General features: G+C 43.3%; 1 protein-coding gene and 1 pseudogene across 2 annotated transcripts; one reads left to right on the forward strand and one right to left on the reverse strand.

The window, feature by feature from the left end:
• Positions 1-41,449: 41,449 nt before the first annotated feature.
• Positions 41,450-187,751, reverse strand: LOC124788112 (chondramide synthase cmdD). 2 transcript variants are annotated; one of them, XM_047255236.1, is made up of 16 exons: positions 187,601-187,751; positions 103,713-103,848; positions 89,163-89,484; positions 83,401-83,580; positions 75,790-76,013; positions 71,035-71,302; positions 70,356-70,523; positions 56,205-56,401; positions 55,533-55,634; positions 55,288-55,378; positions 53,854-54,066; positions 53,270-53,432; positions 52,360-52,485; positions 48,782-48,919; positions 48,430-48,613; positions 41,450-42,170 (listed from the first exon to the last, which is right to left on the reverse strand). In XM_047255236.1, exons 2-16 carry the CDS (start codon positions 103,830-103,832, stop codon positions 42,033-42,035), a joined length of 2,634 nt encoding a protein of 877 aa, XP_047111192.1. In that variant the 5' UTR covers positions 103,833-103,848; positions 187,601-187,751; the 3' UTR covers positions 41,450-42,032. The 2 variants fall into 2 exon arrangements, with proteins under 2 accessions (XP_047111192.1, XP_047111191.1); XM_047255235.1 differs by lacking the exon at positions 187,601-187,751 and adding an exon at positions 170,740-170,851.
• On the forward strand, positions 102,846-102,963 carry LOC124790702 (annotated as a pseudogene).
• Positions 187,752-288,358: the final 100,607 nt, after the last annotated feature.

Genomic DNA, 288,358 nt, shown 5'->3' on the forward strand with positions numbered 1-288,358 from the left:
TAGTTAGGTTTAAGTAGTTCTAAGTTCAAGGGGACTGATGAACTCAGACGTTAAGTCCCATAGTGCCCAGAGCCATTTGAACCATTTTGGTGAGTCAACTGTAACTGATATATCGATCTTAACATGCTTGAACATTATCTAATTGGTCTATACATTCTAGTAGAATCTGTACACATCAGGGTGCCAGCTTATCTGCTTGTCTACAGCATGCTGAACCGCATAACTGGTACACATTAGATTTTTAAACATATACTCTTGTACGTAGTGCTATCTCTCTTGTTAAACAGATTAACTATTTGCAGAAAGTTGTCTATGGAGACTATATGATCACCTCGCATCACTGATGGGTACTGAGCATTTCTGTGGAACAGGACAGCAATTAGCATTGAAGTCTCACATATGCGAATCCACTCATTCAGGGATAATATCATTTTTTACCACTATGTCAACCTACTACAAAAAGAATTCTCTAAAACCCAATCCCTCCAAAACTCAAGTGAGTGCATTCCATCTGAACTCGAGGCAGGCAAAGTACAGACTCAATGTTACCTGGGATGGGACATTACTAGAACACACTGATCCTCCCACCTACCTTGGCGTCGTGCTGGACAGAACATTGACATACAAATATCATTTGAAAAAACACGCAAAAAAAGTAGAAGCACGAAATTCCCTAATAATAAAGCTGTCCAATAGCAAATGGGGTGCCAAACCTACCGTGGTCAGGACTTCAGGCCAAGCTTTGTGCTTCTCAACTGCCGAATATGCCTGCCCGGTATGGTGCAGATCCGCCCACGAAAAAAAGGTAGATATTAGCTTGAATGAAACATGCAGGATAGTGACAGGCTGCATGAAACCAACCCCCATAGAAAATCTTTACAGGGCCGCAGGTTTCACAAACTCTGACTCACGTAGGAAAGCCCATGAACACACCGAGAAGCTAAAACAAACCTTTGATGCCCGTCACTCAATATTTGACCTAGAGTGTGGCCCCAGCAGACTCAAATCCAGACGCCGTTTCCTAAGTTGCGTCTTAGATGAGCCCCCCATCCACTATCCACTAAGAGAGGACCCACCAAGCTGCGTTTGTGGTGATTGGAAAACCTGGAGAATGCTTAACCACATCAGAACTGGGGTGGCTCCTGTGAAATCTAATCTCATCAAATGGGGTTTGTTGAACGAAAATGACGACAAATGCGACTGCGGCACTCGACAGGACATGGAACATCTCCTACAATGCCCTGCCTGCCCCCACAGATGCACCCTCGACGATCTATGGCTGGCTAAAGAAGAAGCATTGGACTTTGCTCAATGCTGGGCAAACAAATTGTAGTTTCTGGACACGGAAAAGTAAATTAAGTTTACCACTACATCGAGTATTTTTGAAAACAATCAGTTTGCAGAGCTCATAATCCGAAACAATATTCCTACAATGAGGCCTTTACTGATGCTACTGTTTAAACTACACTGTCCAGTCCGAGTACTGTGACAACCTGTCAAAAGCCTGAATAACCACCTTTCGCAGTACTGCTCACAGTAAGGCATGCAAGAAGAGAGTCAATGAGGTTCTGTAAGGTACCGACAGAGATGTAGAGTGATACTAACTCCTGTACCATGGCCAACTCCACTATATTTCTCAGATGAGACTCCATATGCGAGCAGCCCAATCGAGATGGTTTAAATCCATGGAATTTGCTGGCCAGAGGGGTATGGTTAACTCAATCTGGTGCTCTTTGAACAATGCTTGTACACTGCAGACGGTGTGATACTTTGCATTGTCCTGCTGGTAGATGCCATTGTGCTCAAGAAAAACACACTGCATTCAGGAGTGGACATGGTTCCCAAGGTACATATACGCTTGTGCTGATCTATTGTGCCTGTCACAATGACCGGATCACCCAGGGATTGTCATGAAAACGTTCTCCAGATCATAATGCTACCTTCTTAAGGAGGGGCGAATGTTGCAGGGTATTTGCTTTCAGTCCAATGGACCATAAAGCGTGATTTGTGGGAAACGGCCACCTATTGCCACTCAGTGAGCGCCGGTTCCGACACTGGGGTGCAAACTCCAGCGTTCGTCGCCGATGAACAGTTGTCAGCATAGGTGCATGGACCAGGCATCCCCTGGAGAGGCCCATATGCAGCTACATAAACTGAAAATTCTTTGAGCAGATACTGTTGGTAGGGTATTGGTTCATCTGGATGGTCAGTTGCTTAACAGTCGCATGTTTATTCACCTGCACTCATCTCTGCAACCATCATTCATCGGTCATAGTAGACCCGTGGTGCACCTCATCAGTCTCAGTGCCACTTAGGATAGTGCCATTTTGCCATGCACAGTATACTTCAGTCACAGTGGCATGCAAACAGTTTACATACTTAGCCATTTTGTAAATGCTTGTTTCCTCATCAAGAAAACCAACGATCATGCCCTTTTGGACGCCAGTAAATCGATCCATTTCCGCATCACAACAACGACTGCACTGTTTTTCACGACCCCCATCACACTTTATGCACTCTCTACCGCTGGTGCTGCCACCTGACGTCTGTGGGTGGCTACTACATGTTGACGTCAAACATATGCAGTGGTCATATTAACGTGATTGGACCATGTATGTGTAGAATGAAACAGCATAATTTGCATATCAGGCAAAAAAAGTTTATGGTTTACAGATTTTTAAAAAAATTATATTCTTATTTATCATCATCACTAATACTTACATGACAGTTGTCTTGAGGCGGGGAATGATTCTACATGTTTTGATTTGTTGACCCTTTGAGAGTTCTTACATAACTGGGTTTTAAATTTGTCAGGCAATGTAAATGTATTATATTAGCAGAGACTTTAAAACACATTTGTATCATATATCTTCTTTTCTTTCTGTATAAAAGATAAGTACACTAAAACATGTGCAGTCACTGTGGCTTAGTAAGTTGGTGGGAGGATGGTAATGACTCGATTTTTGTATAAACCTCTGTTTTAGAAACAAACACCTTACTGATTGAACTACAGGGATTGCACATGTTTACAAAGTCTTAGCTTACACTGAATGAAAGGTGGGGTTGGGAAAAATAAAAGCAATTTTGTAGAGAATATTATTATTTATTATGTATTATATATTTTTTGGGTGCAGTAAATCATCATCTTTAAAATAATTCACTGATTCTGTTGTTTCACTACATCAACAGTGGTGCAGTATTTTGTGAATAACTGTTTTGTATTCCTTAAATTTGGCTTGTATCCTATCCAAAGTGATAGGGACAGTAAGGTACATTAGTAATCGTACATTGGGTGTAGTAAATCACCCTCTTTAAAACAATTCACTGATGACACTGTTTCACTACATCAACAGCGGTGCAATATTTTGCGAATAATTGTTTCTTGTTTGCCTTAAACTTGGCTTGTATCATATCCAAAGCTGTTGGGGCAGTGATATGTCTAGATATTCCATCCATAAATTCTGCTTTTATGGATTTAATGAGGTGGGTTGTAGAAGACTTGGGCACTGCATGGATGCTTGAATTCTAAATCGTTCTCATCCACACAGATCATGCAGACGACTTACACTGAATAGCTAAAGACATACAAGTGCCACCAAGACAGTCCGGCTGCGACAAAACATAATGCACTTTACACTCGAATGATGTAATTAAGCAGACGAGTCTCTAGATGTTACATCAGGCGCCACATCCCCATACATGTCAATGAAGATAGCTTCTTGCCAAAGAAGCATATGTTGACAGGAATATGGGATGGGTTATATCTACTCGTCATATCAACATCAGTGTATTCCTTCATACTGCATTGATATCCCACTCAAATCATGTATACTGTACTTTAACACAGTGGTTAGCATTCTCGGTTTCTCTGACGACACAACAATTTCTGTCTGGTTCTACACCTATTTTTATATGTTTAGATCCATTGGTAGTCAAATTATATGTAATGGCGAACAGCAGCACACTGGGACTCCTTAGCTGTGGAACAGTGGGTTGAGGAAGCTTGAATGGCTGCATTTCCTGATCTCATATTTCAGGAAGGCCTGCTGTGGGACGTTGTGCAGAGGCTGCAAACTCGAACAGTAGATCCAAATAATCAGGTAGCCCCTCTGTGTTCTACTGTGGCTTGACAAGTGGCGCTGCATTTTCCTGCTCAAACATATCTCGTCAGAGGATCATTGTGCTGTTGAGAAAGGAAATCGTAAACATTCATGAAATTAGACACACATACACAGTAAGAAAGAGAGAGAGAGAGAGAGAGAGAAGTGGGTTAGTACTTACAGACAGTCTCCTTATTCTGCCTGAGTGTGGTGGTGTCGGATTTCTGACGACACTTTATGATGTTGAACCTTCCACTGTGGCAGAGACAACACAAGTGACCTCATGAAACTGGTGCAGCGCGAAAGAGAAGGGGAGGCAGAAGATAAATCTAGCTGCCATCACTCCACCAGCCAAAAGGAGGAAATTACCATTATTTTTTGGCAACACAGTTCGTCTAGAAATGTGGGGGACGATAAAGCTTGGTGGCCTCAGGCCTCCCAAATCAAGAAGACAATTCAGCACCTACTTGTTTTGTTTTTCCCACCTTTTTTTTTAAGCTTCACAACTGGTCTTAACTGGTTCAGCTGGCAACCAAGCAAACTGTCTTCGTATCCCCAGGCAATAGAAAGCCAATTTTTCAATTTCCCACAATTTTTAAAGATTTCCCACCACTTTTAAGTAATACATTGGCCTAGAGGCCTCAACACATGCAAGTTTAAGATGACCATGATTTTCCCCTCATTCTGAAGTCGTACAATTACCCTAGAAGCAATGGCCTTGATACATGTCTTATTGGTGACCTTGAGCTGTCACTTTCAAGGTCAAAGATATCACACATCAATGTGCCCATATGGCGTCTGATCCATTACTAACGATTGTATGCAAATGTTGTGTTTAATATTTGTGCAGGTTTCGAATATGTAAAATGACACAAAAGGTACAATATATCTTGTTGTCAGGTCTTAGATACACAAGGTGTGACTATTGTGGCATACAGATGAAACAAGGCAAAAGTACAATACAACAGTGGAACATTTGAAATATATAGCGATTTCTGAGATCATGGTTAGGTTATGGTAGAGGTAAGTGTACCAACATTGCACAATATATCATATCCCACAGAATTATGTTTTGTTATTTCGCCGTCTATCTAATAATCGTTTCTAGTACAACTCAGCTTTATTTTAGTGTTATCAAACAGGTGAATTCGTGATACCGTTCGTCAAACCCAATCCTCTCTTATAATTATTTTTGTTATTGTCATCTTCTTGTAAATATGGTCTGTCTACACAAGCAAATAAAACGCTGTTTGTACAAGTATGCCATATGCGTTTCGCTTCCTCTCATTTCAGAAGCACACTCAGTGGTCTGTAACACAACTTTATTGTATGCATATAACAAATGCGTTTTCAGATATATTACTACCTCACAGTTTTTTCTTCATTCTCTTATTGTTAGACAAGCAATAACTTTTTGAAACGAAAATTTGTTGGGTTAAATTTCATTTTCGTTCGACTTACAATTTTTTGGATTTTATTACATGTATGTTTCCCTGGAACAGTACCTTCTTGGCCTACATACACAAGGATGCCCAATTTCTGGCACTTGAGATCGCATTTCACCTTGACACTTCACATTCACTATGTGCAGTTTTTTTAAAAAAAAATGTGTTAGTAATGCGTGTTTACTGTTTATAGTGTTATCAATTGTGGCTGTGTGTTTTTAGATCATCTTTTGTTTGTGTAGTGGTGTCCGCGTATGGTCTGATATTGGTTTGCTTCTTACGTAGCTGCATATGATACAGTGAGTGTTAGGAGAATGTGTTTATAACTATAACCCCCATACTTCTCAATGTATGCTGCGTCATTTCCCTTTATTCTAAACCCATTCGTTTGGGGATGTCTTGGATAAAGAGGGGAAATGTGAGCGGATAAAATCGCATCGCTTTTTAATGTCAGTGGTGGAAAGATTGAGCAAGTTATTATTTCCTCTCGTTACGTTCTACATCTGTTTTTGTATTAGTGGCTAACATAATCAGTGAATTCTTGCTTATGTTGATTTGGTCGTTTATTACTTTCTTGTTTATTGCAAGAGACATTTGTATGTGGAAATCATCTTATAAAGTGAAGAATTTTCAGCTGCGACTATGCATTCTGATAATTTTCGTATCTTGTTCCATGTTAAATGGATCTTACCCACGCTTAATCAGATGCTGTACAAAGGTAAAATGGCTCATTTCATACTTCCAGCTTCTTGTGTGATTTTTGTATCTTGTTATGAAACTTCTACTTGCCAACCCCAGGAACACTGGTTTGCAATCTTGACATTCTATCTGATAAATACTGGCTCCTTAGTATTTGGGTTTATTTTTAGTGTGTTTATTGTTCTGTATACTATGTGTTGTCCTTGTTTCTTCAGTACATTTGCTATGCTGTGTGTTGATTTGTATATGTACGTTAATGTGTAACATTTATTTTTGTTTGTCGTTGCATTACTGCTTTTGTTCTGTGTGCACTGTGGTGTCTGTATTGGTTGTGAAGCTTTTTGGTGCACGCGTCTTCTGCTAGTTTTCATTTTTCCTTGATTGTGTTTTTTTTTTTTACTGAGTCTGTGTATTGTATAGTTCTTCTGTCCATTGTTTATGGCTATGAGCTGTGTAACAACAACAACAATAATGATAATAATAATAATAAAGAATGACCTAAGGAACGACCAGATAAAATTGACGAATTCTCTCATTAGTTCCGTCATCTTATGTAATCAGTCAGTATCATCCGTCGTGACCTACTATCCCGTATTTATTTATTAATTTTCTCAAAAAACCAATTCCGTTGTAAGTTTACGGTAAGTTTTGTAGGTTCAAAGCGATGTACTTCTTGACTACATATTTTGGTTTCAGAAATGCTCGTAAATCGTTTACCGTATGAAATAAGTAAACAGTATTCCAAAGTCTAGAATGTAATACACTGAAAAATTTGGTACAGCAAAAATGCTTTTCTGTAGGCACAGTAACGATATATTTATTGCTGTTAGGAAGTTATCTTTTACTTTTTCCCTGCATTGTGTTCCTTTGCCATAGTAACTGGCCTATAAACTCCGGCACTTTTATTGTCTCAATGGTCAAAATTTGATCGAAAGCGCAAACTAAGCTCTTGATATTAGGTCCCCCGAAATTCGTAAGACACGCTAAAGTTCTCACATTGACAATAACATACCACATAGTTCAAAGGAGGTGCTACGTTTGCACCGCTATCTGAGGACGGATAATATTACTACAAGACATTTTGAACACAAAGTAATGACAATACTTACGGATATATGTTAGGAAGCGAAAGATCGCTGATCGCTGGCAATTGGTCGCTCGAAGCAGCCCACTTCTGCAAATATTCTGGCAGTATTTGGAAGGATGCGAGGTTCTCATCTGTAGCCGTTGAAACTGACGTCGCTGGTCGCAGTATCCCCTCTGTTAAGAACGACCTGTAGTCGTCCCCTTTCTCCTTAGCTTGTTGTTCTTTACCTTTGGATTTCGATTTGACACTCATACTGCCGTTACTGCTCACTGGTTTTTCATTTGTGCTTGTTCTGTTTCAGTTTTTTTTTTTCCTTAAGAAAAGGGCACACTACAGCATTATACAAAGACTTTTTCTGACAAATTTGCACATTAGCGAACTATTACTTGTTCTCACTTAATACTTGGATGAGCAGATTCACTGATTGCTTCACATGGCCCCGTACAGTAAAAACATCTCTGGACTGAACATTCAAATGAGCAGAATTACATTGCGTAGAACAGTCACGTGACTGTGAAACTTATCTATGGACATAGACTGTTCTTCTCTTCAATAATTTCAATTTGCATCCATATCAGCTACAGTTATTTACCACTGCTAGTACTAATAATTAAATGCTTAAGAACATGTCGTATAAGTATCATGTTACAGTTTCCATCTTAGAGCGTAATGTGTCATTTACCGTTTGGTGTTGGCAACATGCGCAGTACGCTATTCTCATTCCATAGATTTTTCTACTCTGCCTATGTTCTGCAATTTTCCTGAATGAAAGTACGTGTTTTTTGTTTAAAAAATCGGAACAGTAGTTGGTCAAGTACAGTACTGTTATCTAGTGCTATGCCTGAGCACGATTCGATCGGCCCGCTCATTTTATGTCACAGTTTAAGACATCTCGGGTTGTATTCGACCTTCCAACCGCATAGCGCTCGTAACGACTTCTATTGTCGCTGATGTCTCCACGACGCATCTTAGCATTATTAATGTACTTTGGATTTTAGCAATAAAAATAATTGGAAACACGCACTACAATATCTTCTACGGTTAATTACAGCAACTAAGAAACAAATAAAATACCGTAATCGCGTTTCAGTCCTACTCTCTACATTTCTCTCGTCCCCTTATCTAGTGACAACTGTTGCTGCTACCGTACGACGTGTATTGCCACCGTGATCTATTTTCGCCATCGCATTTACAATTAAATTAATATTATTTAGTTTTCCCTAAGTCATTTCATTCTTGGTTGACTTTCTTCCTTGTGTCATCTGAATAAAGGTTACTATTTTGTTTTCAAGCTGATTAAAATGTAGTAACTTTTTTAAGCGTAATTCTAATATGTGAACAAGGATCGAAATGTTCATTAGAAACCCACTCGACAAATGATTAAGTTCCATAGCATCCAAATAAATATTGTATTGACTTCAGAGTCAAGCAATATTTTTTTAAAGAATAACATTTTCGCCATTGACTGTTATCTTAACAATCAGCAAAAACGGTTACACGTCCTTACGTACTCCATGGCAACTATTATTGTGCATCTGTTCAAATACGGTAGTAGTTAATGCCATGGTGTGATTTAATGCTATTTCTTCCTGTTATTTACGAACTGGCCAAATTTTAAGCTGAGCTATGGTTTGTTTGTATGGCCAGCTCGTAGTTTCTTGCCTATCACTTAAAACTCGCGCAGCTGAAATCAAATGACACATGATTGTTCGAGCAGGATCGATACTGTATCGCCGGCCGGTGTGGCCGTGCGGTTCTAGGCGCTACAGTCTGCAACCGCGTGACCGCTACGGTCGCAGGTTCGAGTCCTGCCTCGGGCATGGATGTGTGCGATGTCCTTAGGTTAGTTAGGTTTAAGTAGTTCTAAGTTCTAGGGGACTTATGACTTCAGCAGTTGAGTCCCATAGTGCTCAGAGCCATTTGAACCATTTTTGATGCTGTATCGACCGCTGAGGCGTATAGAGAAATCTCGAGTATTTTCGAACTCGAGTATCGTCTGTCCAGTGCTATTGTTGATTTCTAACAAATGAGGGTAAGCGATAAAACGCTGTCTCTTGAGTCTGAGCTTTGAATATGAACCAAGTAAGACTGAGGTTTGGTGTAATCTATTCGATTATCACAAAGTTATTTCTTATATATATATATATATATTAAACGGGAAAAAAATACGAAAATAAAAAGCGAAATTTGGTAAAATCGATCAGTCAGTCGAAGTCTCATTTCCCTACGTTAAAATCATCAAATTTGATTTCAGAAACCCTTCAGAGATAAAAAATATGCAGATAATTTACCCTCTTCATCTAGGTTGAAGATCAGTCTGAATAATTAGAACTCGAATATCGGTTAATTACACAACGAAAGGGACGAGACAAAGGCAAATATTGCGGTCAAGGCTATGACGCTATAGATTTAAAGATGTATTTACGAAATAAAGATTGAAAACATCTACACACTTAGCGTGAATGAAAAATGCAGAGTGTTTCAAAATGAACGTACTAGTTTTAAAGCTTCCTAGCATTTATTACATTCAGTTTAGTCAGTTTACTATTATAAATAATACATCAAAGGAAAGAGTAGCTCAAACGGTTTATTGTTACAAGTGTTCCATGTGAACACCATTCGTTGCATGGCACACATCGAGTCGATAGCCGAGTTCTTCCCAAGGCTTGATGAGTGTCATATAAACTATTCGATCCCCCAATTCTGAGGTGTAAATTAAACTTTTAAATAATCAGTTTTTTGAATAAAACAAGGAAGTACTCAAAAAAATGGTTCAAATGGCTCTGAGCACTATGGGACTTAACGTCTATGGTCATCAGTCCCCTAGAACTTAGAACTACTTAAACCTAACTAACCTAAGGACATCACACAACACCCAGCCATCACAAGTACTCACATACGCTATTTATAACGTTGAACATTGCCCTGTAGCGACTCCCCACCATTCACGTCCAATATACCGTCATCTGGTGAAAGCGATAGTTAAAATTTAAAAATCTTTTTTAAAAATTTCCTCGCTCCTCACTTAATGTGCAGACCGATCTGAGGCACAAGGGTCTTTTATAAAATTTTGATTAAACAGGTAGCCTTACCCCTATAGCTTACTTGTTAGTAGGTTCTGTCCAATATATTTTTAGGCGTACTCCGGGCCTTACGCATTCAGAACCACATTTATTATTCTTATAGTGTTAACTAACAGCCCATTTTTTATATTGGCCACCTAGTATGGTATTAGACTTTTTTTAAAAATAGACATAAGGAATTGTTTATCAAATGTTCAGCACCCCCATTCTTCACACCTTGTACACGTCATCCGGCCTCTGGCGATTCTCGCGCCACTGCGTGAGCGCTTTCCGCGTCTCGGCCAGTCAGTCAGGCCGTGTCTGCTGCATCCCGACTCCTCTCTACTTGCACGGTATGTTCTGATATGTTTACATGGCCCTAATTCCGCTGTTTGTTCATGCTATGTTCCGCTCATCATCGTTTGTGTTTAGGGGAGTTTTATCAGCATCGTATTTTATTTTTATTTTCTAGGTCATTGCCGCTTCCATCATTAAAAAAAATTTTAAAAACGATTTTTAAATTTTAACTACCGCTTTCACCGGATGACGGTATATTGGACGTGAATGGTGGGGAGTGGCTACAGGGCAATGTTCAACGTTACTATGTTATAAATAGCGTATGTGAGTACTTCCTTGTTTCATTCAAAAAACTGGATATTTAAAAGTTTAATTTACACCTCAGAATTAGGGGATCGAATAGTTTATATGAGCTCTTATTATATTATTTTTTGTACAGATTGCCTGAGGATGCACCGATAAGTGGTGCGGAACCGGTCGCAGATTTAATAAAAATTATTCGTACAGCCAGTGCGGAATTTTCTTTGAAAAAGGTGTCGAGGTTTGGCTGTGGTTGCCCGCCCTGCAAAACAACTTGATGAGTGTGTCTGGAGCAATTGGAGGATATGCTTGAATCCCGTTTCTTAAGTCGTGTAGATCAGCCGGCAGAGGAGCCAGGTAGACATGATCCTTTATGAACCACCAGAGGTAAAACTCGCATGGCGACCGATAGGGTGAAGATGGATGCAAGCTATGTTATCCGGCCCCCTGCGGCCAGTCCAGCGGCCGGGTACAACGTCGTTTAACCTATAGCTTACTGAGTTATGGCAGTGAGGTGGCGCGACCATCTTGCGGCCAAATGAAGTTCCGTGGTTCAGCTTCTTTCACTTGAGGAAAGGACCAGGAAAAGTTGCTTCACTGAAAAAGAAAGAGTCATCTACTTTCCTCCGGGATATGCCTCAAAAAACATTCAATTAAGAGGGATCTCGTTGCAACTGTTCCATCTCGTGGAGATTTGCTGACCTCCAGATGCGCGCACTCCAGCTTATGCCAAATGTCGAGTCATCACTGAAGACGACAGGATTCAGAAAATCCTCATCGTCATGCTGCAACATTTCGTTTTCAAAGCTGGTACATAAACGTGGTCTGTAGACTTTAGAGCTTGTAACAACTGCAAACGATAAGGGCGTTGTTGTAAGCATCTTCTCGAAAGACTCCACACTGACGTCACTGGAATTGCTAATTCACGTCTTCCGAATTGATTGCTTGGGGCTACGCTTGAAGTGCTCTCTCACTCGTTCAACCCGTTCTTCAATCACTCTTCGTCGTTCCTTTCCGCACTGGTATACAGACTAAACTGTTCGAGTTGCTCTTTCATTTGAGGTGTAATTTACAATTGCAAGCCGTATGTAATAAATACTAGAAAGCCTTAAAAACCGTATATACTTTTTTAAACACCCTGTATAGTGTATCCTATAACAAAGACATTGCAAAGAGTTTTCTTGAAGAATTAACCCGAGTAAGCAGATTAAATGCTCCCAAACTCCGATTTACAAGTAGAATCACATCATCTCCCAGAATAAACATGATAATAACACGGTTAAATCACATTTTCGCAGGGTCGGCATGGTTATGGTCGGATTTGGCATGGATAATTTGAGGAGTTACCGGATGCCCTTCCTGTCGCCACCCCGGTGGATGAGATGAGATGATGATGATGATGATGAAGACAACACAAACACCCAGTCCCGGAGAGGAGAAAATCTCCGACCCAGCGCGGAATCGAATCCGGGCCCCTTTGCACGGCATTCCGTCGCGCTGAGCACTCATATATGGCATGTGTGAAATTCTGTTCTCTTTGTGTTGTTGTAGTAAAGTGGGCGATTAGCGCGCTGCTTTCGTAATTTGTAAGCCACACGGTGAACCTTAATAACCCGACTTTGACTGATGTGCAGTGTCGATGGGCTTACTACAGAGAAGCAGACTACAATATTTTTATTTCTTTTAATCATTTTGCCGATTGTAAAATCAGGTTGTTGTTCCTTTGACTTTTTAACTGACGAAATTTTTTAACCACGTTAAATGTCCTTGAAGACTACTTTCGTAACAGTATTAAGTTTAACTGAAGATTGTTTTTCTTAATTGTATAAAGTATCCGCGAAGAACGCGTTTCTCATTTGCGCTAACCTTGGTTGAAAATTATTTCTCTTAATCTGCGTTAAATTTGCTTGAAAATTGTCTTTAAATTGTGCCAAATTTTCTTCGTCTATAACTTTGGTAACAAAAGAAATTTTGATAGAATTTTATATTTTGTGGCCTGGTGCATCCGCTGCCTGCTCGATGCATTGTTAACAGCTTGCCACTTTCAATAAGTTTTCTATTTAAGTGGTAGACAATTTGATTCTGAACACATCCTTACTGGACATATTTAAGTTCCCAAGAAAAACATTCCAAAACTAGCTTCATGAAACTTTGACACATTGAGTAGGAAATATTGGTTGAAGTCGCTTAGTAAATTCCTCATGTATGGCAGGAACGAAGAGAATGACCGAAGGCAGTCGATATCACGAACACGACTGCTAGCAATACATGCGTGGTGATCTTAATTAACTCTTCGTTGGCAGAAGTATTTAATGTGTCCGATCAAGAGGAACACAGTAGAATAGAGGTCACATACAAATGATATTCACTGCTATAAATTACTTAGCACCTAAATGGAAGACAGCATTAAGCAGTGATGACTACAGTGTCTCACCAATTGTTCTCAGAATCGTTTCATCGCCGAAGTTGGCAGCGGGAGGAATCAAAATACGAGGGCTATCCACAAAGTACATTACGTTTTGGAATTAAAAATAAATAAAGTATTGGAAAAAAAATTTATTACATACAGATGAAAGCTACACTAAAATACTACTTTTCTACATAGTTGCCATTTAAATTAAGGCACTTATCGTAGCGATGGACGAGTTTGGAAATTTCTTCGTCGTAAAATTCGGCCGCCTGCGCCTTCAACCACGTGGTTACCTCTTCTTGAAGCTGTGCGTCGTCATCAAAACGCTGCATAGCCAACCACTTCTTCATTGCCGGGAATAAGTGGAAGTCGCTCGGTGCCAGGTAAGGACTGTACGGCGGATGAGGAAACAACTCCCACTTCAAAGATTCGAGAACTTCACGAGTGGCATTTGCCGTGTGGGCCCTAGCGTTGTCGTGAATCAGCAAGATCTTTGAGCCCAACTTTCCCCTGCGCTTGTTTTGTATTGCTCTTCTGAGGTTGTGCAGAGTTTGGCAATACCTTTGAGAGTTTATTGTAGTGCCTCTTTCCAGGAAATCCACAAAAATCACACCTTTTCTGTCCCAAAAGAGGTAACCACGTGGTTGAAGGCGCAGGCGGCCGAATTTTACGACGAAGGAATTTCCAAGCTCGTCCATCGCTACGATAAGTGCCTCAATTTAAATAGCAACTATGTAGAAAAGTAGTATTTAAGTGTGGCTTTCATCTGTATATAATAAAAAAAATTTCCAATACTTTATTTATTTTTAATTCCAAAACGTTATTTACTTTGTGGATAGCCGTCGTATTACAGCGCCCACTTCCGATTCAGTTCTGGGGAGATGACATGCCAATGAAATGTGGGAGCGCCGTAACGGGACAGAATACGATCTGCATTAACACAAATCCGATAAAACTGACCGATCTTACTTGATCGTACGTAAGCACAATGATTTCAAATAAAGTGTCATGCAGTTAGTAGGATGCCTATACTATAAACGGGAATTTAATTTTCTGGCCAAAATACGACATAATTCATGAAAGCCGTTTATAAATAAAATACATAATTTCTTAAAATACGTGCATGGAAAATGTGTGTTCCAAGGCACCGGCTTGTTGGATATTATCTACACGACCGAATACGATCTGCATTAACACAAATCCGATAAAACTGACCGATCTTACTTGATCGTACGTAAGCACAATGATTTCAAATAAAGTGTCATGCAGTTGCAACATTCAAGCTTTTCCAGCACAGATTGCCTCAGGCAGATCGTGATAAACAATGTGGATAACTGTTTTGGAAATTCAAATTACCCTGAAGATCTACATCTACACCGCCGTACAGCCATCGCACGGTGCATGGCGGAGGGAACCGCGTACCACTACTAGTCATTTCCTTTCCTGTTCCACACGCTAATCCCCATATTAATTAAACGCAGATGCCTGTCCACAGAAAAATGCAGCCGATTTGACTCCTGGTTTTTCTGCGCCATAGATTGGCAGAACTCAGATGTTTGTTGATGACTTACCTTCTGACTCAAGATTCTACAAAATGGTGACGGAAACGTTTATGATGCTCCCATTGACTCGTCCCGAACTGATGCTAAGCAACGGCGCAGACCAGCACAGGGCCTCTTGCATTGTTGAGAACTGCGTCACATCGTGATTTATTTGTTTACTCTAAGAGGATACATGTAAATTAATCAGGGCACAATAAAGGAAACTACGCAGCGGCAATAGCACAGGTGTCACTTTTCTGAAGCAGACAGGGATTTTAGCCCGAGGATAAAATTCGCCTATCACCCGAAGGAAAGAAGGAAAAATTAAAACGAGCAGAGAAACGTGGAAAAAAGTAAAGTAAATTTTATCAGTCAAGAGGAGTTGTTCGTTATTTTAAAATTATCAGTGCTGGCTTTAGAAATCATACTTAGATAAAGATATGCGAATCATCTGCCTTCTTTAGCCAGAAGCTTTGGCGTAACTAGGCAAGGGCAACGCGGTCAATGTCCCAGTGCCCTGAGTATAAAGAGCCCTCATACGCCCAAAAGAAAGAAAGAAAAGGAAACGTAAAGAAAAATAAGCGGAAAGGAAAAGTGAAAAAATAAAAAATTGAGTCACCGATGCATGCTCACGAATGTACATTTTGATGTTCAATAGCTGTATTCCGGAACTAGTCTTCTGAATGCCAGAGAAGTTGATTTCGATCTGTTCGGATTGTGCCAATAGTTTATAAACAGCTGACACGCGTGACGTACCCCAGTATACAACCCCAGGCAAGAAACGAGCACACCGCTTAGCTTTAGGAAAATGGCCTCGAAATGAACAGAAGCTGACTGTCTTATACAGATAAACATGGCTACTTTAAATGTCAGCTTTATTCGTTGCTTCCTGAAAAGAGTGCTGCAAGATCTAAGAGCGCACCTAGCTATGAGGCAATAATAGACCAGAAAAATTTACCCTAAATAATTCTTATGCACCATCATTAACAGTGTCATGGGAATTCCCGAATTCCTGCATTACGTGTGAGAAAGCAAAATACACTATAGCGCCAAAGAAACTGGTACAGACATGCGTATTCAAATACAGAGATAGGTAAACAGGCAGAAGACGATACTGTGATCGGCAACGTATGTATAAGACAACAAGTGTCTCACGCAGTTATTAGATCAGTTACTGCTGCTACAATGGCAGGTTATCAAGATTTAAGTGAGTATGAACGTGGTGTTATACCCGATGCGAGCGATGGGACACAGCATCTCCGACGTAGCGATGAAGTAAGGGTTTTCCCGTACGACCATTTCAAGGGTGTGCCGTGATTGTTAGGAATCCAATAAAACATCAAATCTCCGACATCGATACGGCCGGAAAAAGATCCTGCAAGAACGGGCCCATCGACGACTGAAGAGAATCGATCAACGTGACAGAAGTGCAGCCCTCCCGCAAATTGCTGCAGACTTCAATGCTGGGGATCAACAAGCGTCAGCGTGCGAACCATTCAACGAAACGTCATCGATATAGGCTACCGATATTGGACTGTTGATGACTGGAAACATGTTGCCTGGTCGGACGAGTCTCGTTTCTAATTGTATAGAACGGATCGACGTGTACGGGTATGGAGACAACCTCATGAATCCATGGACCCTGCATGTCAGCAGGGGACTGTTGAAGCTGGTGGAGTCTCTGCTTGGGCTTGTGCAGTTGGAGTGATGTGGGACCACTGATACGTCTAGATACGACTGACAGGCGACACGCACGTAACCATCCTGCCTGATCACCTGCAGCCATTCATGGCCGTTGTGCATTCCGACGGACTTGGACAATTCCAGCAGAACAATGCAACATCCCACACATCCAGAATTGCTACAGCGTGGTCCCAGGAACACTGTTCTGAGTTTAAACCCCTCCGCTGGCCACCAGATTCCCCAGGCATTAACATTATTGAGCATATCCGGGATACCTTTGCAACGTGCTGTTCAGATGAGCTCTAGATCTGTAAATCCCCCCCCCCCCCCCCCAAGCACTACTTCAGACATTAGTCGAGTCCATGACACGTCGTGTTGCGGCAATTCTGCGTGCTGGCGAGGATCCTGCACGATATTAGGCACATGTACCAGTTCCTTTGCCTCTTCAGTGTATATGTAGCAGCTGTGAGTAATAGTTCAAAAAGAATGATTAAAGCCTCATTGAGGTTAGCAGCATGCAGTTGCTCCTTCCCTGTAAGAAGCAGCAGTATTACGGACTAAGCAGGATAATTTTCTTTCCGTAATTGAAGTCTCTGGTAATTGTGATTTAGTACTGAAAGAACTACCGTAGTAGCTATATGCTCTGTAAAGTAGTTAAGTCCCCCTACTCAGAAAGAAATTATTTGTTTGACAGCAAGAGAAATCGCACAGAGGAATACTAGGAATTCTAATTGTATAATATTTTTTCTTCTCCCTGTGATACGACAGGTCGTTAGTAAAACTGATCAGTCAAGTGAAGTCTTGGATTTGGCTAAAAGAATCAAAGATGATGTGGAAAATTCTTCGGATGTGAAAACAAGGAAGCCATTTACTAAATTTACCTAGGTCGAAGAGAAATGTAGTAGGACTCGAACGTCATATAACTGAATCTATAGAATGAGAGGGACAAGATCTGAGCAAACGCCGCCGCCAAGGTTTATGACGCAGCATCCGCCATCGGTGTTGTGTACAGTGACACTCAAAACAGAATCAGCAAATTAGCACAGCATGCCTATTTCGCCACAAATTAAATTTAGTCCTTAAAGGCGCTGTAGAGGCAACTCAGGCAACAGCCCTGTTTTTCGAAGCAATCGATAACATTAAAAAAAAATTGCCATGGGCGGTTCCAAGGTTGTCTTAAGCATGTCACTAAATCGTACAGCTTTATTAGCCTTTTCGTCTTTTAATCCAAAGTCGTAAAAAAAACAGCACAGCATAAAACTCTTGCAATTAGAGACTAATTTTGTTGCAGCTGCATATGGCTTCTTACAACTGACATTGTTAGAAGTAGCATGAATGTATCATTCCACAAACTGATTAACGAAACCTGAGCATCTTTGAAAATTGGGCATAGAGTATAAAGCCTTCATAATATAAAAAAAGTAAATAACTACTTCGCCGAGCTTTGTGAGGTCGAGAAGCTGATAGAGATAGTAACCAGGATTGGTGTAACCCTTTTTTTCCGAGTGATTGACACCTTTTTATTCGATTTAAATTGAAGGAAGAGGCGAGAGAAAAGAACGGAAAGGGAGGGGATTATTGACGGCAGCTGCATCAGCTTTTTATTCGCAACTAAATATGCAATTTCAAGGAATGAGAGCAGTTATAGACTCATACAGAGCAATACATCCTTAGTTCATGTCCTCCGCAGCTGATGAAGAATTTATAATTGTGATGACATTTCTGGATGATGTTTCTCCTCTGTTTCCAGCACAGCTGATGTTGACAAGAATTTCATTTCAGAGACAAAATGGCGAAACAGTCTACTGTAAAAGACACAGCAGAACTGTTATTAGTCAAACATATCTCACTGGTATCAAGTTATACTGGCGAATACACAGCCGTCCTGATGTATCTAACAGTACCTATGAATGCAGCAAAACCGAGCGTTCTTTCCCCTACAATTAATTAAAATTAATACTTTGTTTCACAATGAGTCAAGAACAGTTGTTTGGATTGGTAATATGATCAACAGAAAATGAAGGAGCAAATAATATTAATTTTTCTAAAATTAGAGACTATTTTGCAGAAATAAAAAGGAGGAAAATTTCATTTAAATATGTCAAAGATTTAGGTTACTAATCACAAATAATTCATAAACAATTTATGTTTTAAGTATTCTTTCAACTTAGTTCTTTTGGTCTTGACATTTTTACTATACATTATTCGGCTTTTTTGTGGTGTACAGATTTTTTATAGATGAACGGTTTTTGTATTTAATTAAACTTTACCTCGGATGGAGTACAGTGTTTGTTATGTGTCGACGAATAGCTGTTTCAAATATTGATATATCCGGGGAAATGCTATTAAGATTATATTTCATTTTACTACGATACAGAAAATAACCTCTTTGTAGAATAAGTTTTTATTACGTAGTGTAAAGCAAGCAAAGTTGACGTAGGTGGGAGCAAAGACGCATTTTCCACTTTTACACTTGTTTCTATGTGGCACCAAGTCTTAGTAGCAAGTTAGTAGTTGTAGGGGGAAGGTGTGCTGCAAATTCTGTAGAAATTGTAAGCATCTTCTCAAGTTTTAGAAGGAAATTTTCTCACCGACTGGGCGAGCAAAGGATCTGATATTTCATTAACATAGTGTAATATTGTTATACAACGGGCATCAAAGGAATTATAGGAAAACCGAATGATACTAGCGATAGATGGGTTAATGATAACGAGGTGTGGAATGTTTAATGCTAGTCAGACATTTTTACACCGGAGAGGAAAGGTGCATCTTCTTCACTACTGCTTTAGGACAGTTGACTAATGAAAGTGGTAGGACAGAAAAGGCAAACCTGAAACGGTTATCAATGTACTGTGCGACAGTTTCGCGCTTACAGTGTGGTATGGTTTGTCTATATCAGTTGTGTTGTGCTTGCAGGTCAAATACATCATGCCGAATACCTGTAATCGGGTAACGAATCGAGCTTCTGGGAATGAAGATGATTTGTGAAATGCGGCCAACGCTGTAATGGCTCAGAGGAATTCAATTAAGTGTAGAATGTCTGGAACTTTACACCGAAATTCGATCTAAATCTGACTGGTTGCAATGGGTAATGTCGAAACGGTGGTTGCATGAAGATTGTTCAGTTTATAACAGTATGTTTGACCTTTGTGGAAGAAATGAAAAGAAAAAGCAGCAAAAATTATCGTTATGCAGAAGTAGAGTAATAGGGTAAGGTGGGGTAAATCCGACCTAGTAATTTCTTGTGACTATAAAACGCTTATCCGAGGTCGGATCTTAACGTTATATACGTTAAATTATATGTAATATAATGGAGCAACTGTTTGCAAAATATTTTTGGTATACCATCAATAGTTTTTGAGATATCCGTGTTTTAACAAACGTCCATTTTTGCCATTTCCAAAAATGGTGGGGTAAATCCGATCCCCTATTTGGTTGGCTGATTTTGCACAGAAATAGTTCTAAATGAACGGTTTTTTTGGGAAATAATTATAAGCAATTATGTTTTTTACATAAATGAACAAAATGTATTAAAAAAATAACAATGTTTAGAGTCCTAAATGTACTGAAAGTTAAATGAATGTATATTTTAATTGAAAAAGATGATTTCATTGCACGGCGGTGCAACAGCAATGTCGATCTCGGAATGTTAAAATCACGAACGACAGCTCGTAACGACATTCTCATTGGTATTGCAGCAACTGATCGACGAATATCGTTTTGATTGCGTTTTGTCGTTTTTCGTTTGTAATTTCGTACCATTTTCCTAAAAATAAACAAAAGTTCACTTTGTTTCCATAAATAAATAATTCCTTACACAAAAACGATAAAAAATATGCGGTCGGACTTATCCCACCATGCCATTTTTCATTTAACACACATAGAAACAATTCACACGAAATTTCCAACAAAAACGATACATACGCTGAATAGGTCACTAAATGCATTACAAACTCACTTAACGCTTGTTTTGCGATCGTTTCATTTAATAAGGTAAATCTAATAATGCAATTTACACAAAAATTAAATTGAAACAATCGAAAACACAGTAGTTGTCTTTTGAGTGTCTGAATATCAAATGGGCAAAGCTGTCAAGGTGACATTTTCGTTATTTCGAATGCTCTATATAGTAACACTACTGCGAAATCGCTCCGCTTTGCCGTTTCTGACAAATAGAGGGCGGTCGGGTTTACCCACCCGGTCGGATTTACCCCACCTTACCATACTTCCAATCTTGTAATTTCTTTGTTTAGTTGCCTTTTTATGAATAATTTAGTCAATTTTTTTCGTTTTTATCAACTACGACATGCGTTTACAATAGTTCAGTGTTATTCTGTCTCCTTCGTTGTTCCCGTTGGCTTGGAATTGTAATAAAACCTTCTTAAGCTAGCTGGAAACCAGAAGTCTTGTCTTTATAATTAAACGAACTAGTTCCAAAGTATCATCATAAGGCATCTCTCCTACCATGGTGCGCTATCTTACCTAGGGTAGGTTGGCAGAATACAGTCTTTTTATATAATGTTTAAAATTTGAATTTCGTTGACATATTTATAGAGGTGATTTTTTTTTTCTCAAAGATACGAAATGTTTGCCCAACATTTGGCAAACATTTGTACTTTTACATATGCGCCTTCACGATATCTAGACAATGTTTGCGAAATATGTCATCTCTCCTCGCTATACCCCATTTTACTCTTTGACTGTAGGTGAGAGGGGGAGGTCGGCCAAGGTGATGGGTGTGAATGTGTTAAACAAGGTGTGGGAAAAGTTTTAATGAGTTGAGGAAGGAGGAGAGACAGATGTAGAGAAGAAGGAGGGGAGGAGGGGTACTTTAGATTCTAGCCCCAGAACCCCCATGCCTGTAGTTGCAACCCTGGTACTCAACGATGTGTGGGGCAGCTGTCACACACACAAACTAAAACAGGCATATGAGCGTGCGCGCACGTGGCCAAGCGCGGCATTCACAAACCGAACCCGCAGCATGCTCCGCCACATAGATCTACATCTACATCTGCATTTTCATCTATATGATTCCTCTACAAGACACATTTAAGTGCCTGGCACAGGGTTCATCGAACCACCTTCAGACTATTTCTCAACCTTTTCACTCTCGAATAGGGTACGGGAAAATGGAACGCTTAAATCTTTTCATAAAAGCCCTGATTTCTCTTATTCTATGGTGGTGACCTTTCTTTCCTACGTAGGTTGGCGTCCATAAGATATTTTCGCATTCAGAGACGAAAGTTGGTGATATAACTGTCCTAAAAAGATCTCGCCGCAACGCCAAACGCTTTTGTGTTAATGATTGCCATCCTAATTCGCTTATCCTATCCGTGACAGTCTGTCCCCTGTTCCGTGATACTACAAAACGAGCTGTATTTCTTAGGACTTTTTCGATACCTCCGTCATCCCTTTCTGGTAAGGATCCCGCACCGCACAGCAGTACTCTAGAAGAGGACGGGCAAGTGTAGTGTAAGTAGCCCCTTTAGCTGGCCTGTTACAGGTTCTAAGCGTTATGTCAATCAAACATATTCTTTGGTTTGCTTTCTCCTAGAACATTATCTGTTGAATCGTTTCATTTTAAAGTGTACATAATTGTAATTTGTAGATATTTAATTGAATTGACAGTCTTTAGAGTTGTGTGGTTTACGGTGTAACAGAAATTTAACGGATGCCGTTTAGTTCTAATGTGGATGACCTCACACTTTTCCTTATTGAGGGGCAATTGCCACTTTTCACATAATACATACATCGTTTCTAAGTCATTTTGCATTTGGTTTCGATCTTGTAACGGCTTTACCAGACGATAAATGATAGTATCATCCGCAAACAATGTAAAAGGGCTGTTCAGATCGTCTGCTAAATCGTTTATATAGATTAGGAACACCAGAGGACCACTTCCTTGGGGTACGTCAGATCGTTACTTCTGTTTTACGTAGTATCGGAATTAAGAAAGCGAGAATATGTATAGGATTGTGGCTAGAAGCAAATGTACCCAGAGCAGTGTGTCGTGAAAAATGAAAACATTTTCGCCTTCTCCTCTCTTCTCTTTGTGACAAAAAACGCCAAATGGCTTTGGGTTCTAAAAGTTTTCTGCAGCCCCTGTACCTTCATCTCACAAAGTCTTTCTCGTGTTAGCAAAAACTACCACAAATGTTATTACGGAGAGTATTTGTATATTTCTTAACATTATCTTCCTGAAATCAAAATAATGTGTACAAATGCATTACGTACCTGCCAGTAAACCCGCGATTCTTATCTACAAAAATTGTTCAAATGTCCGATTACTTTACAAATGCGGACTCTACCATGACCAAAATGCGTCCTGTGCATGTGGTGCTGAACAGAAGAGCGATTTCCTACATTGTTCCGTTTACACCATCTCCTCAGACATCGTGACGCAAGAACATCTGGTATCAGCAAACTCAACAGCGGTAGGCGCTACACTGCATTTAACGGTCGTCATCGACATGCTAAGAAGAAGAAAATGAGTTAAATATTTCACGTTAAGCATGTAAGTGAGAAAATGTTTAGAAAAGATTTGAAATTGTGTTTAACGTCTGTTGGAAGTCGCTAAGTGCTCTCAATATCAAATAATATCTTCAATTTGCGTTCTCTTTTAAGCAAAAGCTAGTTTTTCACGCATCTCAGTGTTTATGATGTCATATCTCTTGAACTATGTGTCGTACAATTATATAATTTTGCAGGTACATTCAGTGGTGCAGGTGGATCCTGTCTACAAAATGTGTTGCAAGCGGGGTTAGCACCAGATACGTAATACATTAAAACATCATGCAGAAGTTTTACCGCATGAACAGCGAGAAGGTAGTAAGAGATGAACCATTTTGATTTCATCATTTTGTGGAGGGTATCAGCGAGAAAAAGTTGCGATAAGGTTTGAAATTATATGTATTGTTTGTAGGAAGACACAAAGTGCCCTTTCTCAACTAATGTATAATTATACCGGATGTTCAAAATGAATATCGGGATTTAAGGTTTTGTAGTATTTATTACGTTCAACTTTATTATTAATGATACATGAAGAAGCAACTCAAACTGTTTTGTTTGAATACGTGTGAATGTGCATGCCTTCTTTTCGGCGTTTGCCGTTAGAAATCGCTAGTAGCAAAGATGGCGGCTACTGATCAGAAAGCTTTTTACGTATGCTGCGTATATGTGCGGCGTCTGTTCTCAGTCCCGGATCTAGAGGGGATCGGGGAAGGAGGGAGGGGGAGGGGCAAACTGGGGTATCTGCCCCAGGCGGCAATTTCAGAGGGAGCCAAATTCATATTTAATTTAAGGAAATTGTTAGTTATTTTATGCCTTGTAAAATCACAAAATTATGTTGGAATTTTTATTTTCCTTGTTTGACGATAGTTACCTTTTAAAATACATTCAGTAATGAGTTAAAACAAATAATTATTACGGTAGAAAGCAGGTTAGATTAGATTAGATTAGTACTTGTTCCATAGATCATGAATACGACACTTCGTAATGATGTGGAACCTGTCAGGTTAATAAAAGGTGTCTATACAAGATACTACATTACACAAAATATTACATGACAATTTCTTTTTTTGGGGGGGGGGGGGGGGGGGAAGGGGAAATTACCCACTTACTATATCCAAAAATTCATCTAATGAGTAGAAGGAGTTGCTATTAAGAAATTCTTTTAATTTCATTTTAAATGCTATATGGCTGTCAGACTTTTGATGCTGTTAGGTAAGTGACCAAAGACTTTTGTGGCAGCATAATTTACCCCCTTCGGAGCCAAAGTTAGGTTTAACCTTGAGTAATGAAGATCATCCTTTCTCTTAGGGTTATAGCCGTGTACACTGCTATTACTTTTGAATTCGTTCGGACTGTTAATAAATTTCATACGTGAATATATAAATTGCGAGGCTACAGTTAAGATCTCTAGCTCTTTAAATAAGTGTCTGCAGGATGATGTTGGATGAGCTCCAGCAATTATTCTGATTACACGCTTTTGTGCAATGAACACTCTTTTACTCAATGATGAGTTACCCCAGAATATGATGCCATACGAAAGCAGAGAATGAAAATAGGAGTGGTAAGCTAGTTTACTCAGATGTATATCGCCAAAATTTGCAATGACCCTAATAGCATAAGAAGCTGAACTCAAACGTTTCAGCAGGACCTCAGTGTGTTTTTTCCAGTTCAACCCCTCATCAATGCATACATCTAGAAATTTTGAACATTCTACCTTAGCTACCGATTTCTGATCGAAATCTATATTTATTAATGGTGTCATTCCATTTACTGTGTGGAACTGTATACACGGTGCAGGTTAACTGAAAACGAGTGGTGTGAATCACGATAGTGTTACGGTGGTGTGGGCACACTTTACAATTTGTCCCAGTGCGCGAACCTTCAGGTAAAGTCTGGTGCCGGCGGGCCAGAGCTGCGGAGACATCAAAAGGACTGGAGCAGAAGCGCCTGGAACCCTCCGCCTCGCGTCGCCTTGACGCTTCGAGACGTTACGCCACGGCAATACGAGGTGCATTCAAGTTCTAAGGCCTCCGATTTTTTTTTCTAATTAACTACTCACCCGAAATCGATGAAACTGGCGTTACTTCTCGACGCAATCGCCCTGCAGACGTACACATTTTTCACAACGCTGACGCCATGATTCCACGGCAGCGGCGAAGGCTTCTTTAGGAATCTGTTTTGACCACTGGAAAATCGCTGAGGCAATAGCAGCACGGCTGGTGAATGTGCGGCCACGGAGAGTGTCTTTCATTGTTGGAAAAAGCCAAAAGTCACTAGGAGCCAGGTCAGGTGAGTAGGGAGCATGAGGAATCATTTCAAAGCTGTTATCACAAAGAAACTGTTGCGTAAAGTTAGCTCGATGTGTGGGTGCATTGTCTTGGTGAAACAACACACGCGCAGCCCTTCCCGGACGTTTTTGTTGCAGTGCAGGAAGGAATTTGTTCTTCAAAACATTTTCGTAGGATGCACCTGTTACCGTAGTGCCCTTTGGAACGCAATGGGTAAGGATTACGCCATCGCTGTCCCAGAACATGGACACCATCATTTTTTCAGCACTGGCGGTTACCCGAAATTTTTTTGGTGGCGGTGAATCTGTGTGCTTCCATTGAGCTGACTGGCGCTTTGTTTCTGGATTGAAAAATGGCATCCACGTCTCATCCATTGTCACAACCGACGAAGAGAAAGTCCCATTCATGCTGTCGTTGTGCGTCAATGTTGCTTGGCAACATGCCACACGGGCAGCCATGTGGTCGTCTGTCAGCATTCGTGGCACCCACCTGGATGACACTTTTCGCATTTTCAGGTCGTCATGCAGGATTGTGTGCGCAGAACCCACAGAAATGCCAACTCTGGAGGCGATCTGTTCAACAGTTATTCAGCGATCCCCCAAAACAATTCTCTCCACTTTCTCGATCATGTCATCAGACCGGCTTGTGCGAGCCCGAGGTTGTTTCGGTTTGTTGTCACATGATGTTCTGCCGTCTTTAAACTGTCGCACCCACAAACGCACTTTCGACACATCCATAACTCCATCACCATATGTCTCCTTCAACTGTCGATGAATTTCAATTGGTTTCCCACCACGCAAATTCAGAAAACGAATGATTGTACGCTGTTCAAGTAAGGAAAACGTCGCCATTTTAAGTATTTAAAACAGTTCTCATTCTCGCCGCTGGCGGTAAAATTCCATCTGCCGTATGGTGCTGCCATCTCTGGGACGTATTGACAATGAACGCGACCTCATTTTAAAACAATGCGCATGTTTCTATCTCTTTCCAGTCCGGAGAAAAAAAATTGGAGGCCTAAGAACTTGAATGCACCTCGTAAAGCCAGCCCTGCTGTCGCAATCATTCAGTGTGGATAGTTTCGTTCAGTGCATGCTGCAGACGTGTTTAGTGTCCTGACTGTAGTGTCTAGTGGACTGTTTTATATGACTATATTTTATTCGTTTACTTTAGTCTCTTCGTGTATTGTGAATTAAGTTTTCAGTGGATAAATTTGGAACCAAAAAGGCACGTCGGAAAGTTGATGATACTGCAAGTCAACCTCCAACAATTATTCTACTGTCAATTGCTTCGTCGTCTTCAGGCGAGAACCGTTTACCGCCGAAACCTGGACAACCGATAAGGGAAGATCATTTCAGAAGTCTTGGTTGATCAAATATACATGGCTAGAATATGAAGCATCTACCGAAAAAGTTTTTTGCAAAACCTACAAACAATGTGGCAGATGCTAAAAATCTATTAGTTTTCTTTAAAAAAAATGCATTTACTTCCGTATGGTTTTCTAACTGGAAAAAGGCTTTGGAAAAATTCCGTCTTCATGAAAATACGTTTACGCATAAAGAAAGTGTTCTGAAACTAAATTCTGTCACTAACCGAATGAATGAACAGTTAGACAATGATATGAATGGCTCTGAGCACTATGAGACTCAACTGCTGTGGTCATAAGCCCCCTAGAACTTAGAACTACTTAAACCTAACTAACCTAAGGACATCACACACATCCATGCCCGAGGCAGGATTCGAACCTGCGACCGTAGCGGTCGCGCGGTTCCAGACTGTCGCGCCTTTAACCGCGCGGCCACTCCGACCGGCCAATGATATGAAGAAAGGCCGTTTAGCTCTTGAGACAATTTTTACTGCCGTACAATTTCTATGCCGACAAGGACTAGCAATTAGAGGGCACGAAGATGTAAACTCATTTTTTTTATTGTTGGCACTGTGAAGGAATGACATACTGACATACCTGAGTTTAGAGACTGATTAGGGCGCTCAGGGTACAAGTGGACGTCCCACGATATTAAAAACGAGACCACTGACCTACTAGGAAAGTCTGTGTTCGGAAAGATATTGGCTTCAATCAAGGTGACTGAACATTTTTCTATTATGGTTGACGAAACAAGTGATTCTTCGAGTCACGAACAAGTGTCATTTTGTATTCGTACTGTTGATCCCTTAATCATCGGCAAAGACTTTATTCGCTTATACGAGACCCCCAACACTGAATCACAAACTCTGTTTAGTATTTTAAAATACACTTTTGCTCGTCTTGATTGGTCAATGGATAACTTAAAGAGGACAGTACTATGATGGTGCCTCGAATATGAGAGGTAATTTCAAAGGACTAAAAAAGTTAGTTTCGGATAAACAACCAAAAGTACGTTATGTGCACTGTACTGCTCACAGTTTAGACTTGGCAGTTGTAGACAGTCTCCGCCATCTTACGTCTATGAGGGATATTATGGCTTTAGCCAAGGACTTAATAAACACCGTAAGGGAATCCAACAAAATGATGGGACTTTTCAGAAGCATACGCTGTGAGAGCGCTTACGACCCCTTTGGCTGACTCGGTGGACTATGCAAGCTTCTAATATCTTGAGAATATTGAAAAACTTTGAAGAACTTCCAGAGTTTTTTTGAACCATTTTCTGCAGAGGACAAAATAGAGGCAGGTCACAAATGTGCATGCTACCTTGAGTCAACGTTACAATTCAAGACTTACTTCTTTTTACAACTTTATTACCATGCAATGAACTGAGAAGAGGATGTCAATGAAAAAATTCAATGCCCTCATCTAAGTGTTGCTGGTATGGAAAAAATATATGAGGGATTGATTTGTATATTGAATGGAAGGCGTGACAGTTTTGAACACTTTTGGGAATTTTGTTTAAAAGAAAAACCTTCACAAGTTGATGATCCTTCGCTTCCTCGGAATCGAAGTGTACCAAAGAAGTATGAAAACAACGAAGCCAGCTCACCACACTTTCAAAACCCCAAAGGAATACTACAAAGCTATTTACATTGCAGTTTGTGAAACGGTGCAATCTTGCATTACTGAGCAATTTGCTTCAACTGAACTCACACAGTTCATCGCAATTGAACAAGAGTGCTTGTTTTTAGTAAACAGAGGTGAAACACATTTGGAAAAATCAACTGAGTTTTTCAAAATTGACCCAGACATTGAGAGACTGCGCTTACACTTGAATATGTTAGCCGATATCGCTAATAAACAAAACAAATGGTCTTAAAAAACATGCGTGATGTAAGAAAGTACATTACACAAGAGCCTGCAATTGGAGAAATGTGATGTGAAGTAGTGAAGTGCATTAAGCTTGTCCAAGTACTTCCAATCACGACAGCAACAACAGAACGTTCATTTAGCGCCCTTAAACGTATGGTCATATCTCTGATTAACAGTGGAACAGAAGCGATTGAACGACTTGGCTGTTCCTCATGCCCACCGAGAAGTTTTGGATGAATTGGATATCCGACCAGTCATCAACGACTTCATATTCAGTAATCCAGTCAGACGGTCGACATTTGCACCTTTCTAAAGACACTCTAGCCCTAATAATGGGATTTAGAGCAATATTAAAAATCTTTATAAAATAGAGACTTAAATACATACATAAAGTTAAATTTTCAGTTTCGAAATATTAGTACTATAGTTTAGACTGTATTACTATATTACTGTAGTACTACATTAGTTATTTTTAAATACTTACATCTTTTTAGGGTGTAAGACCCAATTAAAGCCCGCTATTTACATACTTTTTGACTGAAAGTATTAGGCATACTGTATTAACATTATCAACTGTATTAAAGCATTAACTTTGAGATATTGTTTTATTTAATGAACTCTGAGCCTTGTTCAAAGTAAGCTTAAATTAGCTGTTTCACTTATTAATCAAAGTGCTGTTTCTGTGCGATATCAATATCTTATGTTTTATTCTTTTAATAATAGTTTAGGCTTTATTTAGTTTCAATCTTCTCAGAGATATATATTCACTGCTCTGTAATAGTCTATAAGCATGATAATTACTGTAAATTAAATTAGCTTTTTACGAAAATACCGAGCGTATATATGTTTTGTTTCTTTTTTCAAAGCCAAAACAATGTCAGGTTTGTCGAGTTTCCCGGAGTGTTGAGTTACCTGGAGTCCTTTTTTCGGGGTTCTAATGTTGATCATATGACTAAAATGCTTAAAGAACTTTAAAATTCACTATTTTTCATTTATAATTTAGACTAAGAAAGATGGCTTGCAAACGAAGAAAGAGCTACTAACAATAATCCGCAAGATGAAGGAGGGAAAAATAGACGAGGCAACAACAGCTCTGGACAACATAATCATGCATAACACACGACATAATCATGCACGACACCACAAAAGTAACCGGATTCAAACCCACTGTGAAGTCATCGTTCGACAAATAATGTTATCTCTTGATACAGAAGACACTACGGCCTCTCCACATTGCCAGGGAATACGGAAATGATGCGATAACAGTGCATGCCGAAGAACGTCGGAAATACAAATGCCACTGAAAAAAATGAAGATAACATACGATATCCTCGTAGAAGAGAAATTAATTTCCGAGACAGAAGCGAAACCATACAAAATTCCAAAGTCCTGAAACAAGCTGGAATCAAACTCCCTCAGTATAAATGGAGAAATGGGGACTACACTTCAATAGCCCCTTGGAGAGGGGAACGCAATATCAGACTGCTTCACACCGTACATGCAAAAACGCAAGTCGTGTAGCTAATTACAACTGATGAAGCCACCCATCTTATAATGAGTGCAAACAATAACAAGGCAGCCGGCCGAAGTGGCCGTGCGGTTAAAGGCGCTGCAGTCTGGAACCGCAAGACCGCTACGGTCGCAGGTTCGAATCCTGCCTCGGGCATGGATGTTTGTGATGTCCTTAGGTTAGTTAGGTTTAACTAGTTCTAAGTTCTAGGGGACTAATGACCTCAGCAGTTGAGTCCCACAGTGCTCAGAGCCATTTGAACCATTGAATAACAAGGCAGCCAGGCTGGTTGGAATATATGTGGAACACCTCAAGGATACAATCCAAGACCTGGCAGAACCTAGCATACCTTTTCAACGAATACCTCAACAACGACTCCATCCCACAACGGTGGATGGAGACACTTATAATCGCGTGTGGATATCAGCGCAAGCGATATTGCTGACCAGATAGTTTCCACGATAGTGTGGAGTATCTGACACCAGCATTAATAAGACAGTTCGGTCTGGAACCTGGTGTAATGTGGTTGTGTTGTATTGTCCTCTGTGTTAATAAACGGGAGTTACGCTATATTGTGTTGTCTACATTTATGGTATGCATCTGCAAACTGGTTTGGGAAATCTGCACATTGGTGACCCATGACTATCACGACAACCTCGCCAGCAGCACTTTTCCTTCCATTCCAAGTCCATACGCACTAACAACGCAGCCATTTTAAACTATGCCTGTTATACCAACTGCTTCATGTGACCACGTATCATAGATGTGCATTGCCAGTATTAACAGTGCTTTAATCGACAAACAGTGATGAAATCTGAACCATGGATTATTATGCATGCTTCCATGCACAAAATCTTATCTCCAGACATGCCACAACATTGGCTGCCATAAAGCGACCTACTATTTGGCTAGGTGCAAGATTCAGATCCACATATTTCAATTTCGGATTCCAGTGCTCTGCTTGCATACATTATGGCCATTTCTTTGACAACCGCAATACCCATACCAGGCACATCACCACTGCCATTCGACATGACGACCGTGCATGATGCAATACACCAGTCTATGCACTACCTGGACATCATTATGGAATATACGCCGTGCCGTGAGTGCTTCACGAGACTTTCTGCAACATACTACTTTGCATTTCTTCGGTGGTATAACCTCATTCAAACTGTACATTGCTTCAAGGGACTGCTCCTTAAACCAAGCTGTCAGAACAAACTACCTGTGGTTTGCGACAGTTGAATATGTATTTTCATCACAGGAATTCTTGATGACAACTCCAGTTTCATGACCTTGATCTACCACCTGGCTGAACGTGCTGACGTCAGTGGGATCATACTCACACCCCTGTGCACCACAAATATACAATTGCCAAATTAGCCTCCCTTCAGTGCTATCTCGCCCCACAGAACAACAACTTTGACTATCTATCTGCCGGCCGGAGTGGCCGAGCAGTTCTAGGCACTTTAGTCTGGAACCGCACGACCACTACAGTTGCAGGTTCGAATCCTACCTCGGGCATGGATGTGTGTGATGTCCTTAGATTAATTAGGTTTAAGTAGTTCTAAGTTCTGGGGACTGATGACCTCAAAGTCCCATAGTGCTCAGAGCCATTTGAACCATTATTATTATTTTTTTTTTACTAACTATCTACTACAATGACCAACTCGCCAATAGGACTCCACCTCAGTTGCGGTGCCAGCTAAGAACGTCACTCGAGATGAATCTAATTACAGATACCACATAATGAATGTTTTGGATTGTCCAAGTTCTGCCTCAGCTACAGCTTGCTATGGTTACACATGAAGCAGAACTGCTCACAGATAGGAAGTTTACTGTGCTGCAGTGTAGGCAGTGCATTAATTACCAGGACACTTCCCCCATGCAGAGTGTTAGATCTTGGCCGACAGCCTCAAACACCACATTAGCCTGACCAGAACCAACGACAACCGACAATGACTTCATCTCCAGCATGGGCACCAACCTGCAGTCTGCCCACAACACCACTCTGGCAACTGGCAGCAATAAACTGACCACCACTGTTGCCTTGTCATCACACCTTTGATGGTACCAAGTCCTGTCTAGTGACACCGCATGCAACAGCTCGTCTCTCCGTAGTAAATTTCAAATACAGGCCACCATAGGCCTATCAGCGCATGTTGTCACATCAATTCACCTTAACCTGGGCCTTGTGGGACGCATGTTCTCCATGCTGGCCAACCTGATGGATGGAAGACTGTTTTCGACCACTATTCATGCATGTACTTCCTTATAGACTCTAGATGTTAGCACAGTACCGAAGGACATGTTTACACTGCTCACTGAGGCAACTGGGTTACTGCTCCATGCTACCAGCAATTATCCAATGTCTGTGTATGAAAGTGTACATCATGTTTTAAAACTCACAGTCAGCATGGATCCCCAGCGCCCATGAACCTTCACTGATGTCAGTGAACTGGTGTTGGGAATTGACTTTCTCTAATCTATTCACCTCTTCCTGGACCTGAATCATACAGCACTTTTACACAACACAACCTGTCTTATTCTGGGGATTTTTGCTCCGACTCCACCTCCCTGACATACACTACTTCATGTTCCACTGGGGCACATAGTCACAATGATGATGATGATGCACACTCTGCCATGAAAGAATGTGTTATGGTCATGGATGCTATCCATGGCACTCATACACGCATGCTAGTTGTACGAGTGGCTCTTGACTACCCCTATGATTTGTCACCCCCACATATGACCAACACGCCATGTCTCCACCTCAGACAACTATGCCACCGACATTCTTGACCATACCACATTACATCACTCATAGGTTAAAACAGCATCTACTGCACTGGTTCGCACGGCGTTGCCCATGTGTACCACCTACCACACATGAGCAAACATTCAGCAGTGTGCCATCCAAAACAGTACAATGCACTGTATTCTCGTGACTCCCAGATATCCATTTCACCACAAATCACGCCGCCTGGCTCTGACTCATCTACAGGCAGGAAAAGCGGCAGTCTAACTGCTACAGTTAGGTATAGTGCACCCTTTGGACAACTTCCAGGTCTCACCTGTCAAACTAGTTCCAGAAGAGGAAAGTTCTGTTAGTCTGTGCGGATTAGAGATGCGCAACAGTTACCCTGTCCCTAACACTCAAGACTTTACATGTTCTCTCACAGATGCGACAGTATGTAACGTCATTAATTTCAGAAAGGCCTACCGTCAAATACCTATGCATCCTGACGACATTTCTAAGATGGCTATCATACACCTTTTTTGGCCTCCGATTTTCTTTTCATGCCCTATGGATTGAAGTGTGATGTCTGTGTCTGTGAAAGAGATCTACCACCCAAGCTTTCATTGATGCACTGGTTGTAGAGAATCCTCTCAGTTCAATCCACTGTGCCACTGCTGCAGCATTATCTGCCATCATGCAATTGCATATGACCCATAGAATAATGGGCTCATAGAGACTTGTGGAGAACTGAGGTGATTTCTCAGGAACATCCTTAACATCAATGCATTGAGTCCATGTCCAAACAAACAGACCATATCTGACAGTTATCACTTCCACAGACTTATCATGGTGTATTAAATTTTCTAGGCATCGTTGACTTTTGCTGACGTCACCTGCTGCAGTGGCTGTTCATGCTCTCCACTGAAGGATGTCAACCCACAACACTTTTGCTACCTTGATATAATCATGTAACATGACAATGGACGTCTATCATTTACACGGAGCCAACAAGACCATCACCGAATACCTTTCGCACATCAGTGTACTTTCACTTCATCTTGACCACACCGAGCTGATGGATGAACAAGACCATGATCATCCATCATAGACTTACTCAACCATGACACCCCTAATTTATACATCAAACAATGAGAGATTCTCATCACGGATCCCTGCATTCTCTGCAACATCTCCAAGAACAGAATATGACATCTCATCCCACCCATCCATGCACCACCTGATCATTGACCAGCTTCACAACCTGGCTCACCCAGATGTTCAACCAAACGTATGGCTCATAGCTGAATGCTGCTTTCGGCCGAATGTCCAATGCAAGTGCTGCACCTGGTCGCAAGCTTTCTTGGCTTGCCAGTGTAGCATGGTTGGCTGCCATGCACAGCCTCCCCTTTTCTGTTTCTATATAACATGAACTCAATTCCACCACATTCACCTTGACCTCATTGGCTCCTTTCTGGCATCTAAAGGCTACAAATATTTACTGTTGACAACTGATCAATTCACACTAGGTTGAATTTGTGTCTGTGAAAGACATCACAGTGGTAATCTACAAAAGCTTTCATTGATGCGCGGAAATGTTGCTTCAGCTGTACAGAAACTGTTACCACAGACCAAGAGAGGTAATTTAAATCCTCCCTGATCTGCTCTGCCAGCTCTGTGTCATTATCTGTAATTGTACAATTGCGTACAATCCACAGAATAATGGGCACACAAAGCATTGGCATTGCACTTTCCTGCTCAATGGGAAAATGACAGTGTCCTTGCATAGGCTCAAACTGTCATGGATTCTTTGTGACCCTGGTGCTACATGCAGCATAAATCCAGATGCCCCACAAGATGACCACTCTTCTGTCAAAACCCTGCCACTCTATCACAATCTGATGACCAAGCAGTCATCACACTCATATGTCCATGACTTCAAGCCTAAAGATGTCAGCATTAAACTAAAAAACAAACTCTTAGTAGATGCATCCTGCAACATCGCCGCCTCCCCCCCTCCCCCAACACATGCACTGGATAAGCCACCAGCCACCTCACCCATGTCTACAGACTACTGGCACATGTTGACTGTGCAGCTATTGACCCATGTGTCAGTGACGGTGTGCTTACCATCACTGCACTGGTATTGGTTTTCCGCCAACTGTTACCTTGTACAACACTATTGGCTCTGCCTTAAACACTGCCCAAGGCACTATCTCAGCTGTCACACCCACAGTGACCACTTAGGTTGAGCATGTCCCACTTCAGTACCCCAGCAACCAACCACTCACCTTGGTGCTGTATCATCTACACACCACCACTTCCAGGCACCAGATGCTGAGAAACAGCCCAGCAAACAAGAACCTTGTCAAAAATAGAGGGAGGTGTGAAAGGAATTCATGTGAACAGAAGTGATGAATCTGGATACCTGTAAAAGACCAAAAGACCAAACTTCAAACTCCATCATCTGTTTCACACGATTTACTGCCCACATTTTACACAGGAAGATATTCCAGAAGGGATCACATCACGACCATAATGATGACTGCACCTTTGAGGTATGCAATAAGCCATGTCCCCCAAATACTATTTAGTGAAATGTGAAAGCAGAACTCAACCACTAACTACAACAAAAAGAGACAATTGAAAGCGTAGCTGAATTTAACCGCATGCAAACATTGTGTTTGATAAAGTTACCAGATAAAATAATTTTTGTGGATTTGTTTACATACAATAATGGCATTTTTATCACTTTTACGACTACCTCACTTGTACCTTAAAGAAAAAGCAGGATATTTTTCCTAAACACATATAAAAGAAAGTAGTGTCTTTTTAAGTAGGCTGTAATTTATTTTATACATAAATTTCATTAATCTTTTTGTGTACCAGATGGACATATAGCCACACTATTCTTATAAATTTAACACTTTGTTGTGTTCATTAATGTGAGAATAGTGAATACTTCTTGTTTTTGTTTTTGCAATATGTAAATCATGACCATGGACGTTTTCCTACCCACTATCCACAATGTCAAGTAATGGTTGCTATTCGTCTTTGTAGCACTCATTTTTGCATTTTCATCAACAAGGCTGTTCTTCCTACAGTTCATTAAGCTGTAAAATTACTAACAACCACTTTTTAAACATGTTCAACTGTGAAATATAAATAGTAAATTTATTAGCACAAAAATTGAAACATTTCAATTGTGCTTTAAAATTCAGCCTTAAATGGCAGTTGAAGGACATTAACTGATGCTGGGAGAAGCGAAGTGACATTACAAAGTTAAAGTGGCTAATTTCTGTGGCATGGCTAAAAGTGGTGTCACTCAGATGGCACTAAAGGAAATTGGGTGTTTCCACACACAACTTTGGTGATGCCACTTGAGTGGCTGCCAAGTGGTGTCAGTTTGTTGCATGTGGAAACTCTACTTAAAGCAGATCCTACCCTGCAAGGAAAACTAAGAAACATGGATAACTCTAAGTACACAAGCTCTTGCCAGAAACTGACATTTACTGCTTTTACAAAATATTGTGTGTGTCACATTTGAAAGATCGCTGAATTACTTGCACATTACTCACGAGAAAATAACTTATTTACAAAATTACACTGAAAATGGCGTCTTTGATGTTTGCTTTTCAGTTCACTTTCAGGAAATAAGCTTCATTTTTTTTCTGTTTCTGTTTTTGACTCACCTTTTTCCTGATGTAGGCTGTTTTTTCCGGAAATTCAAAATACTGATATAGTCCATGCATTTTGTTTCCTCGTTGTGCATGGTAACGGGGTCTTTGATCACCTCATCTTCACTTTCCTTTGTTGAATACACTGTTCGCCAAATACCTACTCAAATCCTGATTCATAGGCATCGTTATTTAACCACTCACAGAGGTTCTCGTCATCAGCATCTTCACAACCAGAAATTTGTTTTGCAAATGAAAATATTCATTCTAACAACACTATTCAGGTTTCATGTTTTTACTTTTTCAAATATCACTGAATTATACATGGATAATCCACATCTGAATAACAGAGCTTGCTGTGTATACAAAGAACTCGCCTCTTGCATGATTTGTTAAGCCATGCATTGAGCACCATTTCATACAGTGGCAGAGTTGGTTGTTAAGCCCAGATTGGTAGAAAATTTGTATAGTGAACAATTGTCAGACACTGAAGAGAGACAAATTAAGGCTTCCGTCATGGAGGGCAGACATTGCTTTTCAGGAGGAACCATTGGAAAGGTGGGCGACTATAACAATGATGTGGATATATTAAGTGCACTGCAAATGCTAACTGGCAAACAGCCTTGCTGCAGTGGTGACACCAGTTGCTGTCAGATTACTGAAGTTGAATGATGTTAGGCTTGGCTAGCACTTGGACATGTGGCCGTATGGGTCTGCAAGTGCTATTGGCAAGCAGGATACACTCAGCACTTGTGAGGCCAATTGTGGAGCTCCTTGAGTGAGTAGTAGGGGCTCCAGTTATGAAAACTAACAATGCCCAGGAGAGTGATGTGCTGACCCTCCATATCCACAGCCAGTTATGCCCACCAGCTGACAATGACATGGCAGTTGGTTGGGAGCATTGGGCCTTCTGAGGCCTGTTCAGATGGAGTCAAATGCTAGCTGATGGATGGACAAAAATTGAGTCAGAAAGTTGTGGAAAGGAGAAAATGATCAGCTTATGACAACCAATCCATATGAAGTGATAAGTACAGTTATTGTTGCAATTTTAGCTCAGTCGCACAAGTAAATCAAATCTCATAAAAAATAATTACATAATTTATTTACTTATTTGGTCTTTAATAATTTTGTTCTTTGCTCATTTCTTCAGAGCCTGTGAGTGGTATAAGGCTAATGTACAATGAATACTTTGGAGGAAACAAGTGAGGAAGATACTCATGTATGGTGTATTTTGGGTTTATTTAGAAGACTCTACAGGGGTGGCAGGTGATCTGTATGATAGTGTGTTGTGGAAACAGGTCCTGGAGAATAATTCAAAATCTCTCAGCAACCTTATATTAATGCATCTCAAGTTTATTGCAATAGGCTTAAAACAAATTAACAGTACTCAAATGGCAAATGTTTTGGTACAGTCAAAGTTATAACGATATGGATGTTTATATCGGAACTGTAAACAAAGGTAAGTCCAGGTTGGAATATCAACAACTGACAACCATTTGTGGGAAATGGTGTAAGTGCCAGTATAACCCAAATTCAGATTTCGTATCAAAATTATTCTATGTATTGCTGCTAATGCTCTAGGAAACAATACGAGTGCCAGACCATTTTCATTTTAGTTCAAATGCTTGATGAAAGGTGGTAGAGTAGCTTCATTACACTTTCCATGAAGACCTATTAAGTGCCATCTACACAGACTGTTAGTGTAGAGGTCTTCTGTACATTCTGTTCTTTGTACTTTATGCATGAACAATTGCATGGTTCAGTTCAACAAACAGCTTCTAGGAAGAACTTCAGAGTTCATGGAAATGCTTACACTACATCAGCAGGGATAAATGAATCAGCAAAAAGTCCATTATGGTAAGTACATACCATCTTTATAACCTCAATACATTTTTGAACTGTATTACTTCATACTGCTGTTATAAATTAAACCTGCAAATGTCATAATAGTGAGAAATGTACGACTTATTTTATGTAATATTTTTATACAGGGTGTAAATGAACTTCAGGAAGACTTATTGCACATGAACCAAACTATATGTGTGGATGGATATGTTTGTGTGTGTGTGCGCGCGCGTGTATACCCGTCCTTTTTTTCCCCCTAAGGTAAGTCTTTCCACTCCTGGGATTGGAATGACTCCTTACCCTCCCCCTTAAAACCCACATCCTTTCGCCTGTCCCTCTCCTTCCCTCTTTCCTGATGAAGCAACCGTTGGTTGCGAAAGCTAGAATTTTGTGTGTATATTTGTGTGTGTATCGTCATGCCAGCGCTTTCGTTTGGTAAGTCACATCATCTTTGTTTTTAGATATAAACATTGTACAGATATACATATGTCATTTTGAATAGAAACCATGAAAGTTTTTTTTCATCCATACTGCCACAGCATAGATTAGTAATTTGCCGATAGTCAGCACTAGTCGCAAACGTGGCGAGTTCAGGTGTGGAGCAAGCTTTGTGTGTGTTGGAGTCGACAAACACAAGTGTGTTCCAGCTTTTCAATGGATGGTTAGAACCAAATATGGTAGGAAGCGACCAACGAGGAAGGCCATTTACCAGTGGCACAACAAATTCGTTGTGACAGGTTGCTTGTGCCCGGCAAAGAGAAGTGGACGCCCCGGAGCATGTATGAGAGACATTCGAAACGAGATGACTATGGGCAAATTGCCCAGCTACGCTGTGGCGGTATACACGGAAAAAAAAATCAAATCTTTCAGGGTCTCTCTTCAAAATGACATATGTATAATCTGTAAAATGTTTAGTTCTTGTGCAATAAGTAATTTAAAGTGTTCTCGGACTTTACATACACCCCGTATTTTTTACTGCAGGTAACATACAAAAATAAGTACAAACATTAGGAGAATGAATAAAAAGAGGTTATTTCTAGACTTTTTGATGTGGGTGATCTAGCAGATCTGTACACCAGTACATGCAAATTCAAGTTGACCCCATTCTTGAATTACAGTGAGCATTCCAACGAAATTCTGGTCAATAAAACCTTCAGTGAAATTGAGGAATGGAATGCTTACTGAATCTTCAAGAAATGGTATACAATGCAAAATGTGACCTGTGTGGAGGATTTTCCTCAGTTAAATCCATCACCTAAACCAACTGCCAAAAAAGACAGATCTTTTATCTATGCTTCTTTATATGGATACGAAATACCATATTTTAACAGAAACATATGTTGGTGAGCCACTTTAAAAAGACAGTTGTAATTAAATTTTAATACATTTAACTTTTTCTGTATTTAATTTGAAAGTTTTCTTTTCCAGTACTAGTTACATTTGTATTTATGGTCAAATAAAACTGTTATTAGTGGGAAACAAACATTACATAATATTTGAGATTTTTTTCATTTCCTGAAAAAGTATCTGCTTGGTATTTTGATGTTGCTAGTAATGTAATCAATCCGAATACTGCAACAAAATATTCCGCACATGATAAACTGGGGAAAAGTACCATTACCATGTTGTCCAGGGGAGCTGACAAACATCTCGGTGTGTTTTGGGTTATGTGAGCAGTATGCAAGTGCAATGTTTTGCTGGAAGTGGTGTCATCCTCATTTCTGTCTTGACAAATCAGAAATATTTACTTAGTCAGTATGGTGCTGAAAACCTGACTATTCCTGTAGCAAGTCAAAACAGTTAATTCCCATTACTGTGATGGTGCTCGTTTGGCTCTCTTCCATTCATGTAACACAACTTCTTGTCATACATTTGTCACAGTCTTCCTATTCTTATTTACAGCTAATTTCCCATTTTGCATTCATTCTATTTCCACTTCTTTCTTCTTCTCTACCACCCACAGTTATGGCCTATTACAAAACTGAACGGCACAATGCAACTACCCTCCAAACCCCTGAATTTGAAACACTATTTCACCCCAGGATGTTTAGCTGTAGTGACCACAAGGCCAAGTGTTCACATATTTGTGTGTTTGCATGTGAGAGGGAGTGTACTTACACTAGAAAGAGTGTAAGAACTTGAAGGATAAAGCTACACTCTAATATTACTTGTGTCTATGCACTGCAGCTGCAAATGATGTGTTACATTTCCCCATTTTGGTACCTGTTTTCACCCAAGATGATACATTATTCTTATGTAAAAGTGGTGGGGGAAATTCTGGCATAATGTAAATAATTTTGGAGTAAAGGAGATTACTCATTGACTACCACTAGTGCTGAGTCATTGACATACACACAAAACAGGAATGAAAACCACCAGTCACTCACAGTGATATAAAGGGCACATGAGAGGGAGAGGAAGCAGTGGGAGATTGGGGGGGGGAGAGAGAGAGAGAGAGAGAGAGAGAGAGAGAGAGAGAGAGAGAGAGAGAGAGAGAGAGAGAGAGAGAGAGAGAGAGAGAGAGAGAGAGAGAGAGAGAGAGAGAGCGAGCGCGAGAGAGAGAGAGAGAGAGAGAGAGCGAGCGCGAGAGAGAGAGAGAGAGAGAGAGAGAGAGAGCGAGCGCGAGAGAGAGAGAGAGAGAGAGAGAGAGAGAGAGAGAGAGAGAGAGAGAGCGAGCGCGAGAGAGAGCGAGCGCGAGAGAGAGAGAGAGAGAGAGAGAGAGAGAGAGAGAGAGAGAGAGAGAGAGAGAGAGAGAGAGAGAGAGAGCGCACTTATACAGAATGCTGACATTTTTATACTTAACTGAGTTAAAGTAGAATTGAGTATTTTCACCCAACCAATACATTTCTTAACTCTGGATTCGCACAATGTGTATACTTACTTTGTTAGAAAGGTTCAGACTGTCAGCGGTCAGTTAAGAAGCTATTTCTTAATTATGAGAGAAGTTTTGTATTATATCTTGGCTTGAAATAAACACTTTTTCACAGGGGAAAGCATTGCTAATAAAAGTGTATACCTTTACTTGAAAATATTTTATTTACATTACAGTTCAAGTATAAAATAGTGAACTATTTGCTTATTTCCATCATTTGCTGAGAGTCTTATCACATATTACTGTAAAGCATTTAAGTGCACTATGGTCACTTTGAAAAGCATTTTGTTCTTGTCTAATTGTTTTCTCTTATGGTGTTACATGTACACTGCAAGCAACTCAGTCAGTCACATAATACTATTTAAATAAATACTGAGTATTTACACTGAGATAAATATTAGCAGAAATAAGGCACTGTGAAATTACAGACATCTTTAAGTTCTTAACTTGTACTTATAGATACTTTGTCACACAATTTTGTAACACATTTAAAAAACTACTGAAGATTTTCAAAAGAAGTGTGTATACATCTGTGCAGGATACATTTAATTAGTACCTTTGTCAATTTGTCTAATGTCTACAGCATACTGCTTCATCACTGCTAATATTTTATTGTATGTACATTATGGAGCAGGAGTAATTTACAAATGATGATGATGATGCGCAGTGCAGTCTTTTTGTGCAAGTTCTGAAGCTTTGTTCAAAAACTGCAGTTGTTACCCTGCTCCTCAAACAGGTCTCCAAGAGCAGACAGCCCTTTGCCAGTCAGGAGCCTCTCCAAATGGTTTTGACCCATCAGGGGCCACATAAGTGTTTACCTGATAGTCGAGTAGGACTTTGTAATCATACACATCAGTTCCAAGTTGCTGAAACAATAAGGTTCATTATTTAGATTTCACAGCTACAAATGAGCCAAAATTTGTAATTACATTCATATGACATCCAACCATACGCTATCACCAATAATAATAGTTCGAATGCCCATTTAAAACTCAGAAGATGCAGAGCATTGAGAGTGATGGCTTCAAAAAGTTCTCCAAATGATGAGAACATTATCACATTATACACAAAATCAGAAAACAGTGAGAGATCATTTGTCCTTTCAGGTGAAAGTAATATAATGTGTACACAATTGAGAAAGAAAAATTGCTTGGAATTCAGCTTGTAAGTGTAGATAAAGTGCTGGAATATGGAATTCAGAAGGAAACAATGAGATGCTTTAAATATTTAAAATATATACCAACAAACTGGAATCAGTGAGTCAGGTGCCATGCAAGGAAGAAAATGTTAACAGAAGTCAGAGTAAACCACGATAGATCAAGGGAGAAAGTTAAATGACAAAATGAAATGGCAAACTGTAAATTAACAAATCATTTAAAACAGGAAGTTATATAGAATGAAAACAGGAAAAACCAACTTAAAGTATGTATTATTAACGAGTAGAGTTTAAAAATTTGCATTTTGGGACAAATGTGAATATAGAAGGAAAGATGGATAATCACTTAATAAATGCTATTTTATAGCAGATGAACTATTTTATCAGACATAGTACATCATAGCTTTACTTCCACATTATAGCTTTATTTCCTGTATATATAAATACCAAAATGTACCCCCCCCCCCCCCCCCCAGTTTTTCGTAACTCTTATTGCACATCATCTATTAAAGCTCAATTGGAAAGAATGTTCATAGGAAACTGTTTGAAAATAAAAAAAATGTGTGAATGCAAAGATGTATCAGTGTGCTTGACTCCTTGGTGCCATACCAGGTATGGCCAGTTTAATAGCCTGTACAATATACACACGGCTAATGAAGTGCGAGATCCAACCCTGGCACCTAGCATCTTAGAACAAAGAAATACTTATGTCTGCTAGCTGAAGTTCTTAATATGACAGTTTTGGATGGAGGGTGTTTCAAGCTGTGATTTGGTCAAATACCAGTAGAAGTTTGTTTGAACTACCTCATTAATGAAACTGCCAACCTGAGCAAGCAATTGCATAGTAGCAATTACAGAATAATTTTTGCTGCATGTCACTCTTTTTCCTTTCTTAGGTTGAAATGAGTGGAGAGACCAGTCCTGGTCAATCACAGTTTGATAAGGATCCTCACATCAGTAGAAAGGCTTGGTGATCCATGAGACCATGTGTCTGTTCTGCTTTGACAGAAAAAGAAAACTTGAGTGTACGGTGGCTGTAGTGCAAGAGGGAAGTGGGGTTTGTTTCCCCACACTGCTCCTCTGCCCATGTAGTTCGATTCCAGTTTGTTTACAGCCATGGCAACCTGCCAGTTTATAGTGCCCACATTCTGCACTCTAGTTACTGGAATACAAAAACTGTCAACATATTTCGACTACATGAAAGTATTTCTCCAAGGTGCGATTAGAATTACTTTTGGTTATGCTTTTACTGTGTATAACCTGTTGGTGCTGTCTGTATCATTGTCAAGAATGGGTTAAGTGACTATGATGTCCAACAAAAGATCAAAAATCAATATTGTGTAGCTTTTGTAACTATTGAATGGTAGGAAAAGAAAAGTAATGTTGTGATACATCTTAAATCAGAGGTGGGGAAAATACTGCTGCTTCTCACCAGAAACATTCTGCTGTTTAAAGCTTTAAAGAGCCAAAAGAAGTTAACAAGCAATCGGGTTCCTATTAACAAGCAGTAACTGTAAATATCAATAAAGAAGAAACTTCAAACAAGACATTTGCTTAAGACAAGAGAGTTTAGCATGGAAGGGATGCCATGGTCACTGGGGAATAACTGTGATGAGGCTCACACCAGAGTAAATTTTTTTTGTTCTGTCATGTCCTACAGCTTTTGTGTTATATGTCAAGGCTTGCTATATAATACAAGCATTTAAATTTGTGCACATCTATTCTCGTTTCACTATCTTCAGAAAAAGGAGATTTCTCAAAGCTCAATAACTTACAAATGCATTTTATGTGAAGAGAAATACCATTATATATAAAAACAAAGATGAGGTGACTTACCGAACGAAAGCGCTGGCAGGTCGATAGACACACAAACAAACACAAACATACACACAAAATTCAAGCTTTTGCAACAAACTGTTGCCTCATCAGGAAAGAGGGAAGGAGAGGGGAAGACGAAAGGAAGTGGGTTTTAAGGGAGAGGGTAAGGAGTCATTCCAATCCCGGGAGCGGAAAGACTTACCTTAGGGGGAAAAAAGGACAGGTATACACTCGCACACACGCACATATCCATCCACACATACAGACACAAGCAGACATATTTAAAGACAAAGAGTTTGGGCAGAGATGTCAGTCGAGGCAGAAGTGTAGAGGCAAAGAAGTTGTTGAAAGACAGGTGAGGTATGAGTGGCGGCAACTTGAAATTAGCGGAGATTGAGGCCTGGCGGATGACGAGAAGAGAGGATATACTGAAGGGCAAGTTCCCATCTCTGGAGTTCGGATAGGTTGGTGTTGGTGGGAAGTATCCAGATAACCCGGACGGTGTAACACTGTGCCAAGATGTGCTGGCTGTGCACCAAGGCATGTTTAGCCACAGGGTGATCCTCATTACCAACGAACACTGTCTGCCTGTGTCCATTCATGCGAATGGACAGTTTGTTGCTGGTCATTCCCACATAGAATGCATCACAGTGTAGGCAGGTCTGTTGGTAATTCACGTGGGTGCTTTCACACGTGGCTCTGCCTTTGATCGTGTACACCTTCCGGGTTACAGGACTGGAGTAGGTGGTGGTGGGAGGGTGCATGGGACAGGTTTTGCATCGGGGGCAGTTACAAGGATAGGAGCCAGAGGGTGGGGAAGGTGGTTTGGGGATTTCATAGGGATGAACTAACAGGTTACCTGTCCCATGCACCCTCCCACCACCACCTACTCCAGTTCTGTAACCCGGAAGGTGTACACGATCAAAGGCAGAGCCACGTGTGAAAGCACCCACGTGATTTACCAACTGACCTGCCTACACTGTGATGCATTCTATGTGGGAATGACCAACAACAAACTGTCCATTCGCATGAATGGACACAGGCAGACAGTGTTTGTTGGTAATGAGGATCACCCTGTGGCTAAACATGCCTTGGTGCACAGCCAGCACATCTTGGCACAGTGTTACACCGTCCGGGTTATCTGGATACTTCCCACCAACACCAACCTATCCGAACTCCGGAGATGGGAACTTGCCCTTCAGTATATCCTCTCTTCTCATCATCCGCCAGGCCTCAATCTCCGCTAATTTCAAGTTGCTGCCACTCATACCTCACCTGTCTTTCAACAACTTCTTTGCCTCTACACTTCTGCCTCGACTGACATCTCTGCCCAAACTCTTTGTCTTTAAATATGTCTGCTTGTGTCTGTATGTGTGGATGGATATGTGCGTGTGTGCTAGTGTATACCTGTCCTTTTTTCCCCCCTAAGGTAAGTCTTTCTGCTCCCAGGATTGGAATGACTCCTTACCCTCTCCCTTAAAACCCACTTCCTTTCGTCTTCCCCTCTCCTTCCCTCTTTCCTGATGAGGCAACAGTTTGTTGCAAAAGCTTGAATTTTGTGTGTATGTTTGTGTTTGTGTGTTTATCGACCTGCCAGCGCTTTCGTTCGGTAAGTCACCTCATCTTTGTTTTTATATATAATTTTTCCCACGTGGAATGTTTCCCTCTATTATAGAGAAATACCATTATATATACAGGCAAAATTTACATCTCAAGTATATTACAAATCACATGAGTACTCTGGCTTTGATTTTGAATCAGGTATGGGTCTAACATCTATCAAGCTGTGTTCTCTTTTTGCTGTTACTTTCTGTACTAAAATAATGGCAGATATAGAGATACTGGCATGGTCGAATGTTTGCAATCATTTAGTGGAACATCTGATTTCACTGGTTTGAAACTAGAATGAAAGTTGTGTCATATCAGTTGACATTCTTATTACAGATGAAATATTATGAAACTGTGTTCTAGACCCAAACTTCACTGAGACCTCGTTTAAATAGGTATATTTCTTTTAGCAGATCAGCCATCCAACAATTTCACAGATACTGCTTGACACTAACTCTTCTCCACTACTTCGAAATTCCACTAAAACCCTTTCATGATGCTGTGGGGCCAGTACCTGTTATAGAATGAATTTTAATGGAAATTATGATCCACCAACAGGATTAGGATAGTTAATGAGACAGAGCTGTTTTAGTCTTTACGGAGTGTATGCTGGGCTAATGGAACATGGCTAGTCAAAGATTACTCTGAACAAACAGTGAAAGATTGCCACCTCAGTTGCTTGTTACTAATGTCTCCACAATTACACACAATTTAAAATTTGTTTTGTAACACTATTCAGGACAGCTGTCATTTCAGTTCACATATTTCTTTCTCCAACTTCTGGTACATTTATCTGTTGCAATTAAGACAGTTTCCCTACCCTTCAGAGAAGTTTAGAAAATATTTGGAATGAACTTTTATTTGCTTCACCCAGTTTGTCTTTCCAGTTCATTCGACCTTGTTGCTTCCTCCAAATTAATCCATAAAGCTTACAGTTTTTATGTGCTGTTTGAGGCTTTTCTGACATAGTAACTGCCTGAATGGTTGACATTTATTGCCTATGTCGGTGATTTGTAAACTGCACAATATTTCCATGTGACAGCTGTCCATTATCATAAGGTGCAATGTTTGCTGCTGTGGCTCACCAAGTTGTGCACTGGTTTGCCAGAAAAGGCAGGGATATAATCGAGGCATTTGCTGGAGAAACAGACCACAGACTACACATACACAGTACAAGACACCTGAGACACCAGCTGAGGACCCCGAAACATGTGCGAGTGAGGTGTTTGTGACCAGCTTTACAGTCCTGGCTTCGATGCATCGTCTGTCAACTCATTACTTTCAATTGTCTGGTGCAAAAGCCACCTTACTGTCACAATGCTTGATCCCGCATGTTGCCGAGTTTAAATCCCATGTCTCTGTTAAGTCTTTAGCAATATGTATTTCAACTGCTTCTTGGATCAGCCAGAAAAAAATATCTTTTTGCTGCTGAATACTGTCTTGATATGAGTCATGGCATGAAGTACGAAGAGACCAAGATCCTCTCATTTGCCTCTACATTCTACACCTCCAGCATTTAAGAAGCATCGGCCGGAGTGGCCCTGCAGTTCTAGGCGCTACAGTCTGGAACCGAGCGACCGCAACGGTCGCACATTCGAATCCTGCCTCAGGCATGGATGTGTGTGATGTCCTTAGGTTAGTTAGGTTTAATTAGTTCTAAGTTCTAGGCGACTGATGACCTCAGAAGTTAAGTCGCATAATGCTCAGAGCCATTTGAACCGTTTAAGAAGCAGTCAGTTTAGATATATATAATGACTTATCAAACAGGGACATGAAATTTCAACTCAGCAGTGCATGGGAACTGACACTAACAACACTAAGGCATCAATGGCCTCAGACAAATGAGTGCAACGAGTTAACACAGTTGGGGAATTGAAGCCAGGATAGGTAAGAAAGACACCAACAACTTGCCATGCATGTCTGTTGAGGCCCACAGCTAGTATCTAGGTATTTCTGAGTTGCACATGCAGGTAATAGGCAGTTACCTTGGGGAAATACTGTGCCATTTACACAACACCATTCAACACAATGCCTGTAAATCAATGAAGCACATTAGGCTATTCCTTCAACATATGTGCTGACTTTTCTACTGACTTTGAAATTAACTGTCACAGTCTAGACAACATAGCATATTTATTAATGGTGACCCATTTTGATTATCACATGATCATCTTCAGATTCCATTGTTTCTGGGCGTACATGTTCATTTTAGCCTCTTTCTCATTTTTGTACAATTATATGCTAATCTTTCCAGTTTTCCTTTTCTATTTTTGCATATGAACATTTCACACAACTCTCTTGTCTACATAAACTACACTGATCTGCTAAATTACAACAGTTGTTGCCAAAATCTAGATAAGCAGATCTGCAGCTGTTGCCTTAATCATCTTATTTAGTTTGTCTGGATTTATTTAGTTGCTTAAATGCAGTATTTAGCATGTTATGTAGGTTCCTATAAAGTAAGATTTTGTACCTCAAGTTATATATGTAACATGTGACAATGCTATCTTAACTGTTACTACATAAGAACAGCTTTTTGTTACCTGTGTTAGTGGACTTGTGTTGGTTGTAAATACTCCAGCAAATCCTCTGTTCCTGGCTAGTCTCATAACTTCCTCTTCCATAAATTGTATGACTTCAACATTTTGTTGATAGCTCAAGGAATGATTTGTGGCCATCATGAAACTGTGCAGTACTTGACCCTTACCTTGTGGTAGTTGTCGATCCCTAGGTAGAGAAAAAATTATTATTTTATTTGCAAAGAGATATGTATGATTGAACTAAATGAAAACTAAATGTGTTGGTCACTTGGTGACATAAGATTTTATTGTTTTGTATTTTGGAAATTACTTTAATGAATTTATGACAAATATTGTTCATAATTTTCATTCTTACCTCAGTGGCCCTTCCAAATATTCCAGAAAATCAAATACAATAATGAGGTCACTATGTATTTCAACAGGTGGTTCGTCATGTGCATCAAAGTTAAATGCTACTCCAACTGGTTCACCATTTTCATTTTCAACAATGAAACTGCAACATAATTTTGGTACTGTCATGATTTAAACTTTAAATTTGCTTTGAAAATGAAATATGTTTCAAATTTTAAAGTGAGTAAACATATTTTAGTATTAAAAGGAAAGTTCAGTTGATAAAACTGTAGTATTACAAGGAGATAGTCAACCATTCTAACACTTACCTTCAGGAATTAAAATTCTGGGTACTGCTGACAGACAGAAATGAAAGTTAGAAAAAGCTATCATACGCCCCAGCAGAACTTATTTTCTTACTCAGGAGGGAAAGAGGTATAGTTTGGAGAAGCTTAGAAAGGAGGAGGAGGGGACAGATTCTTTGTCGCCATGTTGTCTATTGCTGTAATGCTTAATTACTAGAATAATAGTATTAAATTCCCTCCAAGTCTTGGGTCAGAGTGACCTATCTATTCTCTCTAACCTTCTCCAGTCTGTTCCTCTTTCTTTTCTGAACAAAGGACAGTTTTCTATTTTCATATGTGACTACCAGCAGTGTTTAGAATTTCGTATCCTGAAGCTAAGTACTTGCTAGTTACTTAGTACATGTTGTAGGTACCATATATTCTTTTCAGCAATACCGTTAGCATAGATGTTAAAAACTGGCATTTTGCTCTTCTTATCATACTTTTCATTACTTATAAAGATGTTTGAAATTTATTAACTGTATCTTACATGTTGACAAGGCCAATGTCTTAATGTATTGAATGGCTTATAATGAACATTCCAAACAAAATGAAACTTGCCAGATACAGGGTATAGTGATGCTGTTCACTGGTTAGGGATAGAATGGTGACATGAGGAAAAACCCTGAAAGTGGGTGATGTGAAGTAGCATGTGAAAAGCAGAAGTGCCAAAAAATGAAATGGGAGTGATGGAGATTAGGAACTAACTGTGTAGTTACAACCAAGGAAGAAAAAAATGAAAAATGGGAGGAACAAGGAGAAGTTATTAGTTATATCATATGAATAAAGAGCAGTATAGTTAAACTTGTATGCCTCAATACAGTAAAGTATGTTAAAATGGTTTATGATGCATGTGAATATTAGAAATGCATTCAGATATCATGCTTTTAAGTTCTTTCAGTGCCAGCTAATTAGTAATTTGTGTTGTTGATGAAACTAGAGAATATTATTTGCTGCTGGAACAAATTAGTCCATCATATAGCCATAGGAACACTGACATAGTGAGATGATATGTATGTGCATTTCACATTTATTACAGGTATAATTTAAACTATTTTTCAGAAAACAATTTTTATACAATGTAACCCATGCAGATAAATTATTACTTAATCATTATTTAGAAAATTATTGAGAAATGTAAAGTCAAAGTTACAGCAAATTTTAAAGCAAAAGGAAAACTTTTTCATCATAGCATCTGGTAGATATAAATTTTAAATGTGGCAAGTGAGAAGAATAACCTATGTAGATACACACAACGCCTTGCACAAAGGCTGCATGAGACTGCACGAGACAAGAATGACAAAATTTGACAGATTTTGTGTTCCACAGGCTTTAACTATGAAACGTGTTCCTGCGTCTGTTCCACAGACAGCACTATGTATGTTCAACCCATAGATCAGGAATATGATTTGTGGAATCCTTCATTACTCATTGTGATCCCACTATATTCCCACCCCCACAAAAAAAATTGTTCTAAATTTAACTATTGTGTTGTTTAGATGGATAATACAATTTAATTGTAAGAAAAATGGAAAAAGAGACAGATTAACAAAGGCTGAGGATATCACCTCTCATAACGGTGAGTGGCACAGGCATAGCTGCTATTATCAGAGAATTGTCAATCGGTGTATGTAATTGTTGAGTGGGGTTGCACTTCATTGGTGCATGTGTGGTAGAAAAGTGGGAGAAAAAGTACGTGAAGCTGCTCAGGAGGCAATCTGTCGACAACGTAAATAGATGTGAATCCCAGTTTGTTGACATTTGTCTTTTACACCCAAAATTTTACAGATTCTCTCAAAATTTTGGCTCTCAAACCAACCTAATTCTCCGTATGGTGAAGGCAGCACTGCTCTTTTCTCACATTAATGTTTTAAAGTCCCTGTTTACTGGAGAAACAGGGACAATAGCCACATAAACAATCATCCTTATATTTTGTTTGCCACATTATGTTCTCTCTGTTTCTTCCTTATTAACTCATCTGTTAAGTTGAGCTGAAATTCAATGCCATGTTGGGGCACTAGATGTGCTGGAGAAGTATTTGAGGAGAAACTGCTCATAAGCTTATCAAAGAAACAATTACTAGATTCACACGAATTATTTTGTACGCAACAGAAAATCTATACAACTTGACAGGGTACCAATCCATTTCTCCTGACTGTGATTTCAGTTCTTTGAACACTGCCATATTTCTCAATAATGAGAATGATTTCTATGACATTTATCATAATGAATTATGCAGTCTGAGCAGAGTCTATGGTGTTGGCAATAGTGGTAGTTTTAATAGTTTTAGGTGGTTGTGTTGGGAATAGTAACTGAAGCACCAACAACAGCAGCTCCTGCGTAGTGCCGTCAACATTCACATGTCCTTTTACTACAAATTATTTTTCACAAGAACAATTTTTGAAACTACACAGTGTACTATGTACACTTGTTTTGGTCTTAGTTATTTTATGACTTTGGATTTCTCATAAAGTAACAACATATGTGAAAAAATCCTATAAAATTCCCATACTTTTGTATAAGTTTTCTATTATGTTAGTGGATTCATTTCATGAGGAACAAAAGATTAGAATTTAGACACTATTGATAATGAGATTAATAGAAACTGAATCAGCTTTGACTGAAACATGGTGAGAAAGGAAATTGTCCAATTATCAAATAAACTATTTTGGCTTTCACTATAAATGATTTAAAGGACACCAAGTCCAATATAAATCTCAACTGGCAGATGGGGGGCTTTGAATGTTGCTTCTCCTGAATGGTAGTCCAGTGTGTTAGCTACTAAGTATCTGTTTTGATCATAATGGATAGTTTAGTATGCACTGTATAAAATAAAATGTTCTAATCTGTCGTCCCGAAGGAGAAAAAATGAATTTGTGAAAGTATAATGTACTTGGATAGATAAAAGTCTACTCACTAAGTGGCAGCAGGGGAATGTATATAAAAGGTATTATGTAAGCAAGCTTTCAGAGCCAGTGGCAGCTCCTGATAGAAGGGTTGAAGGGGCAGGAGGAGAGGTGAAGGAAAAGGATTTGAGAGATTTAGGAAAAGGGATCCAGTTTGGAAAGGTCACCTGGTGTCCCCTAGTCGGGGGAGACATACCGGACATTATAAGAAGGAACCCTCTCCTTGCACACTTAATACGTTTTATACCTGTACCCCTGCCCGTACTCTGTGAGTAGATTTTTTTCTCTCTCAAATTACATTATACTTTCTAGAGGTGAAAGAAATAACTTATTGAATCTAATGAAACACATACCTGTAGTTCTTTTCTACAAGTGGTTGCCACAAAGCGTCAACTAGATTCTCATAATCACTTCTGGGAATGCGTGGTACTAGCCACTGCTCCAAGTCAGCTTTTTCATAGAAACTGTCAGTGACCATCCTAAAATGGAAAGCAGACATGAAGAATCTTTCACACCATAAATAATACAATATAGAAAAAATGGTAAAATACAAATTATTTCAAATCCATGGATAACAAAAGCTTACCAAATTACAAATGAGAACGTATAAATTGCTCATTAAGTTGGAAACATTAGGTATGGCATAATTTATGAAAACAGAAAAATGTCTGACAAAAGGGGAAAAAAGGAAATTACGTGCAATCAGCACACACTAGTAGGATCAGGAACTTAAATTTTGAATGAGAATTTTTTCATTGTCTTAATGGTAAGAAGAACAGTACGATTATGAGAAAAAGTGTTGAGAAAGATCCGAGCAGTTTCAAAATTGATTCTTGTGTGTGCAAATATCACATTTTGCTTCAGGGTGCATTATGGAGTATGTAACACTGACCATGGAAAAATATGTTAATAATATGGCTAATATAGTTGCTGAGGTACTTTTTAGAAGCTTATTGTCTACCATAAAATCAACTCTATAGTATGGGAAAATGTTTCTTACAGGAATGTTCTTTTATAACCCATTCATTCATTGTTTTCCTCTTCCTCTCTTTGACATGCATTAAGTTATAAACCTAACACTCATGCTTCACTCACTCTTGTTTCCTGTCATTTTATAAAAATTTAAAAGACATAATGAACTGGTTTCTCAAGTTTGGGGTTCAAGTTTTACATAGAAAAATTATCCAGGCCTGTCAATACTATGATGATTATGCATCATTCAATTTTAATATTCCTTTAATCTCTTACAAATGCTCCACTAACCTGGCAACATCGGCTTTGTATGGATTTGCAAGCATTCTTGATCTATATCTTGACAGTGCAGTGGACTTAGTAGCCAAAGTAGTCGAGTTAGTGCTTTCATCCTCTGGAGACATACGGTCTAGCACTTCTGCAAAGCTCTTGGCAGAAATGAAGTCGGATATACCTTCAGAAATAAAGGATTTTTAGTATCACTTATTGTGTAGTAGAGAGAGAGAGAGAGAGAGAGAGAGAGAGAGAGAGAGAGAGAGAGAGAGAGAGAGAGAGAGAGAGATATCTAAATAAACACACACAAAAAAGAAGTTAACAGATTTATTTCTTATTATGCTATAATAGTGAGTGGAATGGCAGAAACAGGATTTTATTATGACTCACTCCACTGCCTCACTATGCAAATGTAACCTCACTGAGAAAGATGAATTGTTTTATTTTAACTTTTATCGTCAAAACAGTCCAACATGAATGACACACGGTATAGTTCTATGAGCTCTCCATAGCAATGTTTAACTGTATTACTGAAGAAATGTTTTGGAACTTGATTAATAGTATCACTCGTTTATAGGAAATGCACCTGAATTTTCACTTACCAATAATGTATCCTCGATCTCTCAGCCTGGTTACAAGGTACACAGAATTCAAAGAGTTTCCACCCACTTCATAAAAATTTGATTCAAGACTCAGCTTTGCATTTACAGGATTGCCAAGAACAGCTGCAACAGTTTCAAAAAGCACTACTGCTGCATTCATTTGTTTCTCTGGTACTCCTGAGTAATCAATTTCAGATGTGACAGTTTGGGAACCTGGGAAATGAAAAAGAAAATTGTTTCAAAAGTTATCTTGCTGTTGAATGTACTGACACAAATGACAAAAGTCAGTTTGCTGTTTTGCTAAGCAAGTGGGACTTCGCTTCAGCACCAATATAGTGATAAAATGTGAATGTTATAATTACCAAAATTTGATCCAAATTAGTTTTATCATGTTTACATCTAATATCTGAATCAAGCTTTCATTTTAGAAGCCAGATATCTGTTTACATTGCATGTAATTCGGAATACAGTATTTCTTGCGTAAAAAAAAGTGTCCTGAAGTGTCAGGCGAATTTATCAACTTTTTGCAATATATCTTTAATTATTAGGAAAATAAGACTGCTTTTACATTCTTATCTACATTTCTGTGGTCAGATTGAAGCCTCTATCACTTTCTGAAATTTAATTTTAAGTTTTATTTTTTAAAGTAAGCAGCAGTTGAGTGTCATTCACACTAAGACAGAGGTTGCCTGCATTTTCCTTAGCTCGAGATCAAAATTATAATGTTGTTCAATAAATGTATGTGTTACTTGTTATAAACATATAACAATGAAGACAATCAATTATTGATGAAATTATTTAATGGGATAGATAAAAGATCTACTTTCCATGCGGCAGCTGAACACACACATGAAACACTGTTGTGATTGGCACGTTTTCGGAGCCAGTGGCTCCTCCTTCAGGCAGAATGGTTTAAGGGGAAGGAAGAAGACTGAAGGAAAAGGACTAGATTTTGGGAAAATCTACCAGACTCCAGGTCAGGGGAGACATACCGTACAGGATGAGAAGGAAAGACGGATTGTTGGGGTTTCAAATCTCACCTGATGCAGTCCCCAACAATTAGTATTTCTCTCTCATCCCGTGTGCTAAGTCTTCCCTGCCCTGCTGTTCTAGGAGACTTTCCCAAAATCTACCCTTTCTCCTAGACCTCTCCAGTCAATTTCTTTCACCATTCCTCCTCCCCCTTCAACCCTTCTGCCTGACGAAGGAACCACTGGCTTCAAAAGCCTGCCAGTCACAACAGTCTTGTGTGTGTGTGTGTGTGTGTGTGTGTGTGTGGGGGGGGGGGGGGGGAGGAAATTTACTTCATCTCTCAAGTTTCTAGTTTCCTGAAATGTATGTTAATTTTTTTGGTACAATGTGTGTTTCTATTTACCCATAACATCCCAGAAATGCCATAACAATATCAATACATTTGATTTTATTGTGTATTACCATTGACACAGATTTCCTCATAATCACGTAGCAGCTGTTGCCTGTCTGTCTTGCCATTCACAAGTAATGGGATACTGTCAATGACTAAAACCTGTGAAAATAACAGTTGCATCTTAAAAAATATGCAAAAAGAAACACTAATAAGAAAATTGTGATCATTAACAATAAAACTGCTTTGGAGAATTTGCTGCAAATTACTAAAAGTAGAATCAAAATGAAAGTACGTAAGTGAAGATTGCTTTTACCTCTGGCATCATATATGGAGCAAGATAACCATTTAGTGTGTCCTTAATTTCACTTGCAGTCAATGGATTTTCTTCGCTAACTGTTACAAATGCTAGAAGGGCCTGGAACAAGGAGACACTAAATTACTTATAGTTTTCTAATTCATTATTAAATTAACACAGATTTACATTTTAGGATACCTTCAATTTTCCATTAAAATTTATTTATCCAAATTGTGTATCATTTACTGCCAAAGGAAAGACCCTTTACTGTGACAAACAATATTGCTTGCCTCATTGAATATTATACAGTAAACAGACTTTTCACCCATTTCAGTTGTTTGTAACAGATAGTGAAATTTTCTCAGTCTATTCTGAGATAAGACCTGTCTTAGCCTTTCCAGTGGATTGAAACTTCATCCATACTAAAAATGGAAGCCGATTGCGAGTGCTCTCATGCATATACCTTCCACGTACATTTATGGGACAACTGCGAAATACTTCTGCCCAAATACGGACTAACGGCAGTCAGAAAGAAGCATTATAATATAGCATGAAGTTTAGTTAATACATTTACATGTAGAAGGTGAGACAATATAAAGAGCCAAGTTCGAGAGAGAGAGAGAGAGAGAGAGAGAGAGAGAGAGAGAGAGGACTGGTTGTTTTAGTAAGGAGGATTCTTTTGTTACCTACCTGATTAAGTTCTCCAGGTTTATAACATAATACAACGGCTTTATCTACCCCTGGGACAGAATTGACTGCTTTCTCAACCTCAGAAATGTCGACTCTGTGTCCTCTGACTTTTATTTGGGAATCTGTTCTTCCTTCATAGATGAGCACACCTTTAATGACTCTGGCATAGTCTCCAGTTCGATAGAGACGAGAATAATCTAAACAATGGAAAACTATTATTAGTGTCATCAAGTGTGCAAACATTGCAACATTTACATTATACATCAGCATAATTTTAAAATATTAAATTGTTGTACGACTACCTTATGCCATCCAAATGATAAGAAATTTTGTCATTTATTGAGACAGTGAAGTATGGGGTATCTGCATTAGGGTGCATAGTGGAAAATTCAGAGCATATAACAAACAACAGGTTAATGTTTTGTAATGTGGTGTAGTATAAAAATAAGTATTAATTACGTTCATTCAGTTTTTATGAGTGTTCAAATTAAATCTTCATAGTAATCCTCTGTTTTGGCATTGACTCCAGTCTCTTTTCCTTTGTTGAATGATTATCTTCTTTGATGTACCTCATATCTGTCATTTTGGCATTTGAATGATGGAAAGGAAGATCCATAGTACAATCTAGTGCAATGAAACAAGTTCAGACTTTGCTTTGTCATTTCCTCTCTTTGTCTAAGTATGATCACTGAGTGAGTGGGTAGGTGGATTACTTGTCCATTTACTAACTTAACCAACCTCCAAAGATTTTTTGTCAATTTAGTTTGACAAAGTTTGCCATTTTGGCTTTGTTAAAGTTTTTCATTGATGATGTTGCTCTAACTTGTAAAAAGTCAATACACCAACCACAATATAACCCAAATCATTGTCACTGCCACTCGTTTAAATCACGTGACTCTCCCCATGTACCACTGGTAAACTGGAACATTCCAGTTTTATGATGGAAAGATCGAAGGTACAGAGAAAGTACAGGCTAATGGAATATGGAGAGGGTGTGTTTGTCACAAAATACAAGAAATTCAAATCCACTGAGACCGAAATCGAAGCTGCATGTGAGACTGTTCGAGCAAGTCTATCATTGGTGACATAAAATTACGACTGGATACTTCCATCAAGCACCTGACTCATTGCCTGATGTGACCAAAAACTTTGGAAAAAACATCAATTCTCTGGCACAATTCCTCAATAATACCCATGCTGTAATCATCAGAGGAGACTTCAGTTATTGAACAATCAACTGAGATTATGGTAATTAGTTTCGTTAGTCGTAGGTGCGACACAGCATCCTGCGAAACATTACTAAATGCCTTTTCTGGAAACTACCTTGATCAGACAGTTTGGAACCCCATTCATGATGGAGTTATATTGCATCCAATGACAAATAGATCTGACCTTTGAGGATGTCGACAATGCAGCCACCATCAGCGAGAATGAAGCAGTTGGAGCAACAACGAAGGATAAGTAAAAGGATATGAATTTCGTATGATCAGTAAACTAGATAAAGAGGCAGTAGTGTCACATGTCCGTGAGGGAACTTGTAGCTCAGGGCAGGGACATGTAATGGGACCATGATTTAAGTCTGAAAGAAATTTTAACCATGTACTGGATAGATATTTAGTAGGAAAGTTCACGGTGTGATGGGTTTTCCATGTTGTACAGTCACTGTAAAGAAACTACTGCAAAATGGATGTAAAACAAAACGTGTAGCTACAAATTGAGAGATGCCGAATGGAACACATTTGGCTGTTTGCTGTCACGAGGGAGTGCATGAAGCTTTCGATGACTACTGTAGCAGTATATTATTGAATAACTAAACAGAAAGAAAATCTGGTTGTATGTAAAGGCTGTTAATGCCACCAACGACAGTGTCCAGACACTCATGGATTAGACAGGAACTGAAATTGAGGACATCAAAGAGAAAATAGAACTGCTTAACATTATTTTGATGTGTTCCTTTACAATGGAAATCTCTTAAGTATTGCCTCGTTTTAAGATGAGTGACAAGCGACAGTTCTGCAGCATTGAGAAACAGCTCGAATCTTAAAACTGACCAAAACTCCAGCGTCTGATGGACAGAATTCCAGTCAGATTCCATACTGACTGAGTGGCTGAATTAACCATACTGTAATATGTCAAAGATCCCTTTAACAAAAAAAATGTGCCCAGTGGCTAGGAGAAAGCACAGATCACACCGATCTACAGAAAGGGCAGCAGAAATGTTCTTCGAAACTACCTTCCAATATTCTTGACATCCATTTGTCGTAAAATCTTAGAACTTTAGCTGTGGCTATAATGTAATGAGTAGAGACCGGATTACATGCATCATAAAAACCTTAAAATATGCACGAAAAATGCTTAACAACGCATGAAATGTATCGAAATATGCAAGATCAAATAAAAAACGTGGTAGTTACTGCATGCATTATATCTTAAGGTCGAACCTGTGCATATCAGTTACGAGGAAGAGCGCCGGCCAAGCGAAAATTTAGAACGCTGATATTTTCTGAATACTTTCTGGTACAGGTTTGGAAGGGGGCATTTCTGGGATTATTTTCTAGAAATTTGCAAAAGGGGGACGCACACCTTGCTTCAAAAATGTTTCTTCTATGCTATTGTTATCGGTAGCAAGCGGATGCGATGCGCGTGTCGCAGCGAAACAATCGATACGTACAGCACTAACTTCGAGATATATTGCGCGCAGAGGGTCACGCTCAAAAACTCCGTAACATTTTATTTAAAAAAACATACAATCATGAATTTTTTAAACTGCATTAACGTGTAATTAATACTATTGGACCAAACCATCGTTTACAATTTATTTTACAGTTTTCTACCGTTGCAAACGACCAAGTACTGTTCCAAATCTTCGGTATTATGACTGGGTCTTAGATCACTCAAAACGTTTTTATAAATAGAAAAGGACCGTTCTACATCAACTGAGGTAACTGGGCAGTATTTGAAAATATGTGCTATGTTGGCGCTTACTGTTTCTGATAATAGTTCACCCATCCCATTAATAAAACTTTCAATTTGGCACAAGGGCTCAAAGCCTGAGTTATTGTTTCAGATGTTTTCAAACTTTTAAGTTTTCTTGGGAATACCTCCGGCAATGACGAGTTCATAAGAATAACTTTATTCATTAACTTAATAGATTCATTCAATGCCAAACCTTGAGTTTCAAGCTTGTCGATACTTGCAGTTATATGCGAAAAATGAGTGCTAATCACAGCAGTGTCTTTAATTCTGGAGTAATTACAAGCTTCCTTGCAGTGGCAAATTGCCAAAGCCCCGGCAGTATCGGAGTCATTTACTTTCCCCCAATGGCCTCGAAATGTTCATTTTAACACAACATAGCTTCGACCCAACGTACCCCAACGAGTTAACGTGGTTCGGGAAGAAAAGGCACATTTGGTAGTTTTTCTTTGTACGTCTTGATGCGAGTATGAGCGTTTAGAAACACTTTCTTTGTGGATGAAATCAGTTTATTTACACGCACGAACGTGGAACGTACTTCTTAAGCAAGGTGATGTAATCCATGAGCAAAGCACGTCACTTAAATTGGGATAAAATACTCTGGGGGATTTTTCTGCTTTGATCACATAGGAGGCAGCATCTGAAATAAACACGAACACCCTTTCATCTACTAAAGATTTTGGAAATATCTTTTCTAATACCCTCATCCACAAATCTGGCGATCGTAGAATGATTTACTTTTAAGTTCTTTGCAGGCCGCTAAATAGGAAGAAGGCACTTTTAAAGCACCAACACTTAAATTTGCAATGTAACGGCTACAAGTGTCTAATTGCGTCAACTGAAATCCAGATAATGCTCCCCTTGAGTTCATCGCGAATTTCTTCCAGAACATTTAGGTAAATTGTCAGTACGTAATTTTTACGCGACGTTGATTCATCTGGTATATTTTGATATAAGCAATAGTTGTGCAGGAAGCCTCTGAAGATAGGGTTTGTAAGTTTTTGAAGAGGAATATTGCTTGCAATGAATGCTTCAAATAGCTCCATGTTACACCGACTTTTTCTGGTTACATTTAGACTAACCCCTGCTTACTGGAACTTACTGTAGTCAGAACTTTTCGTGGTCTTTCCTTCTACATTCTTCCGATATGAAAACCTGTCTTGACATGCTGGTGTATCTGAAACCTTTTTTGCACGAAACGTTTTTCTCGCAAACTCGACAGTATAAAACAATTCCGTCATATGTAAATGTTCCAGGATGGTCAGCTATCCACGAAACTACGTTTCTTTTTTTTGGGCGGCATAGCGTACAACACGTTACACACTACACGTTCAACTGTGTACATTGTGCAAGTAAATAGAAAGCTAAACAATGGACATGCTACTAAAAGCTTGGTAACTTTAGTTTAATTGTTGCCGACGCGTACGCCATGACGGGGGAGGGGATTAACCAGACCCCGGGTGCTCCTGCTCCTCTTTAATAATTTTGTTAGGCAGTGGCCAGTCGGTTAGCGATTGCACGCAGTTCTGGGTTGCTATCAATCTGTGACATCCAAACTAGGTCGAGCTAGAAACCACCCGTCTGAATTTTTAAAATACTGTAAACTTAGAACGAAAATATGTATCGTCACTGGTTTTTGGTTAAAATATGCAATAACCGGTGAAATATGCAAATGCATATAATCCGATCTCTAGTAATGAGGTATTGTGAACAGAATGACCTCAATACCGACCAGCATGGATTCTAGAAACATCAATCGTGTGAAACCCAACTATCTCTTTTCTCACATGAGGTCCAGAAAGCCATGAATGAATGCATTGTTTGTCTTCTTAAAGGTATTTCACTACGTATCACATTTATGCTTATAAAAAGTACGCTCTTACAGGATATCGAGCGGATTTGTTACTGGATTGATTTCTTGGTTAGGAAGAAACAGGATTTTATATTTGAGAGAAACAGGTCTAGAAGTAACTTCAAGCTCTGGACCAGCGAAGTGTGTTTGGACCCTTGCTGTTCAAGTTCATTAATGAACTTGCAGAAAACACTACCAACATAAAACTTTTCGTAGATGATGGAACTATCTATAATGAAATAGCATCTGAGGAAACCAAGGTAAATATTCAGTCGAATTCTAATACTATTTTGGCATAGCGCAAAGATCGGCAACTTGCTTTAAGTTTTAAGAAGTGCTGATGTTTTACTTCACAAGACGAAAAATCGTATTTTTCTATGACTACAATATAAATGAGTTACAGTTGGAATCTGTCAACTCATACAAAAGCCAGTGTGTAACAGTTTGTAGGGACATGAGATTGCTCAGTCATAGGTAAAACAGGTGGCAGACTTAGGTTCACTTTTGAAACAGTAGGAAAACTATCAGTCTGTAAAGTAGATTGCGTGCAAAATACTTGTACGACCCATTCTAGAATATTGTTCAAATTTGTGGGACTCATATTGAACAGGACTAAAGGGGATTTGAACGTATACGAAGGAGGGGTAGCAAGAATGGGCGCAGGTTTGCTTAACCGGAGGTAGACGCAGATGCTGAGAGAACTGAACAGGCATGATCGTTAAGACAGACGCGAACTACGCCACGGAAACCTACTCAGAAAGTTTCTAGAACTAACTATACGCGATTAATCTAGGAAAATACCACAAACCCCTACATATTGCTCCCACAGGGATTACGAAGACAATATTACACGTATCACAGCAAGCACAGAAGCATTTAAGCAATCACTCTGCTGGTACTCCATACGGGGATGAAATGGAAAAAATGTAATAACAGGTGCAGTGGAAAGTACCCTCCGCCAAGCACTTCAGTGGTTTGCAGGGTATAGGTGTAGATCTAGCACGATCAGTCCACACAAATGCGATTTTTTTCCAAGTTTCCTTAAAGCGTTCCGCTACTACGGCTTTTAGGGCATGTTAGTCTATGAAAGTGAACGGTTGCCACTTGAGTCTTACGTACACCCAGATTATTTCTCATTCAGAATCTGTAACGAATACAATAGATACTGTCGAGCTCTTTACGGCAACAAATAACTTTCAACGTATATTTTCCAGTTCGAATTTAAGATGTATCTGCTACTCGCAACCAGTTTCAGCAAGCTTTCTGTTCTCGTTACCACGTAGGCATTTTTGTCACTGATGAGTGAAACTAATTCACGGACTTTACGACACTTCTGCAGTTAACTAACACCATAATCTTTTTTCTTTCTGGACTGCAACGGTGGTACAGTTTGAATTTTAACTGCAGTCGCAATATCGTCCACACGGTTTGCTGCGGTATTTCCAAGTTCGTAGCTTGCGCGGACCGTTGCTTCTTTTTTGGTCCCTTAGGCTGTGGTCACAGCGGCACCGAAATCGGTGGATTCCACCGGCGGCCGACATCATCCGCAGACGGCCGATCTTTTCAATACAGTTTGCCACTACATGCCCTGTCGAAATGTAGCAGATCTCATCGCCAGAACATACAACTTTCGGATGACAGTGAGTGAAATTCAAATCAGTTTTTCGGTCATAATGGCCGACACGACACGAGACATGGACTGTGAGAAACTGAAAAGTTTAGTTGAAAGAGTAGTTTGTGGCGTTCTGAGGACGAAAACTATCATAATCGGCATATACTTCGTATATCGACGCGCAGGTCGCCGAAGTGGCGTCAAATCGAAAGACCTGCACCAGGCGAACGGTCTACCCGACGGGAGGCCCTAGCCACATGACATTTCCATTTATCGACAGAATGAAATCACATGTTTATTGGAAAGCACAGGTAGGCAAAATCTTAACCACAAAATTTTAGGTGTGATTATAACCTCGGAAAGCAATTTATTCAAGTGACAAGGATCGTGTAGCTTATGACTAAAGTTCCTGTAGTGGATATTTTTGGGGTGTTGTAGATGGACATTACCTGTCTACAAATCGTTACTGCTTACTGGCGTTTTATAGCAAGTAGGCAGGTTATTCTGTTGCATGAGGTGGTTTGCAAATGTGTACGTACGTGTTGCCACTTAACAGTGCTTTAGGTGTTCACAGTATCTTATTTCAGACCGTGTCCTTCACACGTACACCGAATGACAGCCGTTCAACGTTAATTGATATATGTTTGCACAACATCATATAAATTCAGCAAAACAGATTTCACGTGCTTACCCAGAGGTGTGAGATTATATTAAAGATGCAATTCTGGCTCAAATGAAACTAGAAGTGACACTTCGATATTTGACAACTGACGATTATATCTTTCCCATGACAAGCCTATTCCGCGTTATGAAAAATAGTTTCAAGTTTGAATATTTTCACTCTTGCACTCTAAATACTACGAAATTTTTACATTATTCTATACTGAATGTTGGAGCAAGTGCCCTAAGGCGCACTGTAATATAGTTTATTTTCATTATTAAACGCTACACTGTATCTGAAATACTACTGCCACCAAAAATCTTACATCTCTCATATCCAATGGGCAAATGTTCCAAGAGCAATGCAGTTTCCAGTGGTAGAATCTTTCTGACTGTACCTACTGTCAGTATTACATTAATGTTAGCAGTTTTTAGAACAAAGTGAGCTCCTGTGAAACCACAAATCTACTTTCCATTCATTAAATGATATATGTATACTCTCACAAAGTGTTATCCAATCGCCATGTAATAGAAACATCTACTTTCACCAGGTAAATTTACCATTGTGTGGTCGCGCGGGGTAGCCACGTGGCCTAGGGCACCCTGCACGGTTCGCGTCGCTCCGCCCCCTCTGAGGTTAGAGTCCTCCCTTGGGCATGGGTGTGTGTTGTCCTTAGCGTAAGTCGAATTAAGTAGTGTTTAAGCCTAGGGACCGATGAAGAAATGTTCAAATGTGTGTAAAAAATCTTATGGGACTTAACTGCTAAGGTCATCAGCCCCTAAGCTTACACACTACTTAACCTAAATTATCCTAAGGACAATCACACACATCCATGCCCGAGGGAGGACTCTAACCTCCCCCGGGACCAGCCGCACAGTCCATGACTGCAGCGCCCAAGACCGCTCGACTAATCCCGCGCGGCTAGGGACTTCAGCAGTTCGGTCCCATAGAAACTTAGCAGCACCAGCACCAATTATGTGCTCATAACCTCATTGGCAAAACCTTTACACACCGAAGTTGCCACTGTAGCGTAATAAACAATACTCTGAACAACGTGTTTTGGAGAGATCCTTAGTGCTGTGTATAATTGACATTACGTATTTCCGGAACACTTAGTAAAATACTTGTCTGGTAACTCCAGTAACAAAGTGTTTGCAGTACTCGAAACAATCTCTACGAGACAGATATAGCTCATTTGGCGCATCTCTTCAATGGCAAACGCCGCATTGCTGCGCTCTTCTCCAAGAAGAGACGTGTCTGTGTCCACCCCACACTTGGAAGTTTAAATCTAATCTACTTTATACATGGACTAGAGTCTTACCTAACCTAATCTGCTTGGCCCTGCCAGAAAATGACGAATGGCATGACCAAGCTGTCACCGATGTTATCAGGCTACCTCTGGCGACTGCTTCTGACGAGCGTTGTCGGTGCCATTGCGAACGCGATCTTACCTTCGCCGCGGTTGCACCTGGCACACTGTCAGCTGGTACTTACGCGTTTCGTTCGTGTAAACGCCCCAAGAATAGAATAAGACAATAATGGAGCTCATGGGAAGCTTACAGAGTCATTTTCTCTGTGCTCCATTCGCAAGTGATGGAGAGGGAATAAACACATAACGTTGGAAAGTACCCTCCGCCACGCGCTGCACAGTGACGTATGGAATCAAACGAACAACGCGGTTTTCAACATAGTATTCCAGAACACAATATAAAATAAAAACGTATGACTAAACTAAACTCCTCCCGAACAGACCATGAAGGCCCAACGGTACTGACCGGCCGCCGTGTCATCCTCAGCCACATGCGTCATTGGCGGGGCATGTAGTCAGCACACCGTTCTCCCGGCCGTATGTCAGTTTCCCAGACCGGAGCCGCTAATTTTCAAACTAGTAGCTCCTCAGTTTACCTCACCCCGCTTGCCAACAGCGCGCGGCAGACCGGATGGTCACCCATCCAAGTGCAAACCCAGACAGACAGCGCGTAACTTCGGTGATCTGACGGGAACCGGTGTTAACCACTGCGGCAAGGCCGTTGACTAAGTAGGGCGTATCCAGCTTGGGGAGCAAGGGTTCAGCTGTTCCTCCTCCCCTCCACTACCCTCTCTCGCGCCCAGGAAGAAAAATACCTTCATAAAGCGAAGACGTAGCCTGCTCCGCCAAAATGACAGATATATCAGTTCAGTAAGAGACTGAAGAAAGCCAGAACCTGTAATTGGTACTGTCTACTAGCACGTGAGCCAACAACCATATGCATGCATGATATCTCAAAACTGTTTCACCATTCACCGTGAAACTGACACGAATTAGCTCAGATGTCGAGTACGAGAAAAATGGCTCTGAGCACTATGGGACTTAACATCTTTGGTCATCAGTCCCCTAGAACTTAGAACTACTTAAATCTAAAAATAACTAACCTAAGGACAGCACACAACACCCAGTCATCACGAGGCAGAGAAAATCCCTGACCCCGCCGGGAATCGAACCCCGGAACCCGGGCGTGGGAAGCGAGACCGCTACCGCACGACCACAAGTGTCGAGTACGTGCTTGTGGTTAAAGATCCAAGCGACAAAAGCCGCCGCTTGGAGGCGCAAAGTTGAAAGGGCGCCAGACGCGCCACAGTTCAAGATTTCTGTACGGGACGTATCACAATAATAGTAGTGGCCGCTTGGAGCGTCAAGTTGAAAGAAGGCGCCAAGGGCGTCCAAATGCAAGATTTGTGTACAGTGCGTTTGACAATTAGTAGTGAAAAACTGATACGTGTGTACGACAGAAAGGATTGGGGGGGGGGGGGAGGGGGAGAGAGAGAGAGAGAGAGAGAGAGAGAGAGAGAGAGAGAGAGAGTGAGTGTGTGTGTGTGTGTGTGTGTGTGTGTGTGTGTGTGTGTGTGTGTGTGTGTGAGGACCACCTAATAATATGTCGCTTGTGTGCAAAAATGTTGTCCAACCGGCGCTGTCTGGTACACGGCAATTCTGCTAACGTGTTACCAGGTCAAGGAACTAAGACGACAATGATGCTAGAGATGGGAATGAGTATTCGTCGGCTTTCACCTCGCGCAAAGCATAGGTTGCGTAGCTGTAAGAGTATTGCGCTATCCCTGTGTGATGCAATATGTACAAGAGCTCCTCATAAAAGAAACGCCCGTCCGTCGGCTTTACATCCTAAGTTTGTTGACACTCAGCATCTACATGTACAGGATTTTTTTGATGTATTTGAGGTACAAACGAAGGGGGCGAATAGAGAACAATGAATCGAACAAATGATCCTAATAAATGTAAATCCGGAACCCAATGGTTTCCTCGATACGCCGCACACACAGGCGCATTCATGCCAATATTAGAACACTTACCGTGTAACGATGTTAGTTTCGGAGCACCGCAAGTGAGACGGAAATTACACACCGATAAACTCCCCTCGTTTGATTTTATCATCTGGTAAATGGTTTCGATGGTAAGCGTATAGGTCATGGCTTGCCAATACCATGCCCTCCCAGATCCTCCTAACTGAGCCCGCTAAATTTTTTTATGTTGGAATATTTAAAAGGTTTTGTGTTTTCATAAAGCCCTTCTGATAGTATTGATGAACTTCGGGAACGAATTGCGGATGGTTGTCAATGAATTCGGAACGCACCTGGGAGTTTTGGGTGTGTACGAGCATCTATGAGGAGACATTTGGGCTGGCCCACATGTTGCCAACGGAGTTTTGAGTACGCTGCAAAAGTTTCGCTTGGGAAGCCCTGTACACATCCTCCACAGTCCGGTCTCTTTACAGGCGATTTCCATATTTTTGAAGGCCTGAAGAGCGACATTCTTGGTCGTCTATTTGCTTTGAACTAAGATGTGCACGCTTGGGTACAACCCTAGTTCCGCAGGCAATCTAAAATATTTTTCCATGAAGGCACTGATCGTATTCTCTGGGATTTCGGGCCGGTCGTCTGTGCTTTATGATCACTGCCAATGTTAAAGATCTAAGAACAATAATGCTGGGCGTAACGTAGCAGTAAGCATTACCATAGGTAGTTAAAGTCTTGTTGTATTTACAAATTGGTGATTAAGTAATTCCATGCCCACTAAAGAGGCTACCCACAACTCCAGTTCTGAGGACACACACACACACACACACACACACACACACACACACACACACACACACACACACACCACCATCTATCTACACTCCTGGAAATTGAAATAAGAACACCGTGAATTCATTGTCCCAGGAAGGGGAAACTTTATTGACACATTCCTGGGGTCAGATACATCACATGATCACACTGACAGAACCACAGGCACATAGACACAGGCAACAGAGCATGCACAATGTCGGCACTAGTACAGTGTATATCCACCTTTCGCAGCAATGCAGGCTGCTATTCTCCCATGGAGACGATCGTAGAGATGCTGGATGTAGTCCTGTGGAACGGCTTGCCATGCCATTTCCACCTGGCACCTCAGTTGGACCAGCGTTCGTACTGGACGTGCAGACCGCGTGAGACGACGCTTCATCCAGTCTCAAACATGCTCAATGGGGGACAGATCCGGAGATCTTGCTGGCCAGGGTAGTTGACTTACACCTTCTAGAGCACGTTGGGTGGCACGGGATACATGCGGACGTGCATTGTCATGTTGGAACAGCAAGTTCCCTTGCCGGTCTAGGAATGGTAGAACGATGGGTTCGATGACGGTTTGGATGTACCGTGCACTATTCAGTGTCCCCTCGACGATCACCAGTGGTGTACGGCCAGTGTAGGAGATCGCTCCCCACACCATGATGCCGGGTGTTGGCCCTGTGTGCCTCGGTTGTATGCAGTCCTGATTGTGGCGCTCACCTGCACGGCGCCAAACACGCATACGACCATCATTGGCACCAAGGCAGAAGCGACTCTCATCGCTGAAGACGACACGTCTCCATTCGTCCCTCCATTCACGCCTGTCGCGACACCACTGGAGGCGGGCTGCACGATGTTGGGGCGTGAGCGGAAGACGGCCTAACGGTGTGCGGGACCGTAGCCCAGCTTCATGGAGACGGTTGCGAATGGTCCTTGCCGATACCCCAGGGGCAGCAGTGTCCCTAATTTGCTGGGAAGTGGCGGTGCGGTCCCCTACGGCACTGCGTAGGATCTTACGGTCTTGGCGTGCATCCGTGCGTCGCTGCGGTCCGGTCCCAGGTCGACGGGCACGTGCACCTTCCGCCTACCACTGGCGACAACATCGATGTACTGTGGAGACCGCGCGCCCCACGTGTTGAGCAATTCGGCGGTACGTCCACCCGGCCTCCCGCATGCCCACTATACGCCCTCGCTCAAAGTCCGTCAACTGCACATACGGTTCACGTCCACGCTGTCGCGGCATGCTACCAGTGTTAAAGACTGCGATGGAGCTCCGTATGCCACGGCAAACTGGCTGACACTGACGGCGGCGGTGCACAAATGCTGCGCAGCTAGCGCCATTAGACGGCCAACACCGCGGCTCCTGGTGTGTCCGCTGCGTGTGATCATTGCTTGTACAGCCCTCTCGCAGTGTCCGGAGCAAGTATGGTGGGTCTGACACACCGGTGTCAATGTGTTCTTTTTTCCATTTCCAGGAGTGTATATACAGTACTGGCCATTAAAATTGCTACACCACGAAGATGACTGAATACAGACGCGAAAATTAACCGACAGAAAGAAGATGCTGTGATATGCAAATTAGTAGGTTTTCAGAGCATTCACACATCGTTGGCGCCGGTGGCGACACCTACAACGTGCTGACCTGAGGAAAGTTTCCAACCGATTTCTCATACACTAACAGCAGTTGACCGGCGTTGCCTTGTGAAACATTTTTATGATGCCTCGTGTAAGGAGAAATGCGTACCATCACGTTTCCGACTTTGATAAAGGTCTGATTGTAGCCTATCGCGATTGCTGTTTATCGTATCGCGACATTGCTGCTCGCGTTGGCCGAGATCCAATGACTGTTAGCAGAATATGGAATCGGTGGGTTCAGGAGGGTAATACGGAACGCCGTGTTGAATCCCAATGGTCTCGTATCACTAGCAGTCGAGATGACAGACATCTTATCCGCATGGCTGTAACGGATGGTGCAGCCACGTCTCGATCCCTGAGTGAACAGATGGGGACGTTTGCAAGACAACAACCATCTGCACGAACAGTTCGACGACGTTAGCAGCAGCATGGGCTATCAGCTCGGAGACCATGGCTGCAGTTACCCTTGACGCTGCATCACATAGGAGCTCCTGCGATGGTGTACTTAACGAACCTGGGTGAACGAATGGCAAAACGTCCCTTTTTCGGATGAATCCAGGTTCTGTTTACAGCAGCATGATGGACGCATCCGTGTTTGGCGACATCGCGGTGAACGCACATTGGAAGTGTGTATTCGTCATCGCCATACTGGCGTATCACCAGGCGCGATGGTATGGAGTGCCATTGGTTACAGGTCTCCGTCACCTCTTGTTCGCATTGACGGCACTTTGATCAGTGGACGCTACATTTCAGGTGTGTTACGACCCGTGGCTCTACTCTTCATTAGATCCCTGCAAAACCCTACATTTCAGCAGGATAATGCACGACAGCATGTTGCAGGTCCTGTACGGGCTTTTCTGGATACAGAAAATGTTCGACTGCTGCCCTGGTCAGCATATTATCGAGATCTCTCACCAATTGAAAATGTATGGTCAATGGTGGCCGAGCAACTGGCTCGTCACAATATGCCAGTCACTACTCTTGATTAACGGTGGTATCGTGTTGAAGCTGCATGGGCAGCTGTACCTGTACACGCTGTCCATGCTCTGTTTAACTCTATGCCCAGGCGTATCAAGGCCATTATTACGGGCAGAGGTGGTTGTTCTGGGTACTGATTTCTCAGAATCTATGCACCCGAACTGCGTGAAAATGTTATCTCATGTAGTTCCAGTATAATATATTTGTCCAATGAATACACGTTTATCATCTGCATTTCTTCTTGGTGTAGCAATTTTAATGGCCAGTAGTGTATCTGTGTCAATGGCACCGAGGTGGAAAGGTGAGAGCTCCATCAGAGTAGCGTTATTTACTCACCCCTGTCAACAGCAAGTGGGTTTGCGACGAAGCGGTGTGGGTCTCTGCCGCCCACATAGCCAGCCGCCAGATTGCGTCCAGCCACAAGCACCTCCCCCGCATCACCAGCCAGCACCGGCCGGAACTGAGTGTCCACCACGTACACCAAAGTGTTGTCCACTGGAACACCTGCAGATCAAATACCGCCGCTATGTAAACACCACACCACACAAGCTGTTTTGTTGACTCATATTTCATCCACATTTAAATCTTCATCTTGTGATTGCTAGTCAGTTTCTATGCTTTATGATGTGACGTCACCGAGACAGGAAGAGTTAAGGATTTTTAGATGAGTGCAGAGGCGAATCCAGGGGGTTGGGGCGCACTGTGAGAGGCTGAAGCGCGCAACCCTCCTCCCCCCCCCCCCCCCCCCGTCTCCCACCAGAACTTCTGTCTGTTTCTTCTTAATATAAAAGACCTGAATTGTTTGCAGAATAGTTTTCAGACTTAACAGTCTCGAAAATATTAACACATTCGGATAACGGCTTGCTTTACTCTAGATAGTTTGGAGATGGCACTGTGAAAAAAAATTTCTACGAACTCTGCCCCCTTCCCCTCACACCAAAATCCTAAATTCCATCCTGGGTGAGTGTGATTGGTGACAGCGTTACCGCTTTGGATGTACCAGCCGACGTATTACCTATGGGGACCTTGTCGAAGAGCTGCAGGTCCATTTCTGAGCGCAGCAGGTGGTAGGTGACGTCACCCATGACCTCGGTGCTGCCGTAGAAGTTGGCGAGCGTGTGCCCGGGGAAGCGGCGGAAGAAGAGCCTCGCCAGCTCGGCGGGCAGGCTCTCGCCACTGCATACCCACAGCCGCAGCTGCGACAGCAGCGCTCCTCGCGGCTGCAGCTCCAAGTAGAGCAGCAGCGCGCGCAGCAGCGATGGCACCAGAACCAGGCGGCTCACCTGCGCATGCGTCGTAGTCCAAAAGTAAGCTACATTTTTTTATGAATCCATAATGAAATCAGGACTTACGAAAGATCTGGATACGTACATCTTAGGAAAATAGGCCAAGTTATAGGAATAGATCAGTAGTATAATATAGTCAAATGCACCATCCCATCCTGATTGAGTGCTGAGTATAAAACATCTTCAAATGTCTCATTACTGTACATGCATGAATGTTAAACATCTGAAGTTGAGAACGTAAAACTTTTGTGGTTGAACGCAAAATCCTACTTATGTCCAAGTTCCTGTAGTTTTGGATTATTCAATCACATAAAAAAGTAAAGCAAAACCAAACAAAACTAATAAACGAGAAAAGTTGTACCTTTTACATGTTCATGGAAGACCTTTTTGGCGAACATGTACATAGTTTCTCACAAATATCGATGACTATGAGGTCATATCTTCTAAACTATACGACTATGTCGTACAATGATATAATTCTGCAGGTACATTCTGGGGTGTATCTGGATACTGTATGAAACTGTGTTTTGAATAGACTTAATAATACAGAAGCAATAACTTAAAACGTCAGGCCTGAAACTGAAGTTTTACTGCATAAATAGCGAAAATGTAGGAAGCAAACTTATTATTTTTCAGCTAGGAAATTGCTGGAAATCGCTACGTGCTCTCACTCTCAAATACTGGACGAAGAGTTACGCTGCCTCCAGACGTATATACAGTTTCTAAATTTAATACTCGCAGTGTTGTGTTAAACCTTTAACGCAAATTTATTGCGAGAGCGTGTATCACTAGTGGGTCCTGGGACTCTAACCATACGGAGGTATTTTGAAGCACTATAGATTGTTTTTGAAAGAAGTTTCTCCCATTTGACTGTAGATTTGTATTCATTTATTCCACACAATGATTCCGGACTTGTGGCCATTCTCAAATACAAATTGGAATCTAAGGAAGTGTCCGACCTGTCTAAATGACAAGTCATCGTGGAGATAATATTTAGGCGGTCTTGTATAGACAAGTCCTTGTGTTAAAGGCTGTGACTACATAAATACACAAAATCCGACAAATGGTGCATAGCGAACAAACTGCAATGTGATTATGCTCTTCACGGGTATGCTGCCGGATATGATAGTCTTCAATACACGATATTTCGGCGATCCATCTAGCCGCCATCTACAGGTGCGATCGCTGAGGCACAATCACGCCGGCGTGATTGTGTCTCAGCAATCTCACCTGAAGATGGCGGCCAGATGGATCGCCGAAATATCGTGTATTGAAGACTATCATATCCGGCAGCATACCCGTGAAGAGCATAATCACATAAGACGTCGGGAAAAATCTTCAGGATCACAAACCGCAATGTGCAGTTGACAGCCCATACATTTGTGTAACCTGCATTTATCACGTCCATATCATATTATGTGTCTTTGATATGCACTCTAATCTTAATATCACGACTGGTTTATAAGACCAAATAAATTATTATTTCGATTTTGAATATTTAATCAAGGCGGACATTTGAGACTTCAAACTGCAAATTTATGTTGAGAATGGCTAGCTACGCGATTGACGACGCGTCCGACCTCCGAAGCTCCCCACACTTTGCGTCAACGTGTAGCAAGACTCCGGTGGCGAACAGTCGACGTAGCATTACGGCAACCGGCGGAACACGCCTTCGCTGCCAAACAGGATGCGGCGTTACTCAAAGGCGCTGATCGAGCCGCCAGGCAGGTTCGAATAGGTGACCATAATACGATGGCAGCCGTGGTGGAGTACCTTCAAGCATCAGTTTGACAGCAGTTGTCAGGCGCCATTTGTACGCCGTGGCTGGCGACAGCCGAACCGCAGGGAGCTTCATTGCCGGCCACCGCATCAGCACTGCCGAGTTATCCTGAACGCCGTCTGTCTTGCTGCAGCCAGCTATACTCCAGACTGATTACAGAAGTCCCCGCTAGCCTACTGAACCCATAACGCCAGATGGGCGAGATGAACGCCATATTGGCAAACCCGAATAACAGCTCCTGTACCACCCATCTTTGAGGTCCACCCACCCTCACACTACACCTAAGGTTCATACAAACACACACATCCCTCAGGTGCGACACCTTCACCAGCTCATGAGAACCCTCATGTGAATGTTGGAAACCCTGTCGAAATACTCATTGAAAATAAAAACCGAAATATAGACACACTACCAACTTTTTTTCGTAAAATATACAGCGAGATACGCCCTGCTCCAGATTTAAGGGGCATAGAGCTCGAATGGCATGGCTGCCCGAATCTTTTCCGAAAGCCATACAAGCGTCCGAAATACGTAACTACTCGAAATAAAGAAGTATTAATGTTTCAAGTGACCACAGGTAAAAATGCCTCTGCCTTAACGATAGCTATTTTTGTTTTTAAGGACGAAAAGAATGATTACTACGACAGATGTTAATGTGCTCCGACACCATTCCAGAGCATATTCACATACACATACACTGAGATCAAAAGTATCCGGACAGCCTCAAAACCATGTGTTTTTAGGTACAGTGTGCAGCCACCTAGTGCCAAGTACTCTGTATCAGCGACCTCAGTAGACAGACATTAGACATTGTGAGATCGCAGAAAGGAGCGCTCCGCGGAAATCACGGACTTCGAACGTGATCAGGTGATTGGGTGTCACTTGTTTCATACGTCTGTACGCGATATTTACACACTTCTAAATATCCCTTGGTTCACTGTTTCCGATGTGAAGAGACACGTACAGCACAAAAGCGTACAGGCCGATCTCGGCTGTTGACTGACAGACCGCCGACAGCTGAAGAGCGGCGTAATGTGTAATAGGCAGACATCTATCCACACCGTCACACAGGAATTCCAGACAGCATCAGGACCAACTGCAAGTACTATGACAGTCAGGCGGGAGGTGAGAAAACTGATTTCATGGTCGAGCGGCTGCTCATAAGCCACACATCACGCCGGTAAATGCCAAACGACGCCTCGGTTGGTGTAAGGAGCGTAAACATAGGACGACTGAACAGTGGAAAAATGTTGTGTGGAGTGACGAATCACGGTACACAATGTGGCGATCCGATGGTAGGATGTGGGTTTTGCGAATGCCCGATGAACGTCATCTGATAGCATGTGTAGTGCCAACGGTAAAATTCGGAGGCGGTGGTGTTATGGTTTTGTCGTGTTTTTCATGTAGGGGACTTGCACCCCTTGTTGTTTTGCGTGGCACTATCACAGCATAGGTCTACATTGATGTTTTAAGCACCCTATTCCTTCCCACTGTTTAAGAGCAATTCGGGGGATGGCGATTGCATCTTTCAACACGCTCGCGCACCTGCCTTTATAATGCACGGCCTGTGGCTGAGTGGTTACACAACAACATCCCTGTAATGGACTGGCCTGCACAGAGTCCTGACCTGAAACCTATAGAACACCTTTGGGATGTTTTGGAACCCAGACTTTGTGCCAGGCTTCACCGACTGACATTGATACCTCTCCTCAGTGTAGCACTCCGTAAAGAAGGGCTGCCATTTCCCAAGAAACCTTCCAGCACCTGATTGAACGCATGCCTGCGAGAGTGGAAGCTGTCATCAAGACTAAGGGTGGGCCAACACCATATTGAATTCCAGCATTACCGATGGCGGGCGCCACGAACTTTTAAGCCATTTCCAGCCGGGTGTCCGGATACTTTTGATCACATGGTAAATTTATCTTATTAAGAACTAAATGAAAAATTTATCGTAACTGTTATATTTGTCTAATATTTTTTCCATCTTTTATTTTCTCTTTTTTACGCAAATGAAAATGCATATATTCTCTGAACAAGTATTGCTAATGATACACAATTTTCTGTCATGACTAATTGATCTCCTCTCCTCTCACCACCACCACCACCACCACCACCACCACCACCACCACACACCACACACATGTGATGTGCTCAACAAATGTGACTAATAGAAGCCAGTATGTTAAATTGGACAGCAAACTTTCTACAGAAACTGAAGTAACATCGGGGATTCCCCATGGAAGCGTAATAGGATCTCTCTATACATAACGAATCATCAGATAGCAGATAGGATTAGCAGCACTATGAGACTATTCGGTGTCTATGCTATTGTTTGGAGTGAAACATCGTCGCTGGACGATCGTAAAGAAACCCAGAAACACTAATAAAATTTACGCTTCGACAGGTCTTTAAACGTAGAAAAAAAACTGATATTACATTTCATTCGTAGATTGTTGGGGGAACAGGATTACAATTGAGTACAGAAACCCCATAGGGCCATTACTTAAGCTGGACCAGTACATTTGCAATCTCGTGATTTGACTGTCACGTATCTATGGCTTGTACAGCGAATATCAGACAGATCTTTATCAGAGATACAGGAGTGAGATACAGGAGGGGGAGGATCGGACGAGGAGAGAGGGAGGATCGGACGAGGAGAGAGGGAGAGAAGAGGAGGTAAGGGAAGTGTGTGCCTGTGCCTTGCCTGGTGGTCGTGTAGCAGGAGCGCGAGCCGCTGGGGGTCCTTGGTGACGGGTGCGGGCACGACGACGAGAGGCCGTCCCTGCAGCAGCGGCGCCCACAGCTCGGCCACGTGGTCCACGAAGCTGAGCGCCGTCTTGAAGGCGCACGTCTCCCCCTCTGAGAACGGGAACGTCCGCCACTGCCATCGCAGGCGGTTCAGCACCGTGGCGTGCGTCAGGCGCACTCCTACAAGGAAACAGAGACCGCGCACCTCACATTCTGTTCTCCTCTCATCGCTCACACCTCTGCAGCACCAGATGACAACTTATTTCAGGGCTCTCGTAAAATAAGATGCAATAATTTCCTCTTGTCTGTGTTTCTGGAAGTCTAACAAGGAGTAATCAGTAAGTTTTAATTGTGACCTCAGAAAAACAGAGTCACATAATTAACTGATTATAGGTACTTGTCTACAACTCCGTTAGACACTGAAATATCTACTCCACACTGTCATAACACGCCGTTAGAGTGGTCGAAAACAGAATGTGCAGTCCATTGATAAAAAACTGCGCAGTTTTTTTGGCACTTAGCGGCGTGTTATGACACTGTGGTGTAGATATTTCAGTGTGTACCACGATTATAGAAAAGTACCTACAATTACGTAACTATTTTTTTCGTGGTGGTAATTAATACTTTTTGACTACCCTCTTACAGAGGAAAATAGCCGTAATGAGCTCCAATTAGCGGGTAACTGATCCATTATAAGGAACAGTATCAACAAAAGCTGCAGCTATGTCCTCTCTTTAAGACTTTAATCATTATTGAGCTGAAATTACACCTCGTACTCCTTACGATTACTAAAAATAGTTCTCGGTTTAACAGATTACTACGATTGACAATTTTGAAAAGTTGTAAGGAATTGCTGATAAAAGTTTCTCAACATCTTCGACGACTATACTTTATCCAAACAAAAGTTTGCCTTTAATTTTTTAATATTTTACAATACACTCACATGATATTTAACAATCTCTCATACTTTTTTGACCAGCCAGTGGTCATTTTCGGACTGAGTGTTCATAAAAAGAGGCGACGAAGAATCAGTAGAGTGTGTCAATTGTATAACGGCTCTGTCATCTCTTATCTACTGAGTCTGTAGATGACTAGTGGCTGGTCGAAACCGGCTACGACATTGTGCAGTACGCATATGATTGTGCCGCAAAAATGTAGAACATAAATGAGCAGACTCAATCTCCACGATAAGAATGTAATTTTTGCCGTGTTTGTCGTCAGTTGCGTGGTAATTACAGGGTAATCAGTTTCGATCTACACTACTATCTTTGGATCTATGGACATCATAAATTAGAATGTAAAAGAGTAGTTCAGCCCAGGACACTGACTGAACAAGATCATGACTGTCTGGCTTAAGTGTACTATCGACTCAACACCGCAGCGATACGAAAGAACAAGAACATTCATCTTATGAACATAGTGCTGAAGATGGCTGAGCTACTGTGGAACTCCAGTGAACTTTCTCTGGATACCAGAACCTATGCATCCAACAGCATAAGTACGCCTAATAGACCTACATGCAAAGGTCGCACCGTACCTAACGGCCACTTAGTCAGGATTTCAATAGTCTGGCCTTATCCCTGAACTTAAAGCTAGGACATATACCGCATAGGAAGAGTAGACAGAAGATACGGTGGCACAGAGGTCACCAGAATATCGTGTTTTACATACTGGACATGCAGTAGACAGCACAGAACGTTCGTCATAAGAAAGCGCTTCCTTCACAAGTAATATGCGTAGGACGGGCGTCGGAGACTCAACTGCTGATGATATAAATGACACTTTTCGTATGTTATGACTTACTGTGTGCAACAGATTAAGCAAAAAATAAAAAAAAAAAAAAAAAAAAAACTAATTTTCCCCTAGTTTCACAGCTATGCTCGCATCAGAAAAGACAAGTTTACGAAGTCGCCACGGATCTTGAAATTTTAAGCCGCAGATATAATTGAGTATATTCCCACAGTGCGCTTTAGAATTATCCCGTAGACTGAGGCAATGTTACTATACCTACATAGCACTTTATCTCATGGAAGCCGTAGTATAGGCAGAAGTTCTTATCGACATACGAACTGAAAAGAAACCGTTTCGCTTGCTCTTTATTTTCATGTATTTTGTGAGACTAGTCTTTATCATAATATTTTCTGTAACTTTCACTTTTCCTAGATCCGCTGTAATCTATTTCCAATATTATACTGACACACAGATCTCGACATCGCCTTTTCTGAGCTGGACCGTGTACCTGCTAGAACAGCTTGATGGGACATTTTCTAACGTCTTTAAAGACTTAGAACATCTTGGATGGTTCCCAGCCAATTTCGGCCATTCAACCCAGTCTCTGACACATCGGCACTCTATTCCTAACTTCTTCACCGACTTCCCACAAGAAGTCTGTTGCTGTGATGCCTTATTTTCACTCCTGTGTCATTGAGCCCAACTCCTGCAGGTGCAATCCGAAACCTTCACAGATGGTGGGTGAAACGCTACCACACTATATAACCCTAATGGGGCTGCAGTTTTAGGTTGCTGAGTTGTAGTATTCTGCACAAAAAACCACGCTTATAGAATAAATTAGTGTTTCTGTACGGTTTTTTGCCTTTTGTCACCAATGCTCTAAAAGAACTGGATTCGTTGCTCCTTACCACGATGTACTGTTATGATTTATTTTCAGCTACCCTGTGCTCTGTATGTTTCAAATTTGTTTTACTCGCAGATGTAGCACTTGGATGTTATTTATGGTGCTGGCTATTTGGTATGCACAGCAAGCATCGTTTCAGTGCTATATTTACAATGTCTGGACTACTACCAGTGTGAGCTTCCAGTTGCTGCGAGTTTTACTCTCTGCATGTCGTGTGGTCAGCTGGTCTGGCTGCGCTGTACAAATCAAGTGATCAGCTGTACCTTACAGCCAATGCTGTGTTTACCGTGAATGTCATTAACAGCTGCTACGCCATTTATTGATTCCTCGTTACGCAGTTTTTCTTCTCATGGACTGCACTCCGACTGTTTTCTTGCTTTCCTGATACGGAAACTTGTGCTACGGTATGGTTTTCGCTGGGATGTTCCTCCACCAGAGTTTATTTAGCCTAGGATCATTATACTGGTCTGTGGTGATCTCTTATCTGCTGCTCCGGAGCGTCTACTGCATAGTTTAAAAAAATTGGTGTCTCTGCGAAGACAGATTTTGTGTGTTTATGAGTGAATAGATGTCCTGACTCTCAGTCTGGTACAAGCCTTTCTATTTGACTCCACTTTGGTAGCCTGCGTGTCAATTTCGTTACATTAGAACTTCCCCTTTCAGCTGGAGGCAGGCTGGTGGTTGTAGGATACTGGTAACCTACTCCCATCCCATATTCATACTCAGTAAAGAATCTAACGCCCACCTATAAAATACCTCCAAAACGTCTGATTACTTTACAGATGAGTTCGTTTGACGTTGCTAAGTGCTTTCATTACAAAACAGTGGACGCGTATAGTCTGGGTAATTTGCAATCTGTTATAAGAAAAGCTAGTTTTTCACACATCTCAATATTTATTATGTCATATCGCCTAAAGTGTGTCGTACAATGATAATTTTGCAGGTGCATTCAGTGGGATAGGTGGATAATGTCTGATAAATGTGTTGCGAAAGAGTTAGAAGTGAAGTAGTAACTAATTGAACCGTCATGCACGATACTGAAGTTTTACAGTGTGAACAGCGAAATCTAGCAATCGATAACGGTTTCTCGTTTCATCATTTTATGAGGGGATGTCGGCGAGGGAAAGTTTCTATGAGATTTGAAAGCATCTGCAAAGTTAGTTCGACGTAGCTAAGTGCTCTCATTAGATAAATGAAGTGTGTTAGTTTGCGCGTCGCGATTTCCGATGTCGGAAATCATATACAAACTTCTTAATTTTAAAACATATTGTGTTAAACTGTGAAAGTAAGATTATACATGTTAATGAGTGGATTATGACAGCATTTTAAACTTTTAAATTCGGTCGATAAATTTACCAAGAACTGAACACCTAATTTTTGTTGGAAACCTTAGGTGTGCAACTGAAACAGCAGCTTAGCACAGTTTTAGCCGTACAGAAATATAAATTAGGAAAGTATTAAAATTTGGCTCAATCACCGTTTGCAGTAAGGTGACTAGTCAGTCGACGCTTTCAAGAGCAGGCTCTTATCTTCAAATAAAACGTAGAATGAACTTTTAAAAAAATTGGCCAGGTGCGAGTACGACCCCTACAAATTTAGTTACATACACATTTTTTCATCCATTCCTCAAGTCGAGAATATTACTTTTTTGTCTAGTATCAACATTGACACTGACAAGATATCGGTCCCAGGGGATTTAAAGACATTTTCGAATGTTTTAATTACAAATCTGACAATTCAGGTAGTCATAAATGAAAAGGAAATTTTTGTTTTCGTGGGATATGATTGTAGATTATCAATTTTCGGATTGATCGTTTACTTTTGCTGTTAAATCTATGTCAAATTTCATGATTCTAGACCGACGGAAAGTGCCCTACAGGTTTTGATGAGTTTGCGAGTATCAAAATATGTGACAAATGGCAGCATCTTTTGGTTGCATTGTCATGTGTTACACCGCCAGGGGCCTGTAGATCTTAGTGTGTGACATGAATTTGAACTTCATACGCCGACCTGTTCTTGAGAAGAACGTTTTCAACTTACACACAGCAAAGTGATCGTATAAAGACTGCGCTTTTATCATCTGAGGTACGGAACCCTAGAAAGATTGTTAATATTCTGAAGTTTTACTGTTTTTCACATTGTTGAAGTATTAACCTTTGTTAAAAGTTTGCTGTAGCGCTTATTGAAGATCGCTGCCCTTGAATGTTGTTTTATGACGTGTGACCTTACCACAAATCTTCTGTTGAGCAAAACTTTTATATTTTACCAACCAACTGCAGCTACACATTTATCCCTAATAACGCTAACCACGAGGTCACGGAGGCCGCAAAGGTTTATTGTGGGAAACGAAGTACTTCATGAAGCGGAAATGAGAATCTTGCCTTTAAATGTTTGTCAGTATCATGATCTGATTATTTCTTACGAGACAAGTTTTAAGATTTTGCCACACCCCTGCCCACGTTTATTAAATTTTTGTTGCCATGTTTTAACGCATAGTATAGGATAAATTTGTTACGGGAGGCTAGCGAGTAGCAGGTTCAGGAGTAAGACTCATCCAACGACGCGCCAGATGCCCACATAGCGTGAGGACGGCCTGGAGAGCAAGCGTCGTATCTTATGGGAACAGAGAGGGAGTCAGTGGGGATTCACCTACAATACTGGGCGCCCAGAAGGTAATCTGTATCATTTAGATTTACTGTTTGAATATTGATACATGGCTCTAACCCTGCTGAAGACGTTACTTACACTGAAAACTTGTTAATAATAATTACAATATCACTCAATTCATCAGGAAACGATAATTACAAATTCCTTATTGATTGAAAGGATACAGCAATCAAGATCGCCCTGAGGGGGCAGGTGCCAAACTGCTAAAATAGCTCCCTACTAGTCTACAATCTGTTTTCAAGGAGGTAATACGTGAATCCGTGAATAAGATCTGATCTCGCGTAAAGACGGAACAGTTTGTTGAAAAATTGCCTGGGGTTACGTACTTGGGCGAAGTGTTAATGTAAATTCTCAAGCAGCGAACTAGTGTGTGAAGTGCAAATCCGCGTAAAGACGGAAGTAATTGTATAAGTTTCCTCGGGAAACATTTGTGCGATCTCGTGTTGATTCTAAGACCGTGTGAAACATTTTGTGACTACGGTGCTCGGAAACTAATGGTTAACGTCCAGGAAGCTTGTTACGAATATTAACGATATATTTTCACAAGCTGCGACACAGTGACCCGTATATGTAATAAGTTTCCTTTAATTTTCATCGATGGTCACAAACTGTTTGATAACAGATTACCGGTTTCGGTCTTTAATGACCATCATCAGATATGTTTCATAAAAACAAAGTCCTAATGCACTGCAGCCATAGTGGCATCGTCAAATGTTAAATGCGGAATCAGCACCAGCATCGTCAAATACATATAGATAACATCTGAAAGGTGGCTACACTGAGTCACAGCGCCAAAGATTGCGCCATAGAGTATTATTGCGCCGCCTCCACTGCAACAGTAGTAGTAGAGAGGTTGCCGTGGGCAGTGCTTGTTGAGAGGATGTCGAGAGCAGTACTAGTTGAGACCATGTCGTGTGCAGTTATTGTTCTGTTGGGCGAGAGAGTAGATGCCGTTTGGTTGGTGTAATTTATATATGGAAGATGTTGCAATGATCACAGTGTATTTTTCGTCAATATATATGGAGGTAACAAAAATTTTTTATTTTAAATCTCCTTAATAATGCCTCATGGTGACAGGTTCAGTCAACAAAGCATCTGGTTAGTGTTCATGTATTAGACTTTTAATTCTGGTTTCTATGTGCAATTATAGTATTTGTGGTTTTTCAATTAGTTCATTGTAAATGGTGTTTAAAATTTCTTGTCGTATTGAGGAAGAACCGTGCCAGATGTACGTTGAACCACACTACCACACACAGAACAGTTACACTTGCGCTTTGTTGTTTCGTAGCTTTTATAGTTGCAGGGGACTTAATCAATTGTGTTAACGGAAATTTCCTTTCATTCTTTATTATTTTTTGCAGTCAGATTGCGTACTAATACTAGTCAGGGCCAACCGGTTACGAGACTTCGTAACAGGACACAGAGCTACTAAAATTACTTTTTTGTATTTTTTTATTAATTAAGCCCCCATGCACATCACATGCACCATATCTATATGTCACATACATGTAGATAACATCACATGCACTATATCTATATGTATTTGACGATGCTGGTGCTGATTCCGCGTTTAACATTTGACGATGCCACTATGGCTGCAGTACATTAGGACTTTGTTTTTATGAGACAGATCTGATGATGGTCTTTAAAGACCGAAACCGGTAATCTGTTATCAAAAAGTTTGTGACCATAGACGTAAATCAAAAGAAACTTATAACGATATATTGGTCCTAGAAATCGTTTAACTAATTCTGCAATTGGATAAATAAAAGTAGTTGGCATCCTAAACATCTTACGATTCTTATTACGCTTAGCATTTAAATTTAACAACTTGCCACATTATTATCCACTCTTTATATCAAAAGCGATAGGGCTCGCGACCGACGGAGAACAACCCAGATGGGGCAACACCTACGAGAAGCAAGTTGGCTACAGTTCGTTTGTGAGGAGTCGGGGATGGACACACTGTACTCTGATCGGTAAATCAGACATAGTATCACTATTCGTTCCCGTGTACGTATTGCGGCGGAAGATTTTTCGAACATTCATTCCCCTGTTTGCTGTGATAAGTGTTATGAACTGCTTAATTAGTCGAGCTAGTACAATCGAATCCGAATGCCTTCAAAGGTGACCATTTGTATCATGTGTTCACGTGGATCAAGCTTTTGTCTCCTCGTCTGGTTGTCATTTTAGTGGACCCGAAGACAAGCCGCAGGAAAGTCACTTTGCGTTACGAGTTTGGTGTAAACGTAGAGTGCGACGTACCTTTGGGGACGCCGGTGCTGCCGGACGTGTAGAGCACCAGCGCCAGAGGCGACTCGTGTCGGCGCTCCTTGTTCTGCAGGGTCTCTGCGTCACTGAGGGGGTCCCCAGGCAGCTCGGCCGCCTCGCGCTCCAACTCGCTGAAACTCACCGCGCTGTAGCCGCCCAGCACGTCCGTGTCCACTGCAACAACACACAGAGGCTATCGTCACAACAGCGACGGAAGAGGGCAACAAACTTACGCATTGTTGAGGAAAAACTGCAACATCCTCAAGGGTTTTTCAGTGGTACCAGGGTGAAACATGTTCATATTCAGAGGCTGTAATGTTAGTGATTCATCTGTAAAATGTAAACTTTCGCAGCCGGAAACGTCGCCATTAATAAAATGTTTTGGGCTATTATGCTGTGCTCGAATGGACTTCACATTTAAACGCAACATTTCGTCCACAATATACCTCATCCACGAAGGAAGTACCTTCTAAGGCGCTTGTTCGACCTATTCTTGAGTGTTGTTCATCAACATAGGATACTTATCAGGTAGGACTGACGGAAGAGAGAGAGACGTTTCGTCACGGAATCGCTTAGTCAGCGCGAGATGCTCAACAAACTCCATTAGCAATACTTACAGGAGAGGCGTTGTGCATTACAGAGAGGTTCAATACTGAAATATCGAGAGTCTGCCAGCATACTACTACTTCCCACATACGTCTCGTGCAATGACCAAGGCCAGAAAATTCCAGAAACTGGAGCCAATACAGAGGTCTATCGACAATATTTCTTCCCACGCGCCATTTACGAATGGAACAGCGCAGGGAGGATTAGTTAGTGGTACTAGAAATACGCTTCGCCACTCACCATTAGGTTTGTGGCGGAGTATGACCTAGATGTACACTATGTGATCGAAAGTATCCAGACACCCCCAAAACATACGTTTTTTTGTACTATGTGCATTGTGCTGCCACCTGCTGCCAGGTTCTCCATATTAACGACCTCAATAGTCAGACATAGTGAGAGTGCAGAATGGGGCGCTCCGCGGAACTCATGGACTTATAACGTTGTCAGGTGATTGGGTGTCACTTATGCCACACCTCTGTACGGGAGATTTCCACACTGCTAAACATCCCTAGCTACACTGCTTCCGATGTGATAGTGAAGTGGAAACGTGAAGGGACACGTACGGCACAAAAGCGTACAGGCCGACCTCGTCTGTTGATTGACAGACCGCCGACAGCTGAAGAGAGTCGTAATGTCTAATAGGCAGACATCTATCCAGATCATCATACAGGAATTCCAAACTGCATCAGGACCCACTGCAAGTACTATGACAGTTAGGCGGGACGTGAGAAAACTTTGATTTCATGGTCGAGAGGCTGCTCACAAGCGACACATCACGCCGGTAAATGCCAAATGACGCCTCGCTTGGTGAGAGGAGCGTGAACTTTGGACGATTGAACAGTGTAAAAAACGTGTTGAGTGAGAATCACTTTACACAATGTGGCGATCCCATGGCAGGGTGTGGGTATGGCGAATGCCCGGTGAACGTCATATGCCAGGGCGTCTAGTGCCAACAGTAAAACGCGGATGCGGTGGTGTTCTGGTGTGGTCGCGTTTTTCATGGATGGGGCTTGCACCCCTTGCTTTGCGTGGCACTATCACAGCACAGGTCTACATTGATGTTTCAAACACCTTCTCGCTTCCCACTGTGTAAGAGCAATTCGGGGATGGCGATTGCATCTTTCAACACGATCGAGCACCTGTCCATAACACACGGCCTGTGGCAGAATGGTTACACAACAATAACATCCCTGTAATGGACTGGCCCACACAGAGCCCTGACCTGAATGCTATCGAACACCTTTGGAATGTTTTGGTACGCCAACTTCGTGCCAGGCCTCACCGACCGACATCGATATCTCTCCTCAATGCAGCACTCCGTGAAGAATGGGCTGCCATTCCCAAGAAACCTTCCAGCACCTGATTGAACATATGTCTGCGAGTGTGGAAGCTGTAATCAAGGCTAGGGGTGGGCCAACACCATATTGAATCCCAGCATTACCGATGCAGGGCGCCATCAACTTTTAAGTCATGTTCAGCCATGTGTCCGGATACTTCTGATCACAGTGTAGATCTGTCGATGACTTCCGGCCACTTGTTACGCCCGGTATGTCATCAGAAACTCTTTGGAAACCGTCTGCTTGTGACAGGATTAAAATCAGGTGTGCCTCTGCCCATGCTACCGCGGACATGACACCGGCAAGAGCGGCTACTGTCGTCTCGTTGAAGAGTTCACTGGAGAGTAGAATGGTGCTCTTTTGTCTTCAGTGACGAGACATCTATCCAGACTAGTGACGAGAGTAGGTTTCGTCTGTATGTGGGTGATAGACATACACGTGTATGCTGTAGACCTGCTGAGCTACCTATGCCAGAGTGCATTCACTCACGACACATAGGTGCCATTCCAGGTTTCAAGCTGTTGGGGAACATCAGTTACAGCTCATGGTCACACTGGTGTTTCTACAGGGCAAAATAATCAGTGTGATACATTGCACAAGCTCTTACTCCCGTGCTACTGCTATTTCTTCGGGAGAAAGGTAATGTGCTTTTTCAGCAGGACAATGCACGTCCACATACGGCTGGTGCAACGCAACGTGCTCTGGCCAGAAAGCTGACCAGATCTGTCACCAGTTCAACATACATGGGGTATGATGAAGTGAGAACTTAGTCGTTTTCCAAGGCCTGCAAGGTCCACTGACGAATCGCAACAAAAAGCACGAGATGTTTGGGACAATCTATCGCAGGATGCCTTTCGACAACTATATGACCGTTTATATGCGAGAATACACGCCTGCGTCATCGCCAGAGTTACGTACGCTGTGCTGATGCGACTGTGCGGACACCTTTTACTGTGATTTTTAAGTGGACTGAAATTGTTATCATATGCTCTTATAATGGCTAACTACGTATCACTTCACTTGAAAATAAAATGATTGTGTCTTTGAGGGTCTTCTTTTTTCCGGCAGTGTAATGCGTCAATCAACACAGACCGAAGTATTTTACACAAGCTTCGTGAAGCAGGACCTCAGCTATGAACTCAAGATGAACACACAATAGGTTAAAGAAGAAAGGGAAGGCCGCGCAATGCATTGTAGTATAATTCAGTTGTATTAAAGAAGTCTGACAGAGACCGTAAGTACTTATCTGTACTTATCTGCAAACTATTTTGCTTGTCGAGATTGGATAGTCAGAGAAGTCCATACGGTTCGAAACGTTCCTTCCTTCCTTAATTCGGAGCTGTCGTAGTGTCGCGCGAAATCTACCTTGTCGTGGCGGCCAGAACTGACGCACTGTGGCCGCGCGAGACGAACTACGGGACGTGCTACTCTGCACGTTAATCGGAAACATTTATTGACGGATCCAGATTAATTTGTTACACTGCTACAATAAACTAAGTTTAGGTCGGCAGCCTCACTCTGACCCGTGAGACACGGTTGAACCTTTCGGTTATGTGTCCCGCAGATCATTTGAACGATAATTTATCCATGATAGTTATGTAGTCCGGAGTAATGGATTAAAATTTGTACCAGTCTACATCACTATCGCGGATAAAGCTGAGACTCAAAATGTCTCAGGAACATAGACATTATTTGATTTTTTTATGGAAAGGATGTGGTGTATTTGATTAGTGTTAACAATAACCAACATATGAAGAAACAAATTCCGATCTTAGCCGGAATTGGGAATTTAAATAAATTCAACGGCGACAAGTGAAAATTTGTGCCGGACCAGGACTCAAATCCTGATTTCCAGCTTTACGTGAGCAGTCGCATAAGCCGTTCGCCTATGCGAGGACGCTTCACGTGTATCCCAAATTCCCAACTTGTCGCACGCAACATACGTAGCATCTCCTGTCCATTACCGTCTTCGTTCGCAGCATCAAGCTGTTTCCCGCTAGAGTTCGGGCGAAGAGGGCGTCTGCACTGAATGGTCATTAAACGCCGTCAAGGCGCTTATATTTGTGTGTGTCGTGTCTTGTTTTCAGGCAGGCAGATTTCGATGACGACGTTGTCTACACAAGATCAACAGTCGGCTGTGCTGTGCAGAATTTTCGTATCTTTGTACTTAATTTTGTAGTTGGTTTCTACGCAGTTTCCAGCAACTGCCGATTTTGTAGACTGCTGGAGATCTGTGTGCCTTTTGTATTTCGTGCGCCTTTCTTCAACTGTGCGAATGGTCATCCGACATATGTATTTCCGCACTCGCTTGAAATGTAATATACCTCAGATTTTCGGAGCCCCAAATGGTCTTTTGCTGTCTTGAAAGAGCAATTGCTCTTCGGCCAGTGGGCGTTAGACACATTAGACATTTTGTAGTATTGAAATTGCACCGATTTTTCTAGGCAAGTTGCCCGCGTATGGAATGTAGATTATCTTTTTAGCTTGGTCTTCATCGGGAATCGGCAGTGGTGTGATCGTTCGCTCGAAGGCGTGACAAATCTGGCGGTCGCTACAGTTGCTTTTCTGCAACACGTTCCAGATGTGGTCCAGTTCCCATTTTAGGCTTTGTCGGAGATCACACGACCTCTGCGAAGCAAAGTGTTTAGCACTCCTTCCATTTGTGACGAGTGATGAGAGCTAGAGCCGTGAGGGTACTGGTCCGTGTGGGTTTTCTTCCGATAAACCCAGTTATCGCAGTGCTCCGTCCGGTTTTTCTCCGTACCAGAAAATCCACGAATGGTAGCTGAAAATGGATTTCAATTTACAAGGAGAGCTGTCCAGCGGTGAGACCGACTTTTTGAAGCAAGTCTGTAGGGCGACTTAGGTTAAGGTCTCATTTTTGAGTAATCTACGAAAAAATATTCCGTGGTTTTTTGTCGATTACTCGCGAACGTGGGCCCACCATGGCGAATGGCTGCAGGGTGTGATTCCAAGGACCTTAAATTACATCACCGTATAAAGTGTTTCCCACCGCTGGGGACTTAACCTTGTTAGGAGAGCGCGGGCTCCGACACTGAAATTTCTCCAGACGCAGCAGAAACGGAACTACGCACACGGCGAAGGCGGGCGGCAGACCGAGGGCAACCACTGTACTCCCGAGTGTGAGCTACCCTCAAGGCAATTTTCAACAATTACCTATTTTATTAACTGTACAACACCGGGAACTGCGACTGAAATGAACACACTAGCATTGGTACTGGACGTTGGCAAAGTAGCAGAGCATTCCACGGTCTAATGAATCCTGATACGTTCTTCATCATGCTTATGGGAGGGGGTCAATCCGTCGTCTTTCTTGACACCTGTACTGTGTGACAGACTAGCTGGCGGTAGCTCCATTGTGCCCTGGGAAACATTCTTGTCGGCATCCATGTGTCTTGTGGAGATCGTGCAGGGCACCATGACGGCCAAGGAGTTTCAGACCACGCACCCCACTTCATGACGATCATGTTTCCCCGACAGCAGTGACTCGGCTCTGAGCACTATGGGACTTAACTTCTGAGGTCATCAGTCCCCTAGAACTTAGAACTACTTAAACCTAGCTAACCTAAGGACATCACACACACCCTTGCCCGAGGCAGGATTCGAACCTGCGACCGTAGGGGTCGCGCGGGTCCAGCTGTAGCGCCTAGAACCGCTCGGTCACCCCGGCCGGCGACAGCGGTGACTTTTTCAGCAAGATAATGACCCGTACCACAAGGTCAGGATTGTGGTGAAGTGGTTCAAGGAACACAGTGGCGAGTCCCAGTTTGTGTGCGTCAGTACCAGACTCACCGGCGTCGGCTATGACGAGGGCGGGCCGCGCCTCACGCAGGATGTGGTGGACTCGCGCGGCGGGGAAGCCGGGCCCCAGCGGCAGGTAGGCGGCGCCCGCCTTCCAGGCGGCCAGCAGCGCCACGACGAGTCCGGCGCGCGGCCGCATGTCCACCGCCACCAGCCAGTCGCCGTCGCCGTTGGGCCCCGCGCCAGTGGCTCCCTGCACCCGCCGCACCAGCGCGCGCGCCACGCGCGACGCCGCCTCGTCCAGAGCGCGCAGCGCCACTGCCGCACTGCCCGCCTCACCATCCTCTACCGAGCCGGGACACACCAGCGCCACCTGACAACAATGATGCATAATGTTATAAAAATTTATTCATATATCAATGCATTCATGCACGTACGCATATGGAAAGCACACACACACACACACACACACACACACACACACACACACACACACACATTTACATATTTACATATATATATATATATATATATATATATTCCTGGAAATGGAAAAAAGAACACATTGACACCTGTGTGTCAGACCCACCATACTTGCTCCGGACACTGCGAGAGGGCTGTACAAGCAATGATCACACGCACGTCACAGCGGACACACCAGGAACCGCGGTGTTGGCCGTCGAATGGCGCTAGCTGCGCAGCATTTGTGCACCGCCGCCGTCAGTGTCAGCCAGTTTGCCGTGGCATACGGAGCTCCATCGCAGTCTTTAACACTGGTAGCATGCCGCGACAGCGTGGACGTGAACCGTATGTGCAGTTGACGGACTTTGAGCGAGGGCGTATAGTGGGCATGCGGGAGGCCGGGTGGACGTACCGCCGAATTGCTCAACACGTGGGGCGTGAGGTCTCCACAGTACATCGATGTTGTCGCCAGTGGTCGGCGGAAGGTGCACGTGCCCGTCGACCTGGGACCGGACCGCAGCGACGCACGGATGCACGCCAAGACCGTAGGATCCTACGCAGTGCCGTAGGGGACCGCACCGCCACTTCCCAGCAAATTAGGGACACTGTTGCTCCTGGGGTATCGGCGAGGACCATTCGCAACCGTCTCCATGAAGCTGGGCTACGGTCCCGCACACCGTTAGGCCGTCTTCCGCTCACGCCCCAACATCGTGCAGCCCGCCTCCAGTGGTGTCGCGACAGGCGTGAATGGAGGGACGAATGGAGACGTGTCGTCTTCAGCGATGAGAGTCGCTTCTGCCTTGGTGCCAATGATGGTCGTATGCGTGTTTGGCGCCGTGCAGGTGAGCGCCACAATCAGGACTGCATACGACCGAGGCACACAGGGCCAACACCCGGCATCATGGTGTGGGGAGCGATCTCCTACACTGGCCGTACACCACCGCTGATCGTCGAGGGGACACTGAATAGTGCACGGTACATCCAAACCGTCATCGAACCCATCGTTCTACCATTCCTAGACCGGCACGGGAACTTGCTGTTCCAACAGGACAATGCACGTCCGCATGTATCCCGTGCCACCCAACATGCTCTAGAAGGTGTAAGTCAACTACCCTGGCCAACAAGATCTCCGGATCTGTCCCCCATTGAGCATGTTTGGGACTGGATGAAGCGTCGTCTCACGCGGTCTGCACGTCTAGCACGAACGCTGGTCCAACTGAGGCGCCAGGTGGAAATGGCATGGCAAGCCGTTCCACAGGACTACATCCAGCATCTCTACGATCGTCTCCATGGGAGAATAGCAGCCTGCATTGCTGCGAAAGGTGGATATACACTGTACTAGTGCCGATATTGTGCATGCTCTGTTGCCTGTGTCTATGTGCCTGTGGTTCTGTCAGTGTGATCATGTGATGTATCTGACCCCAGGAATGTCTCAATAAAGTTTCCCCTTTCTGGGACAATGAATTCACGGTGTTCTTATTTCAATATAGAACGTTTGTATGTACATATACAGGGTATCACAAAAAGGTACCGTCAAACTTTCAGGAAATATTCCTCACACACAAAGAAAGAAAATATGTTATGTGGACATGTGTCCGGAAACGCTTACTTTCCATGTTAGAACTCATTTTATTACTTCTCTTCAAATCACATTAATCATGGAATGGAAACACAGCAACAGAACGTACCAGTGTGACTTCAAACACTTTGTTACAGGAAATGTTCAAAATGTCCTCCGTTAGCGAGGATACATGCATCCACCCTCCCTGATGCGCTGATGCAGTCCTGGAGAATGGCGTATTGTATCACAGCTTCGAACGTCTTCCTGTCGGGACACCTTCGTTCTGGAAATCTCTCTCGATACAAACGTACCGCGCCACGGCTATTGCCCCGTGCTAATCCATACATCAAATGGGCATTTGCCAACTCCGCATTTGTAAACATTGCACCGACTGCAAAACCACGTTCGTGATGAACACTAACCTGTTGATGCTACGTACTGATGTGCTTGATGCTAGTACTGTAAAGCAACGAGTCGCATGTCAACACAAGCACCGAAGTCAACATTACCTTCCTTCAATTGGGCCAACTGGCGGTGAATCGAGGAAGTACAGTACATACTGACGAAACTAAAATGAGCTCTAACATGGAAATTAAGCGTTTCCTGAAAGTTTGGCCGTACCTTTTTGTAACACCCTGTATACAGGGTGGTCCATTGATCGTGACTGGGCCAAATATATCACGAGATAAGCATCAAACGAAAAAACTACAAAGAACGAAACTTGTCTAGCTTGAAGGGGCAGTCGGCCGGAGTGGCCGAGCGGTTCTTGGCGCTACAGTCTGGAACCGCGCGACCGCTAAGGTCGCAGTTCGAATCCTGCCTCAGGCATGGATGTGTGTGATGTCCTTAGGTTAGTTAGGTTTAAGTAGTTCTAAGGTCTAGGTGACTGATGACCTCAGAATTTAAGTCCCATAGTGCTCAGAGCCATTTGAACCATTTTGAACCTAGGCTTTTCACTGATGTGGCAGTCATGGGTTAGAGATATGCACATATACAAATGCCTGCAGTATCGCGTACTGAATGTATAAAAGGGCACTGTACTGGCGGAGCTGTCATTTGTACTCGGGTGATTCATGTGAAAAGGTTTCTGACTATCATGGGCACACGATGAGAATTAACAGACCTTGAACGCGCAAGGTAGCTGGAGCTAGATACCTGGGGGTAGGCACGAATGTGTGTGAAATATATATGAATTACATGTGGCACACGCATATCCAGGTGAAGGCTCAGATAAAAAACGACTCAAACCTCTTGATCGATTTCAACCTAACTTCTTACAGATACTACTTCGCGGTGTAAGAAGCAGCAACATCCTATTAGAATGAGAGAGAGAGAGAGAGAGAGAGAGAGAGAGAGAGAAGGAACAAATCGATGGGGGAGCAGCAGATGGATTAATAGAATTTGGATAAAAATTCCAGACTATGCTCGTGTGATTGTCACCAGCGATCCGTGTTTAACAAATGGAAGTGATAGTTAAACAGGTGTCTAGCTATGTAGTTCATCATCCGTGTTGGATGGCAAATTGGCTGCGAAGTTATTTACTGTCCCGCAGGATTTTTTTTTTTTTTTGGTGGGGTTTAAGGGCGCTCAACTACTGAGGTCATTAGCGCCCAGTCACAGTTGTTAGAGCACATGGAATCTAGTAAAGCTCAAGGGGAGGGGGGGGACACCAGAAAGTCCTGACAAAGATGCAGATAAAATAAGTAAAAAAGTTAGATGTCTTTGGACAAGCCAGTCAAAGTTATAAAACGCAGAACATGAGCAGCTGCTCGAGCGTCATCAGCTAAAATATCCGGTAAAGTAGATGGCAGGGACATGACAACACGAGATTGACTGACGCGGGGACACGACAATAAAACGTGGCCCACTGTTAGTGCTTGACCACAAGGGCACTGCGGGGCTGGGTCACCGGAGAGCAGGTAGCGGTGGGTAAACCGGCAATGCCCAATCCGCAACCTGGTCAGAAGGACCTCTTCCCGCCGAGATGGTCGGGAGGAGGTTGTCCAAGCAGTTGGGAGCGGTTTTACTGCCCGGAGCTTGTTTCCTTGGAGGGATGACCAAGCATCCCACCACAAGGACACAAGCCTCTTACAAACATCCCCACGAACGTCAGATGACGGGACACAATGGGAGGCTGGCCGAGGCAGGAGTACTGCAGCCTTGGCTGCAGCATCTGCAGCCTCATTTCCAGGCACTCCTACATGTCCGGGAACCCACAGAAAGCTGACAGGAGAACCATTATCAGCGAAAGAATGGAGGGACTGCTGGATCCGTTGAACCAAGGGATGGACCGGATAGGGAGCTCCAGGGCTCTGAAGAGCACCGAGTGAGTCAGAGCAGAGTACATACGATGAATTGCGGTGGCGGCGGGCATACTGAACGGCCTGATGGAGAGCAAAAAGCTCGGCCGTAAAGCTGGAACATTGGTCGAGGAGCCGGTATTTAAAGGTGGCGGCCCCTACAACAAAGGCACAGCCGACCCCATCGTCAGTTTTGGAGCCATCGGTGTAAATAAAGGTGTGACCGGCAAGTCGAGCACAAAGTTCGACAAACCGTGAGCAATACACTGCAGCCGGAGTACCATCCTTCGGGAGTGAGCTGAGGTCGAGATAAATATGAACCGGAGCCTGGAGCCAAGGTGGTGTCAGGATCTCACCCTCTCTGAAGGTGGTAGGGAGGGCAAAATCCAATTGTCGAAGCAGGCGACAGAAGCGGACTCCGGGGGAGCAGCAGGGCAGACACATACAACCCGTACTGACGGTCGAGAGAATCGGCGAAGAAGGACTGATAAGAGGGGTGGTCGGGCATTGACAACAGCCAGCAGGCATACTGACACAGCAGTACGTCGCGCCGGTAGGTCAATGGTAATTCGGCAGCTTCAGCATAAAGACTCTCGACAGGACTAGTGTAGAAGGCTCCTGTCGCAAGACGTAACCCCCGATGGTGGATGGAGTTTAGACGGCGTAAGAGGGATGGCCGAGCAGACGAGTAGACGAAGCTCCCATAATCCAGCTTCGATCGGACTATGGACCGATATAAGCGAAGCAGGACAGTGCGATCCGCTCCCCAAGATGAACCACTAAGAACTCTGAGGACATTAAGGGAATGTGTACAACGGGCCGCCAAATAAGAGACATGCGGAGACCAACAAAGTTTCCTATCCAATGTGAGCCCTAGAAACTTAGTTGTTTCCACGAATGGGAGAACAACGGGACCGAGATGCAAGGATGGCGGAAGGAACGCCTTATATCGCCAAAAGTTGATGCAAACCGTCTTCTCTTCAGAGAACCGGAAGTCATTTGCCACGCTCCATGAGTAGAGGCTGTCTAGACAACGCTGAAGGCAGCGCTCCAGGAGGAATGTTCTCTGGGCACTGCAGTAGATAATTGGATTGATCGCGATGGCAAAAAGGGCTACGCTCAAGACGGAGCCCTGAGGCACTCCGTTCTCCTGGAGGAAGACGTCGGACAATACGGAACCCACACGTACCCTAAACTTTCGATCCGTTAAAAAGGAATCAATAAAATGGGGCAGGCGACCGCGTAGGCCCCACCTGTGCATAGTGCGGAGGATACCTCCTCTCCAACAGATATCATAAGCCTTCTCCAAATCGAAGAACACGGCTACCGTTTGGCGCCTTCGCAAAACGTTGTTCATGATGAATGTCGACAAGGTCACAAGGTGGTCAGCAGCGGAGCGGCGGCGACGAAAGCCGCATTGGACATTGGTAAGTAGCCGTCGAGATTCAAGAATCCAGATTAACCAAGCATTAACCATGCGCTCCATCACCTTACAGACACAGCTTGTAAGAGAAATGGGGCGGTAACGAGAAGGAAGGTGTCTATCCTTCCCGGGTTTGGGTATAGGAACAACGACAGCGTCACGGCAACGCATGGGGACCTGACCTTTGGTCCAGACGCAATTGTAGGTACGAAGAAGGAAGCTTTTGCCCGCAGGAGAAAGGTGTGCCAGCATCTGAACGTGAATGGCATCCGGCCCCGGAGCAGAGGACCGGGACAGTGCAAGCACACGTTCGAGTTCCCGCATAGTAAAGGGGGCATGATAAGTTTCCAGATTCAGCGAGTGGAAGGAAGGTCGCCGAGCCTCTTCTGCCTCTTTCCTGGGAAGGAAGGCAGGGTGGTAATGGGCGGAGCTTGAAACCTCCGCGAAAAACCGGCCGAAGGCGTTGGAGACAGCGACAGGATCAACAAGGACCTCATTACCTGAGGTCAGGCCAGGTACCAAGGAGTGGGCCTTAATGCCCGACAGCTGGCGCAGGCTACCCCAAACGACAGAAGAGGAAGTAAAACTGTTAAAGGAGCTGGTGAAAGAGGCCCAACAAGCTTTTTTGCTGTCTTTGATGACTCTACGGCAATGCGCTCGGAGTCGTTTGTATCCAATACAATTCGCCAGTGTAGGATGGCGGCGAAAGATGCGTAAAGCACGTCGTCGAGCACGGATAGCGTCTCTACAAGCCTCATTCCACCAGGGGACGAAAACGCGACGTGAAGAGGTAGTACGAGGAATGGAACGTTCGGCAGCATTGATGATAACAGCCATGAGTTATTCGACCTGACTGTCACAACTGGGAAAATCGTGGTCCGGAAAGGTCGCCAGTGAGGAGTAAAGTCCGCAGTCAGCTTTCGGTATGTTCCAGCTCGAAGGACGTGGGGATGGGGTGTGGTGCAGGAGACGAACGACACAGGGGTAGTGGTCGCTAGAATAGGTGTCAGAAAGGACATACCACTCGAACCGACGGGGAAGAGTGGTAGAACAGATCGAGAGGTCCAAGTGGGAGTAGGTATGAGTAGAGTCCGAGAGGAAAGTTGGGGCGCCAGCATTGAGACAGAGAAGATTGAGATGGTTGAAGACATCTGCCAAGAGGGAGCCTCTTTGACAGGATGCAGGAGAGCCCCAAAGGGGATGATGGGCATTGAAGTCGCCGAACAATAAAAACGGCGGAGGAAGCTGAACAAGCAGGTGCATCATGTCAGCCTGACTAACTGCGGATGATGATGGAGTGTAGATGGTACAAACTGGAAAAGTAAAAGCAGAAAGAGTAATACGGACAGAAATTGCTTGGAGTGGGGTGGTCAATGGGATGGGATGGTAATAGACATCGTCCCGAACGAGCAACATGACCCCACCATGAGCTGGGATACCGTCCACAGGGGTGAGGTCATACCGCTCCAAGGTATAGTGGGTAAAGGCAATACCGTCAGTCGGGCGCAACTTGGTTTCCTGGAGACCAAGGACGAGCGGACAGTGCAGGCGGAGGAGCAGTTGTAATTCCTCCTGATTAGATCGAATACCTCTTATGTTCCAATGTAACAAGGCCATCGCTAGTCAAAAAAAGAGGGGGAATGAGACGGGGGAAGAGCTCGTCACCTCGACGGCCGCGGAGGGCCAGGTTTCGAGGGAACAACGCTACAACTGGGGGGAGGCGGATCCTGTTCCATTGAGTCGTCGCCAGCTGCAGCCGCTGTCCCGGGTTGTGTAGGAGGGGCAGCATCATTTGCTGACGAGAGGCCAGCTGAGTGCCTGGCAGCAGAGCGTCCCGGCGAAACTGAGGACGGCCGGGAGCAGCGACTCACGGATGGAGCATCAGACGAAACGCGCCGGGGTGGAGAGGGGGATAGGGACTTCTTCTTGGAGGCCTTCTTGGAAGTCCGAGGAGGCACAGGGATGGTGGGCTGGACCCGAAGAAGGTCCTCACGTTTTGGTACGCCGGACCTCGGAAGCTGGGGTCCGGAACGTTTCCCCGATGGACGCCTGAGAAGAGGATCGCTTCTCGGGCGGTGGGGGGGGGGAGGAGGAGGAAAGGGTGGCCCCTGGGGCAGAGGGGGAGGGGGCCGCGGGGGGGGGGAGGATTTGAAAGGGAGGGATTTGGGAGGCGGAGGCAGAGACCCCGGATGGGGGGAGGAGGTGGAGGGGGTACAGGATAGGGGTGAGGATACCGTGGAAGGAGTGGACACGACTGAGGCAAACGCAGTGGTCAATGGCACGGGATGGAGGTGGTCATACTTCTTCCTCGCCTCAGAATAAGAGAGACGATCCAAAGTTTTGAGTTCTTGAATCTTCTTCTCCTTCTGATACGCGGGACAGTCTAAGGATCTAGGCGAGTGGATGCCAGGACAATTAATGCACCGAGGTGGTGGGGTGCATGTATGTTCCTCACGAAGAGGACATCCACAATCGCCGCAACGGGGCTCAGCCTCACACCATGACGACATGTGCCCAAAGCGCAAACACCGAAAACAGCACATAGGAGGCGGGACGTAAGGTCGAACGTCGCACCGGTAGCACGTCACCTTTACCTTCTCCGGGAGAATGTCCCCCTCGAAGGCGAGGATAAAGGCCCCGGTGTCGATGCGACGGTCTTTGGGGCCGCACCGGACTCGCCGGACGAAATACACGCCTCGGCGCTCCAGGGTGGCTCCTCGTCCTATTCAGTGCCAGATGCGGGACAATGGACACTGGGATGTCCCCTAGTCGGTCGCAAGCCTGGAGCGCCGCCGACTGTGTGGCGGAGGTGGTCTTTATAAGAACGGACCCTGAACGCATCTTACTGAGAGCCTCTATTTCCCCGAAGATGTCCTCTATGTGCTGAACAAAGAACATGGGCTTGGAGGTGGCGAACGTCCCCCCATCGGTTCGAGAACAGACCAAATAGCGGGGGAAGTACTTCGCCCCAAGCCGGCGGGCCTGTCCCTCCTCCCAGGGAGTGGCCAAGGGGGAAAAGGGCAGGAGAACCAGAACTAGAGACAGTACCTTTCCTTTTGAAAGACTCGGCCGCAGAGTGACCTGATATGTGTTGTCGTTTCATCTGCGAAACGTCCGCCCCGATACCACCCACTCCGACCAGGGGCTCTCCCCACGGGCGCCACCCAGCCTCAGCAAGGGCCACCTGGCAGGATGACCGTTGCCGGGAGTCCTGATGCCCCAAGGAGATGGGCATCTACTCCTTGGCCGACGTGGGGAGGGTGCAGCTCAGGTATCGGCAGTACGATCCCTGTGTTGTCAGGGGGCTACAACCTAGAGGGTACATGATGACCCCACCACAACGGGCTGGCTGCCGTGCTGGATTTCGGGTGCCATGGAAAGTCCACCATGATCGTAGGTGCAGATGGGGACGCACTATGGGCGTAACTTTGACAACCCATCAGGCGTTTAGGCCCAATTTGATGAATAGTGGGTATGGTTACAACGCTGTTACAATGCTGAGTGCCAAGGTCTTAGTGCACGGAGGACCAGTGATACACCACGTAAGGTGTCCTTCCCCAAAAGGCTCGTACTTCTGTAGAATTTTGAAAAATGGAGGTCAAACCCCAAGAGGGACCATTACATGGAAGGCCGAAACGGTTGAAACTCCTTTTAGTCGCCTCTTACGACAGGCAGGAATACCTTGGGCCTATTCTTACCCTGGACCCGCAGGGGGAGTCCCGCAGGATGTTGGAGGTGCTTTGCCCTCTACGATTCCTGCTCGTGTACGTGATCTTGCAAGGGCAGTGGGGCACATTAACGTCACTGCAACCAAGAGTGATAAAATGGGTGCAGTAGAACTACAGATATGGTACGATCATTGGTTTTGGGCAGTAGCTGGTCAAAATAAGTTGCTTGTGCTTGGTTCCTGGACGGTATGTAAAAATCTTGCTCCTTTATAGCGAACTATACGTCCTGTAAAGTGTTTGACATTGCAGTTCATACCACCTGGAACCATTGCACCAGTTTATCCTCTGGATGTTTGTTTTTCCATGCCTATAAAATATTATCGCACTATCTACAGCTATGTCTTAAAGGGTATCTAGTTTCACGATAAGCTCCACGACGAACTGTTCCTCATTCATTGCATTCCACGACATTCCATCAGTTCTTTTCACCCTGTTACCCCAACAGGATTCTATATGTATTCTTTAAGAGTGGATACCTACCTCAACATCTTGCATGGTTTGTAACTCCCGAAGAGTTCACCATCGATCTTGATGGTGCGAACATTTGTGATCACTGAGGCGGTTGATTCGGTCTTTAAGGTGCAAGTTAATGGTTTGTTTTGAACATTTCTTGAACGTGACGAAATCTGTTTTGAAGTGTAATACATCCATCCTATAGAAGTTGATATGTGAAACTCGCAGACAATCCTTTTCTGTAATAAATGTTAACACAAGACTCAAATGAGCTTTACTAAAGAATGAACTTGTGACCTCGCATGCAAGTGTTTCCTCAGTGTCCTGTCAAACTCTTCAGTAGCATTACCAGATTCCAATTGTGTTTCCAAATAAGCTCACTGGACAAAGTGTTATGTACCCCCGCCCCCCCCCCCCCCCGCCTCTTCCACACACACCCCTTTAACAGTACAGTGACCGCTTTGGGCACTTTATAGGGAAGAGCCTGCCGGTCATATGATCCTGCACGTCACTAAAATGAAAAGTGTGTACCAATAGGTTGCATAGCACCACCGCAGTAAGATGGGTACACGTGGATACGTACGAATTGCAGAAAGTGTATAGGATCGGTTATTCTGGCCGTGGTAATTTACTTCGTAAGTCAAACCCGTGATCAGCTTACTTGGATATGTCGGATAAAGAGACAGATGACAGTGCAGGTACGAGACAAAAATGGGGACAATTCTATGTTTAATCATCGTGAAAAGTATGTTCTACAAAGCACGATATGTATTGCTAGGCACCACTGTCAGTCTTAGGACCAGCAACTGGCCAGTGCAGTATAGCCGACGACTGGATGAGAATGCAGCAGACGAAGAGCGCAATTGCGACAGCCGTAGGTGGAACTTTCACAAAATATTAAAAAATCAGTACTGTGTTGGTACTAATGTACAGGGATATCCAAGAAGAAGGAATAAATTTCGAACATTTATTGCTTCCGAACTATAAAATATAGAAACAGTTCCTAAATACCTGGAAAGAGAAAAGTTGTAATTTTTATGCATTCAATGTGAGCACCATGTGTGTTACACGACAAATATCAAAACTATGGCTCATTTCCTGTCCCCACACAAAGCAGCTGGTTTCTCATTATCGAATTCACACCTTCAACAGTGCGATGTTGCAGGATTTCAAGAGTGTCAGGCAGAGGGGGGTAAAAACGCGGTCTTTTACGTAAACCCACAGTTCATCTTCTGGTCCTGCTCTTCCAATGTAACATCCTGGAATGATGTCATTCAGGTAACGTCAGACGTGCTTGGAGAATTTCTTTAATTTTCCCTCTTTCCAGGAACGCTGGAATTGTTTTTATGTTTTGTAGTTTAGAAGCAATAAATGTTTGAAATCTGTTCGTTTCTTTTGAATAGCCCTGTGTATAGCGCCAAGCGAATTGTGAAACGTTGATACGGGATTGAGAGCAGTTGGTAGTGAGATTACTCACTTTCGTGAATTTTCCGCTTGCTGTCATAGTTACGAATTTTTTCCCTCTACTACTTCTGATAAGTCAGATTTCAGTTAGGTTAGTCACGGTTTATTAAAGATTAGTATAATCGTAATTACGGGAATTTCTATTAAAGCCACGTTTTGTGTGGCTTCCCCTGAGTCAGTAACTACATCTCTAAGTACACAGACTTCCTCAGGTCAGTCAGTTGATCGTACCACTGAACCCGACGAACTTTAGAGCGTGTAGTATAGTTGAACAGCCACAAAAGGAGCTATAGTGATCGGACGTAGCCGTGACCACACCACCAATAAAACTGCCCTATTTGCTGGTGTATCAACGCGGGCAGTCCAACGTGCCTACAAGGAATGGTGTATCACTCGCAGCTATGTAACACGGCTTAAGAACAGTAGTCAAAGATCCTGCCAACAGGGACCATGCTTTGTAAATTATAATCTGTTTTTAACCCGGCAGCATGTGCCGTTGTCAGAGAATGCACGACCTCGAAGAGTCTCCGACTGAACATCCCGAAAGGAACTGCGTTCAGTTGGAGTGGTCTCGTTATTTCCTGATATTGCCAAACCATCTGCGAAGACAAGGCACACAGTTTTGTTATGTTTCTACCGCCCTGAACAGACGACAATTCTATGGGACGCCAGGTCGATGAGGTAGGATTGAAATGTTTCACCCGTGAATTTCACTTTGTGACTTGTTTTGGTGAGCGTTTGTGGAATTAAATTTAGAGTTTTAACGTCATCGTCGTCCTTTCAAGGATTAAACTATTGCGTGTCTCAAACTCACAGTCAAAATATACTATATGTAACTTTGCCAGTAATTTTTAAAATCCCCAGCTAGGCTACGAGCGCTACAAGTCACGTGATTGCGCTGCAACCTTTTAGATATCGTGACCTGCCTGATTTGCTGGGGCTTCAGCACACCCCCAGAGGCCCCCCACCTCCCTGCCGTATGTTAAACGACAATGTCTGGCTCCTCTGTCCGTATTGCTTAGCTTAGGGAACACTGCAGGTAGCTACACTACCGTCGACACAGTTCTCAGCTTCATCGCAACACGCAAATCCTCCTTCCCGGCAATGAAGGTCAGTTTTCGGATTAAACTATTCTTCGAGAATGGGAAGGAGAGATTGTGAAGTATGAGCCACACGCCCGACAGTACTGCAATCCCTCTGACACTCTTGTTATGCGTGCGGCCTAAAGAGGTAGGCGTTTCGTCAGCAATCACGTACTCTGATCTGACTAGGCCAGCAGGCGGCAGTGCAAGCATGGCTAGAGGCCACCACCCTCTTGGGCCCGTTTGCTTCAGCAGGCCACATGATCGCAAGCAGTTCCTATGGTGTCTATGTGGTTGGGTATTTAGGGCGGTGCAATGCCACTTCGTCGATCTCTGGTTCACGCACCGGTTGCACCCACAATGCTTCAGCCTGAGTCTCATTCGAAACCTTCGCTATATGCGGTACCATACAGCTCGCAGCCATCGCCAACCGAGGGTGCAACCAGTGTGTGCCCGCACCATCACCAGCAGGTGGTCTCTGCATCGAGACTACCACAAAATTTGCATCGAGCGTCTAGGGGGCTATGGGACTAAACCGCGTGGTCATCGGTCCCACGTTTCAAAATTTAACTGAAAGTGGGCGGATCCAGTCAGAGGGGTCAAACAATAATGCGAGGAAACTAACAGAAGGATAAGCGAGTGGTCTTTGCGAGGAGGAGTGGTCATAGGTCCCAGGCGCAGGAAACGAGAAGGGAGGCCCCAACCACAACCATCCTGCTACCAGGAGTAAAGCAAAACCTTGTAACTTGAAATAAATGTCACTTTCACGTAGGAAATTGAGAACCAGTTACTCTATCCGTGAATCGTCTGCTAAAATTAAAGACAAGTAATGTCGAAGGCTACACTTAGTACGAAGGGCAAAAAGAAGCGGACATCCCAAAAATATATGGGATACAGTCAGTCTGGTTCCACAGTCACATTGTAGGGGTGGCTCGTTACACAAGAGAAAACGATGGGTGAACCTAGTATGACTGATGCGCAGACTGCTCAAGACAGTGGAGCTGAAGGAAGACCTCCAAACTGCAGTAGTGTCCTTGACTGAGCGAAGTTTATTACTGAGAGCAGCAGCGCGCCAGAAGTCATTCCACTTTCGGGGAAAGAGATTGTGTGTGTATCCGTATATCTACACCTGGAATCATTAAAGGAAATTCACAATGGTACAAATAGCTCAGAGCACTATGACACTTAACATTTGAGGTCATCCGTCCCCTAGAACTTAGAACTACTTAAACCGAACTAGAACATTCTTATCTTATTCTGGGGCAACGGCCTTGCCGCAGTGGATACACCGGTTCCCGTCAGATCACTGAAGTTAAGCGCTGTCGGGCGTGGCCGGCACTTGGATTGGTGACCATCCGGGCCGCCACGTGCTGTTGCCATTTTTCGGGGTGCACTCAGCCTCGTGATGCCAATTGAGGAGCTACTCGACCGAATAGTAGCGGCTCCGGTCAAAGACAACAGTGGTAACGACCGGGAGAGCAGTGTGCTGACCACACGCCCCTCCTATCCGCATCATCAGCGGAGGATGACACGGCGGTCGGATGGCCCCGATGGGCCACTTGTGGCCTGAAGACGGAGTGGTTTTTATCTTATTCTGGTGCCACATACAAGTGCGCCCAGTATGCTCCTTTCAACTGTTCTGCACGTTAACAACGAAATGTGGTTTCGTCTTGAGCAAACAATTTTTCTCGTTTTGCTACCCACATGTTTCAGAGAAGTTACTTCATCGTCAATGGGTAGCAAAACAAGAGAATTTATTTTTTACTCAAGGCAGAACCACATTTTCTTATGACACATTAGGAGGCAAACGCGGGCGAGGAAAGAGCTTCGACTACGTAATGGTTATCTGTTCTCGCACATTGTTTATATTTGCTGTATTCTCATGTGCCTGGAAGGGCAAAGACGTATCAGACTGTCAATTGAATCTTATGCTCTTTTGTAAATTTTATTAGTGTTTTAGGTTGAATATTTGTTCTCCTCCCCCTCCCCCCATATACACACACACACACACACACACACACACACACACACACGTGGCTTTTGTGTTTGACTTTCTTGCTGTGGGGTGTTTGTCAGTTCTTGGGAAGGCAATAACACATGGAGACGTGATACAGTGTGGTGCACTGACCTGGTTAGCGTCTGCCCTGGCCGCCGTCTCCTCCAGTATGCGGTGCAGAAGCGCGCCGGCCGACGCGTCGTCTTCACGCACCTCACCGCGCAGCACCGACAGCTGCGGCACCGACCCCATCGCGTGACCGTGGAACCTGTGGGCACACCCAGCAAGTCGACTGCTCACTCACGTTTGTAGAGCGAACTCAGTACTGGTCACTACCAGTACGATTGAAAGTCGTGAGACACGTAACTATATGAGATGGAAGATTTTTTTGAAAATTAGTCTCTGTTAAGGCACTTTGAAGCTAGCCAAACAAAAATTGGTATTTTGTGTCTATCAGAAATAAAGAAATTGTGTTTCAGCATTTTTCGAAATCTACCTGCTATGAGTGTGAAATAGTGGATGAAACGTTTTTTGTAATATAAATCATTATGAAAGCAGTACTAAAATATTTTTAAAGCTATATGTATGAGAACTGGTTCTTGATTTCTGGGTTATAAATAAAAAATACGTGTTTCAGCGTTTTTTCGAAATTTACTAAGATATTTCTCAGTCGATACTAGTACTATCGAAGGTGAAAAGACGACATATTAAAAAATGACGAAATTCCTCCAGCTGTATTAAGGTGTTGGTTTTATTGGCAGCTAGTTTCGATGTTGTTACAACATCTTCAGGTCCACACTTGTTGACAGTAACCGTATGTGTGTAACACTAGTAGTCAGTGGTGAGATAGGCGTTTTCCATACGGAAGGCAGGTAGTAACTCCTCCTGCATGGAACACGCCTATCTCACCACTGACTACTGGTGTTACACGCATACGATTGCTGTCAACAAGTGTGGACCTGAAGATGATGATGTAACAACATCGAAACTAGCTGCCAATAAAACCAACACCTTAATACAGCTGGAGGAATTTCGTCATTTTTTAACATATACTTGCTGACGTCCCAAGTCGTCCGTTTCAATTATGGATATACGAAGACATAAGAAAAGTTTGTATCCCGTACTTCAGTCGACCTGTGTAGATCAACTGAAGAATAGGACACCAGTGCTAGCAAAGACGAAGAAAGCGACATACGTAACAATGGCATCCTGTACCTTAGTTGAACTACGTAACGTAGTATCATGCTCTTCAGTTGACATATGGGACACAAATTTTACTGCCTTAAGTTTTTTCGCAGTCGCTAGTACTACTATGATAATTTTCAGTCTATGCTATTAATATCGAAGGCGAAAAACAATTTGTATCCCATACTTCAGTTGACGAGCTACAAATTTTATGTATGTCGCTTTTTTTCCGCCTTCACGTTGTTCATCTGAGGTACAAGATGCGTCGATATTTTTTGTCTTCGTTTGCATCATCATATTCTTCAGATGATGCATATATGTGGACTGAAGTATGGGATACAAATTTTACTCATGTCGGTATTTCCACCTACGCCAGTACTCGTATCAACTGAAGAATAGGATATTGTGCTAGCGAAGGCGAAAAAGTCGACGTACATTAAATTTGTATCCGATACTGCAGTTAACCTACGTAGATCAGCTGAAGTTCGGGATACAACTTATCTCAACTGAGGTATTCCACGCTGGCATTACGTCTGCCTTTTCTTTTTTGCACTAGTATCCCATTCTTCAATTGGGCTATGTAGGTCAACTGAAGACTGAGACACTAGGATTCAAAGAAGCGACATACCTAACATATTCGAAATATGGATGTATGTCATAAGTCTACAATCTGTTTTCTCTGCCCTGCATTCTATTGTTTCTCAACATTTGTCTTTGCTGTTAATCTGTGCATTACATCAGCTCTGACATCATCTGACGGCATTGGTCAAAACCGAAGTCTTCTATCGCGCTCTTCAGTAATATCCAACTTTCACTGCACAGTGTACGTCAAGAATAACTCACATTAAGTTACAAAAAATATTTTTATATGTAATTGACAGAGATAATGTTAGAGGTTTTCCACAGAAAGTATTTATCTTAAGAATATTTATAATAAATTACTTTCATCTGTTTTACAATGGTGCGCTTATTTTTACGTCATTTTTATTTAAGTGTTTTCGAAACAAATTCTAACACAGAAATAAGCACTATTGTAAAATAAATGTAAGCAAATTATAATCCATATTGTTCAGATAAATACCTACTGTACAAAAGCATATACTCTGAGGAAGACCTATGGCATTATCTCCGAAAACTGCATTTAAAAACCTCTTTTTAACTGTATTTATGGAAGATTTCCGACGTATACAGTGCACTGAAAGGGGTGTGTGTGTGTGTGTGTGTGTGTGTGTGTGTGTGTGCGCGCGCGCGCACAGACGGAGCATAAGGAAACCAAGTACAAGACAGACCATATTTTGCCCCTAAATATTCATAAAAATCGATAACTAAATAAAAATTGTGCGGTTTTTATATATTGCAGCAAATTCAACAAAAAGTAAAACTTAATACGTTGAAAACATTACGTAGAAACACTTTAGTACAGAGAGGAAACAGTTGAAAATACTCATTTTCCCCGAAACGCATCGTGTAAAATATTAGTAAAAGAAAGTCGTGATTTTTAGCAGAAAATTTATTTGTAAACAAAGATGTTTTCACAGTCGCAGCCTTTCAAAAAACCATTTGCAATGGAGAAAAATCAGACCCGGAACGCATATACAAAGAACGGTCTTCCACGTTTCACAAACCGTACCAAAGTAGGGAAGTCGAAGTTTCTTGCTGTCAAAATTTTATGCCTCCTGAGCAGCAAAAGGAAGTAATCCGTCATAGGCGGCTGTCGGGCAGCTTGCCGCAGGCTGCATTTACGCCTGGTTGTCGAAGGCTCGCCCGGTGCCAGTCGGTCTGTGGAACTTGCCGAACTGGTGGCTAAGAGCCGTTCTTGACTGCTTCAAGATGTCGCCTTGACCGCCTGGAAAACTACCGCGCCATTTTTCCTCGTCTACGTACTCTGAGGAACGACACTCCAGTTTCCATTCACTGCAATCCTTTAACTGTTTGTTCTCTCTCTCTCTCTCTCTCTCTCTCTCTCTCTCTCTCTCTCTCTCTCTCTCCACCCCCTTCCCTGTTGCCCTCTAGATCCTCGCCCTCTTAGCGCTGCCTCAGGAATAACGTCACAATTTAATCTACTCACGCTTCACGCTTAGCTGTCACCAATTTAAATGACTGAGAAGGTCAAGTAGCCGAGCTACCATGAGTCGTTAAACGTAGGATGAATAAATAACTCGGACCAACGACGAAACATTGTTGGGACACTGAATCCATAATTGCACAGTTTTGTCACAGAATGACAAAGTTATAAAATAGAAAAATCGGAAAAACACCCGTAATTTGAATGAAAAGTGATTTAATGTTTCAATATGAACACAAGTTTTATAGAAGTTTAAAGATGAACATCTTTTATTACATCTCTGTTCATCGCCTCCTCTTTCCTTCCTCTATCCATTCCCCCTTCCCCCTCCCTCCCTAACTGTGTACATCACTTCCTTCCTCATATCTGTGGCAGTGTCCTATTTTCCCCTCTTCTACTAGCCTCCTTTCTCCACGTTACCACCCCTCCCCAATGGGAGATTGCTGGTACTTACACCCACAGTATTTCTTTCCAGATTGTAATGTGCGTACAGTGTTTGGCTGAAATCTATACAGGAATTAGAAGTTTTTTACTCGCGGCTTTGCCAGAGTACGCACATGTGACGTATTTCACATATATTTAACATCTTTCGCACATATTTGTACACTTATTTCACGTGTAACTAGCGAATTTCGTCCTGCAGTTTTCTTTTCATGCAGCTAAATGTTTATGACGTCGTAATTTTGCTAGTACGTTCAGGGGTACATGCGAATATTGTCTGCAAAATGTGTTGTGAATGCAGTTAGTAGTAGTAAAGAGGCAATAAATTAAAACGTCTAATCTGATGCGGCAGTTTTATAACATGAACAGCAAAAGTGTAAGCGGTAAACTTTTTTCCTAATTTTTTTCTGTGCTTTGTCAGCGAGAAAAAGTTTCGTAAACGTTTGAAATTATTGCGTAAAGTTTGTCGCGAGTTACTAAGTGCTCTCGTGAGCTACACTACTATTTCAGCCTCACCCCCGCCCCTTTGACAGGTAACTGATCCTTACCCAATAGCGATTCTCCACAGGCAGTGTGAAGCCCAATTCGCTTTATTTGTTCATGAGACCCAGAAAATATTAGATCCAGGCTTCCAGGTAGATGCCATTTTCCTTGACTTCCGGATGGCGTTCGATAAAGTTCCGCACTGTCGCCTGATAAAGTAAGAGCCTACGGAATATCAGACCAGCTGTGTGGCTGGATTGAAGAGTTTTTAGCAAAAAAAAAAAAAAACACAGCATGTTGTTGTCAATGGAGAGCCGTCTACAGACGTTAAAGTAACCTCTGGCGTGCCACACGTGAGTGTTACGGGACCATTGCTTTTCACAATACTTATAAATGACCTAGCAGATAGTGTCGGAAGTTCCATACGGCTTTTCGCGGATGATGCTGTAGTATACAGAGAAGTTGCAGCATTAGAAAATTGTAGCGAAATGCAGGAAGATCTGCAGCGGATAAGCACTTGGTGCAGGGAGTGGCAACTGACCCTTAACATAGACAAATGTAGTGTATTGCGAATACATAGAAAGAAGGATCCTTTATTGTATGATTATACAATAGCGGAACAAACACTGGTAGCAGTTACTTCTGTGAAATATCTGGGAGTATGCGTACGGAACGATTTGAAGTGGAATGATCATATAAAATTAATTGTTGGTAAGGCGGGTACCAGGTTGAGATTCATTGGGAGAGTGCTTAGAAAATGTAGTCCATCAACAAAGGAGGTGGCTTACAAAACACTCGTTCGACCTATACTTGAGTATTGCTCATCAGTGTGGGATCCGTACCAGATCGGTTTGACGGAGGAGAGAGAACATCCAAAGAAGAGCGTCACAGGGTTATTCGGTAAGCGTGATAGCGTTACGGAGATGTTTAGGAAACTCAAGTGGCAGACTCTGCAAGAGACGCTCTGTATCGTGGTGTAGCTTGCTGTCCAGGTTTCGAGAGGGTGCGTTTCTGGATGAGGTATTGAATATATTGCTTCCCCCTACTTATACCTCCCGAGGAGATCACGAAAATGTAGATGTACCAAGTTTGGTTGAAATTGGTCCAGTTGTTTAGGAGAAGATGGGATGTATACATATATACATTTGCTTTTACAATATGTATGAGTATACATATACTGATTGTAAAAATGCTCTGTGCTGACAACGTACCCCTGCTAGACTACCCCAGCCGTGGCGTGCGAGGGAATGAATTAACAATAAAGAAAAACAAATATCCAAGAGCTTTTGTTGTCTGTAAAGTGACTGGCATTGAAGGAGAACTGGAGAAACAATCCCGTTGTAAGATGTACTCCCGAGAGAAGGCCGCCCATCAAGTGGAACTAACACAACTTACGCGGCCGGTTGCGTGAGCGACTGGTACCCGGCCGCCTTCACCTCAATCAGCAGCGCAAAGTAAACTAACTGCATGCCGAACGCTGCCGAGCTGGGTTTGCAGCGTTGGCGGACGCTGATGTGGTCGCATTTACGCGGCGGTGCTGACAAAACATCGGCTCATGTGACGGGCAGACAGAGCCGTCGATGTAGGCTGGTGCCACAACAAAGCTCCGGGAACAGTATTTGGCATACGACGACTGCGGAAAACCAACAGCTTCCTCTACTCTATCAACAGCCGCGATTTCAGACAGCGAAACCGTTTATAGGGGAATTCTTCACACGGTTCCAATAGAATCTGAAGCTCTTTATTCACATGAAGTGCTGAGTGCTATTGACAAGGGATTTCAGATAGATTCCGTATTCCTGGATTTCGGGAAGGTTTTTGACACTGTAACGCAGAAGCGACTTGTAGTGAAATTACGTGGTCACGGAATATCGTCTCAGTTATGCGACTGGATTTGCGATTTCCTGTCAGAGGTCATTTCGTAGTAATTGACGCAAAGTCATCGAGTAAAACAGAAGTAATTTCTGGCGTTCCCCAAGGTAGTGTTATAGGCCCTTTGCTGTTCCTCACCTATATAAAGGATTTGGGAGACAATCTGAGCAGCCGTCTTCGGTTTTTTGCAGATGATGCTGTCGTTTATCGACGAATAAAGTCATCAGAAGACCAAAAGAAACTGCAAAACGGTTTAGAAAAGATATCTGAATGGTGCGAAAAGTGGCAGTTGACCCTCAATAACGAAAAGTGTGAGGGTCATCCTCATGAGTGCTAAAAGGACGTTACACGATAAATAAGTCAATCTAAAGGCCGTAAATTCAGCTAAATACCTAGGAATTACAATTACGAACCATTTCAATTGGAGGAAACACGCAGAAAATGTTGTGGGGAAGGCTAACCAAAGACTGCGTTTTATTGGCAGGACACTCAGAAAATGCAACAGATCTAAGGAGACTGCATACACTACGCTTGACCGTCCTCTTTTAGAATACTGCTGCGCGGTGTGGGATCTTTACCAGATAGGACTGACGCAGTGCATCGAAAAAGTTGACAGAAGGGCAGTACGTTTTGTACTATCGCGAAATGTGGGAAAGATGTCACAGAAATGATACAGGATTTGGGCTGGACAACATTAAAACAAAGGCGTTTTTCATTGCGACGGAATCTTCTCACGAAATTCCAATCGCCAACTTTCTCCTCCGAATGTGAAAATATTTTGTTGACACCGACCTACATAGGGATAAACGATCACCACGATAAAATAAGGGAATCAGAGCTCGTACGGAAAGTTACAGATGTTCATTCTTTTCGCGCGCTATACGAGATTGGAAGAGAGAATTGTGAAGGTGGTTCGATAAACCCTCTGCCAGGCACTTAAATGTGATTTGCAGAGTATCCATGTAGATGAATTTTATAAGGTAAAACCGCTCAGGACTTTAGGAATTCATAATTTGATATTTTCGTTCCCACTGGAAAAGTCTAAGATTTGCTTAACCACAAACTTTTCTGGTGGAGACTCCTGTATGTCAGTCCGGCGCAAATCGGACGCTTCTTTTACAGACGGTTGAAGGTACTGAAGCAACCATTTCGGCACACGAAGGTACAGAGAAAGCAGACTATTAAACGGTTTGCTTAATGCTCTAAGTTTTTCATGCAACGAAACGGTGAAGCACCTATAATTTTCTTTTAAATGAACGACGTACACGTGTCTTTAAAAGGTGTAGGTGCTTTTCTTAACATCGTAGTGGGAGTTGATGAGTTGATGGTCTTTCATCTTGGGTACACAAAAAATGGAAGAATAAAATGAGGTTAAAGGTTAATGTCCTGATGAGTTCGCCGGCCGGTGTGGCCATAAGGTTCTAGGCGCTTCAGTCTAGAGCCGCGTGACCACTACGGTCGCAGGTTCGAATCCTGCCTCGGGCATGGATGTGTGTGATGTCCATAGGTTAGTTAGGTTTAAGTAGTTCTAAGTTCTAGGGGACTGATGACCACAGATGTTAAGTCCCATAGTGCTCAGAACCATTTGAACCTGATGAGTTCGAGGGTGTGACAAATGAAAGCGAGATGATAGGACAATGAGTACACCGTGGTCTTTAAGACTTGGTATCCGGTCAACAGTAGATAAAGAACGGGTATCTAAAATCTGAATGGGCCAAGATAGTCTCGAATAAAATTGTAGCGCCTTAAATGCGTTACCAGAACTATTGCACCTGAATATTGTTTTTTTCCACGCCTAAGAGATTTGTGATTTTTTCAGTATGGAAGTTTAAATTTTCAATCGTAACGGAAAATGGGAACATTCGTGTTACCAGGGGAATTTACAAGTAAATTAGCCTCTGGCTGCAAACATGATTTTAAATCCTTTTTATTGCTTCTATTTCGTGTCTACCGCTCCCATCTTCAGATGTACCTTGTAATGTACATCTAATCGATGTCAGGTATAACTTCCTCAGGATCACAGGTTGCTTTCACCGCAGAACAACAACACATGCAGAAAACCTGTACTCGCAAAACTCCCAGAAACAAAGTCGTGCAAAATATGACAATTGCAAATGTGAAAATAACAGCATATTAAAAAATTAACTCTAAATTGCGGCAACCGTCACCGAACATTTGGTGTTATAAAAGTGGCCGCAAAGAAAACACGATTTTTACTTCCAAGATCAACTGAAGATATTATCAAAAATGCGAAAAACATCTTGTTCCAGTGATCTCTGTAAATACTCTGTCACGGAAGCGCCATCTCTGTACGAAAATTTGTAGGTCCTCCAAAATATCCAGATAAACACTTTTATTCTCATAATGATGAATCTGTGAATTGTTTAAGATACCACGAAGCTGATGATTGCACAAACGTAAATGAGCTCGTAGTGAACAACCACAGCTAGGATAACCGCATTCCCTATATCTCGTTCTGAACTCATTGCCTGTCTGCCGATGTAAAACGTGCCACAAGCTCCACCCTTCATCTTACAGAGCCCCCATTGCAAAACCTATAAACAGGTTGCTATATACTATGTCGGAGGCGCGTCCGCAATTTGTTAACAGCATTAAAAACCACCACATTATGCTTTTTGAACTCGTTACTTATCTTCAGAGAGGGTGCATCTACATACATAATAGCAGCATATCTATCTACTTCGTTGTTTACTCCACTCCCTTCGTGAGTCTGTGACAAATTTTTCACGCATTTTCCTAATATCACTGTATCTAAACCCATTTGCAATCAACTGTACTGCAAATATCAGCCAGCCATATAAGCATCAGTGAGTTATACACATATGAACCCACTGACGACAGTAAAACTTCGCCAAATCACGCTCGGGCGTCAAACAAGAAGTTGTGACTGCTCAAGGCAAAAGTGTACTTCCATAATTACAAAAATTTGAGCGTTTGAATCAATGATGTGACAACAGCGTGCTAGTTCTTAGTCATTTTCATCGCTTAAATTCTACCTGCACTTCTCACTAAGAGTTTCAGGCCACCACGCTTCTGCGTCGAAGCTGAATCGAGCTCGCCGGAAAGTAAGGTATGCGAGTGCAATTAAATCACATAACCAACCAACCGCATTTGGGTCGCGCGTCGCACACGGCAATTTAATGGCAAGTTACACTCCTTCCGCATACGATGTAAATGGAGGTATCAACATCTTGCGTGAGCCGATGGTTCAATGAACAAGAGAATGACACTTCTGGAACCCAAGCAGGATTGCTCCGAAGTCTTTGTTCTCGCTACCGTTGCAGGGCATTTATTGGAATATTAGAGTTCTAAATTTATAAGGCTGCTTATAACATAATAACCTGTTTGGCAGCATGATGCACCGCAGAACTTACTGATGGCACCGTGTTTACAGCACGTTTTCACCTACACTGTGCTGTGCTGCACTGGCGGTGCTGCCCTCAAGCTGCGCGGAGAAGAACTATGGCAGCTCCCCACAAGGAGGGTGCAGCCCTTTTTTTGGGAGCCCCGACAGATGTGTGGGTCTCCAGCCGTTAAGATGATGCGGCGGGGCGGGGCGGGGGGGGGGGGGGGAGGGGTGGGGGCGGGTGGGGGAAGGAAGAGGGCATGGGGAGCAGCTCTCGTGTAAATAGATGTTTCTCCTCTGTCCCATTAGAGAAATCCCAGCGTAGTATCAGCTGGTCCATTAAGATAAAATGAACGGCCAAATAATTCCGTCCAACTAACCGTTATTTAGACAGCGGAAACAACCATCTAAAACGAAACCAAACAGATGCGTCTGTCAATCACACAACGCAGATAATTGTCTTTATTTGGACTTATAACGGCGCATATGACAACTTCTTACTCTTTGTTTATCGGGAAGTTACGCGACAGATTCTGAACACACATGGGACGGACACAGTGCATATGGTGGTTAAAATTTTTTATTTTATAGTTCTAAATTCTTTTATGTGGGAACTGTGACAGCATGCTTTAATACTGGTGTGTTTTTATAGTGGCTTTGATCTCAGTGTATTTGGTTTTTCGTGAATATAAAATTCTCATTCTACTTCTGCTATACACTATGCTATCTATTGCACAGTGCATTGTTTTGCACCGACATTAGACACTTCCTGCATTATTCTATTCACAAATTGAGAGACAAAGTGTGTTTTTATGTCCCCATAAGCGTCCTACTAGCTTTAACCGCGAAATAGGATGGGAGCCCTGTAGGGGTTAAGTAGAATTATAGCACTGACCGCGATGTATGACTATTTTACAAATCTTAAAACCGTTTGGCGAGTGCATATCGCTTTCTCTTAAACTCAAACTGGTTTTTCTTGCTGTGATATAGACCTCGGGGAAGATCAGTTGGGTGCCTGAGAAATGCAGGAACACGTGGGGCCGTCCTGAACCTAGGACTTGTCTTAGAAGATTGCCTTTCTTCAGTCTAACATATTTATAGCATTTGCAGATTTGGAGAAAGCTTCAGACAATGCTTAGTGAAATGCACATTCTAAAATTCTGATGATAGCCGTGCTAAAACACTGGTAGCGGAAAGTTATTTGCAACTTGTATGGGAATCAGACTGCAGTTGTAAGCGTCGATGGGCATGAAAGGAACGCAGTGCCTGAGAAGAGAGCGAGACTTTTAGCCAACCTCAGATGTTATTCAATCTGTACACTGAGCAAGCAATAAAGGAAACGAAAGAAAAAATTGGAGTAGGATTTAAGGTTCGAGGAGAAGAAATGAAACCTTTTGAGTTTGCCAAGGGCAGTTTAACGGAATGGGTAGCGTATTGAGAAGTGGTTGTAAGATAACAAAAGAAGAACAAGAGTAAAAGGAACGCTTAGGGAACTACGAAGGTGTGCTGAAAAGTAATGCCTCCGAATCTCGTGTGAAAACTCAGATTTTTGTATAATTGAAATATTGTTAACAGTCTACACCTTTGTTCTTCACTTCAATGTATTTCTCAACATAGTCCTCCTGGCGACGAACATTTCTCCCAACGAGAAAGCAGTTTGTTGATACCGTCACTGTGGATTGACTGTTGACGGAACCACAACCTCACCTCTGCTTGCACGTGTTCATCACTGTCAAAGTGAAGCACTCGACAGTGTTCTTGAAGTCTTGGAAACAGATGAAAACCTGATGGGGCCATGTCGGGACAGTATAGAGGACTATCGATGACTGTACCCAAGGCGTCGGATTGTTGCAGATGTCGCAGCGCTCGTATTTGGTCTGGTATTGCGATGCTGAAGGAGAATGTTTTACGTGTGGGCGAGTTCTTCGAATTCTCGACACTGTTACAGCACGCTGTTTCTCACGCACCGAAATAGTTACGTTACACACCACCATGTTACACGCCATAGAGCCTGTATCCCTATACAGGCGCTCTATTACACGCTACAGTTGGGAGCCATCTAGCGGCAGATGGCTGCAAATACGTACACAAGAATAAAGGTGTTTAAAGTAAATAATGTTTGTTTTATTTAAAAAGTTTTGACAAATTCGGAGGCTTTCCTTTCCAGCAAGCCCTCGTGGACAGGAAATGAAGCGCTAAAAGCACTAGATAAGTTTTAGTGTTTTGGCAGCAGACTAGCTGATGGCTGAAGTAGAGACGATACAGAGCGCCGACTAAGAATAGCGATAAAAGCAGGTCTCAAAAATAGCAGTTTGTTAACATCGAATAGAAGTGAAACGTAATCGATAAGCGGTTCATACGGTAAGAGAATAAAACTTTTGGATGTGGTGCTACAAAAAGAGCTGATTAAAGAACAACTGAGGGGGTACTTAACCGAATCAGATAGAATTGATAGTTGCGCCAGAATTTAAAGTTAGGGATCAGTTGCTAGGATGCACCCTTATGTATCAAGGAGCCATGAACATTGTATTGGAAGGAAATGTATTACTAAAAAAATGTAGAGGTAGATCGAATGTTGAACGCAATATGCAGGTTCAAATGGACGTACGAGGTGTGTAGGAAAGTAATGAACCTAATTTTTTGTCTACCAATGTTTTCATTTTTTTCCAAACAATATTGTCCCCTTCAAGATAGTTCCCTTTGGCGACTATACACCGGGGCAGCCGCCGTTTCCAGTTAACAGCGCTGAAAGGCGTTAACTGGTAGGACCTTTAACATGTCGGTCAAATTTTTTTTGAATGTTATCCAGAGTTCAAAATTACGTCCTTTTAAGACACTTTCAGTTTCGGGAAGAAAGTCTCAAGGTGAATAGGTTGGTTGGTTGGTTGTTTGAGGTTAAAGGGACCAAACAGCAAGGTCATCAGTCCCTTGTTTCAAATAGACTCCATTCTGCTAACGGGACATCTCAGTATAGTCAGAAAAATAAAACGGATAAAGGGGAAACGTAAAAGGGCAGTCACGTTGTCATTAGTAAAAACAAATGAGGGAAGTTGGCAAGAGAACGAACCCAACACTATGCTGAAACAGCATAGGCAAGACCACCTGTTACTTAAAAGGTACAACTGCTATAATGCAGAAAGTACGTATGGGAATAGAAAAACTAACCAAGCCTTAAAAAGAAGGGGTAAAAACAGAGTAAAAGGGAAAGAAAAGAGGATTCCAGTCAGGGAGGTGAATCGGGAATCTCTGAACACTGCCTACAGTGGGAGACACCCAAACACTCACCGCCCTGCCCCAACACCAGAGGGAGATTAAAAACTTTAAAACTGAGAATAAAAACCACTCTCCCGGAGGAAACCTAGAACCAGAGAGACCATCCGGGAATCGTCAGCCAACATCAAAGGTAAAGTGTGGGGGAGTCTGTACTTAGCACGCAGAGCCAAAAGAAGGGGGCATTCAACCAAAATGTGGGCCACTGACTGGAAGGCTCCACAACCACATAGCGGGGGTGGCTCATCACGCAAAAGGAAACCATGGGTCAGCCTGGTATGGCCAATGCGGAGACGACACAGTGTGGTCGAGTCCTTGCGGGAGAGGCTAAAGGAAGAACGCCATGGGCCTGTATTCACCTTAATGGCACGAAGTTTATTAGACAGTGGAGTAGCCTCCCAAGAATTGGCCCATGACTGTGCAAAGTGGGATTTGATGTGAAGCCGTAAATCCGCTGCAGGAGGGGTTACAGAAAACGGGGGGTAAGTAACTGCTCCCCCAGCCAAACGATCAGCGAGCTCATTACCCGGGATACCCACATGGCCAAGGGCCCCATAAGAAGTCAATGGAACAAGCAGCACGGTGAAGATCAGCGAGATGGTCATGGATGGCAGAGACCAAGGGATGGCGCGAAAAACACCGGTCAATAGCAAGAAGGCCACTCATCGAGTCCGTACATAACAAAACGCGGTTGTGTTGGGATTGTTTAATAAAGGTAAGGGCCCGGGAAATTGCCATCAATTCCGCAGTAAACACCCCACATGAGGGTGGCAGTAGATGATTTTCCGTTCCAACGAAGGACGTGAAGGCATACCCAACATGATCAGCAGATTTAGAGCCATCAGTGTAAAAAACAACAGCATCCCGAAACTCCCATAAAATTTGGCGGAAAAAGGAACGGAACACCACCGGGGGGATGGAATCTTTCGGACCGCGGCGGAGATCCATCCGAATTCGAGGCCGAGGAACTAACCAAGGAGGGGTGGAGGGGAGGGAGCGAGGAAGACAGGACAAAGAAGGAAGCCAAAAATCACGGGTAAGAGACGCAAGGCGCAGCCCAACCGGTAAACCCGCCCGAGGGCGGGAGTCAGGCGGGCGACGTCCATGGTCTGGGAATAGGATAGAATAGGAAGGATGAGCGGGAGAAGAACGGATAGTAAGGGCATAAGACACCAGAAGCTGGGACCGCCGAACAGAAAGGGGGGGGATCCCAGCTTCAACCAGGAGACTATCAACAGGGCTAGTAGGGAAGGCACCGGTGGCCAAACGGATACCACGATGGTGGACTGGATCCAGCACGTGCAGCGTGGAAGGAGCAGCTGAACCATAAACTTGACAACCATAGTCCAAACGTGACAGAACTAGAGCACGATAAAGACGGAGGAGGAGGGAACGGTCCGCACCCCAGGAGGAGTGGGCAAGGAAGCGAAGGACATTGAGTTTACGGAAACATCCTACCTTCAGGAGTCTGATATGGGGCAGCCAAGTGAGCTTGTTGTCGAAAAGAAGACCTAGGAAACGAAACTGTGGAACCACAGGCAATCTTTGTGCAGCGAGATAGAGCTCTGGATCAGGGTGGACCGTAGTACGGCGACAGAAGTGGACCACCCGCGATTTTAAAGGAGAGAATTGAAACCCGTGGGAGAGGGTCCATGCAGAGGCACGCCGTATAGCCACCTGGAGCTGCCGTTCTGCAGATGGCATCGAGGAGGAACTAACCCAAATGCAGAAATCATCCACATACAGGGCAGGGGCGACCAAGGGACCGACAGAGGCCACAAGTCCATCGATAGCAATGAGGAAAAGAAGGACACTCAAGACAGAACCCTGTGGGATGCCCGTCTCCTGGGTCCGTGGAGAACTAAAAGCAGTACCAACTCGAACTCTGAATGACCGATGGATCAGGAACTGGCGGATAAAAATCGGGAGTGGGCCCCGAAGACCCCACTGATGAAGGGTTAGTAAGATGTGATGGCGCCAGGCCGTGTCATAGGCCTTGCGAAGGTCAAAAAACACTGCAACCAAATGGCGGCGCTGGGAAAAAGCCTGCCGAACTGCGGATTCCAAGCGAAGCAAATGATCGATTGGAGATCGTCCCTCTCGAAAGCCACACTGGTAAGGGGACAATAGATCCCGAGATTCGAGGACCCAAGTGAGCCGACGGGCTACCAGCCGTTCAAGTAACTTACAACCAACATTGGTCAAACTAATTGGCCGATAGCTGTCAACAGATAGGGGGTTCTGACCAGGCTTAAGGACAGGAACCACAATGCTATCCCTCCACTGAGAAGGGAAGTCACCCTGGAGCCAGATACGGTTAAACACCCGAAGAAGATGGTGCCGTTGTGGAGCACTGAGATGTTGAAGCAGCTGGTTATGAATGGAATCTGGGCCAGGAGCCGTATCATGAGAAGCAGATAGAGCAGAAAGAAATTCCCATTCAGTGAAAGGTTCGTTGTAAGATTCTGACTCACAAGTGGTGAAACATAAGGTGACAGCTTCAGCCTGCTGTTTTTGATGAAGGAAAGCAGCTGGATAGGAGGCCGACGCTGATGCCACTGCAAAATGGGTCGCAAGATGTTCTGCAAGAACTAATGGGTCCGTACAAATGCCATCTGGGAGGTGAAGGCCTGGGAGGGTGGACTGCCGATGGCAACCTTGGAGAGAGCGAAGTGTAGCCCATACCCGTGACAGAGGGACAGTGGAACCAAGGGAAGAAACGAATCGTTCCCAACATATCCGCTTGCTCTGTTTGATTAAATAACGGGCTTTAGCGCGAAGGCGCTTAAAGGTAGAAAGGCTGGCTACAGATGGGTGCCTCTTAAAGTGTTGCAAAGCTCGACGGCGATCACGGATGGCAATGGCAATGGCCGTACTCCACCACGGGACTTGCCGACGACGAAATTGTCCAGATGAGCGCGGGACAGCAAGGTTAGCAGCGCGAACAATCGCGTCAGACACGTCACGTAGGACGTCATCAATACAACCCGACAAAGAGGGAGAAAACTCGACCTGTGCAGTATATAGAGGCCAATCGGCGCGTTGGAAAGACCAACGAGGTAACCTCTCCATCGGGGAGCGGGAAGGGAGCGTGATAATCAACGGGAAATGGTCACTATCACAAAGGTCGTCGTGTGGCGACCAGTGTAATGAAGGGAGGAGAGAGGGAGAAGAAAGAGAAAGATCAATGGCAGAAAAGGTACCATGACCAGCACTGAAATGAGTAGGGGAGCCATCATTAAGAAGGCACAGGTCGTGGTCTGCAATAAATTGGTCGATAAGAAGACCTCGTCTAGATGGAAAGGCACTGCCCCACAAAGGATGATGAGCATTAAAATCCCCAAGGAGGAGGAAGGGAGGAGGAAGTTGCTGAAGAAGGGTGGTTAAGGCAGCAGGTGTAAGAGTCCTGTCAGGAGGGAGATAAAGATTGCATACTGTGACTGCAGAGTCTAAGTGGACCCTAACAGCAACTGCTTCCAATGTAGTTTGGAGAGGAATCCACGTGCTAGCAATGTCTGTACGGACCAACGTACAAACGCCACCAGAAGCCCGCAAGGGTCCGACCCGATTTCGACAGAAAACACGGAACCCACGGAGGGTCGGTGAGTGAGCATCAGTAAAATGAGATTCCTGGAGAACCACACAAGCTGCTGAGTAGGACGAAAGAAGGGATTTCAATTCCGGAAGGTGACGATAGTAGCCATTACAATTCCATTGGAGAACCACAGAACGATGGTTTAAATGAGGGCTGAACACGCTAAATCCAGTCATACCGCCGGGTCCCCACCCGTCACCGACAAGGAGGGGGCGACATCCATAAACGACAGGTCAGAATCCGGTTGTGAAGCCGGGGAAGGGACCTCCGGTGACACCAGAGGCTCTTTGTCCCGGGACTTATGTTTCTTCTTCTTTTCAGGCTGAGATCAAGGAGGGCTGTGTGGCATAATGGAGCCAGCTGCAGCAAGATCAGGAACAGAAAGAGACCGGGCGACCTGGGGGCCGATAGACCGCGGCTCTCGCGGTCGCCGCGCTGCAGCAGACCTTTGACCTGGAAGGTGCCGGGAAGGGGCATCCCGGGAGAGGCGCCCTTGACCGGCAGACGCCGAAGGAGTGGGACACTTCTCCGGCTGGGGAGGGGGAGCGGCGCCCAGAGGAGAAGGTGTGGGAGCCGCAGGGGAGGGGGGAAGGAGAGGGGTCCGGGACGGGGGTAAGGAAGGGGGAGGAAGGGATGAAGATGTAACCAAGGCGTAACTAGATGTCATGGACACAGGGTGCAATCGTGCATATTTCTTACGGGCCTCTGTGTAGCTTAAACGATCAAGAGACTTATACTCCTGTATCTTTTTTTCTTTCTTATAGACTGGGCAATCTGCTGAACGTGGAGAATGACTACCATGACAATTTACACATATAGGAGGGGGAACACAGGGACTCCCCTCATGGAGTGGACGTCCACAGTCACCACAGAGAGGGTCCTGGGTACAGCGAGAAGACATGTGGCCAAAACGCAAGCACTTAAAACACCGCATAGGAGGTGGGATGTACGGCTTCACATCACAGCGATAGACCATAATCTTAACTTTCTCAGGAAGGGTATCCCCTTCAAAGGCCAGGATAAAGGCACCAGTATCAATACGATTATCTTTAGGACCCTTCTGAACACGCCGAACAAAGTGAACACCCCGCCGTCCGAGATTGTCCTGAAGTTCCTCATCAGTTTGAAGGATGAGGTCTCTGTGAAAAATCACACCTTGTACCATATTTAGAGACTGGTGAGGGGTAATGGACACGGGAATTGTGCCAAGATGGGTACAGGCACGAAGGGCCGCAGATTGGGCAGCCGAAGCAGTTTTTATCAGTAACGAACCCGACCGCATCTTGCTCAGGGAGTCCACTTCGCCGAACTTGTCTTCAATGTGTTCCACAAAGAATAAAGGTTTGACACTGGTGAAAGTATCTCCATCAGTCCTGGTGCAAACTAGATAACGGGGGAAAGGTTTTGCCCCTAGACGACGGGCCTGACCCTCCTCCCAGGGGGTAGCCACGGAAGGGAAGGCCGAAGGGGCAAGAGAAGCAGCACTTGAGGAATCAGTACCACGCAGAGAGACGGCCGCAGAAGAGCGGCCAGAGGTTTGGACCCTTATGCGTTTCATCTGCATAGCGTCCGCCCTGATACCACCCACTCCGATCAGGGGCTCTCCTCACGGGCGCCACCCAGCCACAGCAAGGGCCGTCTGGCACGGCGGCCATTGCCGGGAGTTCCGATGCTCCAGGATGACGAGCAACCACTCCAAGGCATGCATGAGGAGGTCACAGCTCAGGTATCAGAAGTGTGATCCCTGTGTGTTCAGGGGGCTCAACCAAAAGGGTACATAGCGACCCCACCACACGGGCTGGCTACCGTGCTGGCTATGCACCCTAGCATCAGACAACGACGTAGAAGAAAAGGTGGAATATACTAGGAGGGCACACGTCGGAGACACTAGGTAAGGTGCTCTTCCCCAAATGGCTCACACTACGGAAGAGAAATTTTGGAATGGAGGTCAAACCCCAGAGGGGGACCAAGGAATGCCAAAAGGAGGAGATGATTACGCAACAAAGCCAGAGTGTAAAACCAACAGAACCAGGAGGATAGCGGGGGCCAACATAAGCAAGGACACCAATAGAGGGAGAGGAGAGGGCGAGGGGAAGGGGTATGGAGGGGAAAGGAGGGGAAGGGAAAGGAAATGCAGCCCGGGAGAGAAAGAAGGCTGCAATGGCTCGGGGCCCCGTGCTCGCCACGCACGTATCCACGAAAGAGTTGTGGACCCCCTGGGGGGAAGGTGAATAGGGGGCTGTGGAACAACGAGGGCGCCTTTTGAGGTGAACAATTCCAAGACGGAAATGGCCGTTTGACATGGGGTGTTGTTACAATGCCGCATCCACTTATCTGCCATGTCCGGTCTCACTCGATTCATCATTTTCCTGAGCCTTTCAAGGACCTCACTGAAAATAATTGGTTGACAGTTTGTCCTTAAGGAACAAATTCGTTATCACGACACCCTTGATGCCAAAAAAGCAAATCAGTGTTCTTTAAATCTTTGATTTGCTTGGAGATATCTTAGTGTGGCACTCCTCACTTTGCTGCTTTGTCTCAGAATCGAACTCAAAAACCCAGAAGTCGTCACCTGTGGAACACACTACTGAACCATTCGTGATCATTGGCAATCACGACAGGAAGATCAACGTACATGTTTATCGATTGTCCTGCTGCGTAATTGTGAGGTTTTACAAAAACATTTTGGCGCAGACCTTTCGCAAATGCAAAACTTCAGTCAAAATTTCATGTACAGTGAAAATGTTTAAGGGGGGGTGTAATGGACTTTGGTCCACAAAATCGGTTTTTCGAAAATGTTTTCTTGATCTAGACAGTTTAATCTATGTTGTGTATGAATTCTATCGTGATAGCAGCTTTAGAAATGTCTTTAAATTGTTAAACTGATTAACTCTGCACTAGCGGCCACTCCCACCTCTTCCGACATTTGGGAAACTGCTTGCTTCAGCGGAATTTGTCAGTGTGAAGGCTATTTTCTTACGATATCTTTGGCTTACATCTATATCTTTGGCTTACATCTATATCTCTGGCTTACATCTGTATCTTTGCCTGAGAACGTTCTTGTATGTGGTTTATGAGAATACCTAGTAGGTGGAAGGTTGAATCTCACACATTTACGTGGCAGTCAAGATTTATGCACAATGGACGGTGGAAAAACTGTTTATAGGAAACAAAGATTTCATGGAAATCGGCTTACCAGCAAAAAAGAGGAAGCAGCTTGAAGTGAAGAACATAAGCTTTCAGCTTCAGGATCGACACTTTGGACAGGAAAATTGTACAGCTGCGTGAATGATTAAAATTTTTAGATTTCTACGTTAATAAATATGGCTGTAATGACTTTTTAAAATAAATGTTTACATTTTCCGTTACATCCCTCCCCCCCTTAAGTATAACAGGTCACTCATCATCTTTATTGTTGAATATTGGCCTGTTCTCGCAAGGGCACGCACACGTTCGACGTTTTCGTCAGTTTCAGTTGATCTCACTGAGCGAGGTTTTCGGCCTTGCGAAAGTGATTTGTACCAGCGAAAACTTTTGTGCTTTTGATAGGGAATGGACCCACATAGGTCTGTTTCAACTTTTGAAAGGTCACCCGCGGGCTCCCCAAGTTTAACAGAACGTTTAAGGCATGACGTTGCTCTAAATTCCGCTGTTCCATTTTGGTAACCCAACAAAAACACAACTTCAGTGATGGTATTCTCAAAAAGTACGTGACGGCTGTACGGAGCTGGAACTGACTGAGCATCTGTAGGGGATGAACACAGCCGTCAACAAGTAGAACACAGCGTCGCCATATAGCTCACAATGTTGTAAGCTCACACACGTCGTAGGTAGTAGTAGTAGTAGTAGTAGTAGTAGTAGTAGTAATCAGGCAGAGATGGAGAGTGTAGCACAGATAGCGTGTAGAAGTGCACCAAACGTCTTCGGACTGAAAACCCCAACAACATATAATACCGGGTGATCAAAAAGTCGGTATAAATTTGAAAATGAGTAAATCACGTAATAATGTAGATAGAGAGGTACAAATTGACACACATGCTTGGAATGAGATGAGGTTTTATTAGAACCAAAAAATGCAAGCGTTCAAAAAATGTCCGACAGACGGCGCTTCATCAGAACAGCAATAATTAGCATAACAAAGTAAGACAAAGCAAAGATGACTGATGTTCTTTACAGGAAATGCTCAATATGTCCACCATCATTCCTCGACAATAGCTGCAGTCGAGGAATAATGTTGTGAACAGCACTGTAAAGCATGTCCGGAGTTAATGGTGAGACATTGGCGTCGGATGTTGTCTTTCAGCATCCCTGGAGATGTCGGTCGATCACGATACACTTGCGACTTCAGGTAACCCCAAAGCCAATAATCGCACGGACTGATGTCTGGGGACCTGGGAGGCCAAGCATGACTAAAGTGGCGGCTGAGCACACGTTCATCACCAAACGACGCGCGCAAGTGATCTTTCACGCGTCTAGCAATATGGGGTGAAGCGCCATCCTGCATAAACATCGTACGTCCAGCAGGTGTTTATCAGCCAGGCTGGGGATGATGCGATTCTGTAATATATCGGCGTACCTCTCACCCGTCACGGTAGGAGTTTTGCTGTCCAGCGCCATCTGTCGGACATTTTGTGAACTTAGTTTTTTTGTTCTAATAAAACCCCATGTCATTCCAAGCATGTGTGTCAATTTTTACCTCTCTATCTACGTTATTCCGTGGTTTATTAAGTTTTCAAATTTATACTGACTTTTTGATCACCCTGTATTTACTTTCAAGATGCGTTTCACATTTTGTATTAAATTATCTTCACTGATTTTTTTATTGCTTGTCTGTCCTGCCAAACTCTGCTTTTCGTCTCATCTGGTCATATGGTAGAGAACGCACTTCCACTTCAGTTATGAAACCTCTACATATGTATTCAATAGCTTATGGTTTTCTTGTTTTCACAGTATTTTGCTTTGACTAAATGATAGAAATTTTTCACTGCCGGTGTGTTTTCTACGGGAACTGCGGCGCTATTTGTTGTTAAGAAATGTTTATTTTCTTGACAATAAACACTGAAGAAACAGTTCTTGCAACAAAAAATAGTCAAAATATGAATGCCATCTAAGTTCTGCACATGGACGCAAGAATAGCGGCAAACGAGGAAAATACCGAAGTTCATATAATGGTATAAATACTGGAAAGGGAATAATATGTCTTCGAAATGGATTAAAATTGATGTAGCTTTATAGAAATATGATTTCCTTCTCGTAAAGTAAGATGGGAGAAAATGTAGTTGTGCACAAGGAACTCAGCACATTTAGAGGTGAACGATGGTTCAAATGGCTCTGAGCACTATGGGACTTAACATCTGAGGTCATCAGTCCCCTAGAACTTAGAACTACTAAAACATAACTAACCTAAGGACATCACAAACATCCATGCCCGAGGCAGGATTCGCACCTGCGACCGTAGCGGTCGCGCGGTTCCAGACTGTAGCGCCTAGAACCGCTCGGCCACTCCGGCCGGCTAGAGGTGAACCATAGCGACAGAAAACGTATCGTTGAAAATTCTTGACAACATTCCGACACGATTAAGTAATAGCGGTGCTACGCGTAAAAGTGACTTCCTTGCGTGGCGACAGGTGGATTTAGCAAGGTCTGCATTCCAAGGCAAGCCTTGCAATACTTTCGAAGTTGTTCTGTTTTTGTATCTAAGCGACAGCGAACGGTTTTGACAATTACTGCTCCTGAAACATGTACATTGTTTGCAGCGAAGACAGTAAAACACGCGACGACAATTTCGGTGGGAAGGTAGAAACATTCCCAGGCTGACAAGTTCCATTGCTAAGGCTGGCGGGAATTGAACAATAAATTTGATCTGCGCAATGGTTTTGTTTTTGTCTAGGTAGTAGAATTTGATATTTTTGGTTCCTATGGATAAACATGAATACACTGTCAATTTTTTCATGGCATGTTTATGGCCAACGGCAATTCTCTCAAAACTGGTAAAAATTCTGTGAAGTTTGCACTTCTTGATAGCCCGTTTTCCTTTGTCACTTTCTCCTAAAGCTTGCAACAGTTCCAATTTTTAGGGTTTGAGTGACTGGCGTTTCCGTAATCCCTTCCACACTAACGCAAGGCATACGCAATCTTAAGGTGGCACGTTTCATTGATTTACCTGGGCTATCTGCTCACATAGCTTGGACTCAGTATTACAGATTCTCCACTCTTATTCCGTTAACTAATTTCCTGGCAGAGTTATTTATAAAACAGTGATTTTTATAAAGATGGTTGTAATTTTTAAGGACCGAGTTTCATAATTCACAATGCAGTTTTTGAATGCTAATCTCATCTACATAATTCAGTAAGTTCAGTCTCTACCACCGTCTCAGGAAAATTTAATTTTGTGATTGTGTGTCGCCGCTATGGAATTAGCTGAACACACGCAAAATAAGCATCCTGTTCATAGCATTGCTGTTTGTCCTTGCGTTCCACTTCAGCAAGGCTTCGTTTTCTGCTGCGCTGTATTTGGGATGAAAATTTGTTAGGATCGCTTTAACAAAAGTCAGGACACACTAGAATCACCCACAGTTAAGACTGTCTTTCAGAAATATCATTGGGGGTCAGATTAGGTGAAGTTCAGTAAGATATAGGCGGTCCTATTCTTACAGTACAGCGTGTTACACATTCTCCTGTGCATCATTTAATATTTGGCACTATATCTAGCCAGTTTGCATACTTAAAATTACAAGGCTATTTAGTAAAAGCGTTTTGGAGATTTATGTTTCACAAGTTTTATTTGTGCATCTATGTAGGATTTTTATTGTTAGTTGTGTGTGTTGTCACTGAGACAAGCACTGTGACGTTACGCATTGTAGCACTGTTCATTGTACTACAAAATACAGTTAATTTCGTATACAGTTTTACGTTTTCTAGTTATTTTTGGTGAAAGTTCACTGCAATGCAGTTTACTGATTCCGATGGATTTGGCGACTATCAATTAGCTTTTTCGTAAGCACGCCACTTATTGTTCAGGTTCACGTACAACACCGACACACACGAAAAGAAAGAATAAGAGACCAGTTCTGAAACACAAAGAATGAAACAATTATACTCTCAGAGGAATGTAATTCTGTTTGAATGGGTTACTACTAGGAGACAGGAAATAAATGAGAGGGGGAAGAGGTAGCAGCAAACCCCCACTTGGTGACCACTGGATGGCCGCTGGAGGCACGTCACAAACCAGGCTGCACTGCGCCACGTGTGCGGACAGGTGACCACTTATCTGACCAAGGCTGCAGCCTCCGTGACGTAAGGCACCCAATCAACATATCTCAGATCTCTTCCGCATTACGAGTAATTTCGTCCAAAATTTAGCATACAAATCTATGTTACCGCAGACTGGGCACGCACGGTAGTCATTTGAACCCTTGTCGGAACGTAGTTCTTCGGATTCTCTGTTGCTTCCCTAGAAGAATAAAAACTGTAATAACGAAATGGAATCTTACACGAAAATAAGGTGCGATTTTAGAGAGATGCCACTCCCCTTGGAACTAATGTTGCTTAAGCACGCACTTGCGTTCAGGGTCGGCCTAGAGGCAATCCAAGAAAGAAATACACATCGAAATGGAAAGGTGCGAACAAGGCGTTTGTACCCAATCAAGGCGGCTGTGCTCCTTGGGGGCTTCCAAGTCAGGAAGCTATCAGACACCTACATTTTCAATGACTTCTTGCTTTATACGCTAAGCCATTTACCTCTCTCATTCATTCCAATATAGTTCCAGAACGAAAAGAAGAAGTTGACAAGAAGGAAATTAATATCCTCGAACGCATTCCTTTAGAGAAATATCTGGGAAATATATAAGGAGGTATTTTCCGCTCATATTGACATTTTTCTGTACATGTTAAATTATGATTTCTTCAGTGTGTCCCAGAAAGAATGATCAATATTCAGGGGTATAACAGGGACGTTTATTCGAAACAAAGCGTAGTACAAATGGGCTGTAAAAATGCATAGCTCAAGAGCTAGGGGGCAATTCGTCTTCTATACTGTGAAACAAATCTCTTCTGTAGATCTTATATAACTAAATTTTTCTTGAGACATCAGTCAGTATCGCAAATCTCTTTTAGTGTAAGCTCTTTGGTTCCCACATTTTGAGAGGTTTTAGTACGGACCGAAACAAGAAGAAATGTCCAGTAAAGATGGGCACTAAAGCGCATACCTTAAGAGCCATGAGCACTTTTTCATCTTCGCTACTGTGAAATACATCTCTTCTACTGGAGAAATGCTCGCAGCTCTTAAGGTATTCATTTTGGAGCCCATGTTTACTGGACAGCATTTTCTTGTTTTGGTCCGTACCTTCTCCCAAAATATGCAAAGGAGAGTTTGCTGTAGAACAATTTTCTTTGACGGTGTCAGGAATTAAGAAGTGCACAAAGCTCTAAAGGTAAGCGTTTTACAGCCCATGTTACTGGACTGTCTTATCCCTGAATATTGACCATTTCTCCTAGGACACCCAGTACAATACTCTTCGACGTTATCACTTCTCATTTGTGATCCTTTCTAGCATACAGTATAACACCCTTGCTGATGCCTACAGAAGCAGTATAGTAGCTTAAATCTGCAGTTCTAGTAAATTGCGTGAGCTGTAAAAAATGCTCACGGATGCGTAGCATAAACTCCCCTAATAGTTTTAGAACTGTCACCATACAACAGCTTTAAAGGGCAATAGCAGACTACTAGCAATTGATTTCAGGCAGATGGTATCAGAAGTAGTAATGCTGTGCAGACCGCTTACCACCGGTGCAGTGCTGTGTTCAGGGAAATACGAATTGTGTACGTTTCGACTTCCATTATGAGATTTGTTGAGTCTGAGACACTATACGCCCATAGTCCAAACACCACTGACCTGTCTGTGAAGGCGATTTATTATTGTACAAACTGTATTTAAAGACAGATACGCTCTGAATGGAAACTTAAGTCTTTCAGACATCAACACACTATTACATGTACAAATTCATCTACAACCAAGATAGTAAAAAATAGAAATATGAAGGGTATTTCTTCAGAGGAAAGATCAATATTTTTATTTACATGTTAGTTAAAGAAACTGAGGGAAATTTGTTTTCAAAAACAACAACCAGGAAGTCATTCAATGCATTTGTTAGTACACTCAAGTTCTTATCTGAAATGTGTTTGCCAAAAAGAGCTCAAAACTCAACTTCATGCCAAGAAACAACAACCAGTGGGTATCATCTACTATCAGAGTATCTAGCCAAACTCTGAAACATCCCAATAACGACGAGGTCATTACTGACAGAGCTGAAGTTCTGAGAGGACGAGTATAGCAAATAAAACCGCTCATATCGTTTTCGTGGGAAACACCTAGGCATTCATTTTAACGAATTTACGGAGTCCAGTGCCACCTCATTCGATGTTCATATTTCACGATCGAATGTGAAACAAGGTGCTGGGCGGTGGTGGTGGTGGTGGTGCCTAGCCTCCCAACACCTGCAAAAAGTGATTCGCGATGTACGACACACAAGTGTTTGATGGAGGGCGAAGTAAAAAATATGCCTAATGATTATGCTGCAGCAGGTACGGAAGCAAGGCACTGATACATCATGGACAGAGGTGAAACAGGTTGCTAGACGATAGGTCGCACCACCCAATCCCTGGCAAATGCGCTTAACGATGTGCCAGACACGCTGAAAGGTAGTCACTGTCACACGAGCTCCTTTCATACAACGCGCACTGTGTGTAAGAAAGCCTCCCATTCACAGCCTGACCATTCCACTGACTCGCTCGCCAACTGATCCCACTGCTTGGCGGACCCTACCCAGAGGAGGAGGAGGAGGAGGAGGAGGAGGAGGGGAGGAGGAGGAGATTAGTGTTTAACGTCCCGTCGACAACAAGGTCGTTAGAGAGAGTACAAGCTAGGGTCGAGAAGGAAGGGTCGAGAAGGGCAGCGGCCATGCCCTCTTGAAGGAACCCTCGCGGCATTTGCCCTAAGCGATTTAGGGGAACGACGGAAAACCCAAATCAGGATAGCCAGACGCCAGTTTGAACCGTCGTCCTCCCGAAGTCCAGGGTACTAACCACTGCTCCGTCTCTCTCAGTCAGACCTGACCTGCCTACAGTGACGGTGTACGGCTGGCAGATGAGAGTCGGGAATGGCTGGTTGAGGTTCGCTGGTCAAAATGACGCACCTGGATCACGGACACGACTTCGAACCCGTCGCTCACGCCTAGGCCAACGGGTCTGGGCAGACTAGCTAAATGAACAAGTTGGTCGAGTTGTCCACCTGCGTATGGGTGCCTTAAGTCACTTGACTCAGTTAACAGTCACCACTGTCCGAGAGACATATCTTTGTGAGCAGGAAAGAGCTGGTATCTGTCGTAGCAATGCTAGATCTTTGACCTGTGCTGCCCAGTGAGAATGCTGGGTAGGCATATTTTGGTTGTTCGTCTCATGCTGTACAAAAGCCCTTTCCTTTCGTCTCTCGACCCAGGCAGCATGCCCAGGCAGAAAGTTTCAGATTGTGTTGTGTGATACGAGTAACACGCATTTCTGAAGACTTCCAGCAAACGTGACGTCATGCTCAACATCGACTACTGTAGAACTTCTATTGACTTTCGTTAGCGATAGATATGGGTCTCTCACCAGACTTCATGTCCAAGTATCTGAGAGTTACGAGAACTCTTCGTTCTTGGTAAGATTTATTACAATTACTGTTATAATCAAACGTCAATGATTTATCAATAGTTACGGCTTTCATATGAGAGTGCTCTCAGGAGTGAGTTGTTATCGTTAATAAGTTACGAATGAAGCATGAAACATGCTTGCATTATAGCTTGCAATACACTGTTTCAAGGTGAAGGCGCGTTGAAAATTTATGGCAAACTTATTATTAAAAGTCAATTCACGACACAAAGATATAATCCTCGACGAGAAAGTATGATAACCAAAATAGGAGAATAATACCGCATGAATAAGTGCTAGCGTAATGAATAACGTCGTGGTTTGTGGAGTCTAGTGCTGTAGGTTCCTGCCCAATAGCAATTTTTTTTTATCTTAGCGTTGTTAACACATCTGCGACTCATGAATGTAATACAAGTATGTTCTGCAATATTCGATGTTACCTACATTTCTGTCTGATCAGACAACGAAGGATGAAGTAAGTAGTTTAGGCTGGAACTTGAGGACAGCTTAAATAGCTGCGAGTGAAACGAGCAGCAGTAACATTCATATTCTTCCTTGTCACAAAGTCGATAGCTATTCCTGCTGTTGTCTATACTGCGTGTGACGTCAAAATGTCAAGTTTGCAGACAGTATCGTGAAATGAGTGTTACCCATAAGGGCATTCGACCAGCAACTTTCAACAGAAGGCCAAGTTGCAGCAAGCTGCTATTACTCGGGCTGCATTCATATGACTGAAAACTGCGATGGTGTTGAAGCTATCGAAAATCGTGTTGCCTTTTGCATGTGAAATTGGTGTGCATAGTGCTGTGTATTTGTCGAGGAGTTCAATTGCTTCACAGTACGTGGTGACGTGTATCCGTCTCCAAGTTAACCATATGCAAATTCAAGTGACTTACAGATTTTCACCTGCTTTCAACGCGAACTGTAGATTTTTTAAAAATTATTCTTACCTAATTTTATACCATTGCGTTCGTCAGGTTCGCTGTGTATCACATATCAAGGCAAAAAAGGTCAATTTCCGCATTCTGGCCCGACCGACCGCCGTGTCATCCTCTGCCATTGGAGTCACCACATACCGTATGGAGGCGTCGGTGTTCAAGCACACCGCTCACCAGTCGTCCCAGCAAGGAGAAATTCCTGATAATACCAGGAATGGAACCCGGGTCCTGCACATAGCAGTCAACCGCACCGACCACACAACCACGGAGAGTATCGGATACGTTCACGTATCACCCAGGATTTTTCATGTATATAGACTTCGTACATTCGCTGTCTTACATCTTTAATTTGTTCCCAAATTCTACGATGTGGAACTTAGCGTCATGTTTGATATCTGTTTCATACAGTATGTGATCCATTCACCTCTATTGCAGTTTGTTCAGCGGTTACGATACGCTTACTTGCAGTGCTTGCTTTTATTTTCCGTAAGAAATTTGAAGCAATACACTTAAGGCGTTTTCAGCAATCCAAATGTGGTGACATCGCAGTACTTCAAGCTATACGGTGGCTAAGATGTCGCCATCGTCAGTTCTTACTTTTACAACTCAAGCTCTCAAATTTCAGGTTATTAGGTAGTTTGGGCAACAGATTGTGAACACATTGCAATGGTTTAAGGAACCAGTCAACTGACTTTCACAAAATGGTGTTTTTACAGTATCGATAATTCATACCGTAAATGCACATTTCAATGCATAAACCGGTCGGCTATCATTACATCTATTGGGTTATTATACAATCAAATATTGAGTTTAGTGCAGAAACCCGTCAAGCAATGTCACATAGCGTCTTTCTGCAGTAAAGTTTCACGTCTTGTCAACACTGCACTGTTTGCGACTCTGGTTGTTTGTTTCCCCAGTTGGGCCACCTATGCCTTTTGTCGTCATTTCTCAGCAATCACTGAATTGTTTGCCGCTTAAACTAGAACTGTTATAATAACTAGTGCAGTTTCAATTTTATGCTGTTTCACAGTTTGTTTACATTGTCTAATAGGAACTGTGAGGATGAACCTCGAGCAAAAAATGAAGATATTAATGGAAGCAATTACAAACGAAATGCACAGGTAAAATGGTGCCAACGAAATTTCTTCCTGATGCAGTTATCTGCCACAGAACATGTAAGCAGAGGAAGTACATTGTAGGGTAAAACGAACAAAGGCCAAGGTCACTTTGATGGTGTTGTAACGGAAACTTCACACTAAATAAAATAACCTTAAGGATTCTCTAAGGATTGCTTGTAATTTGCTGTTATACAGAAATACAGCACCAAAATTAGTCATTTAGTGTCCAAAATATTTGTTAGGAAAAATTTTTGTTGCAAAAACTGAATTGTATACATATATTTTTTTTAAAAAAATGATTAATTATAATTTATTTATAGGCAGTATCTACTTCGAAACCCTGTTAGCGGATTTTTGAAACTAAACAGTTATCAACAATAGAACGTTTTCTTTGGTCCCCGAAAGTTTCACGAAGTGCAGTTAGCGAGTTTGCGAAACTAACGATTCGTTTGTCGTGCACTAACCTGTCTTACAAGGCGCGATTTTAAAGCACTCCGGGGGCGTGTAGTGTAAGAGATCTGTAGTTAACATTCTAGATTAAAACTAAATCTTGTTACTTCCGAGTGACCTATTTGTTGCGCTTTGCATAATCTTTGCCGTGTCCGAACTCAACCTTCGAAGCCAGGTTCCGTTATTGAAGGGTCATATTCAGTGGGTCTGCGGTTATTTGAGAGCGTAAGCAGGGTTCATAACCTTGTATGAACAGAACGCAAACATTTTATAATGGGAAAGGTAAGAATTGTGCCTAATAATTACGCTGTAACAGGGACAGCAGCAAGGAACATACTTGTTTTGACGAATATAATTGCCCGAGAAGGACGGATACTACACACGAACTGTACAGCAATCCCGTTGCAAGATTTACTGCCTGCAGAAGGTCGCGCTGATAAAATCAACGAGGACTGACATTTATGTGTCGGCTTGCGTGAGCTGCTCAGTTGCCCCAGGCAGAGTAAACTCAATATGGCCATCCAGAACAGTACAGTCGCTGCCTCGAGTGCTTCTATCATCCACTCTAGACTGGCGGGAACAGCAAACGGACAGCTGCTTGGTTCACAGATTTTGTTTGAGTCCGAAGTTCAGTACACAACGAAAAGCGACAAGACCTACGAAAAATACTAGCACAACCGTAGCTTTGAGAAACAACTCTATACAGATAACTAAATAAACGATAAACTCTACGAGTGGGACAAGCTTTGTATGAATCTCTCGATACTTCTTTGATTTCAGCGTCATATGAGCATTGTTGCTAAATCTGTTCTGGAATATCTGATACCGCCTGTATTTGGGGCACAAAAGGCGGACTTTCCAGACGCACTACATAAATAATTATATGTTGCTTTATTCAAGTATGATAACGTGTTTATAATTTTCCACTATGCTATTACAGCGAATACAACAAACAGCTTTGCTATGTCACTACATCTATTACCTGTCATTTGAATTTTTTTCATCCGAATCGCAAGAACAATTTGATCTAAAAATGTGAAACTAAAGAAGTGCACTGAATAGTACGCCCTACGTAGGGTTCGAACTGGTGATATCCCGAGCGAATGAATCTATTTTTAATTAGCTAGCTGAAAGCACTCTTGCTACATTGGAAATTACTGCGTGAACGCAAAATGAGACAAGGGTCATAGTTGCAGTTAGATAATTCTATTTTTTGTTGACATTTCCTGAAACTTTTCGGCCACTGACCATTTTCAAAAAGACGTGAAGTAGATTGACACGAAGTATTTCGTCAATGTTATCCCTAAAAAAAGTGTTTAAATTTTTACAACAGTTGCTAACGTTGTTACACAGTGGCTGGATGTTTATTATAGAGCTATCTAAAGTCACATATCGGACTCCGTTGACCTTGAAATCACTGGGATATTTGTGTACGTCTTTGCGTGAAAACAATCGCTAGACAAAGAGGTTACCACTTGCGCTCACTCTTTACTGATACGACGAAGAACAATATTCGTGTCAAAGGAAACAGTAAAAAATACATCAGCATCATCTACAAATTACAACTCACTGGGAGAGTGGTAAGTTTTATAAATTTACAGCTCAATTCTAAATGTGTACAGCCACCGCAGAAGTGGTTCAAATGGCTCTGAGCACTATGGGACTTAACTTATGAGGTCATCAGTCCCCTAGAACTTAGAACTACTTAAACCTAACTAATCTAAGGACATCACACACATCCATGCCTGTGGCAGGATTCGAACCTGCGACCGTAGCGGTCACGCGGTTCCAGACTGAAGCGCCTTTAACCGCACGGCCACACCGGCCGGCACCGCAGAAGTATCTGAAAAATCTGATAGAGGTCCCTCTAGGGTCTGATGCCTCGCTGGCTTTGAGAAGTCGCAATTTTGGTTGCTTGTTCGAAATTCCTCGTTTGTGAGCATGCTTAGCAGTGAAATGTTGCTATGTAGTATCCTCATTCGTGAATCCATTTTACAAACTTAAGATTTTAATATTTCGTCATTGTCTGTTCTCAGTTTCAAAATCAAACTAATCCACTGGAGACTGGATACTGGTTTTGGAGCCGTCCATGGACTTCCAAAATTTCCGGGAATTTTCTGAGCGCTCTTTCGCCTAGTTCCTACTGCGGATGTTCCTTTCAGTTTTACACATAGCAGTTCTTATGGATGCACAACTTTCCATTAGGTTTCCATTTATCAGTGTCCCTAAATCCTCTTTTCCAGCTAGAGTATAACAGTTTGTTTTCCCAACATTCTCTGAATAATAAAATTAAGCCATAGAGAGTCCTTGCCGTCTTTTAATACATTACGTGGAGTGTATTTCTCGATGATACATTTTAGCTTGAACCACAACTCTTGGGCGTTTTCTGGATTTGAACTAATTACTCTTATGTCGCACTTTAAAAAAGATTGTTATTAATTTGAAATGGCGACATCGTCACTTGTGCGGGGTGTTCAAATAGCCTCTCCGCAGTGCCGTATGATTGTTCGCCTGCCTGGGTTACTTCCCTTCAAGTGGACTCTACCAACATTCCACTGTTTCGTTTACCTCAGTAAAAATGAATATTCAGTAAATTAGTAACTTGTATTTCACTGAATTTCATTTCGGTACATTCACTGTGGCAAACAGCACGCGCGGCTAAATCGTGCGGCACTGCAGAGGGACTTTTTGAGCACCCCGTATTTAGCGATCGCAGTATTATTTGTAATACTACAAATTTTTGTCTCGGTGGCATATTATTTTTTTTAACATATGGTAGATTTTAAAACCATATGCTGCCGCTTTCGATGCTGCAGTTCACAATGACATGCTGTTCGTAGCTAGGTACACTAAAAAAAAACGACAACACACCACGAAGGAATTATCCGATAGGTGCGGAAACCGGTAGATGTGATGGAAAAGTACACATAAACGAATGATTAAGTTTCGTGGAAAATTGGATGATTTATTCAGGAGAGCAAGTTAATAACGCTTTGGTCCATCTCTGGTCCCTGTGAAAGCAGTCTTTCGGCTTGGCATTTATTACTTGATTTGTTCGATGTCCTCCTGAGGAAAGTAGTTGTTGTCTTCAGTCCTGAGACTGGTTTGATGCACCTCTCCATGCTACTCTATCCTGTGCAAGCTTCTTTATCTCCCAGTACCTACTGCACCCTACATCCCTCTGAATCTGCTTAGTGTATTCATCTCTCTGTCTGCCTCTACGATTTTTACCCTCCACCCTGCCCTCCAATACTAAATTGGTGATACCTTGGTGCCTCAGAACATGCCCAACCAACCGATCCCTTCTTCTAATCAAGTTGACGAATATCGTGCTAAATTCTGCCCAATTGGCAGGTCTGATCGTCAAAATCCCGAAATGGTTGGAATGCCCTGCCCATAGCGCACCGAACGTTCTCAACGGGGGAGAGACCCAGCGCTGTTGCCCACCAAGGTAGGATTTGGCAACCACGAAGACAAGCAGTACAACATCTCACCGTGGGCAGGCGGGCATTATCTTGCTGAAATGTAAGCCCTGGATTTCTTGCCATGAAAGGCAAGATAACAGGGCGTAGACACTGCGCTGTAGTGTGCCGTAGATGGTAACCAGAGGGGTCCTCGTATGAAATCAAATGGCACCCCAAAGAATCACTCCTGGTTGTCAGGCCATATGGCGGGCGACAGTCAGGTTGTTATCCCATCACTACCCTGGGCATCCCCAGCCAGGCCTTCGATGGTTATCGGGCCTCAGCTCTAAGTGGGACTGATCGCCGCAGACAATTCTACTCCAGCCAATGATACTACAGGCCGAAGACCTGTATGGAGACGCCCCGGACAGCAGTGGAATAGTAACCTGACTGTCGCCGACCATACGACCCGACAACTAAGAGTACTGATCTAGGGGCCCGTTTCTTTCTTGGTTGTCATCCAAGGCACCCTTACAGCAAGCGGTTCATCGACGATATTCTACGTCCCCTTTTGTTGCCCTTGATGGCAAGCCATCCTGGGCTCACATTTCAGTAAGGTAAAGACCGCCTCTATACGGCGAGAGTTTATACTGTGTGTCTTCGTATTTGTCAAATCCTACCTTGGCCAGCAAGATCGCTGCATCTCTTCTCACAGGTGACCGTTTAGAGCATTATGAGCAGGGCCCTCTGACCAGCTCGGTATTTTGATGATCTGACGCGTCAATTCGACGGAATTCAGTACGATATCTTTCAGGAGGACATTTACTATCAGCCGGCCGCTGTGGCCGAGCGGTTCTAGGTGCTTCAGTCCGCATCCGCGCGACTGCTACGGTCGCAGATTCGAATCCTGCCTCGGGCATGGGTGTGTGTGATGTCCTTATGTTAGTCAGGTTTAAGTAGTTCTACGTTCTAGGCAACCGATGACCTCAGATGTTAAGTCACATAGTGCTCAGAGCCATTTTGAACTCACCATCTATCAATGCCAAGCCGAGTACCTGCTTGCATAAGGACCAGCGGCAGACTAACGCGCTGTTTGCTGTACATAGACATCACATCTACTGATTTCCGTCCCATTCGGATAATTCTGTTGTGGTGTGTCTTTTGTCCTAGAGTGTATTATTATTATTTTAAAAGAAGTTTTGCCGCGCAGGTGCCGAACTGCACAGCAGACAGCTCTCAACAGGCGCAGTTTTTGGCTCTGACATGTAAAAGAAAACTACCCATTTTAACAGGCGAGACTCAGTATATATACCGAACGCCAGAGGCGCTGCATTAGGCTCAGTTGCCTCGAGTAGTCGAAGAAGAAAGTCGCTCGTCTCAAAAGGGCTTAATGGCGTATTGGCTGGTTGGTTGTTTGAGGTTAAAGGGACCAAACAGCAAGGTCATCAGTCCCTTGTTTCAAATAGACTCCATTCTGCTAACGAGACATCTCAGTATAGTCAGAAAAATAAAACGGATAAAGGGGAAACGTAAAAGGGCAGTCACGTTGTCATTAGTAAAAACAAATGAGGGAAGTTGGCAAGAGAACGAACCCAACACTATGCTGAAGCAGCATAGGCAAGACCACCTGTGACTTAAAAGGTACAACTGCTATAATGCAGAAAGTACGTATGGGAATAGAAAAACTAACCAAGGCTTAAAAAGAAGGGGTAAAAACAGAGTAAAAGGGAAAGAAAAGAGGATTCCGGTCAGGGAGGTGAATCGGGAATCTCTGAACACTGCCTACAGTGGGAGACACCCAAACACTCACCGCCCTGCCCCAACACCAGAGGGAGATTAAAAACTTTAAAACTGAGAATAAAAACCACTCTCCCGGAGGAAACCTAGAACCAGAGAGACCATCCGGGAATCGTCAGCCAACATCAAAGGTAAAGTGTGGGGGAGTCTGTACTTAGCACGCAGAGCCAAAAGAAGGGGGCATTCAACCAAAATGTGGGCCACTGACTGGAAGGCTCCACAACCACATAGCGGGGGTGGCTCATCACGCAAAAGGAAACCATGGGTCAGCCTGGTATGGCCAATGCGGAGACGACACAGTGTGGTCGAGTCCTTGCGAGAGAGGCTAAAGGAAGAACGCCATGGGCCTGGATTCACCTTAATGGCACGAAGTTTATTAGACAGTGGAGTAGCCTCCCAAGAATTGGCCCATGACTGTGCAAAGTGGGATTTGATGTGAAGCCGTAAATCCGCTGCAGGAGGGGTTACAGAAAACGGGGGGTAAGTAACTGCTCCCCCAGCCAAACGATCAGCGAGCTCATTACCCGGGATACCCACATGGCCCGGGACCCATAGGAAGTCAATGGAACAAGCAGCACGGTGAAGATCAGCGAGATGGTCATGGATGGCAGAGACCAATGGATGGCGCGAAAAACACCGGTCAATAGCAAGGCGGCCACTCATCGAGTCCGTACATAACAAAACGCGGTTGTGTTGGGATTGTTTAATAAAGGTAAGGGCCCGGGAAATTGCCATCAATTCTGCAGTAAACACCCCACATGAGGGTGGCAGTAGATGATTTTCCGTTCCAACAAAGGACGTGAAGGCATACCCAACATGATCAGCAGATTTAGAGCCATCAGTGTAAAAAATAACAGCATCCCGAAACTCCCATAAAATTTGGCGGAAAAAGGAACGGAACAGCACCGGGGGGATGGAATCTTTCGGACCGCGGCGGAGATCCATCCGAATTCGAGGCCGCGGAACTAACCAAGGAGGGGTGGAGGGGAGGGAGCGAGGAAGACAGGACAAAGAAGGAAGCCGAAAATCACGGTGAAGAGACGCAAGGCGCAGCCCAACCGGTAAACCCGCCCGAGGGCGGGAGTCAGGCGGGCGACGTCCATGGTCTGGGAATAGGATAGACTAGGAAGGATGAGCGGGAGAAGAACGGATAGTAAGGGCATAAGACACCAGAAGCTGGGACCGCCGAACAGAAAGGGGGGGGGGATCCCAGCTTCAACCAGGAGACTATCAACAGGGCTAGTAGGGAAGGCACCGGTGGCCAAACGGACACCACGATGGTGGACCGGATCCAGCACGTGCAGCGTGGAAGGAGCAGCTGAACCATAAACTTGACAACCATAGTCCAAACGTGACAGAACTAGAGCACGATAAAGACGGAGGAGGAGGGAACGGTCCGCACCCCAGGAGGAGTGGGCAAGGAAGCGAAGGACATTGAGTTTACGGAAACATCCTACCTTCAGGAGTCTGATATGGGGCAGCCAAGTGAGCTTGTTGTCGAAAAGAAGACCTAGGAAACGAAACTGTGGAACCACAGGCAATCTTTGTGCAGCGAGATAGAGCTCTGGATCAGGGTGGACCGTAGTACGGCGACAGAAGTGGACCACCCGCGATTTTAAAGGAGAGAATTGAAACCCGTGTGAGAGGGTCCATGCAGAGGCACGCCGTATAGCCACCTGGAGCTGCCGTTCTGCAGATGGCATCGAGGAGGAACTAACCCAAATGCAGAAATCATCCACATACAGGGCAGGGGCGACCAAGGGACCGACAGAGGCCACAAGTCCATCGATAGCAATGAGGAAAAGAAGGACACTCAAGACAGAACCCTGAGGGATGCCCGTCTCCTGGGTCCGTGGAGAACTAAAAGCAGTACCAACTCGAACTCTGAATGACCGATGGATCAGGAACTGGCGGATAAAAATCGGGAGTGGGCCCCGAAGACCCCACTGATGAAGGGTTAGTAAGATGTGATGGCGCCAGGCCGTGTCATAGGCCTTGCGAAGGTCAAAAAACACTGCAACCAAATGGCGGCGCTGGGAAAAAGCCTGCCGAACTGCGGATTCCAAGCGAAGCAAATGATCGATTGGAGATCGTCCCTCTCGAAAGCCACACTGGTAAGGGGACAATAGATCCCGAGATTCGAGGACCCAAGTGAGCCGACGGGCTACCAGCCGTTCAAGTAACTTACAACCAACATTGGTCAAACTAATTGGCCGATAGCTGTCACCAGATAGGGGGTTCTGACCAGGCTTAAGGACAGGAACCACAATGCTATCCCTCCACTGAGAAGGGAAGTCACCCTGGAGCCAGATACGGTTAAACACTCGAAGAAGATGGTGCCGTTGTGGAGCACTGAGATGTTGAAGCAGCTGGTTATGAATGGAATCTGGGCCAGGGGCCGTATCATGAGAAGAAGATAGAGCAGAAAGAAATTCCCATTCAGTGAAAGGTTCGTTGTAAGATTCTGACTCACAAGTGGTGAAACATAAGGTGACAGCTTCACCTTGTTTTTGTGATGAAGGAAAGCAGCTGGATAGGAGGCCGACGCTGATGCCACTGCAAAATGGGTCGCAAGATGTTCTGCGAGAACTAATGGGTCCGTACAAATGCCATCTGGGAGGTGAAGGCCTGGGAGGGTGGACTGCCGATAGCAACCTTGGAGAGAGCGAAGTGTAGCCCATACCCGCGACAGAGGGACAGTGGAACCAAGGGAAGAAACGAATCGTTCCCAACATATCCGCTTGCTCTGTTTGATTAAATAACGGGCTTTAGCGCGAAGGCGCTTAAAGGTAGAAAGGCTGGCTACAGATGGGTGCCTCTTAAAGTGTTGTAAAGCTCGACGGCGATCACGGATGGCAATGGCAATGGCCGTACTCCACCACGGGACTTGCCGACGACGAAATTGTCCAGATGAGCGCGGGACAGCAAGGTTAGCAGCGCGAACAATCGCGTCAGACACGTCACGTAGGACGTCATCAATACAACCCGACAAAGAGGGAGAAAACTCGACCTGTGCAGTATATAGAGGCCAATCGGCGCGGTGGAAAGACCAACGAGGTAACCTGTCCATCGGGGAGCGGGAAGGGAGCGTGATAATCAACGGGAAATGGTCACTATCACAAAGGTCGTCGTGTGGCGACCAGTGTAATGAAGGGAGGAGAGAGGGAGAAGAAAGAGAAAGATCAATGGCAGAAAAGGTACCATGACCAGCACTGAAATGAGTAGGGGAGCCATCATTAAGAAGGCACAGGTCGTGGTCTGCAATAAATTGGTCTATAAGAAGACCTCGTCTAGATGGAAAGGCACTGCCCCACAAAGGATGATGAGCATTAAAATCCCCAAGGAGGAGGAAGGGAGCAGGGAGTTGCTGAAGAAGGGTGGTTAAGGCAGCAGGTGTAAGAGTCCTGTCAGGAGGGAGATAAAGATTGCATACTGTGACTGCAGAGTCTAAGTGGACCCTAACAGCAACCGCTTCCAATGTAGTTTGGAGAGGAATCCACGTGCTAGCAATGTCTGTACGGACCAACGTACAAACGCCACCAGAAGCCCGCAAGGGTCCGACCCGATTTCGACAGAAAACACGGAACCCACGGAGGGTCGGTGAGTGAGCATCAATAAAATGAGATTCCTGGAGAACCACACAAGCTGCTGAGTAGGACGAAAGAAGGGATTTCAATTCCGGAAGGTGACGATACTAGCCATTACAATTCCATTGGAGAACCACAGAACGATGGTTTAAATGAGGGCTGAACACGCTAAATCCAGTCATACCGCCGGGTCCCCACCCGTCACCGACAAGGAGGGGGCGACATCCATAAACGACAGGTCAGAATCCGATTGTGAAGCCGGGGAAGGGACCTCCGGTGACACCAGAGGCTCTTTGTCCCGGGACTTATGTTTCTTCTTCTTTTCAGGCTGAGATCGAGGAGGGCTGTGTGGCATAATGGAGCCAGCTGCAGCAAGATCAGGAACAGAAAGAGACCGGGAGACCTGGGGGCCGATAGACCGCGGCTCTCGCGGTCGCCGCGCTGCAGCAGACCTTTGACCTGGAAGGTGCCGGGAAGGGGCATCCCGGGAGAGGCGCCCTTGACCGGCAGACGCCGAAGGAGTGGGACACTTCTCCGGCTGGGGAGGGGGAGCGGCGCCCAGAGAAGGTGTGGGAGCCGCAGGGGAGGGGGGAAGGAGAGGGGTCCGGGATGGGGGTAAGGAAGGGGGAGGAAGGGATGAAGATGTAACCAAGGCATAACTAGATGTCATGGACACAGGGTGCAATCGTGCATATTTCTTACGGGCCTCTGTGTAGCTTAAACGATCAAGAGACTTATACTCCTGTATCTTTTTTTCTTTCTTATAGACTGGGCAATCTGCTGAACGTGGAGAATGACTACCATGACAATTTACACAGACAGGAGGGGGAACACAGGGACTCCCCTCATGGAGTGGACGTCCACAGTCACCACAGAGAGGGTCCTGGGTACAGCGAGAAGACATGTGGCCAAAACGCAAGCACTTAAAACACCGCATAGGAGGTGGGATGTACGGCTTCACATCACAGCGATAGACCATAATCTTAACTTTCTCAGGGAGGGTATCCCCTTCAAAGGCCAGGATAAAGGCACCAGTATCAATACGATTATCTTTAGGACCCTTCTGAACACGCCGAACAAAGTGAACACCCCGCCGTCCGAGATTTTCCCGAAGTTCCTCATCAGTTTGAAGGATGAGGTCTCTGTGAAAAATCACACCTTGTACCATATTTAGAGACTGGTGAGGGGTAATGGACACGGGAATTGTGCCAAGATGGGTACAGGCACGAAGGGCCGCAGATTGGGCAGCCGAAGCAGTTTTTATCAGTAACGAACCCGACCGCATCTTGCTCAGGGAGTCCACTTCGCCGAACTTGTCTTCAATGTGTTCCACAAAGAATAAAGGTTTGACACTGGTGAAAGTATCTCCATCAGTCCTGGTGCAAACCAGATAACGGGGGAAAGGTTTTGCCCCTAGACGACGGGCCTGACCCTCCTCCCAGGGGGTAGCCACGGAAGGGAAGGCCGAAGGGGCAAGAGAAGCAGCACTTGAGGAATCAGTACCACGCAGAGAGACGGCCGCAGAAGAGCGGCCAGAGTTTTGGACCCGTATGCGTTTCATCTGCATAGCGTCCGCCCTGATACCACCCACTCCGATCAGGGGCTCTCCTCACGGGCGCCACCCAGCCACAGCAAGGGCCGTCTGGCACGGCGGCCACTGCCGGGAGTTCCGATGCTCCAGGATGACGAGCAACCACTCCAAGGCATGCATGAGGAGGTCACAGCTCAGGTATCAGAAGTGTGATCCCTGTGTGTTCAGGGGGCTCAACCAAAAGGGTACATAGCGACCCCACCACACGGGCTGGCTACCGTGCTGGCTATGCACCCTAGCATCAGACAACGACGTAAAAGAAAAGGTGGAATGTACTAGGAGGGCACACGTCGGAGACACTAGGTAAGGTGCTCTTCCCCAAATGGCTCACACTACGGAAGAGAAATTTTGGAATGGAGGTCAAACCCCAGAGGGGGACCAAGGAATGCCAAAAGGAGGAGATGATTACGCAACAAAGCCGGAGTGTAAAACCAACAGAACCAGGAGGATAGCGGGGGCCAACATAAGCAAGGACACCAATAGAGGGAGAGGAGAGGGCGAGGGGAAAGGGGTATGGAGGGGAAAGGAGGGGAAGGGAAAGGAAATGCAGCCCGGGAGAGAAAGAAGGCTGCAATGGCTCGGGGCCCCGTGCTCGCCACGCACGTATCCACGGAAGAGTTGTGGACCCCCTGGGGGGTTAATGACGTATTCATTGCTGATCCCTACCTATCTGGTGACACTAGGAACATCGAATGTAAATTAATGCAGATGAATAGGAAAAAGAATCCCGTAATGTTTGAATACTCCATTAGTAGGGTAGCGCTTGACAGTCACGTCGATTAAATATTTGGGCGTAACATTGCACAGCGATATGAAGTGGGACAAACATGTAATGGCAGTTGTGGGGAAGACGGGTAGTCGTCTTCGGTTCGTTGGTAGAATTTTGGGAAGATGTGGTTCATCTATGAAGGAGACCGCTTATAAAACATTAATACGACCTATTCTTGAGCACTGCTCGAGCGCTTGGGTTCCCTATCAGGTCGGATTGACTGAGGACGTAGAAGCAATTCAAAGGCGGGCTGCTAGATTTGTTACTGGTAGGTTTGATCATCACGCGAGTGTTATGGAAATGCTTCAGGAACTCGGGTGGGAGTCTCTAGAGGAAAGGAGGGGTTCTTTTCGTGAATCGCTACTGAGGAAATTTAGAGAACCAGCATTTGAGGCTCACTGCAGTACAATTTTACTGCCGCCAACTTATATTTCGCGGAAAGACCACAAAGATATGAGAGATTAGGGATCGTACAGAGGCATATAGACAGTCATTTTTCCTTCGTTCAGTTTGGGAGTGGAACAGGGAAAGAAGATGCTAGTTGTGATACGAGGTACCCTCCACCATGCAATGTATGGTGGATTTCGGAGTAGTAGATGTGGAGTCTACTGCTAGCGACCGCTTCCGTTGCCGAATGGTTAGCGTCCCTGCCTCTGGTGCGTAAGAACTCTGTTCGATTCCTGGTATCTCTTCTGATATTTTCTGAAGTGGGGTGGTCTGGTACAGGATCCTATCAGACCAGATAAGTTGTTCTAGTAATAAGACTAGCAGCATCATCTAACTGGCACTAACCGGGACTGGTGACAGTGATCAAGTGTCCCACGATCGCAGTTCGCTTCTCGTACTGCTTCGTAGGCAGCAGTCCGTCAGTCGAGGTCTATCCAGCATTGGTGTTTACTTCACTGTTGGTAACAGGTGTAACACTTTTTCCCCCTTTGCGCGCTGCAGAACCACTTGTTCCACTGTCTTTGTGCTGGAGTACGTAGGAGCCTTGAGACGAGACCATCGAATATTGCAGTAAGTGTGGGCCACTAAAGCAGTAGGCCGTTAAGCGCGGCAGGTGGGGCGACGGCGGTCGGGCTCGGCGTGACGTGACTTCTGCCGGTCCGGCTGTTCTGGTCTGGCGGCGGCTCCAGCTGACCACCGGTCGACCTTGCAGCCAGGCGGCGGCTCCGCCCGCTGCGGCTGTAGCAGGTGACTCGAGAGGGCGAGGCCGTTGGCTCCGAGTGGCGACAGCGGAAGCGCGCTGCGCCGATCCGGCCGCTGCGTCCCGCAGGGTCACCCGTATTTGCATTTGGCGGCGTCACTGGCCTTCGGTCTGCATCAGCGCGGCCAGCATTTCGACTACTTGCTAGCCTTGCAGGACATGCCAGGAGCAACGGCAGCCGACATTCAAAGGCCCCAACGTTCTTTTCGTTAAGGCCTCCGACCAGAGAAGTAAAAAGACTTACGTGTTGTATGAACTGGGGCTTCAGGCATATCACACCACCAACACCCTAACTTAGCCTCTTGAAACGTCTCGATATATCACGATATTCAGCTACACGCATCCATGACCGGCAGAAAGAGGGAAATAGTAAACTAAGATGGCGCACATCGTGTGATCTCCTTTTGCCCGACGTAGTGCAGTAACTCGACGTGATATGGACTCAAGTCGTTGGAAGCCCCTGCCTGAACGCTGAGCCATGCTGCCTCCATAGCTGTCCATAATTCCGAAAGTGTCGCCAGTGCAGGATGATGTGCACGACCTCTCGAAAGCGTCCCATAAATATTCGATGGCATTTATGTCGGGCCATCTAGGTGGTCAGAACATTCGTTCTAACTGTCCAAAGTGTTCTTCTAACCAATCACGAATAATTGTGACCCGGTGACATGCTGCATTGCCTTCCCTTAAGGGGGGGGGGGGGGGGAAGGACGTCGAACGGGCCGACTTGGAGCAGGAGAGGCACCACAGGACATTTTAATTTCCACTGTCTATACCTCTACAAACAAATTCATAAAACTTTGTCAGCATGACCAGGAAGGATTCAGAATTCACACTCATAGCAGTGGAAGTTCTAAAACATAACGAAATATTTTTTACGTGTGAAATTTCATCATTTTTTTCACTTACTAATGGCAGTATTTGTTGCTATAGGTACACTTTTCTTCATAAGTAAGAGAGATTTTTCGATGAATTTTGCACAGCATACAAACCATACTTAAAGGTGTATGAAACTCTAGAATTTTCCAAATCTATTACAAACTGTGGTAAAAATTGATGGAATTAACTACAAAATTTGTGTTTTTTCTAAACATTAAGTTTAAAATACAACAGATCATTCGTTTCTTCATAAAATAAATAAATTCTAGAGTTTCATACGTCTGTAAGTATGGTATGTATGCTGTGCAAAATTCATCGAAGAATGTCTCTACCTTATGACGAAAAGTGCACCTATAGCAACCAATGCAGCCATTAATAAGTGAAAAAATGATGGAATTTCACACGTAAAAAATTTTATTTTGTTATGTTTTCGAACTTCCACTGCAACGAGTGTGAATCCTGAATCCTTCCTGGTGATGCTGACAAAGTTTTATGAATTTATTTGTAAAAGTATAGACACTGCAAATTAAAATGTCCTGTGATGCCTCTCCTGCTCCAAGTCGGCCCGTTTGACGTCCTACCCCCCTTAAAATTTCCATCGTTTTATGGTAACATTAAGTCCATGAACGGCTGCAAATGGTGTCCAAGTAGCCGAGCGTAACCATGTCCAGTCAATGATCTATTCTTTTGGACCAAGGATCCTGCCCATTCCAAGCAAACACAGCCTACACCATTATGGAGCCACCACCAGCTTGCACCATGCCTGGCCTGGTTGACAACTTGGATCCATGGCTTTGTGGGCTCTGCGTCATACTCCAACCCTACCAACAGCTCTTACCAACTGAAATCCGGACACACTGGCCAGGCCACGGTTTTCCAGTCATCTAGGGTCCAACCCATGTGGCCAAGAGCGTAGGAGAGGCGCTGCAGCCAATGTCGTGCTGTTAGCCAAGACACTCACGTCGATGGCTTGCTACTGTACCTTTAACTTTATATTTCGCTACACTATCATAACGGATATGTTCGTCGTACGTCCCAAACTGATTTCTGCGGTTATTTCCTGCAGTGTTGCGTGCCTGTTAGCACTGAAAACTCTACACAAACACCGTTCCTCTCTCGTTTTGAAAGCCATCGGTCACTGCGTTGTCCGTAGTGAGAGGTAATGCCTGACTTTATGGCTCTGAGCACTATGGGACTCAACTGCTGTGGTCATCAGTCCCCTAGAACTTAGAACTACTTAAACCTAACTAACCTAAGGACATCACACACATCCATGCCCGAGGCAGGATTCGAACCTGCGACCGTAGCAGTCGCGCGGTTCCGGACTGCGCGCCTAGAACCGCGAGACCACCGCGGCCGGCCTGACTATCATCTGCACGCTCTTTACACTGTAAATATCACAATACTGAATTCCCTAATGATTTCCCAAATGGAATGTCCCATGCGTCTAGTTCGAACTACCACTCCACGTTCAAAGTCTGGTAGTTCGCGTCGTGCAGCCATCATCACGTCAGAAACTTTGACACGTATCACCAGAGTAAAAATGACAGCTCTTCCAATCCACTGCCCTTTTACACTTTGTGTACCCGGTACTACCGCCACCTGTATATTTGCATATCGCTATCCCATGACACCTTGCTATGGAACACTGGACCTGCATTTTGTAGTACTGCAGTTTAAATCCCCATCAAGCCATTCATTCATATTTAGGTTATTTCACGCATTCCATAAATCGCGTGAGGCAAATGTGAAGGTTCCTATTAAAAGGACATGGGCTGTTTCATTCCTTCATTCTTCCCCTATCCGAACGTTGTGCTCTGTCTATAGTGACCCTGTCGTCAGCATTACGTTAGGCTCTTTTCTTCCTCCCTCCTTTCGCTGATGGGTACTGAGGATAGCTGAGTGGAAAGAGCTCTGTATTGCAGTTAATGGAGCCGAACTGTGGCGTCACGGCCGACAAGCTGCAGAAACTGGATATGGTGTAGTACTGTTAAGGCATTGGTCTCTTATTTGGGAGTCCGCCCCGATAGCTGAATGGTGCCGGCACCGTAGCTCAGCGTGTTCGGTCAGAGGGTTAGCAGCCCTCTGTAATAAAAAAACTGAGTTAATCGATCAACAACGAACTTAAACGGATGTATTACGACGTCCGCCCCGAGCAGATGCAACGAACAAAAAGCGAACAAAATGAGATAAAAAAATAAATAATGGTCAGCGTGACAGACTGCCGTTCAAATGGGGCGCGGGTTCCATTCCCGGCGGGGTCGGGGATTTTCTCCGCTCATGGACTGGATGTTGTGTTGTCTTCATCATTTCATCCCCATACGACGCGCAGGTCGCCCAATGTGGCGTCGAATGTAATAAGACCTGCCCCGCAAGGGGTCTCCTGGCCAATGACGCCATACGCTCATTTCCATTTCTTATTTGGGACACGAGGGCTTCAAATCTCCGATTGTCCAACCAGGTATAGACATTTCACGGATTCACTACATCGAATGTCGGGAAGTAGCTTTGCAAAGGACTTTATCGATTTTCTGCCGCATTCTGGTCCAATGCAAGCTTGTGACAGTCTTTAGCGGTACAGGGCGCTAAACCCCAATCCGTTTTCAAAGCTCACATTTACTAGAATAGAGGCTCAGTCCAGATTTTGGCTTTCTGTGGTTTCTGTTAATCGCTGAAGGTAAATACCAAAGTGTTTCGATTACAAAAGGACGTGTCCGAAGTCATTCCCTATGCTACCCCTAACCGAGCCCGTGTTCGGTTTGTAATGACTTCGTCATAGACAACATTAAATCCTAATCTCGCGCCGGCCAGGGTGGTCGAGCGGTTCTAGGCGCTACAGTCTGGAACCGCGCGACCGCTACGGTCGCAGGTTCGAATCCTGCCTCGGGCATGGATGTGTGTGATGTCCTTAGGTTAGTTATGTTTAAGTAGTTCTAAGTTCTAGGGGACTGATGACCTCAGATGTTAAGTCTCATAGTGCTCAGAGCCATTTGAACCATTTTGAACCTAATTTCGATTCCTTTCCTTTTGAACCTTTACATTATTTTTCCTTCTCGTTTTCTGTTTTCCTAGCGAAATACGCAATGATAATTTCTCGTAGCAAGTTAAAATTTTTAACCTGCGAATACCTCTGGGTGCTTCGCCAAATACATTAATTTACAGCATTTAAGAACTCACACGCACCTGTGGCGGATTAAGGCACTCGTCGGGACGAGCTAGGTCCAAATCCAATTCGAGACATCCAAATTTAAAACTTCTCTCGTTTCTCAGAAGTAGAAGCCAGACAGTTGCCTCAAGGCCACAGTTGATTTCCTACACTGACATTATCCAAGTGAGGTAGTGCTCCACTGACATTGTCGACAATATATTGAACTGTCGTCATTTGTCCAACAACTCATTTTCGTATATATGTACCCACCTGAACTCTAGAAGGCACATCCATTGGTAAGGTAATACGTACCCTGGTAGAAAAGCGTTTACAGTGTGTTTATTAACGCACGAACTCTTCTCAGCAATCTATGACGTTTGTGTTAGGGAGAGCATTGCAGTAGGGTTTCCATGCAGATACATTAGCTATAATGCTGTGGTGGTGTAAGATGACCTGAGTTCAAGTCCCAGTCATGGCACACATTTTAATTCATTTCTCCAGCATCGATCATTATCGCCAATTTAGTGGAAGTTTAATTCGCAACCTCAGTTTAATCACCCACCGTCTTTTAAAGAATATCGTGAAACAGTATCTTTCTCTTGCCGCAGAACCCTTTGGACATACACTATGTGGTCAAAAGTATCCGGACACTGGCTGAAAATGACTTAAGTTCGTGGCGCCCTCCATCGGTAATGTTGGGATTCACTATGGTGTTGGCCCACTCTTACCCTTGATGACAGCCCAAAGGTGTTTTGTAGGATTCAGGCCAGGACTCTGCAGGCCAATCCATTACAGGGATGTTATTGTCGTGGAACCACTCTGCCACAGGCCGTGCATTATGAGCAGGTCCTCCATCGTGTTGAAAGATGCAATCGCCATCTCCGAATTGCTCTACATCGGTGGGAAGCAAGTGTAGGCCCATGCCGTGATAGTGTCAAAACAAGGGGTGCAAGCTCTCTCCATGAAAACCACGACCACGCCGTAACACCACCGCCTCCGAAATTTACTGTTGGCACTACACACGCTGGCGGATGACGTTCACCGAGCATTTGCCATACCCACACCCTGACATCGGATCGCCACATTGCGTAGCGTGATTCGTCACTCACACATTTTTACACTGTTCAATCGTCTAATGTCTACGCTCCTTACACCAATTGAGGCGTCGTTTGGCATTTACCGGTGTGATGTGTGGCTTATGATCAGCCACTCAATCATAAAATCTAAGTTTTCTCGCCTCCCGCTAAACTGTCTTAGTACCTGAAGTGGATCCTGAAGCAGTTTGGAATTCCTGTATGATGGTCTGGATTGATGTCTGCCTATTACACCTTACGACCGTCTTCAACTGTCGGTGGTCTCTGTTAGTCAACATACGAGGTCAACCTATTCGCTTTTGTGCTGTACGTGTCCCTTCAATTTCCACTTCACTATCACATCGGAAACAGTGGATCTAGGGATGTTTAGGAGTGTGGAAATCTCGCGTACAGATGTATGACAAGTGACACCTAATCAGCTGACCACGTTCGAATTCCTTGAGTTTTGCGGAGCGCACCATTCTGGTCTCACACGGTGTCTAATGACTAAGGACGCTGATATGGCGTACCTGGCAGAACAATGCACCTAATATGAACAACTTTTTTTTCGGGGTGTCCGGATACTTTTCATCACAGTGTTTTTACAAAACGTGAGAATTATTTAGCTTGGCAACGACAAGTAGACAAGGAATTTTTCACACCCGTCTGTCTATTGCAGTGACGTACATGCATGAAGCTGCTGGTAGCGGCCATTGACATACATTTGTTTCAGAGCTGTTGGAGAACATTTACCAGGGGAAAAATAATCTTCTGCAGTATGTTTGCAAGCTGCAGTCCTGTAAGTATGCCGTTGGTGCAAGCAAGCAAATATAGTGCGAGACTATGTATGGTGAACAAGTCTTTTGTACGGCAGCTGCAAAATGTCATCTGCATGTAGGGTTGCGAGGTCCAAAATGGTTCAAATGGCTCTGTGCACTATAGGACTTAACATCTAAGGTCATCAGTCCCCTAGAACTTAGAACTACTTAAACCTAACTAACCTAAGGACATCACACACATCCATGCCCGAGGCAGCATTCGAACATGCGACCGTAGCGGTCTCGCGGTTCCAGACTGTAGCACCTAGAACCGCTCGGCTATCACGGTCGGCCTGCGAGGTCCAAAAATTGGAAAGCTTAACATTTTGCCCTAGTGTTTCTCATTTGAGCCCACTATCGAGAACGCAATAGAATTCTTGGTAGCACAATTTTAAATTTAACTCTGACAACACCATCGTTGCGGTTTTGTCAGTTTGCAATTTATTGCTTACCTTTGTACATTGGACGTTTATGAAAGAACATTTTCAGCGTAGGCATTACGGACCGGAATTTTGAAGCAGCATTATGCCAATTTCAATAATTCCGCACAAAATTATTCATTCATCCTTACGCACATTTCTCGCGCTTCCGTCATTAGCTTGAAAGGGGTCGTAATTGTACGTTCTCGACTTCATTACTATGAATGCCAACAAAAGCCGCACAGGCCGGACTTGCATATATTTGGTGATACACGATCATAAAAAAAAACCAGACATGTCCGACTAAAGCTGGACGGCGGTCTGCCTGATTACTAGCTACTGAGGGGCACCTTGTCGCACGCGGCGTGGCGTGGATAACTGTCGACATCGTTACGAGTGTGGATGGAGCGGGAAGACCTGTTATGTCACTGCTGAATAAGTGAGTTAACTGGTAGAGGAACTGCTGTATGCGTGCACTGTTGAGGTCGTGTATGATGTACAAGAGACAGATACGACCAGTACACTTCCCAGTAAGGGGGGCACGCTTGGTACTTGCTTTGACGTCTCCTGATCAGCTGCAGAACTGTTTCACGATAACTGTACACACTGCCCCTATGTGCTCGGAAGCCCGTGCCGTACCTACCACCGAATTACTCCCCCCACTTTTCCAGGCGTGTTGAACATTGTTACGGGGTAGGGAGTGAGATTACGCGGGAGTGCAGACTTTTTCCAGTAATTTCATTGATCAAATCTTTTCTGTGTATCACCGGGTCATGGTGTCGTATGGTCACAGCGTTTCAAATTCAGTATTGTGCAAATTAATTGGGATAAGATATCAAATTTCAACTGTGCATGTGTATTACTGTGTATATAATATAGTCAGTAGCTTACTGAATAAACTATTAGTAAGTGCCGTGTCCTTTTGCTTTAACGAGCTACTGTACAATTCGTGTCATGGATTCGACCAGGTTAGAGCGAATGTTTCATAGTTGGCCGTCATGAAACTACACTTATCGTATTTACTAACCTGCGTTCTGTTGTTGAACAGTCCATTTTACCAAGACGCCTTTTCACAATGCTCAACAACTGGTGAATTACCAGGCCACTAATGCTCTTTTCCTCCATGAACGTCTTGACTGCTTTAGAAGTTTGAGTCTTTAAGAATGGCAAGATCCTGTGCCTAGGGGCTTCCATGTATTTGGTAGAATTCATCACTAATAGCACTGGGGAAACCCAGAAACATTTTTTTTTTGGGGAGGGTATTTTACAGTCTTTTCAGGATGCTCAGCTCTTACTACCTTATGGGTGCTTCATCTGACAACCCTTGGTCTGCATCCTTGACCAATAGAATGTGTCCGCACTGAAAATAACACGTTTCCAGTCATTGAGGTTTAAGATTTATGTATTTTGGCCCATATTAACTGGTTTTATTCATGGTAGGTGTTAACTACTTCTTTATTGGCTTTCGCTTACGATCAATAAGCCTATGCCGTATCACTGAAGAGTCAATTTGAACCCCAGTAGCCAATAAACCTCTCTGAAGGTCCTTGTTTGTCTTGTGAGAATGAGTACTGTTTCTAAATAGAGTTTTGTACGTTCTAGTGGGTCGTTTTCCGTTTTCGCCCACGCCTGCCTTTTCTCTTTGGAGATAACGTGGCCGTATTAATATGTACTCTAATAGGTCTTGAAACACTAGATTTTCCCAAACCAATAACAGAGGCAATGTCTCAGTCATAGATGTGTGTTCATGAAGAACTACTTTTGCCTAGTTCTTAGGTGAAATGTTCGTTTTAACCCAAAGTTCTCCTGTCGAGAACCGAAGTAACACACTGTTACACATACAAGCACTCAACTGAACTGGCAGGTGCCAACAAATGTTCACAGTTAAGGCAACAGTCCAACAGTCCAACAACTGGGTGGATAAAACTGCGTACAGTTAACCAACTCCAATTATTTGTAAAATATGAGCTTGTCACAATTTGCACACTGGTTTCCTACTCGTTGGCTTCAAGCGAGCTGTCCGATTAAACATACACATCATCAGGTTCGCCGTGGCGGTGGTCGAAAACAGGTGCCTGCCGTTCCTAGACATGCTGATAAACAACTCTGATGGCACGCTGGGACACTATTCCTAGAAGAACACGACGCACACGTACCTGTACCTAAACAGCTGCCACCATCCATCGCAACGCTGGTCTGTACTCAGTACCTTTGTACGCAGAGCGCGAGTCGCATCCGAAAAGGAAAGTCTGCCTACCGGGTTGCAGCATATGCACGAAATTTCACAAGAGCGACTACTCGGTGTCACAAACTCCCGGCCGGGCGAGAAGACAGAAACCAACCCAGCAGAAGAAACGATGCACCTGACTTTCGTACCCACTACCTGGGTGATTGAGAAGCGTATCATAAAAAACATTTGCCGCTCAACAGTTAAAAATCAAGAATGTGCGTGACTCAGCAAACACCTGCCAGACGTTACGGATACCTGGTGCCTACAGCATCAGTTGCTGTTTTGTTTTGTTTCAGGGCGCAAGAAGGACTAAGATCATAGACGCTCATGTCATAACTTTAGATCACTAATACGAAAAAGAAATTAAAATAGAGTACTCGTTAAGCCCAAACGACGCATGGAAAGAGCTAAGAATAAATGATTAAATGTCTCTCGCCATATTGCTACAACGGATAGGAAGTACAACGCGATAGACAGCCCGCGCATAGTTCGCTTTAAATGCCAATTCAAACGGCGAACATGCGCTAGAACGTAAGTGGTTAAAAAACAAGGGCATTCGGTCAGGAAATGGTGGACCGTCAAAGATTGACGACAATGAGCACAAAGTGTTGGGTGATCACCACCTAACAAATGGCGATGGCTGAAAGACAATGCCCAACACGCAACCTAGCTAAAATGATCTCCTTGCAGCGAGAGGAGCTCGGCCAAGCCGCTGGGAGAGCTTTAACTCTCCAGAGCTTGTTTTCATGAAGAAAAGACCACTGGTGTTGCCAAAGTCACCACCTGCCGACAGACGACAACGTCATCATCCAAAGCAATGGAAGAGCTAGCGGGCCGAGGTAGCAGCGTCAGCAGCCTTGTTTCCCATTAGACTGGCGTGACCAGGGCCCACATCAACATCACAGCGGCTCCCTCAACAGAGAGCAAGTGGAAGCTTTCTTGGGCCCGTAGCACTAAGGGATGGACTGTGTACAGTACACAGCGGCTCTGAAGGGCACAGAGCGAATCTGAGCATATGAAAATTAAGAAGCCTGTGTCGCCAGATGTACTGGGTGGCCTGATGGAGGGAGAAGAGCTCTACAGTAAATACTGACCAGTGTTCGGGAAGTCGATACCGAAAATGGTCGGTGCCAATGACGAAGGCACGCGAAGATCGAGAAACCTAACAGCGATAGATCGAATCTGAAGTAGTTTCCTTAGAAAACACAGGCCGCTGCACGCAGCCAAAGTAGTGAAGGATTCACACACATCGGGAACGTGGCAGGTAGCGTGAAGTTAAGCTGCCGGAGCAACAACCGAAAGCTAACTCAGAGGTAACAAGACGGGGAAGTTCCTTAAACTGGCCATCAAGGGAGTCTTCGAAAAAGCAGGCAAAGGATGGGTGCGCGGGCATAGCAGAAAAACGGTATTGCGTATCTGCTGAGAACATCACGCCGGTATGACGGCGCTAGTTCGGTACCTTCTGCATAGAAGCTCTCCAACTAGTGCTAAAGGCGCTAGTGGCCCAAAGGATTCAATTATGGTGGAGTGTATTTAGAAGGCGTAAGATGGACGGACGGGCAGAGGAGTAAACTGGATACCCATGGTCTTGTTTCGCACAAACAAGCGATTGGTACAAACGCAGGAGGGTGGTCCGTCCGTTACGTAGGAAGTGCCGTTTAGAACACACAGGACACTGAGGGACTGTGTGCAGCGTGCGGCCGGCCGCTGTGGCCTAGCGGTTCTATGCGCTACAGTCTGGAACCGCGGGAACGTTGCGGTCCCAGGTTCGAAGCCTGCCTCGGGCATGGATGTGTGTGACGTCCTTAGGTTAGTTAGGTTTAAGTAGCTCTAAGTCTAAGGGACTGATGACCTCAGCGGTGAAGTCCCATAGTGCTCAGAGCCATTTGAACCAATTCTTCTGCAGCGTGCGGCCAGGTAAAGCACATGGGAGGACCAATAAAATGTTCTATCAAGCATGAGCCCCAGGAATTTTGTAATTTCAACGAACGGAAGAGCAGCAGGTCGAAGATGTAAAGAATGTGAGCCCAATGTTCCGCCAGAAATTCATGCTAACGGTTTTGTCGGTGGAAAAGCTAAAACTATCGTCGATACTCCACTCGTAAAAACATTCGAGATATTGCTGAAGACGCCGCTCAAGGAGACAAGTCCCTGGAGAACTGCAATAGATCGCGAAATCTTCTACAAAAAGGGAGCCGGAGGTGCCCTACGGGAGCGGCTGTAGCAAGGAGGACGACGCTTAGAACGGAGCCTTGAGGCACTCTGTTCTCCAGCACAAAGATGTCCGAAAAGGTCGAATCCACACTACCTTGAAAACTGTCTAAAAACTCCTGAAGGAAACTGGGCAGGCGGCCTCGGAAGCCCCACGTGTAGAGTGTACGGAGGATACCAGTCCTCCAGCTGATGTGGTAGGCCTTCTCCAAATTAAAACGCACGACCAGTGTGGTATTTCCGCATAAAACCGTTCGTGACATGGGCCGACAAAGTGAAGAGATGGTCAACTGCAGAATGACGCGCTCGAAATCCACATGTGCAGTGGTCAGCAGATGGCGAGATTCGAGCCACCATACCAACTGGTCATGGATCGCACATTCCAGCACTTTGCAAACAGAGCATCAGTTACTAATGTGGCATCCGCTACATCGGCCAGACGCAGCGCTGTTCAGAACGTGTGAGGAGCCTTCACCTCACACCAAGTGGCAGATCGCTGAACCGTGGTCGGCTTGGATCAGTCGCATTGTATCAAAGTAATCGATCTTGTATCAAGGCTCTTTGGGTAGCGCGCCTCGCTAGCTTTCTGTCTGACCACAGGAGGGCGCTCCGGCCGAGCCTACGAGAGAAGTGTGAGTCTTGCCAGGAGGCGGCTCTGACAGAGGTTCCCAATACGGCTAGACACAGCAACCTGTGACTGTTGGTAGCGGGGCTGTACATGGGTGTTGAGTCTTCAGAAGAAATTTTGTTTTCTGTTATACAAGCCCGTGATCATTTTGAAGTTCATTCGTTGCCGGCCTAAGGACCATGTTAAACGTCAGGACAAGCGCGTCAGAGCGACTGTACGCGGTCGTTGTTACTGGTGAAAAAATTGAGCAGTGTCCCCTGACATCCAGTTGGCTCCTAGTCGGCCTCCGATTATAGCCACACATCACTTGCGCTTACAGTTAATTAAACTGCTCCTTCTCTGTGAGCTGTTGGTATTGTTTATACTGAAAAACACAAGCTATGCTTATGTATTATGTTTAGTGGTCATGATCTGTTGTCCACTGAAATTTGGTAGGAAAGGGACACCATATTGTACCCAGTCAGTTGGTGGTAAAATGTAAGCAAGAACTAGGGAGTGGAAAGGTCTGGCAGCCCAGGAAACAAATTTAAGGTTCTTCTAAGCTATGTTTTAGTCCGGAGACATGTTGCAAAGAAATTTGACATATTACAACAGCCAAATACTGGAACTCATAAAATTAGAGCCCATATGCCTTTTGCAAAATTAAAAAAAAAGGATGATGGTAAGTTTACTTTTATTGCACCAAATCTATAGAACAATAAACCTTGAAGGAAAAATGTCAATTTCTTGTAACGTAAATGGAATCTTACCTGAATCAGAATTTGTAACAACTGTATTAAAATGCAAAAGAAAGCACTTTCAATGTATCTAAAGAGTCATGTAATGAGGATATAAAAACATTTTTGGCCTAGTATTACAGTTAATAAACTAACATCTCACAAATATAAATACGCATTTTAAAGCATGGAAATCCTGCGATTGATGTATCTCTCAAAATCAAAATAATTTTAGACAAATCACTCGTCAGATCGGATGCAAACAGATTCTTGCGCCACCAACAGAGTCGGCAAAGTACAGTACAGGAAATAGAGTGACGCTTACGAACAATAGTGAGAACCTTTCTTGACCCCAGAAAATATCAATTACGGCAGTAAAATAGAGTTAAGTTCGTGACATAGCAATTGAGAACAATTAATAATAACTTCAGCTGAATCAGTGCAGTTAGTCGAATTCCGTGAAGACTAGAGTGAAACTTTAAAAAATTACTTCAACGGACAACTGATCATGACCAGAAGACATAACTGAGCGTAGCTTACGTTTTTGGACAAAGGTGCTGTGCCGCGCCAACGTGTTCTGGGATTGTATTATCAAAGACGCAATGGAAATAAAAGTAGACGACGATTTTGTCACCAGGGCAGCGATTTCCAATTTAGCTCCGAATGAGATCTGGCGTTAGCGAAAGTACGTCAGAAATGCTCTGATGTAAAAGTTCCGTGCTGTTGCGATTCGACAAGACGCCGTCGACCTGGGAGGCACAAGTTAACACCAACTCAAGTGAGGGACACTAGCACTCGCCCTATAGTCTTTATCTCTCCGCATGCGATTATCACGTCTTCGGTCCCTTAAAGGGCTTGAAGGATCTAAGATTGCTGTAGGGAGAAGATGTGCAGCAAGAAGTTACGGAATTCTTTACCTAGCAGGAACATTGGTTTAATAAATGGCTGTCTTCAACTTGGTGCGTCGGTCGAATTATTGCCTCAATGCTCACGACGATTTTGCCCGACTAGCATGCAGATTCGATCCATTCGGGTCTTGCGAATCGTATAGGCAAAGGGAATAATGGAATGCCGTTCACTCCTTGCGTTAGGTTCTGATACGAAGACGATTCCACGTACGTACTTCGAAATTCCTATGACCTCATAGTGGGGTGGTACATATCGCATCTCTGCTGACTTTCACGTACGTTAGCTAAGGGGCCACGTAAAATGAACAGGTAGTTCTTTCTTAGACAACTACCGCTTACAAAATAGGCTCCTCAACTTTATCACAGGTTAAAATACTTGATTGGTTGGTTGATTAAAGGGTTCAAACTACTACGTCATCAGTATTTCTTCGAACAGACAGATCGAGATGACTGTAGATCAGAGATAGGAAGAAAACCCCAAGGCCTGCGAAAGCTCAACGAAGGCGAAATAAGGGACAAAAAAGAAGAAAAGGAGACAGAGGAAGAAAGACAGGCAAGGAAGTAGGAAGCACCCGAGAGCAATGAGGGGACATACCCCCGCCCCCACTACACCCTTCCCTCCCTCCTCGCACCACCACCACCACCACCACCACCATGTTTCAGGGTACTCCACTCTGAAGTTGCCTAGGAAAAACTAGCACCATGGACAGGGCAAGAGAAACAGAGAGAGAAATGATGAACACATCTAAAAAGCCACGCGCGAGGGGGAAGAAGATTAAAAGAGCAGGTAGGGGGAGGACCAGGCTGGACCACCAAGCCCAAGCAGCTGCAGCTCGGTCTGGGCAGAGGAAGCAACGGAATTTTCTGGGAGCCCATCAGTGGGCCGATAAGGTTAAGTTGCCCACCGTCAAAGAGAGTGGTAAAAGCCCCATTCGTTTATAAAACGTAAAACTAAGCCAGCCGCTGAAGCATCATCTCCTAACACCATGGGTAGCGGGTCAGAAAGTAAAGAGTCCGCCGCAGGGAACTAGGTTGGGACAGTTCAGCAAAAATGTTGACAACGATCGCCCAGGAACCACAGGACAGTGGTGTGGGTCCTCACGACGGAGGAGATGACCATGAGTCAGCCAATTATGGCTGATGCGGAGCCGCCGAAGCACGGTAGAATCCCTGCGAGAGGCCTGCAAAAAGAACCTCCACAGATTCGTAGTCTGCTTTATCATCCGTAGTTAATTTGATGAAGGCAGAGTGACCTATTCTGTATTCCAGATCCCTAAAACTTGACGACGTAATAACGATCGGAAGTCTGTTTCCGGAATACCGATATCAAGAACCGGTTTACTGGTAGCCAGTTTGGCCAGGCTATCAACGAATTCATTCCCCAGCATCCCGACATGGACCGGGGACCAGACGAAGGCATATGTCGCACTTTTATACGAACTTTTTACATTTCATGGCCCATGCCGTAACCAACTGAACTATCCAAATGCACGTCACTACCATCCCCACAACGATATCTGCCTGTACCTATTTTTCCGTGAGCTCTTCTGTGGACCTTCCCGAACTAGCATTCGTAGGAAATGTCGCGGAGAAAATGCGCAGCAACAATTAAGAGTTTTCCAGAATGACTTTTCTACTCCGGTACGGGATATGAGCTACGGAAATTCGCGTACGTCGCTGGAGAGCGAAATCTTAATATTCGACCTGCTCGTTGTGTTGTACGTAAGGACAGCTGCACTGAGTCAGCATGTACGTAGAGCGGGAGCAGAATACGACTATTTCGAAAGAACACTCAAACTGGAAGAGCAAGCCTCTCGTCGAAATCGCTTTCACTATCTACAGAGACTCGCTCAACAAAACCAACATTACTCTCCCCAAAAGAGGTCACGTAAAACTACACCGCTGTTGCGTCTGTTACGTTATTTCATCTTATCCGATAAGTGGTTACTACTGAAACATGCTCTGCCGTGTGAGCGGTTGAGGTACTGGCTTCAGAACCGCGAGGGAGCGGTGTTACGATTCTCGTACAGCCAACCCGACTTTTTTTTTTGCATCTTTACTGAAGTTCGCTTCCGACGAGAGCCTGTATGGTGACGTCACCAAGGTCGTAGTCGAATCCTGGTTTGTCCTTTTCCGATTGAGCTAATGTCCACCTGTTCCAAAATGCCCCTTCCGAGGTAACATCTGTTGAAATAGGCCACCACTCCCAACGAGTATCATATCTTCAAGATATGTGCTTTCCACAGTTATAACTTCACCGAACGAGATGGCCCACCACTGACGTTGACAAACACTTAACATTATCATGCAGCAGGTGTACGTTCGTGACAATTTTTTTTTCGTCCGAGTAGAGACGCCTTTTCCAACATCAGCTGCAGTCATACTGCCATCACGTGGTACCAGTATCAAATGCTATATTTAATCATTTATAGGTTTGTGACCAAAATATCTAGGAACTTTCCTGATGGCTACATGTTTGCTGTTTATTTATGATAGAATAGGCTATATTGTCCTTTTGGAAATAGTGATAGGTATAAACCATTTGTCCCTATCCGCTTACTACAATTGCTGTCTTCTGACTAGTGTCATGCTATCGCAAGGATTTACTCTTCTAAGCAAATCTCCATCTCAGAGTAGAACAGACAACCAAATTCTTGAATTGTTTCTTGTACATATTCTAATTACTATCTTCCCCTACAGTTTTTGACCTCTACGGCTATCTTTAGGTATCTGGTACTATGTTAGTTACTCGCTGATGTCTTCGCACAGGTCACAGTATGCAATCACTTCTTCCAGTTACTTTCCACGTGTGCCTCCTCTTGCTGATTCGGCAAAGAGCCTCCCTATTTATCACTTCAACAGTACATTTGATCATGAGCATCCTTTCATAACACTACAGCTAACATTCCTCGATTAGCTTTTTGTTTTCCCAGAGTCCACGTGTCACTACTATGCAACGCTGTGATCCACACATACATTGTAAGACGTTTCTTTTTCAATTTAAGTCCTATTTTTAATATCAGTAGACATCTTTTGGCGAGAAATGCCCCCTTTGCTAGTGCAAGTGTGGTTTTTAACTACTCCTTGCTTCGTCCGTCATTAATCACCTTGCCTCCAAATAAGCCTTGCAACAATAGCGACGTGGTGTGCCTCAAAGTGAAGAGACGCTGAAAAAAGCTACTGGCCAACTTCATAAATAGCTCCCCACGAGTCAAAGAACGGGAGTTTACAGGCGAGCATTTGTGAGCGGAATGTCTTTTTTTGGAGCTCTGACGCCGCATCTGATGTGGCTGTTGTTTACGCCGTCGTGTCGGTCGTTAAAGTGTTTTAAGTGGAGACTTATCAAATTTTAACGATTTTGTCCATCCCCGAATGTTCTCCCGTTAGTTTCTAAGTTACGTTTTCACCAGACATACAAGTATAAATAGAACGGTTTTCTGCATCAGTCACTTGATTATAGTACTACACGTTTCAGTGATTCATACCATAATAGTAGAGTTGAGAATTAGGCATTTACGTTCTTACTATTAGCGCCATTTCACAGCAGCAGGCCAGCTAAGAAACATGATTTCTATTTTGAGGTGAAGAAGAAACAATATATGACGCAAATTGCTAGTTTCTTATATGTGCTCTTCACTATGCATAACGTGTCTTTGACTATTTCTTGACTTAGTCAGAAAATAACTATGACGAATATGTCCATTTTTGATAAACTAATGTTTTATCCAAATAAAGAGTGAAGTATAGAAAGTTCGAAACATTGGTGGGCATTCCCGAATTCGCGGCCGTGCTACTTTAGTGAATACTGCATACCCGTCTTTCTTAAACTGCGCTTTTTTTTCTTCAAGTCCTCGTGTGCTTGCAGATTTTTGCCATCCATTTCGCTCTACAGCAGAAGCTTTTAACTCTAACAAAAGAAGCTCTATGCCGGTTGTCCGCTAAATCGCCACTCGAAACGGCGCGCACTGCAACCGAAATGCGCTGGCTAATCATAGCCCTGAGTACATTCTCATCTGCACAAAGGTAACTAGTTTTTCAATGCTCTGTTTTTTACAGTTCCATCTACGAATCCCCATAGGACCAGGAGCGTTGCAACAACGGTTACACGAAAATAACCAGTCAGTAAGTGATAAGGGGGCTATTATCTCGGTTCAGTAACAAAGTACAGTGTTCACACAATGTCCAGGTGTCTGCAAGTGATACGTGTAGCATGAGTCAAAGACTACAGCAGACAGGAACTGGAATGAAGTTAATTTCCAGATAATACTTTCTGGTGCGGCGAAGCAACGATGTCCCTACACTTCGCTTTCTGGAAGTAGAACCACATCACCAGGTTATTCAGCCGGCCGAAGTGGCCGTGCGGTTAAATGCGCTGCAGTCGAACCGCAAGACCGCTACGGTCGCAGGTTCGAATCCTGCCTCGGGCATGGATGTTTGTGATGTCCTTAGGTTAGTTAGGCTTAACTAGTTCTAAGTTCTAGGGGACTAATGACCGCCGGCCGAAGTGGCCGTGCGGTTAAAGGCGCTGCAGTCTGGCACCGCAAGACCGCTACGGTCGCAGGTTCGAATCCTGCCTCGGGCATGGATGTTTATGATGTCCTTAGGTTAGTTAGGTTTAACTAGTTCTAAGTTCTAGGGGACTAATGACCTCAGCAGTTGAGTCCCATAGTGTTCAGAGCCATTTGAACCAGGTTATTCACATCGAAAAACGCTTTGCGCTTCTACGGAAAAAGCTGTATAGGTAGCATCAATGGCAGCGTTAGAACGAGGCTGTAACGCTAATGTATTAGGTGGTGATGCAACCTATGCACTGAGTGAAGCAAAGGTAAGCTATTGCTTTTAGCAAATTTCCAAAATATGAAGAGATTTAGATAGATCCACAATATTTGTATGGACAAGACTCGGCGACTCGTATGATGTAAACAGCTTTCATATTTTTATCTTCAAGCGATTCTAAATATGAAACACTGGCGTTCTTCGCTGAAAAACGTTCAGGCGATGAAAATTCATCATGTACTCGCATGTGGAAGGTGTTTTTCAAAAGACTAGTGAGGAGGAATTTAACATTAAAATTTTTCAAATTGTGTCTTGAAATGAGTTCATCCTCAGGGAAAATTAAAAACTTAACCTGTGATTTTTAGTAGGTGCAGAAACTTGTTTTTATCCGAACAATTTTTCTAAGAGACATTTTATGAACCTGACGGCAAACCAATTTTCCTTATAATTAAGTGATACGACACTTAATTTCGGAAACTTTTCTGTGCTCTTGAACTTTGTTCTCGTTATTAAGAATTATTTATTTAGTGGAAAGACACCACTAGCACTTGTATGTATCAACTTCAAATCAGATTTTTCTTTACTTTTCACTCTAAACAAAACTTCAGAATTTAATATTTTATTTAGCGAGTTGGCATATAGGCCCTTATCTTAACCATAAGAGATGGCACATAAAATGTGGAATGGACGATCTTCTTTAAATTTAACTAACTTTACGATTGTACAATTACTTTAAGCACAATAACTGAGCAGGAAACAATCCCGGTTGTGTGTGATTAACTCAAATCTATGCAAATGCACTTATTTCAGCAATACTACACAACAAAATAATGATAAAGGCGGTTCATATTTCTGGATGCTACGGTCTGCGTTGTCTCGGCTGGAACTCGTTACTTGCACAAAATGACTGTGTGAACTACTTTTGTCACATTTGACGAGTATTTCACGACTGCAGTCTGAGACAACGGAAAACTGCAAGATCTACAAAGCTGGAGTCCGCCGTGCAACAGAAAAACGATAACTACTCAAGTTCCGTTACGAAATAGTGAAGAACAGCCATTTACACCACTTCATTCTCACATTAATAAAATTGAGCCTTCGACTTTGTTGCGTCAGACAGCCAACCTTTTCACTAACTGATGTTCTCTGATACTGTTTTATACAATCCAGTCTTTGGAAAGAAGCGCCGTCTGCTACGAAAGAACCGAAATGTGTAGTCGGTTTTCGCTAAGTTTATGTCACTATGGTGACAGCTGTAAGGAGGTCTCGTAGCTATCAGTTTCGCAATGTACTGATGAACTTTATAATTAGTGAATTTTACACCATTTTTGTAGTTTCAGCCGCGTAAAAGGTCTAAAAATGAGATGTTTTCCTCATACGAAGACTGTAACGCAGTTTTCAAAACAAACATAATCCGCTATTTAAAACGGTTCAAAAATGGTTCAAATGGCTCTGAGCACTATGGGACTTAACATCTGTGGTCATCAGTCCCCTAAAACTTAGAACTACTTAAACCTAACTAACCTAAGGACATCACACAAATCCATGCCCGAGGCAGGATTCGAACCTGCGACCGTAGCGGTCACGCGGTTCTATGCTCTGAAACGCCTAGAACCGCACGGCCACACCGGCCGGCTATTTAAAACGGAAAACGGCCCTAATAAATATGTCCAAGTAAATAAGAAATCGTATAAAACAACTGATAGTAATATTTTGTTACCTTTCAAAGAAGTAATAGAAACTTTTTATTCCAATTTCTTTTTGTCGGTGGTGAAGGGCTTGATTACATGGATATGAAATTGCCGTCACGGACTAAAGTGTAGGAGTCCGTAATATAACTTCTTTTGTCTGAGAGACAGCCCCACAAGCTGCGTTCCCTTTTGTTTGCTAAAGCGGAACGTTGCTTCACCTGTATGTAGCGTAAAGGAAAAGGCGTAGCGAGCAGAGTGCGGAACAACGCTGATGCAACGCCGTGCAGAGAAATCTGACAGCGTCCAGAAACTTTCAAATTGCGCCAAGTTCCCGACAAACACGGTGTTCGCGCCGCTGTTACTAATAGTCCGTTGTCGTAGCGCCACAAGATTTTCGTTCTGCCAATTATACGTTGATTTCTAGCGTTTCATGTTCTCTTAGAAAGGAGACATCAGGGAGATAGTTAACGCTCGAGTAACTACGATGCAGACGGTAACTCATTCAAGCTGGCGCGAGTGTTGGCCGTTCAAGCGAGATGGAGCGTGTGGTGTGTTTTTGTACTAATGCCCGAGAACGCAGAACAGTTACCTGACGTTTTAATTAACACTATGTAGTTCAGATAGTAAACTGTTGCCCCTTAAAGGACAGGAAAGAGTAAAAAAAGAACGCTTGCTCGTGAGACCATGTAATAACCCTGTAATAAATATGGGGCGGCCTCTGTGGCCGATCGGTTCTAGGCGCTTCAGTCCGGAACCTCCCTGTTGCTACGGTCACAGATTCGAATCCTGCCAAGTCTAGGGGACTGATGACCTCAGATGTTAAGTCTCCTAGTGCTTCGAGCCATTTTTTGTAATAAATATGCATTTAGAGCACACTTCATTTCTGTTTTTAAGAAACATTTTATATATCTCTCTCTCTCTCTCTCTCTCTCTCTCTCTCTCTCTCTCTCTCTCTCTCTGTCTCTCTCGCGCGCGCGGCGGTACAGAAAAGACGCGTCTGTATCGTATACAGAGCTGTTTTGTTCTTAATTATACAGAGATTCTGATGCACTGAGTCACCAAATGCTTCTTTAGGCATTTTACCAGGAATTAACGCCTTTTGTCTTTTTTACGCTTGACCTATTACGAGAAAACGTTACTGGACATTTACCGTTATCCATAACATGATGCATGTACAGCATAATCACAAAATATTGTTATCACTGCCACGAGGTTCAAATTTCGATCTCTGGTTGCTTCTTTGAAAACTAGGCACCGTAATTCGTAATTTCGCTTAACTGTAGCTACACACCTCGCAAGCCACCGTGTGGTGCATGGCAGAGGGTAACTTGTACCACTACTAGTCGCTTCCTTTTCTGTTCCACTCGCAGACAGGTCTCTCTGTAGCTGGCTAGACACCTTACTTCACTTGTCAGACGAAGGCAAGTGCATACTATCTCCAACAGGACCATGCGTTGTCAGTCAGTCTCGTGTCAAAACGAAACTTTTTCGTTCGACCAGGAATAGTTATAAAGTTCTTGCATGAAACACTGAAGGATACAAACCGGTGTTAATTTGTAGCTTTAGGTGTACGGGCGAGACATGCTCAGATAGTGTAATTGGTAGCGCATGATCCTGGAAAGCCAGGGATCCGGGATCCAATCGTAGTCGAGCATATATTTTAACTTTCCACATATATTCAATGGAGCATATGCTCTGAACTGTGTTCAAGAAAACTGAACAGAAATTCTTATCTATGGCAAGAACTATCGGAGACTCAAGAATTGACACAATCGCAAAAATATATACCTTCATTAGCTCTTGACGAAACTTACGATAGTTGTTTACAGTTCGTTGCATCCGGTTACCAGTTCTAGGAGTTTTGAAACACGCATTATGTGCGTCTCGCGAGGTAACGTATGGTGAACCTCAAGTCCACCTTGCTATTGCTATCTTACTGTTCTCTGGCACCTTATCCATGGCGAAACCGAGAAAGTGGTAATCTGGAGATAATGATTTACCGACAAATTCTGCGACCAATTTTCTTGAACAGCATCCATCCGTTCACCCGCCTACCGACACCAGAAGGCAGCTGAAGAAAATACTAGCAGAGGGATCTAAACATCAAAAATGGCTCTGAGCACTATGGGACTACATCTGAGGTCATCAGTCCCCTAGAACCTAGAACTACTTAAACCTAACCAACCTAAGGACATCACACACATCCATGCGCGAGGCAGGATTCGAACCTGCGACCGTAGCGGTCGCGTGGTTCCAGACTGAAGCGCCTAGAACCACTCAGTCAACCCGGCCGGCACCTAAATATCGATTTGTTGAATGACTACATGTGGGATGAGGTAATATCTTCCCTGACTTGTTTTAGTCCCGGAAATATTTTGTGAATAAAGCCACATAGATCGCTTAATATGTTGTTTATTTATAACGTCGTTTCAGCTACCTCTATCACATCAGAAATTACAACCTGTAAAATAAGGCATAGTGACAGAACGTGTTAATCGGGGCGTCAACTGCTTGACAGTTTCAGAAGTTCTGAGTTCTAATCTGATGACTGCAGTGCCCGAAACGACGTTATAAACATGTATTAAGCGAGCAACACGGCTTTATACACAAAACATTCACAATGACCGCAAACTCAAACGGGAAATTTATGTCATTAATTATTCCCGCAAACTTTGAAGTCTTAATAGTTATAGCACCACCTGCTGGTTAGTTGAGCATTTCTGTGTCGCTCTGGCACTGACCCATCAATAGCGTGCTGAATCACGCACTACTTCGAGTATTCGGTCTCACGTTAATACAACTTATTGTGCTAGATCGAAGATACACATTCTAGAAACAACCTGATTAAAGTTTTATAAGCTATCGCGTTCGTGGATTAACTACAGTGCCATTCCGTACAGGGTGAATCAGGAGGAAAGATGCATGCTTTGAGGAGTGACTTATTGATTCTGAACAAGAAACTTCATATGGACATATGCTCTATTCCGAATGGTTTCCGAGACAGAACACATTTAATATTAGTTTTGTACGTTTTTCTTTAATAACTAAAACTACGCCTTCCAGCGGAAACTTGCAGCAATACAAAATTAAACCACATTAAATTTCCTGCAAAAAAGATCCTATTCATTTATTTCTCCAGTTCTAGTAGTTTGCGATAAGAGAACGAGGGAATATCGAAAATTCTATTTTTGTAGATTTTGTAGGCCAGTTTGATGCAGTTGTCCGCACTGATAACTCACAAGGGTCATGCATTAAATTGTTTGTCCCAACTGTCTACACTACCGTGGTACTCGTAAACAATGACTGTTTAAATAATACAGAAAATAAGGAACAATGTACATTAAATTTATTCTGTCTCTGAAACCACCGGAATAGGGCATTTGTCCGTATGCAGTTTTTGTTCAGAATCACTGATAGTGCCACCCAGCAAAGCATGTATCTTTCCTCCAGATTCACCGTGTATTTGGAATATTCACGCCAAGTGTCTACCAACTGCATGGCTTCCTGGTTTTCCTCTAAACATCCACGTCAAAACAAAGCGTGAAAGCAGATCTATAAAACAAAAATTTCAGTATTTGGGAAAAGATGAGTTTAGTAGGATTACAGTCTATAAGCTGTTCTTAATATGTATATACCTTCTTCGTGAATCGTCTATTGTATTATTGAAACCGTATCAAAATCTTAGTAGTTCTTGATTTTAAAGTGAACTTAGACAGAAAAACACGGCTGGTGATTAATTTAGTAACATGTATAGAACAGACGTACATCTGACTCGCATTAAGTGGGAAGTGTGGTTTTTAAATTTGCAGTTGCTATGTAGATTCTACAAATACCACAGAACATAATTCAATATCGACTTTGGCTTCAAACTTCATTTGCTCTATCCATTAAGTACACCATAATGTACTTCTCAAATGTTTGATGTTACTTGCAATTTTCGATTTCTGGTTAAATTGGTGCTGTGCAAAAGGCTAGTTTTATATGTATAAATGGCCCACGGGTAAATCCGAAGTTCTCCGAGGCTGTTCGCATGTGATTTTGTCGTATATAGAGTGCTCTGGAGCCTAGTGAATTTTAGCGTGGCAACCTGTAAAGGGTCTAAACTCTGGAGGCTGTGGCGTTCGACTCTCAGTATAAACAACTAATTCCGCATGAATAGGCTAAAAGTCACGTTGTTTGATTACAAGGTTGTCGAATAATCAGTGGAAACAGACACATCCATTAAATATCTGGGAGTATGTTTAAGGAGCAATATAAAATAGAATGACAGGATAAAATAAACCTTAAGAAAAAGCAGAAGCCAGACGCTCATTGGAAGAATCCTTAGGAACTGTAACCCAACCACGAAGAAGGTTGCTTATAAAAACCTCGTTCGACCGATACTTGAAAATTGGTCCTCAGTGTCCTTACCCTTATATAGTACAGAGGAGAAACAGAAGACGAGAAGACAAGCGGTGTGTTTCGTAACAGGACGCCTTTAGTAATCCCGAAAGCGTCAACGCGATGCTTATCCGACTTCAGTGGCGGATATATCACGAGACGCGCTGTGCGTAACTGTTTACTTTTAAAATTCCGAGACCATACATTGCTCGTCCATGTATCTCGTGGAACGACCAAGAAAATAAAATTAGAGATTCGAAGTCGTATAGAGACTTCCCAACAGTTCTATCTGCGCACTATTCACAAGTGGAAAAGAAAAATCGGGAAGTGACGTTGGTACACGAAGTATCCTCTACCAGACACCTTAGGGAGGCTTTCAGAGAATAGATGAGGTGTAAATATAGATGAGACTTTTTTTTTTTTCTTTTTTAAAGTGATGTCCTTCACAGACATATTTCTTCGAACTAAATTGTTTTGAGAACGATCGTGAACATTCGCCTGCTTACAAATACTACAGTCTCATTTAACCCTTTCGCTGTCACTGGACCGTTTATGCCTCACGGTAGATTATCAGGCAACCAGTGGGAATTTGCCGCACGTTACTGTTGTGGCTACATAAATGGCTTCGTTCCAAAACTGTAACATCGTATATCACATGTAGGAGGATCGGGGTGACTGTCACACGAGACACTAATTTATACGTAATGATAAAGAGCTTGCCATTTCGCATGAACTACCGAACTGTCAAATATTTGTAATCAAAAAAATGATGGAAATGCTTTTTCGAAATTCTACATCATAAATGAAAATTTGATTATCACTGGAGCATACAGGCCGTACATCAAAGTGGCTGGGGGACATGTATCCTCCCCTCCCCGCGTTGGAAAACAAATCGGGGAGAATTATATCTTTCATATTGTTTACTCCTGCCAGCGAATTTAATTAAAATAATCATACAGTAATATCCTTCACTCAGAAATTGTAGTGAGAGAGATTAGTTGGCTTCCAAGATCTGGGATCCAAAGTTTAACACGATGTCTCAATTAGTACTGTCTGCAGGCAGCCACCACAGTGTTTCCGCTCTCAGCGGTAACCAACTCGCATTATTCTCTCTATCCTCTAAATAAAAATAAAATGAAAAAAAAATCACATAATAATTGAAAATTCGCCTATGGTAGAGAAATCTATAGCGTCCTTAAGAAAGTCAGGAGTCTGCTCTTAATTTTAATTACGGTTGGAGTTTCGTTTTTCTTGAAATAGGCGAAAATTTAGCGTCCGCATGTGTCCTGTTTGAAAACAATCAGACAATGCTGTTGCACAGTGGAAGTGACAACATAGTTGGAACGGCGAAAGCTAGGTTCACACTGTTGTATTTGTGGCAGCAGCAGTTCAGCCAGATAGCAGTGAAATGCCAACTACTTGACAACTGACTGTAAGCAGCTCGGAGGTTCGGACTCACGGCTCTGGCTCCTCGGTGCAGGAACGCCATTGCAGCTGCGGCAGGAAATAGAGTTCGGCACGGGCCATGCCGCCGGGAGACGCTTCGCTTGCAGACTGCGGCGGTCCGCGAATAAACCGCCTCTTCGCAGCGCGGCGAGCCCGCCCCTCAAAGCTTGGATCCTGGCGGAGGCTGCAGTGCTGCCGCCAACCGGCAGATTTCTGTGACGCCGATGGCGCTGTGGTGTATCGTATTCGATGTCACGCACCACACTTGCATACAATAGGTGAACTGGTAGTACAGTTGCGCCCTACCGAAGCTAAGGCGCTGTAGTTTTGGTGCAATACATGTATGACGTAGTAAATGGTAGGACTACCGATAGTATTGGTAGTGTTAGTATGGAAAGAAACATAACTGAATGTGTGTGAGAGAAACTGGGAGCCGACAACTTCTCTTTGTTTCTGTTTGTTTATTTCTTTGTCTTGAACATATTTAGAACCGCATATCGTCCATTGTTAATCCATTGTGTATTTTATATCCTTTCAAAATATAAACTGCATTTTATAAGTAATAGTTTATCATGTAACCAATGCAATTACTTTTCAGGCAAGCAGTTTGCATGCACAGCTACAGCAAAACCTGTATAATTATTGTTGTTATTACATTATGTACTCATTAGAACGTACTTCTTCATGGTGAAAGGCAAGAGTTTCGTATTATTACTGAAAAGTGTGAAAGTTGTTTATGAATAATAGAAACATGTTTCATATAGACGAAATATTGGAGCGATGTTCGGTATGTTTATATTCTGAGTTTTTTCTAAATTTTACCTTTTTTTCAAGAAATTGCATTTTCTAGAACTATATGATGAATTTGTATTGTTTTCATTTTTACAACAACATCCCTCTGTCTCAACTTGCAATTGAGAAATTTTCGAATAAAATCTGAATTAAACACTGAAAATTTTAGTTTCGCTATGAATACTGTTTATTTGTAACAGACTGGGGAATAACTATGAAGACCAAAAATACCTCGTAGATTACGCGGCCATTTATGTAGTCTCACTCAGTCTCTCGACGGTTCACCGCTTCCGGTATCTAGGAGAATCTGGTAAGGCACTGACGGCGTACGCAGATAAAGCGATAGAAATGAGTTAATGCCCCACAGATATGAAACACAGTTAATGTACGGATAACGCGGCTACGACGTTAACTAACCAATGCCAATAGAAATACTATCATTGTCTGCTTTTACTTACGCTAGGCTACAGTAGGCTACGGTAGCTTTACAACTCTAACTTGTAGATTTCGTCTTCCTAGATTTGAAAGGTGTTCGAAAATGTGCCACATCGTCGACTACTACTAAAGATATGATCGTAGGAGGCATTTTCGCATATGAGATTGGTTAGAGGAATGTGAAAAGGAGAACTTTACAGGAAGGACAGGCGATTAATTGTGAGTATATACAAAAGTCAAAGCACTGAACTGAAAGTTAACGGTAGCAAGAAAGAAACAGAAAAGGAGTGAGACAAAGATGCTCTCTATTACTGTACTTATTTAATATGTTCATCGAGGAGGCAATGACAACAGTAAAAATAATGAAAGAAAAGACGAGTGGAATCAAAATAAATGATATACATATTCACTCCATGAGAATGGCCGAAGGTATTACTATAGTGGCATACTCAGAGAAGGAAGTAAAGAAAAATGCTTAACACCTTCAATCAAGAGAGACACAAAACTAAAATCAGAAATACATACCAAGAAGACAGAAGGCACGGTTATAGGCCAAAAAGAGGTGGAAGTAAGACTGGCATAAGAAAAGGCAGTGAGAAGCTCTAGAAAGTAACCAAGTTTGACTGTTTCGGTAATACTGTGGTGGAAAAGAATAGATGACTCGAGCAAATCAAAAGGAGTATAGCACTTACCAAGAGCGCCTTCCAGAATAAGAAGGAACTTCTGGCATGCACACTGAGAAATGATTTATAAAAACCTGTGTATTATGTAGTGTCCTGAGATACGTACGTGAAACCTGGACGTTAGCAAAACAGGAGAAAGCTCGCCTCGAAGCTGCAGAAATGTGTTTCTGGAGGAGAATTACAAGAACTAGCTGGACTTACAGAAAAAACTAGTGATATTTTTCTGCAAGAAATAGGAAACAAAAACGAACTACTGAAACTTATATACCAGTGCAAAGCAAAACTCATTGGACACGTATAGAGACATCATATTCTTTTACAAAACATGAAGATGGAGAGGACTGATAAAGAGAAAAAGTTGTGGTTGCAGCCTTTTGAAAGAGGAAGAAGATACTGGTATGTCATACTGAATAACGATTGTTCCATAGAAACAAGTAACACCTGTTGTCCGTCAGTAATGGCGCCGAATGGTTCAAATGGCTCTAAGCACTACGGGAATTAATCTCTGAGGTCATCAGTCCCCTAGAGTTAGAACTACTTAAACCTAACTAATCTAAGGACATCACACACATCCATGCCCGAGGCAGGATTCGAACATGCGACCGTAGCGGTCGCGCGGTTCCAGACTGAAGCGCCTAGAACCGCTCGACCACATCGGCCGACAATAACGCCTAATTTTTTTAATATACTGGGCGATCAAAAAGTCAGTATAAATTTGAAGACTGAATAAATCACTGAATAATGTAGATAGAGAGGTACAAATTGATACACATGCTTGGAATGACATGGGGTTTTATTAGAACCAAAAAAATACATAAGTTCAAAATTTGGAAGTAAGATAAGAGATATGAAATGGGACGATCACGCAAAATCTGTGTTAGGGAATCTAAGATATAGCTTTGTTGGTACAATGGAATGCATCGGTAAAAGAAAACAGCATGCAGAACGCTAGTGCGATCAATTCTGGACAATTGTCTCAGTGTTTGGAGTCCTCATCACGTTGGCTTGACGAGGAACATCGAATTAAGAGACGTGAAGCTACGATCGTAACTGGTCGGTACAGTGTGACGGAAATGTTCGGGGAATTTACATGGGAATCCATGAAACAAGAAACACTCTACGGTGAATTTAGTAAATTTCTGTTCGAAGGAGACTGCGCTACCATTAGGCCGCCGTCATCGTACAAGTAGGTTATAATTAAAATTTTGCTACTTGAGTGGGCGCCCATGAAAAACGAATTATTGTAGGACAATGAAACTTTGTGGAAACATTTGTAAGGACACGCAGAGGAGAAATAATCCAATGAGTCATTGAAAGAAACACATTTTAATTTCCACATGATGGTAGCATTTGTTAGTTTCCTGCTATGTTTACGTTCGAGCTTACAAACGTTGCTCAGTGTGACGAACATCTGCGTATGCGCCGCTCTGGAACTGCACTAGATATTTCTCTACATCTGGAACTGCACTAGATATTTCTCTACATCTGCCTGAAACAATATGGATGGTCGTGGAATATTGAGCTGTCATTTCACAGCTCGTGCACTGCATGAAGATCTAGATGCGAATACCCATGGCGGAAGAAAATATTCTTCGCGGATATGGCATTGTTGGCCGGGAGGCCCCATGCGGGGGAGTTCGGCCGCCGTATTGCAAGTCCTTTTTAGTTGACGCCACTTCGGCGACTTGCGAGTCAATGATGATGAAATGATGAAGGAGGACACATAACACCCAGTCGTCTCGAGGAAGAGAAAATCCATGACCCCACCGGGAATCGAACCCGGGACCCCGTGCGCGGGAAGCGAGAACGCTACCGCAAGACCACGAAGACAGTGAAAAAAATAACGTGTGATGCGACATGATTATGCACTACATGGAACACCAGCGAGTAGAATTTACAGTGCTCGTACTAAATGGGCTAAATTTGCCTTTCATTACTTCGTATCTCCTAATGAAAAAATTATGACAGCATAATCATTTCATTAAGGGGTATTATTTTATGTAAAAAATTTAAGAGAATGTATAGAGTATGAAACTTACAAACAGTGTATATACCTTGAAACAGGGAGCGCAAATTAGCCAGATTATATTCATCCCCTATTTGAAAATGAGAGAATTTTGCTACTTCCAACAAACTTTACACATATTTTCAGACTTTTATGAAACTTTTTCTCGCTGACACTCCTGACAAAATGACGAAACGGAAAAAAACTATCGCTTACTATATTTCCGCTGTTCATGCACTGACTGCCACATTAGCCATGACGTTTGAATTTATTGCTTATTTAGTGCTAACTCTACAGTGTCCACATATACCACTAAATGTACCTGCAAAATTACATCTTCGCATGACGCACAGTTTTGGAGCAAGGGGATGAGATTAGTGTTTAACGTCCCATCGACAACGAGGTCATTCGAGACGCAGCACAAGCTCGGATTAGGGAAGGATGGGGAAGGAAATCGGCCGTGCCCTTTCGAAGGAACCAACCCGGCATTTGCCTTAATCGATGTAGGGAAATCACGGAAAACCTAAATCGGGAAGGCCGGACGCGGGTTTGAAACGTCGTCCTCCCGAAAGCGAGTCCGGTGTACTAACCACTGCCGATACCCTGTTCGGTGCAGTTTTAGAGGTCTGACCTTTTATAAAATGGCTCTGAGCACTATGGGACTTAACTTCTGAGGTCATCAGTCCCCTAGAACTTAGAACTACTTAAACCTAACTAACTTAAGGACATCACACACATCCATGCCCGAGGCAGGATTCGAACCTGCGACCGTAGCGGTCGCGCAGTTCCAAACTGTAGCGCCTAGAACCGCTCGGCCACTCCGTCCGGCCTCTGACCTTTTATACGTGGTAGTTCGATTATTTGAAGAATCGAGGGATGAGGTTTTTCTGGTTTAAGTCTAAATCTCTTATTAAACTCCAGTGATACTAGTGCATACATAAGATGTGGTGTTCCATAAGGTTTCATCTTAGTGTCCAAATTTTTCTTTTGCGTATTAATGACTTTTTCTCAACATCAGCAGATGTCAACCACCGAAAAGGGCATGGCAAAGGATACGGAGCAGCGTAACACGTTATCGTTTCTTTCCGTTTGGTTTGATGTTTGGTTTCTGGGATGCCTAACTGTTTGGTCATCAGCGCCCGTACAAAGTCTCAATTTTTAAACAGTCCAATTTTTTTTCACGATCAATGTAGTCACTGTCACGAATGATGATGGTGATGATGAAGTGACGAGGACAACACCCAGTCTCCGGGCAGAGAAAAACACCAACCCAGCCGGGAATCGATCCCGGGACCCCATGATCCAGAAGCAGCAACGCTAGCCTCTAGACCACGAGCTGCGGACCTTCTTTCCGTTCAATTCGTGTTATGGAGTGCGGGAAGAACGACAGCAAAAAATGTCTCTGCGCGCATTGTAAGTAAGCTAATCTTGTCTTCGCGTTGCTGAACAATCTTGTCGTCAAACGTCATACTTTTCTCCATATCGGCTCACAACCATCTGTTAATGTAAATTAAGTATGTGTTCCGTATATTCAGCTATAGGTTCTGCGTGCATTGCGTCATCAGTTCTGTTCGCGCTTGAGCTGAAGTTTTTCGTTGTTGCGGTTAATGAAGGGGATAAATCAGTGCGTTGTTTAAGGAATGTTATATTGTGTGATGGCCAATGTTCACGCAATAAACACAAGGTTGAATGGTCGCAAGCACCATAAACGAGTAGCACAACTTAAAAAGAAAAGGAAAAAACGCTGTAACACGTGCCGCGCTTGATAAGTATTTTCAATAAGCCGGTGACTTTAGTCATTACACTACGGACGCCAAACTGGTTCCTTTCTGTGAGGTTACATGTACTGTTGCGCGTTGCTTTTCCTCTCCAGAAGAACACGAGTTGCGAATCAGTGTTTAGAATGAGTTGTGCCTCGTTGGAGAGAACATGGCGTCCTTGAGGCACGGTCCACTGGTCGTATTCGCCACGCATCTTGACAGGTTCTCCTTTCCGCGGATTAGACACACACATTACCAGTGGCCCGAAGCACCTGGTGGGAGAAAAAGCGTGGTTGCTGCAAGACCCGACACCACTTGGTCGGCAAACATTGGTCGATTAAGTCTCGTCGCTAATGAAGTTAACAGTATTGAAGAGGAGAAGTGATCCTTGGCCAACCTGATATGGGTTGACGTGGCGTATCTTCGTTGCTTTGGAGCGACCAGGTGACCTCTATCTACAATGGAGCTATTGCTAATCGCCCAGTTGTCCTAGCCATCTCCACTGGCTCCTAATTATATTCTCGGTGACAGTGGCTTTGTGGGGACTGTGGTCTAAGAGGTTTCTCTCTGCTTAATTTTTCATCTCCGATTACAGGGCGCATCCTAGGGAACTCAAAAGACGAAGTTACCTTTCAAACATAAACTTGTTTAGTTGAAACTGCGGAAGTGTTTATCGGTAACCACGCAACGGTCGGATTATGACGTCATCCGACCGCTACCACGGATTACGGAGTCGCGCCGACGTGTGTTACGGAGCTATAGTAGAAGAATTGGCACTGTTGCTTTATGTAGCACTATGACGGACAAATTATCTACTTTTTTCTTTCTACTTATCTGTTGAAGTATTTTGTGTGTTTTTAAATTTCTATGCCATCTCTATACATCATTATCGATAGGTCTGTCATCTGCACGAGCTTTGAGGTTATTATTAACATTGTCTGCCGGGTTATTAATATATAACATTAACAGAGAATGTCCCAAGAAACTTGCCTGCTGCACCCCAGAGATTATTTCTACATTTGTCGCTGACTTTTCATCCAAGATAGCATGGTGCGGTCTACTTACGATGATATGATGAAACCAGTCACAACTTTCTTTTGATAACGCATTTCATCTTACTTTCGTTAAGAAGCGTTGGTGTAGCACTGAATTGGTGTGTATCACTCGTTAAGAATCACACTAGGCCGGCCGGTGTGGCCGTGCGGTTAAAGGCGCTTCAGTCTGGAACCGCGTGACCGCTACGGTCGCAGGTTCGAATCCTGCCTCGGGCATGGATGTGTGTGATGTCCTTGGGTTAATTAGGTTTAATTAGTTCTAAGTTCTAGGCGACTGATGATCTCAGAAGTTAAGTCGCATAGTGCTCAGAGCCATTTGAACCACACTGGGAATGGCATTTTCCACAATACAGCACAATATCGTCTAAAGGGCACGCGATCCCCATTCTAGTCAAAGTTGATGTAACTTGCTAGTAAATGTAACTAATTATCAACCCACACGTTACTGGCCTTTCTGTGCGCCACTCTGCCGGGGAATGGTTTACTGCAACTAACAGACATTTTGAAAGTCTCGTAAGTGTATCAGCTTTCTTGTTTACTTCCTAATGTCCACTCAGTTAAGCCCATCAAAAAGAGCTTTGTTCTCCGTCTTGCGTCACGTCTTCCTCCTACTAAGGACCTTCTTGTCGCCTTAATGTGGTACCAACTCGCCGAAGGTTGATAAATCAACAGATAACCCGCGTCTTTCGGATTACGATTCAGTAAGTTTCCGGACGCTAAAGTCAAGTTTGTTTATATTTACCTTCTGTACCTTGCAACTGCACACGGGTAGTCATTTACAGACAATCAAAAACTGACATCAAATGATTTGATACCTTCGAATGACACAGATTCACATCAAAAGCCATTAGAGCTAAGCTGCATATTCGTCTCGTCTTCTCGGTCAGTACAAACAGGAGGTGCAGACAGATGAAGATTTTTGGCAGTCATAGTCCCAACAGTGACACATAGATTCCTTTCATTAAATCATCTCATCAAATGCATCACTTACAAGACCGACGCATAAAATACTGTTAGAGAATTTTTGGACTTTGTGATACCAGGTCAACTGCCAATTGACAATAGCTTGTGACCACCTTCTTCAAACTGATTTAAGAATTAACGTCTCTCGATTTTAATACACTTCCACGAGAAGCACTTTAATTTGATCGTCGTTTGTCGTCGGCATTTTGGGTTCTGTCCCGTTTGCCCGAGAAATTGCCTTTTGTGACCATATTTATTTCCAAAGTACGGCGAAATCTTATCATTTCCGAGACCAGAACTTAATCAGAAACACTAAAAAAGCAAAAACTTCTGCAAAAAGAAAATGAGAACTTGATGAGAAAATATTTGTTTCAGCAAAAAAACTGGCAAGTCGAACGATGTAATAAAAATATCCGTAATTACCGTCAAATTTTCCTCACGAATATTTTGCATGTCATTGCCCTCAATATACTGAAATGCTTGTTAATGAAGTGCAGGGAAAGAGCTTTGCAACACTATTCATTCGACAATACAGAGCTCATCTCCTTTTCTGATGTAAGTGCTAAACTCCCAAAGTACTTTCGGCTTCTTGACGTATGCTATAACTGCCCTCATAAACGTCAGCAGGTATCAATAATGGAAGACGTTATTGCAGAAACTATGTCGGTATTCCGCTGATATGATCGATGACATGAAGGAGAAACTTGTGGTGTTCATTCCAAAGACAGGTTCGATGCAGCTCTTCATTCTGTTCTATCCGGTTGGAACCTCTTCATCTCTGCATAACTACTGCAACTTATATCCATTTGAAGTCGCTTACTTCATCCAAGCTTTGGTTTTTCTTTGCAATTATAACCCCTCTGGTTCTAGGAGCTACAGTTTGGAACCGCGCGACTGCTACGGTCGCAGGTTCGAATCCTGCCTTGGGCATGGATGTGTGTGATATCTTTAGGTTAGTTAGGTTTAAGTAGTTCTAAGTTCTAGGGGACTGATGACCTAAGAAGTTAAGTCCCATAGTGCTCAGAGCCATTTGAACCATTTTTGAACCTCCCCCCACCCCACACACACACACACTCATACACTTCCTTCCATTCAAATGGTTCAAATGGCTCTGAGCACTATGGGACTTAACATCTGAGGTCATCAGTCCCCTAGACTTAGAACTACTTAAACCTAACTAACCTAAGGACATCACACACATCCATGCCCGAGGCAGGATTCGAACCTGCGACCGTAGCGGTCGCGCGGTTCCAGACTGAAGCGCCTGCCTAGAACCGCTCGGTCACAGCGGCCTTCCTTCCATTACCAGACTGAAAATTCCTTGTCACCTCACGATGTGTCATATCAACCAACCGCGTCTTTTACTTAAGTTGAGCCATAAATTTCTGTCTTCCGCAATTCAATTCAGTAACTCCTCATTTGCCGCGCCTGGTAGCCGTGCTGTTTGAGGCGTCTTGTCACGATTCGCGCGGCTCCCCCCGTCTGAGGTTCGAGTCCTTCCTCGGGCATGGGTGTGTGTGTTGTCCTTAGGGTAAGTTAGTTTAAGTTAGATTAAGTAGTGCGTGAGCCTAGGAACCGATGGATTCAGCAGTTTAGTCCCATAGTCCTTACCACAGATTTCCTAAACTCTTTATTTGTTATCTGATCTACCCATCTATCACCGGAATTCTTCTGTAGCACCACTTCTCAAAAGCTCCTGTATTCTTCTTGTGCGAGTTGTCTGTCTTCCACGTTTTGCTTTTAGTCTTCTAAGATAAGCCGTTGGGTAGTAGTGCCTCCGGAACCCAAACTCATTCTCCCCAAGATCGACCTCTACCAGTTTGTCATTCTTCCGTTAATAATTCGCGTCATTGTTTTGCAGCCAAGACCTACACCGAGGGGAGAAAAGTGATGGTATAGCGATATCCACATATGCAGATGGCAGTAGTATCGAGTACACAAGGTATAAAAGGGCAGTGCTTGGCGGAGCTGTCATTTGTACTCTCGTGGTTCATGTAAAAATGTCCGACGTGAATATAGCCGCACGACGGACTTTACACACTCTGAACACGGATGGTAGTTGAATCTAGACGCATGGGACGTTCCATTTCCGAAATCGTTAGGGAATTTAATATTCCGAGATCCACAGAGCATTACCTCTCACACGGACAAAGCTGTGACCGACAGCCTTGACTTATACTAAAATGTAGACTTTCAGTAGCGAGCCAGTGGGTGTGTTGGACCTTCCATCGAGCTACGGACCCCCTTGAAGATGTCTCCCGCAGTCGGAGACGAAACGTTGGGAATCGACACAGAATTCATCAACCGACCACGGCATAACAGCCCGGATAATTATAATGGACATGAGCCTTGACTTAACGACCGAGAGCTGCGGTATTTGTATAGAGTTGTCAGTGCTACAAACAAGGAACACTGCGTGAAATAAACCGCAGAAATCAATGTGGGACGTACACCGAACGTATCCTTTAGGACAGTGCGGGCGGCGAAATGAGACGCTAATGGGTTATGGCAGTAGACGACCGAGCCGAGTGCTTTTGCTAGCAGCACGACATCACCTGCAGCGCCTCTCCTGGACTCCTGACCATATCGGTTGGACCCCAGACGACTGGAAGACCGTGGCCTGGTCAGATGAGCCCCAATTTCAGTTGGTAAGAGCTGATGGTATGGTTCGATTGTGATGCAGACCCTACGAAGCCATGGACCCAAGTTGTCAGCAAGGCACTGTGCAAGCTGGTGGAGGCTGCTTAATGATATCGGCTGTGTTTGCACGGAATGAACAGGATCCTTTGGTCCAACTGAAGCAATCATTGACTGTAAATACTTATTTTCGGCAACCTGGAGACCATTTGCAGCCATTCATGGACTTCATGTTCCCAAATAACGTTCTCATGTCACCTGGCCACAGTTGTTCGCAATTGGGTTGAAGAATTCGAATGGATGATTAGGCCAGCCAGAACGCCCGACATGTATTACATCGATCATTCATGCGATGTAGTCGAGAGGTTAGTTCGTCCACAAAACCGTGCATTGGCGACACTTTCGCATTTATGGAGAGCCGGCCGGGGTGGCCGAGCGGTTCTAGGCGCTAAAGTCTGGAACCGCGCGACCGCTACTGTCGCACGTACGAATCCTGCCTCGGGCATGGATGTGTGTGATGTCCTTAAGTTAGTTAGGTTTAAGTAGTTCTAAGTTCTAGGCGACTGATGACCTCAGAAGTTAGGTCCCATAGTGCTCAGAGCCATTTGAACCATTTATGGACAGCTGTAGATACGGCATGGCTCAGTATTTCTGCAGGGGACTTCCAACGATTTATTAAGTCCATGCCACGTAGAGTTGCTGTACTATGAGGGGAAAAAGGAGGTCCGACACGATAGTAGGAGGTGTACCCTGAGTTTTGTCACATCAGTGTATTAAACTGATGATTCAGTAGTATTCCTATCTGTCAGCAGCTGTCCTCTTTGGAAATGGAATTATTACATTCTTCCCGAAGCCTGAGCGTATTTTGCCTGTCTCATATATCTTGCACGCCAAATGGAATAGTTTTGTAATGGTTGGCGCTCCCAAGAATCTCAGTAATTATCAGGGAATGTCGTCTACTCCAGCGGCGTCTTTCCACTTAGATAGATCAGTGCTCTGTCGATTTCTTCTCGCGGTATTATATCTCCCATCTCGTCTTCACCTAGTCCTCAAGTTTCTTCCCCTTAAATACACCATCTATTTATTTATTCCATCTTTCACCTTTCACTTCTTTGCTTGGTACTGGCTTGCCATCTGAACTTTTGATGTTCATACAGTTGCTTCTATTTTCTCCAAAGGTCTGTTTAAAAACTTAAATAAGAATAACCAGTTTTTAAGCCTGTATACCATATTTTCGTACCAAAAGCTTCAAATGTTCACATGGCTCTGAGCACTATGGGACTTAACATCTGTGGTTATCACTCCCCTAGACTTAGAACTACTTAAACCCAACAAACCTAAGGACATCACACACATCCATGCCTGAGGCAGGATTCGAACCTGCGACCGTAGCAGCAGTGCAGTTCCGGACTGGAGCGCCTAGAACCGCTCGGCCACAACGGTCGGCCCAAAAGCTTCGTTTATCCCGATTTTTTTAGTGCAAGATCGTTCTTTCAAGGTGCAATCCACGATTAGATGCCATGGTTGTATACTCATATTGGCAACTGTGTTGAATTTGGACGTTATACAACATTGTCTTGCACGTTTCAGTTCACTCGAAAACGTCTCTATAACCGCCAGACCTTTCACTAAAACCCAGTCTCAACTGACATACAGTCTCGACTGATATGATATCATGCTTTATTAAATAAGAGTGAAACCTGAAACATCTTTTTCTACTGCAAGTCCAGAATCTTAAACACTGCACAGTTAGTCTGATAAATTTCTGAATATAATAGTCTGAACATGCACGAAATTATTTGCTCGATGTTGAGCAGCAGTCTTCTATTCAAGAAAACACATCTGTAGAATATACCACTCTTGTTACTGTGCTCTCTATTTTGCGTCGTTTCTACAAAATGTTTCACACGAATGCTGGAACGATTGCTGTCAGTGTCTCGCTTCCAGCTGCATCCCCCGTTGCGCTTAGTAAGCTAAACACACGCTTGTGGTGTTGTGGACTGGCCAGACAGCCAATCCAATATGACTGGTAGCCGAAAGGCACGCGTTAAGCTCACGCAGGCTGGCGTGAGGTCTGGAACAGTACAATGTCTTGAGACTAGCAAAAAAAGGTACGTAGCTTCTCGAATACTTAACTTTAATCCATAATTGGTTAACATCGCTCTTGACGGTACATGCATCACAAGATAAATAGCAAATGATAAAGGTGCCTTGCTAGGTCGTAGCAAATGACGTAGCTGAAGGCTATGCTAACTATCGTCTCGGCAAATGAGAGCGTAATTTGTCAGTGAACCATCGCTAGCAAAGTCGGCTGTACAACTGGGGCGAGTGCTAGAGAGTCTCTCTAGATTAGACCTGCCGTGTGGCGGCGCTCGGTCTGCAATCACTGATAGTGGCGACACGCGAGTCCGACGTATACTAACGGACCGCGGCCGATTTAAAGGCTACCACCTAGCAAGGGTTGTGTCTGGTGGTGACACCACATGTGGAATCTGTTACCGGGCATCCGTCTGGATAGAGGTTTCTCGTGAAGACAGAACCCGGTACACCATTCCCGTAGGGTAGACATCAGAAGGGAAAGCACCGTCTGGCGAACCGCTAGACAGTACGATGGAAACGTCGCTACGTGTGTTGCTCAGCAGAAAACATTGAAATGAATCTCGGATTCTTCACGGAGAACGCAGGTATATGCGAAGAGGAAGCATCGGGAGAAAATTTCGACGAAATTGAAATCCTGCATGTTTTCAGCATTTACTGCTATTAATTACAAGTATAAGCAAACGTAATGTTGTGTACATTGATTATCCAAATAACATGTTTGTCCAGCCATACGCGATATATCATTAGATTAGCCAAAATTCGAAATATTCACGCTATGCTGTCAGCAAAGACTTAAACAGAAACGAGGACGTAAATTGTCTAATTGTGAGTAAGGAAAATATTGGGCTATACATCACCTTTTGGTTTTATATGATAACGTGGAAGAAAGCCCTGCAGAACCTAAGTTTCAAGAGAATAACCACGTAGATCATAAATGTTTTGGGCCTAATTTTCATTTCAATAATTATTATATAAAACATGTATTTTCCAGAACTGAATAAAACGTGATCCACTGTTTAATTGCATAAACGTGCCGAAACATGTTTGGCCAATTATTTCCATAATAGGAGGAACACAATTCCCACCATAATGTTAGCCCAATCATTTTTTCTGCTTTTTAGAAAACGCAGTGAAGAAGTGCTTACAAGATGTACTATCCTAGAGTATTCTTCCTCCTAGTGATTATGAAGTCTTTTACGAAACAAGATGTACAACAGGCAATGATCAAGTTTACAGGATTTTTAGGCACAGAATGGCATAGATACCCTCGACAGTTGGCGGCAGGAGAAGCTGAAACAGCGAAACCATTTGTTAGGCTCATCAATGATTATATTACTGCTTTCCACACACATATGACGCAAAGTCAAATAAATATGGTATCATACGGAGAAGTATAGACAGGAAGGAGGGAGATGAAGACTGTAACGTAATGTCCCGCCAACGTCAAGGTCATGCAGGCGGTGCAGGAACTAGGGAAGGAAATCGGCCATGTCCTTTGTAAAGGAACCATATCGCGATTCTTATTGTTTCCATAGCCTTGGAAAATAGTAACGTAAGCTGTTAAACATTTTGTTATAGAATTTCCCTACACTGAGCTTTGTTTTATTTTTATTTATTTATTTGCTACCGATTTGGAAGCGACTACAGCTTCATCTTCATGCACTTAGCACTGTGACCGGTGTGATACATCAAGTACATCCCGTTAACGTACTTCAGCATCTACATCTACATGTATACTCTGCATACCACTGTAAAGCAGTGCTTTCCATTTTACCATTTACTAGAGTTTCAAACCATTCAATTCCTGTTTGAAGCGCATGAAAAATGTCTGCTTAAACACCTTTGTGTGCGCTGTAAATGTTCTATTCATTTCCTCGTGATTTGTAGGGGACCGATTGGTGTTTAACGTCTCTTCGACAACGAGATTATTACAGTCGGGGGAGTGATACGAAGGGCGTGTAAGCGATAACTGTTTACGCCGTACCACAGTGGTGTAGGCGAAGCCGAGACGAACAGTTTTTATGAGGGACACCTGCGGTCTACCAAGCCGGAAAACAACCTCAGATTGGCCTACAAAAACCAACTAAGCTACAGAGCATGCGCGCTGTGTGAGATTTAGAATATCCTCCCGCCCACTTACGCCACTGGCCTACCGTTTGAAATTCTTTTCTGGCTACAATCGTCGTTGAACATTGAACACATTTCGTTCTTACACTTACAATTTGTAAAATTGCCGCTTGTGTCAATTTTGCTCAAAAGCTTCTGAATTTTAAGAGTGTAATATTAACGATTAAATCATTTTATTTCTCTGGGCTTCTTACCACGAGACCACTATGCTTGCAAAGTTTAAATTTGGCTGCAAAACTTATTTAGATTCTACAGAACGTTTACAGATGTCTTTTTTCTTTAAATACCTCAAGGGAAAATTTAAATTTAATTAAATGAAAATTTTCAAAAATCTGACTGACTAGGCGGTTTTCGTATCGACTCCCCTTTCACCACCGTGGCAGTAAACAGTTGTTCTTTGCAACTTGTATTCGAGAGTTGCTGCTCACTTAATAGCGGTTCCTGAAACTTCGTAAACAGACTTCTTCGGCAGTTTGTGTCTATATTCAAGCGTCTGTCAGCCCAGATTTTTCAGCATCTACGCTCTGGCTTGGGTCAACGAGTCTGTGAAGTCTGTGACCATTCGTCCTACCGCACTTTCAATACGTTCAGTATCCCCTCCCCCCCCCCCCCCCCCCCCTCTAGCATTGCTTTTTCATCAACAGTAGTTGTCGATACCAGTATTATTTTTCGAATTTTGGATAGATCAATATTATCTCAGCTGCTTTTCTGAAAACTTTCATATAATTTTATACATAATATGTTACATTTCAAGCTAAAATTTATGAAAAGGAATTACTTTATTTTCTATGTTACAGTCGATAAGTACTAGCTCTGAATGTACAGTTAATTTTTTTTTTAGAAATATTAGAAATTTCGAATTATTTGGCACACTTGAAATTTCTATTATTAATTACTCAATCTAGTACTGTTCATTATGTTTATTTCTGGGTTCATTTATGAAATAATAATCGAAACTAATAGAAATTCATTTGTCAAGAAAAATTATGAACCTTTTGGAATACTGTTATTTCCGCTAAGTGAGGCAGTAGTAAGCATGCCTCTCACGTGATCGGACGTATTTTTGTATTTTGGGTGAACAATGTAATTTCGGCTCTGTTATGCGAAATTCAAAAGACTGCGCGCTATACTAAAATGTGACAAAATATATTAACGTAACAACAAAAATTTTGCAATAACAATTTTCAAATTTATTTCGATCAGTTCAACCACGAGGACCTAAAATTTGAGAATTTCAGCTTTAAGAATCAGACGGCTGGACAGGAAGAACTGGAGCCAACTCTACACGAAAAGTTAAGTAAACTAGAAAGTTTGTTGTAATTTTGGCTCCTCTCAAATTTTTCATAAAATACTTTGCTTATTGTGAACAATAATTGTAATTAGGAAGGAGGGGGGAGATTAAACCCCTCAGTTGTAGTACCTATATATCTGATAGCTGTAATTATTATTTACCGGTTCCCTTCAGATCACCGAAGTTAAGCGCTGCCGGGCTGGGCTAGCACCTGGATGGGTGACCATACGGTCTGCCGAGCGCTGTTGGTAAGCGGGGTGCCTTGTGAGGCAAACTGAGGAGCTACTTGATTGAGAAGTAGCGGCTCCGGTTTTGGAAACCGACGTACGGCCGGGAGAGCGGTGTGCTGACCACATGCCCCACCATATCCGCATCCAGTGACGCCTATGGGCTGAGGATGACTCGGTGGTCGGTCGGTACCGTTCGGCCTCCATGGCCTGCTCGGGAGCAGTTAAGCATAGTTTATAATTGTTATATGTATGTCGTATAGCTACTACATCAGATAACGCTGGAGGACATTAACAAGATATACTTGTCGTAGTATATCACATCAATACAGCGCCAACGTGCCTGAAATTGCAACTGTAGCTGCTTCGATATCGATTAAAAAACTTAAAAAATAACTGTGGAGTAAAACTAGAAAGAGAGTAGCCTTTATTCTCCAAAACATAATTTCGGAATTCGTCTTAAACGACTAGGTGTGACTGCAGAAAGGTTTAATATGATTGGCCTCCCAACTGCAAGTCAAATGCCGCACCGTCTGCTGCACCTCGCGCACCAACAATGAGTTGAACAGAAGAGAGAGAGGGAAACAAATGATCCAACACACGACGAACCATCCGCTGAACACAGTACAGTAGTATGCGGACTTCAAACGCACTTTTTCGAGATACAAATTTTCTGTCACTTGAACTAATTTTCGTCGCGTCTTCTTCGCGTCACCGCGCATCGTTGACCCAGCTCCTGACGTAACGAGTGTAATGCTGTGGGGTTCACGTACACTGCACAAAGCCGGCGGTGCCTTACCTGCGTGTAGGACAGTAGAAAGCTGCGGTCTGTGCTCACTGCTCGGCCACCACCGCGAAGCGCGCTGTCTGTCAGTCGTCACCGGCGCCGCTGTCCGCTGTTGCCCTCTCCACGCGGCGAGGCAGAATGCAAAGCATTCGCGCGCATGCGGCCGTCGCGTTATATACGGCGCGCAGCTGACATACGCTTGCGGAGAAAGGCGCGCCAGGGGCAGGACGAGCGCCGAGAGACAACACAGTGCAGCTAGAAGAGGGGAGTGGGGCCAGCGGGGGGGGGGGGGGGGGGGGGGGGCTGGCTGTCCGTCCTTCCCCGTCCCCGCCGCCGCGCGCTGCGTCAGCGGCCGGGCCGGCGCGTGCGAATCTCCACAGGGACCGCTACGCACCTGTAGTGCGCTCTACGTCACTCTCAAGCAGGTGCGGATCCAGGATCTCTCGGTCGGTGGGGGGGGGGGGGGCAATTTTTTTGGTACCTGCCTTCCTAAAAATTAATTCCAAATAAAAGCATTAATACTCTATACACACACACACACACACATATATATATATATATATATATATATATATATATATATATATATATATATATCCTAAAAAATATTCTTCAAATACGACACGTGCACTTGAAAAACTCCGTGTTTGTATGCTAATGTAAAATAATCTATAAAATGCTAATGTTCGTTTCCATTCTTAAATCTTCGGAATTAGTTTACCAATTGCTTTCATATGACAGAATGTTGCCATCGAATTCGCGCATGTGTTTATACGCAGCAATGGCGATACGACTGCGAAAAGTTATAATAGAGTATTTGACTGTGTTCAGGAAATCATCTTATATTGTTAATTACGTCAGTATCTGTTTGAATCTGCTCACCGTAATATTCTTACTGAATGAATCCACAGACGTTATTTTCGTGTACGTTATTACATTTAGCTCATTAATGTTTGTTCACATTCCGCATCAAAAGTGAGAAGAAAGCCAAAATGGGGGAGAAGCGTTCATCCAGATCGAAAACGTGCAATTGCAGAATAAAGGGGACTGTCGTAAGGTTCTCACTATTTAGAACTAATAAGAATATTTTCAAGTTAATCGCTTAATTATCAACACCATCTCTTTGCAAATTGCCACTAGAAACAAAATCTTACATACGCACTGCAGGGAAAGTGCCAAAAAAGAGACACAGATCGCTCATGCCTCAGCGAATATTATCATTTTATTCGTAAGTATAGTTGTTTCTTCTGTAGTTTATGCACTAAATGGAAGAGGCTTCAAGGTCTCTTTTTAAATTGTTACATCAAACTGCGTGCCATTGTTTACATCTTCGACATCAAGTAAAACATACTAGATAGGCCGACGTAATCAGCCCCTAAAGCAGTCGGAAAAAAAAGATCGGTCACGCACCAGGGGCGGGGGGGGGGGGCAATTGCCTCCATTGCCCCTCCCCCCCCCCCCCTGGATCCGCCCCTCCTCTCAAGGGACACGAAAATTTCGTTTGAACGGGTGTTACACGAAGACCCGCCACGAACGAAACGAGCCTACCGCGGCTGTTATTTGGCAGTAGTGCGGGTGGAACTATAAGAGGATTAGCGGACACATTACCTCCGCGCGGAAATTGCGTTTCCAAGCTCCTCTGAATCTGCGCATCCGCAATAGACAGGAACAACGGGCGGATGCGCAGAAGTGGATCCTAGCGAGGTGCTTTCTGTTTCTGGTTTGTTTAATTGTCATGTACCCTGCGGCTGACTTCAGGTTTTCAGTATTAGAGCTTTTACACATTTTTCAGCGAGTAGTATACACTACTGGCCACTAAAATTGCTACACCGAGAAGAAATGCAGATGATAAACGGGTATTCATTGGACAAATGTATTATACTAGAACTGGCATGTGATTACATTTTCACGCAATTTGGGTGCATGGGTTCTGAGAAATCAGTACCCAGACCAACTACCTCTGGCCGAAATAACGGCCTTGATACGCCTGGGCATTGAATCAAACAGAGCTTGGATGGCGTGTACAGATACAGCTGCTCATGCAGCTTCAGCACGATACCACACTTCATCAAGAGTAGTGACTGGCGTATTGTGACGAGCCAGTTGCTCAGCCACCATTGACCAGACGTTTTCAGTTGCTGAGAGATCTGGAGAATGTGCTGGCCGGGGCAGCAGTCCAACATTTTCTGTATCCAGAAAGGCCCGTACATGCGATCGTGCATTATCCCGCTGAAATGTAGGGTTTCGCAGGGATCGAATGAAGGGTAGAGCCACGGGTCGTAACACATCTGAAATGTAACGTCCACTGTTCAAAGTGCCGTCAATGCGAACAAGAGGTGACCGAGACGTGTAACCAATGGCACCCCATACCACCACGCCGGGTGATACGCCAGTATGACAATGACGAATACACGCTTCGATTGTGCGTTCATCGCGATGTCGCCAAACACGGATGCGAACATCATGATGCTGTAAACAGAACCTGGATCTATCCGAAAAAATAACGTTTTGCCATTCGTGCACCCAGGTTCGTCGTTGAGTACACCATCGCAGGCGCACCTTTCTGTGGTGCAGCGTCAAGGGTAACCGCAACCATGCTGATAGTCCATGCTGCTACAAACGTCGTCGAACTGTTCGTGCAGATGGTTGTTGTCTTGCAAACGTCCCCATGTGGATAAGATGCCTGTCATCTCGACTGCTAGTGATACGAGGCTCTTGGGATCCAGCACGGCGTTCCGTATTACCCTCCTGAACCCACCGGTTCCACATTCTTCTGACAGTCATTGTATCTCGACCAACGCGAGCAGCAATGTCGCGATACGATAATTCGCAATCGCGATAGGCTACAATCCGACATTTACCAAAGTCGGAAACGTGATGGTACGCATTTCTCCTCCTTACACGAGGCATCACAACAACGTTTCACCAGGCAACGCCGGTCAACTGCTGTTTGTGTATGAGAAATCGGTTGGAAACTTTCCTCATGTCAGCACGTTGTAGGTGTCGCCACCGGCGCCAACCTTGTGTGAATGCTCTGAGAAGCTAACCATTTGCATATCACAGCATCTCCTTCCTGTCGGTTAAATTTCGCGTCTGTAGCACGTCATCTTCGTGGTGTAGCAATTTTAATGGCCAGTAGTGTAGATTTAAGTGTCAGTCAGTCTTTTCTGAAAGTATTTGTACCGGGTGTAACCATGTATGGATGTGAAACATGGGCGATAAACAATTTAGACAAGAAGAGAATCGAAGCTTTTGAATTGTGGTGCTACAGAAGAATGCTGAAGATTAGATGGGTAGATCACGTAATTAATGAGGAGGTACTGAACAGAATTGGGGAGAAGAGGAATTTGTGGCACAGCTTGACTAGAAGAAGGGATCAGTCGGTAGAACACGTTCTGAGGCACTGCCACACTGCAGGGAAGCGTGGAGGGTAAAAATCGCTGAGGGAGATCAAGAGATGAATACACTAAGCAGATTTTTAAGAATGTAGGTTGCAGCAGTTACTCGGCGATGAAGAGGCTTGCACAGGATAGAGTAGCATGTAGAGCTGCACCAAACCAGTCTTTGGACTGAAGACCACAGGAACAATAACAAATATTCATAAATGCGGTAATAATTTTCACCAGCAGGCTTTCTTTTTCTGTATATTGCTGTTCCGAAAGTCATTATTTGTACTTAGTGATGAATTTCTGGAAAAAAGTTAAGTTCTTCTTTGAGCGACGTTCGCTAACGTCAAACGTTTACAAATTATTGTTGTAATAAATTATAACACACTTTTAACGCATACCTTAAAGTAAGGTTCAAATGGCTCTGAGTACTATAGGACTCAACTGCTGTGGTCATTAGTCTCCTAGAACTTAGAACTACTTAAACCTAACTAACCTAAGGACATCACACACATCCATGCCCGAGGCAGGATTCGAACCTGCGACGGTAGCAGTCGCACGGTTCAGGACTGCGCGCCTAGAACCGCGAGATCACCGCGGCCGGCCCTTAAAGTAAGGAAATAGCTCTGATTTACACGTGGGATTCTTATTGACGTTTAAAAACCGCTGCAGTGACTTAGATGACGCTGCGACAAGTAATTTAATATGAGACACATGAGGCGGCAAATGTCGGGAAATACCCCAAAAGTGGATGACAGATATTGAACACGTGACGTCAGCAGATGACGTATCTCGCCGCACGTGCAGCGCCTGAGCCTCTGTCGCAGTTTATCATCCCAAACCATGTCAAGTATTCACATCGGCGTAGCTCCGGGCCCACATGTGCAACTTGAGTGCGTGGGTCTCAGGGTTCCTGCATTGCGTGTGGCACGCACTATTTTTTTTGCGTTGCGTTAGACAATTGTGTGTTTATACTGATGTAAGATTTACTACTTTACCTACCCGTTTCCACTGGTTTACTGCACAGAACACTACAACAAAAACCTAGCTTATCGCGTCACAAAAATGAGTACAAGCTCCCAAATTTCGTCACTGCCAGTAAATGACTCATGTTTTATTTACTAAATAAAGTCCGTAAAAAAAGGAAGGGACAAAAGGTAAGAAACACAAAAGAAGAAAAGGTTTTGATGGTTACGGCGAGGACAATAATTTTGTAACTTCTACGTTTATATGAAATTACGTTTACAAAAGATGTTCGAAAAGAGAGTAGTGTAGCGGAGCTACAGGGTGTTTCAAAAATGACCGGTATATTTGAAACGGCAATAAAAACTAAACGAGCAGCGATAGAAATACACCGTTTGTTGCAATATGCTTGGGACAACAGTACATTTTCAGGCGGACAAACTTTCGAAATTACAGTAGTTACAATTTTCAACAACAGATGGCGCTGCGGGCTGGGAAACTCTATAGTACGATATTTTCCACATATCCACCATGCGTAGCAATAATATGGCGTAGTCTCTGAATGAAATTACCCGAAACCTTTGACAACGTGTCTGGCGGAATGGCTTCACATACAGATGAGATGTACTGCTTCAGCTGTTCAATTGTTTCTGGATTCTGGCGGTACACCTGGTCTTTCAAGTGTCCCCACAGAAAGAAGTCACAGGGGTTCATGTCTGGCGAATAGGGAGGCCAATCCACGCCGCCTCCTGTTTCGGATAGCCCAAAGCAATCACACGATCATCGAAATATTCATTCAGGAAATTAAAGACGTCGGCCGTGCGATGTGGCCGGGTACCATCTTGCATAAACCACGAGGTGTTCGCAGTGTCGTCTAAGGCAGTTTGTACCGCCACAAATTCACGAAGAATGTCCAGATAGCGTGATGCAGTAATCGTTTCGGATCTGAAAAATGGGCCAATGATTCCTTTGGAAGAAATGGCGGCCCAGACCAGTACTTTTTGAGGATGCAGGGACGATGGGACTGCAACATGGGGCTTTTCGGTTCCCCATATGCGCCAGTTCTGTTTATTGACGAAGCCGTCCAGGTAAAAATAAGCTTCGTCAGTAAACCAAATGCTGCCCACATGCATATCGCCGTCATCAATCCTGTGCACTATATCGTTAGTGAATGTCTCTCGTGCAGCAATGGTAGCGGCGCTGAGGGGTTGCCGCATTTGAATTTTGTAAGGATAGAGGTGTAAACTCTGGCGCATGAGACGATACGTGGACGTTGGCGTCATTTGGACCGCAGCTGCAACACGGCGAATGGAAACCCGAGGCCGCTGTTGGATCACCTGCTGCACTAGCTGCGCGTTGCCCTCTGTGGTTGCCGTACGCGGTCGCCCTACCTTTCCAGCACGTTCATCTGTCACGTTCCCAGTCCGTTGAAATTTTTCAAACAGATCCTTTATTGTATCGCTTTTCGGTCCTTTGGTTACATTAAACCTCCGTTGAAAACTTCGTCTTGTTGCAACAACACTGTGTTCTAGGCGGTGGAATTCCAACACCAGAAAAATCCTCTGTTCTAAGGAATAAACCATGTTGTCTACAGCACACGTGCACGTTGTGAACAGCACACGCTTACAGCAGAAAGACGACGTACAGAATGGCGCACCCACAGACTGCGTTGTCTTCTATATCTTTCACATCACTTGCAGCGCCATCTGTTGTTGAAAATTGTAACTACTGTAATTTCGGAAGTTTGTCCGCCTGAAAATGTGCTGTTGTCCCAAGCATATTGCAACAAACGGTGTATTTCTATCGCTGCTCGTTTAGGATTTATTGCCGTTTCAAATATACCGGTCATTTTTGAAACACCCTGTATATGCACCACTGCCTCTTATCGGCGAAGGTAGGGTCGACAAGCCCAACAGCTACACTTGTGGCTACGAAGGATATCTGGTAACGTCTCACGTTCGACATTTGCTGTCCACTTTTGCGGTATTTCCCTACATCTGCGCCCCCGTGTGTCTTACACTAAATTACTTGTCTTAGCGTTATCTACGTCGGTTCAGCATAAGAATAACTCTGAACATAATATCTAGAATTAAGGTTCAAAAAGATACATTGCAGAGGAACCTGGTTGTTTATCTTATTTCTCCTGTTTCCGATCCTTGCTTTTGCTCTCTGTAGCCGGGAGTCTTCCCCTATAGGAACCAACTTCACATACAGCTGTGTTGAACAGATGAAAAGGGGGTACTGTTAGTCTGATGGTTATCAAGTTGGCAACAGTCTTCAGGTGCAGTGACGCTCTTAATGGATTTAAAACTAGGTTCGTTTGTGAAAATCTCCTCTCGCATTGACCGGTGGACAATGGTATGTTGTTAATAGTGTTTATCAGAGGCAGAAGAGAAGCTGGACATATTTTTTCTTTTAGGAACACTCTGAAACTCCCGATTTCAGGAAATCTGAATCTTTGGCATTATTTTTTTTATTTTTTTCTTGCTTAAAGTTACTGCAGGATTGTCATGCCAGTAAGAAGGAACCAATACTTTATTTGATGGAGAAATATCACATTCACCATTTAAAAGTCTATCCTCCATTCGGGTGCATAGTTTTTCATAACATTATGTTGGGTCACTGGAACTATGTCTAACAGTACATTTGTTCTCATTTACTTCCTGAAGAGAGTTTCCCTTTAACTGGAATTGTTCCTTTGCTTTTAGAGCTTCATTATAATGTGGACCTCTATTTACCTTCCTCTCTTCAAACAGTCTGAGTAGTGGTTTTATTTTTTTGGTAGCAGCATGAAGAGTGATATCATGAGCCTGCTGTTCTAAACGAAAGTCAACCGTCTGTAGCACATCCTACCCAGATCCAAACTGAAGCCAATACTGGTGAGTTTCTTTAGAAGCCCTTTAAACATTTTCCGATCAGTGTTGTCTCTGGTCAAATCACTCTCAGTAAAATGTGACACTAGCGCCTCATAATTTCCCCAAACTGCTAAAACGCTTTCTAAAGCTAGAGGCAACCCACTGTGTACCGAAACTTCTGTCACTTTTAGAAATTTGGATTTCAAGTTCTTTTGCATGTCTTTTTAGTTCTCTGCCATTTTTGGCCGACTGCCGGCAGAAAGTGTACAGATTATCCAGGAAAGATAAAAAATTATCGATTTCTGATGAAAAATCTTTTCTTGTAACATCACCAATAGATAGCTTCAGTTACTGACTGGCACAATGCTAAATTAAAATTAGTGGGAAAGTTTGTTTCAACAAGGCAACGGCACCTTTCTATTTCTCCAGTATAACTGGCGTGCCATCAGTGGCAACATAAATAAGATTTTCATTCAAAAACTCTTAGTGAAAGCCTGAAGTCCTTAAATGATTCATTACAGCACAGAATATACCTTTAACTCTCATGCATTGTATCTCAGTTAAATCTAGGAAAATATTAGTTGGTTCCGTCATATCATGTACCACTGTTCGAATATAAATACTCAGTGAAGACAATTGGCTGATTGTTGAACTCTCATAAACTATTAGGATAACTTTACTATGCTATTCAGTCATATTTTTGATGACTCTGCCTTTCGTTTCTGCAACAATATGCGACGGTATCGAACGGTTACTCCTGCTGATTTGCTCTTCGAAACAGCAGTCCATACGAGCAAACCAGCTGCGTCTTTACCTATGGTTACTCGTATTTGGCTATTCACAGCTCTTTTTAAAAAGAATAGCTCTATGTAGTCATAGGGTCGAGCTGTGCACATCTGCTTTCATGTCCCACAAATAAATCGCTGCAAATAATAGACTGTAGCTGTAATCCTGCAGTAAATAGTCCATGCATTGACTAGAATTGTGAGTTAATAACATATACAGAAATAAAAAATAAATGTTAAATGAATAGTTTGATAACAAGGGCTTTATTCTAACATCTGTAATTGATGTAAACGACAGAGGATTATTTCGAATAATGTTTATTCAAGAAAGGATACGTCAAATAAACGTGAAGTGGCCCTACGATATTCTGTTGAAATGCAGATAGCAAATACCCTTATCAAATACAGCAAAATTATGCTGAGAACTTTACGAGGATGGTAGTAAAATCCCCAAATTAAATAGACATTGAATATGCGTGAAAACTAGGTACATTTCGTAATCACAATACACCGAATATTCACCAGCTCAAAACAGTTCAGAATTCAACACGATGATTTACAAATTATGACCTGTGATACAAAGAATAACAACTCATATTCTGTCTGTTCTCAGTTCTATACTACAAGAGATAAAAAAATTAGAGTTCTACCCTGTGGCACATTTTGATATCTCGTGAGTTAGAGTCAGTTCAAAAGTTCCAGCACTGCAGTGATCGTTTACCATCCAGGGCCTGTCACCTATCCAACTGAATCATGCACGTCACCATAGCCAGGTCTGCCTTTTCCCAGCACATGACACAAAGTGTCAGAATCGCTCCCTTGAGCTCTTCATTCTAAAAGTCCCAGACACCCATAGTATTCTGATACTGTCTGCTTCTCCATTGGCTGAGAGCCATCCCCATCAGAAATACATCGTTCTTAATCTCTACAGACGTGATTTGACTCAACATGACCGCTTTCCAGATTAAACTAATATATTACAACAATATTTAAATAACGAAATGTCATAAACATTCGGTTACACTCACATAACTTACAGTAATGGTAAGTAATAGGTGGTTCATAAGCCGGTATTCTTGCGGAAGTGTGCTCATGATAAATGACAAGAGACCATTATGTATTGCTTAAACAATTATTTATGCCTTCTTGATGGAAAAGTCTTTTGGTTGTCTTTTCCACTGTAGTGTCCACTAACACATGTGATTGACCACTTTTAAATCAGCACTGTTTTTAATAGCACTTGCAATCAACATTTAAATAAAATTACTGGCATAATAGTAAACTGTTCATTAAATAAAAACACAAGTATGACAAAAAATGAGGTCATGATGATGTGTTTATTCGCTGTGTAAATGTGAAGAAACATTTGCACAACGGAAAGTTATAAAAAACGTAATAAATCAAGAAATACAATAGATATAGACAAGCAGTTTTCAGAGATGATAGCTATAGTGCAATGGTGTCATCTGAGGTATCGTATGTTCGAATTGCATGAAGCGTTCAAGTGTTGTTAATTCAGAGGTTCATTGTGAAAATGTTTACTAGCTGTGAAATATTAACTTATGTAGTTTTAAGGAAATTTAAATATTGTTATGTTATTGTACGCACCAAATTTATTTGAGGTAGCGGATGTATTCAGATATGCTTTATTATTTGACTAAATGGTTGTTGATGCTCAAAGTGCTATAAGAACCCATCTTTCAATAATTTTATCTTGGAACTCTTCCATTTGGCGTAATGTTCTTGATCATAAACAAAGTGCGGAAGTTTTGTTTTTATATGTATAGAATCAGCTACATACCATCTAACGAACTTGCAGGTGACATGATGTTCGCTGAGTAAAAACGGCAAAAAAAAAGGTACAGAAAATGTCACAAACAGCGACAATAATTCTCAAAAACATGCTGTAACATACAATAAATAAGATTAAAAAACCCACTGATGAGGCTGATATTTGTCGCCGAAACTGGTTTGGGAAAATAAAGAAATAAACGAAGGACAAGGTGTTTTGCATCAAAGCGGACTCAATTTCTGATATTGTTGTTGAGCCATCTTTCAGCTTGTCTGACACTCCGCAATTTCTTGGAACATTGTCTGTCCTCTTAAGCGTCAAAATTCCCCGTACTGGGATTTTCCCCCATTCCGGCCAAGCCTTTGTGTCCGCACCTGGGTTCGCCAGCAGTGGTCGCTGCCTCTGGAATGGCCGCTGCGCTTTGTCAGCCCTGGGTCTGTCCCCCCCAGCGCTCACCCGTACAGCGAATTCACCTTACCTCGTACCAGTACGGGGCGAAGAATTAAGAATTCGACCCACGTCCACTCCATTTAATTTCTGAACATCAGTTCCCGACTCAGAACCATCTAACGGTTGATTCCTTTTGGCAACTGTGCAGGCAGTTTTGGCAATGTCAACTATTACTGGCCTCTCATTCTCTTTTCTCGCTCAGGAACTGGGTGTTTTCCTAATCATTTCACCTCCTTTTCATCACAAAGACGCGGAAGTCACGAAAATGGTATCAAATAGAAAGACTTGCAGCAGACGGGGTCTCCCAATCAATAATGCCACACGACCATTTCATGTAGCTATGTCATACAAATCTATCCTATGCTTAACAAGCGTAACACACCGGGAATATCGGCTAGATACCCTCTTGCAGGTATTCCAAAAACTCTCCACACGACTGTACAGAAACACGAGACATTCGCATAACCCGTTTATTCTTTCTCTGGGGAACTACGACCACAATCACAGATGAAAACAAAATAGACCAAAGACACTATTAGCAAGGAACTAAACATCTATGGTCCATAGCACGCTAACACAACCATATTGGCGAGCCCCTGCAACACAGCTGCTACTGGCAATCCCAGATGCTCGACCCGCCGAAAAACAGGCAACCGCAGGGAAGCCGTACTGTACACAACGCGCAAACCAGCCACACAGACCCCCTACGCTGTGAGCTGATCTGTGGCCGATCGCCCACTAAGGTATGACAACCTCGGACTGTTACAAAGACGGAGCCGCTGCAGCAGGCCCAAGAGAATTCACAGGAGGCCAGCTGCAGCGCCCGGACTGACCCATATACAACGAGCACCCGCAGCGACAAAGGTAACGATGCACGATACCTCGCACTAACATAATCTCACCTTCCATGCACTGTCGCAGATAGCAAGCCGCTACTGCCCTTACTACCCGTCCTATTGCCGCAGTGGTTTTTTTTTTTTTTTTTTCCTTTGGCGCTTGCCTTGGCACTTTCTTCCCTCCGCCCTTACAAACCACTACCCCTTGATCGCTTTCGTCGACTCTCTGTCTCCTGATGGACTTTGTTAATGAGTAATCCTACCCAGACGCATGGACAACATCACAGCCCGCATGCCGTGACTCCTGATTCGAAAACTAACATGTTATACGGAGGTGACAGTAGAACTTTTGGTTTGGTCACCATGTCGGTGTGAGAGTGGAGGGGCCCCATCCTATACATACCGGTTTCGTGGCGTTAAAAGGCACATCTTCAGGTGAATATCTGTATAACAATTCCAGAAGGAATAACAACTCTGAAACATACACTCGTATGGTAAATATGAAATGATCGTATGGCATTGTTGGCCGGGAGGCCCCATTCGGAGGAGTTCGGCCGCCGTATTGCAAGTCCTCTGTAGTTGACAACACATCGGCGACTTGCGAGTCAATGATGATGGAAATGATGATGAAGGACACACAACACCCCGTCCCTTGCCGGGAATCGAACCCGGGTCCCCTGCGTGGTACGCGGTAACGCTACCGCTACGCTACGGAGGCGGACGTATGATAAATTATTTTAAGATTTAAAACAAATATATTAAAAATATTAAAAACTTCCACATGGGAATATGAAAATGTTATTACCAACATCATTAAAACATTAGAGTGGAAAAGCTCGGAATCTTTTTTCCCAACATTCGTTGTCCGTCAAAACAAAACACCGCTAAAAGCGGCATGTCATACATCAAAAAACCTGCCAGATTCCAATATAGTGCATGGGTCCAAAACAAATCGTACCGTAGTTATCTACTGGTAAGGAGAAAATAAATGAAAACAAGTAAGACCTAATTTTCGGACAGAGTGAAAGAAAAACAGGAAGTGGTTGCCGCCACACTATGGAGGAATGCTCTAGCTATATAAAATCGTCAAGTAAATAGCTATTGGCAGAAAAGCAGAACCTGAAAAGCGCACTTAACTGCTTCTCCGATCTACATGGAAACGCACACAGGGGAAGCGGCCGCGTTCTCTATCATACTGACGGCAGTTTGTTTTGTTGGTCATGTGTAGTCCCCTAGAGTAATTTTCGGTCCAGCCGTAGTGATCCAGTAATAAAAGACCAAATGCAGCTGAAGCGGTTATGAATACCCAAGATGTATTTTAGAGGTACGTGGACTGTACCTATATATTGTGTCCTCATGGTGGAGACAAATTAATGGAGTTTTTATACAATCTCAACTCCATCCATAAGACCTTCCAATTCATTGTGGAAATTAAAAAAAAAATTTGTCTGCCTTTCGTGGGCGTTTTGGTTAAATGGAATGATGGCTCTCGGGGCCGTCAGTTTATTGCAAACTCACTCATTTCGATTTGTATTTACAACTGCCGAGTTGTCATCACCCGTCACGAACTATGAGCGTGCTTAAAACGCTTGCGCACATTACTCATACAGTCTTGGATCCAGATAGTTTACGTAAAGAACTCGCCCACCTAAGGACAATGTTGAGAGATCCTCCAGATTAACAGGGCACTATAAATTAAATCCAGATCCCAGGATAAAGAGGAGAGTACGCCGAAAAATCTATTTTATTCCGTTTGTTGACAATATTTCGACCCAGATAGCCAGAATCAGCCGGAACTCTCAGGTTACAGTGGTTTCGCGCATACCTTCTAAGATTTCAGACCTTATGGGATCTGTGAAAGACGATTCGCTGTTGCGGAAGGCTGTAAATCACAAAATATACTATGTGATCAAAGTATCCGGACACCTGGCTGAAAATTACTTACAAGTTCGTGGCGCTCTCCATCGGTAATGCTTGAATTTATTATCGTGTTGGCCCACCCTTAGCCTTGATGACAGCTCCCACTCTCGCAGGCATACGTTCAATCAGGTGCTGGAAGCTTTCTTGGGGAATGGCAGCCCGTTCTTCACGGAGTACTGCAGTGAGGAGAGGTATCGATGTCAGTCGGTGAGGCTTAGCACGAAGTCGGCGTTCCAGAACATCCCAAAGGTGTCCTATAGGATTCACATTTGTGCAGGCCAGTCCATTACAGGGATGTCATTGTCGCGTAACCACTCCGCCACAGGCCCTGCATTATGAACAGGTGCTCGATTATGTTGAAAGATGTAATCGCCATCGCCGAATCGCTCTTCAACAGTGGGAAGCAAGAATGTGCTTAATACATGAATGTGGGCCTGTGCTGTGATAGTGCCACGCAAAACAGCAAGGTGCGCCAGGCCCCTCATGAAAAACACGACCACCACGAGGTTCTCCTCACTCGGCTTCGAATAGGCCACAGCCCTATGACGCATGGCTTCCTGCTCCTGCGAGAGGACCCTCCAATGTGTGGTGCTTGCGGCGTCCAGGTCACTGTGCGCCACGTTTTATTGGATTGCGTTTTATTTTCTGACCAGCGGGCCGCGGCCGACTTGCCAGCGGACCTGCCATCTCTTTTAGGCAACACTCGGACTAATGTGGCTAAAGTTTTAAAGTTCTGTGCCATGTCAAATGTTTTTACAAAGATTTTAGGGAGAGGATTTTAATTTGCTCACTGTGTGACAAGCTCGCCCATATTTTATGTAAGTGGCCAGCCAATCACAATTTCCTGTGACATTCTTGTTGCCATGTTTCCCCTTTCCTTAGGTTTTACATTCTTATGTAGCATTTTCCTTCTTTTCCTGCTTTCTTTGAGTGTGTGCTTTAGTTTTATTAGGTCTGTCCACATTCGTTCCTTTTGATGTGTGTCAGGGCGCTGATGACCTCGATGTTGAGCGCCCATAAGCCCCAACACACACACACACACACACACACACACACACGCCATAACACCACCGCCTCCGAATTTTACTGTTGGCACTACACACGCTGGCAATGACGTTCATCGGGTATTCGCCATACCCACACCCTGCCATCGGATCGCCACATTGTGTGCCGTGATTCGTCACTCCACACGACGTTTTTCCACAGTTCAATCGTCCAATGTTTACGCTCCTTACACCAAGCGACTCGTCGTTTGGCATTTACCGGTGTGATGTGTGGCTTATGAGCAGCTGCTCGACCACGAAATCCACGCTTTCTCACCCCCCTCCCAACTGTCACAGTACTTGCACTGGATCCTGATGCAGTTTAGAATTATTGTGTGATGGTCTGGATAGATGTCTGCCTATTACGCATTACGACCCTCTTCAACTGTAGGCCGTCTCTGTCAGTCAGCAGACAAGGTCGGCTAGTACGCTTTTGTGGTGTACGTGTCCCTTCACGTTTCCACTTCACTATCACAAGTGGACCTAGAGATTCGTGACTGCATACTACAGGCTCCCTGCCGACGTATCCTCCAAGAGACTAGTACCGCCCTCACCTTTGGTAGTTAGAAACCGATGACCTGCTGCCCCATTGCTGTGATCCCCGCACCCTTTCACTGAGGATGCATTACAGAAATTGCTTCACGGTTTCATACTACAGGCTCACTACCGAAGTACCTTCCAAGAGACTAATACCGCCCTCAGGACTCAAGTAGCTTGTAACCGATCCACCGTTGACCCTTTACGGTAACCCTCGCACCGCCACACTGACGATGCGAGACAGAAACTGTTTCGCGATTGTATACTGCAGACTCCCGATGTGGTGTCACCGCCAGACACCATACTTGCTAGGTGGTAGCTTTAAATCGGCCGCGGTCCATTTAGTACATGTCGGACCCGCGTGTCGCCACTGTGTGATCGCAGACCGAGCGCCACCACAAGGCAGGTCTCGAGATACGGACTAGCACTCGCCCCAGTTGTACGACGACTTTGCTAGCGAATGCACTGACGAAGCCTTTCTCTCATTTGCCGAGAGACAGTTAGAATAGCCTTCAGCTAAGTCCATGGCTACGACCTAGCAAGGCGCCATTAGCCTTACATAGTTTGATAGTATCGTATGAAATGTTTCATCAAGAATGCTGTATTCACATGAAGGAATAAAAGTTAAGTATTCGAGGAGCTGCATACTTTTCTTATTAGAATTCGCTACTTATCCTGTTCCAGAATTCACGCCCGTCTGCGTTAGATAGCGTGCATTTCGGCCTCCTCTATCTACAAGGTGTTGGCACATTTGCCAACACATCACCCGACGTTTCTCCAAGAGACTAATTCTACCCTCAGGACACTAGAAGCTTGTAACCGATGAACTGCTGCCACTTTACTGTAATCCTCGCAACCTCACGCTGACGATGCGACAGTCAAATTGCTGACCTTAGGACTATAGTAGCTTGTAACCCTTTTACTGTGAACCTCGCATCCTCACGCTGATTATGCGACACAGAAGTAGCTTTGCGATTGCATACTAGAAGCTCCCTGCCGACATAGGTCCAAGAGACTAATACCGGCCTCAGAAATATAGTAGGTTGTAACCGATGCACTCCTGCCCCTTTAAGGTAATCAAATGGTTCAAATGGCTCTGAGCACTATGGGACTTAACATCTGTGGTCATCAGTCCCCTAGAACTTAGAACCTAACCTAACTAACCTAAGGACATCTGTGGTCATCAGTCCCCTAGAACTTAGAACTACTTAAACCTAACTAACCTAAGGACATCACACACATCCATGCCCGAGGCAGGATTCGAACCTGCGACCGTAGCAGCCGCGCGGTTCCAGACTGAGCGCCTAAAACCGTTTTAAGGTAATCCTCGCCCTATCACACTAACAATACGACACATAAAAAGCTGCGAGATTTCATACTACAGGCTCCCTGCTGACGTATCTCCAAGAGATTACTACCACCTCAAGATTCTAGTAGCTTCTAACCGATGCACCGCTGCCCTTTACTGTGATCCTCGCACCCTCGCGCTGACGAAGCGACACAGAAAATGCCTTGCGATTGCGTACTTCGTGCTCCCTGCTGACGTACCGCCAACAGACTAATACCGCCCTCAGGGCTCTAGTAGCTTGCAACCGACGAACCGCTGCCCCTATAGTATGATCCCGCCACACTCGCTCTGACGATGCAACACAGAAAATGCTTTGGGATTGCATACTACAGGCTCCATGATGACATCTCTGCAAGAGACTGATACCATCCTTAGGACTCGAGTAGCTTTCAACCACTGCACCGTTGCCCCTTTACTATCATGCTCACGCGCTCACACTGACGATGTGTGACAGATATTGCCACGCGACTGCATACTACAGGCTCCCTGCCGACATCTCTCCAAGAGACTAATACCGTCCTTATGACTCTAGTAGCTTTTTGATGTGTTGGCAGAAGAGCCAACACCGTGTTGCTAGAGGTAAGCCGAAATGCACGCGTTTAAGCTCACGCAAACTGGCGTGAGGTCTGGAAGAGTTAAGGGAATTTATAGTAGCAAATAAAGTACGTAGCTTCTTGAATACTTAACTTTAATCCATAATTGGTGAACATCTGTCTGACGGTACATGCATCACAAGATAAATAGCAAATGATAATGGCGCCTTGCTAGGTCGTAGCAAATGACGTAACTGAAGGCTATGCTAACTATCGTCTCGGCAAATGAGAGCGTATTTGTCAGTGTAGCATCGCTAGCAAAGTCGGCTGTACAACTGGAGCGAGTGCTAGGACGTCTCTCTAGACCTGCCGTGTGGCGGCGCTCGGTCTGCAATCACTGACAGTGGCGACACGCGGGTCCGACGTATACTAATGGACCGCGGCCGATTTAAAGGCTACCCTTAGCAAGTGTGGTGTCTGGCGGTGACACCACACTTTTAACCAATGCACCGCTGCCCCTTTACTATCATGCTCACATCCTCACACTGACGATGTTAAAAGGTGGCTACACTGAGTCACAGCGCCAGAGATTGCGCCAAAGAGTATTATTCCGCCGCCTCCACTGGCAGTAGTAGTTCAGAGGTTGCCGTGGGAAGTGCTTGTTGAGAGGATGTCGAGAGCTGGACTAGTTGAGAGCATGTCGTGTGCAGTAATGTAATGTAATGTAATGTATATATGGAAGATGTTGCAATGATCACAGTGTATTTCTGGTCAATATATATGGAGGTAAAAAATTTTCTTTTATTTCAAATTTCCTAAATAACAATGCCTCTTGGTCACAGGTTCAGTCAACAAGGTATCTGGCTCGTGTTCATTTATTAGACTTGTAATTCTGGTTTCTATGTGCAATTATAGTATTTCTGGTTTTTCAATTAGTTCATTGTAAATGGTGTTTAAAATTTCTTGTCGTATTGAGGAAGAAACGTGCCAGATACGTGTGCGTTGAATCACACTACCACACACAGAACAGTTACACTTGTACTTCGTTGTTTCGTAGCTTTTATAGTTGCAGGGGACTTAATTAATGAATTGTGTTAACGGAAATTTCCTTTCATTCTTTATTGTTATTTTATGCAGCCAGATTGCGTACTAATACTACTCAGGGCCAACTGGTTACGAGACTTTGTAACCGGATACGCAGCTACTAAAATTGTTTTTATTGTATTTTAATTAAGCCCCCATGCACGTGGCGACCGCAGCTTCGGATCGTCCCTTGGAATTCTTTTGACAGTAAAAATAGCAGACAGTAGTATTGTTGTAGTAATTTGTAGTTTAGTAATTGTAGTCAATATTGCAAGTGTAGATTTGGTAATTCAACATCTGTAGTTGTCATTCTTCTAATGATATTTGTGCAGAATTTAATTTTTGATGTCTCGTGTACGGGTTTGACAATTTTGTGCAATTATGAAGATTTCAATTGTTCGTTAATCGTTTTTGTCGGGAAGCATTTCGTGTGAATGGTATTGTTGGTGATAAAGTGTTATATTGTGTGTAATTTTCGTATAGTGACGAGATTTGTATGTTTTGTAAATGATTACGCGATCGATGAAAAAGGCAAAAATGATGGATAGTCAGAATGACGAAATTGTTAACATGGCAAACTCGCAAACACAGGAGAACAGTATGATGAATAATGAAGTAGAAAACCATTTAATAAGCCAGGAAAATAGTCCGGAACCAGTTCAAAATTTTTCACAATCAAAAAATTTTGCCGGCCGCGGTGGTCTAGCGGTTCTACGCGCTCAGTCAGGAACCGCGCGACTGCTACGGTCGCAGGTTCGAATCCTGCCTCGGGCATGGATGTGTGTGATGTCCTTAGGTTAGTTAGGTTTAAGTAGTTCTAAGTTCTAGGGGACTTATGACCACAGCTGTTGAGTCCCATAGTGCTCAGAGCCATTTGAACCATTTGAACCAAAAAATTTTCAGAATACGAGATTAACGACAGACAGCACACAGCATGCTAACAAACTGTGTGACAGGGCAGTCTTCATCAGTCTTCAATGGCTCGTCTGAGGATGACTAGCATATGTCCAGTCGAAATATCGGGTGGTGAAATGATCGGCTGAAACGCCGGAACATCTTTGGATATGCCCTTCTCGCTTCAAAGCTGACTATGGCATTAAAGGTGCAGCAGTATTTTGCAATCTACAGCGCTGGCAGAAGGTATCACATGCATAATTTTGACTACCTTTTCCATAACAGTAGCCATGTGCGTCCAAACATACTTTTTCTCGTCAAGATGCACACCTGGATACATGCATACTTTTTAGTGACAGATAGTCCACCCGCAATTAACACGTGCAGGGTGAGAATTATTGAACTATATGAAAAAAAAGACTAGGAACAGATTACGGTGTATACACACTTTATTCAACATGTAAACGTCACTATAGATATTCGGTTTAGATTATGACATGCTCGATATGCCCGCCATCATTGGTGATGATGTGGCGTGGACGAATAGCGAAATTCTGCGTGACCCGCTGAAGTGTCGGTACATCATCAGTGGTGTCGATGACCTCCTGAGTGGCTGTTTTCGGCTCAGTAATGGTTTTGGTATTATTTCTGTACACCTTGTCTTTAATATAGCCCAACAAAAGGCAGTCGCATGTGTTCAGATCCGAAGAATATTTCGGCCAATCGAGGCCCACGCCACTGGCCTCTAGATACCGCAGTACCAGAACGCGGTCCACGAAGTGCTCCTCTAAGACATCAAACACTCTTCTGCTTCGACGGGGTCGAGCTCCGTCTTGCATGAACCTCGTTTTGTCGAAATCAGGGTCACTTTGGACAATGAGGATGAAATAATCTTTCAAAACTTTCTCGTACCGTTCGGTAGACACTCTGCCATCAAGGAATATCGGACCGATTATTCCGTGACTGGACATTGCGCGCCGCACAGTCACCTGTTGAGGGTGAAGAGACTTCTCGATCGCAAAATGCCGAGTCTCAGTCCCGCAAATGCGCCAATTTTGCTTATTGACGAACCCATACAAATGGAAATGCCGTGTGGCTAGGGACTTCCGTCGGGTAGACAGTTCGCCTGGTGCCTGTATTTCGAGTTGACGCCACTTCGGTGACTTGCATGTCGATGGGGATTAAATAATGATGATGATAAGGACAACGCAGCACCCAGTCCCTGAGCGGAGATAATCCCAGACCCAGCCGGGAATCGAACCAGGGCCCTTAGGTATGACATTCCGTCGTGCTGACCACTAGCTACCAGTGGCGGAAACCATCGAAATGAAGGTGGGCTTCGCATGCGCATACTAATTCCCGTCATGCCCCGCGGCCAACCGTGCAGTCTGAACGTGCTAAAGCAAACCGCTCAGAAGTTATGACGATTTTATTTCACATAGTTCAATAATTTCCAACCTGTACCAAGACTCTTGCGCAGAATTTGTTGCCCGTGTAGAATTTTGCGCATTTACGACTGTCTCCTCTAGTTCGCTGTAGAGTCGATAGACTCGGTACTGGCGATACAATTATAGATGAAGCAACTGCTCTTTCCGTGGTATTAATCATATTCCATAATCCACATTCGATTTCAGCATACGGATCTGTGTTCTGAATCCTGAGGCCAGACGTAAGAGACCTTTTTCATAACTTCAAAACTTTCAGTGATCCATTCAAAATTATGACATCTGCAAGAATCTAGAAAACTATCATAGATTTAGGAAGTCTGAAATTGTCAGCAGTGGAAAAATGGAAGGTCACACTAGTTGGCCAAATGCGCAAATGACTCAACTGCAACTTCTGAAACTCAGTAGACCGAGACTGCGTCATCAATTGGTTAACCGTACCGAAACACGTATTGACTCTGACTAAAACACATAAACGGTTCAAGGAAGCAACGGTAAACATAGATCAAGTTGACCAAACCTGGGTTTGAAGCCCGCCCCTCTCGACTGCGTCTCCTCTTTCCATATTAACGGGACAGGTGATGACTGTAAACCAAGCTTAAATATCTTCATATCGGAGTCCTTATTCCGTCAAAGATGCAGATTTCATTTATGGTAGTCCATACTGTTGAGCACCGCATTCAGAAACGACTACTCCTGTATCAGGTTCTTAAGCTGGAGGTGATTCACCATGAAAACACACTTACAGTTCACGTCTCATCTGGGTTCTAGTTGAACTCTTTGATAGTGAACATTTCAGGCAGTCCGAAGTATTGAATGAGCAAAGCGTTACAACCACATGTTCGTGAAATGGTAGTAATATTAATAACAACAACAACAACAACAATAATACACACACACACACACACACACACACAGCCCGCATCTCGTGGTCGTGCGGTAGCGTTCTCGCTTCCACGCCCGGGTTCCCGGGTTCGATTCCCGGCGGGGTCAGGGATTTTCTCTGCCTCGTGATGGCTGGGTGTTGTGTGCTGTCCTTAGGTTAGTTAGGTTTAAGTAGTTCTAAGTTCTAGGGGACTGATGACCATAGATGTTAAGTCCCATAGTGCTCAGAGCCATTTGAACCACACACACACACACACACACACCAAGGTGATAAATGCGATATGCACAAGTACCGCGTACACAAGGCATAAAAGGGCAGTGCATTAGAGGTGCTGTTACTTGTACGAAGGTGATTCATGTGAAAAGGTGCCCGCCATGGCTAGGGCCCCACGACAGGAATTAACAGACTCTGAACGCGGAATGGTAACTGGAGCTAGACGCATGGGACCTCCCATTTTGGAAATCGTTAGAGAATTCAATATTCCGAGGTCCACAGTGTGAAAAGTGAGCCGAGAACACCAAATTTCAGGCATTACCTCTCACCACGGACGACGCAGTGACCGAAGGCCTTCACTTAACGACCGACAGCAGTGGCTTGGCGTGGAATTGTAACACTGCGTGAAATAACCGCAGAAATCAATGTGGGGCGTTCGACGAACTTATCCGTTAGTACAGTGCGGTGAAGTCTGCTGTTAATGTGCTATGGTAATAGATGACCAAAGCGAGTGCCTTTGCTAACAGCACGACATCGCTTACAGTCCCTCTCCTGGGCTCGTGGCCGTATGGCTTGGACCATAGACTAATGGAAAACCATGCCTTAGGCAGATGAACTAATGAGCTACGACACGAGAATGCCATCGGTAACAGCACAACATCGCCTGTAGCGACCCTCCTGTGCTCGTGACCATATCGTAGGAACACAAACCGAGTGGAAAACAGTGGCCTGGTCCCTACTTCAACTACAGGGCTATTACAAATGATTGAAGCGATTTCATAAATTCACTGTAGCTCCATTCATTGACATATGGTCACGACGCACTACAGATACGTAGAAAAACTCGTAAAGTTTTGTTCGGCTGAAGCCGCACTTCAGGTTTCTGCCACCAGAGCGCTCGAGAGCGCAGTGAGACAAAATGGCGACAGGAGCCGAGAAAGCGTATGTCGTGCTTGAAATGCACTCACATCAGTCAGTCATAACAGTGCAACGACACTTCAGGACGAAGTTCAACAAAGATCCACCAACCGCTAACTCCATTCAGCGATGGTATGCGCAGTTTAAAGCTTGTGGATGCCTCTGTAAGGGGAAATCAACGGGTCGGCCTGCAGTGAGCGAAGAAACGGTTGAACGCGTGCGGGCAAGTTTCACATGTGGCTCATGCCGCAACTGGAGACCGACAGCGCCGACTTCATCTTTCAACAGGATGGTGCTCCACCACACTTCCATCATGATGTTCGGCATTTCTGAAACAGGAGATTGGAAAACCGATGGATCGGTCATGGTGGAGATCATGATCAGCAATTCATGTCATGGCCTCCACGCTCTCCCGACTTAACCCCATGTGATTTCTTTCTGTGGGGTTATGCGAAAGATTCAGTGTTTAAACCTCCTCTATCAAGAAACGTGCCAGAACTGCGAGCTCGCATCAACGATGCTTTCGAACTCATTGATGGGGACATGCTGTGCCGAGTGTGGGAGGAACTTGATTATCGGCTTGATGTCTGCCGAATCACTAAAGAGGCACATATCGAACATTTGTGAATGCCTAAAAAACTTTTTGAGTTTTTGTATGTGTGTGCAAAGCATTGTGAAAATATCTCAAATAATAAAGTTATTGTAGAGCTGTGAAATCGCTTCAATCATTTGTAATAACCCTGTAGTAAGATCTGGTGGTAGGCTCGAGTGTCACGCAGACCGCACGAAGCCATGGACCCAAACTGTCAGCAAGGCACTGTGCAAGCTGATGGTGGCTCTGTAAGGGTGGGCTATGTTTACATGGAATAAACCGGGTCCTTTGCTCCAGCTGAACCGATCATTGACCATTTGCTGCCGTTCATGGACTTCATGTTACCAACGACGGTGGAATTTTTATGGCTGACAACGTACCACGTCCCAGGGGCACAATTGTTCGCGACTGGTTTGAGGAACACTCTGGACAATTCGAGCGAATTATTTGTCCACTCAGATCGCTCGACATAAATCCCAGCCGGCCGAAGTGGCCGAGCGGTTCTGGGCGCTGCAGTCTGGAACCGCAAGACCGCTACGGTTGCAGGTTCGAATCCTGCCTCGGGCATGGATGTTTGTGATGTCCTTAGGTTAGTTAGGTTTAACTAGTTCTAAGTTCTAGGGGACTAATGACCTCAGCAGTTGAGTCCCATAGTGCTCAGAGCCATTTGAACCATAAATCACATCGAACATTTATAGGACATACTCGAGAGGTCAGTTCGTGCACGAAATGCTGCAGCGGCAACACCTTCGGACGGCTGTAGAGGCAACATGGCTCAATATTTCTGCGGGAGATGTCCAACGACTTGTTGAGTCCATGCCTCGTCGAGCTGGTGCACTACGCCGGGCAAAAAGATGTCATAGACGACGTTAGTAGGTATCCCATGTCTTTTGTCATCTCAGTGTAACAATAATAATTTCGTGTAGCTTTATGGATGGATGTAAGTCTCGCAATTGGACGCTACTTTGGGGACGTCCATGTCCCTAATCAAACCCAGCTACCCAACTGGGAAAAGGAGTCCTACAGTTTAACGTGGACTCCGAACCAGTTGCGGTTCCTGCCGATTTCTCGCAGCGTTGAGAGCTGAAGGCTAAAGACAGCCTGGAACTTTCTGTGGTCCGTTTGTGCGATCTCTCGCTTTCTAGACACCAGACCCGGCGGTGAACCGCTTACGTTTCATATTTAACAACTGCTTGCCTCGTCATCGTTGGTACAGCTGCTATGAGAAACAATACACAATCATGTATGATTTGTCTGCAGTGGAGCCTATCACTGTTTACGTTTCACGAGTGACTGATTTTCGGCATAAACAATATTAACAATTCTTGCCTGTAAGGCGTTTGATTGGGGGGAGGGGGATGCTGAGCTACTTCTCCCTTTCCAAAGTGGGGAGCCCCTGTTCGAATGGTTTGATCACCTTTCCCGACCTTAGAAGACTGCTGGGTTACGATTTCGTACGAGTGCAAGGTAACAACCACAAGCTTACAGCGTGCCTGATAGAACTGTGTGACTGGAAACCTCGACGTGATCAACAGAGGCCCATCGTTTGCTATGTTTCTGTGTTATTTTTGGTACTCAAGAAAAGTGATGTGAGCTCTGTTTTCATGTATATTGGATGTTTTCCAAACAGTAAAAATGGTTCAGATGGCTCTAAGCACTATGGGACTTAACATCTGAGGTCATCAGTCCCCTATAACTTAGAACTACGTAAATCTAACTAACCTAAGGACAGCACACACATCCATGCCCGAGGCAGGATTCGAACCTGCGACAGTAGCGGTCGCGCGGTTCCGGACTTTCCAAACAGTAGTTTTCGACAGTCGATATGTTACGCCACAGGGGTTCGGAGTACAAGCACTGTGCTCTTTCCTTGTTTGTACTACTGTCGTTGCAGTAGTCGTTCCAAGAGCAGTTAGAGAGTGAGGTGGTGGCTGCGCTAGCGTGCAAATGAAAATGGCTCGCAGATCACAGAGATAAAGATACAGAGAAGGATGAATTGTGAATTATGATTTTGTAAAGATTAATTGGACAAGTGAAGGTTTTTTTGATGTTAAGTGTTGCTGCATTGCTTGCTTGCGCCTAATTATAACGGAAAGTTTTAGTGGAATCTCTCTTTATTGATTTGGGCTAGTCAGTTTCATTGTTGAGACGTAAGTAAGTAAGTAAGTAAAGCTGTCAGTCCATCTGGCTTATATTCAGAAACTATAGATTTTTCACTCCTTTACCCTTCAGTAAGCCAGAGTAGCATTTGTCATAAAGGATAAATCTTGTGAAGTTGATTGTTATATCTAGTCAGACAATGAGTTTGTTTTTGGAATACAGTTTCGTAAAGGTCAATTTTCTTTCAATCATGTAACTGGTTCAAATTCCAGCACCATCTCCTCACAAAAGAACTTCATTTTCTGATTATGTGCAGCTTTGCACTCTGCAGAACACAGTAGCTAGAAGCGAAGCATGATCTGTTTAGAGTAGTTGCATGTCCTTGCACTGCACTGCGCAACGCTTCCTCTCGTATTTAGCGTGCTTGCTGCTGCATCGTATATTTTATGTTCATCAAGTTGAGCAGTACCGGGTTTTTGTTGTCACAGGCAAGCCATATGAAATTTATTAGGGCCAGTTTTACTGTACGTTAGGTTACAATTAGGTCATCCAGTAAGGTTTGCTTTTCAGAATTCAATTTAGGTGAAGTTTATTTCAGAATCCGTTTCATATCTAGACAGTTTTTTCTCGCAGTCCAATGTTACATTCGCGTGCGTATTACTCATTGTTTGGAATTTTGTTCAGTCAGATTACGTACGTAAAGTCACAGGCGATATTAGACAAACAGTTTGGTGATTCGTTCTTTAAAAATTCAATTAGTAATTTTATGTAACATTTTCATTCTGTTAGCTTTGTGTATTGAAATTGCAAGTCACGTATTGTGACGCCGCTCACTGTAGCACTGCAATAGATTTTCACGGAACATCTTATTTTATACAGGGTGTTACAAAAAGGTACGGCCAAACTTTCAGGAAACATTCCTTGCACACAAATAAAGAAAAGATGTTATGTGGACATGTGTCCGGAAACGCTTAATTTCCATGTTAGAGCTCATTTTAGTTTCGTCAGTATGTACTATACTTCGTCGATTCACCGCCAGTTGGCCCAATTGAAGGAAGGTAATGTTGACTTCGGTGCTTGTGTTGGCATGCGACGCATTGCTCTACAGTACTAGCATCAAGCACATCAGTATGTAGCATCAACAGGTTAGTGTTCATCACGAACGTGGTTTTGCAGTCGGTGCAATGTTTACAAATGCAGAGTTGGCAGATGCCTATTTGGTGTATGGATTAGCACGGGGTAATAGCCGTGGCGCGGTACGTTTGTATCGAGAGAGATTTCCAGAACGAAGGTGTCCCAGCAGGAAGACGTTCGAAGCAATTGATCGGCGTCTTATGGAGCACGGAACGTTCCAGCTTATGACTCGCGACTGGGGAAGACATAGAACGACGAGGACACCTGCAATGGACGAGGCAATTCTTCGTGCAGTTGACGATAACCTTAATGTCAGCGTCAGAGAAGTTGCTGCTGTACATCTACATCTACATCTACATCTACATTGATACTCCGCAAGCCACCCAACGATGTGTGGCGGAGGGCACTTTACGTGCCACTGTCATTACCTCCCTTTCCTGTTCCAGCCGCGTATGGTTCGCGGGAAGAACGACTGTCTGAAAGCCTCCGTGCGCGCTCTAATCTCTCTAATTTTACATTCGTGATCTCCTCGGGAGGTATAAGTAGGGGGAAGCAATATATTCGATACCTCATCCAGAAACGCACCCTCTCGAAACCTGGCGAGCAAGCTACACCGCGATGCAGAGCGCCTCTCTTGCAGAGTCTGCCACTTGAGTTTGTTAAACATCTCCGTAACGCTATCACGGTTACCAAATAACCCTGTGACGAAACGCGCCGCTCTTCTTTGGATCTTCTCTAACTCCTCCGTCAGACCGATCTGGTACGGATCCCACACTGATGAGCAATACTCAAGTATAGGTCGAACGAGTGTTTTGTAAGCCACCTCCTTTGTTGATGGACTACATTTTCTAAGCACTCTCCCAATGAATCTCAACCTGGTACCCGCCTTACTAACAATTAATTTTATATGATCATTCCACTTCAAATCGTTCCGCACGCATACTCCCAGATATTTTACAGAAGTAACTGCTACCAGTGTTTGTTCCGCTGTACAAGGTAACGTTGACCACGTCTCTGTATGCAGAGTGCTACGGGAGAACCAGTTGCTTCCGTACCATGTACAGCGTGTGCAGGCACTATCAGCAGCTGATTGGCCTCCACGGGTACACTTCTGCGAATGGTTCATCCAACAATGTGTCAATCCTCATTTCAGTGCAAATGTTCTCTTTACGGATGAGGCTTCATTCCAACGTGATCAAGTTGTAAATTTTCACAATCAACATGTGTGGGCTGACGAGAATCCGCACGCAATCGTGCAATCACGTCATCAACACAGATTTTCTGTCAACGTTTGGGCAGGCATTGTTGGTGATGTCTTGATTGGGCCCCATGTTCTTCCACCTACGCTCAATGGAGCACGTTATCATGATTTCATACGGGATACTCTACCTGTGCTGCTAGAACACGTGCCTTTACGACACAACATGTGGTTCATGCACGATGGAGCTCCTGGACATTTCAGTCGAAGTGTTTGTATGCTTATCAACAACAAATTCGGCGACCGATGGATTGGTACAGGCGGACCAATTCCATGGCCTCCACGCTCTCCTGACCTCAACCCTCTTGACTTTCATTTATGGGGGCATTTGAAAGCTCTTGTCTACGCAACCCCGGTACCAAATGTAGAGACTCTTCGTGCTCGTATTGTGGACGGCTGTGATACAATACGCCATTCTCCAGGGCTGCATCAGCGCAACAGGGATTCCATGCGACAGAGGGTGGATGCATGTATCCTCGCTAACGGAGGACATTTTGAACATTGCCTGTGACAAAGTGTTTGAAGTCACGCTGGTACGTTCTGTTGCTGTGTATTTCCATTCCATAATTAATGTGATTTGAAGATAAGTAATAAAATGAGCTCTAACATGGAAAGTAAGGTTTCCGGACACATGTCCACATAACATATTGTCTTTCTTTGTGTGTGAGGAACGTTTTCTGGAAGTTTGGTGGTACCTTTTTGTAACACACTGTATAGTTAAGTTTTCCATTCACCTTGGTAAAGTTAATTAAAACTACAGTTGGTTTTGGCGACTCATTTTTTATCGAACAGCGTTTTGGTAATTACACCACTTGCGTTATTCAGTACAATACAGATACAAGAGTATAAAGAATAACTGGTAACACATTTTTGGACGTCTTGGTTACTAGGAAAGTGGGTGGGTCATTAGGGCATTCTGTCTACCGTCAGCCCACACATACGGACCTTTACCTGCAAGTGTCGGTTTCCCATAACCCTTCACAACCTACCGGCGCCCTTAGAACGTTGATGCACCGGGCTCATGTTGTTTCTGATGGAGAGAGCCTTACAAAGGAGCTAGAACATCTACAGTCGGTATTCACAGGTAATAGTTTCTCTACACGTCAGATTAACACAGCGCTAAGAAGGAAGAAACGTGACCACACACAACATCGAGAAGATAAGGAGCTGTTCATGTCCAGGGCGTTCCTTCCATACGTCGGCAACCTTTAATCTAAAGTAAGCAGGATCCTAAGGAAACATCAAGTTAAAGAAATCTTCCGGCCATCGGGGAAGATTAGTCCCTTCTCAGTTCGGTAAAAGACGATCTGGGTCTGCGGAAGCCAGGCATCTACAAAATTCCTTGCAGGTGTGCCAAAGCTTACATAAGTCAGACGACACGCACAATACATGAAAGGTGCGTTGAAAATGAGCGCCACACTCGCCTTTCGCAGCCCTGTAAGTCGGCTGTAACTGAGCAATGTATTATCACATTTTTTCCGCTTTATTGAGATTCGATTCCCCCCGAAGGGGGCGGGCTGGCAGCAGGTTAGTACGCCGCTCTTCAGCCTACAGAATTTGCTTGAAAAAAATGAACATAATAAACAATAAAAGCAGGCTATAAAATTGGTGACTGAAGTGGTAAAATGGTGGAAAATTGTGGAACTTAAAACATAAAACAAAGGGTTGGCGATGCTAATAGAATAAACAGGAAGCAGACAGGTAAAATAATAGACAGACGCCGGCCACAGTGGCCGAGCGGTTCTAGGCGCTTCAGTCAGGAACCGCGCGACTGCTACGGTCGCAGGTTCGAATCCTGCCTCAGGCATGGATGTGTGTAATGTCCTTAGGTTAGTTAGGTTTAAGTAGTTCTAAGTTCTAGGGGACTGATGACCTAAGATGTTAAGTCCCATAGTGCTCAGAGCCATTTGAACCATAATAGACAGACAACTAAAAAACACGGCGACAGTCTGGTTTCTGTCCGCAAGAGATATAAAAATCACACCCAACGACAGCATAATTTCTGTTCGCAACACTTTGGAAAAGACGCACAAACACTGAACACTCACTTGAACACTAAACTAAAAAGTTGGCACAAATATGACACACCACAGCCGAGGGCAGATGGGGGAACCTGGACACATAATGGGAAAGAAAAGGGGGAAGGAGAGGAAAAACGAAGTGGGGGGGAGGGGGGAAGGAGCCGACAGAGGACGAGGACTCATAAGAGGGGGGGGGGGGATGTATTACCACAGGACACTCCATGGATTTTTCTGCCACGAAAATCCTCGCCCCACCGATAACTTTCTGGGATGCAGTAATCAAAGAATCTGTGGAAATACGCCTAGCACAAAATCTTGGAAGTTGTGACGGCGGTTCGCAACTGGACGAAGGTTGGGACCCGGTAATCTCTGTAATTTCTTCTGAGAAAAGACACGCCTGGCGACATCGGACGTCTGGTTTTTAGCGACACGAGCGCGCATTCCGACAGAGCGCGGACATGAAGTTTTCACCCTTTCGCATGCGCCTGCGCGCCACGGATGGAACACAGGGCGCGGATTTCGATAGAAGACGCTCCTGTGACTGCCGCCAATGCGCATGCGTTTCCGCGGCAAATTTTGCTATAAACGGGAACTTGCAGTCTCCAGTGACGGTCACTCACCTGAAGATGGCTGCCAGCCGAAATATTGTAGCAAGTAGTCAACACGATCCGGCTGCAGTTCCGAAACCTCATCGTAGATTCTGTACGCCGGGAAAACTTTAAGAATGACAGTAACGGGTCAGTTTATTCCAGTTTCAGTTCACGAAAAATAAATAGTAGTAAAATTACAGGTTTAAACAAAGTTAAGAGCTGTCTTTAGCGGCTCCAGCCGAGTGAGCCAGCCACGTACAGAGGGTGGATAATCGTACGGAAACGTCACAGTCACAACTCATTACCACGCCTAATACGATGTAGGAAATCCGACGGCACTCAAAACAGCTTCCAGTCGTCTGAGAGGGATAAATACAGGTCCTCTGTGGTTTTCTAGGGAATCTCATACCATTTTCCCCGTAAACGAGTGGGAAGTTCAGACAACGGTGACGCAATTCGATAGCGATTACGGTTGTAGGCGCTCAGTCCGGAACCGCGGGACTGCTACGGTCACAGGTTCGAATCCTGCCTCGGGCATGGATGTGTGTGATGTCCTTAGGTTAGTTAGGTTTAAGTAGTTCTAAGTTCTAAGGGACTGATGACCACAGATGTTAAGTCCCATAGTGCTCAGAGCCATTTGAACCATTTTGATAGCGATGATGCACACTTGGCTCCAGATTAGACTACAGAGGCTCAATAATATTAAGATCTGGTGATTGTGATGACCAGGGGAGGTACGACAGCTCATCCTCGAGCTCACAAAACCAGTCTTGGACGAAGCGAGCTGTGTGAATAGAGACTGTCGTCTTGGAACACAGGATCACCACCGAGGAACAAACATTGAACCGTGGCATCAGCAAAATGATCACATAATCCTTATGCAGTAATGCGACCTTGCTAAGTACGAGGGTCATTCAATAATTAAAGAGACAAATTGGTCTGGAGAAAAAAGCTTTTTTTTATTTTTTTTCACGGAACAATACTTTTTCTTCTTTTCAACATAATCCCCTTGGGCATTTATGCACTTGTTTCAACGGACTACAAGCTTTTTTTATTCCGGCTGCAAGGAACCTTTTATCTTGATGTTTTAACCAGTTTCCCAAAAACTTTTTCATGTCCTCGTTGTCCTGGAACGTCTTCCCACGTAATGCCTCCTTCAGTGCACCAAACAAATGGAAATCACTACGTGCTACATCGAGACTGTAGGGGGGATGAGGCAGTACTTCCCAGCCCATTTTGTCGATGGTTTCACGGGTTAGTTGAGCAACATGAGGACATGCGTTGTGTTGGTGGAGAATCACACCTCTCCTCTGAGGTGCACAACGTCTCTTTCTCATGGCTGGCTTCACTTTGTTTAAAAGCAATTCCGAGTTGTTTTAGCTGTTCATTGTACGCTGCTCTTCCAGATAATCACAAAAAACTGTAGCTTCAGCATCCCAAAACATCGTCAACATGACTTTTCCTGCTGATGCTTGGGTCTTGAATGTTTGACAGATGAGTTGGTCTGGCTCCACCCCATGCTTTGAATTTTTGATTCTGGTTCATAATAGAGAACCCTAGTTTCACCACAAGTTAAAATTTTGTTGAGGAAGTGTCCCGCTTCTCCTTCATAACCTTCCTTTAGCTGGCGTTGTGGCCGAGCGGTTCTAGGCGCTTCAGTCTAGAACCGCGCGGACGCTACGGTCGCAGGTTCGAATCCTGCCTCAGGCATGAATGTGTGTGATGTCCTTAGGTTAGTTCTAGGTTCTAGGGGACTGATGACCTCAGATGTTAAGTCCCACAGTGCTCAGAGCTATTTGGACCCGCAGACAGGTACAACAAAAAGACTCTCACAATTAAAGCTTTCGGCCATTGGCCCTCGTCAACAAAAGACACACACACACACACACACACACACACACACACACACACCCAATCACGCAAACTCAACTCACACACACATGTCTGTGAGTTGCTTTTGCGTGATTGTGTGTGTGTGTGTGTGTGTGTGTGTGTGTGTGTGTCTACTGTTATACAATAAAGTAATTTTAATGCCTCAGTACAACATGTGACATGTTACGATCTACAATGATATATTATTATCTGAAGAGGATTGATTTCATAACCGGATCCGGTCATATCATTTCATAAACTCGCGAGCCAGACAAATAAAAGACGTTATTCTCTCCAGGATTTCAGAGGTCTGGATCTTCGTATCCCCAACAAGAGTAGTTACTGTGTACATGTAATGACGCGAAATGATTTTGAAGAGGGAACATGTCCGTCAGTGGATTATCCAGCACAGTACTGCGGTGCCGAACTTTCTGCAATATATACAGATTCTATGAGTTGAAGCTTTTGCTATAAAGTTGAAGTCGTTGTGGTCAATAAAAATCAAAATATTCATTTCATTTCATTTCCTTGTCTCAACGTACTCAGATTAAGATCCTCTGATACCTATGTACTTTTGAACCTGCGGGTTTGGAACACTTTATGTACCAAGGGGGAGCTTCTTAATAAGCTTCTTTTGGGGTCGAGTTTTTACTCTAGGGCCGGCCGGGGTGGCCGAGCGGTTCTAGGGGCTACAGTCTGGAATCGCGCGACCGCTACGGTCGCAGGTTCGAATCCTGCCTCGGGCATGGATGTGTGTGATGTCCTTAGGTTAGTTAGGTTTAAGTAGTTCTAAGTTCTAGGGGACTGATGACCTCAGAAGTTAAGTCCCGTAGTACTCACAGCCATTTTTTACTCTAGGATAGAAGAGAGACGTGAGAATGGTGGCCAGACTTTCCATGTGTCGGCTCATATGGAAGTCGTTTAGGAAACGCACCGCACGGCAGCAAACAGTGGTTCAGTGACACGCGCTCTATCTGTATCAATGGAAGTCTTGGCGCCGTATACAACAACAAGGAAAAGAAGAGAGAAGTTACACAGCTGTGTTGGATGACTCACAGCTACTGTGTGACCCGGACGTCCAGCGAGATAAAACAACACATGACGCAACAGAAAGTTCTCATATACTTCAGAGCGCTGAGACATCGATGCTGCGCACAGATCCTCTGTTCGCGTCTTCTAGCATAAACTGAACACAAACTAGGTAATAAAAACTGAACCATGTTCACTGTAGCATACGCCATTTTGCACATGTCGGGCAGAAATGTTGGCGCTGTTCCTACGGCTAGCCACGATCCTGAAGGTTTTACTTTCATGGGCGCTTTAATACAGATGAATGGAGCACTCCCTAAATCACTTGAAGGATTATTGGGTAGTTTCTTTGAAATGCCATAGCCGATTTTTTCCTCCTGTTGTCTGCCAGCTAATACTTGCGTCTCTATTGACCTCGACATCTATGGAGCAAATTCTAATGTCTCTCTTCCTTTTCGAACACAAACAGTAACGTGTAGGCTGAAACAGGACGATTATTTGGAAAAGTTTCCCTTATTTCGTAAAAAGAACTAAGGTAAATTGTTTAATGACCCACCGACGACATCATTCTAGAACGAGCATGCGTTTGGACTGGAGAAGGATTTGGAAACAAATCGGTCGCGTCCACTTCAAAGGAACGATTCCGACAATAACCCAGAGAAAGCCTAGATTTGGATGGCTGGATGGGAATTTAGACACACAACCATCAGAATAGCAATTAACTCTCCACACTATTTCACCACCTCCTCTGCAGTCATAGACTGTGCAGCTTATCCCGGCGGAGGTTCGAGTCCTCCCTCGGGCATGGGTGTGTGTGTTTGTCCTTAAGATAATTTAGGTTAAGTAGTGTGTAAGCTTAGGGACTGATTACCTTAGCAGTTAAGTCCCATAAGATTTCACACACATTTGAACATTTTTGAATCACCTCCTCACTCAGTGGAGTGGCGAGGACCACGGAAGTGTTTGCATACTATACTAAACTCGAAATAACAGGTGGAGCAGACCTAGTTTTATGCTCTGAAATGCTAGTGAGTGACATTTAGACAGTCATCTGATCGAAGATCACCCAGGAATAGTTCACTAAGGCTGTCTTCAAGCGACAGTACTTATAATACCCGACGAAGACGGCAATCTCTTTGCGCATTAGTTAATACGCATGATTTTTATTCGCTAGCAGCTGCTTGGGAACGATTCAGGACCTGCTTGTTTTGACATTGTCACTCTCATACTTTCCAAACTGCTGAAAAGTTCTCCTTGCGCAGAACACTGCAGTAGCACTTTTGCGTAGGTCAGTCAGCGAGATCATTGTCCAGGAAATACGAAGGTACAGGTTCAATATACTGTCCGGCATACAGATACAAGCGCCGGCCGCTGTGGCCGAGCGGTTCTAGGCACTTCAGTCCGGAAACGCGCTGCTGCTGCGCTCGCAGGTTCGAATCCTGCCTCGGGCATGGATGTGTATGAGGTCCTTAGGTTAGTTAGGTTTAAGTAGTTCTAAGTCTAGGGGACTGATGACCTCACATGTTAAGTCCCATAGTGCTTAGAGCCATTTGAACAAATACAATCTGTCGTTAAGGTTCATAAGGTGCACACAATTCAGCAAAACAAATGAGCTATTTTGAATTTTACAACTACTGTAGTGTTATGCCCCATGGTAGTATCCCTACTGGGCATTACAATTTTCTCCATATTCTGTCTTGGCAACTCTAGAAGGAGAACTGCCTGTATCAATGACCAGCAGACTGCCAGATAGCGGGAAATGCTGAACGAGTTGCGGGAAACACAGAAGCTATCGCAACATGGAGGAAAGACCGAGCGCCCAAGTCTGCAAGCGAAGCATAATGACGTCATGGAAGCCGAGACATACTGTCATGCTAGTGACAAAGCAGAATCTCGTAAGGAAGGCTAGGTACAGCGCAAATTTCAGTATTCTGCTGTCAAGCTAGTAGAGAAGAGCCTCTGAAGGACGAAGCTGCAAAAGTCTGAAGTCACTAGATGAGGTGACAGCGAGGAAAAATCAGGACACATGATGTCATAGCCAATCCCACTGCCGCAGAGCACATGGAAAGCACAAACATAAATATCTCACGCTTCTTAACAAATCCCTGATTACTGAGTGCTGATTTCCTGCTGCCCAGTGCATAGTCTCAGCCCTTATGTCAGTTCCAGCTATCCAGTGAGAGGGGAAGCTGTGGAGGTCGATCCTCAGGACACCTGTTTGCCTCCGATTGGCTATGGATCCACGAGTGTGGCTAGAAGGACTTTGCTGCTGCCACCTGCTATGCCAACTTCCGAGGCCACACTGATGGGGCGCAGAGGTCGTCATCACCCTGCAGGTCTGCTGAAGGTTTGACCTGCGTGACCAGGATGCTGTCCGTCATCTGCCCTCTAGTGGTTGGGCACCGCTGGTGCTTATCTTGTTCCTGTGGTAGACAATGATGCTGTTGGTTCCTGTTTCCTAAAGCGGTGCTGAGAACTGACCTCTGCAAGGCAGCGAGCACATCAGGTGGACCTGGGGAGAGATTCCTGAGTGCGAATCTTCAACGTCCATGAGATCACTTTGGAGATCGGTGCCCAGGGCAGGAGGCTGCCAGATTCCGCGATCAATGGCCGCCCGTGACTTACTTAGCAGTTGCCACCCGATGCTTCGCTCAGCTGACTATAATGCAAAACGAGCAGAAGCCGACCTTCTGCCGCTGACGAGGCACTACTCCAAAGCGCTGTGACACATTACTTTGGAAGATTATCCTGTATTTCTGCGTAATAGAAGCGTTATTATCAGTGATGTTTTCTCGGTGCTATCGAGCGTAACTAGGGTTTCACTACCACATTCTGCCTGGCTCTCTCTTACGACAATAAAAAAGAAGTGAATAACTAGAGAATGAATTGAAGAGATTCTCGAATGCTTAAGACAAGAGCACAACCGTAATAAAAAGGAGTGATATCATCTTGAAATGTTATCAGGAGAAGTTTGTTTGACACAGGGAGGTGCAATAAAGAAAGTTTTAATGGCGGACATTTGAGAACTTTGCCTGTAGCAGATATGGCGAGATTTCAAGAATAGATGAATTACTGTATCAAACGCATGGGATGACGTATAAAGTAGGAACAGGGCAAAAATTTATTTTCGTGATAAATTTTACGTTTCAGCTAAAATGTGGTTACCAGCTGGGATAAAGTTTCACATATCGTCTAACATATAAAAAAATATAGTTAGTTCATAATCATTTAAATCCCCCATGGGATATGTCCATCTACAACAATAACTGTGATTCAATAATGTGCGTCCAAGATAACGAATAATATCGGTTTCGAAAGACTATTTTTGTTACTAAGTTTTCAATTTAATTTTATCCATATTTTGCAGCTTCAAACGTGACTGTACTCGATACACTCGAGGTATGAATTAAAAAACGCCTTCAGTCACAATTTTTCGTGTTTTATTCAGTACACGATGCATTCCGGACCCTATGGGTCCATCTTCAGATGTAATTCGTCTTAATACATGATTTATTTGTTCTCTTGAATGAGATGAAAAGCATATTCCTGTCACAAAAAGGTTTGATGTTAGGTTACGAACTTCGTAAGTCAGACGCGGAAAATATGTGTGAAACAGTGGAAAAGATGAATAGTGAAAAAATGAATAGTGTAAACTTACCAAATAAGTAAGTTTACACTATTCATCTTTTCCACTATTTCACACATATTTTCCGCGTCTGACTTACGAAGTTCATAACCTAACATCAAACCTTTTAGTGACAGGAATATGCGTTTGATTTCATTCAAGAGAACAAATAAATCAAGTATTAAGACGAATTACACCTGAAGATGGACCCACAGGGTCCGAAATGCATCGCGTACTGAATAAAACATGAAAAATTGTGACTGAAGGCGTTCTTTAATTCATACCTCGAGTGTACTAAGTTTTCATGCTAATGAAAGGGTCTACAGATCCCTGTCATTTTAAACAGAAAACTGTGCTCCCGCAAAAGGTCAGGGACATTTATATGATATGCAAATATCTTTAACTTTTGTCTACCGATGACTTTTCTCACAGAATAAAATTCTGATGTACAGGAAAATATGAACAACGTGTGCCTTAACACCTGCAATATATCAACCCTCCCTATATCAATTGTACTCCGCCAGCCACAACACGGCGCAGGATACATGCTGTACTAGAAAGATGCTGCACCCTCCCACTTCCTTTCCCACACGTGGATATGATGCGAGAAGAAAGGTAATTGGTATCCATTTACATCTGCCAAATTCTTCTAATTTGACCCTTGAGATTATTACACGAGATTAGAAGATGTGGTTCTCGATTGGTGTTTAAAATTTGAGAATAGGGCTCTCCGTGAATCACAGTGCCTCTCTTGTAACATCCCCCAATAGCGACTGTTTAGAACTATTGCGAAGATTTCGCGTTAACTAAAAGAAGCCCTGATGTAGTGCACAGCACTTATTTAAACCTTCTCCATTCTTTCAGTTAGTCAAACTTGCCAATTGTCTCAGACCTACGAAAAATACCCAAGAATTTGTCGGCATAGGGAGAATAACCGTCAATTGTATCTACCGCTGCTGATAGTTCTGCTTCTAAGCAGTCGACACTTTTCGGCTTCATTGATTCATTAAAGCAGGAGAAAGCATGACCTGAAACCCAGCAATTTAGTACCACATTGTCTTGTGTACGAATGGCTCCACGTAAACAATGAATCCTTGGCGTTTCAGAAGCTGAAGACAATGCAGCCAAAGAAGCAATTATTTTGCTACGTGTTCAATACTCTTAATATTTTGGTCTAAAATTGTGTTGAACAAGTATGATTTCTTACAAATGGAAGGATGTCTCTTTAACAGCATTCTTAAATCTTGGCCAGACGACTACAGTACACCTGTCGTTTGTTGACATTTGCAGTGTAGCTTTATACGGGGATGGTCCGGAATGTGCTCGATATGAGCGGTAAGGCAGACGCTAGACAAGTATGCCTTGCCCCCCTACGTCATGCAAACCACTCTTGACAAGGCCTTGATCTTCGGACACATTCCGCCTTATTTTTACGAAGAGTACAGCGTTCTCGATTTTAAGAGCTCTACAACTACATTAAAAGTATCAGTAGTCCAGATACGAAGAACTGTAAATCTTGTTTGATTATTCCGACAGTTTATGAATCACACACATCAAATGAAGTTTTACATCACCTCGGTTCCCAGAACTCCTGGTGATAGACGTTTACTGTGTCCAGGCGTCTCGGAGTGAACCAAAGCGATGTTGTTCGGTCATGGAGGAGATACAGAGAGACAGGAACTGTCGATGACATGCCTCGCTCAGACCGCCCAAGAGCTACTACTGCAGTGGATGACCGCTACCTACGGATAATGGCTCGGAAGAACCCTGACAGAAACGCCACCATGTTGAATAATACTTTTCGTGCAGCCACAGGACGTCGTGTTACGACTCAAACTGTGCGCAATAGGCTTCATGATGCGCAACTTCACTCCTGACGTCCATAGCGAGGTCCATCTTTGCAACCACGACACCGTGCAGCGAGGTACAGATGGGCCCAACAACATGCCGAATGGGCCGCTCAGGATTGGCATCACGTTCTCTTCACCGATGAGTGTCGCATATGCCTTCAACCAGGGGATCGTCGGAGACGTTTTTGGAGACAACCCGGTCAGGCGGAACGCCTTAGACACACTGTCCAGCTAGTGAAGCCAGCGGGAGGTTCTCTGCTGCTTTGGGGTGGTATTATGTGGGGCCGACGTACGCCGCTGGTGCCGTAATGGCTGTACGATACGTGAATGCAACCATATCGGCAGCGTATTGGCGAGGCATTCGTCCTCATGGACTACAATTTGCTCCCGCATCGTGCACATTTGTGAATGACTTTTTCAGGATAACGAAATCGCTCAGCTATAGTGGCCAGCATGTTCTCCAGACATGAACGCTATCGAACATGCCTGGGACAGATTGAAAAGGGCTCTTTATAGACGATGTGACCCACCAGCCATTCTGAGAAATCTACGCCGAATCGCCGTTGAGGAGTGGGACAATCTGGACCAACAGCGCTTTGATGAACTTGTGGATTGTATGCCACGACGAATACAGGCATGCATCATTGCAAGAGGACGTGCTACTGGGTATTACAGATATCGGTGTGTACAGCAGTCAGGACCGCCACCTCTGAATGTCTCGCTGTATAGTCGTACAACATGCAATGTGTGGTTTTCATGAGCAATAAAAAGGGCGGAAATGATGTTTATGTTGATCTCTATTCCAGTTTCCTGTACAGGTTCCGGAACTCTCGGAACCGAGGTGATGCAAAACTTTTTTTGATGTGTGTACAAGGAATGTCCACGTTATGTGGATGTCTTGTATAGGAGGGGCATTCGGAGGGAACTCTGTTTCCTAGAGGAATTTTAGGGACAGAATCCTTCTTCAGATGTAAAGAAGTGACTTAGAGGCTTTCTAGACAAACATGCAGGCAGTTTTGATTAAATATACACATAAAATTAGCTACTCATGCCCCTTTCTTCCACTAACTCTGAGACCAGTGAGTACATCATCCAAGCTGGAGCGCCTAGGGAAATAATTCATTAGGACAGGTTGTAGGCTTGCTGTGCATGTTTTGTGTGTGCTTTTTCAAAGAGCTAAGCGTTCTAATCGTACGGTTATATTCGATAACGAACCTCGCCATACATGCTAAATCACAGGTTTAAAAGGACACAGCTACAACACCAGAAGAAAAAAAAAGACGAACTTCATTACTCAGTACCGAAATTCTCTGTGCTCCAGAAGCTGTACAGCATGAAGCCGCAAAAATCTGTAATCACTTGCACACAAACACAGATCGCCTGTTAAATGACCATGCAGTCGATTAAGCTGCAGAACTGCTTCTACTCTATAAACTAGTCTTCAATTGAAATCTAGTAGTATGCCCATAAGGTATGAAAGGCTGTCAAATGTAAACCAAACACCCATTGTGGGACCATGAAATAGTTTCATTCAAAAGTAATCACCAGACATTTTAAGACATTGATCCCACTGGGAGCCGAGAAGATCAGTTACTGTTTCGTAGAATGCGGTCGGCCGCTGACGGATTCACAACCGCACCCATTCTTGCACTTCCTTGTCCAACTCAAACCGACGCCCACGCATGTATTTTTTCAGATCGCCAAAGATGCGAAAGTAACACGGTGAAAGATCCAAGCTGTATAGAGGATGTTGCAGTGTTTCTCATCCAAATCGCTGAAGCGTACCCTTCGTCCAACTGCCAGTATTGCGGCGGGTGTTATCGTGCATTAGGATGACTCTGGCCAGCAGTATTCTGACAAGCCAAGGACAAACAGCAAAGACAGTTGTGGAAACATACCAGACATCAACCGACAAAGAAATCCAGAGCTGTTCACGCAAGTTCCAGTAAGGTCATGATGACGTTCTTCATCGACTGCAGTGTCCCTGTGGTCGTCGAATTTCTTGAGTGTGGAACCACAATCAATCAACACGCAGCAATATGAAGAGACTTTGCAGAAACTACGACGCGCCATAAAGTCAGAACACAGGAATGCTGTCGGGTGGAATAATCTTGTTGCACGATAATGCCCTCACCGCCACTCAGACGAAGGCTACACTTCAGCGATTTGGTTGGGAAACGCTGCAACATCCTCTATACAGCTTGTATCTTCCACCTTGTGACTTTTACATCTTTCGCGAGCCGAAGAACGACATGCATGGTCTTCGGTTTCAGTCGGACGAGGAAGTGTAAGAGTGGTTGCGGCTGTGGATCTTTCAGCGGCCGACCGCGTTCTACGAAACAGAAACTGATCGTCTTGTCTCCCAGTGGGATAAATGTCTTAAGGCGTGTGGTGATTGCTTTTGAATGGAACAACCGTGTACTTGTAGATTTACTGTGAAGGCTACCATTTTCGGCATTTCATTATACCATGTTCAGGGCCCATACGCAACTCTCCAAATAAAATGGGTTCAAATGGCTCTAAGCACTATGGGACTTAACATCTGAGGTCATCAGTCTCCTAGACTTAGAACTACTTAAACCTAACTAACCTAAGGACATCACACACATCCATGCCCGAGGCAGGATTCGAACCTGCGACCGTAGCAGCAACGTGGTGCCGGACTGTAGCGCCTAGAACCGCACGTCCACAACGGCCGGATATCCAAATAAACGAACTTGTCGTACAGCGCCATAAATCGCTGGGTATCGTGAATTCAGTTGTTATAAAATTGCTTCAACTGAAGACGTGATAGCAGAATCCAGTGATTTATGGCACTATACGACAAGTTAATTTATTTGGATAGATACGTATGGGGCCTGAAGAAACTGGAAGCTTCACAGTAAAATAAAATAATATCTTCAAGTACACGACTATTGGTGAATTTTATTGACACTGACAATTACTTAATCAGCAGATGTCCCCTGCCCACGATGGACCAACAGAGATTCCATGGTCCTGTTGTGGCGAGTGTTCGGTTTTCAGGTGACTGTCCCCTATAGAAGGGAGAAATTTTTCCTTTAGTTGTTACTTTTACAATTTTGCAGTGTCAAAGATCAATATGTTGGATTTTAGTAAATTTTTGCCACTATGCTGTTTAATAATCTGCAAGCAGACAACACGATGCCACATACACGAACAGTTCATTTACATGGAGGCCGTAAACTGTCTAGTTGTACAGCATTTCGATATAAATCGTGTAATTGATGTATGGAATATGAACCAGCTTTCACAACCGCCTCTGTAGCGTCATGAAGATGCAGTCACACCCCATGGAATGACTCCAGCTTTCCAAAATCCAAAGATGGTGTTTGAGCACATTTTCGTCAATCTAAATAATCGGCACAAAAGTGCAAATGTCGGCGGTAACGCAGTGTGAGTTGTTTGGATATAAACTGGTTCTTTAAATGGTTCAAATGGCTCTGAGCAGTATGGGACTTAACTTCTGAGGTCATCAGTCCCCTAGAACTTAGAACTACTTACACCTAAATAAACTAAGGACATCACACACATCCATGCCCGAGGCAGGATTCGAACCTGCGACCGTAGGTGTCGCGCGTGTCCAGACTGTAGCGCCTAGAACCGCTCGGCCACTCCGGCCGGCTAAACTGGTTCTATTCTCACGCGTCACATCTCGTTGACGACATTGATGCCCACTTTATTCTTCACCCCCAAGCTTGCTTTCGGTACTGCTCGATTCTGTTTGGGACTCGATTTTCTGACAGTGTCAGCTGTATGTTAACAGTGATACACAGAAGTATGGACAGGTTTACTGATAAAAAGTTGGCCGACGTGCACCTTGTATGGGATCACTGAATGGAGCTGCTGAATGAAGACTTCATGTTGAGCTGTTCCCTCATCGACAGTAAATGTATCACAGTAATTTTGTATCTCTACACAGACGCCTACGAGAAAACAGATCATTCCCTGTCAGAATGGAAAATATCACAGGGTTTCTCACTGTTGTGTGGCAACATAACTTCTTGGTTTCAAAACACAATAAACCCATTTTATGAATCAGATTTTTTAATTTTTTTAGTAATGTTGGCACATAAATAAAATTTTGTATCACACAGTTTTTTGACAATCATATCAAATAGCTACACCTCCCACTGGCCACATACCGAATAAGCCGATCTCTGGCGTTTCCCGTGGCTCTTACCCTGATGCTGGCCTACGTCTACATCTACATCTACATCTACATGGTTACTCTGCAACTGACACTTAAGTACCTGGCAGAGGGTTCATCGAACCATTTTCATACTACTTCTCTACCATTTCACTCTCGCATGGCGCGTAGGAAAAAGGAACATCTAAATTTTTCCGTTCGAGCTCTGATTTCTCTTATTTTATTATGATGATCATTTCTCCCTGCGTAGGTGGGTGTCAACAAAATATTTTCGCGTTCGGAAGAGAAAGTTGGTGATTGAAATTTCGTAAATAGATCTCGCCGCAAAGAAAACCGTCACTGTTTCAGTGACTACCACCCCAACTCGCATATCATATCAGTGACACTCTCACCCCTATTGCACGATAACATGAAACGAGCTGCCCTTCTTTGCACTTTTTCGATGTCCTCCGTCAATCCTACCTGGTAAGGATCCCATACGGCGCAGCAATATTCCAGCAGAGAACGGACATGTGTAATGTTGGCTGTCTCTTTAGTGGGTTTGTCGTATCTTCTAAGTGTTCTGCCAACAAAGTGCAGTCTTTATTTCGCCTTCCCCATAATATTATCTATGTGGTCTTTCCAATTTAAGTTGCTCGTAACTGTAATTTCTAGGTATTTACTTGATTTGACAACCCTTAGATTTGTGCGATTTATCGTATACCCAAGATTTATCGGATTTCTTTTAGTACCCATGTGGATGACCTCGCACTTTTCTTTGTTTAGTGCCAATTGCCACTTTTCGCACCATATAGAAATTCTCTCCAGATCATTTTGTAACTGGAATTGATCGTCTGATGATTTTACTATATGGTAAATTACAGCGTCATCTGCAAACAATATAGGGGTGGGGGCTGCTCAGATTATCACCTAGATCACTTATGCAAATCAGGAACAGCAGAGGGTCTATGACACTACGTTGAGGAACGCCTGTTCTACTCGATGATTTACCGTCTATCACTACGAAATGTGACCTCTCTGAGAGGAAATCACGAATCCAGTCACAACAGAGACGATACTCCATATGCACACAATTTAATTAGTAGTCGCTTGTGAGGAACGGTATCAAAAGGCTTCTGGAAATCTAGGAATATGGAATCGATCTGAGATCTCTTGTCGATAGCACTCATTACTTCATGGGAATAAAGAGCTAGCTGTGTTGCACAAGAACGATATTTTCGGAATCCGTGTTGGTTATGTATCAATAAGTCATTTTCTTCAAAATGATTCGTAATGTTCGAGTACAGCATATGCTCTAAAATCCTACTGCAAATTGAGGTCAGTGTTATGGGTCTCTAATTCAATGAGTTACTCCTATTTCCTTTCTTGAATATTGGTGTAACCTGTGCTACTTTCCTGTCTTTAGGAACAGGCTTTTCGTCAAGCGAGCGGTTGTATATGATTGCTAAGAAAGACGCTACTGTGTCTGCGTACTCTGAAAGGAACCTGATTGGAATACCATCTCGACCGGAAGACTTGCCTTTCTTAAGTGATTTGTTTCACATCATCTAAGATATCTACTTTTATGTCACTCATGCTAACAACTGATTTCGAATTCTGGAATATTTATTTCGTCTTCTTTCGTGAAGGAATTACGGAAAACTGTATTTAGCAACTCCGCTTTAGTGGCACCATCATCGGTAACATTTCCATCAGTATCGTGCAGTGACGGTATTGACTGTTTTTTGCCACTGGTGTACTTTACTTACGACCAGAATCTCTTTGGGTTTTCTACCAAATTTTGAGACAGTGTTTCATTGTGGGAACTATTAAAAGCCTTCAGATCTTGAATGGCCCTTGCACGATTGACATAAACGAGGGATTTCAGAGAACAGCACAAAAAACATCGCAAGGGGCCCAATCGGGGGAGCGGGCTGACCATTCGGAATTGCCCCTTATCGAGGTGAGGCTCTCTGGGAAGTGTTCCCTCAAAACAGCCATTGATGCCCTTGAAGTGAGAGCCGGTGCTCTGTCTTGTTGGAACCAAATATCCCATAAGTGCAATACATCAAGTCGTGGAAAAAAAAATTCCTCAAAATGTTCACATACCAGTCTGAATTCAGTGTCACTGTGACTCCATTTTCTTCAACAAACCAGAGACCAAAAATCTCAACTGATGGAATTGCACACCACACTGTGACTTTAGATGACTGCAGAGCGTTTGATGCAATTCTCTGGGATTCTTGTCGGCCCAGCAGCGCATGTTATGTTTTTTGATGCATCCAGTCAAATGAAAACAGGCATCGTCAATGAAAAAAAATGCATTCTCAGGAACGTTTTCGAGAAGTGCCTCACATGCATTCCTCCGAGAAGTGAAGTCACGTTCGCGGACTTACTTCACAACGGTCAATTTCTACGGACGGTGATGAAGGTCATTGTGAAGTATTCGCCTCACCGAACGACCGGGAAGTCCAAGGGCAGACTCATGTCTGCGTGCAGAACGCCGTGGGGATTGCGAGACTGAACCTCTGACTGACTCAACGTTCTAACGTCTTCTGGTGGGCCACGGAACTTCGACTTATCGTACCCGCGGCTTGTCTGACCCGTGTAACAACCGATTTTCGGTCCGGGACATGGGCCCCAAAGAGGCTACATCGAAGCGATTTCGGAGGGGCGTTGGATGCGCGGTCACAACGCATCCGATCGAATAGTAGGCCTCGACGGCAAACCTACGGTCCTCACTGTTCCAGTACGTGGTGGTGACTGATCTGAAAGAGAACAACGCTTGAGAACTGCGCGTGTCGAATGAGACCATTCCATCCCCGCAACGACCGCAACAGTTAAATGGCGCTCATGTCAAACAAAGAAGTTATGTCACCAGCTACCTGATATAATTTTAAAAACTGTGTAAAACAAAACTTTAAAATGATATGTAGCTATTTAATTAAAAAATAAAGAAAATTATGATTCATAAATTGCATTTTATTGCGTTTTAGCTGGCCGCGGTGGCCGAGCGGTTCTAGGCGCTTCAGTCCGGAACGGTGCTGCTGCTATGGTCGCAGGTTCGAATCCTGCCACGGGCATGGATGTGTGTGATGTCCTTAGGTTAGTTAGGTCTAAGTAGTTCTATGGGACTGATGACCTCAGATATTAGATCCCATAGTGCTCACACGGGAACCTCTCCATCGCACCCCCCTCAGATTTAGTTATAAGTTGGCACACTAGATAGGCCTTTGAAAACTGAACACAGATCAATCGAGAGAACAGGAAGAAGTTGTGTGGAACAATGAAAAAATAAGCAAAATATACAAACTGAGTAGTCGATGCGTAAGACATGCAACATCAAGGATAGTGTGAGCTCAGGAGCGCCGTGGTCCCGTAGTTAGCGTGAGCTAACATTATTGATACTTTTGATCATGGTAATGGTTGGCTCACTGTAGCCATTGTATGTGGAGGGACGGGAGTTCCTAACGTACCTGGACGTGAAAGTTTTGTTGATAGAGACATTATGGCCTATCGTACCTACCATATGGCAGAACTTGCTAATAAAGACTTTGGTAAATCTGCTTATATCTCGTCTTCTGTATTGTCTTTGTATACTCGTAATAAGAGAAAAATATCTGTAAATGAGTTCGTATTCATTTGGGTTAAAGGTAAAGGAGTATGTGAATACGTAAAGTTTGTTGGTGACTGTACTTTGTATTTCCATAAATAAATTCATCTGTATTGAAACTGATCTGTAGCGTCAGCCACTAACCGGACAAGGGTACATCACGAACCGGGGGGCTCAAGGATGCAACAGTTTTGTTCTATTAATACACTTGAACCAAGGACCTCACGTTCCGCAGCTGCTCACGCTAACCACGGGACCACGGTCCTCCTGGGCTCACATCCTCCTTGATGTTGCCTATGTTGCGCATGGACTACTCAGTTTGTATATTTTGCTTATTTTTTTTCATAGATCCACACAACTTCTTCCTGTTTTCTTGACTGATCTGTGTTCAGTTTTTCAAGGCCTATCCACTGTGCCAACTTATAACTAAATCTGAGGGGGGTGCGATGGGGAGGTTCCCTTGTCAGGGCCATTTGAACCATTTGAATTGCGTTTTAAAATCACGAAGTTACGTTGCCGCATCCTGTATCTTCACGGTAACAAATGTAATTGGGATAGCAAACCAAATAAATTCTAACTGCATTATTACAGGGTTATTACAAATGATTGAAGCGATTTCATAAATTCACTGTAGCTCCATTCATTGACATATGGTCACGACACACTACAGATACGTAGAGAAAGTCATAAAGTTTTGTTCGGTTGAAGCCGCACTTCAGGTTTCTGCCGCCAGAGCGCTCGAGAGCGCAGTGAGACAAAATGGCGACAGGAGCCGAGAAAGCGTATGTCGTGCTTGAAATGCACTCACATCAGTCAGTCATAACAGTGCAACGACACTTCAGGACGAAGTTCAACAAAGATCCACAAACTGCTAACCCCATTCGACGATGGTATGCGCAGTTTAAAGCTTCTGGATACCTCTGTAAGGGGAAATCAACGGGTCGGCCTGCAGTGAGCGAAGAAACGGTTGAACGCGTGCGGGCAAGTTTCATGCGTAGCCCGCGGAAGTCGACGAATAAAGCAAGCAGGGAGCTAAACGTACCACAGCCGACGGTTTTCAAAATCTTACGGAAAAGGCTAAAGCAGAAGCATTTCTTAAACAGGAGATTGGAAAACCGATGGATCGGTCGTAGTGGAGATCATGATCAGCAATTCATGTCATGGCCTCCACGCTCTCCCGACTTAACCCCATGAGATTCTTTTCTGTGGGGTTATGTGAAAGATTCAGTGTTTAAACCTCCTCTACCAAGAAACGTGCCAGAACTGCGAGCTCGCATCAACGATGCTTTCGAACTCATTGATGGGGGCATGCTGAGCCGAGTGTGGGAGGAACTCGATTATCGGCTTGATGTCTGCCGAATCACTAAAGGGGCACATGTCGAACATTTGTGAATGCCTAAAAAACTTTTTGAGTTTTTGTATGTGTGTGCAAAGCATTGTGAAAATATCTCAAATAATAAAGTTATTGTAGAGCTGTGAAATCGCTTCAATCATTTGTAATAACCCTGTACTCTGCAACGAGCGAGCGGAGATCTCGGGTCCCTCGTACCAAACCACTCAGTTAATACCCCTGAATGGCGTGTGAAATTATTTCGGTGAAGTTCGGGTTGACTCTGTATACCAGAAGAGCCAGGCTGCTGGAGCGAGTGTAGCGGCCGCGTGTGACATAACTCTTCCCCGCCAGAGGACTTCGTACGTCAGAGCGCGTCAGGCGCGTAAACACGGGCGCGTACTTCCGAGGTGACGCTCTCGACGTACCGCTGTCCGCAACGGTGGTTCCCCCTGGCCTGGAATTGTCGGCCACTCGCTCTCTAGCCGTTGCGCTATCTGTGTGGTAAGGCCCACGCGTCGTCCGAGCTTTCCATGTACACGTGGGAACTGCCGCTGCTTCACTTTGTACTACTGGGAATGGAAAGAACAGAGAAACGATAGCCATAAAAACCAATTTTCATTGTCGCGCTCCTATGTTTTAATACACGTGAGATTTTTGTTTTGGGAGAACATAAATATATTGTAGGGTAATTGTTGAAATTCTGCTATTTAATTTACATCGTAAACTCGTTCAAACAATACTGGGCGGTTCAGAAAGAAGTAACAGATTTCAATTGTTTATTACAAGCTATGAAAGACAGACACACTTTGTGCGTGTCACTGCGTAGAGGAAGGTTCAAAGTTGTAACACAGCTGCGTTGTTGTTTGTCTGCAGTAACATGGCGACTACACCACAAGAGAAATCATTTTGTGTGTTGGGATTTGCGCGAAGTCAATCAATTGTTCAAGTGCAGCCTGCATTCAGCAAGAAGCCACCTCTGAAAAATCATATATATGACTGGCGTGCAAAATTCTTGAAAGCTGGTTGCATATGGAAAGTAAGACCACGCACTCTGATGAAACGTCGAGCGTGTCCGAGATGCGTCCACACAGAGCCCTCGGAAGTCGACAAGACAAGCAGGCCAGTTTCTTCAACTCCCTCAAAAATAGGCGTTTGCATATGGAGTCTTACAAGTTGCAGTTACTGCAGCAATTGTGTCCTGGCGACCATTGCAGAAGGTATGAGTCTTGCATTCGATTTCTCCAGGATATGGCAGAGGAGACTTTTCCGAACGACTCATCTTTTCGGACGAATCGGCGTTTCATCTATCGGGTAAATTAAACTGCCGTAGTGTAAGAATTTGTGGGTCACAAAATCCTGGTGTCGTCGACGAACATGAAACAGGCACACCGCAACTGAATGCCATTTGTGCCGTTTCTGTTCAAAAAGTTTATGGATCTCATATTTTTGCCAAGGAAACGGCGACAGGAATGTAATATCTGGACATACTGCAGAACTGGTTGTTTCCTCAACTTACCTCGACTTAGCCCGCCATGGGTGGCCGAGCGGTTCTAGGCGCTACAGTCTGGAACCGCGCGACCGCTACGGTCGCAGGTTCGAATCCTGCCTCGGGCATGGATGTGTGTGATGTCCTTAGGTTAGTTAGGTTTAAGTAGTTCTAAGTTGCAGGGGACTGGTGAAGTTAAGTCCCATAGTGCTCAGAGCCATTTGAACCATTTGAACATCAACTTCACGAAGATTCCAATGCTTTCATTTTTATGAATGACAACGCCTCTATTCGCTTTCACCTTGAGGTATGGCGTTAACACCATTCCACAACGGTAGATTGGAAGAGGTGGACAACAAGATCTTCTTGATTGCTTTTAGCATCCCAAGTCACCAGACGTCACAATTTGCGATTTTTTTCTGGGGTGTACATAAAAGGCAAGACTGAGAAATCGAATTTTTGAAGCTGTCGACTCAATAAACAGGGACGTTTTGTGTCATGTGTGCAACGAAATCGACTACCATTTAGAGGAACGCATGGTGTTCATGTTGAGTGTATGGCATAGTGTCTGTGCGAATATATAACTTTGAACCTTCGTCTATCCAGTGACACGCGCAATGTGTTTCTATCTTTCATAGTTTTTCTGTGATAAACAATTGAAATCTATTCTTCCTTTTCGAATCACCCGGAATAGAGAGGTGTAAATGTGGGCACCATCTCTTGTTTTTGTTTTAAATATACTTTTTTTACAAAAAAATTCTAGATTTTTGACCTTCTATAACAACTGCAAATGTTTGCTTAATGATAGGAGACAATACGAAGATAAGTATCAATTATTTCTGTTCGAAAACGAAATTTCACAAAAAAGTTCGTAAAATAGCACTAAAAATACGATGAAAATATGAGCCCTCCACAAAAATGGTTTGATAAAACTACAAAGAGAAACTTGTATATAAACATTTTAACTGAACATGAAATCACAAATCTTTTACAGAAATCACAGACGTAAATGGCACTTTCAGCCACGGTTCAATTAGTGTGTCCACATTTGGCACGTAACACATTTATCCCACACTTGACACACATCACAGACGATGGAGGTTGTTCAAGTTGTGTGTATCCTCATCGTTGATATCCACGTCATCACCTCTGCCTGCTAGGTCTAATCTACCTACGACTCTGGATAAACATTTTGCTTTAAAATTAGGGTTAACTATCTAGTTTGCCACCTTGAAGTTAGCTAGCCGTAGAGAAAGTCACAGTATTTTCACTGTAACTTGGAAATTTAACATAATTCACTGTCAAATCTGTTCTATGAAAGGAGTTTAAAAGTTTGTACGTAGTAAAAAGTGCTTAGGCATCAAAACTGTGGCAAAAGTTCGCTCTTAGCCTCTGATTTATCAATTAATAGATCTATGATTTCTTGTTAGATGCAAGTCGACCATAGCGTATTAGGTGGAATGAGATTTGCTACATGGCGAAAACTTTCTTCTGCTCCACCTTGCTGCAGCTAGTGAACTCTCTGACCTCCTAGAACTCAAATTGACTCTTCAAAGCAGTACGATAGACACGTAGGAGACCGTTTTAGTGCAGTACGGTTTGCTCCCCAGAATAATGACCACTGAGATCCGATTTCCAGTACATGAATTTGGACAAAATAAAACACGATTCCGCTGAAGAGAATTCCTTAGTCGACGAAACTAGACAGCGTGCAGGCTCGTATGGGCGATCACTTTTCTTGGAGTCCAAGATGCAAGCATCTAACTCTTAAATAATCCGTAAGTCGAGATAGATTTAATAAACGTCTCACCTTTGAACAATATTTTTGTTTATTTGCACAAGTAGTATTGTTTTGCAGCATTCATGGCAGTTATCTACTTGTAATACGCGCCTCCATAACAGAGGTCGCTACCCCACTTGTGCGGCGGCCCTCGACTCTAGGGTAAGCCGATTCGAATCCTGGTGGTGGATGAAATTTTCGTTGCTAGTATTTGCTCGGCAAAGGGAGGAGACGTGGTGACATAATGATCCTGATCACCAGTCCTCATGCCCATGTCCTGGTTTAAATTCCAGACATCACTGCAGTGTCTCTTGAAGCGAGAAAATGTGACGCAGTTAGTGGTGATTTGTCTGTCGGATGGGAACGTTAAACTCAACGACACCCTTTCTGCTATTCGAGAGGATCAGGCTATGTGCTGGTACTGGAGTTCACCTTCTTACTTCTTTCATTATAGCCCAAGACGAACATGACGCTACACTACACACGTACCATTAGAATCACCAACAGATACATGTCCATACACAGCTCTCATATTTCGTGACGCAAAGGTGCCTGCGTGCTTGGAGGATAAAGGAAAACCTTTCCAATTAGGCGGCTGCACCTGCACAGTCGATTATAGCCGAAGACATACATTACTAGACTGGTAAAGGCCCATCTTGCACTGAAGTCTGACGTCTGGTGAGGTAAGATGGCGACGTTGGGAAGTTTTTGTATGGCACTACTACGATTTTCTGAAACGAAATGGAGTTGTAAGCTTCACAGGGAATTCTGTACAAATTCTGCAGTTGAGCATATATTTCCGTAATAGTTGAGTTTAACACATACATACATTGTAGAATCGTGTTATGCCAGCATTAAGCTATGTATGTAAATACTAGATTTATTAAACCTCTTAAAATAAACAAACTATTTAAACACTGCCAGTATTTCACATAAGACAAACTGTAACGTAATTATTTAGGCACAAGAGAAAAAATACGTAAGATGCTTCTATTTATACTTTCATGGACACATGTTCCTTTTCTCGTATCTTCCGTCTGCCACAAGAAAAATTATAGCCAAAGGCGACTCATTTATCGACCATTGTGCCTGTATTTCAGGTACGACAAGCTGTAATGTAATTATTTAGATTTACATACTGTAGTGTTGAAGAGTTTGGGAAACAAGCCAAGAAAAGAAATAGTCTACCTCTGTAACGAGGTATATGACCAAGGGGAATGGCCTGAGGACTTCCTTGCAACAGTTACGATACCAACAGAGAAAAAGAGAAACACTAAAAAATGTGAAGAGCATAGGACCATCAGTCCAATTTCTCATGCAGCTTAAGTCTTGCTGAGAGTGTTGGATAGAAGGCTACATGGAAAGCTGGATAGAGAGATTGCAGAGGAGCAGTTCGGATTTAGAAGAGGAAAAGGAACATGAGATGCTGTTGGCCTGTTAAGAACTATAGGGGAAAGATATATGGAAAAAGTCCGAGAAATCTTTGCTGTTTTTATGGATTTAGAAAAAGCTTTTGACAGAGTGCAGTGGAACAAGCTGATGGATATTTTGAAGAGGAAAGGAGTGGATTGGAAAGAGACGACTGATACAGAATCTATATTTACACTAGAAAGTAAGGATAAGGATTGGAAATGAAATGTCAGAAGGAAGCAGCATTGGACGAGGTGTTAGACAAGGTTGTTGCCTTTCCCCACTGCTGTTTAACGCACACATTGAAGAGATTGTTGCGAAAGGCTTAGATGAGAAAAGAGGAATATGTATTGGTGGAAAGAGAATAGAATGTATAAGATTTGCTGATGACATGGTATTTGTGGCAGAAAGTGAGCGGACAGTGAATAACATGCTGAAAGATCTGAATGAAGCTTGTGTGGAATATGGGATGCAAATAAACAAAGCAAAAACAAAGAACAAGTTTGTTTGTGTGGCCATCCTCCACAGCAAGCATATAAATACTTGTTTTGCAAATCAAACTGCCTTTTCCTGCTGCTAGTTATTTTATTAATCCCATACGCGTTTCGCCTTCGCCTTTTCTAAGGCATCATCAGTGAGATGATTTACTGATCTGCGTTTCCTCACATCTGGTAATGGAGTCGCAATATTTATGCTGTGAAAATAAGTGTACGACAAAATAATTGTATCAAGTGACAGAAGAACGATATTCGACCACAAAAAAGAGTGAGAAACATGGTGAACAGTGTGTGGATGGCGAAAAAACAAAGATGTGAATATAGAACAGTGATAAAAGTGGTAGTGCGACCTCCAGACCAGATGTGAGGAAACGCAGATCAGCAAATCATCCCACCGATGATGCCTTAGAAAAGGAGAAGGCGAAACGCGTATGGGATTAATAAAATAACTAGCAGCAGGAAAAGGCAGTTTGATTTGCAAAACAAGTATTTATACAAAAACAAAGAGTATGGTCATCAGCACAAGACGCAGACTTTTCAATATTAAAATAGGACAATCTACCATTAGCCAAGTAAGTGCATTTAAGTATCTTGGAAGCACAATAACTGAAGACTTGACGTCACCAGGAGGTGAAAACTCGAATTGCCACAGCGAAGGAGGCATTCAACAGAAAGAGGAGACTCTTATGTGGCAAATTAGATAAAGGTCTAAGGAAAAGGCTTGGCAAATGTTTTGTCTGGAGTGTGGCACTATATGAGGCAGAAACTTTGACGCCGAGACGAGAGGATGAAAAAAGATTAGAAGCAACTGAGGTGTGGATGTGGAGGAGAATGGAGAGATTAAGCTGGATGGAAAGAGTGAGTAATGAAAGAGTATTGGAAAGGGTTGGTGAGAGGCTGCTGAACGTTGTAAGAGAGAAAGGAAAAAGAACTGGTTGGGACATTCATTGAGAAGGGAGTGCTTGCTAGCAGATGCATTGGAAGTATAGGTTTGTGGGAGAAGACTGAGGGGAAGAAGGAGATACAAGATGATAGACGACATAAAGGGAAGAGGAAATTATGCAGACCTGAAGAGGATGGCAGAAGACCAGACAGCCTGGAGAACTACCATGTGAAAATCTGCCTTTTGGCAGAACACTGATGATGACATACTGTAGAAAAGCAAATATACGTAAAATTGTTTCTATTTATACTTGCATCGAGACGTGTTCATTTCCTCGCATCTTCTGTCTACTATACTAAAAGTTTTAGCCAAAGGCGACGCATTTATTCACCATTACGTCAAAACTCTAAAGGTAATGTAGTTATATCAGTTTATCCCCACTTCTTACTACAGTTTTATCAGCAAATAATCAGCTGTTTACACGTTCTTTACGTTCGCCGCCATATTGCGATTCTAAAGTGCTGGCGTCTGTTACACCAGGGATACTGTAAGCGTTATTCTCAGTCTAAGAATATACACCTCCGATTACAGCGAATTTGCCTTTAAATAAAATGGTTTTGTCATTGTTGTCGCGTGATTGGCACTAAGTCGTTTTTAAAACATACTCTTACAATAGATACATTACAGAGGGGAGGATTACAGGAGTCGGATCAAGAATGAAATCGTTTCGTGGGTTGAATTTTCTTTTCCTGTAAGTCCTTTGTCTCCCAATCCTGCTCCGTACCCGGCCTCCGGCTCCAGAAAAACTCAACGATCTCATTTTGAAAGCACTTTTGTCCAGGAACTTGGTCAACGACGTTCCAATGATGAGGCTGGTATTTTCTGCATTGGATTTTTGAATTCCCGAGTGGTGGTCCTCTTCTTAATATTGGGGACAGGAGATAGGTCGAACAGAGAATCTGCATTTGAAGTCTACCGGAAATATTGCGATGTTGAAATGGCAGCCCATATTTGTACTATCCCGTTCTAAGTGAGATGGCCATTGTCATTTGTAACCCACAGATGTGGGTGACAAAAGACGAGTTTCTAAAAACGGCTTAGGATTCTGTTTTCCTGCTATCACCTTGAAATTGCTTTAAAGAAACCAAGGGTACATGTAACGAAAATTATTTCACATGATCGTCAAAGGTTTGCAGCACAGGGCAAACACCAATTCGCACTATAACCGACGGTACATTCACATTGCTTCAAAGAAAGGTTCCAGCTGCTCACTGTCATCTTATCAACGGACGCCACTGTTGACAGTCGTTACCTCTAGTCTGCAGTACCTTCTATACCCCGTTAGGGGAGTGGTGCCCATATTTACATCTGTGACCGTTTATATGACATCTCCTCTACCACCATAGCACAGAGGAAAGCTTCTGTAAGTATAAGTTAAATTCTGTTTAAGTTGATTTAAAAAACATATATTAATGTGGATATAGAGTGTACACTGGTATTTTCACCTACTGAAATGATGAGAGCTTGGTCTGATAATGGCAAAGTGCTGAACTAAAATTAAAACAAGGCTTTAAACAATATTTATTTGCCTGGAAATAATGTTAACACTGAAAAAGAAAATCACAAGTCACAAGAGCCGATTAAACAGCCACTATAAACTCGACATGACTTTCAGATGCGAAAAGCAGCAAACGGATCAACGTTAACAATCATTTAAAAAATAAGTCACAAAAGAGCTGATTACAACCGGTACATTAACATCACGATACTTGCTCGAACTATCTCAGATATCTCTAGGTTCCTTCAAATATAACACACACACACACACACACACACAGACACACACACACAGAGCGTAACCATTTGAACGAAATAACCACAAATATCACACCAAAGGATCTTACAAGGCCCTTACAACTTTAAGTAGAACATATCAGTTTGCACACCTGGCACAGTAATTGAAAATGCAGCAATTAAACACTGCAAAACGATTGCCGATTTTAACACAGGGGTCGTTAGACGAAAGCGCATAATTTAAAAAAAAGCAAAGAAGTCAATTTCTCTTAAATGAATAAATACAGACATAAGACTTGCGCAAGGCAATCAACATTAAAATAAAATTTCTGTTTGCCCTTTGTAAGTAGGCTGAGAATAACTCGGCCGGAATGCTGATCCATGTAAAAATCTAGGCAAATGTAACAATCACTGAAGAAAGGTGAGCTGCGTTATAGGCGAGAGCCCAAACTGAATTTCGCACAACGAAGATGGAGTTTCACGAATGACAACAGCCGATTAGGCTCTTCAGCCATACATATCACATAGGCTCATAGTCTGCTTGGTATGGCTTCAAATGGCGCTGAGCATTATGGGACTTAACTTCTAAGGTCATCAGTCCCCTAGAACTTAGAACCTAACTAACCTAAGGACACCACAAACATCCATGCCCGAGGCAGGATTCGAACCTGTGACCGTAGCGGTCGCGTGGTTCTAGACTGTAGCGCCTAGAATCGCTCGGCCACCCCGGCCGGCTTGGTATGGCTGTTTCTGGCTTTACGTTATGCCCGACAGCACAGCATCCAAAACCAAGGCACCAAAAATAAGAAACGTGCCAACTCTGAAGACGCAAATCCGCGACTAGACAGGCCGAAGGAAACAATGATTCTTCAACTGTCTTATGCGCATCGTTTCCACAGCCGCCGGTAACATGGCGTATCCGACGACCGTCCTCAGTGAGGGGCCTTAGTGACTTAATGTAACGTCAGACGAACACTGAGACTAGAGTTGAGCTCTATTGAAACTACGATTCGGTAGTATGAGACATAAATGAGATAGTAAATGGTAGAATTACCGATAGCATTGGCAGGAAAAAGCATAAATGAATGTTTGAGACAGAAAATGGGAACCGACAACTTGTTGTTTTTTGTTTGTTTGTTTTGTACATAATTAGAAAGGCACATCGTTCAGTGTTACTTCATTATGCATTTTATATCCTTGCAAAGTATAAATTGCATTTTCTAAGTAATAAAAATTAGTTAATCGCTTAACGTTTGCTGTATTATGTAACCAAAGTAATTACTTTTGACGCGAGTACAGTTTACATGCTCAATAATTTATAATTATTTTTGTTACTTTGTGCCGGCCGAAGTGGCCGTGCGGTTAAAGGCGCTGCAGTCTGGAACCGCAAGACCGCTACGGTCGCAGGTTCGAATCCTGCCTCGGGCATGGATGTTTGTGATGTCCTTAGGTTAGTTAGGTTTAACTAGTTCTGAGTTCTAGGGGACTAATGACCTCAGCAGTTGAGTCCCATAGTGCTCAGAGCCATTTGAACCATTTTTTTGTTACTTTGTAGTCAACAGAACGTTCTTCATCAAGATCAAAGACAATAGTTTCCTTTTACTAATTATAAGTGCACAAACTGTTTATGAAAAACAGAAACATGTTTTATATGAGTCGACGAAGGATTGAAGGCGTATTTGATATGTTTTTGTTTTGCGTTTTTCTTTCAGTTTTACTTTTTTTTTGAATAAATAGTGTTTTACAGCGCTATATGATACATCTGTGTTGTTTTCGTTTTCCAACAACATCCCTCTGTTTCACGTTACAGATGAACAATTTGTGAATGAAACCTGAGTTAAACATTGGGAGTTTCAATTTTGCTATGAATACTGTTTATTTTTAAGTAACAGACAGGAATATAACTACGTAGAAGAAACATGTTCCCTGTGTTACGCGGCTCTTTATATATCCTCACCCAGTTTCTAGACATTTCACCTCTTCCAGTTTCTAGAGGAATCTAGTAAGACACTGACTGCATACGCAAACAAAGCGATCGAAATGAGGTAACGCCTGATGAGTTTGCATGTTCAGGTAACACGGTTACGATCTTAACTGACCAAGGCTACTAGGAAAGCTGCTGTAGTCTAAGCCTGCATATGGCAGCCTGTGGTTGTTTTACAACTCTAATTCAGACCAACGAGTGCAGATGTCGTTATGTGAGCCCGACGAACGACTCCTCGTCCTCTGGTGAGATGCCGATCAAGCCATCGCTTGGAAACGCCGAACAAAGACGTTTCGTGAGCGGCAGAAATCGATTACAACACGCGTATGGTTCGCCTATTTTTGACTTTTTTACTTTTGTAAACGTGAAGAATCTGTTGATAATGGTTAAACTATGAATCAATATTTCTATCATACTGTGTGTAATAGTATGTAAGCACAATAAAAAACTTTTGACTACAGATGCAAAGGCTACAGATTTGATGCCCGGTCAGTTCTAGGGTTTTTGGCTGTCACTGTTCTGTAACGTTGCAAGCGACTCAAGGGCGCTGTCACAGTAGGTAAGAATTTGCTCTATCTAGCCTTCGGTACAAAAGGCTTGCCAGGGATAGGAGAGGTGAACTGTGAGCGCCACGCTGCTCGGATATACAGGGTGATTCAAAAAGAATACCACAACTTTAAAAATGTGTATTTAATGAAAGAAACATAATATAACCTTCTGTTATACATCATTACAAAGAGTATTTAAAAAGGTTTTTTTTCACTCAAAAACAAGTTCAGAGATGTTCAATATGGCCCTCTCCAGACACTCGAGCAATATCAATCCGATACTCCAACTCGTTCCACACTCTCTGTAGCATATCAGGCGTAACAGTTTGGATAGCTGCTGTTATTTCTCGTTTCAAATCATCAATGGTGGCTGGGAGAGGTGGCCGAAACACCATATCCTTAAGATACCCCAATAAGAAAAAATCGCAGGGGGTAAGATCAGGGCTTCTTGTAGGCCAGTGATGAAGTGCTCTGTCACGGGCTGCCTGGCGGCCGATCCATCGCCTTGGGTAGCTGACGTTCAGGTAGTTACGGACAGATAAGTGCCAATGTGGTGGCGCTCCATCCTGCTGAAATATGAATTATTGTGCTTCTTGTTCGAGCTGAGGGAACAGCCAATTCTCTAACATCTCCAGATACTGTAGTCCAGTTACAGTAGCACCTTCGAAGAAAAAGGGACCAAAAACTTTATTGGCTGAAATGGCACAGAAAACGTTCACCTTAGGCGAGTCACGTTCATACTGAGTTGTTTCCCGCAGATTCTCAGTGCCCCATATACAGACATTGTGACGGTTGACTTTCCAGTTAGTGTGGAAAGTTGCTTCATCACTAAATACAATCTTTGAAACGAAAGATTCATCTGTTTCCATTTGAGCAAGGATAAAATCACAGAAATCGATTCTTTTAATCTTATCAGCTGCAGACAGTGCTTGAACCAATTTCAGACGATAAGGTTTCATAACTAACCTTTTTCGTAGGACTCTCCATACAGTTGCTTGTGGAATTTGCAGCTCTCTGCTAGCTCTGCGAGTCGATTTTCCTGGGCTGCGAACAAATGCTTGCTGGATGCGTGCTACATTTTCATCACTCGTTCCCGGCCGCCCAGAACTTTACCCTTTGCACAAACACCCATCCTCTGTAAACTGTTTATACCAACGTTTAATACACCACCTATCAGGAGGTTTAACACCATACTTCGTTCGAAATGCACGCTGAACAACTGTCGTCGATTCACTTCTGCCGTAGTCAATAACACAAAAAGCTTTCTGTTGAGCGGTCGCCATCTTAGCATCAACTGACGCTGACGCCTAGCCAACAGCGCCTCAAGCGAACAAATGTACAACTAAATGAAACATTATAGCTCCCTTAATTCGCCGACAGATAGAGCTTAGCTCTGCCTTTTGTCGTTGCAGAGTTTTGAATTCCTAAAGTTGTGGTATTCTTTTTGAATCACCCTGTACTTGAAACTGTCTCACAATGTCGTGCTAAATACACAGTTCACTTAACTGACCGTGTACTTTCATTCTCAACTGCCATTACTTTGCAGTGTGTGTAAGCATTCGTCTGGGCTATGGAAAGGGCCAGGCAGTGCAGAAATACCGCGCCTTTTGCGACAGACTACAGTCATTTATCATTTCTCTTACCTCTAACAATGTTTGTAAATCCGAGAAATGCCGAGTTATACCATGGTTTTGAGTCTACGGTAAACTGTATATCCACCTATAACTGGCTGCGTTAGTCAGCTCAAAGGTCTGAGGAAGGCAATTGCATACCCTTCGTGTTGATGAAAGTGTTAGTTCTAACTTCTTTAACTTTTTGGTCGGAACGTTACACGATTTTCAGTGACATTATGAGGGTCCAACTGAGATTCCGACATACTCCTGTGGGTGTCAGAATGATCCAAATCGGTTGGACTGGCCCATAGTCAGCCCATGGATTCATAAGCATTCAGCAAAAGAGGCGTCATGCAACGAATAACTAATAGGACAGGGCTGTAGCAAACAACAGACTTGGCTGATGTACGAGGAGCTTTCAATAAATAATGCAACACATTTTTCTCGGCCAATTTCAGTTTAAAAAATGTGGTATTAGCTGTGCGACGTCGTCGAATATTCCCTCTCGAGCCCGTATAGTTTCATGAAACTCCGACTGGTGGCGACTTATACAGTATGTAGCCTTCAAAATGGCATTTGTAACGGAGGTGCGTTCCAAGCAAAGAGCTCTCTTTTAATTTGTTTTGGCGGAAAACAAGAGCATCGCACATGTTCATAGACGCTTACAGAATGTATACGGAGATCTAGCAGTGAACAAAAGCACGGCGAATCGTTGGGCGAGGCGTCTTGTCATCATCGCAACAAAGTCACGCAAACCCATCCGATCTCCTGAATGCTGGGCGGCCGCACAAAGCTGTGACTCCTGCAATGTTGGGACGTGGGGACACTCTCATTCGAGGTAATCGACAGATCACAATGAAACACATCGCTGCACAACTTTGTTGGTAATGCTCATACACTGAAAGGTGGCTACACTGAGCCACTGCGCCAGAGATTGCGCCAAATAGTATTATTAAGCCGCCTCCACAGTGCTTGGAGAGAGCTCGTGGTAGTCAGTGCTTGTCCAGAGCTCGTAGAAGACAGTTCGTGCCGAGATGTGCTAGTGGGCACTGCTTGTCGTGAAGTCGGAGTGAGATGTGGTAGTAAGGAGTGTTTGTTCCATGTTTTATGCAGTTATTTGATGGGAGAGATAGCAGATGTTATTCTAATGGAAATACTGTAACGATCAGAGTGCTTTTCGTCAATATATATGAAGGTAAAATATTGCGTGTTTTTTCATTAATTCCATGTTTTAAATAATGAGTCATTACAGGTTCAGTCAACAAAGCATCTTGTATTAGAGTTTAATTCTGGTTTCCTTACGCAATTGTAGTACTTGTAATTTTCTTTTATCACGTCAGTATAATTGGTATTTAAAATTTCTTGTCTTGTTGAAGAAGAACCGTGCCAGATGTGTACGTTGAGTCACACTCCCACACACAGAACAGTTACTCTTGTGCTTATTGGTTTCGTAGGTTTTATAGTTGCTGGGAACTTAATTAATTAACTGTGTTTACAAAAATTTTCTTTCATTGTTTGTTGCAGTCAGATTGCGTAATAATTCTAGTCAGGGCCAACCGTTTACGAGACTTGCGTAATCGGACATACAGCTACCAAAAACTAAAAAGTATTTTCAATTCTATTTAATTAAGCCCCCATGCACGTGGCGACCCTGCCAGGATCGTCCCTTGGAATTCTTCTGATTGTAAAAATAGTAGACCGTAGTATTGTTGTAGTAATTTGTAGTTTAGTAATTGTAGTCTATTTTGCATTTGTAGATTTGGTGATTGTCATTCTTCTGATGGTATTTTTTTCTCAGAATTTGATTTGTTGTCTTGTTTACGCATTTAACAATCTAGTGCAATTATGTCAATTGTTTGTTAATCGTGTTTGAGGGAAACATTTCATGTGAATGGTATTGTTGGAGATAAGGAGTCTTTGTGTGTAATTTTAGTACAGTGACGAATTTTTTTTATGTTTTGTAAATGATTACGCGATCTATGAAAAAGGCAAAAATGATGAATAGTGAGAATAACGAAATTGTTAACATGGCGAACTCGCCAACAGAGGAAAACAGTATGATGGATAATGAAATGGAAAACAATGTAATAAGTCGGGAAAATAGTCCGGAACCATTTCAAAATTTTTCTCAATCAGAAAATTCACAGAATACGAGATTAACGATAGAAGATTCTGGAATAGTATCGAACACAGATAGCTTTATGGCTATGCAGAAGGAAGTTAGTTTTGTGGGAAATGTTAGGGGCGAAAAGAATTCTGAACAGTTTAATATGGAACAGTTGATGAGTGCTATAGTAAATTTGGGAGCACGGATGGGAACAATGGAAACTCGGTTAGGATCTGAATTTAAAACAGAGATAGGAACTTTACGATCTGAATTAAAAACTGATATGGGAACAATGGAAACACGGTTTGGATCTGAATTAAAAACAGAGATTGGAACAATTAAAACAGAGATGGGAACTTTGGAAACACGGTTAGATTCAAGAATAGGGACATGTTTCAAAAATATGAAAGATGAATTAAAGAAAGAAATCAGAGAGGAAGTACAACCGATTCTGAATTCTCACAATAATAGATTAATTGCAGTAGAAATCAGACAAAGGGAACAGGATAGAGAACAGGAAGAAAGAGATCGCGTGATAGTACAGAATTTTTCAGAGTTAAATTTACAACGTGCAAAGGATAAGGAAGAAATATTTGAGAGAATCGAAGGATCCGTACCAAATGACAGATTGAATAACCTAACACAACAGTATGAACAGTTAACTACCAAATGTGTTAATACTGAAACCCGAGTCGCGACACTTACGGAAGACGTAAATAAACAGAAAGAACAATTAGGTGACTTATCGGAAAGAGTTGAGGAAATTTCAGATAAATTGACAAATCTTAGTTTACATGGGGACAGAGATTCGGATGATACAGCTCCATTACCATTTGCAGAAACCGAAGAGTATCAGAACATAAATAAGGATGTTGAAAATCAGGGAAAATTTAATGAACGCGTGAAAAGGGAATTTGAAGCATTACGGAAGCAAGTCAAACAAATTGAAGGCGAAATAGTAGGAAAGGACGGTAGAAGGAACTTAGAATCACAGATAGCAGAGGGGTATGAAGAAAGTAATTTATTTCATTTACGAGAAGCAACAAGAGAGCGCCAGGCGCGCGAACTTGACAATAGTCGACATTCGGACTGGGACAGACGCGGTAGGTCCTTGTCGCCACGAGGCGAAAACTTTGATTATAAACACTTTTTGACTGTCCGGAAATTTAAGATCTTCCGCAATTCTAAGAATGACATACATCCATGTGCATGGCTAGATCAATTTATGTACGCACTTCCGCCAAAGTTGCCATTAAGTCACAAACTGGAAATTATGTGCGGCTATTAAAGTCCTCAGGGGATTCACTACACTAAGTGAATATGTGCCGTAGCGAGCATAGGGCCCCGAGCTGTAGTGGTGCTATTTCTCTTTTAGTTTTCTGTACCGCTGCCTACTCTTTTACTATCCTTTGCATCTGTCAAACCAACTCTTCGACTATCAATCTATCTAGTGAGTAAGTAAACAATAACCGGATTTGACTAATTTACCCAAAGGTGATTTCGGAAATTACCATGTGGAGTTACTGTACAATTTAAACGAAATTTTACTTCATATGTTGACGACATTCTTATTGCTAAACATTCTTGGAGTGAGCATAACAAAATTTTGGATTCATCATTACGTATTTTTGCAAGAGTTAGCATTACAGTGAACTTAGAAAAATCTGAATTTGGTCGTTCTCAGGTGAAATTTCTCGGTCACATTATTTCCACAGAAGGTATTCTTCCTGATCCAGAAAAATTAAACGCTGTTCGTAATTATGCTGTTCCTACCACAAAACGTGAGGTTCGTAGTTTCCAAAATTTTTGTGGAATGATATACTTTTAAAAAAATTTTTGTGGAATGACATATTTTAGAGAAACTAACAGCTAGATGTAAACATGCGGAGAGTACAAGGATACCGCGCTGTGTTTTGGCGGCGGCACATACTCAAAGCAACAGTCAAGTCTGCGCGCCGCACAAGGCAGTCGTTGACCGTGAACAATTGCTTCCTACGTCACGCGCCTACAGCTGATCGAGTGCTCAGTGCGAATGCACTGACAGCCGTAAACAAATACACAGTTTAATTTCTCCGATTAAATTCAGTATAAAGCTATAATGACTTGATGAATTATGTTATTAACATTCAGTATTTTTCAGGATACGGTTGTATAAAATATTTAAGAACTTCAGGTAAATTCTGTGCGTGTCCGACGTTAAGATGACTTACTATCGAGAAAATTTCAGAAAGAATGTAATTTCCAAGAAGAAACTAATAAACTAAAAAGGTAACTATTAATTGAGTTTATTTTTCAGGTAACATATTTCCACTTGGGTACGTACTTTAGACGTAATTTGCTGCTCGCGATTACGTGATTCATACCTTGTGCTAATTTCATGTTCTATGAATTTACTTATGAAGCGACGTGCTTGCGTACGTTAACTGATTTTGACAATGATTATTAATGAACTGGGTTGTAACTTGTGTATATTATACATCGCTTGGCTGCACTGCTTTTTCACTGATGTCATATTTTTTAATTATGTGCCTGCTGTGCTTATTTATTTAAATTATAATTGTAACCTGATTTATTGTGCTGATGTGGTTAGGTATGTAAGTTATACTTTGTGATTTATCTGCTTGCGCTTTCATGTTTACTTATTAAGATTACATATGAACATTTATTTGCTTATGCTGATATGATGCTAATTACATGTTTACTGCTTTGCGTATGGATTGCATATTTATACATATCTGTTGTTGTCACAACTACTCTTTAATTTGGTGTATAGAAATGCTGATGTACAGTGTACGAATATAGAGTTTAGGTTACACTATGGTATAGGTTACAGATTGTTCGCTTGGCAGAGCCTCGTTGTAAGAATTGTGCTGCATCCACTTTTGACATTCTGTTCACTACTGGTATATTTACTCGCTAGTGCTTGTTTTGCTTACGCAGTGCCTTATATTTTTAAGATAAGAAAATGAACTGCTATAATTCGACGAACGGCATTGGTACAAAGAACTTCGTTGAAGTCACATGAGCTGGAGGTTTTATGGAAGCTGTATAAATTTATGCTAATAGGAAGGAAGCTAACGACATGACATACCATTACTAGGTTTAGACCATTGACAGTTATTACACTGCATTTTTCGTGAGCAATTGAAATAGGAAGTGACACTTGATACAAGAAATACTCCACATGTTTGCTTCTGCCATAATTCTTCAAGTGGTGTACACACTGTGAAATATTGTGATCATTCACATTCCGTAATCATACTTAGTTACTGAGAGTTATTAGAACTAAGTCTGTTAGAGATCATGTATGCATTTCTTTGTTTATAATTCATAATGAGCAGAAGATTTGGGTCAGATGGATTACACAGAGGTTGTGTGTTGACAATGTGTCTTCAGATTGTATGGGATGATGAACTGAAGTTTGCACTATGATTTTATCTGTACTTGTTCGAGGAGACTGACTAGAGGAAAGAGTTGTGTTTGAAGTGAGATGATATTGACAATAAGGTTCATATTTATAGACGTATTAAAGAAGTATTATTGAGGTATAGAGATTATATGAAGTTGATGATTACTGGAGTTTTTGTAGACAAGAGGTAAGGTAAACGATATTGATGGTAAGATTTATATGTATCGACGTAAGAAGTATTAGTGAAGTATTGAGATTATGTGATGCTGATGATTATTGGAGTTTTGGTGTATAGGAGGTGAAGTAAGTGAGAAGCATATTTTTTTTTGTTAGTCTTATGGAACAAGGAGGATGAAGATGGCAGACTAGAACACTCAAGTAGAAGGAAGATAGTCTATACACACACTTTGTTAAATCACTAAGTAGTATATATTTTTTTTTTGAAGAGAGGAAGTATTTGCATATCTTGGCTCACTGACAGTTGTTCAACAACAGTACATTTGATCTGGCTTGGCAAACACTGGTCTTGACATGATGACTATGACGTTGACTAACTATTATTGACTGTTATACATTGCTGCCACTATTACTTGATACACATGATGAACATCAGATTTTGACAGAATTACATTTACACAGTTAACACCATTCAATTACACAGTAGTACTTAATGTGGATGAAAGATGAATGAGTGTGTTTTGTGTGTTTTCATTTCCTAATCCTACCCACCTATCTCCTGAATATTATTTTATTTGTTTGTAGTGGCTTGCACTGACACCCATAAATATTATAGGTTTACTGATATTTGTGTATTTGTAATAGTTAATATGACAATTATCTGACATTATTTGTGTGTTCATTAGAATTTGTATGTTTAGTGTAAGAGCGTTGTAAAAGCATTTGTATGTGTATTCAAACTATTGTTCATGCCTGAACTGTCTGATTAGTGAAGGTAAATATTATGAACTGTTACCTGCACTTTTTCAAAATAATGTGTGACCCTTAGGAATGATTAATTTCTGCTGTTGAACTGTGTGATCAGTGATAGTGAATATTATGGACTGTTACTTGTACTTTTTCTTTGGTGTCACTAGGACATGTTTAATTTTTGCTGATGAACAGTGTGATTAGTATGTGTATTCAAACTATTGTTCATGCTTGAACTGTGTGATCAGTGATAGAGAATATTATGGACTGCTCTCTGCACCTGCTCAACATTGCTGGATGCAACTGATGGACTGCTTCTACTGAAACGAAGTCACTTGTCGGTGTCTGCACCTACTCAACATTGCTGGGTACCACTGATGAATTGCTTCTACTGAACTAATGTCACTTGTTGCTGTGTGTACCTCTTCAACTTTACTGGGTGCCACAGATGGAACTGCTTCTACTGAAATGATGTCACTTGTTGGTGTCTGCACCTGCTCAACATTGCTGGGTGCAACTGATGAACTGTTTCTACTGAAATGAAGTCACTTGTTGCTGTCTGCACCTACTCAACATTGCTGGGTGCCTCTGATGGATTGCTTCTACTGAACTAATGTGACTTGTTGCTGTGTGCACCTGCTTAACATTGCTAGGTGCAACTGATGGACTACTTGTATGGAAATGAAGTCACTTCTTGCTGTCTGCACCTACTCAACATTGCTGGGTGCAACTGATGGACTGCTTCTACTGAAATGATGTCACTTTTTGGTGTCTGCACCTGCTCAACATTGCTGGGTGCAACTGATGGACTGCTTCTACTGAAATGATGTCAATTGTTGGTGTCTGCACCTACTCAACATTGCTGGGTGCCACTGTTAGAACTGTTTCTACTGAAATGATGTTACTTCTTGCTGTCTGCACCTACTCAACATTGCTGGGTGCCACTGATGGATTGCTTCTAATGAACTAATGTGACTTGTTGCTGTGTGTACCTCTTCAACATTGCTGGGTGCCACAGATGGAACTGCTTCTACCGAAATAATGTCACTTGTTGCTGTCTGCACCTGCTCAACATTGCTGGGTGCCACTAATGGAACTGCTTCTGCTGAGAAATGTGACTTGTTGCTGGGTGTACCTGCTTAACTTTACTGGGTGCCACTGATGGACTGCTTCTACTGAAAAGATGTTACCTGTTGGTGTCCTTTTTTTTGTATAAACTAATCATTGAAAGCATTTTATGTGAACATTTGTATAAACTGATTTTTTTAGTGTATTGTGTAAACTATTATGTAAAGCCACATGTATGAAAAGAATTTGTATTGCCTACTATATTTTATATATTAGGTTATTGAAAGGTCAGTGCAAAGCCAAAAATTTTTAACTAATTATGTGATGTTTAGGTATTAATATTATCTTTTATTTTTGTCTGTATTTTTCTGGACGAATTTGGTGGTATTTTCACCACCAATGCTGGCAAAAATACCATCAAATTCTGGCCTGTGGAGGAGGGGCATATGAAAGGTGGCTACACTGAGCCACTGCGCCAGAGATTGCGCCAAAGAGTATTATTAAGCCGCCTCCACAGTGCTTGGAGAGAGCTCGTGGTAGTCAGTGCTTGTCCAGAGCTCGTAGAAGACAGTTCGTGCCGAGATGTGCTAGTGGGCACTGCTTGTCGTGAAGTCGGAGTGAGATGTGGTAGTAAGGAGTGTTTGTTCCATGTTTTATGCAGTTATTTGATGGGAGAGATAGCAGATGTTATTCTAATGGAAATACTGTAACGATCAGAGTGCTTTTCGTCAATATATATGAAGGTAAAATATTGCGTGTTTTTTCATTAATTCCATGTTTTAAATAATGAGTCATTACAGGTTCAGTCAACAAAGCATCTTGTATTAGAGTTTAATTCTGGTTTCCTTACGCAATTGTAGTACTTGTAATTTTCTTTTATCACGTCAGTATAATTGGTATTTAAAATTTCTTGTCTTGTTGAAGAAGAATCGTGCCAGATGTGTACGTTGAGTCACACTTCCACACACAGAACAGTTACTCTTGTGCTTATTGGTTTCGTAGGTTTTATAGTTGCTGGGGACTTAATTAATTAACTGTGTTTACAAAAATTTTCTTTCATTGTTTGTTGCAGTCAGATTGCGTAATAATTCTAGTCAGGGCCAACCGTTTACGAGACTTGCGTAATCGGACATACAGCTACCAAAAACTAAAAAGTATTTTCAATTCTATTTAATTAAGCCCCCATGCAACACTCGTCCGCCAGTTGGGGTACTCAAAAATGTGTGGCCACTGGGATCCTCGCTGCCTAACAGAAGACCACAAAGGGCAACGAAGGATCGTCCGTGCGGAATTGCTTGCACGTTACGAGGCTGAACGAGACAATTTCTTGTTGGACATCATCACAAGCGATGAATCATGGGTTCATCATTTCGAACCGGAAACAAAACGACAATCTATTGACTGGCGCCACACCCCCTCTTCTCTGAAGAAAAAGTTCAAAGCCGCAACCTCAGCCGGTGAACTCAGCCGACAGTCTTCTGGGACTCTGACAGAGTTATTCTGTCGTCCTGCCTCATAGGTCTACTCTCAAGTGCATTGTGCTACCCTTGTTGTTGTGGTCTTCAGTCCTGAGACTGGGTTGATGCAGCTCTCCATGCTACTCTATCCTGTGCAAGCTTCTTCATCTCCCAGTACCTACTACAACCTGCATTGTTCTGAATCTGTTTAGTGTATTCATCTCTTGGTCTCCCTCTACGATTTTTACCCTCCACGCTGCCCTCCAATACTAAATGGGTGATCCCTTGATGCCTCAGAATATGTACTGCCAACCGAACCCTTCTTCTAGTCAAGTTGTGCCACAAATTTCTCTTCTCCCTAATTCTGTTCAATACCTCCTCATTAGTTAAGTGATCTACCCATCTAATCTTCAGCATTCTTCTGTAGCACCACATTTCGAAAGCTTCTATTCTCTTCTTGTGTAAACTGTTTGTCGTCCACGTTTCACTTCCATACATGGCTACACTCCATACAAATACTTTCAGAAACGACTTCCTGACACTTAAATCTATACAAATTTCTCTTTTTCAGAAACGCTTTCCTTGCCATTGTCAGTCTACATTTTATATCCTCTCTACTTCGACCATCATCAGTTATTTTGCTCCCCAAATAGCAAAACTCATTTACTGCTTTAAGCGTCTCATTTACTAATCTAATTCCCGCAGCATCACCCGATTTAATTCGACTACATTCAATTATCCTCGTTTTGCTCATCTTATATCCTCCTTTCAAGACACTGTCCATTCTGTTCAGCTGCTCTTCCAGGTCCTTTGCTGTCTCTGACAGCATTAGAATGTCATCGGCGAACCTTAAAGTTTTTATTTCTTCTCCATGGATTTTTATTTCTACTTCGAACTTTTCTTTTGTTTTCTTTACTGCTTGCTCAATATACAGATTGAATAACATCGGTGAGAGGCTACAACCCTGTTTCGCTCCCTTCCCGACCACTGCTTCCCTTTCATGCCCCTCGACCCATAACTGCCATCTGGTTTCTGTACAACTTGTAAATAGCCTCTCGCTCCCTGTATTTTACCCCTGCCACCTTCAGAATATGAAAGAGAGTATTCCAATCAACATTGTCAAAAGCTTTCTCTAAGTCCAAAAATGCTAGAAACGTAGCCTTTCCTTTCCTTAATCTATTCTCTAAGATAAGTCGTAGGGTCAGTATTGCCTCAGGTGTTCCAACATTTCTACGGAATCCAAACTGATCTTCCTCTAGGTCGGCTTCTACGTTTTTCCATTCGTCTGTAAAGAATTGGTTTTAGTACTTTGCAGCCATGGCTTATTAAACTGATAGTTCGGTAATTTTTGACACCTGTCAACACCTGCTTTCTTTGAGATTGGAATTATTGTATTCTTCTTGAAGTCTGAGGGTATTTCGACTGTCTCATAAATTGGGAAGGTATCCAATAAAACGCTCAACAAGTTGTGAAATCTGTATTTACATACATATTATAAAACTCTATGCGCGCGTGCGCTCGTGTGAGTGTGTGTGTGTTTGTTCCATATCTCCTTCTAAACCAATAGACCGCTTTTAACCAAATTCGGTATACATATCCCTTAATGTCAGTCACAATCGCTGTTGAGGTAAGAACAACCTATCTGTCACAGTTCAGGAGATATGATGTCATAAACAATGAGATACATGAAAAACTGCCGCACCTTGCATGACGTTTGTATTTTTTACTTCCATTCTACCAACTCTATTCGCGACATTTTTCAGAGAATATCCGCAGATGTCACTAAATGTACGAAAACAAATTCATCGTTGTACGACCCATAGTTCAAGAGATATGACATATTAAACGCTGAGGTGTGTGAAAAACGCAACATCATGCATGAAGTTTTAATGGAGTTATTCTTTGCTACTAAGTCATTCGTACAGTCAAGTCAGCTTACGGGCGCCTCTGACACCTGCCAGTGCTTTCGGCAGCTTTCAACTGAGGAGCACGAATGGCTGTATGCAAAGACGACAACCATCTACAGAGCTCTGAAGACCCATTGCAACAGAGCCTTATCAAAAATCGCGTTTTCGATATGTGAAGCAGCACAGGATAATATTTGTGATTACAGGTGGATATGTCGGCGAGGCCCAGTGCTATGACTACCGCCGACTTCAATATTTTTGAGTATTAACTGTGGTGCTGCCTAACACGCGTAATATACACTGTGGACGTTCCTAACGTTGAGACACTTCGTCAAATCGTCATGGATACAAACAAAGATGTCTGACGCAATAAAGAGGTCTTTAAATTTTGAGACAGTCCATGGCGTGTAAAGGGGGGGGGGGGTGAGGAATCTGTCTCCAAGAGTTATTAAACTTATTTGTCGCACTTTTTATATCACGATATCTTCTTACAAAAAGTCATATCTGATCGTATTAATGGATGCATTACGTTTTTGCATGTCCTCTACTTTTAAACTTGAGCGACATTATTAAAGCTGAGGAATTTTTTTTTAAAGCTACGTATTCTGGGTATTTGGTGTAAAGCATAACCCAGACCCGACATTCATCCAGATGAACGTGTTAAACCTTCTAGATGTACAGTAAAATTTAAAGGTAGAACAAACTCTTTATACCCAAGGACTGAACCAAGATAGTCCTCGTCTCCAGTTCGACACGTTATTGAGCAAGTGTGTTGTAGAATTTGGTAATTGCTTCCCAAGATGTGGAGTGGTGTTGATGAAAATTTCATAATCTCGTTTCTAGCACAGAGACTGACATGTTCTAATTCCGACTGATGTATTTGAAGTCATATATGAAGCACAGAAAAGCAAACATACCGTATAAAAGGCCTTGTCTTTTAGCAGCTACTACAATCGCTCTGCCACATACAGTAAAATTCAATGTTGTCTTGGCAAGCTGGTAGAGGTCTGCGCTGTGCATGAAGAAACTGTTTACAACTGTGATAATTAAGTGGTAACGGAAGGGGAGCGATAGGGAGTGACGACAGGTTTTGTCTTAACTGGTGTTGTGCTTTTGAGGGATGAGTAGGGAAATGGCGAGGGCGTCCAAGCACCAGAATGTTGGACTCGTTCTGTTGTGTAGAACGGTAAGGGTATGTACAAGGAAGTGGGAGAAATAAGTTTGGTGAACACTCATGCATACTATCGCTTCTCGACTGATCCACTGGTTCACACTATCTTAATACCATGAAAATATGTCTTGGTCTATCTGGAACAGTGTGTTAAACGTAGCCGTCAACATCTTCCCACTTTGGTATCTCTATGAGATCTAACCATCAATGTTTATGTTAAGCTGGATATAGCATAACTGAATAACCTGAAGACACTTATGGACTATCTTCATAGCTGAATCAAGGCCATTATCGATGCTGGAAGCCGTGTTAACGGTTTTAGCGTGATCAATGCCTAATTTCTTTATCCTGTGTGATTAAATTAATAAGAGAGATGCCTGCTGAATAGGCGGTTTCATAGGCGAATGTTTTTAGTTTGGAAACTTATATACTTAAGTTTGAACTACAGGCTTCTCATTAATTGTTCGCTTTAAGTGACTTCGTCAGGCGTCAAGTTGCGACAGAGCACCAGTTTGAAGCGGCGATCGTGTTTCAGTGAGTGTTCGTTTTCCCGGGAAAAAGAGAACGGCTGTTGTGAATAACATTTCCAAGAACCGCCAACTTATAAACACCGATCCTGCTTAAGGGACACACCTTCGATTTTCTGCAGTAGCCAAAAGGTAGTTGTTTCTCTTTTCTATCGTGTACGATAGGCAAGCCACGATGAAATTGGCCATTGAATGTATCCCTTCACGCGCTACGGAGAGAATCACAGTTAGAATTATATATTAATACCTTCAGCTAGTGACGGGCGTTGATATATATACCAACGAGGACAGGTGAAAATGTGTGCCCCAACTGGGACTCGAACCCGGGATCTCCTGCTTATATGGCAGACGTTCCATCCATCTGAGCCACCGAGGGCACAGAGGATAGTGCGACTGCAGGGACTATCTCGCGCACGCCACCCGCGAGACCCACATTCTCACCTTGTATGTCCAGACACTACATTCGTAGTATTCAACCCCAACACACTCATTAGTGGTGGAAGACATTCTTACCAAGCCCCGTAAGAGTTCGGGTCATATGTGTGCACCCGCACAGAAGAGGAAGATCGTGGCCGGTATTGCCAGAACTATATACCTATACGGATATGGTATCTGTTCTTTCGGACGTGTCCGCGCAGTCAGTGAGATGGCGTTTCTAACCACGCGGCCACTCCGCGCGGCATGATGTTTTTCGTTATGAGTATCAGAAATTACTTCTTGAGAAAAAAGTGCCAAATAGAGTCTCCGCAATGTAAATCGTTCAACATTGTTTTCTATACTTTTCTGAAAACAACTCAGTTTGCATATTTTCAAGTCTTCTCAATTGAATGTCCGAACTCATTTACACTAAACACAAGCTTTTGCAAAATATTTAGCTCGCTCCTGGTTTCCAGTTTGCACACACCGAACTCAATGCCCCCATCACAACTCAGGATATCATCGCTACACTCTGCACGAAGCGCAACACCGCTCCTGGTCACGATCGTGTCACCTATCGCCACCTTCGTGAAGCTCCTGTCTCTTTCCTCTCCACCTTGGCCAGGCTCTATAATGTGGTCCTGTCCACTGGCTACTGCCCCGACCTGTGGAAAACCTCCCGTATCCTGATGTTCCTTAAACCCGACAAACCGCCGTCTGCTGTCTCCTCCTACCGTCCCATCAGCCTTACCTCGGTCTTCAGCAAGGTCCTGGAATCCATCCTCACCCGACGCATCCACCTGCATCTCTGCCAGCACCACCTCCTTCCCATTACCCAGTGTGGATTTCGGCTGTCCTTCTCTACCGATGACCTTCTCCTTCAACTCACTCATCTCCTCTCTGAACAGCTCAATTCCCGTCGCTCCGCTATGTTCCCTCTCCCTCGACCTCGAACGCGCACATGACCATGTGTGGCATTCCGGTCTCCTCTTCAAGCTCCAAACTTTCGCCCTTCCTATTAACTACGTCCGTCTGATCGGGTCCTTTCTTTCCCAACGTCCTTCCTACGTCACCGTCCATAACACGGATTCCTACATCTTTTTCCCCTCCGCCTGTGTGCCCCAAGGTTCCGTCCTCTCCCCTCTTCTGTAGCTTTTGTATACGGCGGACATGCCGCCGCCTTCACCTCTCATCCACCTTGTCCAGTAAGCCGGTGACACCGCCTTCCTTGCCCTTGCCCCCACCCTGCAGCGCTCCCAACACCTTTTCCAATCCCATCTTGACCGGTTCACCACTTGGTGCAACCAGTGGTTGCTTAACGTCAATCCTTCCAAAACCCAGGCGACCATTGTAGGCAAAACCACCCCTTCCTTCCGCCTCCTCGTTATCTATGTCACCATCTATGGCCGTCCTATCGCCCTCACCCCCACCCTTAAGTACCTTGGCGTCACCCTTTACCGTCGCCTCTCCTGGACCCTCCATCTCTGGACAATCCAAGCCAAGGCACACTCCCGACTCTGTCTTCTCAAGCTCCTTTCTGGCTGTACATGGGGTCTGGACCCCTCCACCATCCTCCATACCTACAAATCCCTCCTCCTCCCTATCCTCTGCTACTCCCACCCTGCCTGGATCTCCGCCCCTCCTACCTTTTGCAAATCCCTTCAAATCCTCGAACGCCGTGCTCTTCGCCTCGCCTATCATATCTGTCTCCCCTCCCCCATCCGGATTCTGTACGACCTTATCCCGTTCCCCTACCTCCTCGTTTTACTCGAAAGGATACTGATCCTCTACACCTCCCGTAAGCTAGATCCCCCTCACCCACTCGTCTCTCCCATCCTCTTCCACCCCTGTCTGCTGCCGCACCTGTATTTCGACATCCCACCTGCTCTCCATCTCTCCACTCTCCTTAACCTCTCCCAAGGTGGCTTCCACCAGCTCCCCCTCCCTGATGATGCCCTCCTCCCCTCCATCTACCCCTCCTACCAACTTTGATACTCCCCTCCCACTTCCTGTGTTTTTTCCTATGGGCACCCTCCCTCCTTCTCTCTCCCTTCCCTCCCTCCTCCCTTCCTCCCCCCTCCTCCCCTGGGCTTTCCCTACCCCCATACCTTCATTCCTCCCACCATCTCCTCTGCCATTGGCATCTCTGCTCTCCCCTCTCCCTTCCCCACCACCTTCTTCCCCTCTTGGCAGGTCCCCGGACTGGCACGTGTTAGGTGGACATTCGCGCGCCGGAGATCATCGCCATCAGTTTTTCGTGTTTATGCTGTCGTGTTTGTAATTCAGTGTTTTTCGCCGCCCACACTCCTTCGTTCACGTGTATCGTCTATATCATCAGTGTTTGTGCACAGTGCCGACAGTTTTTCTTGTTTTTCGTCGAGTGTGAACAGCTTCATGGTTTTTTTATTTATTGTATCTACTGTTTTTTAACCGCTTTGTGTTACTTTTCTATCTTCATTGGTTTTCTCTTTTATCGTACTACTTGTGGCTGAAGAGCGGAGTAACATTTTCCGCTGCCAGCCCACCTTGTATGAGGTGCAAAATAACAATAAAGAAAAAAAAATATAGAGTATCTTCGGCGCACCCCCCACCCGTCTCCCCCCCTCTTCTTCCCTCCCACCCTTCTTCCCTTCTGCCTCATCTCCATGCTCCTGGCAGATCATCAGTTCTCTCAACATCATCAGTATGCTAAGTCAGTTGTGTTTGGTGCTGTTCTTCTATGCGTCGAGAGCTGTGATTTTAATTGTGTGCTGGACTTGTACATACTGTTACTGCCAGTGATTGTTATGTGATATGCTGTCTGTCGATACTTTTATGCTCCAGTCATGCTTCGCCTTGTGTTCTTTTAATTGTCCCAGTGTGTGGTTTTTTGTGTATGCTACTTTTTTATGGTTTTTATCTCCGTTTTACAGTCGCCCCCTTTTTTGTCTATTGTCTTCATAATGTTCCACCCTTTTTTTATATCTCTATACACCGTATTTTCTCCTTTGTTATTTTTAATGTCTTCTGTTCTATGTTCTATGTCTTTCGGCTGAAGAGCAGTTCATATGCTGCTGCCAGCCCGCCCAGATGGGGAATTGAAACACAATAAAGGAAAAAAAATGGAGTAGTTGATTCAAGGATTACTAGCTCTTAACGAATTGGAAGTGGGACACTATAAACAGAAACAACTTATAAAATGACGTTACACATAACTAGAACATCCGGTTACCTCACTTAGTAAAAGGAGCTCAAACATAAATTTATACTACATCATTTTTCTAGTTCTCTGAAAAGAAAGTATCTTGCACAGACTCATATTATTTCTTTTTGATTTTTTCCCCACACAGACTGAAGTTACGCTTTGCTTTTTATTCTTTTACACGGATTTGCGTAAAAAAATATATTAACTGACAGAGGAAGGTACGTGTGGCATTCCCTAAATTACTCCACGACCGATGTATGCCGTTAGTCGGATAGTCGAGTGGACTACTAGATCGAAGTAAATGCTCAGATGGTTCTTACGTGTTTTTCTCTAATTCCGGAGGAGCGATAGTACTCCACAACATAATGATGTTTCTGTCTTATTACAGTCATACACCAACAATGTTTTTTCTATATAGTCAGTTAAAAAACATTTATTAACCAATAAGAAGAAAGAGTGAGTCCATGACATAGGAAGAAATCCGATTTCTTGCAAAACACACATTTACAAACACCATTAAAGGTTGATAAAACTAAATATTTTTGTTTGTCTCATTATTTATAACCTTTCTGCTTATCTTTAGAACTGTGGGGAATATAGTAACAGATGAACGGAACAAGATCTTCTGGCATAGCTTAACACAAGATGGGTTAGTGACGGTTGGTCTGTGGTTAGCACACTGGACTCTCATTCGGGAGTAAACTGGTTCAATCCCGCTTCTGGCCATCCTGATTTAGGTTTTCTGTGATTTCCCTAAATCGCTCCAGGTAAATGCCGGGATGGTTCCATTGAAAGGGCACGCCCGACTTCCTTCCCTAATCCGATGAGACTGATGACCTCGCTGTTTGGTCTCTTCCCCCAAACAACCCAACCCAGAGGTTGGTCTGCTAAATCAGCCGCTCTGAGAGAAATTATTAGGCGGTTTCCCACACAAATCTGTGCAAATTCTTGGCTAGTTACTTCTTTACAAAAACGATACAAAGAAACAGTGAAAACGCGATAACAGAAAGGAAAGCTTACACGATGTTTAGGAACTTGATTATATGCCCAAAGAAAAGTGTTAACTGCTAATTCTCTCATGAACGTGCAACCACCAATTGCACAGCCAGAAGCCAGTAACTCAAAAAAAATGGTTCAAATGGCTCTGAGCACTATGGGACTTAACATCTTAGGTCATCAGTCCCCTAGAACTTAGAACTAGTTAAACCTAACTAACCTAAGGACATCACACACATCCATGCCCGAGGCAGGATTCGAACCTGCGACCGTAGCGGTCGCGCGGTTCCGGACTGCGCGCCTAGAGCCGCGAGACCACCGCGGCCGGCCCCAGTAACTCCGCCGGAGAGAGAGAGAGAGAGAGAGAGAGAGAGAGAGAGAGAGAGAGAGAGAGAGAGAGGTCAAGACGAGATTGAAATTCTAACGGTGGATTCATTTGAATATCGGGCTAGTTTAAGATCATGCAGAATTTTGTCTACGTTTTTTCTATTTGACACAAGATACCTTTGACAAAAAGTGATAGGCGAATAGTCTGTGGAAGGGACTATTGTACTGTAAGTGCATAGGTGTTCGAATGGAAATCCAAGTGAGGATGGTCAGATAGTTTGAATTCTACCGCATACATGTCTAATGACGACATATAAAACTATGATTTAGTATTTCTCATCCTTTCATTTTTACACTAACGAATTAAATCTTACAGCTGTTCGTGGGCAGTGTCATCTTAATTTTTAGACTGTCAGTGAGACATCCTAGATAAGCCCTCAGAAGTAATAGTCCGAACATATCTTGCGATATTAGACTGGACGCTATAATAGTGGAAACTGTTTCAGCCTGGTACGGACCACGCCTTTATTTTCTGCAATTTGGACATCTATAACAACTCAATGGAGATACCAAAACGGAACATTTCTAGGTTGGTAGGATGCTTCCTATTTGTCAGCTCCACGTTTGAACTTTCACCGCTGTGGATCTTCTGCGAATGTTCTTCATATGTCTGAATACTGTCGAACAAAATACAAGAAAAGCCGTTTTTTGTCCTACAGGGGATGTTCGGGTGTCGTGTTTCTGTATTTCATAAATTAATGGAAGAACAGTACAATCGCTGGGAATCAGCAACAGATTTTCCTGCATATTAGAGAAGATGTATACAGATGGCTTCGTTGGCCTTTTACGAAAAGAGAGAATAAAATTAATTACTTTTCTCTCAAGTCAAAGTACGCAATTCACATTTTTTTACTGCAACTTCTGAGGGTACTCGAAAGTTCAGATTTATCTGAATGGATATCATCCTTTTTCCTTATCTCTTGATATCATGTCAACGATGACGTTATTAAGGACGCAGGGGAGACTGTTGTATCTAGAGGGTTCTGTAATTAAGAACACAAGACGTTTCTTGGTCGGTAGTTCAGTCTAATGATCGATATTAAATCACAAGAAGGACTGCACACAAGAGCTCGTCACAAGCAAATTCCGATATTTTCTACGGTTTTTGTTGTTATCGGACTTGAGGTTGTGTTTTGCCTAGCATTTGTAAATATTTCCGTTTTACGCAGTTAAGTGGTGTATTACGTAATAAAGTTATTTGGTTTATACTCGTATTATTAATTGTTCAGACACAGTATTTAATGGTGAGTAAAATGCCGTATATTTTTAGAGCCACAGTGACATGGAAAGGGTCGTAACACCAAAAAATAAATACTGTACAATGAGAGGTGGCCATTGTCTTCCGCAATAGCAACTCTCACTTATATTTCTAATAATGTCACAATATTTAATGCAATTGATCGTCGTATTATTCTGAGAACACGAGTTTGATCGTAATAATATCATTTTTTGATTGTAATAATATCATTTAATTTACTTAGCACAGACGTCTGCAAACAAACACGAAGTTATAAAAGAATGACCAGAGGTATCGAACTATTTTATCGATTGAGTAAGTTAAGAATTCTCACTGTTTCCTATATTTCCTTATCCTATTGAGTCCACAGCAGGAGGGAGAAAGAAATGAATGTACGAAAATAATTGCAGGAAGAATGTTTGGGGAGAGAACAAGGATCGCACAACATTTAGCGATTGTGGGTATACGACAATGAACAACTAGTCAATAGGCAGCGATTATTAGAAGCTCTGAAACTTCAGCCTTTGGCTGTAGTGAGGTGTAGGAAGGTTGGATTGTGTGCAAAACTTACGTTTCAGTCTTTGGGAGGCAAAGCGCGGGAGCTGTCCCATTGTATAGAAGGGAGGTTTGACCGGAAACTTTAAACCGGGGAATTTCTGAGCTGAAGATTGATTGGGAACTGCCCCCACCAGGAGCAGTCAGGCGAGCAGAACAGTAGCGTGGGTCCGAGTCGTGAACTGCTGCTGAAGACTTGGACGAGAGATGACACTTTTCTGAGATGGGTCGAGCCATGCTCGATTTAAGTGTGGGAAATGTGCTATATTTATGATTAATGGTTTCACATTAGGTGAAAAACCCTCTTTTTGCAGCTGGTCGTAAAGTAATATTAATAATTTGGGTGAACGAAATTTATTTATGAAGGTAATGTGCAATAGTTGGTTGTAACATTGTTGCTTTATATTGTGGTGTATGCGGAACTGATAGACAAGACCATAAAAGTGGGTTAAAAGCTGTGAGCTGTCTGGGGAAGTTAACCTTGCGTTACTGAGAAACTGTTTCACCAGGTATCCAGTCTAGCTTACCAAATTCCAACCAGACTAATATTAATTATAATCTTTTAATAGTCATACGACAACCGGTGATTGATATATATATATATATATATATATATATATATATATATACTCCTGGAAATGGAAAAAAGAACATATTGACACCGGTGTGTCAGACCCACCATACTTGCTCCGGACACTGCGAGAGGGCTGTACAAGCAATGATCGCACGCACGGCACAGCGGACACACCAGGAACCGCGGTGTTGGCCGTCGAATGGCGCTAGCTGCGCAGCATTTGTGCACCGCCGCCGTCAGTGCCAGCCAGTTTGCCGTGGCATACGGAGCTCCATCGCAGTCTTTAACACTAGTAGCATGCCGCGACAGCGTGGACGTGAACCGTATGTGCAGTTGACGGACTTTGAGCGAGGGCGTATAGTGGGCATGCGGGAGGCCGGGTGGACGTACCGCCGAATTGCTCAACACGTGGGGCGTGAGGTCTCCACAGTAAATCGATGTTGTCGCCAGTGGTCGGCGGAAGGTGCACGTGCCCGTCGACCTGGGACCGGACCGCAGCGACGCACGGATGCACGCCAAGACCGTAGGATCCTACGCAGTGTCGTAGGGGACCGCACCGCCACTTCCCAGCAAATTAGGGACACTGTTGCTCCTGGGGTATCGGCGAGGACCATTCGCAACCGTCTCCATGAAGCTGGGCTACGGTCCCGCACACCGTTAGGCTGTCTTCCGCTCACGCCCCAACATCGTGCAGCCCGCCTCCAGTGGTGTCGCGACAGGCGTGAATGGAGGGACAAATGGAGACGTGTCGTCTTCAGCGATGAGAGTCGCTTCTGCCTTGGTGCCAATGATGGTCGTATGCGTGTTTGGCGCCGTGCAGGTGAGCGCCACTATCAGGACTGCATACGACCGAGGCACACAGGGCCAACACCCGGCATCATGGTGTGGGGAGCGATCTCCTACACTGGCCGTACACCACTGGTGATCGTCGAGGGGACACTGAATAGTGCACTGTACATCCAAACCGTCATCGAACCCATCGTTCTACCATTCCTAGACCGGCAAGGGAACTTGCTGTTCCAACAGGACAATGCACGTCCGCATGTATCCCGTGCCACCCAACGTGCTCTAGAAGGTGTAAGTCAACTACCCTGGCCAGCAAGATCTCCGGATCTGTCCCCCATTGAGCATGTTTGGGACTGGATGAAGCGTCGTCTCACGCGGTCTGCACGTCGAGCACGAACGCTGGTCCAACTGAGGCGCCAGGTGTAAATGGCATGGCAAGCCGTTCCACAGGACTACATCCAGCATCTCTACGATCGTCTCCATGGGAGAATAGCAGCCTGCATTGCTGCCAAAGGTGGATATACACTGTACTAGTGCCGACATTGTGCATGCTCTGTTGCCTGTGTCTATGTGCCTGTGGTTCTGTCAGTGTGATCATGTGATGTATCTGACCCCAGGAATGTGTCAATAAAGTTTCCCCTTCCTGGGACAATGAATTCACGGTGTTCTTATTTCAATTTCCGGGAGTATATATATATATATATATATATATATATATATATATATATATATATATATATATATATATATATATAAAAGAGAATTTAAATAAAAAGAAATAAATCAATTTATATTTGGAAATTTATTTTAACATTGATCATTGAAATTTCAGCATATTAAACTAAACTGGTGCCTTATTTAGGATTGTGAAAATGTGAGTTTGTAATCTTACGGAACACATCAAATATGGAGCCAAGATTGGGAGACTGCATACAACACTGCATTCATAAAATAACACACGAAGAACGTTGAAACATATGCAAGTGGAAATTAACCACAACCAACCGATTCAATTTTCACCCAAAGAAGTTACCCTCGTAGCACAATCCTGTCCGTCATGTAATTACCACACACTGGTATACTAAATTCATACTAACTCTCTGTGAAATCTTCCCAAAAAGAATAGCTGAGGGCTACTTTGATGATTACACCACATGCTTCACGTGGTCAACTTGGTTTACGTAAAGCGTGTAACTCCACAATAATTTTGATAATTAAAATAAATTAGATCGAAAAGCAATTTACAAAAGAAAAACCTCGAACTGGTTACTAACGTCTTACTACTAACCTGATGGGTCAAACAATTGTATAAGCACGTGGTACTGGTCTCACAAAGTACGCCCCACGTGGGTTGAACATAAAGAAGAGTTGCTATATTGAAAAATATTGTCAAGACGAGACGTTATAATCACACGAGCATTCGCATTTAAGATTGATGATCTTAATTAGAGTTACTGATCAACACGTGGTTCCACTTTACTCACAAAGTAGTGACAAAGCAACTACCGGAATATATTCTGAACTTCACACGAGAATTACACTGCGCTGCAATTTAAGATAACATTAGATATTTTAGAGCTAAACCTGAAATAAAGGTGATTAAATTTTCAGTTAGGCTGAACTTAAGAAATCCATTGTCCTACGGACTTAGCAGACACGCGCTTAGCCGGAGATCTTACCACTTCAGACGCTCGCCACGGACAGACTGCCGTAGTTCCTACCTGAGGGGTGCTTCACCAATACAAACGGAAGTGCCCAGAAAGGCAGCTTCCTATACCAACATGACAAGGGACGGGCAGGACCATACTAAGGATAGGAACCTCTTTGCTTTTAGAAAGCGTAGCTGCCTGTTCCGACGTTGGTCCTACTGTTCTCTAGCAGACAGGCTTGTCTGCTACCCTCAAGCATGCAACTAGAAATACATTTGCTCATTCATCCTCTCACACAGAAGGGAAGGGGGATGACAGTATCTTATCATATACAGTATACAAAAGAAAGCGGATGTAGGTTCCGTATGAGACTGAGTGACATGAATTACATATAAACTGTGTTTTAAAGTGTAGTAGTGTGACAGATCGTTCTTGTTTATGTGTAAAAGTAACACGTTCCACTACTCAGTCTCCTCCCAGATAGTCAGAAACGCCACAGTAAATTTAGAAGATTTAAGAAATCAAACATGAAAGGAATCCAACAGAGACCTTTCATGGTGATGTAGAAATGTTGTTTTGCTTTGTAGTTTAATTCGAAATTTTGGAGTTTTTTAACAATTTCGCGGTGAATAATTTAATGTGAATTTGTTGAGCAAGCAAGTTCATTAGGAAAAATGAAATGTTTAAGTGAGTGTGGAAATTTACTTAGCTGTACAGCTGGAACTCACCACGTGGAGCTGATCAAGAATCTTTTAACTAGTGGAGGCACGAGTGCTAGGGACCTATAGCATGTAAGTAGGAAGTGTGCCAGTACACGAAATATGCGTGTGGAATTAAGCACTGTTATAAGTTTTCAACTTTCTGACATATCTTCAATCTTGATAGATTTAGTGACGTGGATCCTTTGTTAAGGACACGTGGTATCTCGTGTGAAAGCGTGTGTCGAATTTTAGCAAACCAAGTGAAGATAATGCTTGCTTATTCCTGTTTATTGGAATGTAGAGTCACGTGGGGAAATTTTCTGAATAATTTATATTGCAAAGCGGGGAAAGAGATTAGTAAACTGATAACGTAGCCATGAACTTTCGCTGCAACAAAGTAAGTAGTTCATCTTGAGTGTGTGTATTTTGTATGTGTAATTTTGGAAGGGTTTTCATATTTCAGTGGGTGATTTTGTATCGGGAGTAGGCAGCAGTACAAAAGTGGCTATTAAAGTGAATGATCAAATAGGAGCGGAATTGATATGTGATAATTTTGGTTTTCAGTGGGATAATTTTGGATAGAGATAGTTACTGAATGGTAAATATCGGAACTGTTAACCACTCGATCCTTACGTTTTTCCTGCGCGTATGTTGGTGCAGCAATTGTCTGTGCATGTTGATTAATGGATACAGTTGTGGAATATCCTTTTCTTCCGATCCAAAAGTGGACATTTGTAGTAATAAGAGATACCATTCTGTAGGAGACCATAGTTTTAGTAAAAAAAATGGTCAGATGCGCTAACGATAAATTTAAATACAAAGTCAGATGCGTTAAATTTTACGTTGTTAATAAGAAGGTCAGATGCGTTTAATTTACATTGTGGAATCTGATGCAAATTTCATGCTGTGTAAAGACCAGATGCGCTAAGATTTGTTTAAAGAAGGGAATCTTTTTGTCCTTATAATTATCTGAAATGTTTAATGAATAAACCTATTTGTTACATAAAGTTCAAATTTGAGTCGGGACATGCTTTCTATAAGAGTAGACAAACCTTCCATTATTTTATTTTATTATTTGTTGAAAAAGAAATTTTATTTAATGATTTTACTATATGTTTGACTGTCAATCATTGGGCCAAGCAGAATTGACATAGCTTTCAAGTTGGGGCATTTATGCAAAGGTCCCGCAAATAAATCCGTTGCGCGTAGTGTTAAACTGAAGTAGTTGAGGGAAACTTTCAACAGTAATGAAATTTAGGGAATATGTAAGTGATTAACATTGGAAGATCACAGGTGAATGTAAGCGTAAATGAAGTCATTGCAAATGTGAAATGCTGGTACGTTAATAACCTCTCTATCTGCCAGAATGTTGCAAGCAACCAAGCAAACGTGCATGCATTGTGTTGCACAGGGACCAGATGTCTGTTTTTGGGGTGGTATTCCGTGCCTGTTGCTCTTCATAGGTCAATGCAGGAGCGGTTAATACTGTTCTACATCTACATCTACATCCATACTCCGCAAGCCACATGACGGTGTGTGGTGGAGGGTACCCTGAATACCACTATCGGTTCTCCCTTCTATTGCAGTCTCGTATTGTTCGTGGAAAGAAGGATTGTCGGTATACTTCTGTGTGGGCTCTAATCTCTCTGATTTTATCCTCATGGTCTCTTCGCGAGATATACGTAGGAGGGAGCAATATACTGCTTGACTCTTCGGTGGGAGTAGGTTCTCGAAACTTTAACACTCCTGCAGAGTCTTCCACTGGAGTTTATCTATCATCTCCGTAACGCTTTCGCGATTAATAAATGATCCTGTAACGAAGCGTTCTGCTCTCCGTTGGATCTTCTCTATATCTTCTATCAACCCTACCTGGTACGGATCCCATACTGGTGAGCAGTGTTCAAGCAGTGGGCGAACAAGCGTACTGTAACCTACTTCCTTTGTTTTCGGATTGCATTTCCTTAGGATTCTTCCAATGAATCTCAGTCTGGCATCTGCTTTACCGACGATCAACTTTATATGATCATTCCATTTTAAATCACCCCTAATGCCTACTCCCAGATAATTTATGGAATTAACTGCTTCCAGTTGCTGACCTGCTACTTTGTAGCTAAATAATAAGGGATCTATCTTTCTATGTATTTGCAGCACATTACACTTGTCTACATTGAGATTCAATTGCCATTCCCTGCACCATGCGTCAATTCGCTGCAAATCCTCCTGCATTTCAGTACAATTTTCCATTGTTACAACCTCTCGATACACCACAGCATCATCTGCAAAAAGCCTCAGTGAACTTCCGATGTCATCCACAAGGTCATTTATGTATATTGTGAACAGCAACGGTCCCATGACACTCCCCTGCGGCACACCCGAAATCACTCTTACTTCGGAAGACTTCTCTCCGTTGAGAATGACATGCTGCGTTCTGTTATCTAGGAACTCCTCAATCCAATCACACAATTGGTCTGATAGTCCATATGCTCTTACTTCGTTCATTAAACGACTGTGGGGAACTGTATCGAACGCCTTGCGGAAGTCAAGAAACACGGCATCTACCTAGGAACCCGTGTCTATGGCCCTCTGAGTCTCGTGGACGAATAGCGCGAGCTGGGTTTCACACGACCGTCTTTTTCGAAACCCATGCTGATTCCTACATAGTAGATTTCTAGTCTCCAGAAAAGTCATTATACTCGAGGATAATACGTGTTCCAAAATTCTACAACTGATCGACGTTAGAGATATAGGTCTATAGTTCTGCACATCTGTTCGACGTCCCTTCTTGAAAACGGGGATGAGCTGTGCCCTTTTCCAATCCTTTGGAACGCTACGCTCTTCTAGAGACCTACGGTACACCGCTGCAACAAGGGGGGCACGTTCCTTCACGTACTCTGTGTAAAATCGAACTGGTATCCCATCAGGTCCAGCGGCCTTTCCTCTTTTGAGCGATTTTAATTGTTTCTCTATCCCTGTGTCATCTATTTCAATATCTACCATTTTGTCCTCTGTGCGACAATCTAGAGAAGGACGACGCTGGAATTAACGTCCGATGTCCCATATTCACTCGGTTGGAGACAGATCTGGTGATCGAGCAGACCAAGGTAAGATGTTGACAATCTATAGAGCAGGTTGGGTTACAACAGTGCTATGTGGGCGAGCGTTATATTGTTAGGAAACACCCCCCCGGAATAGTGTTCACGACTGGCAGCGTAACAGGTCGAATCACCCGACTGACGTACAGATCTGCAGTCAGTGTGCGTGGGATAACCACGAGAGTGGTCTGCTGTCATATTAAATCGCAACCCAGACGATAACTCAAGGTGTGAATTCAGTGTGTCTCACACGTACACAGGTTGGCTGCAGGCGTTCAACTGGCCTCCTCCTAATCAACACACGGCCATCACTGGCACCGAGGCAGAATCTACTTTCATTAGAAAACATGACAGACCTACACCCTGTCCTCCAATGGGCTCTCGCTTGGTGCAGCTGAAGTCACAAATGGTGGTCGTTTTGGGGTAAGTGAACACGCTTTATAGGGCGCTTTGTTGGAGCTGTCCTTGAAGTAACCGATTTCTGACAGCTCGTTGAGTCACTGTGGCGCCATCTGCTGCTCTTATTGTTGATGCAGATGCAATACGATGCGCCAGAGCTTGTGTCACTTCTTCAAAAGGGACCACATTTGTACTCAGGGCCTTCTTTCCTTTCAAGGCTCCTTTCTGGTTTCTTGTTGTATGTCTTTTTTCCTTTACCAGGTCTTCAACTGACTTTTCACCTCCAGAGACATGGTGTAAATCTATTTTTCTCAGGACGTCTTGAGCAAAATTTCCTATCATGAAGCCCATACTTTCTAATACCTTCATCCTCCCGACGTTCCCATTACTAAATACAATAACTGCATCGTAAGTTACAATTCTGACAACTGTAGCAGATGGAAGCGTGTTTTTAGGGCATCGTTTCTATAGGACTGAATTTAGAGACTCGTTTGGATTTTGGGGTTTTGCCATGAACACACTTTTTGAGAAGTGCAGGATCGGCCAAAGATGATCTATAAAATGTATCACGGCCTTTTAGATGTATCCTGCACACGTATGGTTGAAAGTGAAACACAGAATCTTTGTTCACTGAACTGGTATTGAAGTGCTGCATCAAAACGTGGGCGTGGCAGGGACTCTGCGCCACACTTTTAATTAATTTTCAGGCTTTTCGGATGAGATTTCAACATTGAAACTTCGGGAACGTATTGTCCATGAGTTGTACTAACAAATAAAAAATGATTCGAACATTGACATTTTTGGTCAATTTCATCAACGTCTCCCCTTAAGTGAACGGAACCTTAGATGCTGCCATCAGGCATTCCGCTTCGATTTCCTTTATCCACATTACTGCCTAATAACATAGTCTTAAAATTGTGTAAAATACACTCCTGGAAATTGAAATAAGAACACCGTGAATTCATTGTCCCAGGAAGGGGAAACTTTATTGACACATTCCTGGGGTCAGATACAGCACATGATCACACTGACAGAACCACAGGCACATAGACACAGGCAACAGAGTATGCACAATGTCGGCACTAGTACAGTGTATATCCACCTTTCGCAGCAATGCAGGCTGCTATTCTCCCATGGAGACGATCGTAGAGATGCTGGATGTAGTCCTGTGGAACGGCTTGCCATGCCATTTCCACCTGGCGCCTCAGTTGGACCAGCGTTCGTGCTGGACGTGCAGACCGCGTGAGACGACGCTTCATCCAGTCCCAAACATGCTCAATGGGGGACAGATCCGGAGATCTTGCTGGCCAGGGTAGTTGACTTACACCTTCTAGAGCACGTTGGGTGGCACGGGATACATGCGGACGTGCATTGTCCTGTTGGAACAGCAAGTTCCCTTGCCGGTCTAGGAATGGTAGAACGATGGGTTCGATGACGGTTTGGATGTACCGTGCACTATTCAGTGTCCCCTCGACGATCACCAGTGGTGTACGGCCAGTGTAGGAGATCGCTCCCCACACCATGATGCCGGGTGTTGGCCCTGTGTGCCTCGGTCGTATGCAGTCCTGATTGTGGCGCTCACCTGCACGGCGCCAGACACGCATACGACCATCATTGGCACCAAGGCAGAAGCGACTCTCATCGCTGAAGACGACACGTCTCCATTCGTCGCTCCATTCACGCCTGTCGCGACACCACTGGAGGCGGGCTGCACGATGTTGGGGCGTGAACGGAAGACGGCCTAACGGTGTGCGGGACCGTAGCCCAGCTTCATGGAGACGGTTGCGAATGGTCCTCGCCGATACCCCAGGAGCAACAGTGTCCCTAATTTGCTGGGAAGTGGCGGTGCGGTCCCCTACGGCACTGCGTAGGATCCTACGGTCTTGGCGGGCATCCGTGCGTCGCTGCGGTCCAGTCCCAGGTCGACGGGCACGTGCACCTTCCGCCGACCACTGGCGACAACATCGATGTACTGTGGAGACCTCACGCCCCACGTGTTGAGCAATTCGGCGGTACGTCCACCCGGCCTCCCGCATGCCCACTATACGCCCTCGCTCAAAGTCCGTCAACTGCACATACGGTTCACGTCCACGCTGTCGCGGCATGCTACCAGTGTTAAAGACTGCGATGGAGCTCCGTATGCCACGGCAAACTGGCTGACACTGACGGCGGCGGTGCACAAATGCTGCGCAGCTAGCGCCATTCGACGGCCAACACCGCGGTTCCTGGTGCGTCCGCTGTGCCGTGCGTGTGATCATTGCTTGTACAGCCCTCTCGCAGTGTCCGGAGCAAGTATGGTAGGTCTGACACACCGGTGTCAATGTGTTCTTTTTTCCATTTCCAGGAGTGTACATTAAGTAGAACAAGTAAGAGGGCTTTCCTTGTGCTCAAGTTGTATTCAGATCAGGTTACGAATAAAAAATGTAGTTAACGAATGTGTTAGTACGGCGTACAATCACCGCGCTTTCCCGCAGAGCTCGAGCACTCTCCAGTACTGTCCCCAGGTGCCACACTATTCCAGTCATCGCTCGCAGGAAGGTGCTGTAAATCACGCGTGGCTTCCTGAAAGCACCTTGGGGTGATTAAGTACAGATCTCAATGATCCTTCCTCCCGGTAGAACCACATGGCTGTCCGAAGCCCGGCCATCTTTCGAGCGTGCATTCTCGTGAGCACCGCTGCCAGCATGTGCAGTGGCTACATTCCTGCTAAGTCTTTCCGCAGTATCGTAAAACAAACATCCAGCTTTTCGCAGCCGTGTAACACGGCTTCGTTCAAACTCAGTGAGGTGTTGATAATGGTGTCTTTGCCACATTAATAGTATTCTTGAATAACATCAACTCACCACGTCCAATCTAAAAGGTAACTAACGATCACGACCGTTACAGCCTCTATTTAAAGCAAAACTGATTTCCATCCTCATAATGGCACTGCTCCCGCCACTCTTATGCGAACTGGGCGAAATCTGAGCAGAAGTCATCTTTTGGATGTAAAAACAGCCTACCAATTTTCGTTTATGTCGTTCAGCTCTTTCTTGGTGTTGTAATTTTTTCCATCAGTTTATTTTTGTGACACGTGGACAGTTCAGCCAGTCGAGCACCACCCTGGACCTTCAAAGAAAAGAAGGTATTTTACCAAACAGTTTCAGCTATCTTCAATATGGAAATTTTGGTAATTTCCAGTAGCTTCTATTTCAAAATTATCTAACTTCTAACTGGTTTCCGACCTCCTCGAGGACTACCATCTTACTGTGGTGAGGAGTTTTACATGTCCCGTTATACTCCGAGCGCTACGCTGGCGGGAGGTTAAGCTTCTGGCAGGGCCACCCAAACCAGACAAAGAGCAGTCCACAACGAGGTCCCTGAAGGCTTCCTATTAGACGGCCTCCAGTAGGGCTCAGATAAGGAACAGAAAGGGCTCTTAGACATGATGGAGTATAATAAACCCGAAGTAAAACTAAACAGTTGCACCCTTTGTAGTTAGGTGACTGGCTTACAAAAGGCTAGAGATAGTAAACTTTGTCTAGCTTGGCTACAGGTGACATCCTGTACTAGGGACTTCAATTAACTCATACTCTTCCAAGAAACCAACTCGATGGATGGTTGTATATTTAGAAGAAAGAACAGGCCTGCGGTCTAGACCATGGGAAAAGGGGAAGGGATTGGTGTTTGATAATACTGCTGATAATAATATAATAATATAATAATTCCAATCCCAAAGAAAGCAGGTGTTGACACATGTGAAAATTACCGAACTATCAGTTTAGTAAGTCACAGCTGCAAAATACTAACGCGAATTCTGTACAGACGAATGGAAAAACTGGTAGAAGCCGACCTCGGGGAAGATCAGTTTGGATTCCGTAGAAATATTGGAACACGTGAGGCAATATTGACCTTACGACTTATCTTAGAAAATAGATTAAGGAAAGGCAAACCTACGTTTCTAGCATTTGTAGACTTAGAGAAAGCTTTTGACAATGTTGACTGGAATATTCTCTTTCAAATTCTAAAGGTGGCAGGGGTAAAATACAGGGAGCGAAAGGCTATTTACAATTTGTACAGAAACCAGATGGCAGTTATAAGAGTCGAGGGACATGAAAGGGAAGCAGTGTTTGGGAAGGGAGTGAGACAGGGTTGTAGCCTCTCCCCGATGTTATTCGATCTGTATATTGAGCAAGCAATAATGGAAACAAAAGAAAAATTCGGAGTAGGTATTAAAATCTATGGAGAAGAAATAAAGACTTTGAGGTTCGCCGATGACATTGTAATTCTGTCAGAGACAGCAAAGGACTTGGAAGATCAGTTGAACGGAATGGACACTGTCTTGAAAGGAGGATATAAGATGAAAATCAACAAAAGCAAAACGAGGATAATGGAATGTAGTCGAATTAAGTCGGGTGATGCTGCGGGAATTAGATTAGGAAATGAGACACTTAAAGTAGTAAAGGAGTTTTGCTATTTGGGGAGCAAAATAACTGAAGATGGTCGAAGTAGAGAAGATATAAAACGTAGACTGGCAATAGCAAGGAAAGCTTTTCTGAAGAAGAGAAATTTGTTAACATCGAGTATAGTTTTAAATGTCAGAAAGTCGTTTCTGAAAGTATTTGTATGGAGTGTAGCCATGTATGGAAGTGAAACATGGACGATACATAGTTTGGACAAGAAGAGAGTAGAACCTTCCGAAATGTGGTGCTACAGAAGAATGCTGAAGATTAGATGGGTAGATCACATAACTAATGATGAAGTATTGAATAGAATTGGGGAGAAGAGGTGCTTGTGGCACAACTTGACAAAAAGAAGGGACCGGTTACTGGGACATGTTCTGAGGCATCAAGGGATCACAAATTTAACATTGGAGGGCAGCGTGGAGGGTCCAAATCGTAGAGGGAGACCAAGAGATGAATACACTAAGCAGATTCAGAAGGATGTGGGTTGCAGTAAGTACTGGGAGATGAAGAAGCTTGCACAGGATAGGGGTAGCATGGAGAGCTGCATCAAACCAGTCCCAGGACTGAAGACCACACCAACAACAACAATACTGCTGATTAATCTGATTTCACTTACTGATTAATGGTAACTAGTAGAATAGTCATGCAACAGATAGACTATCAAATACAGTACTGACAAAATTTTATCGATTGCAAGGCATCTAATTTCAGTCTAAAATTTTGGTCCTAGGCACTTGACTATGTTGTACCATAGAATATGGTTTCACATTGACAGATACCTTAATTTTACGTAGTAATTTCTTTTATTTCAGATAAAGCCTGCAGCACATGAAAAGTAAATGCCATCTTTTAAAAATGGAGTGAGAAAATAATTATATCAAACCTTGGTTACAGGACTGCCTAGAGGTGGAAGACTGATAACTGTATCAACCTACAACACTCTCTTCTACTAATAGCTGAATTAAGACAAGTGCAGAACCTTAAATCTAGTCTCAGACATATACAAACAAAATCTTCAACAGTGCCATGAATAGAATTCGGATTAGACAAGTAGGCTACCAAGACAGTAATGAAGGGCAAAATTTTGGAAAGTGAAGGGATCGAAGTGCCAGACGGACAACCCATCATGTACCAACAGCCAGAAGCCTACAATAAGGAGGCATTTTGTATTTGTTCAACATCAAGCATGGAGATGTAAAAATATTGGTCGGCAAAGAGCACACTCAAAGGGTCAGAAAAATTTCGAGAAGCGAACTGAATGGGGCAGTACCATCAAGGGTTATACCCATCGTCAGATACGCTGTAGGGATTGTGAACTGAGCACAGGTAGAGCTGGATAATTTGGACAAGGAAACAATAATACTCATGACGAATTTCCATTCACTCCACCTTCTCAGTGATGTCGACAGGTCGCACTTGCCCATAAAAGCTGGCGGTAGAAATCTTTGTGGGACGGACAGTGGAAGGAGAGAAGTATACATTGGCAAACCAAGCGAAATATAGCTAACAATAAGCTCTGGCTGAGGTCAACAACAGAAAGCTCCTCAACGGCAAACCAATTATCATACTGGAAACCTGTACTCCCATGTCATACTGAGAACCTGCGGATGCTGAGTAAAACATTGCGTGGGCTGGTTTCGGAGAAGCTGAAAGCAAAACAGACAAAGAAAATAACCGGTCTTGGCTTTCCAACTGAACCCCAAAGAAAGAAACTGGACGGACTTCCGCTGCACAGGAACATGCCACGCGCATTAACGTCATCAAAGACAGAATCGAGAAATCAGCAAAAGACCCAAAGTGCAGACTGTGCAGAGAATCTGACGAAACAGTTGATCATATCTTGAGCTATAGCCAACATATAGCTCAAACGGATTACGACCAGAGGCACAATGACATGGCAGGAATGATCCACTGGAACATTTGCCAAAAATACCACGTGCAGGTGACAACGACCTAGTGGGACCACGAGCCAGGAAAGTTGTCAGAAACGAACGTGCCAAATTACTGTGGGACTTCCAACTACAGCAAATCGAAGGCTGGACACAACACGCTAGACATTACAATTACGGAGAAAAAGAAAGTATAGGTCATTGACATTGCCATCTCAGGTGGTAACAGTATCGACGAGAACACCTTAAGAGACTTTCCAGATACGAGAACTTTAAACTCGAGCTGCAGTGACTGTGACGTAAACAAGTGGAAGTGGTCACAGAGGTTTTCGGCACACTGGGAGCAGTACTAAGAAATCTCAGCGGGCTCCTGAAAAACAGTGACACTGATAAAATTTCTATGCGCCAACTACGAAAGTCACTTTTCTGGGATCTGCACGAATTATCCGCCGACACAACACGCAGTCCTAGACGCTTGGGAAGTGTGCGACTAGTGATAAGATATTAAATCCAACACAGTGGCCTCTTCTCCTGGGTTTACTATAATAATAATAATTACAGCAAAATTATTGAAATGGTCAGATCGAAAGAGCGTAAATATCCCACAACTGCTTTTTGAGAACATTTGGGAAACTGCAAAGATTACAGAAGAGTGTTAAAGACCATTAATCCACCCGCTACACAAAAAGGGAGACAAAAAGGTCAACAATTACAGACAAGTGTCAATTCTGTCAGTGGAATACAAAATATTGTCAAACATTCTCCTCGACATAGTTGTAGATACTTTAGACAAACAACTGGAAGAATATCAGGGTGGTTTCCGAAAGGTAAGATCCTGCACAGAACAGATTTTTAACTTAAAATTAGTAATTCGTCAAAGAATGTTAATTAGAAAGCCTGTAACAGTACTATTTATTGATTTCAAGAACGAATTTGCTTCGGTAGGCAGAGAAACAATTGATAAAATCACTAGAGAATCTGGTGTTAAAACAAAATTAGCCAACATAATTCATGAAACTATAACAAATACTATATTTAACGTTAAATTTATGGGAGATGTATCCCCGCCCTTTGAAATAAAAACTGATGTAGGACAGTACAACCAATAAAATAGTTTTATAAACAAGTTTTCATCTCCACAATAACGTATTTCAGATATTTTCTTCCAGATTCACAGATATTACATCTCCTTCTCCAAAATTCAACTACTCGCTACTGTGCCTCTAATGGGAATACCCCACCGCTGCATAACTAACTGGCGGCCAAGTATACCACAGATTACATTAAACACAGAGTCAAGGATCTTACCCATAATTCGGGAGGCGCGCTCATACATCTTCGTCCCAGTGCATTAAAGTTGAATTACTTACAATGGTAGAAAATATACGAAATCCTTATCGAATTACCAAAATCACTATTCCTTGATGGCTCAAGATGTGGTATAAATCTATTTTCCCCTCAATTCGACAAGTGTTTCTCGATTAATTGTACGAGCTACCTATTTAATCTTTAGCATTCTTTTATAGTACAGCATTCAAAAAGCTTATATTCTCTGCTTGTATGAACTACTTATCGTCCACATTTTGCTTCGGTATAAGGCTACACTCCCAGACAAATACTTTTAGAAAAGACTTCCTAACAGTTATTATTAAATTCGATGTTAAAAAATTTCTCTTTATTGGAATTTCTTTTCTTACTATTGTCACGCCGCACTTTAAATCATCTCTACTACGGTCGTAGTAACTTATTTTGCTGGCCAGATGATAACATGCATCTACAACTTTTAGTATATGATTTTCTGATCAAATTTTCTCAGAACGCCTTGATATAATTCGACTGCATTCCATTACACTTTTTTTGCTTTTGTTGGTGTTCCTCTTTTCAAAACACTATCCATTTTGTTCAGCTGTTCTGCCTAGCTCTCTGCAGTTTCTGGCAGAATCACAGTGTCATCAGTCAACCTCGTAGTTTTATTTCTTCACCCTGGACTTTAATACCCTTTCCAAATTTCTCTTTGGTTTCCTTTACAGCTTGCTAAAAGGAAAGATCGAGTAAAATTGGGGATAACCTGGAACCCTATCTCACTCCCTTCTCAACTACTGCTTTCCTAACACCTCGTACGACTCTTGCAACTGCAGTTTGGTTTCTGTTGAAGCTGTATCTCATCCCCGCTGCCTTTAGAAGTTCGGAGAGTGTATTTCAGTCAACATTGTGAAAACTTTTCTGTAAATCTACGAATGCTATAAATGTAGGTTTGCCTTTCTTCAGTCTATCTTCTAACATAAGTTGTAGGGTCAGATTTGCCTCGCATGCTTCTGTATTCCTCAGGGAATCCAAATTGCTCTTCCCCGAGATCAGCTTCCGCCATTTTTTCCATTCTTCTGTAAATTATTCATGACAGTATTTTGCAACCATGACTTATTAAACTCATAATTCGGTATAACTGGCTCCTTCGGCACCGTTCACATCTGCAAGGAGCTGAAATTATTACATTCTTCTTGGAGTCTGAGGGTGTTTTGCCCGTATGATACAGCTTGTATACCACGTGGAATAGTTCTTTCATGCCCGGCTCTCCCTAAGATTTCAATAATTTTGAGCTAATGTCTACACAAGGGGCTTTGTTTCCACTTACGTCTTTTAGTGCCTTGTCAAATTCAATATTCTTCGCCCAGTATATCTTCCATTTTATTTCTATTTATTTCCTCTTCCTTTATTATAATACCGTCTTCAAGTTGATTTCCCTTGTATAATCTTTCTATATATTCTTTCCACCTTTCGGTTGTTCCTTCTTGCTTTGTTTTGGCTTGCCATCTGAGCTCTTTATGTTCATATTGCTGCTTCTCTTTTGTCCAAACGCTTCTTTAATTTTCCTATAGGCGGCTGTTGTCTTCCGCCTAGTCATGCATGTTTCTACAGCCTTGCATTTGTCCTCTAACCAATGTTGCTTAGCCATTTTGCGTTTCTGTCAGTCTCATGTCTTAGATGTCTGTATGCCCGTTCGACTGTTTTATTTGTTGCATTTTTATATTTCGTCGTTCGTCAATCAAAATCAATATGTTCTGTATTATCCAAAGATATCTACTAGGCCTTGTATGTTTCCCTAAATGATCCTGTGCTGCCTACAGTATTTCATATCTCGAAACAAGTCATTCGTCTCCAACTGAATTCCTTTTCTGTGTTTCAGTCAAACTTCGGCTAATGCATTTTTGTCCAGGTTCCATCTCCTTAATTTCCTACCTTTCTGCATTTCTTTAGTTTTAATTTACAGTTTATAACGAATAAATTCTGATCAAAGTCCACAACTGGCTCTAGAAAGTCTAACAATGTAAAATCTGTTTCCGAAATCACAGTCTTACTATTAAATAATCATTCTGAACCCTTCCAATGTCTCCAAATCTCTTCCAGGTATACAACCTTCTTTCACGATTCTTAAACCAACTTCAAGCATCGATTAACTGCACGCTGTGCAATTTTCTACCAGGTGGCTTCCATTCTCATCCATTTATTCCACATCATGTTCTCCTTCTGTTTCTTCTTCTCCATCTTATCCTATAACTGAATTCCAGTTTGTAGCTCTTAGTTCCATGAACAGCTCCGTTGCCAAATGTATTGACCACTTCATTCGCCTTTGTGAAAGGGAACATTAAAATCTGAGGACATATTTAATATTTCATTACCCATGTACATAATTAGATTTTGTGATAAAATTTCGTGGTTCTATTGTGAGATGTTGACTTCTTACCTCGTATATGTTTTTCACAATCGTATTGACCAACAAGGATCACGTTAACAACTTCAGTTTCTCTTCTTCCTTTGTTGTTTTTTCCTATTTTTCCAGTATTTCCTCATTTTCTCCCCATGAAGTCTCTTCCTTTCTTCTGTCCATGTTGTTCTTCTGCTTTGAAAGCCTTCCAAATTTAGTATTTTGTTTTTAAAACGGTTTCTTTCTGGTTTTTCTGATTCATTGATGTCGTTTCTTCCTAGACCTTTACTTACTTCTATAATCCATACTATTGTCGATTTCTTCTTCCAGAAATGTAGGAGCATTTATTTTCTTAGTCTATTTCCATCCATTCGGTAGAGGTGTCCGAAAAAAGTTAATTTTCGTGTCGACATTACTTCAGATATTTTCTCTATAATTTTGTAGATCTCCTCATTACTTCTTATTTTACATCCATCTGCAGTTTTTATTACATTCATTATTTTCCTAATAATCCTTCTTTCCAGTACCTCTAGTTTGTCCGTCTTATAGTTCATCGTTAGGCATTCAGATCCATATAAACATTCTGATCGTACCACTGTGGTGTAGTGTTTTAGTTTTTTTCTAGATATATATTTGTTTTTGTACATAGTTCTGGTCAAACCATATGCTCTTTCTATTTTGTTAATTCTTACATCTATTGCAGATTCTTCTAGTCCATTCTGTTGTATAGTTTCTCCAAGATATTTAAATTTATTTTCTCGCTCTATTTTACCGATTTTTATTTCTATGATTTTGGCGCATTTTTTATATTTATCATGAATTTTGGTTTTTCAGCTAAAATTTTGAGGCCAGTTCCGTTTGCTATTTTTTACAGAAGGTTTATCTGAATAACTGCTTCTGTCAGGTTTTCTGAAAGTATTGCAAAATCATCGGCAAAAGCCAAGAAGTTTACGTTAATTCCATTTGTTTTCTTTCCATAGATATTGGTTCAATTTTGTGATTTTTTTAGCTCCAATTTCCAGATCCTTACAACTTTTTCTAGATCGCAATTAAACAGCTAAGGTGATAAAGCATAACCTTGTCTAACGCCAGTTTTTATTTCAAATGGCTGAGATACCTCTCCCATGAATTTGACTTTAGATATTGTACCTGTTATTGTTTCTTGAATTATATTTGATAATTTTGATTTAACATCAGATTCTTTAATGACCTTATCTACTGTTTCTCAGTCAATACTATTACATGCTTTCTTGAAATCAATAAATTACACTACTACTGGTTTGCTGGTTAACGTTCTATGGCGAATTATTGACTTTAAGTTAAAAGTTGGTTTTGCACAGGATCTTCCCTTTCGAAAACCACCCTGATGTTCTCCCAGTTGTCTGTCTAACTCATCTACCACTCTGTTCAGGAGAATTTTTGTTAATATTTTGTATCTCACTGGCAGAAGTGATACCCTTCTGTAATTATTGACATTTTGTTTGTCTCCCTTTTTATGTAGCGGGTGGATTAATGCTGTTTTCCATTCAACTGGAATCTTTTCAGTTTTCCAAATGTTCTCAAAAACCAGCTGTAGATCCTTTATGATTTTGGGTTCTGACCACTTCAGTAATTCTGTTGTAACGGAGTCTTCAACACTTGCTTCACTGTTTTTGAGTGTTTTGATGGCTTTATGAATTTCTAACTCTGTTGGTGGGAAATCTTCGTCTAAATTTTGCGATGTCATTGGAAACTCTAATTTATCTGTTGGAACTGGACAGTTTAACAGCTTTTCAAAAAATTTTGCTTAAATTTCAAAATTTTCTTTGTTATTTAATCCAATTTTGCCATTTTCATCTTTGAAACAAATACTTGCTGCCTGATATCCTTTAAGTATATGTTTAAAAGTTTGGTAAAAATTTCTAGTGTTATTTTTGATGAAATTTTCTTCTCTTCCAATAAACTGAGAATTTTTAAAGTTTCTTTTGATTTTCCGGATTACTTTGAGGTTTATTATCTTTGTTGTCTGAATTGTTCAAGGTCTTCCTCTTTTTTCGAACATCTGCATTTTCTCCATTTTTGAGCTCTTTAAATTAGTGCTTCTTCACACACCTCATTCCACGATGTCTTCTTCTTATTTTTGGTCAATCCTAAAGTTTTCTCTGCTGCTCGAGTTATTTGCATCTGGAGTTCTCGCCAATCACCTTCTTTACTTGTCTCAATTTCTTCTCTAAATTTTTCTATATTTTCTGTTGTAATATTAGCTGTAGTGGTGTTGTATCTGATCACTTTCTGCGTCGCATTTATTGCTTTAGATGGGAGAAATTTTATTTTAATCTTAGAAAGATAATGATCTGAATCGAATTCCCAATTTCTGACTATTTTAAAATTCATAATTTCCGTGATATACCTTTTAGATATGACTACGTGATCCAGTTGAAATTCTCCTTGGTTTGGATTTGAATGTCTCCAAGTTTTGGTTTTTCTTGGTAGTTTTGGGGAAATGTATGGACACGAATTTTAACTCGAACATTTTACACATACTGATCAGTCTTTCAGTCTACCTCGTATATTATTTTTTATGTTTTATACACAGAAATCCTGTATCCTGCCAGTCATGACGTATACTCTGTAGACATGTGTCATAAATAAACGGAAGTGCCAAAAGTCATGGGATACCTCCTAATATTGTGTCGGCCCACCTTCTGCCTGGCGTAGCACAACAAATCGGCGTGGTATTGTAGGCACACTCTTGACACGATGGATCTCGGAACATTAAATGTCCTCTCGATTAGGTTCGAATAATGTTCAATGGGATTCATATCGGGAGATCTGGGCCAAATCAACCGCTCGAATTGTCTAGAATGTTATCAAACCAACGGCGAACAATTTTACGCCGGGATGTGGCGAATCATTGTTTGTGAACATAAAGTCCATGAATTGCTGCGAATGGCATCCAAGTAGCCGAACATAACCATTTTCATTTCAGTTGGACCAGAGGACTGAGACCATTCCATGTAAATATGGCCCACACCATTATAGAGCCTCCACCAGCTTGCACAGTGCCTTGTTGACAACAGCCGGCCAATGTGGCCGAGCGGTTCTAGTCGCTTCAGTCTGGAACCGCGCGACCGCTACGGTCGCAGGTTCGAATCCTGCCTCGGGCATGGATGTATGTGATGTCCTTAGGTTAGTTAGGTTTAAGTAGTTCTAAGTTCTAGGGGACTGGTGACCTCAGATGTTAAGTCCCATAGTGCTCATAGCCATTTGAACAATTTCGGTCCTTAAATGAAGGCCGTCGGCCACTGCGTTGTCCGTGGTGACAGGTAATGCCTGAAATTTGGTGTTACAGGGACATTCTTGATACGGTGGATCTTGGAACATTAAATTCCCCAACTATTTCCAAATTGGAGTGTCCCATGTGTCTAGCTCTAAGTACTATTCTGCGTTCAAAGTCTGTTAATTCCTCTCGTGCGCCCATACTCGCGTCGGAAATCTTTTCACATGAATCACCTTTGTACTAATGACAGCTCCGCCAAAGCACAGCCATTTTGTACCTGTTGTTGTTGTTGTGGTCTTCAGTCCTGAGACTGGTTTGATGCAGCTCTCCATGCTAATCTATCCTGTGCAAGCTCCTTCACCTCCCAGTACCTACTGCAACCTACATCCTTCTGAATCTGCTTAGTGTATTCATCTCTTGGTCTCCCTCTACGATTTTTACCCTCCATGCTGCCCTCCAATGCTAAATTTGTGATCCCTTGATGCCTCAGGACATGTCCTACCAACCGATCCCTTCTTCTAGACAAGTTGTGCCACAAACTTCTCTTCTCCCCAATCCTATTCAATACCTCCTCATTAGATACGTGATCTACCCATCTAATCTTCAACATTCTTCTGTAGCACCACATTTCGAAAGCTTCTATTCTCTTCTTGTCCAAACTATTTATTGTCCATGTTTCACTTCCATACATGGCTACACTCCATACAAATACTTTCAGAAACGACTTCCTGACACTTAAATCTATACTCGATGTTAACAAATTTCTCTTCTTCAGAAACGCTTTCCTTGCCATTGTCAGCCTACATTTTACATCCTCTCTACTTCGACCATCATCAGTTATTTTGCTCCCCAAATAGCAAAACTCCTTTACTACTTTAAGTGTCTCATTTCCGAATCTAATACCCTCAGCATCACCAGACTTAATTCGACTACATTCCATTATCCTTGTTTTGCTTTTGTTGATGTTCATCTTATATCCTCCTTTCAAGATACTTTCCATGCCATTCAACTGCTCTTCCAAGTCCTTTGCTGTCTCTGACAGAATTACAATGTCATCGGCGAACCTCAAAGTTTTTATTTCTTCTCCATGAATTTTAATACGTACTCCGAATTTTTCTTTTGTTTCCATTATTGCTTGCTCAATATACAGATTGAATAACATCGGGGAGAGGCTACAACCCTGTCTTACTCCCTTCTCAACCACTGCTTCCCTTTCATGTCCCTCGACTCTTATAACTGCCATCTGGTTTCTGTACAAATTGTAAATAGCCTCTCGCTCCCTGTATTTTTCCCCTGCCACCTTTAGAATTTGAAAGAGAGTATTCCAGTCAACATTGTCAAAAGCTTTCTCTAAGTCTACAAATGCTAGAAACATAGATTTGCCTTTCCTTAATCTTTCTTCTAAGATAAGTCGTAAGGTCAGTATTGCCTCACGTGTTCCAACATTTCTACGGAATCCAAACTGATCTTCCCCGAGGTCGGCTTCTACCAGTTTTTCCATTCGTCTGTAAATAATTCGCGTTAGTATTTTGCAGCTGTGACTTAGTAAACTGATAGTTCGGTAATTTTCACATCTATCAACGCCTGCTATCTTTGGGATTGGAATTATTATATTCTTCTTAAAGTCTGAGGGCATTTCGCCTGTCTCGTACATCTTGCTCTCCAGATGGTAGAGTTTTGTCAGGACTGGTTCTCCCAAGGCCGTCAGTAGTTCTAATAGAATGTTGTCTACTCCCGGGGCCTTGTTTCGACTCAGGTCTTTCAGTGCTCTGTCAAACTCTTCACGCAGTATCGTATCTCCCATTTCATCTTCATTTTGTACCTAGTGTACATAATACTACTGCCGTGTGTATGTTATGTGGAAATACGTCCGGAAAC

This window comes from Schistocerca piceifrons, chromosome 3 (genome assembly GCF_021461385.2).
Source record: "Schistocerca piceifrons isolate TAMUIC-IGC-003096 chromosome 3, iqSchPice1.1, whole genome shotgun sequence".
Classification (NCBI taxonomy): Eukaryota; Metazoa; Arthropoda; class Insecta; order Orthoptera; family Acrididae; genus Schistocerca; species Schistocerca piceifrons.

What these genes read in the sequence shown, in the direction of transcription:
- LOC124788112 (XM_047255235.1), bottom strand. Translation starts at nt 170,807, where the DNA reads ATGGCCCGTGCCGAACTCTATTTCCTGCCGCAGCTGCAATGGCGTTCC. An exon ending in TGCACCGAGGAGCCAGAGCC is followed by an intron (nt 103,849 to 170,739) that starts GTGAGTCCGAAC and finishes GTGTGCCCACAG; the next exon opens with GTTCCACGGTCACGCGATGG. An exon ending in AACCTGGAGAACTTAATCAG is followed by an intron (nt 55,635 to 56,204) that starts GTAGGTAACAAA and finishes TCCTTGTTCCAG; the next exon opens with GCCCTTCTAGCATTTGTAAC.